Source organism: Uloborus diversus, chromosome 1, assembly GCF_026930045.1.
Source record: "Uloborus diversus isolate 005 chromosome 1, Udiv.v.3.1, whole genome shotgun sequence".
In the NCBI taxonomy this organism is placed as follows: Eukaryota; Metazoa; Arthropoda; class Arachnida; order Araneae; family Uloboridae; genus Uloborus; species Uloborus diversus.
Genome location: NC_072731.1, coordinates 186,966,626 through 187,254,983, shown reverse-complemented (window position 1 = coordinate 187,254,983; position 288,358 = coordinate 186,966,626). Strand labels below are relative to the sequence as shown.

Sequence of the window (288,358 nt, the reverse complement as noted above, 5' to 3'; positions counted from 1 at the left end):
ACTGAAAAAATATACACAATTTAGTTTCTTTTGTGCTAAAACACTGGTAAGTAGCTCCAAAGCTTTAATTGTTTTAATTTATTAAGTATGTGTACAATTGAGGCTGTTAAAAACAAAGGGATGAAAGTAGATAGTTTTAAGTTTTGAGTAAAATGTGTTAGTTCAGATCCTAGATAGGCTGTTATTGAAGTTTCTTTCTAAATCAGACTGTATAGCAGTACTTACCAGAAATACTTGTACTATCTCTTGTCCTAAAACAGAAGATAGGTTTTTCTACCATCTGCACAGGTCTCCAATTCTTTAATTTCGGCAATTACCTCGCTTTGCTTCTCACTTCCTCAAATGTATTTATTGTCTACAAGAACAGTCTTGTAGTTAAAAATCGATGTTTGATGCTAACATGTATTTTAAACCAATTGCATAAAAATTTCTTAAGAAATAATATGTCATAATGTCTTATATTTAATGAATTATTTCTCTATTGTAAGTAATCATGGTGTTAGAATTTTGTCATGGAAAAGTTATTTTACACGCATTATAAAGACCAACATTGACGTCTCACGTCTATCTTTAATAACTGCGTGGACATTTCATGTGATATCGTTTAGTTTTTTCCCGAGGTAGGTCTAGTCTACAGAAAGCTATAATTAGTAAATTATTTCTGGAAATAAAAAGAATGTTTTTGAAATAAAGGCTATCTCTGTTGAACTAAGCTGGATACAGTTGGTAGAACTACAAAGTGCTGCAAATACCTGACCAAAGTAATGCCGATATTGTGTGTAGTTAGTTTAGCTTGATTTTTGTACTTTTATTGAAGCATAAAGCACGATGGATCGGAAGTGTGTTTTTTCATACATAGACATATATGGCACGAATATTTTGCAAAACATGTATGGCTTTTGAAACGCACTAGCAATCGATTGGAATAATTTAGAAGGAATGAAGTACTTATAGATGAAAATTAAAATAAAACTGCCTTATTCAAACACAAAAAGCAAAATTGCATACTCAATCCAAAGAAATATTACAGCCATCTCAATAGACGTCAGCGTTGTAGACTGTGAAATGGCGATGATTTGTCATAGGGCGTGGTCATAGAGGGCATTGTACCTATAGCTTTTTTGAGCAGGATAAAGCGTGGCGGATTCCAGTAAACAAAAAACAAATACAAGACTAAATTATGGAGGAAAATGAGGATTTCTTTCAATTTTAGTTCTATTTATTAGGAATGTAGGTAAGTTGGATATGTCATTGGATAGATTTAACATTCAGCTAGTTCAGTCCATGGGAAAGAAATACAAATCTAGAAACTTAAGCACGTGGTAAAAAAAAAATTCATCATGTTGGTTTTGAGCAATGTGTGAAGAATAAGTTTTAAACGATCGATTTTCTTAAAAATCTAGCTCAACTTCACTGCAAAAAATATTTCGAAAAGTTCCTGAAAAATAATGGGCAGCTATTGTGCATAATTTCTACCAGAAACACATATCTGGCGCAAAAAGAGGAAAGTTTTTGCTGATGGTCAGTTTTAAAAGTCCAACATGTTGGTTTTGAGAAATGTATGAAAAATGAGTTTTTAACAACCCGTTCTTTTAAAAATCTGTTCCAACTACGCTGTGAAACATATTCCGAAACGTTCCTGGAAAAACATGGGCAGCTAAAATGCCTAATTTCTACCAGTAACATATCTTGCTAAAACTACCCCGATAATAATCAGTAACCTCAAGAAAATTAACCAGAAACCTTCCCAGTAAAAGCTACTCATGTTGCTGGAATACAGGTAAATCAGTAAATAAACTTAAATAAAGTTAAAGTAATAGCTTGACACCTCCCTGATTTACCAGGAAATCTCCCATAGAATGTGTTGCCAAAGGTAAGCCAGAATTGCTAGCAAGTATCGATCACCTTATTCGCCTGCAGAATATCCAGAGGCTGCATTTTTCCCCTGTTTGTGGTTCATAAAACCAGGAAGGGCCCTAACTGAACTGACAGCAAACTATATTTTTTTGTACCAAATCCGGAAACTGTTTCGAAACTTTGCTTGTTTTTCAAAAGAAACTGGTGGAGACCTGGGAAATCACGGAATGTTTCGAGGAAATTTTTTTGTGACATTTGGGAATTTTCTTAAAGAGTGTCCAAAAATGAAAAAAAAAAAAAAAAAAAAAAAACCTTAGGAAACGGGACTACGTACATTATTTTAGAATTTATGTTTCATAGTCATGCAAATAGAAAAGGGCCATAAATTTGACGGAATAAGTAGTTTTGTCAGTAGATTTTGTTGCATAAATGCAAATAAGGTAAGCTAAGCTGAAGTTTTATGTTTGATAGCAACAGTAATGATTTAGTATCAGAATTGCGCAGAACGTTAAAAACTAATCATAAATAATTGAGGAATCTGCAATAAAATGTCCGTGACGGAACGGGACTTGAATGAGTAACGTTCCGTCTTAGGCATTTTACTGCATATCGTTTAATTACTTTTTTCAAAATGATGAATTTTTAATAGGTTTTAACTACATAACTCTTGTGATAAATCTTTGCTGTTGCTATCAAAAATAAAATTTCTAGTTTGTGTTATTGGCATTTATGAAACAAAACCTACCTACAAACCTAAATCAAATGTCCCGTTCCGTCATATGAAATGGCTCAAAACATGCACTAAATACATGAACCATTAAAGGATCTTCCAGTCGTCCAATGCGGTGTTTGACTTAAAATAGCATTTTATTCTAGCAGTAGTTAGCATTAGAAGTTTTTCAATAGCTGTATAACTAAAAGTAGTAAAATTGTTTAAAATGCTTAAAAAAGATCACAAAGCAATAGTTTGCTGGTTTTGATGTAAAAAAAAATATATCTCAATTGACTTTTTTCATTGTTTTAGAAGGTTAACCTCAAAAAAGAAAAAAAAACTCCTATGTTTTCACGTATCTATAATTATCTTCAAATAGCAAAGAAGGTGAACCTTTTGGTTCACTCATAGTTCGGATCTCTTACAGTTCCATTGGCTTAACGCTGGTGTTTAAGGCTCCGCAGCGCAATATCCCCCCTCCCCCAAGAACCGTGTATGTTAAAAATAAATGCATAGCTTCAAAATATAAGTAACACTAGAGTTCTTTTTCCTTTGTGTATTATTGTTGCTAGTGCAACAAGAGGTGGAAGTGTTTAAAAAAAAAAAAACCTTCATTGGTGCTGCAACGGAAGGTAGCTACAACGGAAAATATCTAAAATTAGAAATCATAAAAAGGAATATATATATCTGACTTAAGAATGTTTTTGAGTCAATTTGTTATGAAACAGTCGGCATTCATAGTAAAGCCATATGGCACTATATGGTTTTAAGTTTGCTTGACTACTCACCACTATTCATGAATAAAGAAATGCTTTTTAACCCGCTACGTCTTTTAAGTGAAATTTTAATTTGCAACGCGAAAAATTAATGTAATTTTGTATTTAATACAAAATTTTTAATTAAAAATAAATTTAATTTTTAATTAAAAATAATTAATTAAAATTTTAATTAATTTTTAATAAAAAATTTTTTTTATTTTTTTTTAATTTAAAGAAAAATTTAAAAAAATTTCTTTAATTTTTAACTAACTTTTCTTCGGAATAATAGCCTAACAAAGATTTTTTTTTGACGAAAAAATCGTAGTTTTTAAAAATAAATTTTCATACTTCCTTTCATTTTATAAATTTTTTTTCAAAGCATCAACTGAAGAATGAATCCTAAACCTACTCCATCTGTATATTTAGCAAAAACTCTTGTGTATCATGAAAATTTTGCTACCTAATTATAAGATTTTCTTTCCATATTCCCTTCCTATTATTTCTTATGAATACTGGAATCTGAAAGTACAAGCATGATTAATAATCATAATTAATTAATATTTTCCCTTGTTCCCGGCAGTACAAACTTCAGTATAACGGGTACCAGATTGGCGGTATTTATTTCCTCGGCCATAAATATGTAAATTGGATAAATCCCAATCAGAATAATGATAAAATAAAAATTCTCCATTTAAATTAAGAAATAAAAAAAATGACTTATTATACGTCTTCGCAGAAAAAAGAATGCTTTCTATGAAATCAGAGTAGAACTAAATGTGAAAGTCCTCTGAAAAGAATTAGATAATTTACCAAAATTATCTAATTCTTTGCACAATACTTTGCTCAAAAGGGAATGACTCCAGTTTAGTCTGATCCAAAAATTCCTAACACTTTTCTATAGGAGCAAAGAAATCTGCTCTTTCGATTGGTGTTAAAATTGTAACTACGTGAGTAAGTTTTACCAAAACCGCGGAAAAGTGGTAATTCTTGTTTTAATTAGTATATCTGGGGAAGTGCTACAACTATGAGACCGGGCTAAACGGGATGACTTATAAAAGTTTGAGTTTGTTGCTTCCTATTACGAATTTAAAGCTACTCCCGACTACCCCTCGAGGCGAATTACAAGTGCAAATACCTACGTTAATTCATTTTCACATTGCCATGTAATTTAAACAGATTACAAATCGTTCAGACAACTACCAAAACGAGCTCATGTGTGCATCACATGACTTCCTTTTACTCCAATTTAATGTCATTTCCCCATCACTTTTAATTTTAATGTGAACGAAAAGTTTACTCTCTAAATATCACCAACAGTAGCCTCATTAAAACATATTTTTTTTAAAAATCGCCAAATTTGTCGCCAAGTTGGTGACAAAACTTGGCGACCAAAAGACTGGCGATATATTGCCAAGTGTCCGTCAAATTACAACACCCCTTGAGTTTACATCGAAATTAACAATGATTTCCGCCTAAAAAGGAGCAAAAGACCCCTTTAGAAACACTCGAATGCAACCAAAAGGGGAGGTGCACAACAACACCCCACTAGGAGTCTACGTACAAAATTCCAACTTTCTAGGACTTACTGTTCTTGAGTTATGCGACATACATACGCACATACGTACATACAGACGTCACGAGAAAATTCGTTGTAATTAACTCGGGAATAGTCGTTATGGATATTTCGCATTTCGCGTGTCTATACGTTTATAGGCACTTATCCACGTGTGGTCGAGTCAAAAAAAAAAAAAAAAAAAAACTCAATATTCATTCGGGGGTGAGTAAAATGGAAATTAAGGTCGATTTTTGAGTGAAAATTTTTTCGCGAATACAATACTTCCTTTTTGTAAAAGGAAGTAAAAAAAATCACTCCCTTAATTGGCCCAAAAAACGAATCAGCACCCGTTTTACTTTATATCAGCTAATATACCAAATTTGATCTAAATCATCGCATTACTTTTAGAAGCACAGTGGCTACAAGTAACGAGACAATTTAGTGTCGGCGCTTCCTTTGAATACGTTGAAGCAAAAAATTGAATTAGCATTTCTTCTATCTGAAGCCCACCTGCATACCTAATTTTGCCGGAATCTTTGTATTACTTAATGCGGTACAACAGTCACAAATGACAATGAAACATTTTTGATTGCATCACCCTTCTGAGATATAATGGCGACAGAATTTAAACAGCATTTGTGTCATTGCATTAAAATCTCTAAACCAATTTTTGCCTGGATCCCTGCAGTGCATCTGGAGATGCAGCAGTCATGCTCACGAGAAAAAAAAAACGTTCGATTGCCCCCTACCCCCTCACTGGAGGAATCACATTTAAAACTTCTCAGCAGCTATTCATATAGAGATACATAGGTTCAGAAAATTTTGTTTGATTTAATGCAGCTGTTTTAAAGCAAGCGTGGCATCAAAAAAACTGACCAGACACTCTCAGACAGTTTTTAAGAAATGAAATTGGCACACGTCAAAACATGTATATCAGTTGAAATTCAAGAAATTTCATAAATTGAATATTTTCTCCTACATGAAGACGTGTAATAATAGAAAAGGGGGGAAAAGAATTTTATTCTTTAAGCTCATCAACTGTGTTACACACATTAATAAAAAATACGCACAATAATCTATTTTATGTCATAAGGTTACTTGAGTATGAAAATAACTTAACTATCGGTAAAATCAAAAATGGTTATTTTTAATCATTGAATAAAGCACTTTAAGTCGATACAAAAGTTGGCATTTTCTTACTCATCTTCGATACTATTATTTTGCTGTTTTATTAGTGGCGTGTTCTTTTCAATAGCCAACAAAGGTAAGCTTAAATCATGCAAATAAAGCAAAGTGAAACGAAACAAAATTACCAAGAATTTTTATCATATCAAAGATTAAAATCCCTAATCGTTCTAAATCCGATATCGAAAAACAATATCAGAAGTTACGGTACTTAAAAGCTTTACAAAAAGTGTGGGCAGAAGAAATAAACAATATTAACTTTTCTTTGTCCACACGTTCTTTTGCTTTTCAGAAGAAGAAACACATTTGGCGATAGGAGAAATATTACAGAATGCTAGTTTATCGAATATTGATGCCGAAGTTGCTAAAAATAAGAATTTAGTTCCAATAAGCATTAAGAATTCTTAATTTTATTGGATACTACAGTTAATTTCTGGAAATGATTAAAATAAAAAAGCGATCTTTGCGAACATATTTATTAAATAAATAAAAATTTATGTTACTAACAATTATGTCTTCTGCTCAAAATACTTGAAGTTTTACTCTTGGATTTTAATGTGTGATAATCTAATATTGAAACATCGCTTTAAAAAATGTAATCATTGTAGATGTTTCTGAATAATGGTAAATAACTAAATTAATTATGTGTAGACAATATTATGCATACATTTTAATTCAAATATGATTTAATTATTTTTGGAAAAAAGTAATTTTTTGTATTTGAATGCGAAAAGAAATGTTAATTTTCAAGAATAGCAACTTAAAAGCATTAGTCCAACCTTGTTGATTGTTTGCAGTAGTTTTGCTTATTTTTCAATGATAGCAATTATTTATTTCATCTTAAAAATTACTATGCTTTACATCGAAATCAAAAACAAATGTTTATCACGATTCCTGTTTGCTTATAATTTTTCTCTCCCGTGAACTACTTGATTAAATCGCATGCAACCTTGCATGTTCCATTTTAACTTAAACGGTTTGTGCATTATTGCCTTTGGGAAATTTCTAAAATACCTTTTTTTCAGTTGAGAGTTATGTTTTGTTTTTCTTTTATGTTTATATTTTTAGAGATCGTTTACATATTTTTGTCAAACCATAGAATTTTTTTTTACTTCCTTTTACAAAAAAGGAAGTACTGTATACGCGAAGAAATTTTCACTCAAAAATCGACCTTAATTTCCATTTTACTCACAAACGAATAAATGTTGAGTTTTTTTTTTCGATTCGACCACGCATAAATAAGGATAATAAGAACGTATAGACACGCGAAATATCCATTTTGACGATTCCCGAGTTAGTTACAACGAATTTTCTTGTGACGTTTGTACGTACGTTATGAGCGGATGTGCGTATGTATGTCGCATAACTCAAGAACAGTAAGTCCTAGAAAGTTGGATTTTTGTACGTAGACTCCTAGTGGGGTCTTAGTTGTGCACCTCCCTTTTTTGGTTGCATTCGGGTGTCTTTAAGGGGGTCTTTTGCCCCTTTTTGTGGGGAAATCATTGTTAATTTCAATGGAAACTCAAGTGGTGTTACAATTTGGCGGACACTTGGCGATATATCGCCAGTCTTTGGTCGCCAAGTTTTGTCGCCAACTTGGCGACAAATTTAGCGATTTTTTTTTTTAATCTGGTTTCAATTTGGCCACTGTTGGTGATATTTAGAGAGAAAACTATTGAATCACATTAAATTACCAATAATGGGAAAATGACATTTAATTGGAGTAAAAGGAAGTCAAGTGAGGCACACATCAGCTCCTTTTTCTTTTAATGAAAGGCATGAAACAATAATGCAACTAGAAATGTTTGCTTTTATACCTTTTAAAAATTTGTCTCTGATTTGAGTTTCGTTTAATAAAAGTCAAGCTAGCTTTATTATAACTTAACATTAGCTTTGATCTTTATAATAATTTCTTTAGTTGATCTCCAGTTTAAGTTCTGCAAGCAAAAAATCTTGTTAACGTAAATTAAAATCATATTTAATTAGAATATTAGTGTTTCAAATGTATTTTTATAATGTCAAAGCTACATACAGCAAATCTAACATGAACGTTATTTTTTTCATTTTGTATACTATTTTATTAAACATTTTATATTTAAAATAACTGCCATTATATTGCACTAAAAATTATAAATTTGTTCATTAAATTTTATTATTACATTTATCTAACCTCTTAATACAGTTAATAAACTTACATTAAAGAACAATTAATGAAATAGAAGCCATTAATGATCCAATATCTTAGCAATTAGGGAAGACCAATTTATACTGCGAAAAAATATTTTACATAAACATATATTTGGGAGGGAGGGTGTCATAATACCTGTGGGTCACTACACAGTATTTGACTGGGAAATGTGTTTTACGTAACACGTTTTTTTCCCACTAAAAATACAGAAAAGAAGTTACCTCTTATTTTGGACTATCATTTGAAGCGGTGAGAATTAAAGGGATTTAAGTAGACTTTTTAAAGTTTAAAGTATATTGCGTTTTAAGTACCGGTCCTAGGTAGGCTTTCATTAAAATTTTTTTCTAAATCATGTTGTACAGAAGCACCTACTAGGGCTACTAGTACTATTTTTTGCCCCAAAGCAGAGAAGAGATTCTCCTATCATTTGTACTGGTTATCTCCAAATTCTTAATTTTGTCACTTACATTCATATTCTTCTCACTGCTTCATTTGTATTTTTACAGTAAAAAAATCAGATATTTTGTGATTTGTTCGGGACATTTTACAGTAAAATACTCTGGTATATCTTCCAAATTTGCACAGTTAATTTTTCTTGTAATTTTCATAGGCAGAGCATCTACTGTCGCTTGACACTGTTATTTGGCATGTTTTATTATACTCTTTTTCAGTAAAACCCACTGAATTTTAATTAAATAATTGATATCCTTTGTCAGAGAAAATCTTAATGTTTAATCAAGTCATTTTAACGTTTTTTTTTCCTTTTTTGTTTCGAAAGAAAAACAATCATGACCATAAAAAAATATCATTTTTTTGGGATATTAAGTATTATTTTATGGTTCTCTGTTATATCAAAACTCTTTAAAAATATATAAGGAATTCATATAAGAGCTCAATAGGAGCACAAAATCAACGTTATTTCTTTTAATAAAAAATTATCTTTATTGTCAATAAAATAATTATTTGTTAAAAAAATTTCCTCTTTTATAGGAAAGAGATCACAACAATAATTTGAAACTCTTATTGATTGAAAAATATTAGTTTGTATTAAAGTTACACTTTGAAAAGACCTCTGGGGAAAACCATCGAAACCCAACAGACCGCTTGACAGTTACAACAGGAAATATTCCTATGAGTATTAAAACGAGCAAACCCAAGTGCAATAAACTACTTTTAAGATCTGCGGGTGCATTTGAAACACTTAATCCTCAAGATCTTTAAGACATGCTATTTATCACCCGCCTTATCAATCTTATCAGATTGAACGAGAAACAAGCAATCAATCTAATGTTTCGCGGACTGGATTGAATTTGTCATACTCATCTTCAATACTAGTCTTTAATATACGGAGAGTTGAAGACAGTATGGGAATAAATAAGCTTACTGTCAAACATTTTCCGATACAGATCAGTTTTCCACAATTTCTCAAATTTGACAGATCATGACAAAATATTATGAGCAATGGCGATTATTATAGATTGTGTTCAATTGAATAAGATAATGGGAAGTAAAATAATTGTTGCTAAAGGTGTCTTAGTCAAAAGCAGTTCTGATTCAATAAATCTTACAGTATTGTTTTTACTAAACTTAATCGCCTTTTTTTTTTTTTAAACAAGAGTATAGTTCTTAATACCTACCAGTTAATAAATAATACGAACTCTATTAATGAATATAGGACAAAGTGTAAATACGGGCATCCACTTTTGTTTTTTATTTAAAGTTACTTTCAACTTGAATAAGATAATGGGAAGTAAAATAATTGTTGCTAAAGGTGTCTTAGTCAAAAGCAGTTCTGATTCAATAAATCTTACAGTATTGTTTTTACTAAACTTAATCGCCTTTTTTTTTAAACAAGAGTATAGTTCTTAATACCTACCAGTTAATAAATAATACGAACTCTATTAATGAATATAGGACAAAGTGTAAATGCGGGCATCCACTTTTGTTTTTTATTTAAAGTTACTTTCAACTTGAAAAAGTTACTTTCTAGATTTTTGTCTTTCATTAGCAACTATGACAAATATCCTAAGTGCAAGAAGGTGAAACAATGATTAATACCAATGGTTTCATTTCAAAAACCGGCGATTTTTAAGATGCTTTTAAAAAACAGCAGAAAAAATGAGGTTTAAAATATGGGCACTCTACAAAAAAAGTAACCAAAAATAGTTTAAAACAGGATAAACGGTAGAAAACATTATTTATTACAGCGGAAAAAATTATTTACAGAAATTGCAAACTGGCTCTTTCAGCCCACATTTGGCACATAACACATTTCACCCACAATTTCCCCGACTGTCTTCCATATTTTAAATTATCGTAGATTATAAAATTTGTCTAAGGTATCTTTATTAAAGCTTTATTAAAGCATGGTTGGTTAGGGTTTGAGGCTAAACAATATATGAGATATAATTTATAATTTGTGAGCCAGAACAGAACTTTTACTATCTAGCATCCCCCCCCCCTCCTCACAATTAAAACATATATATCTTGTCACTCAATATACGGGTTTTACTAAATGTCAGAAGCTCGACAACATTGAGAATGTCACCAAAAAACATTCATATTCCTCTCCAGTGACAGAACTGTCATACCTCAGTGGTATTTCCAAAATAGCATTCAGTGATGTTCGCTTCAACTTCCCGAATCATCATAATTTGCACTTCCCTGGTTCTAACTATTTAGACATTGACATGAAAGTATTTCGATTCTTTTAGGCTATATTTGTTTGATTTATGGATGACATAATAATTTCAGCGCACGTTTTCTTTGCATATTGTACTTTCCTTTGTGTATTGAGAGAAATATTAAAATCCAGATACCAGTCAATGAGAAACTTACTCAAAACCTATGAACAAAAGTATTTTTAAATGTTTGGTTTTCAACAAAGAAATCGAATCTATCTGGTAAAAAATTAATCTATCTATTTTTTGCTTCGCATTAAAGATTTTACACGAAATGTTTTTGTGTAATGGCTTACATTGGTATTTTCTACATGTGTAATAAATAAGAGATTAAATTTAAGATAGGTTGATTCCAAAGGGGAGAAAGAAATAAAGGATTTTGTTTAGATAATGAGCACCATACTGTATCATAGTATCACGCAAGAAACCCGTTAATCATTTGTGCAGAGAAAAAGAACATTAATTGTGACATCAATCTCAAAAAGTGGGGTTTTTTTTCTTTTTTTGCGAGAACATTTCTGTGCCAACTGTCATTCGCAGATCTAGCTCGATACTTAAAACCAATTAGGTACTGAATACGAATAGTAAAATGCCGCATCCTTTTTTTTTTCATTTTAATTTCTATTTTATGATGTTTCATTATGTTTAATCCACATCAAGTTAGGAATTTATTTTGCTGTAACATTTTCAACTGCACATTATTTAACTAATTTCTGACAGAAACGTTGCACTTAGTTTAAATCAAAGAACATTGGTCCTAAACTAAGTTACAAATAATAAGAATAAAGTTACAAAATAAAATATCGGTCTCATTTAAAGCTTTTCTTCTTTATATATTGCTCTGAACACTTATAATGAAGGGGATTATGGGGCAAAGTGAAATAGCGGGGCAAAGTGAAATGGTAAAATATATACTTTGCTTTTAGTGCTACCTATCCGGTAATATTTTAACTACGTAGTAACACAAGTAGTCTATTCCAGTCAAGAAAAAATTACTTCTTGAAAACTATAGAATATGATAATAAAAGCAATTTTCAAAAATGATATTCATATTGTAATATTTCGTTGTAAGTCGAAAATTATTTTTGGCATTTTTAAAGATAAAGTTCTTCTAATTAAAAGTCGAACTATTAGTTCAGACCGTCTAATATTCGGTGCAGTACTTATTTAGTTAATATTAAGCGCATATGTGTGTTTTAAATATTTTGTAAAATTACTGTCAAACCACGGATTCCATGGAACTTTCAAACGTCCAGATAAGATGAATCTTTCTGAATGAGGGGGAAAAGTAAAAATTTGATGCCGGTATTCCGCTCATTTGAATGAGACTCTGCTTCTACAAAATCTGGCATCGCTAAAAAATAACAGATTCATCCATTTCCGGCTGTAAAACGGATGTTTGTCTCTCCATACAATCCGTGGTCAGACAGTAGACAAGTACATGTGGGACAAAGTGAAATTCAGTGAAACCTGTCCACAACGATACTGTTGGCACCTAAAAAAATATTTTTATTAGACAGATTATCGTTATAGACAGTTTGATTATTTATGCTGACATTTTGCTGGGACCATGTTAAATATCGTAATAGACAGGTTTATTGCTATAGATATTATTGTTATGACAGGTTTGTAGTTAATTTCCTTTAATTGTTCAATCATTTATTATTAAATTACTTTATTAACATACCTTAATTTAGCAATTCAGTTATTTATTCATTCATTCACTTATTTTCTTATGCATTTACTCTTTTACTCACTCATTTATTTGCCCTCATACATTGATTAGTTAATTTATTTAATAATTGGTTTATTTTCTTCAGTATATTTTCATTTATTTATTTAAACCTTTTATTTTGCATTTGATCAAAAATACTTTTTTTTTTATAATTTAATAGAAAATATTTCACAACAAAAATATTTCATTTTTCACTTTGCCCCCATGAAAAAAAAAGTGAACATTTTCCACTTTTTCTTTTAAAGCGAAAATTTACTGCCAAAAACAAAAAGTACTATTTTAATGAAAATTTTAATGTAAAATACAATGCTCTTTCTTCATGTACTGTAATTTTGAAAGCTATTTTCCAATTTGTTCATTTTGAAAACGCTCCGTCATCTTAACCATTTACTTACATTTTAACCATTTCACTTTGCCCCACATTCCCCTACATGAAGTTTTCATTTCACGCTATGTTATCAAGTTTTTTTTATTTATTTAATATGCAATACTTTTGAAATTTAATTTATTTATTGGCTTTATTTTTGTCAAAAATTTTCTTGTTCACCAGACCTACAGATATTTTCCATTTCTTCTCTTTCTTCTTTTACTACTAAAAATAGTACTTTCCACTTATTTGCTGCCATGAATCAAATAAGGAAATTAGATACTAATGTAAAGAATATAATTCCTTTTTATATAAAAAAAACATTTTAAACTCCAGCAAAACTTACTCTGATTGCATTGAGATTTACTAAACGCATTTTGTTTGAAGTATTTGCTAACAGTCATACTTTTTTTTTTCTACTTTTTTCCATTTCAATTTAGTATTTTTTGTTGGCATTGCGAGTAGTTTCATCAGGATTTCAATAGCTCCACATGAAACATTTTTCTATTCTATTGTGTTCCAGAGAAACATGTTCTTAGTGCGTCTTGTACAAGTTAAAAGCTTTATTTGACGTTCCAACTCCATATTTTTTGCTCTCTGTCAGAGAAGGATGAAAGTGGGTCATTTTTGCGTTTTAAATTGCAATAGAAGACTAAAAACTGCAACTTACAACTAACACGATTTTTTCCTCAAGATATGATTGGTAAAACAGGAGGTACGGGAAGAACAAATTTTTACGGCTGACTGATTCCACGGAGTTAAATACTCAAATATTCCCAGGTTTTATTATGGAGGTGTGTACAAGTGCTACTGTCGTGTAGCTACTTCCCAAACAGCTTTTGCATCTTTTCGTGGAAAGGACTGCATCCAATCCATTTCGAGTGTCTTTGTCATTGGGCAGGATCATGAGGTCATTGTCCCTTACTCTCTGTTCCATGCAAAAATAAATAAACCTAATGGGCATTTCACGCCACGCGGGTATTCTTAAAATTATGGCATATGATAATCATGTTACCGAGCGCGGCTCTTATATTTTCTGTGAACGTATTTTGACGGTTAGGTATAAAGAGTGGAAGATTCATATTTTGCAATGCGGTGATATTCAGGGGCGGACTGGCCCGCTGGCCCATCATTTTTTTTTTTTTTTTTTTTTTGCGCGCCCTCAAAGCCGTGCGCCTTACGGTTTTTGTTTTCTTTTTTAGCTACCTAGAACCGTTTTTTCCCCTCACTTTATTTTAACTGCGTCCTCAGATGTGTGCCCTTTTTTTTCCTTTTTTTTGCACCATTGATCCTAAGCGCCTTCGTTTTTTTATACGCCCTCAAAGCTGTACGCCGTCGGTTTTTTTTTATTTACCTCCTTGAACCTCAGCTCCTTCGTTTTTTTTTTTTTTTTTTTTTTCGCCCTTGAAACCCCCCCCCTCTTTTTTTTTGCGCCCTCAATCCTGTGCGCCTTCGTTTTTCTTTTTTTTCGCCATCAAATCTCTTCGTCTTCGTTTTTCTTTGTTTTGTTCGCTGTCGTGGGTTTTTTTTTTTTTTTTTTTGGTGCCCTTTGCTAGTCAAGATTGGCGCCGATTAGGAATACTCAGTCCGCTCGTGATGACATTGTTTGGTGTTTTTAGAGCTTTTCGAAGTAGCAGGGAATGCAGGACAGGAAATAAAAACAAATTATTTATAAATTTATCAATTTTCGTTTGTTTATTATATGGGATTATTTTCCACGTCCCAAGTCACTGGTCAAACTGTCCTCCCATCTCTAGTCTGAAATGGAGGTTTAATTATTTATTTGAAAGAGTTATCATTGGGAATCGGAGTTACTAGACCCTGATAATCCGAAGATTCAGCATCAGGAACTTCTAAAGGAGATAATTGTTGACAAGGACGTAGTATTTCACCATTTTTGGTCTTCAACTTGACTAGGCATACATGTCCATCTCTAGCAGGATAGAACTACAATACTTTGGTCAAAGGCCAATTTATTCGCTTCGGATCGCCATCATCCATTAACACTATGTCTCCTTCTTTCAACAATTGACTCTTCTTGGTTCTACTAATTTCTCAAAGGAACCCTAAATATTCACTTATGTTGTCTAAGAACGCTTCTGATCTTCGGGCGATAATAGAATATTCTGTTCATGAATACTTTATCGATATTGTCTAAGTCTGACACTCGAACATCACATATATCTTTCAAAAACATTTCTGATTTCATCGGTAGATCAGTAGGATCTTTAGATAGGTATGTGAGTGGTCTGGAGTTGATTATACTTTCGGTATCACATATTATGGTACACAGTTCTAACTTGAGTGAAGCCTTCCCTGGAATTTTTCTAAGAATGGATTTTAAAATTCCAGTAAATCTTTCTCAGGCGCCTCTCCACCAGGGCACTGCAGTTGGGTTCAACTTCCATTTGATTTTTCTAGCGGTGCAGTAAACTTTTACTTTTTCCCAATCGATTGAATTTAATTCTCTTCTGAAATTATTAATCTTGCACATTCATTAAATGATTCATAAAAAAAGGAAAAATGATTCCCTGCGGAAATTTTAGTGTCAATTATGTTTTTCATCAGTTTTAACAACGGAAGGCGGGGCGGCCATGTTAGAAACACGGGTCTCCAATAAAGCCAACTCTGAAAAAATGCCAAAAAGTAACGCCAAACTTGTTAAAAAGATGAAAAATCTTTTATTGTCAATGTAGAAACGTATGAAATCACACTAACTTAACTCAAACATAATATTAAAAATTCCATATTTTCATCAATGGGAAGGAAAAATATCAATCGTCACATTTTTGAAGTGGAATCGTCACATCACATGGGGTGGTTTATTAATATTTTGAATAAAAATCAGCTTGAAGTAGCAGTTTAAAAACGTTAACAAATGTTTCGATTTAAAAGCAGTGTCATTATGTACTAGTTTGACTATTAATTTTTTTAAATTTTTTTTCTTATATTGCAGGAAACACTCACAAGTTATTTCGCTCGCAAACAAAAGAAAATGCATGATCTGCTAGAGCTGTTGGTACAGTAAAACCTTTTTTAAATGATTCATTACTGTTATTAATATTAACTTGTTGTTCATTAGTTTAAATAATAACTTTCGATCAGAACTTGTTTTATACAGCATGTACGTGTTTCGGGGCTTCGCGAAACCCTTTTTTTTCACTGCAAAATAGTGAGCTTTTGAATGTGAAGGCTTTTACCGGATGTCTTTGCATCCAAAATCTCACTATTTTGCACTAAAAAAAAGTTTCCAGAAATCCCAAAACACGTGTATGCAGTCAACTGCGGATTTTGTGCGTTAATGCGTTGTTGATTTTCATTTGATATTGCTTTATATTTTTCTATCTAGAGAAGACAGGGCTTAAAATTAGCTATATTGCTGCTAAATTATTTTATAAACATAATTCTTACAAATTCATTTTAAAAGCCAAGGCCACCGAAGAAAGAAAGCCCATGTTAGAAAACTACGCTGAATTAACAGGGTTCTAAAACAGTTTCCTTGCTACCGAATTAAAAAGAAATTACAACAAACAGTCGTTGTAAATTCCTAAATATTGGCTATTCCCAATTTAAACGAATGCAAAGCGAGAACAAACAATCCTTCAAAAATACATACATCAACAGAAAACATAAATAACTAAAATAACTATGCCGGCGCTACGCTCAAACAGTCCCTAACAAGCACGCGAACGCTGCAGAAAATTGAGTTTCCATATTTATAGAAAAGATTTAAACATATGAATTGAACTGGAACTTCTTTATTCGAAGAGAATTATATTTTGGCATATGAAATATTGATGTTACATTTCTCGATTCCAGATTGTAAGTAATGTGTAGGAGTAACATGTGATGGCAAACTGTTTGAAGTAAGACTGCCTTCTGTTTCGTTGAATTCGGTATAAAAATAAGTATTTTATTCAGAATCTGTTAACTTTCTTTCAGAGACTGTATTTTGCATGTATCAGTTGAGAGAATTCAAAGTTGTGCCTTTTTTACTATAAATTTAGTAATCCACAGACATTTGGAAATTGGAAATTTTGAAACAATTTAAAACGTAAAATAATTATTTCGCAAAAGAAGAATGTGGTTCATAGCGCGAAGACCAATTTTATTTAAATAAATAGCTTGATTTATTAAATTACCGGTGCAAGCGTTAATATAGTAATTAATTCGAATTCTTTTATTAAATGTGTTAAAAATTAGAGAGAATATATGCTTTGCTTATATATTTAAAGTACGTGAGCTTTCGATTGCTACGTATTTAGATTTTTTGGTTGCTACCCTAAAGTGCGGTTTCCTGGTAAGCAAAATGATTTACAAAAAAAAAAAAAAAAAATCAATGATAGCCCACCCTAGGATCTGAACTTAAAACGCATTTTTCTCAAAACTTTATATTTCCCATTGGCATCCTTTCTCTTTGCACTACCATAATTTGAGTTGAAATTTGCAAGGAAGTTTTTCGCGAATTCAGTTGCCAACAGTGCTACGGAATCGGAGTGAAAGAGTCGGAGTCGGGCTGAATTTGGGGAAAAGGAGTCAGAGTCAAGAGTGGAAGGTTTGAAATTCCAAGCTTTGGAGTCGGAGTCACTCATTATCCCTGAAAGCCCGCAACTCTTCCGGTGCTTGTGGAGTCGGAGACTGACTGAATTTGGAGGAAAAGGAGTTGGAGTCAGTCACTTTCCTTCCGACACCGCAGCTTTGAAAATAAATTTAGCTTTATACAAGGGAAAAAGAAGGGCCGATTGTTTACTTAAATAGGTTCTCACTAAATGATATTATGGCAGTTTATCAACTCTTGCTGGTGATTAGCCATGTGACTCGTTGACTAATAATTTAATCCTCAACGCAGTCTATATTTCTGTAATGTAATGTGTTTGACTGCAAATTTATAGAGAGTTTGAAAACAAACTTTTATGGCTAGAAAATGCTATGAATTGATGTTTTCCAATAGGCACCTGAGTACTAGAGACCCTTGGAGATCTATTTATAGGTGTTCAGCAAGAAATCGTTGAGCTGAATGTTCACAATAAAATGCGAAATTATTTGCTTCTAGATTTGTGAGAAGGATTTAAAACGATGTAATTGGTCATTATTAACATGAAACTGAAAGTGTTCCTTTCCTACAGATAGCACCAACTGCAGCACAGTATAAAAATACAATTTTAAACAAAATATAGCTTCTGAGACTCGGGACAGAATTTAAAACGAAGTTCTTAGTCATTATAACGTTCAAGTAAGAATTTTCTTATCCACAGAAAGCAGCGCTGCCGTGGACAGGTGAACGGCAGTATCTGCAGAAATTAGTTTTCCAGATATTTGAAGAAAGACATTTCGGATTCAATACTAACAATAGGGAAAAGTTGGAATTTGATTTTTTTTTCGTGCTTTTTATTTTGGAAACCAAGTAAACAAGCTTGTTCGATAAAACTAACGCACAATAGACAACAAAATTGCAAAAAATAAAAAATGAAAAATTTGCAGTTAGGGGAGACCGTGGTTAGTTGCACCAGGGGCAAGTTGTGCCATAAAGGCTTCTGACTGAGCCATTAGATTTCAACACCTGTCGCGTCATGCAGCTTGGTGGTCTCAGTGTCTTGTGCAAGTTTAGAAGTTTAGCGTTGGACTGTTTTCAAGGAAAAAGCAAGTTTTGTGACCTGCATTGGAATTGTCATTGCCATCTAGAATATTGAGGTGTGAAAACTTTCCTAACATTATTTGAATACCTATGTTTCAAGCTGTTATTCTATGCATTTCATTTGTTGATTATGATAATATTTCGGAAACTACTGAGTAAAGTTCAAAATAGCACAACACGAGGCGAGGTGTGACAAAGTTAAAGAGGCACGTTGTGACAGTGTCACTTCTTGTCCCGGTTCGTTATCCTTCAGAGAAATTAGCGTTGATGACCGAAAGGATAGTGGAAATAATAAATATGAAGCTATTATCACACTCAGCACTTCAGTAATAAATTTAGCAATGCTAGTAACAATGCAGAGCAGAAGGTGAGAAATCTAATTGAATTAGATGAACCTATGACAGTTGTTATTATCTTTGTAACAGCGGTACGTTTCATGGAAGAAAGACGGCCATCTAAAGTGGGAAAGTGTAAGCACTCCGCTCGTGAATATTTTTCAACCTGTTCTTCTAGCAACCGCACCTACAGATAAATTTCCAGCGGAACAAAAAGCAAGAGAACGCGAGAAACAAACTGAAGAAGAAAAAAGCATATTTAAACTTTACGAAAATGCCAATTAGTGCACAAAAAATTACACCAACGTTATTAAAAAAAAACGAAGAAGAAGGATTCGGATAACTCTGAATATGTTAAAAATTGATTTTGTCTAGTTTGCTTGAAGCAATACAAAGTTTCTAAATCCATAGGAGACTGGGTTCAAAGCATGACACTTAAGAACTGATGTCAAATGTATCAAAACAACACATTCTTGCACATTGTATCAAGTCAAATATCAATATGCCCAAAATTAATGTTGGTCTACGTTTTATCATTCCTGATTAACACAGTTTTTTAATGTCTCTAAAAAAGTTTCCAAGTGTTAATAATAAAACTATTTTATTTTCATTTCGTTTAAGTGTTATTCAAAACATGAAGGTGATCTTTTTTGTGTTAAGAGCAATTTGGTTGGTCTACGTTTTATCATCCCTGATTAACACAGTTTTTTAATGTGTCTCTAAAATGAGTTCACAAGTGTTAATAATTTAACTATTTTATTTTCATTTCGTTTAATTGTTATTTAAAACATGAAGGTGGTATTTTTTGTGTTAAGAGCAATTTAAATGAATATTCTTTTTTCATTGTTAACTTAAAATATCCCATTTAATTGCATTTCTTAGATAACTTGTACATATTACAACGAATTTATACGCGTTTTTTGTGTGTCACAATATGCGTCAAGCATGTCAGTACTATCCCAGTTACGGGACGAGTTGAGACAAAGAGGCTACGCAAATTCCATTTTATGCCATGACAAAACGTTTAAAATGTTGATATTTTTTTTATAAATATATTGCTCAAGATATCTAATGATATAATGTACTAAATGTTTAACATCAGTTCAAATTTTACGGTTATATCGAAAATGACAAAAATGTCACTACTAGCCCCAGTTTCCCCTACTACTTTTTACCTGCCCAAGGCAGAGCAGTAGTCTCACAGCATAGCAAAAACCAATTTTAAAACAAATATAACTTCCATTCATAAAGAAGTGCAATTCTTTGGGATTTTATTTCAGTGAAAACTAAAATGAAAATATAAATTTAAGGCATTCTTTTGCTATTTAATTTAGGCTCTTTTGTTTTAATGATATTCTGAAAAGGGTCTAAAAAATAAATAATAGGCAAAGATTGCTTTAATTAAAGAGCGCACAATTTCGTTTCCCCTTTAGGGACTAAAATTAAAAACGCATAATAAGAGTCGCACTTATGTGACTCATAAAGAAGTTCTAATTAAAATACAGAAGAATGATAACGAAGTGGTGAATATAAATAAGTCTTTAAAATTCCGCCAAATGCTGATGATATAAATAGTAGAAAGCAAAACCATAGCAAAAAAACTACCCACGAAAATTTTCTTCTTTCTTATAAAACCTATTTCTCTTTATTCAGGATAAGAAATAATAAATTGTTTCTTTACGATTAAGTTTCTGAGACTTAATTTACATTTTTTTTAGGAATTTTGTTTTAAAAGACGAGTTTACAACGAACTACCAGTTTAATGAATGCAAGAGTTTATTAAACTATTTAGTAGTTTCCCCTTGAGTTGAAGAAACGTTTTAAATGCTTTTTTGGGGTGAAGTGGTTTTGCTTCTGTTCATTGTAAAGTTTGAAACAACTACAATTAGACTATACTCTTTCAATGAAAAAGCGATGATTTTATTTTTATCTATTGTATGAACAGCCTATTAATGTTCCCAACAAATTAATAGCTTTGTCTAAACTCTGGGTGTATCCTTGTTGCAACCACCATAGAACTTATTCTACAAATCCTGACTGTCTTAAAATGTTTTTTTTTTTTCAATTTCGTCAATCTCCTAAAGATAAATTTTCCTTTCGATAACATTAAAAAAATTTCTTTAGAAAGAAAGAAAGAAAAACGTTTGAAAATATTAAATTTATTTTAAATTCTTTAAAACAATCCAAATATTCTTCCCCTCAAAATAACTCCTGAAAATCACTTATATTTTGAATAAATTTTACAAAATATGATGGCATTACATAAAACCTGAAGTTGCATTTAAAATCACAAGCGTTCCGCTATTCAAATCGGAACGTGATATTTTTGTAATAAGGTTCATATTGATTTTGGGCATCTATAATAATTAAAACAAAGTTTTACCTTTACCGTCATCAAAAAGTTTGGAAGTTAAGGTATTTTCTTACACACAGACAGGGGCGCAACAAACTCAAATTTTTGGGAAGGAGGAAAATCTAAATTTGATGAATGGAACTCCGAATTGATCATCATCATCAAGGAGTATACATATAGCCTGTTCCGGCTTCTTGATCGCCCCACCGTTTCCTGGGCCTACCACAGTCTCGTTTGTCCCTTGGTCTGTAATAAAAGGCAGCTCTTGGAAGTCTCCCTCGTGTGATACGTCGAACATGGCTTTTCCAATCGTTACGATATTCTGTAAGTTTTTCATTGAGGCTGAATATTTGTAATTCCTTCGAACAAATTCATTCCTTATTTTGTCTAGGATAGTACAGTTCTTCAGTGATCGCAAATATTTCATCTCTGCTGCTTGAATTCTACCAGTTTCTTGAGAGTTCAAAGTTCATGTTTCAGAGCCATATAGTAAGGATGGCACCTCCATAACCTTATAGAACTTCAGTTGTGTATCCTTTCACGTTTTTCCCTTTAGGGTTCTTGTAAGGGTTCCACATAAGAGTTGAAACCTACGCAGTTTGTTTTGGACATCATTGTCGAGATCAAAGGTGATGTCACATCCTAGGTAGTTGAAGTGCTTCACCTGTTCAATAATTCTATTGTGAGTAACAATTTTACTTCTAATTGGATCTTTCCCCCTAAATGCCATTGTTTTAGTTTTCGAGATTGAGATATTCATGAACTCCAAATTTTGGCCAATGAATGATAATTTTGCCAAATGGAACTTCAAATTTCACCGAATGATGATACTTTTGCCGAATGGAGCAACAAATTTCACTGAATAATTATACTTTTGCCGAATGAACAGCAAATTTTGCCGAATGATGATACTTTTGCCAACTGGAACTTCAAAATTCACCGAACGATGATAGTTTTGCTGAATAGAACAAAACATTTTGACAAATGATGATAATTTTGCCGAATCGTTTGACAAAAATAAGGACATTTTTTAAACGGTCACGGGGATTCACCATTGGAGCGCCACCGCACACAGGGATTAGCCATTGAGAAAATTACTGTATGCGCTAAATAAAATAGTTTATTCCGTTTTATTCGTTACATGATATTTTATTCGTTTTTTAATTTCACATTACAACTAAAACAATGTCATGCTTATAAATGCCATTTTCTTAAAACTTCAAGTAATGCATGAGTTTCAGTCACATCTCGTACGTTGCAGACAAGGGCGCCCATATAAGGGGGCAAGGGGGAGCTCGAGCCCCCCCCCCCCCTTAGAAACGATAACTTCTTTGCTTTTAGTACTTTTTTCTTTGCAAAAATGTAAAAACATTTTTTTTCCAGCCATTAATGAATAAGTTATTACACATGTCAAATTTTAATGACTCTAATCTGTCCTGAAATCTGCTTCCATGGGGAAAATATCCTGCTAAACCATGGTTAAAATATCTGAGCCCCCCTTCCCCCTTACAATTTTGCATATGGGCGCCGATGGTTGCAGACATTGAATTTAGTGATCAGATAAACTTTTGTACTTATAATAACCCTGAATCTGAACTTTTCACTGTGACATATGCTGTCAAAAATGATGGATATGAATTTAACTTTCACACTTATCTATCTTTTCGGATAAAAGTACTGAACCGTGAGATGCACTTTTTCAATTCATTTTTCCTTTATGAAATCTTTGACACCATCTTCTTTCTGGTGAATTGTTCACATAAAAGTAAAATTTTAAGCTGTGAGACATTTTGTTTCTTTCTTTTCCCAACTCAGCCAGGTTTTTTCTCAGACTCAACTTCTTTTCTAAACATCTATTTAAAATTACAGTAAAGTGCTAACTTAATAAAAAATAAACGTAGGTTGCAGTCATAAGATAGCGTTATATCTTAGATTAACGCTGACATGAATTCGGAAGATGAATATTTTTTTGATTTAATACGTTCAACATCAGAACTAGACGATAATTACGTAACTGTGATTTTTCCACGATTTCCGTCCTTTTAAAAATCGGAGAATTCTGATAGCATTATTTCACAGAATCAGGACAAAAGCTCTATTAGTGGAATTTAGTATTTAGGTTTCAGACATTTTTTTTTTTTTTTTTTTGTAAAACTTCAGATTATTTATTTTACATAACAGGTTTTAGAAATCGTATTTTAAAGCTTATGAGATTTGGTCATGTGTCATATAGATATAACATTCATAATAATAATACACATGTGCCTCATCAATAAACAATCGGCTTCTTTCATCTAGTTTTGCAATATTAAATCCATTGTTAATATATTTTAATTAAATGAACATTTTAACGGTAACAAGTTTCCCGTAAATTAACCGTAATTGTACCATAATTATTTCTTGAAAAACTTCCATTATTATTCTGATCTTAAAAATAGAAAAAAATAAATTATATTCTACGCGAATTACTTTACGCTTCGTTCTCAAAAGAACCGGAACCATGCCTCCTATACTTATATGATTGTTTGTTTCGACGTTGAAGTCCAGAGAAAAAAAATGGAGTCGGCTTGTGTTTCCCAGGTGAACTTCTTTTTGCTGAACTTGATAATGAAACTGACCGGTTTTGACCTGATGACTGTAGGCGGGATATAATATTTTTTTTCTTCTTCTAAAAATAAAATGGCCTCGAGGATGGCTCTTAATGTGTATTTACAAGCTTAGGACTCGACACATTGTATTTTCTGAGGTCTCTCCCCCGTTCCAAATTGCCTGTTTCTCAGTTATATTAGAAGAAAGTAGTAGCGGCGCCATCGGGAGGTAAAAGAGTACCGCCATTCAAAAGTAAAATAATGACATGATGGCCTTATTTTTTTTCAATTGTCAGAAAAATGAAAAAAAAAAAAAAAAAACGCTAACCCAGAAGAAAATATTATTTCCTTTCCTCCTAAAATGTTTTCCCCCCTCAAAATACGAGGGGTTTTTTTTTTCTTTTTTTTAAAGTTTTGTATTACCAGTTATAATCACATATTGAAATATCACTAAAATCAACTTAATTATGTAATTTTAACATAATGTAAAGAAAAAAGACATTGGGTATGTTCGAAAACAAGGAACCGGTTAGCCCGGGCTCACCAGCAACTGACTAAGAGTGTTCTAAGGGACCATTCATTAATTACGTAAGGGTCCCGAGGGGGGGGAGGGGGTGGAAAAATCTTTACATACCCTTACTTGGGGAGGGGGTGTCTCCAAACATATTCTTACGTAATATTTTCCGAGTCGATATTTTACATTAGAAATCGCGCGGCCAAATGGTTTGACAAGGATTATATTTCATTGTGTCTGGAAGGTAAAAAACACATTAGGATGAGCTGCCTTTTATTTGTTTTACAGAGAATCAATTGTGTGAAATATAATAAAAGAATCGCACTATGTATGGCAAGTTTTATTTTTAATTAGTATCGCACCATATACAAAAAAATGTCGAAAAAATTCAGACTAAATTCCAACTTTTTAGTAAATATTTCTTTACGCAAAAAAAGTTTAATTTAATAAGAGTGAATTTAATTTTGATTCCAGTGATGTTAAGATTCGTTATTTTATTATTTGAGAAACGAAATAGAATCTTACGTAAGAATAGGGGGAGGGGTTTGAAAAATCTTACGTACCCTTACACGGTGGGAGGGGATGGTCAAAAATTGCCAAAATCATCCTTACGTAATTAATGAATGGTCCTTAATAGCATACCGGTTGGCCTATCTTAGATGAAAACATTCAATGGACACTTATCGCACTAGCTACTGATGTCATCAAACGTCATTAAAATTAACCATCCGGATTAACCGGATGCTCAATTCATACATACCCAAAATCTCAAAAGACAAAAATCAGGTGTTTTTTTTTTTTTTTTTTTTTTTGCGCGGTTCCTGAAAATTCTTGAACTATGGACCTGTCCCAATTTTTTTACCGAGGACTTATATGTTTCATCATGTATTCTGCAAAGTAAAGATTATTTTATAAGTGTTAATGTTGCGAACCGAATCTTTTTTCAGAGTTTAATTTCTAGAACCATCAAACATTCAAACGTGTTTCTCCAGAAAGCAGTTTTTGACTTTTGAACTGCCATAAATTCAACTTGGCAATTAACAATTAGTTTTACTTTTGGATTATATAGGCTATTATTTTTACTATTATCATTATTATTGTTATTAAATTGTTAAATTGACTACAAAAACAAAAAAAATAATAAAACATGGATAAAAGGCTTTTGCTCAGCTGTCTCCTTTAAAAAGGCTTTATTGCGTTACATTTGTAAACAGGGATTCTACTCCAAAACCGAACCCTACACATTTACAGTTTAAATTAAGTTTTTTCACGGAAAAGTACCTTACAAAGGTTTTTTTGACTTGCATTCCTCTTTTAAGTTCATTTCTCTTTATTTAAGTTTGTCCGAACGAAATCAAATGAAAAGAGGACATATATAGCACAAAACCTCCGGCTTTTATTTTGCAAATAAATCCTTCTGATGCTATTATGTATCCTTTGATAAAAACTTCTTAAACATCGGTACAACTTCCTTCCTTCAAGTTTTCATTTGTATTTTGGAAAAAATAAACGAATTGCATTGTCACTGTGATCAAAGTATATATATATATATATATATATATATATATATATATATATATATATATATATATATATATATATATATATATATATATATATATATATATATATATATTAGTGCATAGTATGTATTCGTAGGTCGTCAGAATCCCCGATTATATTTTAATATGTGCTCATTCAATCAATCGATGTCCACTTTATCACCGTTAAAAGCATTTAGCTCTACTGACGTGTTGCTTGAATCGAAATATACTTCTGAAATGGAATGAAAATACAAAACGTAATTTACATTTCCAATGTTTTTTACTCTTCATTTGAATGATCCGGAATGAAGATTTTGTTCTAGGTTGAATGTTCTGTAATTTAGCATGCATACTTATGAATGTTTTATGAAACGCCGACAAAGGCTGGCGACAGAATAACATCCTGTCGCCAGCTTTTATGAACTGAAGACTAAAGATTCAATTTACAATAACTTGAATACTTTGGAACTATTTGATGTATTTAAAGCTGCTTTTGAGTATTTAACGTCTGAAACTTCAACGCATGTATTTCGTTTGTAACTTTGAATAGATTAATTGAAATTATCATCTACTCTGGGATTACATTTATCATGAATGCAATTTACTTTTGTCCCATGTACCATGAGAAAAGATTGCATTCGTTGACTGTTTTATTTACTTATTTATTTATTTATTTTTGTTTTGCTATTGGAAGCTAATTTCCTGAGTTGAGACAGCTGCATTTGAATAACCAGTTATAAGAAAAACTCATGAGTCGCAAAAATGTGGTTAATTTGCTTATTTTAGCGGCAAATCTCCTTTTGAATCTAAAGCAAGAATTTACCAAACAGTCTCAGACGCCTAGGGCATTTAACTGCTTCCTAAGATTGTTAATAAATTGTATTAAATTATTAATTTTTACATTTTCGAATTGTTTTGCGCATTTCAGCACAGCCACATAGGATTTTTATTTTTCTTTGTATTTATTTTTGGGAGGCCTTGAAGATTGGCTCGGTTAAATTCAACTAACTGTCTAAACTTATTTTTCTCACACAAATCAAACTACTTTTACTGCTAAATTTCTTTTTTCTTCATTAATAGCATGTATTCATATTTCACACTTTTCGCATTTTTATTTCACACACTTTTGAATACATGTTTTTAATTATGGTTATACTAGTTAAATAACTTCTACACGCTTTTTCTTTGATTACGTTTCAACAACAAGTGAAGATACACTATTAGTTATTACAATTAATATTAATTTATCGTTTGAATATTTCTTAGCTAAATTGTAGTTTACAGGGTTTCAGCTAATATTGCCAATTTATAATAATAGAAGAAAACACGCTGTATGGAATATATTTTTTTATTAAAGGAAATGCTTTCATATCTTTAAAAGGTCACAGAATATAGTTAATAATTCCAAATCAGGTTTGATTTAAATATGTTTTAAAAAGAACATGTTGTCTTATTGAGACGAACTTGAACAAACCTGATTTTAATTTATTAATATGACAAAATTAAAACTGAAAGGATATTTTTTGTTCAATATTGACCTAAAGAACAAAAATTCATGTTTTACGAAATAGCTATTAGATCCACTTCCAACATTGGAAGTACACATGGAAACAACAAGATTTTCACTCTGATGGAACGAGATTTTCACTCATTGAATAGTTTGTGGTTGTCCAAATTATGTTCAAATGGTATACGCCCAAAATGTCGCGGCCAAAATGTCGCGGGCCAAAATGTCGCCGGTCCAAAATGTCGGCGTCCCAAAATGTCGCCGGTCCAAAATGTCGCCGTCCAAAAATGTCGCCATCCCCAAATGTCGCCGGCCCAAAATGTCGCCAGTTCACAATGTCGCCGGCCCAAAATGTCGCTAGTCCAAAATGTCGCCAGTCCAAAATATCGCCGGTCCAAAATGTCGCCGGCCCAAAATGTCGCCAGTCCAAAATTTAAATGTACGTCGATGCTTTTCAGCATAAAAGTTGCGAAAGAATATTAATTGCCTTTCAAAGTAAGTTCCTTCAAAAATTCCAAACGTTTTCTCCTGTCTTAATTCGTAAACATCAGATTAATTCCAGAAAATTAATAGTTTTCAGAAAAACATACGTTTTTCTGTATACTATTACAAAAGTAAACATGCGAAAGGCTGCTGCAACGGATTTCTCTTTCTCGTTTAATCTGATTAATAATAATACTCACGATATAACGCAAAGGATCAAGATGTAACGCAAGGATTCAGACAAAAAATTGGTATGGAAGTAAAACTAAACTGTTCTAAAGGCGAATGAAAGAATAGTGAGGTGTGATGTGAATATGGCAAGAGAATAGGCGGTTTGTATTTTTTGGCGTAATGAAGTAAAAACAAATAACTCCTTTACTCTAGCATATTATTACCTTAGCGACAGGTCAGTCATTTAGAGGATCAGGCGGAATGGCCCCCGACTTTGAATTTTTTTTTTATATATAAGTGGAAGTGGTTTTTATAGCAATCCTATGAAATTTGCATTGGTTATATGCCCGTTATCCTCCCTCTCCCCTTTCACTGGAAAAAATTCGAAATCACGGGCCAGAGTGGAAATAAAGTAGAAAGGTATCTTAATGAAATTTAATTTTCTCATACATTTTTTAACATCACCCTAAGAACTGTAAAAAAAAAAAAAAAAAAAAACTGTACGTTTTCAGTGAGATATACGTTGGTTAAAATAAGATCAAAACTGTTCTGAGACTTTTTCTGGAAATGAAACTGAAGAAGTTTAACAAGACTGCTCGAGACCTTCCTCTGAGAGGACATTTGTATGTCCTTTGCGACCGGGATTTTGGGACAGCAAAACAAATGTTTAACAGAGATGACAGATTATTGCCGTGGAAACTCCCATGTCTTATGAGTAAAATTCTGAAATTACGTCGAAATGTTCACCGTCAAATCTTTTGAAATCAATGAAACCCGTAACTGCTAAAACAGGTGTCTTTCACTCAGATTTTTGAAAAAACGACTCTACGCGATGACAAATATTTTCAATTCTCAACATTCATGAAATTTATATATTCGATGGAACATCAAGGGGGACAATTTCAGAACAGCTATTTTATTATAGGTTTTCAAGAGGATAATTTCATGCTTGCGAAGTAGCGCTTGTCAGCTAATCACATTTTCCAATTTTAAATAGAAAAGAAAAAATTTCATAATGTAGGGTGAAATAACTGATATCAATGAGATTATTCAGATCAATTTTGACCTAGACTTATTTTTAAAATGAGTTTCAAAAAGTAATAGTTCCAGCTCAATATAGCTTGGTAATTCAGAAAGGAAAGAATACTGCTAATAATAATAATAAACAAATAAGTTTTTCCCTCTCAGAAAAAATTGCTGTTTTAATTATTGAATTTTTACAACGTAAATTGTATAAGAATGCAAACTCAGTTTTTATTTAACACCCACGCTAGTTAAAGTGCCACAAAAATGAGAGGAATACACGGCTAATTTAGATTTTATTCATATCTTGCTCAACCTCTCATATTTAAATTCAGTATATTTTTCATTGTTTATTTAATTACACTGACTCAAGTAAACGATTACGAAACTCAACTTAGAACGAAAATAAGGCCACTTTTCGTTTAATTTCACTTGCATGCTACAATTTTGTATGAATCCTCGCATTACTTCTTGAGATATAGCAGCCACAAAAATTGTTCGGTGACCCATCCTTTTGGGATGACTGAAGCCAAAAATAAATGAACAACTCGCCCTTTAAGATATACCTGTAGACCAAATTTTGTCTTAACCCTTGTACAGTAGACCCTCGTTTTACGCGGGTGTTATGTTCCACGGAAATGCTGCGTAAATCGAAACCGCGTAAATTGAGACCTAATATTAGTGTCAAAATAGGGATTAGGTTCCGTAGATAAAAAAATACTTCATTCTAGTGATGACTAATTGTATAAAAAGTTTAATGTGTACTTATATCGGTTTTTATGCATAATATGCATAAAGAAAACAAACTAATTTCGTGTTCTGTTTCTGAAGAAGAGCTGGCTATGATAGTCTTTTGGTAGTCATTAAGAATTTTTCCTCTAATTCTTTGCTGAGCATTAACGCATCCATGACCACTTGCGTCATTTCCTTGATAAAATCTTCCTTTACTAACAAATCAGAAAAAAAGATTATTTCTATTGTCTACGAATGGTTCAAAATTTTCAATGTGAGCGTTTTTGGTTGTGTGTCACCGGAGTTGGTATCCTCGTTGGTTTTGACCTCCTTTGTCACTCCTAAAAGCTCTTCTTCCAGTGAGTTCTGAACTGTGTGAGTTTAATCACTTTACTTCTGAAGGAAAAAGCTCTGGAACCAATCGCATAAAATGTCTCCAAGGACCCAAGTTCTATTATTAGCACGCCAAAATGCAGTTAGTTACGAGTAATCTGCAATCTATAGGAGCTTGGGTTTTGAAAGAGAGGAAAATGTTACCTGTTTGCATTGCCGCATCAGCGTAAAACCGAAACTCATCTGCGTAAATGAAATAAAGGTGTCAAATCTTCAACCGCGTATAATCGAAACCGCGTAAAATAAACCTGCTGAAAACGAGGGTCTACTGTATTACTTTTTGAGATATTTCAGTCACAGATAATAAAAAAGAAAGGAAAAAAAAACATTCGATTACTCCACCCTCTGGTGTTATTGGCCCCAAAATCTGTCCCCCTGCTGCTTCCTAACATTTTATTTGATTCCGTTCATAATTTTTTGAGCAATGACAGTCACGCATATCGATGAAACGTTCTGTTACTCCACTATCTTTAACGAATTGACGCAAAAAAAACCACGCAGCCCTAAATCATATATGGGTACTTGCGGCTATCGTTCGAATTCTTATTACAGGTTTTGACGTGGAATGGCCCCAAAAAATCGGTCACATACAAACGCACACTATTCTTGAAGAAAAGTTTAAAATAATTTATCGAACGTCAGAACTGAACGCCGAGAGTTGCGAATCAAAACGGAATAATCTTTTTAGAATTTATCAAGAAACTCAGTCAGTCCAGTCCCATTTTTAACGGAGACATTCATTAAAGGCAGTAATTATTTATTCTGCAAATTTGGTGTTAAACAGCATTTTTGTACATTTGCATTTTTCTTACCAACTGAATGAGCGAATTTTGGTTCTATGACATTTTGGACAGGCGACATTTTGGCTCGGCGACATTTTGGATCGGCGACATTTTGAACAGGCGACATTTTGGATCGGCGACATTTTGAACAGGCGACATTTTGGATCGGCAATATTTTGACCCGGCGACATTTTGGACAGGCGACATTTTGGCCCGGCGACATTTTGAACCGGCGACATTTCGGCCCGGCGACATTTTGGGCCGGCGACATTTTGGATCGGCGACATTTTGGCCTGGCGACATTTTGGACAAGCGACATTTTGACCCGACGACATTTTTGACCGGCGACATTTTGGCATGGCGACATTTTGGCCTGGCGACATTTTGGCCTGGCGACATTTTGGACAAGCGACATTTTGGCCCGGCGACATTTTGGACCGGCGACATTTTGTCCCGCGACATTTCGGTGGCGACATTTTGACCCCAAACCGTTTAAATAGCTAGAAAGCACATAAACTTAAGAAACAATTGGAGTTTAACTTTGAATTTGCATCAAGCTTCCTGTTTACGTTAATTTACTTAACATGGAAAATGATAATTCTGTTTTATGTTATAATAATAAATCCTTATCACGCTAAACGTTCATACACTAAACAACGAACCAGTAATATGCTTGGATGGTCAACACGTGGAGGAAAATCTAAAAGCCTTGAACTTTTAGATGACATTATTCAATAAAATAAAAAAGGGTTTTTTTCCTTTTACTATTTCTGAAACACGTATCCACCTTAAAGTATAATCTTGCTTTTACATTAATTGTTTCCTCGAAAACACAGAACTAATCAGCACACATTTCGCTGTTATATAATCTTAATACTCAATGACACTGTGAAACTACTGCTTTGTGAGAAATATAAATGCAGTTGAATAATTCCTTGGCACGTGTTTAAAACTTGGCAGTTCTTTTTACAATTTTGTATTTTAAGAATATGTTTTCGAATCATATATCTCGCTTTATTCACAACATTGCATTTTGAACTAGTGCCTGTGTTTCAATCCTCGTTCTCTATATTTGCGTGCAGTTACGTTGAGTAGTTGAAACACAATAGAGAAAATTAGTAAAAACGGCCTACTCCACGCATTAAAATAATAAATAAATCTGTCAAACAAGGAGACTGTACACACTTGTTTTTCCAGAAAATCTTTTAAACCTGGTTGTTACTTAAAATGAGGGCACTGAATCCGTTGGATAGGGTCTTTTTTACGCAGCTTCCCCATTCTCGCGATATCAAGGTTGAAAATAATGGTATGAGAAGGTATCCAAATTTTGGTGATCGGACAAAATCCTGAAAAATTGTACATAACTATTAAATACTAAATTAACAATTAGCAAACTTAAAGCAATTAAATTGGAAAAAGTTATGCGTGGACACTGTTATAAAGTTATAACGAACCAAAAATATCGTTATGACGAATACCAACACAACGAAATAAATTATCAGTAACGATTTAATTTCCATTACAACGAAACAAATTGCGGTCCCTTGATGTTCGTTATGAAGGGATTTCACTGTACTGGAATTGAAGTTTAATAGGAAAGAGAACGATTGTCGAACAGAGTCTAATAAGTTCTGTTTAATTAGTTGAGATTGAGACGCATAAGCGCAAGCGTATAGTTGCTATTTCACTTTCAAATCGTTACTATGCATTTTTAATTTTTTTATTTATTTTTTTAAATTATTTATTAATTTTTATTTTTATTTATTAAGTACTTCGTTTATTTATGCATGTTTATTTCCATTTCTTGATTAGGTTATTTATATATTTTCATTTATTGATCATTTTATTTATTTATTTGACAAAATCATTAATGTGACCATTTGTAGCAAGTTTTATTTCGAAATTTAGTAAAAAATGTGCTTAAAAACACTAAATAGTATGCAAGTAAAAAACTTTTATTCATCTACATCTAGCCGAGAGATAAACCACAATTACCAAGTGCTTTTTGCGAACATATTATTATGAAACGCACCTTTGAAAACAGTGTCATGTTTTGTGCCTGAGCTGTGTGAAACTATAGTTCGGGCAAACCTAACCTGGCAGTATTGCGGGAACTACGCAGATCCTAATGACAGCATTACGACGATGTCAGGTAAGGGCTGTCCCAACACGAGAAAAAGTGTTTTTTTTTTTTTTTTTTTTTTAATAATTTTCAATTCACTACATACTTAATATCGATTTAAGAGTTCGTTCAAAAAAGATTCTAAACAGAGATTTTTTTTTTTTTTCAGGAATGTGTCTGAGAGAAACATTTAAACAAATCCACTTTTCGACAAAAAAAAAATCAATACCAAAATTGGGATTTCAAGGGTGAATAAGCACTTGCAATGCTTGTGCGCATGCGCTTTATTGTGACTTAGTAGCCATACAGTGTAGCCGTTATGAAAAGAACGGAAGCCCTGAAGCTTACAGTTTAAAATTCCTATACGAATTTTTTCATGCATAAAATAGCTCCAATTTTGTTCCTTAATTAATATCTAAAAGGTACGTAGACATTTTTTCGTTTTTGTCTGCTACAACGAGATTTACGTATCATTACATGCCAATTTTCAATCGCGTATATCTCGAAAAGATTGAAGGTGCGAAAAATGAAACCATCAACATTACATTAAGCGCAATCTGACAAACATTCTTCAATCCTTTTTTGAAACATCAAGTCCGTTTCGTCTCCTTGTAAGTATTTTTATAAGTATTGTTTGTGAGGTTTGACATTTAAAATCGTTCACAAACGTCATACGTTTTTTAAGCTTTGAATGAGGGATGCAACACCTATTTTCTATGCTTTCGAAACGTCAAGATTTCTGTCAAAACTTCTATGGTTTTGTCATTGATGTTTTTTGAGCATTCATGATCTTCTGATTTACAAGTTTCATATTTGAACGAAAATAATGCTAGAATAATAGTAATCTCAATAATCGAAATAGATAAAAAGATATCTATTATAATCATTGTTTTGAAAGCATTCCAGTTAAGATGGAATTTGCATCTTCATTCAATGAATAAGAAAATCAACAAAAAAAAAATTCATTAGTTAGTTACCTGAAGATGTTGAATTTGAAAACCCTCTTTTCCTCGTAAACGCTATTTTAGGCGCACTGATAAATGTAACTTTCAATCAAAAGTTATCGATATAAATAGTAAAGTATTCTGCATAAAGTCAATATATTTTTTATTTTTTATAATTTTTTACAACTTTTCTTGCAATCTAGTAGAAAATATGCTTCTGTTATATACATTTATTATTTTTATTCCTTTGTTAACTACTTTGGTTTTTGGTTTATTCCATTGGAATTTTATTTTCATTTCGTCAATTAGTTTGTATCAATCGTTTAATATCTCAGTTCAATGACGGATATTTTCATATTATTTTCATGATTGCTGATATCTCATTTTACAACGTTCAGGTGCAAAATTGAAAAACTTTACGTTTTTATTCATATCACTACTTGTGTTTCTATGTTTTGTATTCAAATATACATATGAAATACTTAACCCTTCATATTATTTAAGTCTAAAATGAAGCATTTTTCTTAACGCATTATCATTGAGCAAACAAGGTTTCCTACTATTCTTACTTTGCAGAGACCTTGGGAGCAGATATGATTGACGTTTAAGTTTCCAACATCGACTTTCTGTAATCGTTCTTAAATCGCTATTTTTAACATGCGGATATCGAAGCATATCAGACGTTATTTTAAAATTTAGATTGCAGGTGAAATCTTAGAATATGTTTTCAATTTTTTCTGGTTTTGTTTTCATACCAAAGGTGTCTCTGAGATCCTGATTATTTTCTTAGATCTTGGGCAATGATTTTGAATCTCTGATTGTGTATATGGAAATCAGACGGGGATTTGAGTTTTAGATGATGTTTCAGATTTTGAATATGTTTGAGGATTTAAAATTGTATTTATTCTCAGAGGTCTGCATATGTTTCGAAATTTTTTAGACGTTATCATTGCCTTCAATATACGGCGGCTCGTTGTAGATGAAATTTAAGATAAAATTCCGTTTAGAGTTTAATTTATAATTGTAATTATGTCTTTGTGTTATGTTCAAAGATCAAAAATATGCCTCCTTATCAATGATAAGCATTAAAATTGATGTAATGATATAAAATGATGAAGAGTTACACATTGGTGTTTTCCCTAACACAATGAAAATAAAATTACTTTTGGGCAATTCCATGATAGCAGACGTATCACTTTTACGCAAGTCACAACACTACTAATGGAAACAATAAAGAGTTCGTTTCTGGTAGAAAAACAGATTAATTCAGGAATGCAAAGGGTTAATTCTATTTAAAAAGTAAAATCATTTGTTGCACAAAACCCAAGCAAGCCATGTAAAAATATGTAAGATTGGGTCCAATTGTAGTTGAGGCAAACCTAACCTGGCAGCGTTAATGTGGTGTAATTAGTATCTGCGTAGCCTTCAAAATGCTACCAGGTTAGGTTAGCCCCAACTGCTGTTCAAGATTATTATTTATACTGGCGAGTTGAGGACAATAAGTATTTAGCCAATGGAAAATCATAAACATACACAACTCTGAAACTACTGATGGACGCAAAATAGAGTTCGTTTCTAGAAGAAAAACAGATCAATTCAGTCATGCAAAAGGTCAATTCTATTTAAATAGTAGTATCATTTGTTGCACAAAACACTCCACAAAGATCCTACATATATTTCACTCCTTATTTTAAAAGTCACGGGCTCCCTCCAGACACGAGAACGGCCTAACATGTTAAAATATGTTTAACAACATATTTTAACAACAAAATATGTTGTGTTAAAATATGTTTAACAACATATTTTAACCAACATATTTTTGCATGCCTTGCTTGGATTCAATTAGTAAAAGTTTAACATCGTTTCTTTTTCCTTAGTTTGTGCAATTGAAGGAAGAATAACGCATTGAACTAATATTTAATTCCGTTCTAGACTTTCCCTTTTTGACGCATCGAAGATTTTTATTCATTTTATTTGTTCAAATTGGTAAAACCGTCACTGACTTACGTCCATTGTAGTTTTAAACATTGACAACTCATAGACTAAATACATGACGTTGAGAAAAACGTTTAGGATTGGTTTTTGTTAGTTTATTTTATTTTTTAAGTTTTTTTTCGGATTAGGTCTTACTTCAAAATTGAAATATCATGCAATTTCACTCTTAAAGCGACAGACATTAAGAAGTCTTAGCAGGCATATCCTGATCACCCGAATATAGTTTTTGTACACTACATGATTACTTTTTCAAAAGTTTCAACTCTAAATTAATGCTCGTTTTTTTATCGCGTTTGAATAAATACATCCGAATTAACTCAAGAATTTGAATAATGCTATAATGCTTGCATTTTACTTTATTTAAATCAATGCATCCAGTAAGGGAAAAGCTATTTATTATTTTAATACTACGAGGAAATCATGATAAAACTTTAACTTCAACATCATAAATCGATACTTGTTTCATCGCATAAAAAGGCAATTTACATCCAAGATTCAGAACCAAAGCCTAATAGCGATCGCATTACTGCCACTATGTGACAAACTACAAAAGGATTCTGGGACAATACCAAAAAGCAATGCATCCCAAACTGTACCCCCACTGGGAGCCTCTAGAATATTCGATATTTCTTATCTCTACACGTACTAAAATAAAGAATAGATTGGAATACTGAGGAGGGATTTATATTGTCTTTGTAAATGTTCGAGCATAGCCGACTATCTTTAACAATATCCTCCTCTTCGTGTTGAATTCCTTCTCGGATAAATTAAAGGCTAAAATATTAATACATCTCAAATGCTAACGTATAAAGTAGCTGGAACATAAAATAGTATCACCTTGGGGAGTTGGAAAAGAATAATTGTGCTTAAAACTTGTTTGAAACTTTTGATTGTATAATTTAAGCAGAAGAGATAATGCACTGACTTCAAAGAAAAGTTTGCTTTGATTAGAGATTATTTTATGAATTACAGTGTTTTAATACACTGTTCGCTTTTGTAAATAAATTTTAAGATTGTTATTACTTTACTAATTTCATTTACTGACAAATGGAATAAGATGGTGGTAATCAGATTCCAGAAGTATGCAATTACCCCTGCGGTTCTTTTAAATGTTTCATTTCATCAATATTTAAATCAAATATAATAAGTATTCCAGTTTCTTGGAATTAACAATGAATTGTTTTATGTATTAATGTTGATTTCAATTTTGTAAGTAACATTCGTTGCTATTCAGAAAGGTCCGCATATGAGTTTATGTTTTGAGGACTTTTATTGTTCTTATTAGGGCTCCAAACTTTCTTACGAACTTTCTTCTCTCAAAATTATTTTGTATTACCAAAATGAACAAAATCTTTCATAAGCTAATTAAAGCATTAAAAATACAGTTGAACTATTATAAACTTATATGGAGATAAAAAATAAATAAATAAACACATTTTCGTAATCTGAGTTTTTCTAACTGTAATATTAATAGAAATACCAGAATGTCTGAGAGTTTTCGTGGTCATCTCGTTAAAACAACCAGTTTGATCAAATTATAAGACAGTAAAAGAATCTAAATTTTAAAAAAAATAAAGAAAAAAGAGATACGCATCGATCAAAGGAATGTATATTTGAAGAAACAAAGAAAATGAACACACACAAAAAAGCATTTTATATTAAGTGTCTTTCATTTACGGTAGGCGAACAGCCTAATTTTCAAAAAAAAAAAAAACAGTCGATTTTGAAAATTTGGAGAAATTTAGAAAGCCTCAATGTCCTTCATTCTATATCTGATTTTTTTTAATTGATGAATTATTAGGAAAACTAGAAGAAATTTACTAAGATCAAATGCGCTGCTTATATCTAAAATTTACTTTTTCTTTCTTGATTTTCTCATAACCCCATTTTCAAAGTTTCTGTTTACGCCAACAGCTCTAGGGGAAAATGTATTAACTATATGCACTTAAAACTTTGCAAAAATGGTAATTGAACATATTACTGTGATATATACCTCGAAAAGGTTATGTACGTACAATATGTAGTTTTAAAATAATGCTCAAATAAGGTTAGTAGACAAAAATCACGTTTCTTAGGAGGATTTTTCAAACATTTGCCCATGACACCTGTTTTTAGTTAATTATTTTCAAATTGGAGCGTCATATCACTCACTGTTATTTAACAAAGAGCAAATAGGTTTGAAAACTTTGAAAAAGTGAATGCACTAGAAGTGTTAAGGAATTTTTTTTGTTTGCTAAATATAATGGCTTTTTTACAAATAAAAAAACCTTTAGATTTTTTTTCAACAAAAGGGTAGTCAATATGTGTTAGCTATGTCACATTAAATGATCGTATAAAGTTTCAGAAAGGTGCAATTAATATTGAAGAAAAAATTTCTTAGGGTGTTCGCCTACTTCAACGTCTCTCAGTTACCTAAAGAAATTTTACCTTATTGGTGGATTTCCATCCATTGAGTTACTGATAAAACGTTCAACGCGAATTTTCAACGACTTTTCTTAGCTTAAAACAATTTATTTAACATGGCTTCTTATTGACTAACTGTTATTTTTAAAATGGTGTCAATGAAATTTACTTTTATTCAGTTTAAAATGACCTGTTTATTGTAGTTTTTTGTTCTTGAAATAAGGAAAAAATGGTGCTTTTAAACTCATAACTCTATAACATAAATCATGGCATTGCATCTTGCGAACTCCGAAAGGGTATGAATCTCTCATAAAAGTATTGATTCACTCGCAGAGATTTTTTAACGCTCCTATAGTTGCACTTAACGTATAGAAATTAAAAAATAAGTCTTAAAAATGTGGTGAAGCGTATATTCAAGCTTTGCATCAATACTAATAATACATAGCTGAGGAGTTTTTGTTTGAACGCGCTTATCTCAGGAACTACTGATTCGAACCGAAAAATTCTTTTTGGGCTGAATAGTGCATTTATTGAGGAAGGCTATAAATATTACGTTATGGACTAATAGGAGAGGAGCAGCAACAATACATGTTATGAAAACGGGAAAATTTATCTTTACTAATAACAAAGCTGAAAGTCTCTCTGTCTGGATGTCCGGAGGATGTCTGGATGTCTGTAGGATCTCTGTAACGCGCATAGCGCCTAGACCGTTCGGTCAATTTTCATGAAATTTGGCACAAAGTTAGTTTGTAGCATGGGGATGTGCACCTCAAAGCGATGTTTTGAAAATTCGATGTGGTTATTTTTCTATTCCAATTTTAAGAACAAAATTATCATAAGATGGATGAGTAAATTACGAAATTATCATAACGTAGAACCGTAACATGTTACAAGCCAATTGGCGAGAAAATTCACCATACATTATTTGTAAATATACAGGCGAACCAAAAGACCTTTTAATTTTTCTATTACGGGCAAAGCCGTGCGGGAACCACTAGTATAATATAAAATGCTTGGAACGCCGAATATACGTATACAAGATGACTCGATTTGAAAGTGTCAAGCATACCGAAGTTTTAGCGATCTTCAATTTACGATGGTCATTACGTCGGGGCCACGTGATGCAACTACAGGGCTTGCTTTTGCTTCTTTTTGTTTTCATTTAGGAACTTTATTCATCCCCCCCCCCCCCTGACGTTTGGCTGTTGTTATTTAACGTTACATATTTGTATGCATTTGATTCAATAAAAGCAGTAAGTTTTTTTAATCTTTTGCACACTACGGGAACAGAAAGTTTTTTTAGCGCTATTTTTAATAAATAAATAAAACGTGCGGTTTTTGAATGATTTTATTATGAAAATACATAGAAAAAGATTAATTACCATCAAAGGAAGATATTCATAGATCATATAGATGGATCGAAAGCCCCGTGTTTAAGGATCTTCAACAGGTGATCAATGCCCTCTCTCTTCCCCCCACTCATAAAAATGGACGTGCTTTTTGTTATTTTCCAAAAAAATTGGAAATGAGAGTACACTCCCCTCCCCCCTTCCTTTGGGGCTGCTTGCATAGAAAGGCTTATACCAGCTGGTCGCCGCAGTCGGCTATCTTTTTATGTGTTTTGGCGAATAGTTTTAAATTCCAAAGAAATTTAAAAAGGTTTTTTGAAAAGGTGTGTATGCATTTTCGTTGAAGAAAAAGTATCATTTCACCTCTGGGGTTGCTACTTTTTATTCAACGGACTTACTTTTAAATCTTAGCATGGACATCGCCTTGCGGGTACTGCTAGTCGTAAATAAACATTAAGCACGTTTTAAATGAGTGGAAAGCAATTTAAGTCGCACACCCTCTTAGATTTCTATTTTTATGTCAAAGCATTGTAAAAAAAAAAAAAAATCATATAATTTAAACAACGCAATCCGTGTCGACTTGCGTCTGAATGTGTGAACTAGCACTGTGCAGTGTGTACTAGGTGGAAGCGAAAGAAAACTAGTTTTGGAAGTTCGAAATTTTAGGTTGATAAAACGGTTTACCCATATCCTCACATAGTGGCGGATCTAGAACTCGATCAAGGGGGGGGGGGGGGGGCACTAACCTCGGTCCAAGTGGGGAGTCACCGTTTTATAGGGTCGTTTTCGTCGTTTTTGTGGATACTCTCAATCTTAGTCGGGGAGGGGGGTAGAGGGACATACACCCTTGTTTAAACAAAATGAAATTTTCTTTACAACGGGTCCCTCTCCCGAAAAAATTAGGACTTTAAATACGGTTTTCTATTTGAAATAAACTTACATAGTATACTGAAGAATATAAATAACTTCGCGAACATATTAAAGGTCTGAAAACACTATATGTACCTCAGTTGGATAGAAAGCTACAAATTACCACTCATGGCCAGAACTAAGACGAAATTGCAAGCAAACACCGAAAATGTCAGTTACAGCATCCAGAGATTGCAGCTGCGCTCTAGCTTTATGCTCATGAGTGTGGAGTGGCTTAAAACATGTTCAGGCAAAAGCCTCTTATATTGCTGAGTAGATTATCACATTAGAAGATAAAATTGCATTCGCAAACAGAAAGAGGCGTGCAAACATGGTATGGCTCCCTATTGAAAAAAACGAAGATAAAAATTAGGGTATAAAATTTTACCCCAGCTATTGCTAGAGAAAGGTAGTAAAAAAGAGCGTATGAGTGAAAGGGGTTAGGACCCTCCCGTAGAAATTTGAAATATTGATGTCAAAAACGCAATTTTCGGAACGTTTCGGTGGTAAAGTTTGGTGAGATGGGGTTAAGGTTCCTTCTCGACTATTTTCCATTACTATAGTCAATTTCAAGCTTTCTTTAACGATATTAAGGAATCGAATGCTCTTTCCAGAAATTTTCACAAATAAAAGGTTAAAAACGCAATTTTATTCTATCTGCGATGGTTCAGGGCAGGTCCGAATGCACGTACCAGCAGACCCTGCGATGCGGGGGGAGGGGCGCACGTCCTTAATGGGCCCAACGAACTAAGAAATTGAATGATGAAAATTTTAAAAAACTAGCATTAAGACTTATCAACATTGCAAATATACACTGCTGGCCTCTGGGAAGGAGCCCCAGATATTTTGTTGCAGGGGGGGCCTAAATTTGTAGATCCGGGATTAGTCCAGGGGCTCTCTCTGAAAGTTTTTCCCTGTAGAACTCCGGAAATCACGATTGTAGAGTATCGTTGGGGACGTTAGGAGAGGAATTCTTTGGTGATTTACTTTGAAATTTTTTCAAAATTGGAAACTTAAAAAAGGATTTTTATGCAAATGCTATTGAATTTACGTTACTAGGCGGCTCTCCTCCGAAAATTTTTCGACATTGAACACTCCAATTTAGGCTATAACTGGTGATGTTTAGGAAATGAAAAAGGTGCGGAAACCTTCTCTGGAAAACTTTCGTCAGTGAAGTCTAAAAGACGCAATTTTAGTCAATGATTGGTTAAGTTTAGAAAATTAGAATTTTTGGAGACTCTGTATGAAAATATTTTAACAACTAAGTTTTTTGACCCTGAAGATCGAAAAAAACTGAACTGTACGCCTTCTTCGTCAACGTTAAGGGGATCTCCTAACGTCACGAAAGTGATATCAGGTCTTTTTTCCGGAAATTTTTCAAAATTGAGGTCCTAAATATCTTATTTAAGGGTTAGGTTGGGGAAAGATAGATGAAAGAGGACCCCCTGCCTCCTCTTTACTCTATCGGCCTCCTTCCCTCCCGAAATCTCTTTCAAGAAGTCATTTTTAGATTGCATGTGAAAAAAAAGGTTCGGGGATTTTCCCGAGGAATTTTCTAAAATTAAATTTAAAGCTATCTGTGCTGATATTAGGGAGGAGGTGCTCGAGGGGACCCTACGGAAATTAATAAAAGTTGCAGTCTTAAAAGAGCAATTTTCGGCTCTGTTTAAAGACGTTAAGCGTGTAAAGAAGAATTTAGGTATCTTCTTCGGCTAAATTTAGAAATCGAAGTTTCAAAGACGCAAATTATTCTATATTTTATAGTTATAATTAGGAAAAGAGTAAGTATTCGGAGATCTTCTCCAAAAATTTTTTCAAAATCGAATGCTTTAAAACGCATTTCAGGCTCTCTTGGGCGATGCTAGAAGACGCGTTGGGGTTCGGGGTCTGTCTTCTGAAATGGTTCGATATTGAAGTTCTGAAAACACAATTTTAGTTTGCATTTTGATGGAAGGGATTGTCTCCAAGTGACATGATTCAAGTCTTAAGGCCTGAAAATGAATCTTTTTTAGTCACATGTTAAAGAACTGTCCCTACAAAATTTCTACATTAAAGCTAGAAAAGCAATATTAAGCTTTTTTTATTGTATTCTTAGGGGAAGGAGATTCGGGAGCCCTTCCACATCATAAAAACATATTTTAAAGCTCACTTAAGCGACGATCAATGTACGTAAGAACAGTTTTACACCTGAAGTAGTATGAAATTGAAACGCCAAATTAAAATTTCATTCTATGTTTGCATAAAAAAGGGATGAATATTCTGAAAATTGGAAAAAAAAGCTAGAAAATTTTATCCAGAAATGTTCGAAAATAGTGTACTACTAAAAATGCAATTTTAAGCAATCTTTGATGACATTAGGGGGAAGTGGGGGCTCACCCAACAAAATTTTCCGTTATTAGACACTAAAAAAGTTTTATGCTCTCTTTGTAAAAATATTGCAGTACTTAAAATCTTCGAAAATTCGGTTTTATCCAGTGCAAGTTCTGACCTCATTGGGAGGGGAAGGGCTATAGCTCCGTTATCCTCAAAACAAAGTAAAATATATAACTGTGAATTTGAAACTGATAACTTCAGGTTAAAAAACCTTGATAGCATCAGGATGAAGCTATTTCCTCCAAGCCTTCCTACGCTATTGCAAATCACATTGTAATCTATTGCACTTTTTGACCAAATGGAAGAAGGACCTAGAGTCCTTTTAGCCCCCCCCCCTCTCCAACTCACCATTAATACGCCACAGTGTATATATTTATTTAAATGTAATGCATATTTAAATTCGGAAAAGTATTGAAATATTTGAAATCTTTGAAATTTCGGTTTTGTTTAGAGTAATTTCTGACATAATGGATGGGGAGGGGGAGGCGTTATAGCCTCTTTAACCTAGGGACGAAGTTAAATATATATGGCTGGTTTAATTTGAAAGTTATAACTTTCAGACTTTTTCCTCCAAGCCTTTCCATTCCTTTGCAGATCACATTTAAATCTGTTTTAAGTTTTGACCAAATGGGAGAATGGAAGGGGCTACAGTTTCCTAGCCCCCCCCCCCCTTTATATTAATATGCCACTATATATAGTAGTTATACTTAAATGTAATGCATATTTAAATTCACAAATGTATTGCAGTGTATTAAAAATCTCTGAAATTTCGATTACATCTAGTGTAAGTTCGGACCTCAAGGGGGGGGAGTTATAGCCCCCTTAGCCCCCGTCGGATCCGCCACTGTCCCCACACAGTACCACAAACATATTTATCTAAATTTTAAAACATTTCGGTGTCCAGCAGAAGGTTTAAAATTTATAATTCTCTTCAAAAAAATTATTTTTTTCTATACAATTTTAAAAAATATTTTTGGTGAATTTTAAGAAAATATGAAACTGAAAAATATAAACAGTAAGTAGGTAATTAGGGTTACATTGAAATTTTTGCTCTCTATCAGTATTTAGGTCTCCCACATAGTACACAAAGAATTGGATTTTTTCAAGTTTAAGAGTTTTTTTTTTTTTTCGTTTTAAATTTATTATTTTTGTATTATTCATTTGCAAATGTTGATTTGAAAATGTGTTCGCAAATGTTTATTGAACTTTATATTTTATTTAAATTTATGTGTACTTTTTCAAATCATAAAGAAAATAGTAAAATAAAAGAAAAAAAAATTGAAAAAACTTAGAAACTTCAGGCCTCGTGCCAGGACACCTAAATACTTTTTATTTGGATAAATATTTTTGTGGTACATGTTGAAAAATAGGGGCAACGTATTACCAACGTAAAATTTCGAACTTCCAAAAAAGTTTTTTTTTTCCATTCCACCTAATACAGTGCACACTCTCAGATGCAGGTCGGCACGAGTTGCCGTTGTTCAAATTATATGAAATTTTTTTTACAGTTTGCTTTGACATAAAAGGAAAAACAGAAGAGGGTGTGCTATGTGAAGCATTGTCTTCCGTTTTGTGGGGGGAGACACAATAATATATATATATATATATATATATATATATATATATATATATATATATATATATATATATATATATATATATATATATATATATATATATATATATATATATATATATATTAGCATTGTAAAATTCGGATAAAAAACAACGTATGTGTTGGGGATATTTCTTGTTTGTTTCTACTAATAAAAATCAACTGCATGAACATTCACAAATACAAATAGTCCACTGAAAAATTATTTATTTAAAAGAAAGGATTTAAAAGAAAGTCCCCCAAGCCCATTTCCAATCCTGTTAGTTGACGTTTGCCTCACGTATACTAAGTCAAACATGGCATATAAACACTCTACAACTACATGACAGATCACAAACTGACTAAATGTACTTACACATCGCATTTTCTTCCGCAAACACTTGAGAGAGACAACAATTTTGATGACTCAGTCCACACACGTTTCAGGAACTTCAGCATCACCGTGTTTTTTACAATGACATTTATAAGGCTATTTCTGTATCCATCCCTTCTTGAATAATGCAAGAGTCAAAACATCAAAACATGGATTCAGACGTGCGAATCCATATTTTGCACGTTATTTTTTATGACCGTTGTGAGTTTTTGCTAGTTGTGCTTTATATTTCGCTTCGTACAAGCAACTAAGCTGTGACTTAACAAATCGTAAATATATATAAGGTTTACTAGTAATTCTATGTTGGTTACGTAAGATAACCTTGAAATTCAAATAAAAAAAAGCTTTTGTGGATTGTTACTCCTCACTTTTATATTTTTATTCGTTAACTTTAAAATCGCCCGTCAAGGTATGACGGGCGAAAAATGCTTCTACCTTTGAGCGAAGCAATTGCTTGTTTGGTGATATTTTGATAGTTGAAATTTAAACCCTAACTTCAATGGGTTAACCCTAAACTTCAGTAGACAGCGTCAATTGTTGACCACTTTTCTTTTTATTCTTCTAAAATTACAGTTTTACCAGTAGAGCAGTTAAATTACGGATCCAGTTCAGCCTTATCAAAATAAAGCATTTTCCTGCATGTCAAATATTGTCAAAACATATTATCAAATTATAAATACCTTAATGAAATTTTGGTGCTTCAAAAATAAAGTAATGCCATCACGCATGCTATGACACGAGCTTCGTTGTTGGTGGCAAAAGTTTTGTTTAGTTAAAAGATGTTATTTTGAGTGGGTAGAAGTAAATTTTTGTCTCTTTTTGGGTTTTTGTAGAAATGATGGATGTGCCATTTAGTGGTGCCAGTAATTGGCACATGTGTTTATTGTTCCTATTGTGTTATGAAATGTGTTACTAGTTTGATTTCTGACACTTTTGCAGCAAGAATATTATGTGGGCTCTACCATTGATTTGAATCCTCCAGAATATACTATTAAATTTTTAAAAGAAACAGTAAAAAAACCAATATGTTTGGCCATCACAGTCAGATATTGCGACTGTAGAGAACTGTTCCATTTTTATGGTCACTTTGAATCCTCGGGTTAATGTTCCTTTTTATGTGAAAATAGCTATAATTCGTAAAATCGAAACTGCATGCCAACTGATGAAACAGCAATAATCTCGATATTTTTCCATGTAATATTCCAAATTTTTACTTATCTGAAATACGTTTTTAACGTCAAGGTGTGTGATTTAACATTAATTTATGTGAAATTACCTACTTTAAATTAACATTAATTATGTTTCTTATGATGATGAACTTTGAATGTAATCTAAAAGTGAAAAATGAAGTGATTTTCCAGTTCTATTAACATGTGCCAATTGCTGGATCAAAACGTGTCATACACTGGGGTATCAGATGCCAATTACTGGTGATTTTGGTAACTTTTTATGCATATATTTTTATAAAAATATCTGTTCAAATATTTTTGTTTTCAGTGAACTAAATTGATGAACAGATGTGCATTCTTTGATACAAAAATATTTGCAAGTGAATTTATTTTTCTAAGTAATGAAAACAGAGGTAAGTTTAAGGACGAACGTTTAAAGTGCCAATTACTGGGGTCATTACCCTAATTCTAAAATGTTGTATAGGATGGACAGGATTTTAGAATTGCTTGAGGATTGTTATAAACACATTTTAGGTTGAAGTTAGTCATGATTTTACTTATTGTGAGAACAAACGAAAACAATAAGCTGAGAATAAAAAAGAAAAGAAAAAAAAAAGATTGGGAAAATATTACTTACCTAAAAATCATACAATCGTGTAAAAATGAAAAAAAAAAAGAAGTAGCAATTGAAAGAGCAACATGCAATGGAACATGTTTTTTGACTCATAAATCATTTGACCTCGACCCCCATTGTTGAAATTGTAGGTCTTAAAAGTCGGGTGTTTTAAAAAGTGACCAAATTTAGCAAGAAATGGACACTTTCACACTTCGTTTGCGTTTATTTTCTTTCTAATGGGCTGCGGTAGATGCACTGCATTTTACTGACCTAGTGTAATCCCCTGGCACAGCATCCATTCTTTCACTATCGATGGGGTGCCATTGCCACGAGAATTTTGACTCCCAGTTTCTCCACTAGATGTAGACACCTGGGCTCTATTCGATGTGAAACTGCACTAGGAATTTAATTCTGCCAAACGATAGCTCGAGGGCATCTTTTACATGCCGCATAATCATGCAACATGAACGTTGTCGATTTTCTGCATCTTGAAAATCCACCGATTAGAGCCAGGTTTGATCCTGCGTTTTGGGCATGAGAGGCCAGCGTCTTAACCATCACACCACTCTGTCGGCACATTACATCGACAAAATGTCGACATTAAATAATACCGACGTCCTGATCACCGTTTCAATAACCTTTCATTTGTTGCTAAACTTGGCATCTTTTTTTTCTGAACGTCGCTTAACATAAAACTCTCACACATCAATACTGAATTGACGAAGGCTAGTGCGTTATAAATCATGTTGTACTACGATCGTTTAATTGCTACTTACTTATTTATTTTTTTTTTTCATTATTACACTATTTGTGTGATTCTCCAGATATATTTATGCTTGTAATTTAATTTAAAACGAGACATTTTTTTATGTGCGAATTAATCGCTGCTGTTTCAAATCGAACAAATTCTGAAAGTTTTACCCGTAAGTTTTCCCAATTTATTTGAAATGAAAAAAAAAATCGCATACGTACATTTGTTTACAGAAAAGAAAAGTAACCACTAAAAGTATCTGAGAAATTATTGCATGAATCAAATCTTTCTGTTTTCATTTTTAATGTCAGTTAAAGCGCATATCAAGCATTGACAAAAGTATTGACTTATCGAGATTCTTTAGTTTTCAGTAAATATTAAAATAAAAAAGGGGAAAAGATCTAAATTACTGACTTTCTTTATTTACATATGTATTGCGGTTATTCCTAATCTTTGATTAACGGCTTTGATACATTGTATAGTTTCCGTGAATCCAAAGAAGTAAGCTTAAGAAAACAAGTATTAAAAGAACACTACTCCCATCGTCGGAAAGGTTTGCTAGTGCATTCACCCCAGCACGTTTTCCAGCTTATTTTCTCCTGATAGTTTAAAACAAAATCTATAATAAACGAAGATATGAAAAATTACTAAAAGGATGAAAAATACTTAGCTCAAAAATAATTTTAAAAGGAAAATTGAATAATTTAATTTTATTATAAAAACAAAACATTTTAAGTAATTTTCAAAAAATAGGTTTCTAACGTGGCAAGGCTTGTTTCGGGTAAGATTTATCTGACGCAATTCCTCAATAGACAATTAGGAATAATAACCATAGAGAATAATAAACATTCGAGTTTTAGTCTTTGAACAGTTTGAAAACTTTGGACATTAATTTCTAGGGAGACTATTTTTTTTCCCTTTGAAATAAGGGACATAATAATACCAGGAGTAAAACATTCCCTCCAAGAAGTAAAAGCAATTGCCGAGATTATAAGTAGATATGGCTAAGAAAGAGAAAAGTAATACAAGTAAAAATACAAATAGTAAAAAACGAAGTAAAAAAAGGCATTTTTTATTTAGTCAACCGTCAAATCGATAATGATGGATTGAACGAATGATTAGATTATTCTCGAGAATTGTCAATACAGTAGAACTGAGTAGTACTTTGACAGAAGCCAGTTTTCCTGGATTTACCTTTTTAGTAATAAAAACTACAACTTCAAGGTCACCGAACGCAACCGTTTCTATTTTAAGAACAGACCCGTCATTTCCAGGGGAGAGTGGGGGGGTATGTACTTAATTCAAATTGTATAGAAAAACAGCAAAATCACGCTCACTTACGTGTAAGTACTTGTAGGGGTTCAATTGACCCTCCCCCCCCCCCCCGACTCCTCTAAATGTCGGGCCTGTGTAGGAAGCAAATTATATTGTGTACTTCAGTCCCACCCACCCATCAGTAAACTTATTGAACAATAAATAATTCTAGCGTTTTTTAAATGATGTTAATTTCGATGGCTTTCGTAATAGTTCATGTATTTTTGAACCAAAAATAAACGGCTTAGAGTGTATATAGATGATATGAATAATAAAATTACTTCCAGAAAAAAGTTTCTGATACCATATGATAGGTATATAATAAAGCATATTCCCACATATTCTAAAGAAACCCAAAATCTCTTGCAAATATTCTGATACAACAACTTAAGGATTTTAATTTTTCTTAAAAAAACAGTGCCTATGTAACAAAATATGAATGTAAACCATATATATTAACACAAAATATTAAAATTTAAGTTCTGGAAATATGATAACACTCCTAACAGACATCAGAAAATATGAAGCAAAAGAAATAGCCTTTATTTACTGAATAGGTCTAATGAAGTAAAAATTCTTCTTCACAATTCATAAAAATACAATTACTATTCAGTGCAAACTATTTTTATGATTTCTTTCTAATTCCAAAAGCTCATGTAAATCTTAATACCACTCATATAGAATGAACTGTTCTTCCGCTATATCAAAATATTTTTTAAAAAAATATACATCCGTTTTACCTTTAAGTTAAACATAAACTTTTGCATGTGAAAAATTAAAAGCCTGCAAGTTTCTTTAAAACGCATAAATATTCATAGTTTTACAAAAGAAAAATTCTAGAATATTCTTTAGCAGAAAGGAAAAATTGAAAAGTTATTCCGAAACCTCCTCTTCATATCATTAAATATGAAACTCGTGAAATATGAGAGAGGTTGGTGTTCAGCTCCAACATTATTTTTAGTTTTAAAACTCGCCGGATGAAATCTTGCCTAAAGACGTTCAGATGGACGTCACATTTATAAAACTTACGCAGGGTTTTAAATTTTTCTAATATCTAGATTAAAAAATGTGTTTTATCAGGTAAAAGTTTTATTTTATTTATTTATTTATTTTTTGTAAAATATGATATTTTAAATTGTGAATTTAAATTATTTGAAAACCATCAAGTTTTTGTTTTTACTGATTCTATAAAGAAAAGTGTTTAAGTATCTTCCACTGTACAAAAAACTCCTATTTTGTACAAGGCTCAACTATATGAGAAAATTAATAAGTACAGCTTGTCCACATTGAATTTGCGGGTCAATCCATACAGGTTCGACGGATGGGTGTGCTCGACCATTTTCATTTATTTATTTATTTATTTATTTATTTTTTTTTTGAAACTCATATTCCTAAAAGTTGCATATGAAAGTTGCTTAAAACCACTTTCATTTTTCCCTAAATTGTACCTTTGATTTTTTAGAGGTCATCAAAAGTGGTTTTCGTAGTCAAAAATGGGACTTTTAGACCATTGCATTTTGGCCAAAATCTATCTGAATTACATTTACGGCAGTTAATTTTACGCTTTGATTTAAAGTGAATAACATGATAGTCTTACATTTTGAGTAACGTGGCTGTAACTGAATTATTAAAATAGTGACAACAGGCTAAAGTTGCCATTATTTAAAGTTGCCAAATGTAAAAGTTTTACTCATTTCAAAAGGGTATAACTCGCGTAGGGGACGGAAACACAAAATGAAATGTGGCAAAAATTAATCACTGGAACCATGCTAATAAAAATATGCAACTGTTGCGGTGTTTTTTGTTTATCCTTTATGGTTTACAGCCCCTCAAAAACCAGAAAAATGACAATTTAAGCCCTTGTAAACCAAAAGAGGAAGGAAATAAAAATAAAATTTCTTGGCCAATTGAATATTCCATTCAAGTACTATACATGGTATTTATATTGTTTGTGTATTTGGTTTATAAAAAAGATACAGGTCTTTAAAATTGAGTAATTTTTCTAGGTTACTCGCACTAAAACAGAAATATAAAGTGTGAAAATTTCAATGTGCCTTCTTAAATTACGCATATTGTGCTTTATATAATATACTAATGGTACCCGCACGGCTTTACCCGAAGTAGAATATTAAAAGGTCATTTGGTTTGCTTGTATATTTACAAATAATGAATGATGAATTTCTCCCCAATTTGCTTTGATCTTAACGTGCAAATTAACGTGGAACCGTAAGCTCGCTCACGGTTCCACGTTATGGTAATTTGGTAATTTACTCGTCCACGTTGTGAAAATTTGCTAGGTAAATTTTTCTTAAAATTGGAATAGAAAAATAAAAAATCGAATTTTCGAAAAAGCGCTTAGAGTTGCACTCCCACATACTATAAACTAACTCTGTGCCAAATTTCATGAAAATCGGCCGAAAGGTCGAGGCGCTATGCGCGTCACAGAGGTCCTGACAGACATCCAGACAAAGAGACTTTCAGCTTTTTTATTAGTAACTAGTGGCACCCGCACGGCTTTGCCCGCAGTAGAAAATTAAAGATCTTTTGGTTCGCCTGTATATTTAAAAATAATCTATAAATAAATTAGATAAGATAAATTTCTTGCCAATTAGCTTACCCATATTACGGTTCCACGTTATGAAAACTTTGTAATTTACTCGTCCATCTTGTGATAATTTTGCTCGGAAAATGTTCTTAAAATTGGAATAGAAAATGAACAAAATCGAATTTTCGAAACATCGCTTCGAGGTGCACACCCCCATGCTACAAACTAATTCTAGACGGAGATCCGGACAGAGATCCAGAGAGAGAAACTTTCAGTTTTATTATTAGTAAAGAAGATTACACTGAGAAAAAACATATTGTGAGTATAAAAATAGTTATTTTAATTTGGTAACTTAAACATATATGGACATGAATGAGTAGTTCATACTTGATTGACAGCTTGAGAAGTTAATTTATAGACTATATTGATAATCTATACACACAAATTTTCAATGCGTACAAACATACTCTGTACATTAACTTATGTAACTTGCCTAAACACATGCAAAAAGATTATCTGCATAGTTGAATGAAAAATATAGTGTGTTTTTCATTTCTTACTTGAGTAGTTTTAAGAAAATGAATTCACACAGTAGTACTATAGTTCTGGTGGTGACACAGTATGAGGCGTACAGAAATACTTTTCTCAACTACACTACAAAGTAGAAAGAACTTTGTTCATTTATGTAATCACGAAACGGATGTCAACTTGAGAGCTGAATGGCATTTCTATGCAATACCACATGGTAATGGTCAATGTAACGGAATGTATATCTTCTGCATTTTTGAAACTAAATATTGCATGTATCCCACTAGCGCAGCCAAAAATACCTTCTGGACAGGTTTTTCGATCAAAAATACCTTTTGAAGAGATTTTTTTATCCTAAATACCTTCTGGAGGGGGTGTTTTGGTCAAAAAACCTTCTGATGAAATTTTTTGATCAAAATTACGTTCTGAAAGGGATTTTGGATCAAAACATTCCTTTATGTGCATACTGTAGTACAATTTGCATTATGTTAGTATCAATACCCCCCTCCCTTCTTCGCTGCGCCACTGATGTATCTTTGTGAGCACTCAGTATATTAAACTAGCTGAAAAATGCTGCAAGAAAGGTGTGACTCTGCAAATACATTTCCAGATACAACATCTAATCACTGCTTGATACCACACCATTTAAATATTTTCACAGTAAAATTATTATCCACTAGCAATAGGTATGAACAATATTGTGTTACTAAAACCACCATCAAAAGAAAATGCCAATTATTGGTCAAAAAGGTTAGTACATAGCTTGTGTTGATCACTAAATTTAGAACCCCTGCCATTGTCTTGGTCCTGGTACAGTTTTGAACTATCAAATTATGATTGTGCCTTGGTAAAGCATTTCAAGACGCCATATACATGAGCCACGATTCCGACTATAAGACTGCTAGGTAAGTTCATTTTCTGAAAGGTACACTCAAACAAGAAATAAAAAACGAACTTAAAATTTTGTATATAGAATGTTTTGACATATGCTTGAGGTAATTTAAATAAGTTAATGTACAGAGTGATGTTTGTATGTATTGAAAATTTGTGTGTGTAGATTATCATGTAGTCTATAAATTAACTATTTAAGCTGTCAATCAAGTATGAGCTACTCATTCATGTCCGAATATGTCTAAATTATCGAATTAAAATAATTATTTTTATATTTACGATATGTTTTTTTCAGTATAATATATTCTATAGAGCACGGCATACGTAGTTTAAGAAGGTGCAATGAAAATTTCACTTTTTATTTCTGTTTTAGTGTGTGAATCAACAAGTAAAATTACTCAATTTCAAAGACCTGTATCTTTTTTACAAACCAAATACATAAAACAATAAAAAACATGTACAGTACTTGAATGGAATATTCAATTGACCAAGAAATTTTATTTTTAGTTGCTTTCGTCTTTTGTAATCATTTCTGGAGAAAGAGAAATCTATTTAAAAATTTGGTGTAAAATTATAGCTATCCTAGCGCGATGTATCCTCTCGACGCAAACAACACCATTACGGAAACTCAAAAAAGGGAGAAAACAGCTGCGAAAATAAGAAACCTCTAGTTGGTTAAAAGCATGTCTCCTAGTCAAGGAACGCAGCAGTATCTTGCTTAAAATGATATAATTACTGAACTACCCTCTTCGTCAGTTGAAAGCAAGCCATAAAAACTATTTTTAGTGCCCAAAAAACGATTTCCTTAATTAAAAAAAAAAAATCCTCCCGCGTACAAAAGTGAAATCTGTCTGACTCGGTTATTTCCTCACAAGACTGAATTCTGGGCCCATACGCTCTAAAGAATTAAAGCCCTTCCGTCTACTTAAACCTGTATCAACTGAACCCGGCCTTCCCTGTAAAAAATGGGATGATAAAAAATACTTTGAATATGAAAAGATTTAGCTTTAGAATGAGCTCCTCAGAAAATTTCCTTTTCTCTACAATTTTCTAGCTTAAATACTAAGATTGAGTATTATGAACCATATTTTCGTACCTAGTAATATCAATTTACGAATTTTCTCTACTTTTCTCATGAGAGTTTTATAAAATCATTGTTATTTTAACAGTCGCAAAATAATAGCTCAAACAATTCAAAGATTGAAAAGGTTTAGAATGATGACTGTGTAATGCTGCCAGTTTTAAATTTAGCAATGTTTCAATGCACTACGTTTACTAAACAAAATAATAAAAGTTTGTCGACCATAATCCTGTTTATAATCAACACAATCATAGTATGCCATGCAACGCATTCGTGGCTAAATATATCAACTAATATATGAACTATAAATTTACTACTGGTTATATCAATGTAATAAAAAAACTAACAGCATCACCTTTTAAAAACACAAACAATGTCCAAACTTCTGGGTTACTTCTGCATAATGGAAGGTTTGTTTCCCTCTCTACCAATAATAAGCTGAAAATCTCTCTGTCTGGATCTCTGTCCGGATCTCTGTGACGCGCACAGCGCCTACACCATTTGGTCGATTTTCACGAAATTTAGCACAAAATTAGTTTGTAGCACCGGGGTGTGCAGCTCGAAGCGATTTTTCAAAAATTCGATTTTGTTATTTTTCTATTCAGGTTTTAAAAACATTTTACCATGCAAATTATCATAACGTTAAGAGTAAATACCGAAATTATCATAAACCGTAACATGGGCTAGCAAATGAAAACAGAAAATTGGCGAGAAATTCATCATCCATTATTTGTAAATATACAGGAGAACCAAATGACCGTTTAATTTTCTAATGCAGGCAAAGCCGTGCGGGTACCGCTAGTACGAAACAAAACAATACGTTGCAAAATTAGGTTGATTCTGCAATAAGGTCAAGTCAACATCAGTTTTTACGACGTACTACATTTAATTCACCGAATGTTTTAGATGTATGATGTGGAAGTTTAAAAAAAAAGAGAGAGAGAGAGAAATGGGAAATTTTGATCCGTATTAATAAAAATTGAAGTATACGTGAACCAACTTTCAGAAGAGTGGAATTAAAAAGGCATCATTATAATTTGTAACTAAAAAAACTTATTTTTTAAATATGGTTTGGACAAGGGACAATAGTGCCTATAGCCCATGAGTGCCTGTTTTACAAGAGAGTTAAAAATAAATTCGACTCAGCGAAAAGAATATGAAAAAATAGTATGTAGTATTTACTTTCATTATACAAACAACACCATTTGATGAATTAATGCCAGATGTGGTTTCTTAATTGTAACCAAAAAGAAATGGAAAAACTTTTTTGTCCCCTATTTTAGAACATTTTTTTTTTTACACCTCTGATTTTACGTTTAGGCGATGTTTCGGTAATTTTCGCCTTTTCTAAAAAATGCGGAACACTTTAAGCTGAACTTTTTATCTATCTAAGAACAGGATTTATTTTTCACCTGATGCGAAGAATACACGTTTAAATATTCAAAAAATTGTGATACCAAAATTATGAAACTTATTATAAATAAAAGAAAAAACGTATATATACAAATAAGCCAATTTATTGGGAACTCATATTTCCGAAGTACTTAAATTATAAAACTTTCAACACTTCGATTCAATGTCGTTAAGAAAATTAAGTAGCATTTTCCTTGAACAAGAAAAAATAAGAAAACTATTCTTTTGTTAGGAATACTAGAATAACTAATTCATTATCTATAACGTAACGCGGCCTTCAAATCAAATAGAATTCACAAAAAACAATTTCTCGTATCTTATACAAAAGTAAAAGGAATAATAAACAAAATGTACTGGAAACAAACGAAATTTTTGGTTCAAGTGTTTTGACCGTTCAATATGAACATTTTTTTTCTTTTCTTTTTGGGGAAAACTTAGGATTTTTTACTGAAAGTCAAGTATCTGCTCAGACTTTTAGACAATTTTATTAAACAGAATTGGATCGCTCAGAACTCACTCCAGTTTGTTATGTAACTAAACGATTATTTAGTTGTTTTAGAAATGTGTTGAAATTTTATAGCCTTAAAAACGTCAAATAAGCGCATTTTAAAATAATTAAGTACAATTTTAAATTACAAACATATAAATTTATTACCTCAATAATAATTTTAAGAAACAATAAAGTCGCTTGTTGTAAAAGTCCTGCAGTATCAAAATTAATATTTTTTTATGCAAGTAAATAATTCAGGTTTCAACAATGCTAAGTCTGCCCAATAACTCTTTTCGGCTTTTATATTACTTTTATTTTATTTACTTTTTAAGTAACTTAAAATAAAATAACAATACTTAGAATCTCAGTAATTTTCGAGATTTTCTTACCAAAAATTATGTTTCGTCCTGCTTCTTTTATAGATAGGGTTGGGTGGTCTAAAGCGGGTGAGCCTTCGTATGCCCCCCCCCCCTAATGATGTGTAAGCGGCGATGCATATGTATGTCGTGTTTACATGAACACCCCCGAGTTTTTATCAGTTCCAGCAAAGTGGCATCGCGCGACCAGGCTTAAAATTTAAAAAAAAAATGCTTTTCTTTTTTTAAAAAAAGGAAGATTTGTAACTTATGATTAGTCGAAGATCAGCTTATTTTTTTACTGTCAATAATATCACTTTATTCTGACATCATCTACCTGCAAACTATAATTGTCATTTCGCTTGTCACTTTTTAAAATTTAAGGTTATAATTATTGAAATAAAAAACGTGCTTTCGGGCAAAACGGTTATAGGTTTTAATCATATATTTATTTATAATTTCTCAACACATGTGCTGACTTAGATTTTCTATTTCAATAGGATAAGTATAACTTTGAAAAGTTATTTTTTTAGGATGGCAATTAATTAGTGTATCAATTTAATCAGTTTTTTTTATATGTTTCATAAACAAATGTGCTGACTTTAAATTAAATAAGTAAAACTTGTTTATATATTTTTTCATAATGGCAGGTACCTAGTCGATTATTTTAATCATTTACAGCATCATATTTGCTTGGAAAATGTACTAAATCAGAATTAATTAAGCTTACTCGCTTTGGCCTTCTGGTAGGGCAAAGCGGATTTTTCAACTGTTTGTAATGTTTGATAATAAATAAATAAGTGTTGAGTATGAAATAATACAAAAATAACTTTTTATTTTGCAGTTGAGAACCCTGCTAGAAATGAAACCGAAATCGTTGAGATACAAATCCAAAAACTACAATTTTCGAGAGTTGTAAAAAAACCTTCCCGCTTTAGGCCACCCTCTCCTAAATATGATTGAATTTTTCGTGTTGCCGAAATTTTTAAAAAGTGTTCTTTAAATGGATCAGTTGTAAAACATACTCCTCTGTAAATGTTCTACCTCATAAGCTATAGTTAACTTTAAACAAATATATTCGAAGTAAATTTACCTTTCAGATCAATATTTATGTAGGATTCCAAATTTTTGTAGAGTCTAATGTTACGTTGCTTGCTGCCAAGAAGTTCATCCCTCGTGGCAGATTGAAGATATTCAGATGCTTTTGGAATGATGACCTCACAAAGCTTAAAAAGGAACGTGAGGAGCTTAGGGATAAAACTGAGGAAACACGAGATCCTCAGGATGCGATTGATTGGAGAAAGGGCAATGCTACCATAAATAAAGAGATTAATGGTGCTAAACGAGATGCTTTTAATGAGTTCATCTCAAAAGTAAACTATAAAACAGAAGTAATGAAGATCTACAAATTTATGAACAGACTTTGCTCAAAAAATTGTAAAATTATTAAGAAGCCAATGAAATTAAACAATAAAACCTTATGTAATGATGCTGAGATTTCAGGCATCTTTGTGAAACTTTTTGCCTCAAAACAAAGAAAATCTGCATATATGAAACAAAAAGAGAAACTTGCAAAGAGATACTAAGTTCCAAGTAAGACTGTAGACAACTCTGCAAGAGAGTTGTGTAACAATGATTTTACTGAGTTTGAGCTTGAATTAGCGATTTACCAAATGAAATTGGGAAAGTCTCCTGGTCCCGACCTTATTTTTACTGAGTTCATTCATCATACTGGAGAAAAAGCATAAAGAATTTTTTTAAGGAGTTTTAATAAAATTTGGAATGAGATTGATGCTGTTCCATCCCTTGTGGAGAAGGCTACAATCATCCCTCTATTAAAGAAAGAAAAACCAGCTTCTGATTTTCATAGTTATCGTCCGATCTCATTGACTTGCACCTTGGCAAAAATCGTTGTCAATAAATTAATATGGCATATCGAGGCCAGGGGCCTCATGCATCATGCGCACGCAGGCTTGTTTTAGGAAAAATCGTCCCACAGAGGAACTTCTTACCACTTTCTCCCTAAGCATTAAGGATATAGTCTTAATAAGAGTCACATCGTGGGTGCTGTTTTCGTTGATTTCAAGGGAGCATATGATACTGTCTAGAAATCCAAGCTCATTTACAAACTAGCTGTTAAACATTTATCAGGAAAAATGCTACGTTGGTTTCATGATTTTCTTGATCAGCACCTTATAAATATTCAGTATGGGACAGCGCAATCTAGTTTTAGGACCATGCAAACTGGCCTTCCACAAGCAATTGTATTAAGTTGTTTGTAATTCGATGTTTATCTTGATGATCTAATAGGCAAATTATCTGATGAAAATATAGGTGTACCTATGTATGCTGATGATCTTATTGTATAGACATCAGCTCCTAAGATTTGAGCAAAAGAGACACTTGAATCTTCCTTAAATAACGCTACGTGAAGACTCCATTCCTGGTGTCTAGAAAACAATATGACTGTCAAAACTGATAAAACAACCTATCAAACTTTTTCACTACATCATCAACCCTTACAACTGCAAATATCTTACGAAAATGTAGCCCTACCTGTCAATGAGAGTACCAAGTACCTAGGCGTCATTTTTGATCACAAACTCACCTGGAATTTATATACTGATGATATAAAGCAAAGGGCTGAAAAGCGTACGTTCTTGCTGAAACGTCTTGCAGGAGTTAGATGGGGCTGTACTTCCACTACTCTGCTTGCTACGTACAGGACCTTTGTAAAACCGATTATGACTTATAGTAACGCTCCTTTTATTACAACATCAGAAGCAGGTATAATTAGACTGGAACGATTACAAAATAATTTACTCCGTCTTGTCACTGGAGCCGTCAAGACCACATCTAATGACGCTATCCATGAAAACCCATTAAGCATGTAACCCGGTATATGCGGTAAGAAATACAGAAATCAGCTTTGCGGCTCTATCAGAAATTAATTCGTCTACCTCATGGAGATGTATGAACCTTATCTGGGCCTCGTAAGCTGAAGACTCAGGACGGCTTTCTTTAAGCAGTATTAAATGAGATTGCTGGTCTCTCTGCATATCATCCTATTATATATCCATCTGCATACCTTTGATGCCTCTTTTTAACCCGCAGGAGACTTGTAACATTTTACATCACCTAGATCTCTTGAGCCCCGTTTCAAAATTCCAAGACAGCACAACCACTTCGTTCAGCGCGGGAATGGAGACTATATTTACCTTCGCCCCCCCCCCTCCTCTGAAGCATGGCTACACATATTTACTGATGAATCAAAGCTTGAGATGGATGGTGTAGCCGAAGCTGGTATCCATTGTGAACATTTGCTCATTATATTTCACTGGGAATGGCCAAGTCAGCATTCGATGGCGAGGTTGATGCAAATAGAATAGCTCTGCCCTATTTGGATGCTCGCCCTTCTCTTGCTGAACAGACTGCAATTTTCTCGGGTTCACAAGCTGTAATTCTTGCCATTGCCAACTGCACTCAAGACCATGGCTCCAGTGATGGCTCTATGTCCGTGATGCAAAATAGATCCTTAATGAGAGGATTGCGCGAAAAGTATACGATTTAAATGGATATATAAGTATTGCAATGGATCCCCTCGCATTGCGGTTTTCTCCTTGTTTTTGTCTCTGTATGGCGTAAGGATAATGTTTGTACCGCCTGTTGCATTGAAAATTTAAAAAAAAAAATGTTTCGTTGCTTTGTTACGTTCAAAAGATGAATGAAATATTGTTTCAAATCAAAAATGGAAATATTTAAAACAGAAACTATTTCGTTCGAATCACAACCCGTATTTCTAACGAAGATCAAAAAATATTTCTTGATGTTTTTTTAATTACAATTTTTTTTCTTAATTTCTAAATTTATGTTCTACTTTCGTTACATAGACATTTTTACAATACTTAAGCCTTTATTCAAGATCTTTGGCCCTTTGTTTCTTTTTTTTTAAATTATATGGAAAAGTAAGCTAATATTTCAGCAATACCTTCTTTCAGATCCAAACAATCCAAGTTTCCCGAGCACCCACAATGATTTTAAGTCATCATTCTAAAAAAATGAAAAATATTTCTTGATATTATATAATTTTCAATTTATAAATTTATGTTCTTTTTTCGTTAAATAGACATTTTTACGATACTTTAAGCGTTCATTAAAGCTTTTTTGTCCTTTGTGTTTTTAATTTTACGGAAAAGTAGGCTAATAAATAATTAAACAATACGTTCTATCAAATCTAAACAATGCAAGTTTCCCCAACAGCCACAATAAATTTTAATCATTTTTCTAAAAAAATGAAAACGTATTTCTTGATATTAGGTATTTATTTTTATACATTATTTAACTCCTATATTTATGTTCTATTTTCGTTACATTGACATTTTTACGATACTTTAAGCGTTTATTCAAGCTTTTTGCTCCTTCGTTTTTAATCGAACGGAAAAGTAGGAAACAATACATTTTTCCAGATCATAACAATCCAAATTTCCCAAACACCCACAATGATTTGAAACCATCCTCCTTTCTCATCAGGAATAGGTTGCAAATTATTTCAAAGGAACCTTGCTCTAAAATAAGTTTCCAAACGCAAAATATCTCTTTCAAAGCTTCTAGTTAATATAAAAACGTTAGTAGAAAACCGGTAGTTAATTAATGCTCTCAAACTATGAATACAATTCCATTAATAGGAAAGAAGGAAGCAATTCATTTATTAATTAATATTTTGTAACGATAAAATTCGTAATTTCAGACCAATCTAGGCAACATTATTTCAAGCTATTATTAGTCAATTGCAATATTTAAAATGAAATGAAAACTAATTTTCAAAAAAAAAAAAAAAAACCAATACAGTGGAGAAAACGGTTTTTTGGGAGGTTTTTTTTTTTTTTTAGATTTTATTATTTTTTTTTTTATTCATTTACTTTGTGTGTGTATGTGTGTTGAGAAGCTACCCTGTTTTAAAATGACATTACTTGATATTTTGTTCCACCGAAGAGATAAACTCTAACTTCATTTCTTTTTATTTTTCAGATACCGTCTGTGCCATCAAGAACGATCGAAGGAAATATTGTATAAGTGTATAGAGAAACAGAGTAGTATTTATCCAGCCGTAACATCAAAAAGACTATTAGCAGACGACCACAATCAACAGAGTCCACTTTAGAATAAAAAGTCCTTCCTCATATTTACAGTAAAATTCCTTATTCTTTCTTATCGTAACGAGGATCACGTGCGATAGACAGGGGGAAAAAATACCTTCGAGAGCATAAATTTCGTCTGGAAAGGATTAGAAAAAGAATGATCCTGCCTTGGGAGAACTGGCACGCTTTGTGACGTCACGCCCTACCATTGGTTGCGCTGTGAGGTAACGTCACAAGGATAAGTGATTCGAAACACGCATTCAGAAGGACCGCCACATTTATTTTTTAAGCTTCTTTAGACATGGAGGTAGAAAGAGGACTTCCCCAAAAATGCGTGAAGCGGGTATTCTTGATTTGTTTTGCTTTGCGGAGTGACGCTTGCATGACTTAATGATCGAATGGAATGAAGTTGTCAGCTGAGCGGGAACACCGGACTTCAGCTTGACGCGAAACAATGTTCAGGATTGTTTGTTGAAAGTGTTCGATGGCCAAAGTTATTCTATTACTATCTTCTGTAGCAATTTAATTTAGTACTACTGGGGAAAATGTTCTTGATTAACAGTGGTGATCGAGTAAATCGAATCTTACCTCCTGGGGCAAGATAATTCAGAGCAAGTACAAAATGTGGTGATCTGTGAATGACCAAATCGATTTTAGCCTCCTTTTCCGAAGTAAGTTAATTTGAGACAACTGAAGAATATTCCCACACCGGATGTGAAATAGTCAGTAAATTGCAACAAAAATGTCTTGACACTTCAAGAATGATGATTTTATTCAATATGTGGAATATTGCCCTGTTGATACTTTTTGCAATTCAGAATGCATCGGCATTCAATTGCAGACTGACCATGAAAGAACCAAAAGGTGTCATTGCCACCCCGAATTTTCCTGACCCTTATCCAGTGCCCATCAATTGCCAATGGGTGATTGAAGCCCCAACGGAGAAGGTGATTGTCATCTACTTTACCCAGCTTTACATGCGAGAAGGTCTGAAAGTCACAGAATATGCCTTCTACTCCCAAAATGTGATGATGGGAAAGCATGAATTTGGGACTATCAGTTCCGACCGTGAACCGACTTATCTGGTCAGTAACAAACCCGTCCTGGTTTTAGAGTTTGCTGTTCGTGAACCTGCAAACATTCACATGCGCGTGCGAGACTACCTGTTGGATGTCTTCGGATTCAATATCACTTACGAGTTTCTGTCTAGGAATGAGAGTGTTCGCAAGGATCCTTGTATTGACCATCACTGTTCCTTTACTGGTAACTGCTACGCAACTGCAGAGTATGATAAGTATTATTGCAGTTGTTTCTCAAAATACTTTGGAGATGAGTGTCAATATGATAGTGACTGCGGACCCACGGCAAGTAGGAACATGTGTCAAAACGGCGGAACATGCAGGTAAGCAAATTCAATTTATTATATTTAATGAATTTTATCCACTGAGTTCAAAAGTTGGTTTTAAGTTTAGTCATTAAATCTGTCTTAACTAAGCTGCAAAATGTAGCAACGCGTAAGCACTTTAGAATGAAAAAACTCAAATGTGTAGGATAAAAATTTAAATTTATGTCCTTGAATTCTGCTGAAAAGTAAGGTTACAATTAGAAGATCACTATTATTTGAATGTATCTCTGACATATGTGTACGTACCCAATTAGAAAGTTATCAACAGCAAATAGCAGTAAAATATCCTCAAATATCATAAAATTTAAAATTCGTTCCATCTGACTATTTTTGCCAACTGTGCAATGTCAACTCGCGCTATAACAACCCAATGTTGACTTTTCAGTGTAGGTCGTTTTATCAAAATGTCGCTGTAGCAAATGAATCGTTAATAACATTCAAATGATTCCCTTTTCTTGATTTGATTAAGTCAAACATTTTAAATAACACTTTAAACTTACTACGTAATGAGTAAGGGGTTTTTTCATCAAAAATTTTGAATTGAAATGAAAAAAAAGTTAGAGATATACCACATACTTTTCTTTAAACTTTGATGACGGAAACGATGTACAGTGAGATTTAAAATAGCTGCACATTTAATAAGTTGCAAAATTAAAATATCACAACTAGAGTCTTAAAACGAAACAGAGTTTGAAGTGAGCAAATTTTATAAGAAACGTATGGACAGTTTACACAAACATTGTATAAAAATCTTAAGAAACAATTTATGTACAAAGAAAAGTAAGCTTCTCACATAGAAATTAGAACGCATTATTACTTTCAAAAACGAAAGACTATATTCTTTCAATAGTTTTTCTTCTATATGTATGTCAGAAAACGTCAACACACCCAATTGCAGAAAAGGAAAAACCGTACTATGTCTTATTATACGGGTGGTCTTATCAGAAGTAGTGTTTAATTCATGTCATTATATTAAATCGTAAATAATAACTCACACAACGGAAGCGATTTCTTAGTTTTAAAAAGTTTTATATCTTAGATCATAGTAACGCTTTGTCATTTTAATGGGTGTCGATATATGAGGCAAATGATCTAAATATTTACAGCATATTAAGTGTGTCATACTCCTTTATTTTTCTATGATTCTCTTATCCCTTCTAATATTGTATTGAAATTTTAATATATTTTAATATACATTTCGAATAAGACGTGTGATAATACAAAAATAAGTATAAAAGTTCATTTAAACTTTTAAAATAGTAAATATTTGAATAAATACAAACATAAAAAAGTTGAGTGTTCTCAATTAAGAATATCAAAATAAATGAGTAAATGAATAATTATGCGGGGCTGCAAACCGTGGAGAAAACATATGAGGAGCATCTGTGGTGATTTTGAGGAGCATTCTGAAATTTTGAGGAGCAGCTCGGTATTTTGTGTACAAATATATTTACAAAAAAAAAAAAAAATCATCTTTTTTGAAATTGTTTTTGAGCTTTGATAACCATGTTAAGCTCAAGTGCAAAAATAATTGTTTTCAAATAAATAAAACAGTTTTAAACACTGAGTCAGCTTTAAAGCATCTTTAATTTCCCATATTTACATGCCTGTCATAAGAAACTAGAAAAATATACTAAAACTAAATTTATTTTTATTTAAATCTTTGGTAAGCCTGGTCAGACTGACGACTAAACGAAAATTCGTAGCAAAATAACTTCTTTGTGGAACTGCGGAGATTCGCTATATTTGCGGAGCGATTGGCAATCCTGATAATGATTTTAGTGACTTTCGTTTGGTATTTATATACCAGAGAACTGAAATATATATAAAATTTAGTAACGATTCAAACTTGCTGTTTATGCTCTTTCATTGAAAAAATAAGGACATTTTTATTCATTATATTTTCTGCCAAGTCTTTCACTAATTTTTATTTTGTATCAAAGAAAAAACAATAACAGGTTGCTAATCGGGCACTAATTCTATTTGATACTGCCGATTACGTTTATTAATGCACATTTAATGACTTTCAGCTTTGTTGTTCCATAGTTTGATTTATGCTAAATAATGCAGTCTGCAATTTTGATTCTGCTTTGCTTAATCATTAGTGGTGAAAAAACAGCCTTGAGTGATTTTAAGAAATGCTTGACTACGTGTTGTTATAAGTTTCTAATTTAATCTTCGCTGACAAGTCGCCACACGATTTTTTGACATAGTATTGTCATCAGTGTCTACCTTAAAAGTCTTGCTTCTTATGGTCTGCGTTTTATCACGTAATATCTATACATATAAACATAATGGATAAAGCTTCGTCAAAACTGAACGTTTCGACAAAATACAGTCTAACTTGCTTATAAAGAGCAGGAAGAAAGTGTGATATTTGCTTGTTATAACCAAGTGCTCGTAAAAAAAAAAAAAGTTCGTTTCGTGAAAAATTCGCACGTAGCTGGGTTTTTTTTTTCTGTTTTTTCATAGTTCTGTACAGTACTGAAGAAGTTGGTTAATTTGCTCCAAACTGTTATTCTGTCTCTTTCCTGTGTCATTGATTTGGAGGAATACTCATAGCGTCATAACCATCCCTTGCCTTGAAAAATTTGAAGTTTTTCAGCACATTAAATGTCATTGAATGTGTTGAGGGTTGTGAGGTTTTAAATATTTCATTTTGACGTCATCATTCATTTTTGTTTTCTGTATTAGCTAGAATTTAAGCTACAATATCCTCGGAAGTGATTACATTTCCTCAAATATAAAATTAGCAAAAACTTCTCTACTCCACAAATTAAGAGAAAGGGAGCGACATCGCGGGAAACGTCGATATCGGGAACCCTGTAGTCCTTATAAATGGTACTCTACCGAAGACAGCCTGAATTATGTCTGACGTGTAAAAGGTAACGTAAAAATGAATGGTAAGGAACTGAGCTGAACAGAAAAATATCCCAATTTTTTGTTCAAACTAACTTTATTCAGAAATTATTTTGTCACAGCACTGGTTTCGCTATAAAGGTATTCCGGGCAACCTCACAATACTAGTTCGACCCACCGTCACCCCCCCCCCTATCCAAGAAACCATTTGATGAATCAGAATTTTATTCCCTTTTTAATAATTTCGGTACCTATCTAAAATTTTGTTTCACACAGTTTTGCTCAGTTAAGTGTGATTTGCAGTGCTAATCCAGCTCATCCCCTATACATTTCCAAAATGTCATACTTAACCGTACCTCATCTTTTTCCCTTTTCATACGTCACGCTATTTTTTACTTACATATTCTCATTAAAAAAATGCGTGATGTCACACTTCCTGTTACCCCCTCTCACCCATATTTCAAAAAACTGTCTCAATTTCAGCCCCGCTATCTCCCGCAAAGTGCGACATCATTTCTGGTGCACCACTTTGTTATAGAATTAAGTGGCCTCTTTTAAATAAATATATTTTCCTACTTAAAAATTGTTGCTTATTAACTGATAGGCTATGAATTGTTTTTTAAATGAAAATTTGAGTTTTTATCACTCAGGCGAAGTAATGATTTGGTTGCAAGCATAGAAAAATCAGTTTTATAACAATCTTGTCGTACATAAAGTGGTTGCTATTTTTCTGCTACTTAAAAATACTACTAGTACAATTAGAAAGACGTACTTGCAATTATAATTGATTTTGTAAAAAATTTACACTGATATGTTTTGAATTGTTCCGGGTGCCCGCCCTAAGAGTAAGAGTGCACCCCCCCCTCAAATATCGCAAAGACCCTCCCCCAAGCAAGAGACCCTGCCCCAAAAAATTGGGAAAATACGACTTAAAACACCCCCGCCCCCTCTAAAAAAGTCACTTGCGCAGTCTGAGCCATTACCCCCCCCCCCGGGTGAAGGTCTCTGCAAAACACGCTGAACTCTTCAGAATAAAAAAGGTTCAGATAATACCGTTTCTTATTTGCAAACACTATAATTGGTTATATGCTATTGATTGACCACATATAATGTCTTTCTTGTCTGTAAACAATACTTATAGTTAGACTTGAACAATCGCAATATTGGTCGATTTATTTTCAAGGCCATTAGAAATTTGTTTAATTTGGTTGTGTTCAAAAAAAAAAGTTCTTTTCTCCAGAAAGATGGGTTTAGTGTGACCTAGAAACATAGCTAAAAATCTCTTTGAGAGATATTTTTATCCTCTTTCTTTTGTTGTAACCCTGTTCATAAATGACGAAGTTTCATAGCTACTTAACATGCTTTACCCCTTCACTCGGAGTTATGAAATGCTTAACCAAAAATTTTTTTATTTGGTGGACAGTGTACTATGATAAAGAGTATCATACATACGAAATTTCTAGTTTTTTTGCGAAAAGTTAAAAAAGTTATGATATAAGTAATATTCTGGATATAGACTCTTGAAAGAAATAGTTCAGGTTAAAAAAAAATAAAACATAAAACAAACATCCGTGTAAAATGTTCTCCAAGCAATAAAAAAAAAGCATAATATAGAAATTTGAAATGATCAATAAAGGACTAAAATCCTGAACAAAATCTTGCCTTTGAGACAAGAATCCATATTCTGAAAAATAAATCAGTCGCAATCTTCTAATCACGATTTGCTAATATTGTCAATCCCAAAACGGAAGTTTATTTCACAGATATTCGTAAGCAGAATGGAAAGAATCATCAACAAAAAAAAAAAAAAAAAAAAAAAAAAAAAAGAGTAATTTAATTAATTATTAAATGGCTAGAAAATTGTCCGTCAAGGTATGACGGGTAAAAATTGCTTCTACATTTGGACGAAGCAGTTGCCTGTTTATGATATTTTGATAGTTGAAATTTTAACCCTAGCTCCAGTGCATTAACCCTAACTAGAAGATAGCGTTCATTGTTGACTGCTTTTTCGTCTCTTCATTCTCCTACAATGACAGCATTACCAGTAAAACAGTTAAGTTACAAGATCCGGTTCAGCCTTATCAAAATAAAACATTTCCCTGCATGTCAAATATTACCAAAAAAAAATGTCATCAAATTATCATGCTATGGCGCGAGTTTCATAGCTGATGACGTCAGAGCCTTACTCGATCATTGAATTTGCTATTATATTAGCAGCTGCTTAAAGCACATGTCTGGTAAACTGGGCACCAGGTCTGAAAGGACTAATTTGAGCGCTTTTGTCTGGTAGAGAATTAGTCCTATATCGTATTTATCAATCTCTATAAGTTGACCACTAAAAGCATTGCAAAGTGATCAGCTTACACAAAATGTACTGTATTGCTAAATTTTAATTTTATATTTGTTTTATTTTAAACAAGAAGATGCCTTATCTTCACTATAGTATTATCATATTGTGTCAGGAACTCCAATACTCACCAATAAATACCCTCTTTGAATGACTTTTCTGCATCTTTCTGACTTCTCGTTGACTCTTCGTCTTTTGTTGCTCTCGTTAGTTAAAGAGAAATAGGCCTCAGCCGAATAAGCTTAGCAAAGCACAATTAGCAATAGCCTGCCACAATTCATGTTGCAGTACGTGCAAATTGCTGTACTTTTTAAATCCTATTGACGGCTCGTATTTGCCTTCCATTTTTTATTACTTTAGAAAATGATAGAATAAAAACCACACCTCATCCTTATAAACTGGTGTATCTAATTACCTTATTTATTGCACCCGTTCAGTAATAATTACAATGAAAACCTTTTTTGCAAAACGGCATTTAAAATTACAATTACATATTTAAATGCACCTATTCAGTTACAAATATGATAAATTCCTTTTTTGTAAAACGACATTTTTCATTACTATTACATTATTTATTGCGCCCGCCTCAGCAATAAATATGATTAAGGAATTTTTTTTATAAAACGGCATTTTTTAAAATCCTATAGTAAGTGCTTTCATCTCTTTGTTCACATTTTTACTTCCTTTTACAAAAAAGGAAGTATTGCATTCGCGAAAAAAATTTCACTCAAAAATCGACCTTAATTTTCATTTTGCTCACCTCCGAATGAATGTAGGGTTTTTTTTTCTCGACCCGACCACATTTGCACATATACCTTAGAACGTATAGACGCCCGAATTATCCACTCTGACGATTATGTATGTGTGTCGCATAACTCAAGAACGGTGTGTCCTAGAAAGTTCACATTTGGTACGTAGACTTTTAGTGGGTTCTAGTTGTGCACCTCCCCTTTTGGTTGCATTCGGGTGTTTCTAAAGAGGTCTTTTTCAACTTTTTGGGGGGAAATCATTGTTAATTTCGATGCAAACTCAAGTGGTGTTATAATTTGGCGAACACTTGGCAATATATCGCCAGTCTTTTGGTCGCCACGTTTTGCCGCCAACTTGGCGACAAATTTGGGGATTTTTTTTAAATCTGGTTTCAATTTGGCCACTGTTGGTGATATTTAGAGAGTTAACAGTTGAATCACATTAAAATTGCCAATAACGTGGAAATGACATTAAATTGGTGTAAAAGGAAGTCATGTGATGCACACATCAGCTCGTTTTAATCATAGCATACTTTTGTTTGACAAATCTACACTCCTTATTCGAAAACTGTCAACTGACAAGGCAGGCTAATCCCAGAGCTTTAGAAAAGCACAATGAACTTGAAAAATGTACTACATATTTGCCCGAATAGGGAAGTACAGTTGCCGATTTCCAGTATAAAGTAAGTTAAAAAACACAAAATAATAGGAAACATAGTGCATTCGTCGAATCCGATATCATATCGCATGCGTGTATAAAAGACATCAGATTGCGTGCGACCTTTCATGCACAAGAGAAAACAAAATTTAAAAGAGTGAAAAAATCATAAAGAGAAATTTATTATTGACGCGAGTCTCTTAAGTATTGACTGATACCAGCAAAATTTTATCACAATGTAGTAACTATCTTCTAGAAAGCAAAAAAAAAAAAAATAGTTCCCATTTTACAGTTTACTCATAAGTTATGACACATATTCTTTCATTGTCTTTCATCCTATGATTTATACGTAAGTGAGAACGGCATGGTTACGAATTTACGACGATTCGATGAATTCAAGGTGACGTCGCATGTGGAAATTTAAGATTATTTATCAGTTTCTAAAGGTACTTGTTATAACATGAAACAATGGATCGTATGTTGAGTTTCGCAAAATGTTTTCTTCAGAAATATTTCCTTTAAAAGCAGTTTTGATTTCTCCTTTTCGTTAAATCTTTTGTTTTTTTGATCAATAATTGTAACTAACTTGTTTTTTACTCGTCGTTAATTCAATTTATGTTTTGGAACAACAATGTTTCGTTTTTAGTTTAATATCATGTAGTCATTTATAAAGAAAATATAACAAGCAGATTCGTTTTTTCTTTTTTTTTTTTAACTTTTTGTGCTGTTTCAGTGAAGAATTTTGCTGCAACTAATAAACACTTTTTTAAACATTATCTTTTTAATTTTTTGCTTTCCGCTTTTGCGTTAGGTTTTAGATTTACCTTCTAGTGTAAGTGATTTACAAGGAACCATTAAATAACACAGTTTGGGAAAACGCAGGCTTAGTGAATGCGAAATATATTTCTCAGTACCATTCTTCGAAATATGCGTTAATGCGTTAAGTTTTGACTGGTGTGCATTTTTCTCTTAGCCCATGGAAATATTTAACTTTAAAATTATATTCCAAGCATTAGCAATGCATAAAAAGAAATGAAAATGAAGATGTAAAAAATAAATAAAAAACAGAAGAATTGTCATTAAAAAACCAAAAACCATATAATATATAAAGTAACGAACTATATAATGTAATGACCAAAACAAATGTCCTGCTCCAGATCATTTTGAACTTTAATGTACTCTAGGATTTTAAGTATTTGCATTAAGTTTCATTCTAAGTTAAATTTCTCTATTCAGAAACAAAAACAGTCAAGCTTAAAACAGTTATGAATATTCTTCTCTTCAGTGAGTAGCAACACAAGGTTTATTATTTATTCACAAATTTTCCTCCCGAAGCTGGTTTATGCCCAGAGCTAATGCCATCTTTCATTAATTAAATTCATGTCTTGCAAAATAAACCATAAGTTCACGTGCTAATATTCCTAAATTGATGCGTTGATCTCCCATTCATTAGTAAAAAAAAAAAAACTTGATGTTAAAAGCGACCAAATTAAAGTAACTTATCATTGTTACAGAAAATAAATTCTAGTAGTAATCTTTTTTCGGCTAAATTGAATTATCCAACAATTTTACTGGGAAAATGCATTTAACTTCATAAATCGGTATGATATAACTCAATAGTCCTGGAAGAGCTACTGGGCATTCCCCCCGCCCTCCCTGAGGTAAAGTCTTTCCCTCTCAGCCTGACCAATAGGAGTACTTCATTTTCGTTCGGCCTATAGGATGAAAGGCATCTGTTTCTGAAATGCATTGAATTTGCATTTTAGTTCGTTTAAACCAATTTCTGTTCTTTTAAAAACATTTTATTCGCAATCAATCAGTTACCTCATTTGACTCTCAACTTTTAATTGCTTAGACTCTAAGAAGCAACTATGGCAATGAGAATATATATATATATATATATATATATATATATATATATATATATATATATATATATATATATATTATGTAGGAAAATAAAAAGAGAGCCTATACACTCAAAGGCGTAGCAAGAAAAAAATTATGGAAGGAGTTTTCAAAATCGAAACTTGTTCTTTCTTTCTCATTCAATGCAAAAATATTCGATGTAATTAATCAAAAGGTTTCTATGTAGTAGCAATAATTCATTTACTAGAAAATCGCTCGTCAAAACATGACGAGTGAAAATTGTTTCTACATTTTAACAAAGCCATTGCCTGTTTGGTGATGATAGTTAAAATTTTAACCCTAACTCCAGTGTATTAACCCTAAAATCCAGTTAATAGTGTTCATAGTTGACCGCGTTTTGTTTCTTCATTCCACTGAAATGAGTCTTAACAGTAAAACAGTTAAGTTACCGGTTTCAGTTGAGCCTGGTCACAATAAAGCCTTTTTCTGCATGTTAAACATTAGCAAAACGTATTAGCGAATAATCATGCCGTGGCGCGAGTTTCAGTGTTGATGACGTTAGGGGCGTTACTCGATTATTGGCTGTCGTATATAAGAAGGATAACACTTACTGAAAAAAAATTAACAATTCGTATCGATGTTACTATGACTTTAAAACGAAGAAAATGGGAGAAAGCGCAGTTTATTTATCTTTAGTCTTACATTCTTATGTTCATTTAATCTTACATTAATTTTTTGTGGTGTTTTTCGCAAGATCATATAAAAAAACCCTATTCATGTGTGCAATCATCTGTTGCCAGTTTCTATTTAATAGCAAATAAAATACTTGAAATTGATTTTCAATAATATAAGACTTTTAAAAGGATTTTCAATTTTCCTTCTTGATTCTACAGTTGCGACTCAGTCGGGTTTTTTTTTTTTTTTTAATTTTTGTTTTTCAAACTTATATAAAACGGTTTTCGAAAAACAATGCAAATTAAGTCACATTTAAAAAAAATTTGGTAAATAATTTTTCAGAGCTTTTTTTTTTTTTTTTTTTTTTTTTGGATGTTTTGAAAATATTGTTCTGCTTAATTTTTTTTTCTTTAACTTGAACATTAACAAAAGTACCAGAAATAAAAAGTTAATTTCTATGCTTACAGATCAAGATGTTATCTTGGTACTTAGAAAGAAAACAAAACCATTCTCTAAAACAACATCTTATCATCATCCTATCTAACGAGAAATACGAACCTTTTGAAAAAAAAAAATATCTGTACTGTGACAACATGTTTTTTCTTATTAATATAAAGAAAAACAGAGCTCTAAAAATATCGTGAAAAGTTTTGTAACCATACTATTACGATGATTTTAGTGTTAAGTTGTTTTTCTCCAGTTCTTGGATAATTTACTCGTCGTAATGTTGAAGATATTTGAATCAACTTTTGTTGAAAGGGTGTAAGTCAAACTTGCAAACAGTATTGACTTACGTTCTTTTAACAAAAAACGATTTATTCATTGTACTGACAAAGAAACTGCAATTGTTCAATCAATTAGCACTGCAATCGTTTATTCTTTTCAGTACAATTTTCTGTACTGTACACTATCCATTTTACAGTAATATTTACCGTAAAAGTTTCTTGAATTTTGAACCGTGTAAAAGAACGCACACGAAAAGTAAAATTGCGAATAAAAATAAAAACAAGCGAAGTAATTTTCAAAAACGTAAAAATGTGGATGACGCCATAAAATGCTGTATTTGTTAACAATGTACATATTGAAAGTGAATTTTTGAGGAGGAAACGTTTTATTGAACTACGTTCTCAAATTCCTAAGGCACTAAAGTCGCAAGAAGCCAAGTCAAGTCGAGCTTAACGGCATTGCAGTTAAAAAAGCCGTGTTTTAAAAAACGTGTTTTTAATTCCCAAATGTCTTTTACAGATTATAACTCATTTTCTTTAAAGCTACCTTTAAGTATTTCCAACTGCTTTCTATTCAGAATACACGTCGTCAAGAGATTACTGAGAAAATTTATTTCCTTAAGATAAGAAAATCTTTCTGGATCTCGTGTATTTTTCATCGCGTCATTTCGAATATGTTAAGGTGGATTCAGAAAAGTCAGGAAGGTTCAAAGTAACTGGAAATCGTTTTGAAACGAGCTGATGTGTGCATCACATGACTTCCTTTTACTTCAATTTAATGTCATTTCCCCATTACTGGCAATTTTATTGTGATTCAATAGTTTACTCTCTAAATGTCACCAACAGTCGCCAAATTAAAACAGATTTTTTTTAAAAAAATCGCCAAATTTGTCGCCAAGTTGGCAGCAAAACTTGGCGACCAAAAGACTGGCGATATATCGCCAAGTGTCCGCCAAATTATAACGCCACTTGAGTTTACATCGAAATTAACAATGATTTCCCCGAAAAAGGGGCAAAAGACCCCTTTAGAAGCACCCGAATGCAACCAAAAAGAGAGGTGCACAACTAGATCCCACTAGGAGTCTACGTACCAAATTTCAACTTTCTAGAACTTACCGTTCTTGAGTTATGCGACGCACATACACAGATACATACATACGTACATACTTACGTCATGAGAACATTACATCTTCGTTGTAATTAACTCGGGAATCGTCATTATGGATATTTTGCGTGTCTATACGTTCTTAGGCACTTATCCACGTGTGGTCGAATCGAAAAAAAACTCAATATTCATTCGGGGGTGAGTAAAATGGAAACTAAGGTCGATTTTTGAGTGAAAATTTTTTCGCGAATACAATACTTCCTTTTTTGTAAAAGGAAGTAAAAAACGTTTAGTTTACGTTATGAGGAAGGGAAGGTAGCCCAAAAACCTCAAGCACACACTTTTGCAATGTCAAAAAAAAAGAAAAAACGAATGAGAGAGTAATAAAAAGACAGAGAATGCTAAAATAGATTAAAGGCGCTGTTTTACTTTGTGGCTCACAAAATAATTAATGCATTTTGTTACAAAACGGCCGTTTTAGGGGACGGCCATTGAATGCTGAATATATATATTTATATACAGCGGCGATTCAATAGCTTTTATTTTTTTAATTAACGCTTCATGTGAATGCAATGAATTTCTCAATTTATTTTGATTATTCTCCTTAAATTTGAAATAATGATAAACTAATACTTTTGTTTCAAAATCAATATATTTTTCAATGAAAACTGAACTTTATGCTCTACAAAATTGCACATATTAAAAGATCAAAAAACTCATTTTTTAGGAAATATAACTTATCACCCTCCTCCCCCCCTCCCCACTTACAAGTACAACATTTCAATAACGTGTAAATCACAAAATAGTTTAACTGTTTAATAATCTTAAAAAAAAAAAAAAGAGATTTAACTTGTTTCTCTTTTCTTTTTGATCCTAACTCTGTCATGCATTAAAAGGATTCGATATTTTTTACTAAGATACAAGACTCAAATTAAAAGCAAAATATAGAAAGGAATACTAAAAGAGAAAAATTCTACTGGCATATGGCAGTGGATTTACATTGAATTTATATCTCGAAGCAGATAGTTTACGGAAGCAGAATTTATGAAGACATTACCGATGCGTAAATATGACACATAAATTTTTCTTTTATGACTCACAATGTCATCATGTTTTTAGTAAACAAAAGTTAATTTCATTAAGTGCGTTTATCTTTGAGAAAACAAAATAATCGGACGACTCAACTACTCTGCATGCCTTTATATATAGGTTCTTGAGTATTTCTGAATCACAGATAGTTTTGCGCGTTGGTGGTGATTACGAACCGTCGAATAGATGTTTCGTTATTTGTTGCTAAGGGAAATTACGGATTGTTTTGCAATTGTGATCACTTTAAGAAGGCGTATTTGAATATGTGAATAGATAAAAAGGTTGTAGCTACATTTTAAATTGAGTTGCGGAAAAAACCAGGGGTGCCTCCCTCCCCAAGAGCAAGGAAGCATCTCCGCCCCTAAGTACACCTTCTTAAAAAAATGAAAAATACCCCTTAAAATAACCATTCCCCCCTCCTCTACAAATGTCAATGGTGCAGTCTGCGCCACTCTAGGTGGGAATCCCTGAAAAAAAAACACTGAACCAAATTTTCTTTTAAATTTTTGACAAAGCATACTACGTATATGTATATCTATAAGTATATCTTTCCATTAGGTCTGCCGTAAGGCACCTAAACCTCTAGCAAATTTTGTTTGATTTTACATACGAGATCCAATCTTTCAGATGCCACTTAAAGGCATAGATTTGAATGGCACAGATACTATTAACGCAAAGTTATCCGCCAGTGGCGGTCACTCAGGTTTTCATGATACAAAATTGCATCAGGTGCGATTTTAACATGTTGCGTTATCATGCGACATTGAAACTGAATATTTTCTGCGCTTAAAAATACACCAGCTGACCACTGAGTCCTTAGGCTCAGAATCAATGACCGAACGAGGCTAGAGCCTAACGACAGTTCAACGGACGAACTGCTTTTTCAGCAAGTAAAATCAAGCCTTATTTTCTGCTGGCAATCAAATAATATCGAAGAAAATTAATCTGCATGAGAAATATGGTACAAATATAGATCTATGATAAAAATTTTTGCAATTGTTGCTATGCTATCTGTTTTAGGTATTGTAGTTTTAATGAAGTTCTATTAGCATTACATATTAAAAATGGTAGTGTAAATCAGTAAAACTACAGAGAAGTTTGTGCTAACAAGTAAAAATAAATAATTTTTGTTCTTCCAGAAACATAAATTTATTGCCAAACGTATACAAAGTATATAAACCTTTCAAAATTAATTTTATCGCCTGGGATTTTAAGTTTTTAATATCGAATTCTAAAACCACACGGAAAATAGTTTGCAAATCTCGCAATTTCTGTAGAGCAGGATGGGTTAATGAAATATTTTTCGGCATGGCAGGTGAAATAAACTTTCAGCATTTATTGAACATGTTAAGTAAGTCATGCTTGTTGATATATATATTTTTAATTTTCATTGTTTTGTGACTAGATTTTTATAAATATTTAACAGCTTTTAATTATTGATTGAGTCAAAATCATCAAAAATGAAATTGCAATTGGTAATTTTGGCATTTAAAGTATACATTTTCACATTTTTTGATTTTCAGCAGGTGATATTGTAAAATACTTCTATTCTCCACAAACAAACAAACACACACACAAAATACACACCTGAATAACCAAAGTATTGGTAAAGGAGAAAAATTTTCTTAACTGATGTAAACTTTGTAACTACTAGAAAAACTAAAAAAGTCGTAAAAAGCGATTAAAAAATAACTTTCTCCGATAAGTTAAATATTGCAATCACTAGTTTATACTGTAGTGTAATGTTCTCAGTTATACTACTATTAGTACATTTCAAACGATATCATTCACTATGCTATTGGAATTTTTTCAATCACAAAATACACATACACACTCAAAAAAAAAAAAAAAAATCATTATTCGTTTGAGTTTTGACGCCTGAAATTATTTTTTTTTCCTTGATCACGAATTGCAATACTACCCTACTCGTTGGATTTCTTGTTTCTACAAACAAAATAGAGATGGAGAAGAAATTCGCACCTGTCATATTAGGACTGGTGGTTTTTTGTATTAGGGAATACGAGGAACACCCATGAAACGATGGTAATTAAGAATCCAAATAAAGAGTTATTGTGACCAATTTTCACCCGCACTATTATCATAAAGATTATATTTACAGCCTATGCCCTTTTGAGTTATTTTTAATCTTATCTATCTTTAATGATGGGGATTAGTAATCTTTAAAAATTTGTATTTGTATGTAGTTTTGCTAAGTTCATTCATATTGGTGTTTTTCTTGAAAACAAAACGTGATTTTACACAAAAAACGCCCGCTTTCAGGGTAAAATCTGCTTCAGTTAAGTCTTGAATGAACGCAAACGATTTGTAACAGTGAAGAGGAAAACTAGTCTCTCTAAATTAATGTTAAAAACAATAATTTACTTATTTTCGTCGCCACACATGGCAACATGAAAAATCAAAGGAACATCAAAAATTATAAAACTATAAGCAAAAGAAACAATCCGTCATTCTCAAAACAAAAAAAAAACTAAAAAACAAAATAAAAATAATGAAGAAAAAAAATAAAGATTAGTAAGATAACAAATTTGTGAGAAAAAAAATGACAACGATGTCACTTCCGTCATTCGGTGTTCCAGACCACTACTTCTTTCTCCTATTCTTTCAACTGATTGTTTCTTGATTTGTTCTAGATAACTACTTGCTAGTTACATTCGCGTTAGAATAAAAACTAGCAAAACAAGATGAGCTAACTGTAGTAACTTTCCTTCTGGGCTGCTATTTGACCTTAACCCGTAGCGTCCCGTTCAGTCGTTACGTATCTTCGCCTTGCTACTATTGACCTACATAGTGCCGCTCAGGTGCACACGTGATTGGCTTTTTCTTGTGCTTTCTTTCTCAGCACGCGTGATCGCGATGTGAGGTTGTTTAGTTTATACTTGTTAAGAGTGACGAAACATTTTATTCATAGTTTTTCTTTGCTGCAGCTACAGTTTTTTAAAGTGAAATAGTAGACATTCAAACTTAATTTTCTGAAGGACTGATACTGATTTTCTGACACTGGATTCGCTACTTGTCAAAGAACTTTCTACCGTCATAAGCGATTAAATAATATTCAACTCTCATTAATAAAAGGCTAATAGGAAGCCCTAAAAATGACCATTTCAATATATTTTTTTTTATTTTTCGTCGTCAAAGATATTTTTTAATATCCCATGGATTGAAGAATTAAAATAAAACATGATTGTCATGTCCAAGAGCGAATTTTGGGGAGGTAGTAGGGTTTAGTCCCCCCCCCCCAAAAAAAAAACCAAAGCCGATTTTTCAAGTCGCATACCCTATTATATTTTTTCTTTTGGGTCAAAACAATTGTAAAAAAAGTTTCATATAATTTGAGCATCGGCTACCGGTGCCGACTTGCGCCTGAAAGTCAGCAATATGTAGTTGGCCAAATCGGACAAAAAAAATTTTTGGAAGTTTAAATTTTCATGTTAATAAAACATTGCCCCTATAGCCTCACATGTACCTGAAACAAATATACATCTAAATCAAAAAATATGTAAGTGACCAGAATGAGGCTTAAGATTTAATTTTCTTCAAAAAAAAAAAAAAAAAAAAATTTTTTTCCAGTATATATTTTTTAAAATGTAAGGTATATCTTAAGAAGTTATCAAGCTGAAAATATAGTCTAAAGTCGCTAATTAGTGTAAATAGAAGTTTTTGCTCTCTTGCAATATTTACGTCCTCCACATCATGGTACTTAAAATGTCGATTTTTTGAATGTTAAGTTAAAATTTTCATTTTAACTATATTATTTTTTATTATTCATTTCAAATGTTAATTTGGAAATGTGTTCGCTAATAATTTTTAACTTGATATTTTATTTAATTGTATATGTAAGTGTTAAAACCTCCTGCTGGACTCCTAAAGATTTTTTAATTGGGATAAATATTTTTGTGGTACATGTGAGGCTATAGGAGCAATGTTTTATGTACATGGAATTTCGAACTTCCAATATATATATATATATATATATATATATATATATATATATATAAGAGGGTGTGCAACTTGAAAAATGGATTTTTTTTTTTTGACGACCTAGCCCTGGCCCTTTTTCACAACAAGTTTAAAACTACTTATTGCAAATAAGGATTTAAATATTTCCACAATTAATTTTGCTAATGTTTTCGTAGCACTTGACTTGGGCCTCTCCAAAAATAAACTCCTATATAGGCTCCTGGTCATGTCTGTTTTAGTTTTAATGCCATTTAAATTTCATAAGCAATAAAGCAAAGTTTATGCCTCAAAAATAATACATCAAATCATTATTTTGCTTTGAGAAAATAATTAAAAAAAAATAAGAAACAGCTACTTTATGTCCTGAAAAAAATTCTAAACTTAATTTAAAAAAAAATAAAACTCCTATCCTGAATTTGACTTTAAAAAAAAATTCACGGTAAGCTATTAGCGTGAGATTAAAAGAACACACGTAATAGAGACACGTACAAGTACTTGTATGTTTTTAGCAAGTATAAATATATGTGAAGTGATGTTTCTAGTACACGTGAAGTGATGTTTCTTGCATTCCAAACAACGTGTTTTTTGAAATTGTAAAAATGTCACATGCCATAAAGTTAAAAATGCAGAACAATAAATACGTCCCATTCAATCATTTTCCTGTTCAGCTGACCCGTTGTTGTGAAACAAATTTGTAGTGCATTTAAAACCAAAGTATGATTTTATTTTCCTTAGTTGAAAAATCGCACATTTTTAAGTCTAATTTACCGTTTGAATTTTCTTGTATTTCTTTCTTCTTTTATTTTTTTCTTGTGGAAATAACATCAATATTCTATTCTTTGAAAGATTTCCTATGCAATTTAATTTTAGAAAAATTATAATAATAAATTACGCAACTTTCGAAAGAAAACAAATGAGCTCATTGCTTAAATACAGAAAAGACGGTAACATAAATATTTTTTGCTCTTCGAAAACAGAAGAAAGCTCACGTATTCGCGTTACACATTTAGCTAATAATTTAATAACTAAGATCTTATTAAATTTAAACCCATTTCAAAATCTAATTAAAACATTCCACCTAAAGAGAGCATCGCTTTAAAAACTAGTTATACACTTTTCCAAACATTTTCTTCACTAAGTAGGTTTTTTGTTAGGGAAAAACCTTTTTTTTTAAAAAAAATCTCGAGGAAAATTATCTTTATCGTGTTAACGATTTTTTTGCTCAAAGCCACTGTTAAGTTTCTTTAAGTTGATTATTAAAATATGAGCTTTTTTTAAAAAGAAAATATTCTCCGCTTAAGATTAAAAAATTAAAAACACAGTCTAAAAACAAGCTCAAAATTTATTCGAGTACATTTATATGCATACATATATAGATATTGGGCCACACAATAGCATTTGGCTCTGAAATGCTCCGTACGTAGCTCAAACGCTCGAAGTTTTTATGTATTTTTACTGACTAAAAATACAAATGAGAATTAAAAATAGAAAAAAATATCGTTATCTTTATTTGTAACATAAAAAAACCAAGATTTTGAAATTTATCGGTACGTTACACAGCTAAATACTGTATGGAGTGAAACGTATATAAACGAGTGTGTGTACAAGTCTTTCTCTGTCCCCATATGCCTCCCCCCCCTCCCATATGTCCCACAGAGCATATTTTAACCAATTAATTTGTCAATGACTAAAGACACAAAAATAACATTCTTCAGGCATTATTACAAAAACATTTTGAACCATAACTTTTTTGGCCCATTCAAGTGTCATTATTTTTTCAAACTTTGAGCTTCAAAAACGCATTTAACGCACTTTATTTGTTCAATATTAGTCCAATCCAACTTTTTAATGAACATCCTTTTTTTTAGGATTTTAGAAAATCAAGGGAGATCTTTTTAACACGATACTAATGTCCGTTAGATAAAACTTTTCAGATCCGCTACCTGACTCAAAACAAGATTTTAGAAAGTCATTTTAATCGTCTAAATTTGAAAAGGAGTATAATTTAAACGAAACAAAGAAAGAAAAAATATAATGCTAAAAGAACCATTTTTAATAGTAGTTGAGTTGAATAGAATTTTATTATTGCGCCGTTGGCGATCTAAATGGATCTCATGTATTTTATCATTTAAAAATGTATTTAAAATTAGTGGGTAGTTTCCATATGACCATACCACGTTTGGCACTATATCGCTCATTTAATTATCTCGCCATGTTATTTATTTTTGAGTGCCCAGAAATATTCCGTTTTCTTTGAAAGTTTAAAATAACTGAAATTACATAATGCAAGAACATATGAAGCAGCTAAACAAAAAGCTATATAAATTTCAAAATTTTTAAAAAATGAAGATAACCAGTACAAACGATAAGAAAACTTCTCCTCTGTTTCGGGGCAAGAGATGGATCTAGTAGCACAAGGTAGGAACTACTACACAGCTTGATTTAAAAAAAAAAAAAAAAAATCAATGATAGCTCTCCTAGGATCTGAACTTGAAACGTGTTTTCCTCGAAACTTCAATGCACCTATTTACATCCCTTTGCTTCTCGCTGCCTCATATGTTTAAGAAAAAACCTTATTTAAGACAATAAAAACGATATTTTATCCTGAGGAAGAAGTATATTACACGAAAGCATAAAGTAAACATAAAACTATAGGAATAAGGAAGTACCATAACCATTAAATTATAAGTGCCGTGTAAACGAAACTAACTGACTTGTATTCAAATGTATCGCACAAAGAAATTTACCACAATACAAGAAAAAAAACACACGCCAACATTACTAAAACAAACCAAAAACAAAGATCATCTATCTGACCATGACCCGGATAATGTGTCAATAGTTTCAGATCTTAAGTAAAGCACGGACCACAAGAAATAATCCAACAAGTATAAACTAGAGGCCTAAGGGTGGTACGTCGTGCAGTCGAACAGTGTTTCTCGATCAAGTTCCAGGTCATGGGCTTTAAGAGAATGTGAAGGACGGCCTATGTTTGAGGAAGTTTCCTGATTCTTTGATTGTGTTACTTCCTGTCTGATGGACGCGGTCGGAATATTATTCCGACTAATGTCCGTGGCTAGATAATTGCAGGTTTTAAATATTTTTTTTAATCAATCACGAACATGAGATTATCATTTAGATATAGATTAAATAACTTGATTTATTTGACACTGAATTGATTGTGCTTCATTAGCTTTGTTCCGTTTCATAACCATATATGATAATTCCTATTTATAGCATCTTAGTTGAGCTTGTAAAATTTTGAATGTTACGTTTTCTGTATTTCGTTTGTTAGCAGGAGATTTTCTGTGGTTGTAGGAGATACTCAATTTAAGGACAAAAATTACTTTTTTTAAAACAATAATTAAATAGACAATATAGTACAATAGCATATAGATAATACTAGATAAATATATAGGTGCGATATACACTTATACGTTGATAGATATACAGCGATAAATACAAAATAAGTATGCAGATAAGTAAATGTAGAAATGGCTAAAGTGAACGAAATTCTTGGGATAAAACTTTTTCTTTTATTTTACCATCAAATATTGAAAGTCACAAGGCGTCGGAATCTAGTTCTAATTAAATCTTCATCAGATTTCTAGGAAAAATCTTTTAGTGAAATTAAACGGAGGAAATATTTTTTTATAAATATAAAACAAGGCAAAAATTACTTCCAATTTCATGCCTGCAGCCACGCAACAGCGATTGTAATTAAACGTTGCGTCAAAAGTCCGTACTTACAAAGTAATTGCTTTGGGAAAATGTTCATTTTCCTGAAAGACTTTCAAGTGAAATATTGTAATTTTCTACACTATATATCTTAAAGTTATATCTTGCCCGAGGTTCTTACGTCAAAGCGGAAATTAAAACAAATCTAATAGTGTATTTATTGATTTGCATTTTGTGGAATTTCTCGAAACTCTGCTTTTAGAAGCTCAAAAGTAAGATAGGGTATGTAATTATTTGTTATGTAAGTATTTGGTTAGCATGCTTTTTTATTTTAGGTGGTTCAATTTTAAGTATATTTTGCGTCTATTATTTACAAAAAAAAATCGAAAGTATGCAAAATTAAAATAACTTAAGTGTATTTTAAACTTTTAAGTAAAATGTGTATGGAAAAATTTGCTTTGGGAAGTTTGAAAGATTAACACTTTTGGATCCCCCCCCCTTTTTAAGCTTTTTTCCTGCATTAGGTTACCGAACAGCTATATTCATTTACATTTCATTCTTTCTTTGTATTAAAAAAGACGTTAAGATTTATTCACACGCAAAAGGTAATCGTGAACGTAACAATGGTAGTCCCCAGCAATGCCCATAGCCCAACGAATTTTGTTTATATTAAGGTTCTCCGAAAAGCGTCTTAATTTAGCTGGGTGTGGTTTGTGTACTGTGTCCTATTGAAATGTTCAAAGCGTCAGAATGACGAATTTCGGGTTTTCTGTATAAATTGTGTGCCACACCTTACTTGATAAAATACACCTGAGTCAATCTTATTTCTAGCAAGATGTCAAACAAAATTTCATGTTAATGAAGAATATTTTAGAGAATGAGTTAAATTAGTTAAAGCATTCCTATACTTCTAAGCAGATATCTATAAATATTACCAAACTGTTCTTCTGTGCAAACATTTTTCTTTTTTTAATTTTGTTATTACAAACTTATTATTTTTATTTGGTTTTATAAATGTTACATCGCATGGGGGTCTCTGTTCAGACTCCGATATAATCCACGGAATATATCCTCACCTCAGAGCTACAGTAAGATATCTAATCCCAGGATCAACAGTAAGATATCTTACTGTTTGAACAGATGATATGTAAGAGTTTATCAGAATCTATGTTGCACCAATTTTTTGTACAAACTCTGGAAATAAATTGTCTGAACGTTTTCCTGGCGCATTTGGTTTTACAAATTTTTCTCGACCTCTCTCTCTGTATAAAAAATAGTAAAAAAAATTTCATTTCATGCTTACACAAATATGATTTTAAAGTTTACCCTTATGATATAGCGGTTACATAAATTATTTTTAAAAAGGTTCATAATGCATAATATTAATGCCACCTTGAACAGCGAGCATAATTTTTTACTTTGGAATTTGAGCAAATCTTAGTTTATGCTTAAATTTGTACATTATCGAACGAATGTATGACACCAAATATTTTTTCCTGAAAAGTAAATAGAATTTCTTGCCACCTTGAAATATTTTATGCATGCGAGTCAAAAATTCAATTTCTTAGAAAACGAGGAAAAGCGTCCAACTGTTTGAAAAATAAATATTATTTCAAGTCTAACATTTTAAACGTTCTAAGAATATTCAGTTTCGAAGCACTTCTTGTAAGATACTAGTAGCCATCTTTGCTAACAAGATAAAACTGAAAATAGGGGCATAGCGTAGTTTCCAGACCGAATTAGATTCAGAAATTGAAATGTATTCCATTTCTGAAACGGAAAGTTTCTTAAGTTGAGCATTTTGCCGAGGAACATTTTTAACGTGTCTCATGTTATACAAGGTAACTTCATGCTTTCCAGTTTTATTCGTGCTATAGATATCATAATAATTTTCCTCCCAGAAAGAAACATGGCGCTGCGTTCATTATTTTTAAATGAAAATTTTTTGAAGTTGAAATTTAAAATTTCTGCTAACCATTTGACATGAGTTAGCATAATTTACGGTTTACGACAGATATTTCAACATAGGTTTTAAAAATGTATCGAATGTATTTTTGTAAATATTTATTTAATACTTGTGTAGACTAACGTTTGGAAATATGTTCAGTCTCGAAAATTTTCTTTTATGATATTTACGCCCGATTTCTGTTCAAAAAAAGAAACTGAAATAGTAAAAATAATTTTTTTTTCGATATAATTATTTAATCGTGGTTCATTTAGCTTCCTGGTGAAATAACTATTTTGCAAAGATTAAGATGCAATACAATTGCAAAACATATCATTTTTTCTGTTGAAGTATGAATACTAGATTGAACAATTATAATCAAGAAGTTTATCCAAACGCTTTTGGGGTAGCCTTTTTTCTGGAAGCTGTTCTTAAAAGGTAATTACATCATCAGTTTTACTCGACAAGAGCAGTTTCCCCAGAAAATACTAAGATAATAATGTAGTGCAGTTATTTTTTTCATATAGAATTACTGAATTCACTATAGCTCATTTATAGACAAAACTAAATTATTTTACTTTGAATTTAAAAAGTCTTTTTACACGTTCAAATCATTAGCAAACTTTCAAAACAAATTAGTTGAAATCACATTTATAACCTGCTTAACTAAACCATCATAACCAAAACCAAAAGTACATTGTATTTTATTTATTTATTTTTCGCATTAAAAACATTTTTCACCGTTTTGTTTAAGTAATACTGTCCGATACAAGCCTTGAGGAAAAAATGGATTTTACTCTCTGACATACTATTTTCCTCCTGAAGAGCTAAATTTTTGAACTAATGAAGTTTGTTTTATTCATTACATAAAGTTTTCTTCTCTCGTGCTAAATAGACATTCAAGCAATGCCTCTAGCTACTACAGTTAACGAATGTTAATATCATTCGTTAATTCTACCGCTGCCGCAAGATACTATTATGTAACAAATCTTCGACATAAATTTTTCATTTATTCTAGTTACTGAAAGAAATTTATAATGGTATTGAATTCCTTGTACTTTACAATATCTATACATACCTAGATTTAGAAATGTAGATAAGAAACCAAGGTCTAGTTTTTAAATACAGAATTACTCTAAACATTAAATCTTTTATTTTGCGGAAATGCGAGTTATTTTTATATGCATAGAATAAGAGTTTACAACTATTCTCAAGATTTCGATCTGCAGGGACATGTCTCTTATTTATACACTTTTACTGCCTTCTGTGCAACCATTGTAGAACTTCTGTTCCTTATTTTTATGTTTTCATCAATGAGCCTTTTTTTTTTTTTTTTTTTGCAAAGGTTCCCTCAAAGCCAGGACTCGATTAAGGTTACGAGGGCCGTTGGCCAAGCACTTTTTCGGGGCCTCTATAGTCAAATCTTTTACAAATATGGCCATTGGCTGAAACAATCATAGCCTAATCGGGGATCCTTGAAAAGCAGGGGCCCTAGTTGGCTTGATCAGAATTCAGGATCTGCTCCTCAAATCTGAAAAAATTATAAACATCAAAGCCATAAACTATGTCTGTCAAATGATCATTAGTTCATCACAAGCAAACTGGGTTTTCAAATCACTATTTTTGTGATGTCAACTGTTATTTTCGATTCAAATCTCTTAGACATTTTCAAACTGTGCATCATTGATAGTGTTTTAAAATGCATCACACCAAGCTATGTTTACCATATTAAATTCATACCATCCTAGTTTCCCTTTTAATAGTCGTTTACTGCTGAACGGAAAAAAAGAAAACAAAAGGGGGGCAGGGGGAGCCGTTGTTTAATATGTATGTTCTTATTTAAAAATACATTGCGCGTGCAATTCTGCCGTGGGCAGTGAATGATAGTATCTTCATAAATCAATTTTTGAGATATTTAAGGAAATGCATTTTGTTATATGTACTATCAATAGGGAAATGCTGGGGTTAGACGGGGAAGGAGGTTCGGACTTTTTATACGGACGTACAATAGATGACATAAGTGCAAAAAAAAAAAAGGAAAAAATTAAAATTTTGCTGTTACGGCCCTTTGCCTGCCCCCGGAAGGATTGTAATCTCAGAGGAAAACTTAAAATGATTAAATTTGTTACCACAAAAAAAACACAATTAAGAATTTATACATTAAATTTATTAACCTTTTCGTCCATATGTATATATGCATTTAATTTCTCAATTTATTTCCTAAACTATCGTTAAGTTTTCTCAAATTTGTTCTTAGTTGCGAAGCACACTCTTTCTTTAAAGATAAAAATGCAGAAATATTTTCAAAAACTTTTAGCTCGGATCTTCAGAAACGAACGAATAATGTCATACTTCCCAAAACAATCGCATTTGGGATTTATATTATTATAGCAATAAAAATGTATTAAGTAGTGCTTCATAGAAATTTATTTTTCTTGAGTGTCAAAACCAACTGCGATCGTTAAGATAATGGGCACTCAATCGCTCAAATAATGAGACTTACAGCTGTTCATTCGAAAGAGATTTCTATGAGAAATAAGAAATCCGATTTCCTCAGATATCGGTTTTCTGAGAGAAATAATGTAAAACAATCACAAATTTCTCTGATACTTCGTTTGAAAAAGTGCAAGTAGAATGTTGATACCTTTTTAAATGTTCTCAAAAGATAAACTATAATTATACTTGATGCAGGTTTTAAATGTGTGTTGATGGGAATTCCGTTCTAGCTTGAACTATGTTAGCATTTTTTTTTCTTATGTGAAGGAGTGGTAAATAACATTTTTAATATGTTATGAGAGACCAAACCACTCCATTTGAAACTCTAAGGGCTGTTGACACTTTTATTTGAGTTTCAAAAATTGGTGAAATTCGAAGCTTTTTGGAAATTTAGTGAACCGTCTCCAGGAAATGTGTAGTTTAAAGAGAATACAATTTTAAATAAATATTTGAAGTTATTTTATTTTTAATTCACTGGATATGTAAATTAAGCTTATGACTCATTATAGAAGAGCCTATAGAGAGGAAAACTTCTATGGAAAATCACCAACTGCTTTATACCCTTGATATTTTAGGAAAACCTCTCAGAAGTTCACATGACTCTTTTGTGTTCAAAAATCTTGTCTGATCACAAAATTTTCTACTGCTATTCAATCTTATCTGTATTGAATATTTTTAGCATTCACATGCAATGCTTACGTTGAGAAATGGAACAAAAACAGACACACTTTAGGTGACCACAATGTGTGAGGGTATATAGTTTTTTTTAAACAAAAAGAGTTTAATTTTCATTGCAGATTGTTTAAGGGGTCTCAGCAGTCTTAAAATGTTATCGCGACTCGACAAATATTCATTATTTAAAAGTTTGTAATTTAATTTTCATACAAGCTATGATTAAAGTATTAGTTTTTAATGAAAGCTGAAAATCTTAACAAAAAGGACGGCATTTTAAAGCGGTTTAAAAGGTTTTAAAGGTTTCATTTTAAAGCGGTTTTTAAGGTTACGGCATTTTAACCGTGCATTTTTATAGGAAATATAATACCAAAATTTACTCCCCCCTCCTCCCACCAGTCAAAAAAGTTACATGCAACAGAGCACCCTCTTTCTTATTGTAAAATCCATGTATAATAATTTTATAGTATTGCTATATTTCTCCCTTAAATATACAATTAAAGTAAAAAATATAGATTATGTGTTTATGTATTTGATATTTTAAAAATACATATAAAATTTTACCAAGACTTAGGGAGATTTTTTTTTACTAAAGTTTTATTTTTCAGTAAAATTTTGGTTCTATACATAAAGATAGGCTAGACGAACGTTGAAAAGTTTTATGAAAATACATAATTTTTTCCGAAATATCATGCGTGCAAAACGAAACCAGACTTCTGAGAAATAGAAGTTTAAACAGCTTATGTTGACAGAGATCTCGCTGGAGATAGTTTACGTTTTAACAATAACTGGAAAAGTTTTTTTGTGTATGATCTTTACTAATAATAAAGCTGAAAGTCTCTCTGTCAGGATGTCTGGAGGATGTCTGGATGTCTGTAGGATCTCTGTGACGCGCATAGCGTCTAGACCGTTCGACCGATTTTCATGAAATTTTGCACAACGTTAGTTTCGTGGCATGGGGGTGTGCACCTCGAAGCGATTTTTCAAAAATTCGATGTGGTTCTTTTTCTATTCCAATTTTAAGTACAAAATTATCATAAGATGGACGAGTAAATTACAAAATCATCATAACGTGGAGCCGCAACATGGGCACAAGCCAATTGGCGAGATACGAAATTATCATAACGTGAAACCGTAACATGGGTACAAGCCAATAGGCGAGAAAATTCATCATACATTATTTGTAAATATACAGGCGAACCAAAGGACCTTTTAATTTTTCTATTACGGGCAAAGCTGTGCGGGTAACACTAGTAATAAATAAGGTATTAAATTGTTCATCATTAAATTTTGCATAGCATTTTTTTTTTTTTTTCAGAAAATCAAATTTTTTTAGCGAAAAGGTTCTTAAGATTCCTTAAGATTGTACTTTAATGTATCAAAATTTCAAATATATATTGTGTCATTTAATTTAAAATATAATCAGTTATTCTATACTGAAGGGGTATGATGCAACTGGTTTTTACGATCAACTAGTAAAATATTCCATTTAAAATAGTCTACTTCAGAGTTTAAATATTGTTACACGCATCTAAGATAGTCAATAAGCGAACTACATTCCATTTTGCAACAGTCAATCATTTTTCACTGTAAACAAATCGATGTAGTCTCTGTTCTATTTGATATAATAATAATATTTAATGCAAATTAACCTCTCGTAATGATTTGAAAGATCCTAAAGAACAGAACACAATTATCATGTTATCAATCTGATCTTGTTTCGTTAAAATCATCTCAGTCTAATGCGGCAGAGAGATAACTTGCATCGATACATTGTCTTTGTTTGTAAAATACCACCGGCAGTAGCTGTAAGTTCTTACAATGCCCTGCGATCTTGTATCTGATGACCTAGAAATGAGTGGAAAGAATGTAGATGACAAGATAAATTTTTGCTAAGCAATTGGAATATCGAAACTAAAGTTCAATAATCCTAGAGGTATTTTATTGGAGCATTATATCAAAATTTCGCTGTGTTGTTCTCGGATTTCAAAAAGGGGAACGAAAATTTTCAAGCTGAACACTGATCTTGCTTGGAAAACTGGTTAAAACAACAATTTTGTGAATATTTTCTTTACTAATAATAAAGCTGAAAGTCTCTCTGTCTGTCAGGATCTCTGTGACGCGCATAGCGCCTAGACCATTTAGCTGTTTTTCATGAAATTCGGCACAGAATGTAGCATGGGGTGTGCACCTCGAAGCGACTTTTCGAAAATTCGATTTTGTTATTTTTCTATTCCAGTTTTAAAAACATTTTACCCTGCATTATCATAACGTGGAAGAGTAAATTACGAAATTATCATAACGTGAAACCGTAACATGGGCTAGCAAATGAACATAGCAAATTGGCGAGAAATTCATCGTCCATTATTTGTAAATATACAGGCGAATCAAATGATTTTTTAATTTTCTACTACGGGCAAAGCTGTGCGGGTACCGCTAGTGGGAAATAAAACAATACGTTCCAAAATTAGGCTGATTCTGCAATAAGATCAAATCAACGTTAGTTTTTACGACGTACTACATTTAATTCACCGAATGTTTTAGATGTATGATGTGGAAGTTAAAAAAAAAAGAGAGATGGGAAATTTTGATCCGTATTAATAAAAGTTGATGTATACGTGAGCCAACTTTCAGAAGAGTGGAATTAAAACGGGGATTTAAGGTTGGGCATAAGTAATTACAGTCGACGCTCATTATAACGACCACACATTATAAAGACCATCCCATTATAACGACCAGTGGTTAAAGTCCCAACTTTGTTCCTATAAACTCTATGTTAATTTGCTTTCGTTATAACGACCGTTCTGTATCGTCTAATCCAATACAGCGACCGAATCAGCGGACGCTATTTCTTGTGTTCTTTCCAATAAAACAAATTTGTAGCTTGGAATGACATTATTGTTTACGAACATCTGCCTGAAGTTTTCAATGTCAAATCCAACTTTAAGAGGGGTGGGGGGGGGGATTACCATTCACCACAGCTAGCACAAAAAAAAAAAAAATGGGAGGAAAAATCGAGAAATTTCCAGATTCCTAAGAAAAGGGAGTTGACAGATGTATTGGTAGTTTGGTGTTTGAATTTAGTGGTTTTAAAGATTTGGGGTTCTCGAGGAACTTTTAAATGTTTCTTTGGAAAGCAAGAGAAACACAATTTATCACCTATATCTGAAACAGAAAATAATGTTTTGCAAACATCACGTCTGCTAAAAAGGCAGACCTCTGTTTCTGGTTTTATCTTCAGAAATTGTTGTAGTAGTAGCAGCAGATTTGAAAGTGTGTAACATTTTCCTCCCTATATTTTCTACTTTAAAACTTGTTTAATATTCTGTCAATATTTTGCACACGACTTTTCTAAAAATTCCTATGATAAAAAAAATTTGGGCATTTACTTGGGCATGCATAATGACGGTGTACATTTTTTAAATTTATACCTCTTATAACGACCACTCGTTATAAAGACCTTTTTCTCTGGGACAGAGATGGTCGTTATATCGAGCGTCGACTGTATTCACTCATTATATAAAAATATAAGAGTTATTCAAATCGTTGGGTAAAGTAAAATTGGGTTCATTCAAAAGGTTTTGGTTTCAAAACATTAAAAAAATTAAATATCTTGCTGCTTATTTAATGAAGAAAGATTTTATTACTACGATATAAAATAGGTTATATTTTATTAAGTGTTATCACAATAAACCCTTTTAATGGAAAATAAGAACTTTAAAAGTTTAGTTCTTATTGAAAAGGGTTTTTCCCTTTCCTTTTTTTTGTTCCTTAGAAACTAGTTGTTTTAACTTTAGCTCAAAAAGTAGTTCCTTTTTTTATATATATTTTCGTAAAGTACTCTCAAAAACTTTTTAAAAGCGATTCCATAACCTCGTTAGTGAAGTGAATAGTTGGTTCTTGAAATAAAGAGATAAAAGTTCAATTTGAATTTTTTTTTCTTTTTTTTTTCCAACACTAAAAACGGTATAAAAAGGTCAAAAACTGAACTAAAGCGACAGGAAAGCTTATTTCTAGAAAATTTCGAATACTAAATCCTGATAACAAAGGGAAAATTAATCTTGGTTAGCAAGGTCATGGAGATAAAGAGGCAAAGGAAAGTTCAAGCAAAGTCGGGAACAAAATGTTTTTCTCTCGAGAACTTAAGGGGATAATAATAATTTTAACTATAACTAGAACGAAGAATAACAGAATAGCGAAAGTTCTCATGTCAAATAGCATCAACACAATTAGTTAGGCAAAACGGTGACGAAAACACTTTTGCTTCGCCTTTTTTATTATTAATTTTTTTTAAAAACTTACATCCCTTACGATAACTGCTGTTTTTTTTTTTTTTTTTTCCAATCCTAGAAATAGTGTAAACGAGAGAATTCACCACCCTATTAGACGTTGTTTCAGAATGTTTTACTTGAAACATAGTTTTGAAAATAAATAGCCCAATTAAAAATACTTTTGATTTGATGATAATCCCTTACAGCAGCTGGGTTTTGTTTCACATGTTCGAAGCATTTTATATATGAGACAGCGGGAAGCAAAGCGATGTAAGTGGACAGTTTTGAATGAAAAGCGTTTAAAGAGAAGGTCCTTGGTGGACTTTAATTTTTTTTTCTAAATCATGCTCTACAGCAGCACCTACTAGGTTTTGGTATGGCCACTGCGTGGCAGGTACAGAGGGCCCTCGGAGAGTACCTACTAGAGCTGCTAGCACCATCTCTAGCTCCAAAACAAAGGTGAAGTTCACCTACCGTTTGTACTGCTTATCTCCAAATTTTTAATTCTGGCACTTACACACACAAACACACACATCCCTTTGCTTCTCACTACCTCTACTCTACAGTAAACAGTCTCAACAAGTTTAACTTTTGCTGTGTTAGTGGTGTGTTTACGGATGTGGGAATCCGTCGTAATGCACTTTTGAGAGCCTCTTAAAGAGGAAGAGAATGTGTATTGTGTGTCTATGTAAAATATTTTTAATACGACTTTTTGGGCCTTTTTTGGGTCCTATGCGGTGGAAGTCCCTCGCAATTGCGAAATGGCAAATCCGTCACAAATTATGAATACACCACTCCCTTTCACCGCTTATTTTCCTTTATGGGAATCATGAGAAAGACGGAGTATGTAATTAAATGTAATAACATTGTTCACACTTAGTTTTCGTCAATAATTAGTAAATTTGTACTTTATGTGGTCATACATGACATGATCATAGAGAAAAATATCCCATTAAAACATGCAGACAATACAAATAGATCAATTACGTAGCTCTCAATTTTTTCTTCGAAATGGTTGTGAATTGTAAGAGACCTTCTGTAATATTAGCGTTTATAAAATAAAAATTAAAAAAAAACAATGCAGTTCGCAATATGCAGTTTTGATTTAATTTTTATTTGTATTACATGGTATAAGCTGATGATGAACTGTAGAATGAAGAAGGCAAACTTATATTAAAAAAAAACACATTTAATTCATAAATAAACATTCGCAATATCCTAACATAGCGACCATTCCATACTAATTAACAAACAACTGAGTGTTTCCACTCAAAGATAGTTTTAACAATAAATAACAATCTGACCTCATATTGGGCCTAGTTCATTGTTAAATTCAATTGCAAATAAACGTAAGCTTGGAGAAATCCATTGGGAACATATATCCATACAGAATAATCCATTGGGTTCAAATTTGAGGAATACGGTGGCCAAACTTGAGCTCCAGAAAAGTTCGGAAACTGTGTCTTGCACCAACCTTGAGTGCCTTTAGCTCTGTATGCAAGCGTGGAATCCTGTTGGAAGTTCCATCTTTTGTTTCCAAAAAACTTTTGCGACCAAGGTAAGACAGCATCTTCCAAAGTTAGTTTGCGATATTGTTTCTTGATTAGTCCTTATCCATTGATAAACAAAATCAAGTGATGTTTTCCCACTAACACATATTCACATATTCCATTCCAGCCCACTACAGATTGAGGTCGTTGACGCCGTTTAAGAATACAAGAAGGTCTTGTGCTTAACCTCATAAAACTTTGGCTGAAACCCTTATGCAAGGATAAAATATCAGTAAGTGAGTTGCGGTCCATAGTCAAAAATTTTGTGGTTCGTTTAAAGCTTTGTGTTTAAGCTAAAGGTAGCCACTTTGAAAATTTGCATTAGACGAAATTATGTACTCATATTTATTTTGAAGTTTGGTAGCAATATTTTCATTAGCATTAAAATTATAATCTATCATATGTGTCCAAGTTATTTCTCGTCGCACTGTACATACTTCTATTCAGCACTCCAAAATTTAAACAAGCGTGTATAGATAAGGTCACTGAGCATTTAAAAACAATTACTAACACTTTTAAGTTGGTTTCTCATATAGGTATGCGTATTCCTAAAGCAATAAAAGAGCAAGCTAATTTAATTAGGTGTTGAAACATATTTTAAAAAAATAATTCGTTTTAATTGATTAACTTTTTTCTCGGCTATGCCTTTCTTGCTTTCCTTTTACTTAATATTAGCGACTATTTCTCGGAATATTGGAAGTATGCCGCCTAAATTGGCAAAAAAAAATGAAATGCCATTCCTATTGACGAGTCTCCCATAGATTTTCTTGTTAATATCGAATTTTTTACCAGCAAACTCTGTAAAAATGTTCTTTTTTGCATTGGTTCTCAGCTGCACACCCTCCCCCCCTTCCGAATATTTTACTCTTCCCAAAAGTTACTTTTACTCAATTTGGAAGACAATTAATAGGTAAATCAAAGTTGAACTACGAAGCATTTTCACTTAAACTGTAATTACAACAGGATTATATTTGATTTTATTATTTTTTTCGAGGCTTTTTTGCAATTGTTCATTCAAAATTTTGTATGCTGGTATTGGTATAACATGACTGGGATGGGTCAGTTCTTCATTCAATCCGTCAACGTTATACTGTTCTATTCATAGCTTATAATAGCTGTAAACTAAAACTTATATTCAAGTTCATTCAAAAATAGGAAACTTAGCCGAAATTTATTTGTAATGCTCGTACGTTTAACTAACGGGAATTTTATTTTAAGCTACTTGTTTTTTTTTTTTTTTTTTCAAAGCATTTCTCGTTACATATATTTTTTATTTTAAAAGGGATAAAAACACCTATTAAATGAGGGATTTAATTGTTCTTTGTGTGATGTATTCTATATAAGACTAAAATAAATGATTATTTGCGTTAAATATCATTTTGTCGTTTTACTTATAAAATTACTTGCTTTTCAACGGCAACTAATTCTCAAAACTAAGTATTTTGAAAATGTAGGAAAGCATTGAATTTCTTGAATGAAGACTTTTTAGTATCCATTACTGTTTGAACATTCTCAAATAGAAAGCATTAAATCGCAAATTGCGAAAAAAAAACTAAAATCAACATTTTACTTAGTAAAAATATGCTTTTAAAACCGAGCTCAAATTTGATAATCATCTTTTAAAGTTGTTCAGAATTATTTAATCTGTAATTAAGACTAAAATTATCACATAAATGTAGATTCGGAGGAAAAAATTGCGCCACCGACTCGTTAGCTAAAGTTTTTAAAGTTCAATACTCAGTAAAATCGCTTTCTCCTCTTACCAAAACCACTCTAAAGTGTCATTTAACAATACCAACACCTTAAATCTTTAGCGAGTATGTACATAGAACTGCAAAATCGTCCTCTACCGAGTTCACAAAAATGTTAAATTGTAATCCACTTCAAATTAATAAATATTATTAAGTGGAGACGAAATTTTTTGAAACAACCAAAATTAGCTGTGGCTTTAAGAACTTTAAATCCCTCAAAAGGCATTCGAGTGGAAACTCCCGATAGCTACCTGGTTTACGAGAAGACATAAAAATGAATTCCACTCTTAAATTTACATCGCATTATGCCATTACACACTTTGACAGTATTTTCAAGGATTTACAAGTGGTAATATAATAACCAGATTGCAATTATGCATCCCAACGGCTTAATAATGTTCCTTTCTGCACTGTTGCATTAGAATGCGCTTCCGTTAATTGCTTTTGCGGGTAAAAAAATTACTTGAAATTTTCCCTACTAAAATTTACGCGTTATGGCTTCCAACATTGTAATTAGACTTTCGAATAGCATTGCTTCCTGGTATGAAATGACTTTTAAACTCCTTCCTCCATCTTGGTTCCCGAAACGGTCATTAACGCATCATCAAAGAAGATAACGTTTCCAAGCGATTATCTCCATTTTGTTCCCATTTTGTATCAAGGGAAGTTTGCTCCAACCGTTGGGAGTATGATTTAACTATCTGCTTTGTGATGTTAGAATGATGTTTGTCTGGTCTGGTCATGAAAATATAATTTAGCATATTGTTTAGTAATTCTTCAGGTGGGTTTATCGCTTTTGATGAAATTTTTAGACCTGGATGGAAAAACTTTCCCCGAATCTAATGATGATGATCATTCACATCATTGGCTTCTAAAAATGTGTTCATAAATGTATCTAAGAAAATGAAAAATAAGTATTCTGTTTTTGAAAATAAAAATAGAACAGGTCGAGATTCCTGGAAGTGGATCTTTCGTTTTCCTTGTTTATTTATTTTATTGTTTTAATTGTTAGTTTTCTCAATCTCAAAAGAAAATTATAGTTTTTTTTTTCTTTCTTTTTTTTTTTTTTTTTTCAGAAATGGTTGGGAGATCTTTTAATAGACACTACAGTAAAATTTGAAACTCCTTCGTCACTTGTTTATTCAGATTTTAATAAGTTTATATAAAATGTAAAACGTATTCTAGAAACGTATTCTTTTTGTTGCGTATGCTAATATGGTTTTAAACCGGACGTCTGCACAAATTTGGCTTTTCTATTACGTATTGCCCAAGAAGATGAAGTTATATGCCGTGTTTAGAAAAACGTCAGTTAAACAAAACATTTTTTTTCTCCTTGTATATTATTATTTTGAATAATACTAGCTACGTTACTTGGCGTTGCACGCTCTACCTCGAAAATAAAAGTTTTGCCAAGTGACGCATGTTTAACAATCAGGATTAAATTTAAAAAAAAAAACGTCAATCTGTAGAAAAGAGCAATTTTATGCAGAATTTCCGTAAACTCTGTTATGGAAATTATCATTCAATGCCGTAACCGTTGCTACGCGGCCCTAATTTATAACAAAAAGCTTATTCTATCGGTAAAAGATCTGTGTTTTTTTTTTTTTTTTTTTTTTTTTTTTGAGTGTGTAGTAGATGTTTGTTTTTGCAGCTCCAGAGCGTAGCTAATAACGGTGCTGGAGAATGTGGAATGTGTTTAATGCTTTTTTGCCTTAGAGCTATCGAAGCATTTTTTAGTCAACAAACTCCAAAAATCCATTCATTGTTTTCAATAGGCATAAATATTCTGTTCAACGGATTTTCTGGCGAAAAATCCCCTGCGTGAATTCCTGAGCATCAAAGGACCTCTGTGCTGAATTCGGCAAACATTCGACGTAAACTGTGGATTTGTATAAAGAACACACACACACATTTAATAGTATAGATTATTACTTATTTCAGTATTTATTGTAGTTTTTACTGACTTTTTTAAAAGTATTCTTTTCTATTTCATGCTATTATCCAATAACTAACACAAAGAGTCTCCCAAGTGTAGTAGTTTTAATACCACTTGCCATAACAATGTTAATTGAATGCTAAAACTCATAATCGATACTAGAGACTACTGTAAATGACAAACTTTTAACAAAAAAAAACTTCGATCTAATCTCAAACAAAGCCCAATGATACGACGAGTGCATCAAAGTTGTGTTTACCTTTTTGGCAACGCAGTTTAAAAATCTATTGCTTTAAAGGAATCAAAGGTGCTTCTCAAGTGAAAGTCTAAACTTGAAATAATTCTCGGTATCTTACCTGAAGGGCAAGAAAATCGCCATGAAATAATTTACCTTTTCCTTCCTTCAGAACAAAAAGGTTATGACTTATTGCTCTTAGCAAGGTCAATTACGTGTTGGATAGCAAGTCTAACAAGTCTTCAACTGAATTGTTATCAATTGAAAAATGTTATCAGCCGTTTGACAAGCACGAGGAGCTACAGTGCACAATTTCATAATGAAATTTCCTCAAGGTCTTTATTTTACCTTCTGTAATTTTCTTTGATCGTTAATAAAGTAGAATAATGAGGAGGAAATATTTGAGTAACTAATGATACTATTGTTGTAAAACTGTCTTTTTTCTACATTCATAGCAAGTAGTTTTTGTTCTCAGTTTTTAATAACTTGAATTATTTTAGTTTGCATCATTCATACTTTTGTAATTATATGTATCCTGTGCAAGATATAAATATCAAGCACCTAGAAACAAAAGGGTGTGAATCCTTACATTAATTATTTAGAGATAACTTGTGCAAATGGATAGACTCAATCTCCTCTGCTTTGAATCAATAGATATTAACAGAGGCTGCTAATTTAGAAAACAATTCCAGTGAATGTTTACTTAGGATTTGAAATTCTAGCACTCATTTCACTTAAAACTTTAAAAACCACTTGCATCCCTTCGATTCACACTGCCTCAAGTGATCTCCTTAAATTTACATTTATAATTGTGAAATTCGCACACTCAGCAATTGAAATTGCAGAAAAAGGCCGCGTCTTGTGTTCAGAAAAGTAAGCTTAAAATTATCCTTAGCCACGATGATATCAATGCACGGAGTAATGCGTCTTTAATTATAAATGATAAACTTAATGAATTTGGTTTTAGTTTTTACTTTGATTGTACATCAAAAGGCATTTATAGTACTGTGTTGAAGAGCGTCAAAAGGATGTCATTACTGGAATGACTTTAAATAAGACTGGATTTCTAAGAATGTCATTTCTGAGTAATTATCTCTCAAAATGATTAATGGATGCATTGAGATAAACTATTTACGTTTCCTGCCCTTAAAATTTGTATGCCAAAGTGTAATAAGTCTTACTTGCTCACTGTTTTTGGCAATTGTTTCTGCGATTTGCTCCAAGTTTAAAAGAGCGCACACTATGATCAAGAGCATCTATACGCTTCTTAAAAATGACGAGTTTGCTTTCATTCATTCCTCTCGTTGAATTCAGCTATTTTTGGAATACTTATTTTGATAATCAGGGACTTAGAAATAGTAAACACCAATTTTACATTTTCATGAAGGATGAAATCAAGAGGCATTTCCCCTGTAATTAAAGCATCACTTATTAAACATTTTAAAGTTATACTTCAAAAGTTTAAAACTAAATTTAAATCCATAAAATCAAATTGTGTGTTTCCTACAGCAATAATTAATGATAGACCTAATATTTATAGTTGATGCATCTTTTGCGATAAATGTTTTATCATATGCATAAATTTTTATGTAAAAGTTTATCATTTACTATGGCTTGATAAGACATTTCAAATATCTCGATACATTATCTAAATAAGCTACTTTGTAAAACACACTTAACATTTTAATTCCTCCCGAAATAGAGTTTGATTACAAATTAGGAAAGCACAAACGGAATACAAAGTGACAGAATAGGGGAACATTGGGGATGTTTTGACAAGGATGGTATTTTTGAAGCAATTGCCAGTAAAACCAATGAATTGAATCATGCCCACCTTTTGCATACACATTGCTTACATTTAGTATTTTCTTACCCAAATGCACTGGCAAAAAGAGTAATTTATCTTTTTAACCGCCGAAAAAGCGAAGTAAATTTTGAAATCCCCTGCCAAGAACATAGTCCTCATTTCAACTCAGCACGATATGTATGAGAAAGAGAATTTATGCTTTGCTTTCTCAAAAATAATCTCAATACTACACCAATTTTTTGTAATAAGCACAAACTAAAGCAATGCTATTTAATTCAATAATGATACAGATGCCAAAATAGTTAACTCACCGTATTGATTAAAAATAAATAAATGGTCACCATAATTATAAATGACCGTTGTAGTTAATTCAAGGGTTTTAAGCCGTATTAGATATGTATATTTCAAACCTTAGATAAGAGAGAGAAAACAAGGGTAATTATGAAGTAAATAAAAGACTAAGTAATCAGATCGAATTATAAAAACTAAGTGATTTAAGCATGTAATCTTTTGAGGGGGAAAAAACACATTTTCAGATGCGAACTCTATTATTTAATTTGGAAAAAAAAAATTACAGTGCCAAATTCTGATTAAACTAGGTTTTTTCCCTGTGTAAGACCAAAGATGGCGCTCTACATGCGTCGGTGTTTTAAAACGAAATTAAACACACGAGTTAGATATTTTGAAGGACTTTTCCGTTGATTATGTGGTTTGTCGGGTAATTTAGTAATTGATGTTTATCGGCTAGAAAAATAATTTCTTTTTATTCTCGTAAAAGATCTTAATTAGGAGTCGTTAGTCAGGAGAATCTTTTCTGTTATCCTGGTCAATTATCAGATTTTTCGACAGGTATTGGATGTTTCGAGAAACGACGTAATGGAATCGGACACTTCGTAATTAGACGCACCTAGAATATTATCCTTATAATTGTTAAAAATTACAACTCATTAATGGAAATTCAATTCTGGACTAAATTTCTCACAGGTGGAACTTTTTTTTTCGATTTTGATTTGGAATCCTGTTTGAAAACGCAAAAACAGTGTGCACTGAAATAGACTGACTGTTTTCAAAAATTTATGACAGGGCAAAGGTTAATGATAAAAAAAATAATTCCAGCAGAAAATTCATGGTGTAGGCTGTAAATTTTTTCCTCCCAGAGTAATTTCAGTAAGTTTCCAATAGATGGCGCTGCAGATGGTAAGACCATAAATCCAAGAAATATTGAAAAGTACATATAACTTTTTTGAAAAATGTTTTTAATGAACAAAATTTCAAACCAATATTATTCAAACTATCTACCATCGGCTGCTATCACATGTCGTAATGGGAGAAAAAAAATCGGTGAATTTCAACTCTTCCTTTTTGACTTACGAACTTACTATTTGAAGCGCCATCTGCTGAAAACGCCATCTGTTGAAAACATTTTGAACGAAAATTTGATGGTCATGGGGAAAAAATTACGGTCATCACATGAATTATCTGCTAGAATTTGTTTTGTTTTTTATTAACCGTTGTCCAGTTTTACATTTTGGTCAGTAAACAAACAAACAGTCAGTCTTTTTCAGGACACCCTGTACTCGCCCACACATACGCACTTGCATATGTAGAGAAGTGCGGATAATACGAAATAGCAGTGTAATATGGAACACAGAAGCTCTCTCTCTTTAACTCTTGTCATTTAACGATAGTGATTAATAATCTAATCTACTGATAAATACTGCTCCTTTAATCCACAGTCGGTTTTGACCTATTTACCAGTTTGTGTTTGCGGTGAAATGGTGAAAGGTTTCTCGACAATGAAAGGGTTTTACAAATGTTTGAAAAAACTATTAGTTATCGGTAGTCAGAAAAGCACTAAAGGAGTACAGATTTTTTTTTCTTCAACATTCATTTTTAGTTGATATCTGTTTTTTTTTTTTTTTTTTTTTTTCCTCTTTATTAGAGTCGTTATTAATTTCAATATGACCGGTCGACTTTTATGTAATATTGCTTATTTATTGTACAGAAAGGGAAAATTAATTTCGAAAGAAAATAATTGTACTTCAAACAGGATCCACGAAATGCTAATAAATCTTCCCATTTTTACTTCTAAAGAAAATAACTCTATATATATAAAAATCTCGTGTCACGATGTTTGTTCGGGGTAAACTACGAAACTACTGAACCGATTTTTATCAAATTTCATACCTATCTGTAATTTTTTTCAGCTTATAAGATAGGATAGATTTTATAATTTTTAATTGCAAATAAAATGCTTATTACACATTAATAGTGTGTATTAATTGTTTAGTTCTATAAATTCTTAATATATGGCACTGTAAGTTAATTCTGCCTCAAAATTCTTTATTCTGAAGTTAATTAAAATTTACAAATGATACTATGTTACGGATATCGATGGCAATTGTATCGCCGTAGAAAAGATGAGAATAGTGGCCACACTTTTCAATGTAAATATCAAATTCTACAAATAAAGTTGAAATTAATAAGCGGCGGGTAGTTCCATACTCACCACTGCTTTTAAAAACGTTTGAGGCTCATATTAATGTCGAGTTTTGCAGTTCCAAGAAATCCATTATGTACTTTTGCCAATACGTTATTAAAGGTCCTTATTAGGTCGCATTTGAGGTACGAGATATGGACAAAATTGACGAAATAACGCGATGAGTGGATATATAAGCAGCAACGAAGCTATATGGCATAATTTAGTTTCCCCATGTACGAAAGAGACCCTTCTGTACAGCATCTTGCAGTACATCCTGAAAACGGTGTGCACACTTAGTGCTTAGATAATTTTCACTTTTCAAATAATAGAAACAATAGATCGAAGTCAATGTTATCTACGTCATTTATGAATTTAATTTTTATATGTTTTTAATTTAATTAATGTATTTTGTAAAGAAGTTATTGATTACCAATTATAGATAAATTGAGATGAATAAAATGTAATGAAAATTCCAAAAGCGTGTGTTGGTTTATGCTTAATTTCTACGTTCCGATATTTTACAATCAGTTTCCATATTTACTATCACTTTCAAGTTATTTTGCTTTGATTTATGGCCCGAAGTCATACTTGCAAAATTTACTAAGCGTAAGTATAGTTCTTTTGCCATTGAAAATTTTGTTTGTACTTACTAAATTCAATAAGTACTTAATTCAGACTAACACGCCCATTATCAATCTCATATGTTTGAAAATTAGCTACACTATTTTAAGCTTCACTTACATTCTATCCAAATATTGAGTAAAAGAATATTGTAATCCAACTACTTCGCCACAGCAACGCGTGGCTGGGTCAGCTAGTTAGACTTATAATTCTAATCTCATAAGTCTTTAAATTATAATAATGATGATGTGGTCATTTTTATTATAATAGCTATCACACTATATGTATTCGCTAAAAACTTATTTCTTGCCTAATTAGTAAATTTTTTCTCATTTTTGTCTCTTGCATCCAGTGTTATCCTCCAAATGACGTTTTAATATGAGTTTTTATTAGCCGTATAAAATCACAACTAATTGAAATTGGCAATGCAAGTAACAATAGAAAGGCATGAAGAGGTAATAAGGATAATTAAGGATGCAAAGGTTATAGCGGTACGTGAGCTCCATGAATAACAGGGATTTATAATATTAACATGGGTACTTCTTTAAAGAATGTTTTAATCAATACGAAGTTTAAGTCTCCTTTTTAACATGAATTTGGTCATTGTATGCATGATGAAAAGAGAAAAATATTTAACCGCCATTTCTTCTATAAAGATCATGTTAAGCAAAGTAGACTTTTGCTTTCACCCTCCGAAATTTAAAATTTTGATTCAACTCTGTTATGTATGTACTTCATGTCTTATGAAATTTAATGTAATGATTAATCATCCGATATTGCACTTTGCGCGGGATTTTTGTTCCCCATAACTATTTCCATAGAATTCAGCAATGGCAATCTTGAAAAGTCTCTGATATTCTCTTTATTAGCAAATAGTCTTCAGAGGACTTAAATATGTTTATTGAACCGTATTTATTAACCTATTACTTCTTGGTCATCCACTTATAACTATTTCTACCAAATTTCGCAATGGCAATCATTATGTGTCAGATATTCTCTTATTTATGACCTCTTAGGAATATTTGATAACTATTTTATTGAGCCGCATTTATTTAACCTATCTCTTCTTAGCCCTGCCTCTTAACCTTTTGAAATTTAAAAAAAACTTTGAAAGTCAAACTAACCAATAGCTTAGTAGTTATGATCTAAATATCGGAAAATTACCAAAACTTTACTTTCCTATTTTCTCACTAATGAAACATATCAGTCACTTTTCCATCTCCGGTGAAGTAGAAAAAAATATTCACCAACCGTAATGAGTGAAACGTCTTTAGAAATAACCGGTTTGTTTTGGTATCACCTTTTAACCTACAAATCATCCGCCAAACTTTGAAACACAGATTTTCTGATTTGCAAATCAATAGAAACATTGTTTTTTTTTTTTTTTTTTTTCCTTTTCGTAGGAAAAGTTTTTTTTCCGTTTAACTCCAAGCTGTATTTTTTCATGAAAGATAAATTTTAAAACATCGTAGTTTCTTTTAGCAAATTTAGGCAAATAGAAAGTGTATATGAATAAAACGACTATTTTCTTCCAAAATTATGCTTCTCAAAACAGTTGTGCCTTCTTTTATTTAGGCCAATTAAGTTTTAAAAGCAAAGTTTTTCAAAACATATAATTATTTAACAATATTTTAAGTAATTGTTTCTTTTTAAGTCTCACTTTAAAAAGTCTTCCTCGGAAATGCCTTTATAGTTGCGTACGAAACTTGCTTTTATAAATTTAAAAAATGGTTTAATTAAAAAAAATCAATATTTAACGTATTTTTTTTCCTTTCTAAGCAATTTTAATCTTTACTTCAAAAAAAGCCTTTCTCTATAGAAACATATTTATCGTTGAATATGGCACTTGCTCACATAATTGAAAATCAAAAATAATTCTATGCTTTACTATAATTTTTGCATTTTGTTTTCCTTTCACGCAATATAAATCACAGATGAGGAATGCTTTTAAAAAGCATTCTTCATCTGTGATACAAACTTCTCTTTGGGTATGACAATTGCAATTGCAGCGGAAGCGGAACCCCGATTTTACGTTTTCTGTTGAACCAGGGATTTAAAAAAAACGCTCAAAGCGGGAAAAGGTAAGATCAAGGTTGTGATAAAAATGCAAGCATTGTATTTAAAAGTTAAATCCAATAAAGTAGTGAGTTAAATGCGAAATATTTACTTGTATTTTGTTTTTAGATAGTCTCATTTATAGCACGGTACTAGGAATTTTCGCAGATTTGCTTTTTAGTTGGGGTTTACAAATTAAAAAAGTTTATAATTTTTATGCTTACAATAATTTGATCAATTGTGAGGAAAACTTCCTATTATTTCTTCTTCGTCTTTATCATTATCATCGAAAGCGGGTAGTAAATGCGCGATATTGAAGGATTTCGTGATGTGATGAGACGATATATGCGCCACCAACTTCTGTAAAATTTCCAAGAGGAGTGTCAGCAGCTCTGGTCCTCAATCGTCATGAAAGAAGAGTGGACAATCAGAGGAAATCCCTCCTTATACAAAAGACAGATAGAACAAAAAGAGCGGCAGAATGACTTCAGACAGCCATAAAACAAAATTATCTTTAAGAAATAGAAATTTAAAAAAAAGGATTGGAGACTATTCCTGTTTGTAGAAAAGCACATTAGGCGAACTTCCTGAAAAAAATGTAACACAAAATTCAAAATATTTTAACATTATCAATGTAGCCTTTTTCAGGTACTAGCAGAAAATGACGTAGCATGCTCACTGTGTAACTCAAAATGAAAAAAATATATCTACTTTTATAATATTTTTAGTAACATTTTTCCTTTTTAGCGACTTAAATATTTACTTTTAAAAAAAACTTCTCTCCAGAGAAGTATTTATCATTGAATGTGGAAATTGCAATTATAAGTGAAACTAAGTGTTTATGATGTCATTTGTATAGGACCAAATATTCCATCTAAATTATAACTTTATCAAGTCTGACAAAATAACATTTCATCCAAGATAATAAAAATCGTACAACTCGAATGACCACTCCCTCTTTATAAAAGCCATTCCATCTTCGCAAATAAAAAAATTGTACTGTTTTTATTACCGATGCTTTTATTATTTAGTACTATTTACCAAAACACACTTATTTCTTCAATAAAAGCTTTTTCCTCTTATGGGGGCTCCTTGCAGTTTTATTTCATCTGCCACTGATGATAAAGTGATCGGAATCTGCCAAACCGCCTTGACCGGTGACTTCTTTAGCGTTGCCATCAATTCTCATTTTTGTCAAAATGTCTTCATGGATATTTTTACGCCCGAGCAGAATTGATTTATCTCCTGCAGTTATGACACTTTCATTTTCTTCTCTGTTATATTGGGTTGAATGTTTCCATACACAAATTTTATTCATTTGTATGTGTTGAAAGATACATTTAATGTTGTTCTTTTGTTTTTTAATATGTTTCTGAAGCTAAAGTTTCATTTTCAAGCATCCATATGATCGGTAAAAATTTCTTTTTTTTTTTTTTTTTTTGAAATGGGAATACTTTTGCTTTAATCATAACTGCACCACATTTAGGAAAAATATCCCACGCTGCCTAAACACAAAAGTGGTATCTGCAGTCAAATCTGCACTTTTTTTTAAAAAAATTAAGCCTCCGTATATTTTATTCAGATGCAACTTTTTCATTTTTTTTAAAATAATTCCCAATTTTTAATGACCATAGAACATTGTATTTAGATAAAATACGCCACAAAGAAACACTTCATGAAATGTTTGAACAAAAATGACAATAGATGATTTTTGTTCAAAAGTACATATGCGCCTGCTGTGTGTAGCAAGGCGGTCTACTTAAGTGTTTTATTTATATTTCTTTTTCGTTATTAAATATCAAATACTAAGTCTGAAATTAACATCGTTCTTGTTGAATATTTGCTTTGATGGGATGATTCAGCTTTTTGAGCTATTATCACAAAATTGGAGGGCAGGAAATCTTGTGTCAATGGTGCGGTCTTTTATTCATTCGTAGAAAAAGAAAATAACAAAACGGTTTTCTGTTCTTAAATAAATGGTTCTTGGAATCTACTTTTGTATAGTTTATGGCTGATTTTTTTAACAATGTCAACTTCATACTTTTTATAGTGGTGAATCCATTGTGCAGTAAATACATTGCTTATTAGAGCAGGCATATATTGGTAACGCGAACATAGATGTTATCATTATTACAAAAAAATTAATTAGAAGAGTCAAAAAACTACTGTTGAGGTTTTTGTTTTTTTAATATTACCACTGTGAGTCATTTTTTTTTTTAAAGATTTGGCTTATATCATTCATACTCTCCACAACATAAGAAGAAAGGATAGAAACTTGAATTATACTTAAAAAATTAATTAATAAATTGGACATACTTTCAAAATGTCTCGTGTTCGAAACACACACTTCAATACCAATATAGCATCAATAAGATTTCATGTGAAACTAATATTTATCGCCTATTTTTTATAGTAAGGTAAACTATAAAAATCTAAAATTTGAATACATACATATAAGATTTTTCAAAATAGTAAAAATAATGTACATTTGTGAAATTTGTTGCACTCTTCGAGGGGCGAAAAGCAAATGTAGGATTTAAAAAAAAATTTTTTTTTTTTTTTAGGTTTCGTTTTACATACACGATGCAGATCTATTGCTATTTTGAGTAACTGCAATGATCCAAAATTAGAAACAAACATTACCATTGAAAGACTAGTTCTTGCGTTGCATTTATGTTTAAAAGTATGCAGAGTAAATGAGACATCAACATTCAGTTTTTATTCTTCGATTTAACTATCTATGTCATCGATTCCAGTAGGAAGACACATCCACGCAAGAGGGCAAACGCTCTCTCTTTCTCACTAAACCTATCATTTTCCTTTTCGGTTTCCTATCTTGACAACTGATAGTTGCTGATTTTCTTTTTCCTCGGCGGTACTTTGAAGAACGTCAGTTAAAGTGGATGGCAATAAACGTGAGACAATTATGAGTTACGCACTTAATACTACATTAGAAAATGATATCACGCAGTCAAGCCTGAAATAAATGACAGCACACAGAACTATTTAAAATTGGATTTGAACTGCATTATTTTTCTTTAAAATTATGCTTTTGGTTTTTTTTTTTGGGGGGGGGGTTAAGTTTGTGTGCTTTACTTTTTAAGCATTAAGTAGTGTAAATCAATCCCACATTAATTACACTGAAAGATTTTATCAACAGATTTTTTAAATGATTGTATTTTAATAAGCACATTGCTTCATCTTCTTTACTAAATAGTGCCTAGACCGTTCGGCCGATTTTCATAATATTTGGCACAAAATTAGTTTGTAGCATAGGGGTGTGCACCTCGAAGCAATTTTTCGAAAATTCGATCTTTTCTTTTTCTATTCCAATTTTGAGAACATTTTGCCAAGCAAATTATCATAACATGGCCGAGCAAATTACCGTAACGTGGACGAGCAAGCTACCATAACATGGGCAAGCAAGTTAACATAGCAAATTGGCGAGAAATTCACCTTCCATTATTTGTAAATATCCAGGCGAATCAAATAACCTTTTAATTGTCTACTACGGACAAAACGCCATGTTAATACCGCTAGTACTTTAATAAATCTTGAAAGAGGATTCGTAGTTCGTTTTATATAATACTTTGAATTTCATTGCTTAATTAAAGTTTTTATACTTTTTAATGGCGTTAAGAGGCATATCTCTCTCTCTCTCTCTCTCATTCATTCATTAGAACCAAAACACATCATTTATAAGCAATTAGTGAAATAAAATTTGCACATAACTAGGCTTGCCAAACGTCCCCGTTTGACCGGGACAGTCCAGGTTTTCAGACAAAATTGCAGCGTCCCGGCCGGTTTATTTTATGTCCCGGAAAATGATGAATTTGATTTCAGGGGACCAAAGAAATCTAAAAATAATTAATTGCGAAGTATTATCTCAGATTATTACTTTGTCATTTGTAACAGTGACTTGAAAAAATAATATTGACTAGCTTGTAAGGATTTTTGCAACACGATTAAAACCAAAAAACACTTGTCCTAGCCAATGAAAAGTACATGTAAATATTGCTCAATTAATTTTATTCCTCATTCAAAGTGTTTCTTCTTACTAAAATAACTTTTAAATAGTTCCATGCAAGAAGTAAAAATTTTAAGTTAATCTGCTTGTGTCGTTTCTTATTACCCTTATTTTAGGATCATAATTAGTAACTATTTACTCATAGCGTTGAGATTGAACTTCCCTGTAAAATACTCTGAAAACCATCCAGGGGTGTGTACCCTTTGAATACTCGCGACGCTGAAGAGGGGAGGGGGCATTCCGGCGTCCCGGTTGAACATCTCAGAAATCTGACAAGCCTACACATAAATATAAAAACTTTTTTTTGCAAACAAAAAAAGTATAAAAACAAAATTCGCTTTTAGGTTAATTTATTTAATGGAATGCTGAGCACATTTCTTGCAATGCATATATCTTCTTAATTACATACAATACTTCCTTATAATTTTTTTTTTATTTTTCGTCATTTGTTACGAAATATGATTCTTAGAAAGATACAAAAAGATTGCAAAACTACATGAATAACTTTCGTACCTATATTTTCACTGTTTTCGTGTATAGGCTAACAACTGTGAAATAGTATTTAAAATTCAAAGTTAGTTTTTTTTTTTTTTTTTTTTTTAGTTTATTTTAAACAACGCGTATACGGTAAGATTTGTTGCTCTAAAAAACTGTAGCATGTTGAGTTTTTTCATAAATATTGCAGGAGAAACGAGCTGATGTGTGGCTCAAATGACTTTTTTTTTACTCCAATTTAATGTAATTTCCCCATTTTTGGCATTTTTAATGTGATTCAATAGTTACTCTCTAAATATCAATAAAAATGGTTAAATTAAAACCAGATTTTAAGATAAAAAAAATCGCCAAATTTGTCGTTAAGTTGACGACAAAACTTGGCGAACAAAATACTGGCGATATATAGCCAAGTATCCGCCAAAATATAACGCCACTTGAGTTTACATCGAAATTAACAATGATTTTCCCCCAAAAAGGGGCAAAATATCCCTTTAGAAACACCCGAATGCAACCAAAAGAGGAGGTGCACATCTTAACCCCACTAGGAGTCTACGTACTAAATTTCAACTTTCTAGCACATACAGTTCTTGAATTATGCGACATACATACGCACATACATACGTACATACAGACGTCACGAGAAAACTCGTTGTAATTAACTCGATAATCGTCAAAACGGATATTTCGCGTGTCTATACGTTCTTAGGCACTTAGCCACGAGTGGTCGAGTCGAGGAAAAAAAACTCAACATTCATTCGGGGTGTGTAAAATGGAAATTAGGGTCGATTTTTGAGTAAAAAATTTTTCGCGAATACAATACTTCCTTTTTTTTGTAAAATGAAGTAAAAATGACAAATACGCAGTTTGTGTGTCGGAAACAATTAAATACGGATAATTTCTTGTTGAAAAATCTTTACAAGACACCACAGTTCCCCTGAAAGACATTAAAGTAGAGGAACTGTTAGACCTAGCCACAGCTATTAGGTTAGTAATTAGGAATCGTAATATTCTGTTCATTTTTCCCTGAAGAGTTCTTTTCTAGCTGTTGAGCCATTTGAACATGAAAATATGGAACTCGATTCAAAATTTAAAAATTAAGATGGTTCATTTTTGGATTGTATTTGCATTAAATATGATAACAAGTCGGTTGCACGCTAAAATAAAAATGTCTGCGATTATTTAACTAAAATTTACTCTAACAAATGCAGCAGCATAAATCTAATTATAAAAATTCTAAACTCTTTATGTAAAAATGAAATAACTAAATAAGAAAAGAAAACATATAATTGAAATAAGCTACTTCATTAAAGTAAAAAATACTCAAAACCCTGTTTGAGCGTATAATCTTGAATAAATATTAGAAATACTAATACATATTTACCATCAAAATGGCTGGAGAAGTACAATCAATAACAAAACCTCATTATGAAAGGGAAATTTTACAAATCCTAAACCTGCAATTGTATTCAAATAAAAATGCTGGAAAATTCTTCATGTTTTCTTAAGCATAACGAGCACTTTTTAAAAACTTTTACTTAACTCGAGTCTATGATTTAGCTTAAGGACAGTATTAAATCCTTCAAACTCACTCAAAAATTATAAACGAACTTACTTTCCGTCGGGCTGGAAATTTGTTGAAATAATCTAAATGAATAAAAATTCTCATTTACGCTTCAGTAATTGTACATTTTTTAAGTATCGAATAACTTAAAAATATTTTCTTTGGATTAAATGTTGCGTATTTGTGCTAATTTTTCTTCGAGCATGGAAAACATATTGCATTCGAGTATCAACGAAATAATATTTTGAGTTTTAATTTCTTCGCTTGTTTTTTCCTTTGGATATCGTATTTAACATTAACTGCTTCTTCTGGCATGACTTTTCTATTTGTAGTAAATTTTTCCAAATGTGGTCTAGAACATGTGTGCAATGTACCGTAAAGTTACAAATATTTGTATGTCAATTAGCACATATATCTTAAAATACATTCGGGAAAATTCACGATTTTTCTTTCTTTTTTTTTTTTTTTTTTTGGAAGTTTAAAAATGTCGTCTCCTAGCTGTTTTCTACACTCATTTTAAGCAAAAATGGACTTCTTCACCTGATTGACGGGTTTCCCGCCAGTTTCGCCGAGATTTTAAATTCCCTCTCCCCTTTAGTCTATCGAAAGGTATGATTGCAACTGAAAAAACGGGGTGGGGGGAGGGGGCGATTCGTGTCGACCAAACTGGGGTTACACCAATTGAAGGGAAATTTCTTGCAACTCTACATATTTTAATTCAGTCCAATCATTGTTGTGATTGCCAAATATCTGCATACTATTTCTTTCTATGAAATTTTTATTAAACAAAATAATAAAATTTTAATTCTGCTTAATATCTTCATTTAAGTTTAATTGAAAAATGTATGCTTTGATCCTTTCATAAGGTTAATTAATGAATTGATTTAAACAATTTGGATGTTTATGATCGAAATATATCTTTCAATTATAAAAATTTTCTTAATGCAAAACAAAAATGGCTTATTCGATTTAAACGATTGTGCACTTCTGATACATTTCTTTGAACTGCCAACCCTATTTTACTTGAAGTAACAACATAATATCAAAGTACCTATTTCAGAAAACGCTGTGAAAAGAATGCGAAATACCTAAAGCAAACAAACTTATCAAACCTGACAATTTTCGAGTTAGTTTACCTCGTTGCATGAAGTTTAGCTTAAGTATAAAGAGAGCGCGCAGGTATTTTAATATTAATACGGCTTTTATGCATATCTGATTACTGCTAAACCTGATTGTAGCCATCCTAGTAGATTCTTTTCTTATTTATCCCCAAAAGCCTGGAATTAAGTCATACGTCGCGGTTCCACCCTAATTCACCTCTCGTTTAAGTCATTGAAGCATTTCTTTATATTCGTCATATGTCAATTTACCGAATCTATTCTTTGTGAACCGAATTCAGAGTAATTTCTGTAATACTTGTCATTTTAATTTGTTATTTATTTGTAATTTAAAATGCATTAAAAATAATGTGAATGATAGTGTTGCATGTTGTAACTTACTAAGATAATGGTAAAAGTTTTTTTTTTTTTTTCATTCATCAAAAATGTTTCACAGTTGGACATATCGGACTTAAAATTAAAAGTTAATTAAAACCATGAAAATATTTTCGTGGCATTTTTTACACAACAAATTGATGAGGAAAAAATAATTATAACACCCTACAAGTTGTAACTAAATTCAATAGCGAAAAAAATTTTTTTTTTTTAAACTGCAAAATAACATTAAAAAATCGGAACCATTAAACATATCCTGACTGTAAAAAAAAAAGGCAATGAATTTTTTGCACAATGAATCAGCAATGACTAATACTGCTACAGCATTGCTTTGAGTAGAGGCTTGAAAGTAAATCCTGAAAATATTTAGTTTCGACTTTTTTTAGTGCAATAGTAAAGACTTTAAATAATCTAACAACACCTAACTCCTTAAGTTAAATTAAAACGAGCTGATGTGTGCATCACATGGCTTCCTTTTACTCCAATTTAATGTCACTTCCCCATTATTGGCATTTTTCATGTAATTCATAGTTTACTCTCTAAATATCACCAACAGCAGGCAAATTGAAACCAGATTTTTTTTAAAAAAATCGCCAAGTTTGTCGCCAAGCTGGCGACAAAACTTGGCGACCAAAAGACTGGCGATATATCGCCAAGTGTCCGCCAAATTGTAACACCACTTGAATTTACATCGAAATTAACAATGATTTCTCCCCAAAAAGGGGCAAAAGATCCCCTTAAAACACCCGAATGCAACCAAAAGGAGAATTGCACAACTAGATCTCACTAGGAGTCTATGTACCAAATTTCAACTATCTAGGACATACCGTTCTTGAGTTATGCGACATATATACGCATATACGCATATACATACGTACATACAGACGTCACGAGAAAACTCGTTGTAACTAACTCGGGAATAGTCAAAATGAATATTTCGCGTGTCTGTACTTTCTTAGGCACTTATCCACGTGTGGTCGAGTCGAAAAAAAAACTAAACATTCATTCGGGGGTGAGCAAAATGGAAATTACGTTCGAAGTTTGAGTGAAAATTTTTTCGCGAATACAGTACTTCCTCTTTTGTAAAAAGAAGTAAAAAACTAGCTGCCACGGCATTGATTTCCTTGGAAACCAATTAACCAACTTGTAGACAAAAGCAAAATACATTAGATGACACAAACGCAAAAAAAAAAAAAAAAAGGAAAAATGAAAAATTCGCAGACACTGCTTTTTACCTTCCCACGGGAGTACATCACAAAGTTGCGATTCAAAATAATGGGTACGGAAATCGAAAATTAAAACTAACTTGCATAAGTTGAAAGTTTGACTGTCTCATTTAACTAGAAAAAAAAACATTCAAATGACTACAACTGTTGAACATAACCGCTCTGTACCAAATATGCAATTTATAAAAACAGAATAATGAGTAATCGAGTAAATATTTTTGATTCAATAAATTGAAGCTGCGACGAATCGATTTTGCACGGCGTTCTTTTGTTGTGAGATTTGACACTAAATGATTAGATTTCAGTTTTAAATTTTACTTCCTTTTACATAGTAAAGGAAGTATTGTAACCGCAAAAAATAATTTCACTCAAAAACCGGCATTAATTTCCATTTTGCTCGCCCCAGAATGAGTATTTAGTTTTTTTTTTTTTTTCAACCCGAGCACACGTGGATATATTCCTAAGAACGTATGGACACTTGAAGTATCCATTTTGACAATCCCCGAGTTAATTACAACGAGTTTTCTCTTGACGTCCGTATGTACGTATGTATGCAAAGGGTTGCCCAAATAAAAAGTGGACAAGTTGAATAAAAATAATGATTTTTATGTAAATCAAAAGAGAGATATCGTCATGGGCGTTGAGGTACAGGTCCCAGCGTTGCTGCACCTGGTCGATGCCTTCGCTGTAGAAAGATCGGGGGTGATTCCTGAGGATGTCCTGCACGGCTTACTTCATTCTATCGTCCGAATGGAATCGTTTTCCCTGTAATGCTCTCTTAAGTGGTCCAAAACATGTGGAAGTAGCAGGTTGACAAGTTCGGACTATACAGGGGTGTTCCAAAACTTCCCAACGGAAAATTTGTTTAGGGTAGTCTGGGTTTCCTGGGATGATCTTTGTGGATCATAGTGTGAACTGTTCCTTTACTCAGGTTGAGATCGTCACTAATTTCACGGGTCTCTTAATCTTCCGATTAGCTCGGCTCATTTCATTAACGAAGGCAATGGAATAATTGGTGATCACGATGTTTGCTTGGCCCGATATCGGCAGATCTGGTGTCGTGTGCCGTCCTCAACCGTACTACCTCGTTTTTCGATCTGGACGCACCCATGGATAGTACGACTTTCCTTTTGTACAATTTCCTCTACTGCAAACAAGTTTAACCGCTGAACGTCACTTAAGATGCATTCCCTCATACCACCTTTTATATATTTGTGCAATGACGCTCTAATTGAAACTTTCATTCTGATGTTATTGCACTTGTCCGCTTTTCATTTGGCCAACCCTTATATGTGTGTATGTGCAGATGTACGTCACATGACTCAAGAACGGTATGTCCTAGAAAGTTGAAACTTGGTACGTAGACTCCTAGTGGGGTCTAGTTCTGTACCTCTCTTTTTGGTTGCATTCGGATGTTCCAAAAGGAGTCTTTTGCACCTTTTTAGGGGGAAATCATTGTTATAAATTTCAATGCAAACTCAAGTGGTGTTATACTTTGGCAAACACTTGGCGATACATCACGAAGCTTTTGGTCACCAAGTTTTGTCGCCTTTTTTTTTTTTTAAATCGGCAATTTTTTTTTTAATTCGATTTCAATTTGCTGACTATTGGCGATATTTATAGAGTTAGCTATTGAATCACATTAAAATTGCCAACATTGGGAAAATTAATCTGTATATATTTTTTTTTTTTTTTTTTGCTTTAGCTTGCAACAAACTTGGGGTAAAAATATTTTAAGTGTTTCTTTGCTTACTCCAAGTCCAAGGCACTATTATCATTAAATTAGCGTAAAAGGAAGTCATGTGATGCACATATCAGTTCGTTTTTAGTAAGTAGTAAAGACTTCAAGTAGTCTAAAAACAACTAATTATTTCAGTAAAGCTTAAAGAATTAAATGCAATGAATTGCATGCAAATGTCGAAAACATATGATTAAAAATAGAGGATTACGAAATAAAATGCAACATGCATGACACTTATTGAACGTAGAAATAAAATTCCATACTTCAAAACTCGAACATTTTTACTTGTAAACATAGTAACGCAATTCTTTAATAATCATTCTTGTATCCAATTAATGTGCTTTTATCTCATCCTGTTGCTTCAAGAATTATTTGTTCTCCAATAAACGCGGCATCAGTACTGTCGTTTTTTCAACGACAAAGTAGTAGTATATTTGCTTATAAGCGGATTAGAGTTTCCAAATATATTGCAAAAATAACGCAACGAGAAACTTCCTTAAATAATACCATTCAGAATGTGGAGACGTTTCTAAATACAGTATGTTGAGCAATGTGATTACACGGAATTTCTTACGCTTTGGTAGGGAAGGAATTTCTAACATTCGTTGCAAAATAGGGCTTAACAAGCTGTTTCACCATATCAGTTGCCTCATATTTTATTTAAATCCATTTTAATCACTATTGTCGTGGTTTGATAATTTGCTTGCTTGTAAGATTTGTTAATTTATGCTTTAAGTACACGATGTTGCGCTTTGTATGATATTTAGGGGCCGTCGTCCATAAATGATGTCAAACTTTTTTCAACATATTTGATCCTCTACCCCTTTTTCAACAAAGTGTCTTACCTGACTTTACCCCTTTTGCTCCTTCAAAGTTCACGCTAGTTTTCATAAATATATTGCTTTGGAAACAAGCGTGATGTCTCACCTCTTGTTTTCCCTTTACTCCTCCTTGTCACAGATAATCACAATTCCACGAACTCCCCCCCCCTTTCCCCCTCAAAGCGTGACATCATTTGTGGACGATCCCTTACCACACAAAAAGACATTATTCAAAATAACAAATTGCATTTGTTATTTTGAGCAAAAAAAAAAAAAACCTTGTAAGTTAATTGCTGTCAAATTCATAAATAAAATGAGCGTTTTTTAACTTAATTAGATTACTTATGTAAGCGCCCATAATTTTCTTTAAGGAAAGAAACACTAGATAAAACACTCAGGGCGGCGATGATTTTGATATGTTTACAGGTATTGAATTATTATTATTTATTCATTTTTAATGAAATTACTAATTTTTTATTCAACGGTTTGTTGCAAAACGTTGCGCAGAGGTGTACCTTTAGTTTGGTCTGAAGTTCTTAAATATTTACCGATTTCTTTAGATGAAGTGAAAATTTTTAATAATGAATTTTGTTTTTAATCTTCACGTTAAGTAACGCAAAAAATACAACGTTAAAACGCACAAATTTACAGAGGACCTCTTTCACGTGTTTCTGGGTTATACGAAATTTCATTTTCAATGCAAAACAAGTGAGCTTATAGATGAAAGTTTCGACTAAAATCAGTTTTTGTCGGATGTCGTTTCATTAACATTGTGGAAAAGGGGGAGAAAACGGCATTGTAACTTTTAAAAATATTGTATTTGAATGTTCTGTTTTTTATCTAAGTACACAATGATAAATATTCCAAATATTAAAATCAAAACGTTAGACATGTTTATTTCCCTGTTTTCTTCATTTCATCCTTAGAAAGTTGTTTATCATGTTACTTTTATGGTCCTCATTTTTGCTTAAAGTTCCCTCTCTAATAGAAATTTCGCGTCCCTTAAAAGTACAAGGGACTATTTTTAGGCCTTGAAAAAAATCCTTAGCTAAATCTTTGGCTATACGTATTATAATTCGTTTTCGATGTAAACTACAAACAGCAAATTCCGATTATCTTTAGATATAATATCAAAATGTTTTTTTCTTATAAAAATTAATCCAAGAAATAAATCATAAAACCTAAAAAGCAATTTCTTTTAAAAAATAATTTTAAAAAAAGGATAAATGATTTATAAAAATGCCGCAATAAAATACTCAAACATTTTACTAAATAAATGTATCGGCAATACAACTTGTTAAATAACCCACCGTATGAAGTAATTCTTACGGAATCCAAGCATTTCCCTATTTTCCAAAATTTATTTTACAGCAACACACATGAAAGCTAAATTCGTCATTTTGAAATATCTGTTGTATTGGGACGGATCGATAAAGACTTCATGTTATGAGACCACACCACAAATTTCCTTTCATTACCATCTGATTTATTAGGCCATTTAGCCTTTCAAACTACCGACTGATTAGCTGAGTTCAATAAATCAGCTTTTAAGCTATATTAGCTTTGAAATGTCGTCGTAATTATCGTATTATTGAATTTCCTATAATGGATACTCATAATCAGCTGAAGACATTTTTAAGCACTTCTCAGCTTCTGCATTTGAAAACTTGAACTTCTGTCTGCAATTTCTCAGTGGATGACAGTCGAACAAATTGTACTCGATTAAAAATGCATTAGTACTAAATTCTTTTGGATTGTTTAATGTATGCAAATCAATTTATAAAGAAGATGGCGAAACACTGAACGCAATGCGTTCTCTATCGTACTTGAAGGATTAGTAAATGGTATGAAAGTTGATTTTCAATAAAAGTTAAATTGTCTTGGTGATGGGATATGATATAGAATTATCTAGTAGATGGGATATGGTATACATTAGTTCAATCATGGGACATGATCAAGTCAGATCAGTAGGTGGGATACTGCATAACTTGTTTTAGAAGACGGATTAAGGCATAAATTATTTCATTCGGAGAGATATGGTATAAATTATTTCAGTAGGAGAGATATGGTATAAATTATTTCAGTAGGAGAGATATGGTATAAATTGCTTCAGTAGGTGTGATATGTTATAGACTGTTTCAGGCGGTGAAATAAGGTAGACATAATTTATCAGAATTGATACGGTTTAAATAATTTTAGTAGATAGGATATGGTATACGTTATTTTAGTATGTGGGATATGGGGTTATGTTACTTTATCAGATGGAATATGATTTAGGCTATTTTAAATTAGATTTCAAAGTCAGTTGGAGTCAGCTTTGTCAAATTCTACTTACCTACCAAAGTTCAAAATGTGGTTTAATTTTAAATGAATGAGGAAAGTTCAAACGAAAAGCCTGTCATAGTTTGAACAAAAAAGTTTTTTAGGTATCCATGAATGATAAATTTGTATAATATGATTATTAATAGCAGACTCATTCAGGGTAAAGTTGACACACAATTTTCTTTTTTAGACTGTTATATATATATATATATATATATATATATATATATATATATATATATATATATATATATATATATATATATATATATATATATACGTGTAATACGAGAAAGCCCTTCTTTTGTATAGTTATCCAAAGTAAAGAGACAATAATTAAGAAAATCACTTAAAATCAACTTTTAACATGCCGGGCGCAAAAATAGACTGAAAATCAAGGTGCTTAGAGTCACGTGAGAAATGTATCAAAAAGTATGTCCTGAAGATATCCAGGGATGTCCTCAAGATATCCAGGGATAAAAGCATTAAAATTATCAATTGTCACCCGCCCCATGCGGCAATTAGTCACTGCTGGTGGCGAACGGGTGTTGGCGAGCAAAGTAAGAGTTGATTTTGACAAAATGAAATAGTTTCCAAATTTTAATCCATTTATGAAGATTTGATCATTCTCGGTATCCTTACCATGAATGATGTGAGGAGAAAACATGTTAACAAACATAACGAAAATTTAAATTTACAATGATGTCGTTTCTAATATTTTTTAGGTAATTTTTCTAAAAGAACATGTGTGTGTTTAAAAACATAGAGTCTAACCATTTTTTAAATAATTTGTTTCATATTTTTAAAAAATTACTTAAATCGGTGATCTTTCATTGTTTACATTTCTTGCCGATGACAGCACATATGATGAAATGACATTTTGTGTAACCGTTCACAGAGCAAAATATTTAATTCGCATCTTTACACACGTGTATTGACAACGATATGGTTGATAACAAGCGTAGAGTGCAATATTTAATTCGCTTCTTGATTATCATAACGTGGAAACGCGGTACAAAGATGCGCAAAAAAGCATCATTTGTGACGTCATCAAGACCACGTCTTGTTTGAAAAATTTTACATTTTAAAAAAATTAATTAAAAAATAACTGTTGGGAAAATGAAATAATTTTCTGGGTCCATGTTATTTTTTTTTTCTTATTCTATCAATTTCAGAGACTAAAAGTACTACTTTTGACTGAAGAAAACACCCCCATTATCTTCAAGTAAAGTAAAAAAATAAAGAAACATGAAGTCTCTTAGGCCATAAGTTGTTTAATGTGAGCTTTATAAATTTGATACGGATGGTATAAAAATGATGTCACGCTTTGAGAGGGGAGAAGTTTCATGCAATTGTCACAACTTGTGACAAGCGGGAAGGAGGAGCTAATAAGAAATGTGACATCAAAACTTTTGTTAACAAAAAACAGCGTGGCATGTGACATTTCGTGACGAAGTTAAATGTGTTGAAAAACAGGGTGACATTATTTATAGACAACCCCATAGTCAATTAATGAACACAAACATACTACTCGACAAATAAAAGATGTGAGCCCTATTAAATATATATTTCTCTGTATAGAGAACGTTTTAAAAATGTTCTTGACCAACTATTTGCGTATGTTCTAAACAAGCCATTAGCTAAGTAGTAGAGAGTAAACATTCAATGTTTACTTACCGTACAAAAAGAGATTAAGGGGCTTTGCTGCGGAAAGAATTGATGGAAATTTAAAACCGAATACAAACTCATTATGGGAAATCCTCGAGAAATAATATTGCCACTGTTTCTCTTTGGTGCTTTTAGAGGACACTCCTTAACCTTTTAAGGACCAGGACATTGAGTGAGACCATGCATTTTTTTAAGCATAAAGCTATTAAATTGCGACATAATTAACATGTATGTCAATGTTTTGGGAAAATTGGTATTAGTAGATTTTGTGTAAGTAAATGAGATATATGTGCCAACACGGTCTCTATTTGATGCATAATGCAGCAATTGTCCTAGAATTCGTGATTTTTTAATATAATTCAGATATATTTAGATAATTAAGGGCCATAACTTGCATCAAATATGCAATTAAATAATAATCATCAATAAAGATGAAAGCACGCCGCTGTTAAAAATCAACGTATTTCATTTGTAATGTTTTCAAAATTAAATTACATTATATGTTTTAAACAAGAAGTTATTATTTATTTTGCTAATATTAAACTCTGATGCCTCAAAAACAAGAAATAAATATAATTTTTAAATTATTATCATATTATAGTTTTTTTTAAATTACTCAAGGGACACATAAGGTCAAATAGCACGTAAAAGATTAATCCAAAAATTAGTTCAGTAAAAGTTAAGTAATAAACATATATTCCTAATAAGTACAAAGTGTCTCTTCAGGATACGATTAAAACAGACATAATCACCAGGTATCATTCTCGAAGGTAGTACGCTAAAGGGTTGTTCAACTGCATGCTAATGTTAAATGTATCGTAAATCATGTTATCACTTACATTGTTGGTAAAATTATTTTCTTTTTCTAGGTATTATATTGGATCAACGGTAAGGACATGCGAGTGTCCTCCAGGATATGATGGTGCTAAATGCGAAACGAAAAAAATACCAGTTGAAATAGAAAGTAAGAACCTTTTTGGCACTGTCTCTTGTGTATGTGCGTGGATGTACGTAAAATGGAACACATGAAAAGCGGCAACCTGTCATGAGTTTAAAGAATTACAGAATACTGTTCTCTTTTCTTAATAAGTGAATATTTTTCTAATAACAGTTGTTAACGCCTTTGTGAGCGCCCCCGAGCTGTGAAGAGCAAGTCTTGGCTTTTCCAAACTGTCCAAAAGCCTCGTTTTGGAGAGAGGTGCTCATGCCGTACTCTGCGGAAAGAGTCATCAGGCTCGCTTCCAATCACAATTTGCAGAAAAGATACAAGTGTACCCTATTCTTTAATCATCTAATGCTTACATATTACTGTCAACAAATTATGTTTTTATACCCACAACTCATAAATGCAGTCTTCAAATATCATATACAGTTCAATGACGGAAATATAACGGGTGTTTTTTTAGAGGTAGAGAACTTGCAGTGGAAATAAAACACAAAAAAGTCAAAATTAAAATAATCAATTATCCAACGTTTTGAAGCAAAAAAAAAAAAAAAAAAATGCAAATTACTGTAGACACGTGTTTCGGTTTTACAAGGAACACCTTTTTCAATGCAAAGAAGTGTGAGCTGCTGGGTGAAAAGTCATCCGAGAAAAGCGTTACAAAAATGTCTTTAATATTCATATAATTTGCTTTATTTGAAACATAACTATGGCATTAATGTCTAAATATGTTTTCGAGCATGTGACCTTCGTGGCTGGCGCGTACAAGGCGTAACCTAGAGGTGCAGTTTTCACACACTGGCTGAATGTCGGCAATAATGCGCCGAATGTTGACTTCCAAGTGCTGCATTGGTCCTGGTTTGCCAGCATAACTAAGGGACTTCACATATCCTCATAGAAAATAATTCAAGGGCGTAAAATCGCTAATGTGCGTCTTAAGGGCCAGTGGAATTATCAATATGTCTTCAGAAATGAAGAAGAGCAGAATGTTGCAGTAAACGGTGAGCAGTTCCGAGACATTATTACTAACTTTCTCGTTCCTCGACTGCAAGGAATAAATGTTGCAGGTATGTGCAGAGTTCGTACGGGTCATGGAAATCCTGGAAAGTCATGGAAAAAAATAAGTGAATTTCAGACCTGGAAAAGTCATGGAAAATTTAAATTTTCATTGAAAGTCATGGAAATTTATTTCAAGTCATGGAAAAATGTCCTGGACAAAGAGAAAGTAACAGTAACTAAAGGAGCATTATAAATCTTGAGTGATTTAACAGTATAGCACATAAAAGCTATTAAAAGTGAAAAATTGAACGTTTCAAAAATCAAATCTGTATTTTGAAATCTCATTGCATCCACTTCTGTCGCAGCCGCTTGCCTTTTTTTGCGATGTGATTTTACTGCTTGAACATCACTTATTTTGAATTTGCTGTTATTTTCGACACTTCTTATGTTTCATATTCTGTAGTAGCGAAATTTCACGTTCTTAGTTTTGCCACGCCCACTCAAAAAAAAAAAAAGCAATTCAATTGCATCCAAGTTCGATTCCATCACTCGTAAGAACTTTATCATTAAACTTATCTGAGTTTATCTTAATTTGCTGAAGGTTTTAGAAAATAAAGATCTTTAGTCAGGCAATAGAATACAGAAAAAGAGAAATTCTAATACTTTTAAAACAGTAGTGCCCAACATACGGCTCGCAAAACTAATACATGCGACCCACTGCTACGTTCAATGTCAGGAATCATGTTCTAAAATTTCATGTTCTAAAATTTCTGCACCTATTAATTTATATGCATTTGAAAAAGTGCAAATAAGTAAACAAAACAAGTATACTTTTGAATCAGAAGATTGATTCATTACTAAATGGTTTTTTCAAAAAAGATCTGATTTAGAAACATAAAAAACTAAACTATGTGGCTTTACTTTAAAGAATCAAAATACTGTCAAGTAACGTGGATGATTAAAGGCACTGTTACACTAAAAGGCAACTTTTGAAGCAAATTTATTGAAACCTAGTGATGACGCGTTCAACCTTTGTGCCATTCAATATCATTCTGCATATTTATAAATAAAATATCAGACATTTAAGCATCCTCATATTCGTTTCACTGCATTTTTACTTTATTTAAATTTATATGATGAAGACAAAAAAGAATAGTTTAGTTTTTAAAGTGTACACTTATTATTTTTCCCATTACGAGTAAGTGCTTCAATGCGACTGTGGCATTCATGTAGACGTTTTGCTAATGCTCATTTCCAAAAATTATCAAGTTTGAGATTAAATAGTGCTATTCTTTTTGAGTAACGAGGTCATGAAAATTTTCATTGAAGTCATGAAAGTCTTGGAAAAGTCATGGAATTTTTCCATCCAAATAGAGTATGAACCCTGTATGTGGCTCCAGCGGGACGGCGCCATATGCCACAAAGCACCCGAGGGAATTAATTTACTAAAAGCAACATTCGACAAATGAATATCATCGCGAAATGACCTGTTAACTGGCCATCTCGTTCTTGTGATTTGACACCCTTATATTTTATCTTCTGGGGATGTGTGGAAGTCCCTTGCCTACGCTGAAAACCCAGGAACAATGTAAAACTAAGAACCGACATTCAGCGCATTACTGCCGACTTTCAGTCAGATATTGCGAAAAGTGGGTGAAAACCAGACCTCCATGTTACACCAGCCAGCAGTGGCCCACACATGCCTGAAATTATATTTAAACATATTAATGCAATAAAATGATCTTTTCAATAAAGAAAATTACGTGAATACTCAAAACCAAATTTTTTGTGTGATTTATTTCAAGTTCTCATTCTTTAAAAAAAACACCTTTTTGTTTTTTCACTGAGCCCAGTAATCATCAATAATGAAGCATTGTTCCCCCCCCCCTTCCCCCTCCCCGATCACTACTTAATTAGTTTCCCCCTAGATATACTTACCTGGTTATTTAAATTCTGTTCAATTATGGACACTGATTTTTTAATTGTTACGTCTGGCCACAGTTTCATGTCTGTATCAACTGGCTTGATTATCCCCTTACTGATTAATTATGGGCAGAATTCATGATCTCAGAATTTTATGAAAATTTTATGTTTGTTCGGACTTTTATTTGTTAGATTTTTTTTTCCTGACTTGTTCTTCTCCATTTAAGAATTCATCTTATACATTGCTTTTTTAAAAAATCTGTATATGCACTTTTATACCCTATGTCTTATAAAAAGCTTATAAGAGTAAAAATGTATAATGCTATATTTATACATTTTTAAAAACTGACTTGTGGCCATCACGAAAGATTCTCTTGATTATGAATTTTAAGATCCTACGTGTGAATCATTTTCTTTGTTTAACGGGCGTAAGCCAACGCTCTTCGTTAGTTCACTCACGCCCTTTCAGCAAAAACTGATTCATATGTCAGCGTCTTCGTGACATTTTAATTGTAAGTATTTTGGGTGGTGCGATTTGTGTCTTGGCTTAATTCTTATGTAAGAATTGAATCAAATTAAAGTTAACTTCAAAATAAAAATTCAAAATAAAATGGTTATTTTTTTCGATCGTTTGGTTTCTTCAAGACTTAAGTATTGTTTGGGGAATACCTGCAGGGGAAAAAGTATATCCATTGTTGCGGAAAAAGTCTCAGAACGCATGCCAAAAACAATTACAAAAATTTATATTTATTAAAAAAATGGCAAAATGGTAAAAGATAAAATTGAAATCTCGGAGACTTGTCTGAATGTCTGTGAAAATGAAATAACAGTTTAAAAGCGTGTAGAGTAAAAATTTGATATAGAATTTGGCATGGCCTCAAAACCTATGCTGAAGAAAAAGTTATTCCTTCATCTCTAACTCGAGCAACTTATATCTTATGCAGACAATTCCAGTCTTTAGAATGGCATTGCATATGTTTATCTGTGGATATGTTTTCACTATCAGTTTTTTTTTTTTTTTCGTTAATATCTCCGTTAGTTAAAGTTTCTCAAGATGAGATTAGACTAAATAGCATTCATGGAAATTTTATTTTTTTAATCTGTGCTCGAACTCTTGTACTCGGCCATTTGCGTAGAAAATAGAAGTGAAAACATATTATCTCATTTTTCTCGGTTTTTCTTCCGCACTGATTATAGTTTGCTAGACGATGAAAAAAAATCAATTTGAGTTTATTCACAAGAAAAACACTTCAATGCGTACTCTTTATTTGGAGCATATGATGCTAGAAATGAATAGACACCCGGTTTCACTTATGTCCATCTGTATATCAATTTTTGGTTAAATCTTTGCATTACTTCTTGAGGTATAGCTGCCATGTTTAACCAGAAAAACATTTAATTGCAACATCTTCTGCATTGATTAGCATCTAAAACTAATCTTGACTAATTCTCACAAATTTATACATGCATTTTTATTTTGTACAAGTATACTCCCATAGGAGTACCAGACTTTGTTCAATTCCATGCTATCAGTTTCAAGCTAGTGTGACAGCAAAAAATCGTTCACAGACAAACAGTTGAAAATGAAAAGTTAGTAAATTATCGTTTGCTAAAAATGATACATTGTTCTAAAAGAACAATAGCAAAAGGGAAAGTTTTTTGTTCTCAGAACAAAAGAATGCATGCCGTTTCTGCATAGTAAAAAAGGCGTAGAAAGCGAAATTAAGTTCTTTACTTCTTATCTTTCTTCTGCTATATCTCCTACTTCATTGTCTTCTTTCATAACATGCCTGGTACATAACAGAGCTTAATTTCGACTTTTTTTACGATTAAAATAAAATGAGCGTTTAGAAAATCGAAGAAATCAACAACAGCTTTCATTTTACGTAATTAACTAGCTAAATATCTCCCGTAAATTTCAATAAACAACACATTGCTGGATGGGAGGTCGTCAGGTGTAAAAGTAAAAGCAACAGCAATAACGACCCGTTTATAAGTCAATTCTCAAGAAAACTCGTAAGCTATAAATGTCTTTTTTTTTTTGCGTGATCAAAACTTTTGTGATACATTAGTATCTATATGTGAGACATTTTCTGCAAATACAGTATTAAATAACTCGTCTATACAAAATCAATTTTGATATCAAAGTTGGGTAGAAAAGAAAATTTTGAAATATGGACTTCGTCAGTTTGTGAAAAATTGAAAAGTCAGTACAACTTTTATCCTTTTATCCATGTTATCGAGAAATAAATTTTTATGGCTTTACAACTTTTAGGTGCTTAATGTACAGTATAATATATTTTCAAAAGAATATTAATGTTACATTGCAAGGCAACTACACGCAATATCAAGGAACACTTGAAAATGTTATTTAGGTATAAAAATTATACTTTTAGTGCGTAAAAAAATGGTTTCTCCCCCCCCCACCCCTTTTTTCATGAAAAACGTCTATGTTCAGAAAACAAAAAGATGAAACTATTTTGTTGCCAACACATAATCATAGAATAGCACGTTGTTGGACAAAAGTTGATAAATAAAAAATAAAATTTGCGGCAAAAGAATAATTCCATTATTTTCCACTTAATAAAATTATTTCCAGTTATTTTAAACGGTGTTTTTTATTATACGCGCAGAATTTTTACTCTCTATTAAGACTGCACTCTATTGTAACAGCGTTGTGAAGGTTCTAGCAGCTATAGTGCAGAATGTGTAGAACCATCGAACAATGTGCATTGTTTAATTTTTAAGCGTTCAAGTTTTTTTTTTTTTTTTAGCATTTTCATTTTTAAACAATTTTTAGCTTTTTCAATGCTTATTTGTCTAGAAGTTCTTTGAAAAAAAACGAAATAATATGGTGTATCGCCAAATAAGTAGTTTCTATGCAATCTTGACGAAACGTGGTGACAGTGAATAAAGTGAAAAATATTCGTCAAGATTAGAAATGTGGCACAATTAACAATAACGGAAAATAACCTGGTATAAATATTTTACTTTAAAATGCTTCACTTCGATTTTTGAAGGATTATTTTTCAATATAAAGGTATTTTAGGAAAGCTGAAGTACAATAAATCACAGAAACGCGAAAAAAATGCAGATACTGTGTTTTACCTTCTCAGGGCATAATTACATATAATATTATCTTGTGAATCAGTTCATATAAGTAACATTGTACTACTTTTACTTTCCTACAATGGAAGTATTTTCAAAGACTTTTTTTTTAAAGAAAGCAAAGTACGTTAACTGGTGCAACGTTATTGGTAAAGTCAACTCTTTATATCTTCCTTTCATGTTCAGAAACGACAAAGTAACAAACTTAGTTTATAAAGCATGACGAAATTGGCTGTCATTTTCTTCTTCATTTCCAGATTCGTCTATTTCCGTGCGTCAGTTAGGTTAGTATTGATCCCTTAAATCAATAGCGAAAAAATACCTAGCGCGCCCTATTAGAAGGTTTTTATCGTTTCCTTTCCTTGGCTACTTGAAATTGGAAAATTAGTTTTCGATGCACTTCATTTACTTCTTTAAACACACGGGAACGAATTACTTGATGCTATTGGAAATGACGGCTGAATATAGAACTTCGATCGGGTTTTATATGTTTTCTTTTCTTAGTTAAATTATGTTTTCGAGAAAGTTCTTGCTTAGACATTAGTTTAAAATAGTTCCCATATTTATGATATTATACATTAAGTACATTTTTAGAAGCATAATAGAACCTTTATTGGATAAAAATGAGTACCACATTTTTGAAAAATGAATAGAAATATAAGATATGCGTTTCGTATTTTCCACCTTCTTTAAATTATACAGTGAAACCTGTGTAAGTTGACCACTTGCGGTGCAGTACTTAGGTGGTCAACTTATAAAGGGGGTAATGATTTTTTTTTTTTTTTGTCATTTCTTGCACCATGTATTCATTTTTTGACTAATTGACACTTATTCTGTTCAACTCACTTTCGTTGTTTAGCATTACTTTGAAACAATAATTTAAAATGTTATTTAAATATTTTTAGAGATTAGTTTCCCAGAATGACATATAATGTGTCATGCAAATTTAAAATTTCAGTAAATTGATCAAAAAAATTGCTTATTGTTCATGAAAAGTTACTCATTTGATATTAATAGTTCCTAAAAATTCATAGCTAATCAAAAATTACAAATTTTTTTCTCATATACATTTATAACCCCATGATGATCTACTCAAACTCAAAAGGAGGTTTAGTTATGCTGCTATTTCATTTAGTTGGTGAAATGCTGGTCTGACATCAAAAATATTCTTGGAAAGCTATAAAAAAATAATAATAAAGAAAATAATTTGCTAAATAAAATTTAAAAAAATAAACCAAGTGGTCAACTTACAAAAGGGTTTTTTACAATACTCCAGAACAAATTTGGTGTTCATTAGTGGTCAAGATAGACAGGTGGTCAAGATAGAGAGGTGGTCAAGTTACAGAGGTTTTCCTTCATTATATGAGATAGGGCTGGTTCCGTTCCTGACAAAAGCGGTCAACGTAGACAGGTGGTCAACTTACAAATGTGGTCAACTTTACAGGTTTTACTGTATATGTATAAATATATATATATATAATTAATTTTGTAATTTCTTTGACGGTTTGAATAAACATAAGAAAGATAGATTGTAGAAACTTTAATTAAAAAAGAATAATGCGATGAATAAGTTTAAAGTAAATAACTAAATCCACGAAGAGCTAAAATGATACAAGAAAAGGTTACAATTACAGGAAAATTATTACAATCTTCATATTCACCTTAAACTTCTAGAAATAAACGTATTTACTTCATATCTCATTCCCTTCTTCCCTCTTCTTAAATTTGTTCTTGCTTTGTCATTAGCATTTTCCAATACTTTTAAAAACCAATATCCTGCTTCTAACAATAGCTTGCTGTTATTCCTGTTAATTGTCACCGCCGCACCTTAAAAATATTGTATTTGCATTTTTAATTCCCATATTCGAAGATTTTGTGCATTTTCAGTTTCCTCTAAAGAACAAATGCTTTTCTTTATGAGTGATTTTAATACGGGAAAAACCGTTTTCGCTTTATTGAATCTGTACCTTATGGAAGCATAGCAAGCAAACTTCGGAAATCACTTCATATACACTGCGCTGGTTATCAAAAAATATATATAATGAGTCTGAAGTGCAAATAAATAATTTAAGAAATTTAAACGTCTCGCCTTTTTTTTTTTTTTTTTTTTTTTTTTTTGTATCCAAAAATATTAGTCATCCTGTACAAATAAACCTTTTCCCGATTTCCAAAAAAAACTTGCTAAAATGTTTAGTTTAAAGTTTTAAACTAAACTGTTCCAATTTCAGTACTCCGAATTTCATTTTAGGTTTAATATTATTATTTTTCCTTCATCATGCTTGTTGAGTGCGACAAATACAAAAGATGAACCATATTGGTGTTTTTACTCTGTGTAGCTGAATTTCAGTTGATTTTTCGGGGAGTTTATTTGTTGTGTTATTGCCGGTACTAATTTTCCAAACTTTATTTCAATGAATTGTTATTATTGCGTAGCAGCAGTCAATCACCTTTTTGTTACAAAACAATTCACATAAATATTCAGATCTTTTACTTGAGCTGTATTGCACTGTATAAATATTTTAACTCATGTAAATCATTACCATAGATCATTAAAATAATTCCAAGGCTATTTCTTAACATGACAAATGTAACAGTGTTAAAGGATAATCATATAGGGTTATATAAAAGACGTTATGGCATTTGCAATGTTTTCTTGTCAGTAAACCCGTATTCTAATATTCAAAAATAAGTGTGACTCTTTTTTATTCACTACTGTCATTTAAAACACCTTTCTTTTTTCTAAGGAAGCAATCAGTCAATTTTTAACAAGTACATGTGATTTCTTAAAGCGATAAGAATTAATCCTAAAATATATACTTGATTTATGTCATCACAAAGCAACAGCCTAGACATTTTGGTCTAAGGTCGCGTACTTAAAATGCAGTCGATTATATTAGCCTACAAAGGTCAAGGGCAATCAAAGAAATCATCAATTGTAAAAGATTCTTCTTCCTTCACAATTTGACTGATAAGAGAAAAAAATTTTTGTAATGGTGCAAAGGTAATGGACAAGACCACCGAAGATAGGACAAAAGTTGGTGTGAAAGATATCACATTGTATGATTCTTTCTGAAAGTTTTTCTGTACATGCCTGCTGCACACGACCGTTTTTTTTTTTTTTTTTTACTTATTATTTTTGTTTTAACTTTTGGCATTTTTTTCCAAAAAATACTCGGGTAATCCATGTAATTTAACACGGATTAGTTCTTGCCTTGCCGTTAAAAATATTTTGTTTAAGAAAAATGAAAGTTAAGATTTTAAGTTTAAGTTTTGTTCATATTTGAAGCGTAATTTTTCAGCTTAGGTTTTTAGACATGCATTTGGTTAACTTCTAACTTGCAATGATATGCAACTTATGATTTATACAACAGGTTTTTTCTTTAATAATATCAGTCAATAACTGCTTAACATGCAAAAATATAACTTAGGTTATTTCTCTATTGCTCGGCATAGGAATTATTTCATATAATCATTAATGAGAAATGTAACGGTTACAATGTTTGCCTGTGGTATTACAGATTCATAACACTACCCTGCGAGTTTAAACGCTTTCGTTCTTTTCCAGCATGGTTTTGCTTGTTGTTTAAATTTTAATTTAACTTCGCTTTGTTTTCAATCTCGATACAGTTCTTTAATAGTTTACAAAGTAATGGCAACAATTTAGGTCCTACATCAATGCCTGCAAGATGGCAACTGAATTTTGGTGCAAAAGAAAGTTTTCTTAGGGGGAGTCTGTGGTCACTGGGGGGGGGGGGGGGAGGGGACTTTCTGTAGCTTCATTCTTAGAAAAATTTTGAACTGCTATTGAAAACCACAAAATGCTACACAGAAAGTTAGTCTCGTCAGGGTTTGCCTATGTATTTCTGTTAATTGAGGAACAAAAACGGGGAAAAAATTGAAAGTTTATGGAAAAGTGATAATAATAAACGAAGACGCTGATTACAATATTCGACTTTTTTAACGTGTGTTAACATACAATTGTTCCGGGACTTTGTGATTCTGATAACATTAAGCGAATGATAAAATAAACCGTGATCACATTAAGCGGCGCCTACTGTATATGGCATTAGAGTGTTTTTACTTTAGTTTGTCTTGTTTACGTAACTACTGAAAAGTATCAGAAAAGAACCATCTCGTGCCCTCGATATTTACTATAAACACATTAAGAGCATTGGGTTTTCAATAAATTATATTATAAAACTCTGATGAATAAGTATTGCAGACATATAAATTCAATTTGGGCATGCGAAAATTATGCTTTAAGTTTAATAAATTAAATTAAAATGTGGTACTTCATATAAATTTTTGAACTTTCAATTTACAGTACTAAAAATACCCTAAAATATTCAAACTTCGGAGGTGGCAATTTCATCGCACACATGTGTAATCAAAGAGTGCAGTAACTCAATAATTGGCTGCCTGTATCAATATGTGTCAGAAATATCATTATTAATATATTGAGTTTACTTAGAGTGTCAGTTAAACGGCGGTATTTTCATGCAAAAGGATTGGATGGTTGGTTTATTTGATTTTAATGACGCAAGAGCCCTTGAGAACTATGCTGCGCCAAACGACTCTTTATAATAGATATTTTTAGAATATATACGTATAGTAGGTATATCATTCATGTTCTGATCTTGGAGAGCAACACATACTAAATTAAAAGACTCATTTATAAAATACTACTAATATTTTTCCTTCCTTTTATCTAACGTCAAATTAATGGGGTGGTTTCCTTCAGTCAAAAGTACTACTTTTAGTCATTGAAATGGATAGAACGAGCAAAAAAATAACATGGACATAGAAAATACTTTCATTTTCCCAACAGGTTTTTTTAAATTATTTTTTTTAATGTCCGATTTTTCAAACAAGGCGTGATCTTCATGACGTCACAAATGATGCACTTTGTCGCATCTTTCTACTACGTTTCCACGTTATGATAATCAAGCAGCGAATTAAAATTGCGCTCTACGCTTGCTATCAACCCTATCGTTGCTAATACACTTGAGTAAAGATGCGAATTAAATATTTTGCACTGTGAGTGGCAACACTGAATGGCATTTCATCATTTGTGATGTCATCGGTAGAAGCCGTAAACAATGAAAGCGCTCCGATTTAAGTAATTTTTTAAAAATATTAAACTTAAACAAATTTATCAAAAAATGGTCAGATCCTATGTTTTTAAGCATGCTCTTTCAAAAAAATACTTTTAAAATTTTGGAAACGAGCCTATTATCAATAATTATCACATATGTTTTGAAATGTATTACGTTCCTTATACCTTTCTTGTGTATATTGCGTTTTTTATAAATGTATCCAAAGAGTAAACATTTAATTGAAAATTTCTGAGCGATAGTGCAGCTTTGCTTATATGAGAATTGAACAAAATTATTCGTTCCTGGTTTTTATGTCTAAAAATAAAGTTTTCAAAACGCTGTTATAACTATAGAATCACGTTATCAATGGCATATTTTTAATACCGCTTTACTTAAATTATAGGCACTCAATCCTTTTGGAACATTATTTTTCACATCATTTTACCTTTTATACTACAAACTATTATTAAAATCGCAGGGGTGTACTTTTATTTTAAATATTAAATGAAAGGCCCGAAGTTTTGCAAAAATGTTAACTTTGAATAAAAATATCATTAATATTTTCTCGAAAAGCAATCTTTAAAACTAAGCAAACACTTTGAAAATGGCAACAAGAACCATTAAAAGACAAATCTATTTTCAATTTTTTTCAGATACTTTCCTAAACTATTGCGTTTGAAAAAAAACTAAGAAAATAATTTGCAAAGTAAGCGAATTCATATGTTTATTTTTAAAAGGTAAATCGATGAAACATAAAATAATCATTTTAAGATCATTATTTACGTCTCGAGCAAAGTGAAACTTTTAACGATGCAAACAATCTTGGAGGAGAAAAAAAATGCAGTGAGAAAATAGAAGGATGAAAATGAAAAAAAAAATCAATTTAAAAATGGGTCAGCTGTCAACTATTTTTTTCGTCATTATGTATCGATAAATCACTTTAGTTCTTCGGTATTTTTCTTTTCTTCATACTTTCTAGTATATTTCTATTTCAGTATGACGCAAGCATTTCGTCTGCTCGACTGAAAGTACAAGTTCTTTTTTTTTTGTCCTTTCTCTATTCGTCAGAATTGTAGCTTTTTGCTCTGTATTTTTTTATTTGAAAGTCCATTCGCTTGAATTTTAGAAATGAAAAATTGGTTTTAAAACGACTGTCAAGAAAAGTGTGTGATTTAGAAGAAAATACTTTTCAAATATGATTTTATCTTGTTGTTACTTCTTTTTTTGCTCTATCTAGATCTTATATCCTTCTGGACATGCTTTTAAAAATATCCGCAAATTATATTTCCCTTAGAGTGAAACCCGGATTTTACGTTCCCCGATTCTACGATTTTCCCGCATTTGACGATTTTTTATCGGGCAACATCATTTAATTTTGCTGCTATGTATTTCCCGTATTTAGCGTTTTTAAACCCAGTTCCTTTTAGGAACTTAAAATCAGGGTTTTACTCTATTTCCTTCAAACACATAGTATTAAACCATAAATCCCTCAGTATTGACAATAAATTTATATATTTCCATAAATTTGCACTCAATGTAATAAATATATCTCTGCATATCAAAGATATTCTGGACAGTTTCAAAACCCTGTAAAACTACTTTTCTCAAAAAGAAGGTTTATTTCCTTTCCGTCTGCAAGTATCGTTCAGATTCAAGAAAAAAATTATTTCTCCTCCTTTTGCGCATTAAAATATATTAAGAAATGTGTGCAATAAATGTTGAGCACCTCATCCCTTCTTGTCTTTAGTAAAATTTGGATATAAAGATAATATTCAATGTCTTATTAAAAAGGCCACGTGAAAGATCAGAGTTGTTTCAAATACTGAAACCACCCTGCCCTTTCATGTGCACCAGCTAGCCCCAAGTTGTTTCCCTCAAAAATGCATCAAATCAAAAAATATACCCTACATGCTCTCTTCTTTATCTTTTATTTGTTTGTTTGCTTTTGCAAAACTCAGGTGAGGGATCAGAGGTGGCTTGTGGGGGCCATGGCACCCTTTTTAATTGACCAAATATTGCCTAAAGCTGTATTTAAGGGATTTCTATTTCGAAAGTTTGACCCACACCCATATCTAAACTCTAAAACTGCAATTTGACACCACCCCTACCTTTACAATGTTTGTAAGAACGTTCATATATTATCGTTCTCTCTCTCTATTTTCAACCTGGCTAACCTACTTTACTGTCATTGCAATTGCTTGAACGGAAGGAACATAGGGTTTGAAAAACTCTCATGCAAACGATATTAATGTAGCTTCAAATAGAATGAGATCTCGCTTTTCTTTTATATGTATTAATCATTTGAATTTCCCTTTGAAACAAACCACTGACAAAACAATCCTTGTTTTATTTTTCTAGATGATTGCGCAGGTCCCTCTTGCAACGTGACATGCCTTGAGAAATCAGCTGATGGTGATAACATCTGCCGTGCCGAGGAAAGTAAGCGATGTATTTATTTAACGCGCATTAACACGTGGTTTATATCATACCTGTTACTACCTACACGTAAAAAATCTTTTTTAATTACGTTTGAGATGCATGAAACATTTTTACAAGTACTTTTTTATTTGTTCAACTGCAATCTGACATTTGTAATGCTATGAATCGTGAGAAAATCTGCATCGGTTTAAATAAAAAAATGCTCACAAAAACCAACCTAGCTGTTTAATAACTTTCACCTGGCACTGTTAAAGAACATTAAATATTTCTTTTTATTTACAAATTAAATGTAATAACACTAGTTTGTATAATTATGCTACCGTAGGGGAGTGTCGGGAAGACAGTTTTTTTATGTGCCGCAATGAAATGTCAAAGAAAATTTCCTAGTTTGTCCGGTAGATGCAGCTGATTAGAACCAAATCTGCTACGAGCAGGAAATAGTTTTTCAAATTTTACTTTACAGGCAAAATGCAACTGTCTCGCTCCTCTCGACTCAAGCCTATACTTACTTTTTTTAAACATGTTTTTTTATAAAAAGCTTTAGTACAACGTGTGTACTAGTTCGTATGACTTTTAAGCAATATACACTTCCATGCACACTTAAATACATGTTTAATCTGAAGCATTATCCACAATATGAACTAGCATATCAACTCAGTTGGGTAAAAAGCAGTATCATCATGAGCAACCAATTTAAAAAACGTTTTTCCCTGTGTAATTAAATTTAAAATAATACATTAAAGAAGCGGATAAACCTAATAGCATTGAATTGAGTCCTAAAAGTTTTCTCGAAACTATTTTATCACAAGCGTAACATTGGCAATGAGTATTTTAACCCTCTTTCTCCATACTGCTTATCACAAGTATAATTTATTAATTTCATTATAATTAAAAAATATTTTGCGACTTATACTTCTAAATTTCCAGACAGCTAAAACAAAAAAAAATGAATCACGATTATGCATACGACACCTCAAACCCAATAGATAAGGTTTCAATAATAACATTTGCACCGACTAGATCCTTCTTCGCTTCGAGAAACCTAAAAAGAGCACGGCTTAATCTGCTGAACGGATTTTTTTTTATCTCCAGAAAGGTGTGTTAAGAGCGCTTTAAAGTTAACCCTAGAGTCTGCAATCTAATTTTATCGAGGTTCTTTTTACCCGCAATCGAAACGATTTGGAAGAAGAAGAAATAAATTTTACGATCAAGTTGTACCTTGCAATGAGGTAAGAAAAAGATCTAAGGACTCAATTACCCGTGAAATAAACCGTCTTACGATTATCTCAAAGATTCTGGAGCGCATACAAGAATATAAAACGATACAAAGAAACTTATTGCATTTTAGGCTCTTAGTGTAACTAATAATATGATATCGAATTACATGAATTAAAATTAAAATATAATTGTTACTAAATTACTAATAAATTGAGTACATAATAACAATACGTACAATCGATGTGACATTTATTTGAAAATAAAACCTGCACTTATTATGGTTCAAAACTCGGACATTACTGAAACAAGTTGGCAGTTTTAGGATGCAGTTTAGTGTTGCCTAAACATGTAGTGTTTTGGATCAATTTACCATTCAATTAATGTTTTAAATTCATAGCTTTCGGTTAATTCGTCCAAATTTGTTTCTTGAAATAAACAGAATAAAATTAATGACTAACTTATTAACACAGCAATCAGTTTATAGCTCAAATGCATCAAGTATTCAACTGAGAATACAATCGGATAAACTCACATTGCCTTTCGGACTTGGAATCACGTTATATTTTTTTTTCTATTCTATATAAGTCTGAGTAAGTTCTTTTACATCCTTGGAGAAGTTAGATAAAATCTAATTAGAGAGTGCAGTTAATTTGTGGCCTCCTTTATCTGAGAAAGATATTAATTTATTGGAAAGGATTCAAATGACGAATACTAGTTTAGTAAATGTACCTTCAAATTTAGACAATAACTCCAGGCTTAGAATGCTTAAAATGTATATTCTTAAGCTATGGAAAGTAAAAGAGGATGTGGTACAGATATTTAAGCTTATAAAAAAGCTGAAAGTTGTTGGGCTAAATTTCAGCGCAGAAAGCAAAACTAGGATTCGTTGTATTAATCCTTTAAAATACATTACTAATTATTAAATCAGAAAAAATACCACTTTAACAGAAAATGTTTAATGAACCGAATCTGTTACCATCATAGAAAAATATCAGTAAGGAAGAAAACATGCAAATAAAGTTGAAGGTAATAATTGTAAGAAAAAGAAATCGAAATATGTCTTACAAAATTTAATATAGAAGCTATGAACATTTTTGAAGCAGTAATTTCATAGGTCAAGTGTGCTGCTTTTAGATTAAATATTATATATTAGTTTTTATAATCAAATGAATTGAGGAATACTAAAAATCTAGTAGAAATTTTAAATATTCATCGTAATTTTTATACAGCGCTTGAAAAGAAATTTATTCCTATATTATGAATGCAAAATTAGCAAAATGATTGAGAAAAGCTATAAAAATCCTTTTTCTTTACTTCCAAAAACTTGTCATAGTATGTAAATTTATTTCATTTAAAGGTAAACTCAGTTTGAATTCAATACAGCTTTCAACTCGTAAAACAGGAACCCAGAAAATATCCCTTTGATATTTACCTAGTATTTTGAACTCAATTTCTTATTTTAGAAAAGTTTTTGATATAAATAAATACTTACTGATATATATAAAGAGCTAATAGTTCGGTATCGTGACACAAATTTTCAGAAATGTATGACTTTATTTTTGTCAAAAATCAGCCTTTGATAAAAACGTTTCAATTGATTGAAATTCAATGATTTAGCAGCAAAGAATTTTGAATAAACTCATCGCTATTGACAAATATTGAATGAAGTAAATGTTGTGTTTGCTGAAATTTTTAACAAAAATTCCGCTTTTTGATAAATTGGTCTTTTAGTACGTGTTCTGCTTTAATTCAAGTAACTTATCTTTACATTACAATGCTACTCCTGATCATTTATGGGAATGGTGTGTTTTTTTTTTTCCTTTCTCCACAGGTAAAACAGCTTGCCCGTTAAAAATTAAATTATATACCGACTTTTTCTAAATCATATCAAAAAGGTAATACTATTTTTTTCATAAATAACATAAAAGTAACTTAAGGTAAATTGTATTTAAAATGCAATCCATTTCAATATAATTCAATGCGATTGTTATTAATTCCGATAAAAACGAAAGAATTTAAAATCTGCTTACTATTAGTGTGCGTGCCTTTACAGCACAACCAATTAGTCTTAATAGAATCAGCTCTAAAACTGTCTCTAAACTCTAAAGAATATGTCTCAAATTGTTGATAACTGCACTTATCTGGTTTAAAAGACGTGACTCAACTAGTAAATGGTTCAAAGCATCCAGTCTCAACCAGTTGTATGCATACCCGTGGGTCACGTGAAAATCTGTAAGAGTTACGTGATTAACTTCCAAGCAGGGTATAAAATTAGATTTGCAATATATAAATATATCTTTTAAGTACAGGGTTGTCCAAATTAAAGTTCCCCAACTCAGAGGCCTGTGCAGGATGTTCTATGGGTCATAATGTGATGAAATTTTGGAAACAGACAATTCAGATCATGCGCTCGTGATTTATTTAAAAAAAAAAATAGTACCTGAAGTTGCCGATAGTTGGCGTTGCAGATCAACAAGACATTCTATAGATGTTCTATATGTCTGCCGTGGTTCTCCACAACTTTTTCCATCCGTAAATCAGTGTGTTCCACAGCGGACTCAATAAGTGCACATTAATACCACGCACATTCTGAATAATTGAATCTTTCAGATCTGCCAAGGTTGCTAGATTTTCTCGGTAGACTTGATCTTTTAAAAATCCCCGTAACCAAAAGTCTCATGGGGTGAGATCAGGCGAGCGAGGAGGCCAAGCTGTTGGGAAACAGCGGCTGATCACACGTGCATCAGTGAAAGTTGCCCGTAACACCTGTGCACCATCCTGAATAAATATCGTGTCCTGGAGGTGGCCACGTTGTTGCAGTTCGGGAATCACAAACGTTGTCAACATGTCCTGATATCGTCTTCCTGTGACAGAGCAGGTTTCGAATCCTCTTGGAGTCACCTCTTCAAAAAAATAAGGCCCAATGATGAATGTTGCAGTGAAACCGCACCATACCGTAACCTTTGCAGGGTGCAAGGGCACTTGATGCATTGCTCGCGGGTTTTCACTTGCCCAAATGCCCCCCGCATTCACTTGAGCATTCAGGTGAAAATGGGCCTCATCCGTCCAAAGGATATTCCACGGCCAAGCAGCATCGACTTCCATTCTAGCAAGGAACTGCAGCGCAAATGTTTCCCAAACCACAGGGTCCCCGTCCGACAGCTGATGAAGACTATGGATTTTGTAAGGAAAATAGCGTAGGATTCGATGCATCACACTCCAGATGGTCGTATAGGGCATATCCACAGCACGAGAAACACGTGGCCCACTGACAACACCATGTGGAGATTGTCTAGGGGTAACCACGACCGCCAAAGCAACGTCTTCTACGCGTGCAGAATTCACAGCATGGCGTCTACCTGGCAAATTTCCCAGTTGTCCAGATCTTTCGAACTTCCTCATCATCTCTCTTAAAGCGCGTGGTGACATCGGTCCTCGGCGCATGTTCTTCAGCCGACGGAATGCTCTTAAAGCAGCACATGAGTTCTCGTCATTCTGGTAAAAAAGTTTGACCAATAGAGCTTTGTCTTTCAAAGTCACCATTGTGTACCAGCGAGGTTGAAAATAACTGCCTGTGCAGCGCCTGTCTTCCACCTTCCACTTTTGTAGGGCTCATCTTTTGCATACGTTGCGCAGAAGCTTTATTTCTGCAAATCACGTTGTTGAAATATGCAAATTTCCCAATTACTTGTATTACAGCGACATCTATCGGCAACTTTTAGTACTTTTTTTTAAATAAATCACGAGCGCATGATCTGGAGTGTCTGTTTCCAAAATTTCATCACATTATGACCCATAGAACATCCTGCACAGGCCTCTGAATGGGGATTTTTAATTTGGACAACCCTGTATAATATCTACCTCTGAGCCAAACTAACGCAACTCCAAAAATGACAATTTGCAGGTTATTACGGTTTTAAAAATAAAATAGTATTCTGCATCGAGTCATCACAACGTAATTCAATGAAAGAAATTCTTTTGTAACTATTTACGACCATATAACGAGTGCGAGTCTCTTCCTTTGTACGCACCAGACGAAAGTTTTTTCGCTCTCCTGAAAAGTAGCAACAATGTGACTTACGCTAGTCTGGTTCTGTGGTACAGATATTACGCCTACTAAAATTTATGGGAAATTTTCAAAAAAAAAAAAAGATTTTATTAAATTATTTTTAACCGTGCAGATCTTTTTAAAGCGTTTCTTATTTTGAATAAAAAGGTATTTTTTATAACTATTTAATGTAAACAAAAAATATAGGGATACTTAGGATGAAAGAAACATGTTAGGAACTAGAAAAAAAAATGAATTTTTGCTTGCTTTAATTTTGGTACTTTGGAAATTTTCTATTAGTCACTCCTGTAGAAATGCACAGACAATGAATTCAAAAGCTATTATGCTTAAGCTGACAACGAAAATGTCCAAATTTCAAACTCTAACAATGGGGTTCGTTCCTTCAGTCAAAAATAAAACTTTTAGTCACAAAATTGTTAGAATGAGCGAAAAAAAAAACCTGGAGCGAGGGAAAAAAGAAAGCTTTCATTTTCCCAAAGTTAAATTTTTACTTATTTTTTAAAAATATCCAATTTTGGAAATAAGGCGTGGTCTTTATGACGTCACAAATGATGAACTTTGGAGCTCTACTCCACTGGCGCGCTCAATGCTTACGCTTGCTGTCTACCGCGTTTTCAGATTATGAAAATTAAGACGCGAATTAAATATTACGCCCTACGATTCCTATCAACCATATCGTTGCCAGTACATATGAGTAAAATAGCGAATTAAATATTGCGCTTTGCGCTAATGGCATCAGTGCATTGGCTAATAGCATTTTATCACTTATGGTGTCATGTGCAGAAGCGTAGAGAACGAGATTGAATCTGTGGACCGATTAAAATAAATGCTAAAAAATATTAAATTGTCAAATTATTCAAAAAATGGTTAAATCCTGTGTTTTTGAGCATGCTCTTTCAGACAAAACGCTTTTAAAATTTCGGAAACAACCCAATTGGACATTTAGAAACCGTGTCCAAAGGACTTTACGTGATATGTGAGTGCATCATAAATTTTAAATTATAACGTTGGAAAATTATGAATTTCCAGGCACGTAGTTCTGTTCTTTATTCTTTTCTTATTTCACAAAAATTAACTGAAGGTGAATTTAAAAACTTTCATAAAGTTGGATGTGTGCACTTAAAAAATCATTAAAAGATTTTCAGCTTTGCATGCAATTAAATAGTGTTTTTAAGCGTTAATTACTTACACCGTCGAAACACGAGAAGTAACTTTAAATTGCGTTAATGACCCAATTAAACATGATTTATCGTGTGATAAAAAGACTGACTAACAAGCATCTATTAAATGATTATGCTTCAAAACATGTTTTTTTTTTCCTTCAAACACGGCGTGTTACTAAAAATGGAAGAAATTAAAAGAAAAAAAAAAGATGCAGGGACGCTAATTGATAAACTTGAACTTCAGAAAAGAGAGAGAGATTAAGAAAAAAATATCAGTCTTTTACTATGCTTAAACAGTTCAATAGTTTTAAATGCTATATAAAAAAAGTAAATCAATATGGTTTTTCTTTTTTGCGTAAAGGACAATAAATATAGAGGGGTATTTTTTTTTTAACTAACATCATTTTTGTACTTGAAGTGATTGCTCAGAAATATAAAAATGTAGGATATGATTGAATTTCAGATTGAATTTCACTATTAAATGCTGAAACTTACAGAAAAAAAGGAAATACGTTTATATACCTCTAACGGAAAGTTACGTATTAAACTGCATTTAGTAGTGCATTCTGCTAGTTTTTTATATCTTTTGTATTTCTAAGAGGTACAACGTGTTTGTTATGAAAGTTTAAAATTATTTAACCTAATAACTGTCTATGAAATTTTTTTTAGTTGGCAATATAATAAAACCAGCAGAAGAAAAACGAACTTTATTTTTACTTATGAAAGATTAAATCTGGTTTCGTGCCGTGTCCAGACGAATCGATCCCACTTGCAGTCATAACATGTAACCCGAGATTATTGCTCTATTGCTCGAAGCTTGAGTTTTAAAAGAATTCTGATGGTTGGAAATTATTTTATTTGGTACTTTTTAAATTAAATTTTTTTCGGAAATTTTCTAAACAAAAGTCATTTTTTTTCGAGATACCAAAGACTATAAGTCCTACATCTGAAATTAGTTTTTTTTTTTCTTCTGAAAGTTTTGGGACAACATCTTGAATTTTTTCTTCAGCTTAAAATTGTAAAGATCAAAAAACCTATTCTGTTTTATTAATGCTTATTTTACTGATCTTAATTATTTAAATTAAAAATTAAATCTTGCACTTCCGATTACTTTCATCGCTCTCCGATAGAGAGAATCACGTGCGGCGATGGTATATAAACCTTTTACATAAATGGAAAAGTTTGGCCTCGCATACCGTCAATTTAATGTGGAATTACATTTTAGCTGAGTCAATACATCTCGTAATCAACCATTGTTTTACAACACTGACAAGTCTGGAAGTTGAAAACTAATGGAGTTACAGTCGGATTCCGCTACAACGCGATCCGACTTGCGCGAAATGGCTATAACGCGAGTTTTTCATGATTAATGAATTTTTTATTGCTGACGCAAATTACTCGCTTGCAACATGAAATTTTTTGGAAAGGAGCGGCGGAGCATTAGAATGGGCTTCGTTGACACTAAATATTGGTTTCGTGAGTGGACTTTCATCCCTTTAGCATCACTGACAGCAGAAGTTCACACACTGTATTAGTCTAAACAACGCTTTGCTTTCGTTTATACAAATTACCGCTCCGATTCTTAACGTTTTTTTTTTCCTTCTTATGAACGTTGATAAAACTGAAGGGTTTCCAAACGAAGACTTTCATCTAAACTTAGCAAAAGTGGAAAGAAAAACAGAAAGTTTCTGACAATGCAAGAAAAGGTAAAGATTCTCGATACTTGAACAATCATAAAGTGCCTCGAAGGTAGCACGACAATTAGGTATGAGTTAATCTTCGATGCGTACAATTAAAGTTCAAGAAAAGGAAATTCGCAAAAGTTCAGAACTTAGTTTTAATAATGAAGCTCACATAGTGTCTGAGAAAAATACAAACATCATGAAAATGGAAGCCAGGCCAGAAATACTGGTATTTCCACACTGCATAAACTTCATAATTTTTAAAATTATAATTAAAATTACGATATCCACTGTTCAGTGCCATTATAATGCAGTAATTTTCTTTCTGTAAGTACCCTACTGTTTAACTACGTGTATCTTATTGATCATTGATTTTGTGCTTCATAACAGAGTTATCATGTTAAATAGTAACGCTTTTTCTAAAATGCAGTAAAAAGTCAGTTCTTTATAAAACATACGGTAATATATAAATAAGAAATGGTTTGAAACAATTTGAGGGGTGTTAACACAAGTCTGAAATAATTGGGTCTGCTTATAAAAAATTTCTAAACATACGTTGTTCCACAACGCGAAATTCCGACTTGCGCGAGGGATCTTGGAACGCATCCCTCGCGTAAGTCGGGATCCGACTGTATAGAGATTTATAGGTGTGAAAAGTCTATTCTACAAAAGTCTAGTTAGGTAACGCTGTTTCTACATCGCTTTGCAAGAGAAAAAAAAATGCTAACCTTTTGCAGATTACGGACATTACATTTATTCTCAAACGCAAAAAACAAAAAATTAGTTGATTAATCTTATGAAATACCAATGAAAATCAAGTAGTCAAAGAGGTTACAAGGTTCCGTCAAGGAGTCAACTTTCAAATTATTGAGACAATCGCTTTAATGATCATAAGATGAATGGACAAATTATAAAAATTGGTCGCCAAACTCTATGCAAAAAAAAAAAAAAAAAGGAATATGCTTTTGTTTGCAGCACTTTTTTTCTTAAGTTATTCTCTAAATTTTGGATAAATTTTTTAGGCCATTCAAAAATTTTATATATATTAACTAGAAGTCACATTTCTATAATATATTTTAAAATAATATTTTAAGCGCAATATTAAAAATTGTTTTTTATTATTTTTAGGAAGAATGCGTTTTGTTATTTCGCTGAAACTGACAAACCCAAAAGTAAACACTTTTATATTGGATAGAAAGAAAATGGAATCATTCAAGAAAGAAATGGAACATTCGGTCAGTATTTTTTATTTTCATTTTTGTCATTAATCTTTTGTAATTCATAACAGGTTTTTTTTATTATTATTATTAACAGCAATGTTATTATGTTTCATATTACTAATACTATTATTAGCAATAGTCGTAATATTTTTCAATTATTTTATCTAATAAATGTGGAGTTATTAATTTTAAAAAAAATAAGAACTTTAAATATTTGTTCTGAGTTATACAGAGTCAATCATGTGTTTCAGTGAATTTTCGTATGAAATTTATGTTTTATGACGTTCTTCTACTCAAGTGAAAAAAAAAAAAAAAAAGAAAAAAACATTGCATCAATGAACAAAGCAATTACATACATAAATTAAAGCGTTCTTCCTTAAAACCAGCGCAAATCCATTTTTTAAAAGTATCGGGAGAGATAAAAGTACTTTTGTCACTCTGGATCCTTAATTTTTCAGGGTTTTTTTTCCTTCGAAACACATTCGGTGTGCGATTTAATTTTAGTTTTCTTTTTTTAACTAAGAACATTGTGTAATTATTATTTAGAAATAAAACTGATTTGGATTGAGCAGGTTTCAATTGAACTGACTTTCTTTTGCTTTTAATTTTTCATTCAAATTGCAATTAGATTCCTTTGCCATTTTCACTTTTTTTCGCATTAAGTGTTGCTGAAGTCGGAGTTTTTCGGGCTGAAATTTCGATTGCCACTCGTTTAAAGATCACATTTTAATGTAAAAAAAAAACAAATGCTGTCACCTGCGAGTTTCAGAATTCATTATTGTAACCGTAGCTTTTACAACTCTCCTAATCTTCCACTCAATTATGGAGTTTTCAACCTTACAATAAAAGATTCAAAAGTTTCGACACCATTTATGTAACAGTTTCTTCGGCAGAGATTTATATATAAACGACCACTTTTTCTAAGTTTCACTTCTTATGTGTGTCAATACTATGATTGATCAACAAAATACTTTGCTTGACACGTCATCTTCAATTGCAAAGCAGTCTTTCAAAAACAATGTTTGTTTTAAATTTCTTTCTGTGAGTTTTCTATACTGACATCTTAGATATATAGACGTGCCCTACCTTGACTTACTTGGCACAAAACCAATAAACACGAATGTCATCAGCACTGAAATTCATCATTTAATCTGTTAGTTTTTACCTCAGATGAAAACATTCCTTTACGTCAATTAAAAATCTGATTTGTCCCACTTATATTCAATCAGAATCTCTCAATCATAGATGAAATGACCTAAACAAGAATTGGTGAGCTCATTTGAGTTTAACAATGAGGTCTTCTAAAGAATACTTTTTTCTTACCCAATCTATATGTTCTGTAAATAAGCAGCTAAATTTCTCAATAAGTATATTTTAAAAGTTCAAAAAGCAACATGTTATACTGAAATAATATGTCAATTCATGCAACGTCGGAATTGCGTTAAATGCCTAGTTTTTTGCATTGGGAGACTTTTTTTTTCAACTGCATTTTTTATTATTGGATGATGGCTGTGATTTTGTGTAATATTTCTTTTAAAAGTTGACTACATTGAAAAAAAAAACGTATGACACGGTTCCTTGACACTTCAGAATAGTTTTAATTGCGTTTCAGAAAAATAAACCAATGGCAGATTTCCGATTAATATCAGAACAACAAATGTTGCTTCTTGTCTGAAGAAATTTATTTTATCTACATCTTCTTAAAACAAATTGCTTGCTCAAAGAAAAACAGACCTTATTGACAGCATTTTAATACTTTCTGCTGTCTCTCTATCGTCTATTCAACCACCAAAATCGTATTGTTAGTACGAATATTTAAAATGTTCCCTTTTTAAAAAGGCATAACAAATTAACACATTTTAAATGTCTCTTTTCAGCTTTCCCTTATGTTTAAAGGGCGATTAGAAGTCATGGAAAATATCACCGTCATAGATGTGAGGTAAGTAAATCACAAAATATTTTTTGGAAGAATTTTCAATTTGCATTAATAAACATTTTTAGAAAGTATAGAAATGTAACTCAGTCGCAGTGGATGATTGAACGTAATTATTGAAAAGTAAATAAATGTAGTTATTTTTTAAAAGCTAAATAACAAGTTAATTACCTGATATAATAAGGTGTAAGAAATAAACAAGTGTTAAATTATTTTAGGCACGTTTAGTCCCTTAACATAACTCAGACCCAGGCAGCATGTGTAACGTTACGTAACATAATTTTTGCTTAAACATTTGCAACCATTTTAAAAAACATTTATAAAACGAAGTGTACTACCTGATATTATTCAGACTCTTAGAATATAAGCAAAAATTCGATTTTGAGACCACATAGCTCTACTAATATCTGAAAACAAGAGTGCACAAGAGGAGAGTCCCTTCCGAATAAACTATCACTTTAAAAAAAAAAATACAAAAATGTAAGTTTAATTGGCATTTTTAGAGCTGCTTTTAATACAAACGCATCCCATTCTTGATGTTTTTGAACTGTTAATGATATCGCTATTGTTCATCAAATTAACTTAGACTTGAAAAATTTATCGCCCGCAGAAAAAATGAATCCTCTCACAATACCAAGCAGCTAAACCAGAAAACAATGGAGGATTTTACAAAAGAAATCAATGAAAATTTTCTCTGAGTTGTTAAATTTATTAACAAATAGCTTTCGAATTACGATTATTCATTTTTGCTTTTGCCAATAATTAAACCTTGTTTTATTCGTCTACTACAGAACAAGTCTAATAAAAAAGAATGAAGACGCTTTTTTAAAAATATGTAGTGTTTATTGCATGAGTAATATTGATATGGTTATTCGGAAAAAGCAAATTCGCGTGAAACACAGAGCTATATGCTAATACACAAAAATTAATTTTAAAAAATATAAACTAAACAGCTTCATGGTCCTGAGAAATAAAGCTTGTTAATTGCATTACATTTAGCTGTAATAGATAGTAGGTAAAAGCAATGCATTGCTATTTAATGTTAGGAATAAATTTTAACTTTTTTATCTTATCAAATTCGAAAATGTTTAACATTCAGTTAGTTTAAACTGCCGCAAAAGATTTTTTTGGAGAACGTCTTTTCACGGAAAATTTCGCCCCTATAAGAAGAGTTGACATTTTTTACAATGGATATTATAACGAAAGTACATTAATTTCATATTGGACAAATTTGACTCATTTAGTCTCCATTAGAACAAGAACGTAAATACACAGTTTATATTTTTTTCGTTATAAATGGAAACCTTTTTAAACACAATTTTTAAAATATTATACATGCATAACATGAAAGCGAGCATTATCCGTCTATTGAGAGCAATTTTTCATCAAGTTCTTCTAAAAAATAAGTGTTGTTTACATTTTATTCCTCCATTTCGTTTGATCTGGAACAAAATTTAGTATGAAAAAGGTCTTCTTAACATCTTGGTACGTCTCCAAGATATGCAAAAACGGTCCCAATAGGATGGATTGTTGCTACTTCATGCTATACTCCCACAAATTTGGTCAAAAGAAATGACGAAACGATTCTTGAATTATTCAAAAGACCAATTTTTAAATATTTCTCAGAAAGAAAGAAATATATTTTTTGAGTGGTTATGCGTGAAGGGGAAAAAATTTACATGCCTTTATTTTAAATGTAAGATAAAGGTGGAGTCATTGCATTTCTCTTCAAAGAGCTGAAATAGCAACTCTTTTGTTAAACATCTACCCTTAGAAGATTTTTTTTTTTTTTTTTTTTTTTTTTTTTGACATCTTCATGGTGCATAAAAGCCGTAAATTTAAAATTGTCAAAATATTTACTCCGTACAGTATCGAAAAGAATGTGAGCATATACTGGTGATTACAAATTAATTTGAATTTCAGAGACGTTAAATTGCAAAACTAGCGAAAGGTCCGTTTCAGGACAGAAATTATTTTGTAACTGACCTGAGTACATACATGTACTATTTATTATTGGTTCTTTGTATTATTTTCACTTCATTAAAAGAAAAAAATCTCGAAATAAGCACGGCTTCTCTTTTGTATTCATATATATATATATATATATATATATATATATATATATATATATATATATATATATATATATATATATATATATATATATATATATATATATATTCCTTCTGCAATTTGTCTAATTAAATATTATTACTGCAAAAATTTAAATTTCTTTTCATTCTCGCCGTTAGCAACGTGTTCGAAATAGGAAGGAACCTGCAAAGATTACGATCACGTTCGCATTTTTATGTTCTCTGGAGCCCGGTTTTATCATCGTCTGTGTAAAGTATCAACAACGAGCTAGACCCAGAAGAAAATAACTTGCCTTTGCGTTACAAGAACCCCCTCCAGAAAAATATGACTAGGTTTTTCTCAGCAACACGCAGCAAATTGTAACACCCCTCCCCTTTCCACCTACCACCACACACAGACCCAGTTGTCTTTTTAAAACACTAAGAAGAAATTTCGCAATTACACGATTGTCCATTTTTAATTTCGTGACGTCAAAAAGAACTAAACTTGTTACTCTTTCAAGGCTATTATTGTTCAGTTTTCTTAGTTTTTGTAACTCAATGTCTTGATTTATTACACCAGGGTTGCGGAGTCGGAGGCGGAGTTGAAAATCCACAGTTTACGTCGAATCTCGACCAAATTTGGCATGGAGAAATTTGGACACTCGAAAAGGAACGTAGGGAGATTTTCAAATGCCAAAAAAAAAAAAAAAAAAAAAACGAACTGTTCGAAATTTAATTTTAGGTCCCGAAAATGGCATAAAATGGCTCTTTCTGTCCGTAATAATTATTTCATCAGTTCAAATTTAGCGCCAATCGAAAGCCCGCAAAAAATTCACGTGAAATACATTTACTTCCTTCGAATTTCAAAAAACAAAGCTGTAAAATCACCAGAAGAATAGTTATAAGAATTTTTAAGCCTATTAGAACACAGCATTTTCATATCAGAAAATTATCGTTTGCGCGATCGCATTTTAAATTAGTGAATCAAACCAATCAGAAGGTTGCCATTTTTTTCTCGACTGTGACTAAATAAAATTTTGTTTTTATTTTGAGCATATAGACCAGTGCCAATAGCTTTGAAAATGGTAAAAAGTCGAAAAAATTTAGAACAGGATAAAACCAGTTAGAAAGGTAAGAAAATCTCATAACATTAATAGGAAAAATAAATTACGGGCGAGCTGAGTTCGGGAAGGGGGGTGTAGGGGGGTTTAAGGGGGGGAAAACGGTTTATCACAATTTCCGGAAAAACTAAGAGTCTTATCGAAAAAAATTAAATTGCAAAGTTGTTGGTAATAAAAAGATCTACAACTTTTGTATTTGCACTTTTTTTCTATAACCTCAAAATATATGCGAAAAATTCAAAAAACCGACTTTTTGGTTTTTTATTTTTATCTCCCACAAAAAAAAATTTTTTTTTTCACTAAATTTAATGAAAAGTTACCTTATTATGTCCCAAATACACTGTAATTTTTTGGATTTAAAATATTTATTTTTTCTCCTTATTTTGATTCAGTAGTAAAAGATCATCAGAATTTTCAATCAAAAAATCTCACGTCAAAATATCTGATTTTTTTAAAAAATCGGAGCAAGTTTTTTTTCGTTGGAATCTCTACTTTTTGATGGTACAAAAAGCAATATACCATACTATAGAAATTTTTCGCAAAAAATGAAGAAAATCAAAAAACTCGTATTTGAAAAAAAAAAAAAAAAGTCATAACTATGTAAAAATTTTAAGCTCCTTATTAAAATGTACACTTTAATTACTCGAAAAATGAAATTTTTCATATTACATTGACACAAACTGAAAATAAAAATATATTAAAATAATTAAAAATCAAGCTACAGCATGCATTTGTTTTATATCCTTCTCATCCACCATTAGACAGTGACTGCAGTGTCCCCTATAGTTTTTTGGAGTTACGAATAGCAAGCTACACTGTAGGATGGGATAAATGAATAATTTCCGCAATTTCGAACTGTGTAACCTTGAATATTATGAAAAATAAACAGTTTTCCAATTGTGTTTGCTGTTAATTATTGTGTTTGCTGTTAATTTAATAAATAGCTTAAAATTTTACATAGTGATGATTTTTTTTTTCAAATTCGAGTTTTTTTGATTTTCTTCATTTTTTGCGAAAAGTTTCCATAGTATTGTGTATTGTTTTTTATACCATCAAAAAGTAGAGATTCCAACGAAAAAAACTTGCTCCGATTTTTTAAAAAAATCAGATATTTTGACGTGAGAATTTTTGATTGAAAATTCTGATGCTTTTTTACTACTGAACCAAAATAAGGTGAAAAAATTAAATATTTTAAATCCAAAAAATTACAGTGTATTTGGGACATAATAAGGTAAGTTTTCATTAAATGTAGTGAAAAAAAAAATTTTTTTTGTGGGAGATAAAAATAAAAAACCAAAAAGTCGGTTTTTTGAATTTTTCACATATATTTTGAGGTTATAGAAAAAAAGTGCAAATGCAAAAGTTGTAGATCTTTTTATTACCAACAATTTTGCAATTTAATTTTTTTCGATAGGACTCTTAGTTTTTCCGGAAATCGTGATAAACCGTTTTCCCCCCTTAAACCCCCCTACACCCCCCTTCCCGAACTCAGCTCGCCCGTAATTTATTTTTCCTATTAATGTTATTAGATTTTATAACCTTTCGAACTGGTTTTATCCTGTTCTAAATTTTTTTGGTCTCAAACATTATTGGCACTGGCCTAATAGACTAATAATAAGAATAGACCGAGCTATGGCAACCCTTTGCTGCTCATGAACCAAATCATGTGACTAGTGGATATCCTAGCAACAGCGGGCGTTGATTGTAGCAGACGATCAATGCCCGTGAGAAATAAAATAAATAGAATTGATGGAACGCGGAATATTTATGGAGTCCGATTTGTAAATTTGTTATTCTAAGTTGTAAATATTTTGTTAATATAGTGAGTTTTTCGTTTAGATAGTATTGTGCATTTTCTTTAGTCAATTTCAATAACTCTCTAAGCAATTAAAGATGCAAGCAGCGCCCAAATAGAATCGGCAAACGGTAAGATTTTTACCTACAATTTCAATTTAAGATTCCGATTAGTACATTTTTGCGTTAACGCAAAACGTTTACTCCATTACGTTCACGCCAACGCTGACGTAGCAGTTCCAAATGAAATAAAAGTTACTGAAAACTGTGATTAAAAACTAACTGTTAAGGTCAAAATAATTCATAACTAAAAGAAAAACAGTTCAATCTCTGCATTTGGAAAAAAAATTATAATGAAAACACATTACTTAAAATGCATGTCGAGTGCCAAACTATAGATAATGTTGCCAGCTAGTAACCATGCTGCCAAAGTTTTCGCCAAGCCTTCCACCAGTCACATGATGTATCCATGAACCAATTTTTTCATCAGCAAGTCTGGGAAAGCTCGGTCTACCCTTATTATTAGTCTATAGTTTTGAGTTAAAAATTTCCGCTTTTGATTATTATTTGGCGATTTATCTTTTTTTTTTTTTATATTGCCAGCAGAAAGTAATCAAGGATTTTTGTTGTATTTATAGAGAGTTGCGTTTAATTTATCCAGGAATTTGCTACTTTAATAGCTGAATCAACTACCTTAATATTGTTTTTAGCTAAAATAACTTAATTTATTCACTAAAATGTTTTTTTTCTTCTTCTTATTCTTTGATAATTCAGTTTTTAAACATATTTAGTGTTCAATCCAAGGGGAATAGAATACAGACCACCCCTTCCCCGAAGGTTTAACTTATATTCTTTAATAATATGTTGTAACTGGTGTCTGATTTCTCAAGTTTGACCAATATTCTAGATTTACTATTTCACAATGCCGCCAGTTTAATTTGAAATTAGGGTTATACTAATTAGCAGGCTTCAAAAAAAGGTGGAGGTTCTGTACTTGTCGGAGTGGTTTTTTCTTTGTACAACGTTCTATAAATACTCGAAGAGACCTGTACCCAGGAGCGTGCACGGGATGGGGGAAGGGTGAGAAAGAACACTTGTTGGCCTGAGCCTGAGAATGAAGGGGGCCCAATATTTTTAAAACTAAGGGTGAACTAAAGGGGTAACCAATATGAAGAGGGGCCTGGAAAAGTCATTTGTAACGGACCCCAAAATTTCTGTGCACTCACCTTACCTGTACCTTTCTTCACAGTCATCGGAAGTCTTTTTCTATCATGCCAATCTTAGTTGTTTTCAGACTCATGTGCTCGACGTTTTCTTACTCGACATGCGCGTAAGGAAGAGTATGTGGTACATGACGTTGAGCCCTATCCTGTGAACTTATTTAATATTTACACCACTAAAAAGCAAAAAATAAATTACTTTTAAATAAAAAAAACCGCCTTGAAAAAACACCAAGGAACCAAAAAACAAAAAATAACAGATTACACTTACATACTATTTCCTACCCAAAACTATAAATGAAATTTATTTTACAATAAAAATACAAACAACAACAAAACTAAACACCCAGTTATAAAATAAACACTGATTTTAATTACTTTACAATGAATTATTTTAAACACGTAACTAATTATATACGATCTCTTAATTTTTAATAACCTATTGAAGTCGAGGCCTCCTATAAACTACTACCTAACGTAACTGAGTAGGTTTAGTTTTAATGACTAATTTCGTGTTTAGTTAAATTAGTGTTTAATTCAGGATTCGGTGGGTTGTCAGTTATGTTAGGTAGTAGTTCATAGGAGGCCCTGACTTTAGTAGGTTATTAAAAATTAAGAGATCGTATATAATTAGTTAAGTATTTAAAATAATTCATCGTATAGTAATTAAACTCAGTGTTTAATTTTTAATTGGATGTTTAGTTGATTTTCGTACTGGGATTGTAAAATGAATTTCATTTCTAGTTTTGGGTAGGAAATAGCATGCAAGTGTAATCGGTTATATCTAATTGAAGCATAATTGTTGAACATGCGTCACTTGACATATCTTTCATTTTGGAGGTAGACCGCGTAAAGCCGGGCAATGCTGCTAGTACATATATATATATATATATATATATATATATATATATATATATATATATATATATATATATATATATATATAGTGGCTCCCAAAAGTTCTTACACCTTCAAATTTTTAAACTAAAGTAACGCAAAACTGAATTCGATTATGAAGTCGAATTGTTTTTCACATCCTTCCTATGTTATTCTAAATGAAACCAAGTAGTTTTTTTTTTTTTTTTTTTAATATTGGAACATTTTTCTTTTTTTTTAAATGGTTCAAAAAAGCGAAGAGACACAGAAATAACACGCCACAAAAGCGTACACTCAAATATTTTCGAATACATTAATAATTAAAATTATCATATGTCTTTTTTTATTATTTTTGCATTGTGTTGACCCTTTAAAGTTTGGCTTTAATTCTTTGTTTATTTATTCCCTAACATTTTGCTTACTACTTTAAAGTGGCTTGTATTCGTAAAAAACAACAAACACCATTCGAAATTTGAATTTTTTTCCTCATAGTAGCGGTAAATTGGTTTAAAATGTCTCTAAATTAGTTAATGTATTCCATTCTACACTAACGTGCTTGATAAAATGCTTCAATGGAGATATAACAAAGCGAGCTTGTAGATTTACAGTTAAAAAATTTATGAAAAATACACATTTGAGTGCAGTAAAAGTTTTTTCGATAATTTAATGAAACATTTTATATTTAATTTTCATCTAAAATTGTTAGCCAAGTTCTCTGATTAGCTGGATTAACATTGGGCCTCTTCAAGCAGAAATTTACTTGTTCGTGCGAAAAGCAGATAGCTTACGCTTCTCGTCGCAAAATCAATGATAAATAAGCTCAAAACGTTTTGGAATAATGTCTTACTTACAGATGAAAATAAATTCAAGGTTTTTGGTTAAAGTTGTGTATAATTGTAAATAGAAGAAAAAATGAGGAACTTAATCTTAAGAACTTAGTTGGATGAGTTAATCAGGACGATGAAGGTATTCTTGTGTAAGGGTGCAATTCAGCATCAGGATTTCGTAGTTTGAAATTTTTTGATGAAATAATGAATCATGCTGTTTATTTAAATATTTTTAGAAACAATTTTACACTCGTAGCCAAAAATTTGGTTATCGGAAACAACTTTGTTTTTTTTAAAATTAAGATAACGATAAGAAGAACACGGTTTTCAACGTTTGCGTCTAGTGCCTCAAAAATTGTCCTAAAGTTTAGAAAATACCCCCTCAATCTCATGATTTGAAGCTATGGTAACATATTTAAAGATATGTAGACGAAAATACGGCTTTGATACTAAAAAAGAGCTAGAAACAGTAAAACTCGAAGTGTGGTTAAACACTTACTCAGAACTTACACACAAAAAAAGAAAAAAATAACATTGAAATCTATTCTTAGATATTCCGAAGCTGTTGTGGATGTTGAATGATATTCTGCTAAAAATTAACTTAATAAAAAGTTAGATTATGCTATAATAAGTGTACAAAGACTTTTGTGAGATAATATTTCCGCCACTTTTTGGTTTTTGATTTTTTTTTTAATTTAGTTTTAATATTTCATTAAAATTTTTCATGTAGTTTTGGTAAAAATTAATCATAGATCTTATAATTAGATACCTATTCCGAAAAATTAATTCTAACCAATGGATAGGAGCCTATTTCATTGAAAGTCGTAGGTGTACGAACTATTTTGGAATCCGCATTATGTGTGTGAGTATCTCTACACAATACAAAATGAAGTCCCCAAAAAGCGTCTGTGTGTTTGAACTCGCAAAACTCGAGAACTACCCGGCCGATTGCGCTGAAAATTTCACAGTTTGTTCCTTTAAGTCCTGAAAAGGTTTGCAGACCAGTTCGAATAAAATTGTTCTTTTTTTTATTCCAATTTACGTCTAATTTTCACATAAATTTTCAAATATGGGGGTGAATAATTACTTCCACGTATTAATATTACATATCGTTAGAAAGGGTAGAATTTTACGCGTTCTACGCAATTTACGTTTTTACCTCGAATTTTTTTAGGCTTTGCTGAAATTTAAGCACTACTTTCTTCATTAACTAAATCAATAAAAAGTGAAGGAATTGTCCCACAGCTTTCTTTTTGACGCCACTGGAAAAAGCAACCTTTTTTACTCCAGATCTAACTCGACCTATGGTCGAAAAAATAAGCTTTTATCTCGAAAGTAAAAAAAGTTACAAGTCTTTTTATATCAAGTTTATGAAATCTCGATTCCATTCAAATTATAAACCATTTTATTACGCATTTTAATTCCTTAAACTTATTTTATATTGTTTCCATTGTTACGCATTTTAAATCCATCTTTCTGGATTTAATTTCTTAAAAGTATTTTAATCTCTGTCGTCATTGTTTGGAAGGGAAATCATGATGTTTTTTTATTTATTTTTTACGCCTGATTGTTGAATATACGTCACTTGACACAATTTTTATTTTCAAGGTGAACCGGGCAAAGCCGGGCAACGCAGCTAGTATATATATATACATAACATGCGATACATTTTAAATACAAAATCAAATAAAATTGAAAAAACACAACGTACTATTAAATGCGTATTATTAAACAATAGGTGTTCAACAATAAACATTACGTATATATATATATATATATATATATATATATATATATATATATAGACACGTATAACTCACAATAGATTTGTAGTGTCAGTTTCTTCTGAATTTCCTTATTATGTCTTTTCGTTACATATTTCCCTTTTGACACTTGCAATATTGTAAAAATATGAGAGATTCAATGAGCAGTACGTTCACGTTTGGCCTAACATCTTTCCTTTTCTTTTTCATTTGGTGCGGAAAGGAAACATATATTACAGAAACGGTACCTTTGGGTAAATGGGACTCGTCTTCAATAAAAATATGGTTTTGATTCTTTCGGGGACAAACTGTTACGTGTCTTGAGTAACTGAAGTGCATCAGGTCGCTCTTTTGGGTTTCTTTTACTCAGGTTCGAATTGGCTTACAGGGCGGAAGAGAAATGGGAGTACGATAAAAGAAATAATAAGAAGATGTCAGATGCTTTTTCACATTTCGCGCTATTTTGGTGTTGGTGATCAGTAAAAATTTATATTAATGTCCGGAATAGACGATTCGTGCCTTAAGGATCCTTACTAGGTCATATGTTTTGAGAAGTAAAAGGAAATATCATAATTAATTGATAAACAACTTTGAATATTTTGTCTAAGGAATTTTGTCTTAATGAAAGTTACGAGTAAATGTATGTCGGTACATTACTGGGCAAGTTTACAAGTTCTCGTCGGTTTATTTTTAGAAAATGTAATAAACTTAGATAAATGTACAAGAGAATTAATTAAACAATTCATGAACAGCACAAATTAGCAATAAAATAGCAGACACGTGTTTCGGAGTTTCAACGAAGACCTTTTTAATGCGACAAAGGGGCGTCACTTTTGAAAGTACATCCGACGGATTTTTTTTTTTTTTTTTAATTTCGCGGTTTTCTTTGATGTTGATGATCAGTAAAATTATTTTAATATACGGAATAGCTACTTCGTGCCTTAAGGACACTGACTAGAGCCATTTATTTTGGAAAGGTAGAAGGAAACATCATAACAAATAATTTATAAACTAGTTTAAACGTTTCATCTATGCTCAAAGTAACTACCTGAATGAAAATTCGATGTCGCAACATGACTGGGCGTGTTAAGAAGTTTTCGTCAGTTTTTTTTTTTTTTTTTTTTTTTTTTTTTTTAATGTAACAAAGTTATCTTAATGTACAAGATAATTAAACTACGAATGCACAGCAAAATTTTGCGACGAAATTCCCGACATGTTATTCGGGGTCAGAACGAACCGTTTTTCAATGCGCAAAATACTTACGGATGAGAAAAAGCCCGACAGAGTTTCGTTAGATGTTTTTTTCATTTAAAAACTCATTTTTCTTCCATTAAAAAAGGGATTCCCAGTATACCTGAAATACGCATGTGCAATTTTATTTATAATTTTTGCAGTTTATAAGTTGTTAAATAGCCCTCTACATACCTTACCTATTTATTTACTAGCATGATCTAATGCATTAAAAATAAATATAAATTTCCTTAACTATAAAATACTTGTTTTCGATTTAAGGCTCGAATTATCGCAAAATGTGTTTTGAAAAGTATATTATCATTTTTTTTTCAATGAGGCTGTGAAAGAAGCTATTCGGCCTTTACAAGGCCTAGTGCGCTCCCCGACAAGGCATCAGTCTTTCATGTGATACTATGCTGATGCATACTAGTAGCTTTTGACGCCAAGTTTCCACCAGATGGTAGCACCTGGGCTCTTGCAATAGGAATTTAATTTTGCCAGGGGAAATCAAAGCCAAACGAATAACCAAGGGATCTTTTACATGCCGCATAATCATACGACATGGGCAATGATGGTTTTCTGCATCTGGAAAATCCACTGACTGGCGACCTCAGATCAGAACCCTGGTCCCAGGCGTGGGAGGCCAACGCCTTACCATCACGCCACCAGCTGACATAAGTATAAAAATATAGCACACTATTTAGAGATACGGCAAATTTGACGTTTAAAATGAATGTGTAAGCTAAGTAGAAACTTAACAGGTGATAAATAGAAAACAGTTTTTTATTTATTTCAGAGAATTTCATGCAAAAAGACCGTTTTGGTAATTCGAAAAGAGAAGCTGTTCGAAATATGAGTTGAATAAAGCATGTTCTCACATCATGCTTTACTGATTAAGCCAAATTCCATAACAATCAGGTTGTAAAATGTAAGAGAAAAAAACCCTATTTTACGGATCTCCTTAAAGCAATTTGGGCGTAAATCTGTTCTCGGATCACACTAAATTACGTATTGTTTTGAAAGTTTAGTTTTCGAATATGTATATCTGTGAAGCCGACTGAATCATTTATTACTTATATGATTTATTGCGCGTTAAAATATATCATTTGAGAGTATTACTCATTAATATCACCAGCCTTGTGACAAATATGCAAAAAAAAAAAAGCCTAGAGGAAAAAAATGGAATTGCCGAGCTAAAATTAAGTCTAAACTTAATTAATGTGCTGCTTGTTAATATAAATGCAAAAAAAAAGCTATTTTTTTTAAAGAGTCTTCCGGACGAACGAACTTTTTTTCTAAAACCTTATTCTATTTTCATAGCAACTTTCGAACCCTGAAAAATAGAACCGTTATTTGCAAAGAACGGAAAGCTATGAATGTTTTTAAAAACCAACAATTGGTAGAATATTTGCATACCTATTTAATGGTGTGTTTACTGAAATGTCTTTCCAAAACGCTGCTTTCAAGACTTCCAAAAATTTAAAGCTCTTTTATAATTGAACGTAAACAAGCTTGGTTGGAATTATTCGATGTTTGCAAAAGTACCTCTCATTCATTATTCTGCCGTTGAACTAGCATGCATCTAATATTCAGCTTTAACTGCGGACACATAGGATAGATGTCTAGAAACAAGTCCGATGCATGATAAGCTTAGGACGTTGAAATATGCAAATGACATCGAAATGCTTAAGCAACGTCCTGGGGAAAGGCGATTTGGGAAATTATTACTGCGTGTGACATTTCAGAAGAATTCGTAGTAGAGTTGAGAACGCACGTATTGTTATTACGTGAAATGTATGAAAACATTTTAGCATAGTAAAAATATATTTTAGCCGTGCTACTACTTATTAAGCTTTTTATATATTAACTAGTGGCACCCGCACGGCTTCGCCCGTAATAGAAAAATTAAAGGTCTTTTGGTTTGCCTGTATATTTACAAATAATGTATGGTGAATTTTCTCGCCAATTGGCTTGTGCCCATGTTACGGTTCCACGTTATGATAATTTCGTAATTTATGATAGTTTTTTTCTTAAAATTGAAATAAAAAAAGAACCACATCGAATTTTCGAAAAATCGCTTCGAGGTGCACACCCCCATGCTACAAACTAATTTTGTGCCAAATTTCATGAAAATCGGCCGAACGGTCTAGGCACTATGTGCGTCACAGACATCCAGACATCTAGACATCCAGACAGACTTTCAGCTTTATTATTAGTAATAAAGATTACATATTTGGTGAGTGTGAATCCCAAATTAAGTCTACGTTGTTAATATTTTTTTTTAAAGTTAAACATTCCAGATACAAGGTTTTTTTTTTTTTTTTTTTTTTTTTTTTTTGTCCTCTTCAGTAGCATTTTAATTTTCAGTGTCTTTTAATTTGTCCCACAAATGTTTATTACACTTATTGATTTACTAGAAAACCGCCCGTCAAGATACGACAGGTAAAAATTGCTTTTACATTTGAATGGAGCCAATTGCCTATTTGGTGATATTTTGATACTTAAAATTTTAATCCTAACACCATTGGATTAACCCAAAACTCCAGTAGATAGCGTTCATTGTTGACACTATCATTGGCTAATATGTATATGAGGATTCACAAACCTCGAGGTAGCCTTTTTACTGCCTCTTAATACAAAAAGAAAAAGAAAAGTACCCTTTATTTTACTCGCAAGTGAATAGTTATTTAAAAATATGAAACAAAAGCTAATGAAAAAGCACCTAAAACCTCTAAGATGACGGTGAGGGGGTGCCTCTACGTCCTGCCATATTTTGATAAGCATCTAGTTTGTAATATTTTTCTCTTGAAATCTTGCAGTCGGGTCGTAGTTTTTTTTTTTTTTTATGTACTATTTAAATCTATTTTTATTTCACAATAGTAATATAATGAGTTTTATTTAATTCGTACTTTTAAATTTTGGAATAATCATCAATAACATATTTTATTTACTTATTTACATCAAATACTTACTGAAGCCTAAAGAAAACACATAATTAGAAATTATAATTTTCAAAATTTATGGATAGTTTGCATATAGTTTATTCTTTATTTTAGTTGGGGAAAGTCGTGTACCTTGGGCACCCCCTGCTATCTCTGTCATTTGGGAAGGAATATTCGTGGAATATTTGGGAAGGCTCCTAAGTTTTGGTCGCTTCATCGGTCACCATTTCAGTTTTGCGTAGTAACAAAATTTTTCTCGCCCAACCACTTTAGTGAGGGGTAATGTTTTTTTTTTTTTTTTTTTTTTTTTTAATTCAGCGATGGATTATTTTGATACTTTGAAATGTGCGTTTCACAATGTGCTATTGGATTCTCTGTTTTGTTAGCAACAATTTGGTGTTTTTTCAAACAATTTTTGAAAGTCACTTCCGTGTATCTTGGTCATACATTTTGCTTGTACCTTGGGCACCCAAAACAGGTGGGTAAATGGATGCCTTAGGTACAATCGAAGTACAAGTGAGAAAAGAGAAGAGGAAGACTAGGGAAATCAAAACTTCTTATTGATGCACCTGAAAGAATGATTTAATGAAAGCTTCACAAGCCAGAAAATGCAGTTTGAAGAAGAAATAAAAAGATCAAATAGCGAAGAGAAAGTTTAAATGTGACAAGAAGAGAGCAAAGAAAAGGATTGAAGAGCAAAATTCAGAAGAAGAAAATGATAAGTGGAGTTCGTCTAATGAACAAGATGATGGCCATATGGAAAACTATCTTACGAAATTGATAGCAGAAGATCAGGAAACACAGACTCAGAATGAAGGGACTTGACTATAATAAATCAGGAAGTATTGGCAAATGGGTTCTAGTATCTTTTTCGACGGCAAACGTACCTACTTTTAAGGTGGCTAGAAGCTTGAAGCTAACTACAACGACCAAAAGACTGAATTTTTACGAATAAAAATATTCTTATATAGTATCTGATTTAAGACTTTTGTAGAGTCAGAGTTGCAGATGTTATAAAAGTACCCAACTCTGGCCCAAAGGAGAGGTGAGCCCCAATTCAACACTACTTTTGATGGGATCACTTTTTATTAGCTGCAATATGAGATAAAATCTCAAAAAGTGATTGACTGGTTTGTTGCCCAAGGTACAACCCTTGATGTACCTTAAGCAGAAAATCACTTTGTTGAAAAAAATTCACCAAAATCACTTAAACAAAGTTTTTCAAATTTTCAAAAATAAATAGAAAGCCAACAAGCAGGAGAAGACGTAGAATCAAAATCCATTTCTTTTACATTGCGTTAACATGCTAAAAATTAGCATTGAAAAATAAGTACCCAAAGTACACTACCGACCTCTACTAAAAAGCACATATAATTTGTGAATGCTGTTTTTCCAGAAAAAAAATAATCCTCCTTCCATAAATAGCTCAGAGCTACAAAAGAATCATCAAAATTTATTAGAACAGATCTGCGGTTTTATTTGAAAAGAACCTCGATCCTTACCAGGAAGAACTAAAATTGCAGCTATGTTACATACTGAAAAGTATATACAATTTCGAGTCCGTAAGAAACTTCCAGTATTTTATTCTATATATGTTTCATAATTTATTTTTTTGTTTCTAAAAATCGTAAATATACAATGGAGACAACTTAAAAAAAAAAAAAACTCCTTTTTTTTGAAGCAATTTTATTTATTTTTTAATTATGTATTTCTGTAATGTTGATAAGCTGTTGTGTTTGACTATTTCAGTAAAATCTGATTTTCCTTCAATTGTCTTGACATAAAATTTAAAACGGTGAATTAAAATTCTGCCCTATACCGATTTCGAAATCCTTCATTTCCTCTAACAGTAGTACAGTAGGTACAAGCTCATTCTTGTTCAGTAAAATGTTTATGACTGTAATACATAAAGTTAAAACATAAAAATTATATGTAAAAATAGCCGATAAAACTATCTCTTAAAGTTGCATCCTCAATTGCTAAGTAATGCACAATCTAAACAGAAACATCCAATAAACAGTAGACGCCCTATAATGCTCATAAAGAAAGCGAGGGAATGGTGGATATTATCTTCAATTGTGTTAATTCCGGTTTTAAATGCTCTTATGCCCTTGGAATTGAATAAAATTACTCTGTACAGAGTTCTAAAATATAATATTTGTAACTCTTCACATAGTTAAGAAAGTAATAACTTTAGTTCTAATTTGTTTTCAGCTCTAAAAGGATTTTTCTGTTTTGTCGTAGTCTTTCAGGGTGACTTTGAGTCACAATTTCTCGTTTTTAAACTTCTTCACTGGTATTTTAATAGTTTTATTGTAATTGTTGCATAAAACGGAGGAAGCAGTTCTATGCTACAGTAAAATCATAAAATAAAGTGTTACTTTTATATCTCAAATTACGAAATAATAATTATTAAATGCATTTCAAATGCGTTATTACCCTGGTTTAAAGTTATCATGCTATTCAAGGTAGTTTCACTTTAGCCGCGTTTATATAAGACGTTCGTACCTCACAAAACCCGCTCCACCTACAAAAATATCGGTTGGGAAATTAACCGTTCACATGAGAAAATGAGGTTGCACCCGAGAAACCCTTTGGAGTAGTGCATTCTAGGTAAAAACTCAGCATTTACTATGTTGGGAAGTAGGAGGAAGAAAGATCCAAATTTACCCGGTTTTAAAGCAGGTTTTTTTCCAGGGTAAAAAAGCTCCATGTGAACGGGGCTTTTGATACACACCAAAAAAAGGATGCAAAATAAATCATTTTAATGCACGAAGTGTAACTTTAACGCAGCAAAATAAAGTTTCTAAATACTCAAAAACTCCACTCTTGTACTTCGCAACATCAAAAGATTTCTATCATTTATAATATTGCATAGTTTCTTATAGAAAGAGCGCGTTTAGCAATTTCAAAATAATTCCGGTTAATTTAATCAAAGATTAATTGAATTAACCGCTTTAATGAATCATATGTTAAAAACAGAACAAAAAACAGCTTTATTAAATTTGCCGCTTTATGGAATCAAACCTGTTTAGAACAAACGTGATTCATATTAGCGGCGGCCACTGTAGTAAACTTTTAAATTATGTCGTGAACAGCGTACGTTTCCAATTTTTTAAAATATTTTTGTAAACTTAAAAAAAAAGGAGTCATTAATACACACAATGAAGGTGAAACTTTTGTATCACAGGAAGCATTTTACTTATTCATCAATCACACTTGAATAGCATGGAATATACCTTGCCTCGCGTTCAATCTTCGAGTTGAACCGAACCATTGCTTCGGTCACTCGTCTGGTCTGCTAATTCTATATTAGCTACCAGTTTGTTTCGCACTCTTGACTTCCTTAAGAGGTTTTCCATCTCCAGCTCAGTCACTTTCCTATGCCGGGCTGATGAGTGCTAATAAGCACGAAACTGCAGTCCTCGGCTGGAAATGACTGAGCTGGCGGTGTATTTCAGGCATAGATTGTGTTTATCATTCACTAATTTGCATAAAGTTATAGACATATGTGTCACTGTACATGATCTACGTTCATGTGTAGAGATATTATCGTTTTCGTACACATCTTAATACTGCCGTGCAGCGCAATCGAACTGGCAATCACAGTAGGTCAATCGACAGAGGGTTAAGCTTCGAACACATCGAGCCCCTAATAGAGTCCCCTGATCCAAGTCGTTTCTGGCATATCCACAATAAAAGTGTATATTTTAATAAAAAGAATAAATCATAAACGAGAAGAACACTAGACTACACTCAAAATGCGTTGGTTAAACACACGCGTTTCCACGGATGCTCTATTAATAACTTAGAGCTCTACTGAACGCAGTACACGCAACCACGAACAATGAGAAAGAAAGAAAGCGAGAAGAGCACATGTATGACTTTTCGTCACACAAAACAGTTACGTCACTTCCGACATACAAAAGTTAACCAATAATAATTTCAAAACCCTTGCACAAAAAATAGTTTTACTTCAAAAAATAGAAAAAAAAATCTTCAAGACTTTGCCGGAATCATGCAACGCTGGGTCTTCAAAGTTTTAAGTCAAATGTACTAAACAATTTGAAATGGCGCAAAGATTTCGTAAATGTAAACTGTATTGATTTCTGAATATGCATTTCCTAATAGTATTGTAACGGTATTTAATCTTTTTAGACAAAATTCCATCATGACATTCCATCTCTTGGCAAAAAAGGACGATGCAGAGGAGCTCAAGTCCTCAATTGAACAAATGTTAGAACTTGGAAAATTGGGAAGTTTTGATTTTGACCACAAGTATCAGGATATTTATTTTGAACCAGGTATGTATGAATCGTTTCATATGGCATTTTTTGAATTAAAAAAAAAAAAACTAATAGAACTGACTGGTGCGAAAAATCAAACGGTTCTTCATGCAATTAAAATGCAAATAGCGCTAAAAATTAAATTTTTAATTAATAATATAACTTCGTCAAAAATTCTTTTAAACAAATTCATTAAATTTGCACTCAATTTTGAATGAACTTTAGCTACAGCTACAGCAGGGGTGCTCGCAGTATGGAGGGGGAACTTCCGACGCAAACTTAACCATGTATTATATGGTATGTTACAGGATTCTCGGTCTCAGTTTGGGAAGTCTCGTTTTTTGGGCGGTGCTCCGTACCCCCCCCCCCCCCACACACACACTCCACACACACACCACCACCAGACACACAGCTACAGCTCTGCTCAAAATAAAAAATAACATTAGGGTGAATTTTGTAATACAATTTTGTAGAATGTGATATTTGAGATCTTTTGTTGTAAAATAGGAATAATGATATTAAACATGTAGATAGTACAGTTGAACCTGTGTATAACGATACTGTCTATAACGATAACCTGTCCATAACAATATCTTTTTTTTTTTTTTTTTTTGGTCCCAGCAAAATGTCAGCATGAATAATCAAACTGTCTATTACGATAACCTGTCTATTACGATATTTTTTAGGTCCCAACAGTATCGTTGTAGACAGGTTTTACTTATTCATCTATTACGACAGGTTTTTGTCCTCTAAACCTTACGTAAATCTCCCTTTCCGTGGGTTAAGCATATCGCAGGAATCTCTAATGCACTCTTATTGGCGACGTAATCATTTTTTATTTGAAATAAAGGGAATCGAAATAATACTATACTATGTGCATCGAAAATAATACTATACTATGTGCGCCAAATTTAAATTCCTTTTACTGTCACGGCAAAAATCTAACTTTTCAGTTACATACGTAAAAAAAATAAAGGAAAAAATGTAGTTTTCTAATTTTTTGTGCAATCGATGTAATTTTTGCTTACCTTAAATTTGGTTTCTTTTGTCCTATATTTTTCAAAAATGTTTTAAATTTTATGAATTGGTTGCTTTGATGTAGCTTAAAAATGTTAGTGTGCGAAATTGAGTTTATTTTTGAACCTATAGTCACAAGTTAGTCAAAAACGGGAGACATATCTAAGTTCAAATTGCTCTTCCTCAGTGTAATCGCACAGGCATATGTTGCGCTGCGGGATGCGACGTATCTGACCCAGACATTTGGAGAGAATTTTATGTGTGGCTTTTTCTATACAGAACAGGATTTTGGCAGCCTAGTAGGAACTGAATGCATTTTTTTTCTGAGCAGTTCTCAAAGAACCTTCATAGAAAATTTGTTACCCCACATCACCCCGCGGCAGCACTTACTATGCCACGCTATTGCAACTAATGCAAATGGCACGAATATTGTTATCGTTCGATACCACTTCCGCTATCGTAGTCCGACCGCAACTCATATAGGGATAACCCGATGGGAGGTGATCGTGGCCTTACAAACATTTCCATATTCGGCAAATTTTGTCTGATAATTCGGTAAAGTTTAACCTCTTAACTGCGTAGCCCGAGCTGAGCTCGGGGTGAGGTTTATGTGCCTTTAACTGTGTAGCCCGAGCCCCTTGAGTAGGGGCAGTGGACTTTCCTGCAGTACTCGAAGCAACTAACCGCGGGTGTCTTAAGATAAATTCCGAAAAAGGAGCAACCGCGAGTAGGTGGAGAGTCAGTTGTCGATCTAATTTATTTCCGCTCACTGGACAGGCGCACGTGTTCGAGAGCTATGAGTAAGTTCATCCTAACGCTGCTTGAAATGGATGTGTACTCACAAATTGTGTATTTTTAGATTGAAATTAGGTACTAAAAATGAATATTCTCGCAAAATGCTGAAAATGAAGTTTTGATCATAATTAATTATCAAATACAAAAAGATCTGAATTAGAAATCTTAGTCTGAAATAAATATAAAAGTATAACTATCGTGCCAGCATAAAATCTTTATTAATCTGTTCAAATATAAATAACCTGTCAATTATACTTTTTCAAAAATATCATAAATTTAATCTCTCTTATAAAATGAAAGTTCATGGCACTAGCGTCCCTAGGAACTCTAAGTGACACTATTGTCCGATGGAATATGAACTTAATCTAATAATGTGGGTTATGTCATGTATCTTATTTCTTTATTGTTAATTCTTTTCGATTTTTTGCTTTAAATCCGGAATTGAGAGGAAATTTTTCTTGTCACACAACACAGTTCCGTAAAATTAAATTTTTAATATTTGCAAAAAAAGATCATGTTTACAAGCGGTTTAAAATAATGAAATAAAAGCACCATTTTGGTTTTAAAAAATGCAAAGTAGCCCCCCCCCCAAAAAAAATGCTGACATCTGTTTTGGAGTTACAAGCCCGTTTTTCAAAGCAAAAAGGTACGAGCTTATTGGTATAAAATGCATACTTTTCCATTAATTAAATTATTTTTTATGAATTATGTAATACCATCACGAAACTTTTATGCTTTATCAACTCTTGAAGAGGAAGTATGAAAGGATTTTAGAGCAAATTCAATGTGTTCAGAGTACTCCCCTAAACATTCGAGGTAATCTACAATACTTATCACTTAAAATTATCCCTGAGCTTGGACTGATATTTGCAATTCAAGTCTTCTGAAATATATTTATTTACGAACTGTTACAACAAACCCCTCTCAAGATAAAATTCTAACTTGTTATACGGATATCTGTTTTGCGTTTTTCTTTTCTCTACAGAATGCCTTTCCGTCAAGCTCTTAATAAATTTCCTAGTATGAAATAAATAAATATCTGAACTAAAAAGTAAATGGGAGAAAAAATCAACAACTTTGGAAACAGCACAAGTTTACAAAAAACTCCAGTCACATGTTTCAGGAAAAGGAGGGGAGGGGCAAGGAAAACCTTTTTCATAGCAAAAATTTTTTTTAAGTTGGGTATGGACTTTATTGGATGTTCTGATTACCTTATAAGATCTAAAGCTCACATCTTCTCATATTACAAGTTTCTCATTGCAATCCTCCTCTTTACTGCAATACCCTTCTATCTGCACCTTTTTTTTTTTGCAAATTAGTGCTGTTTTAAACGATGTTAAACTTATTAATCACCAAGTGCTTCAAGTTTTTATTTAAAAATAGAAAAATATTACGTATTGCACCTTTTATGCAAATGTTTTCAAAGGAAAATATTAATTATTTTAAGATGAAATTGCGAAACGCTTCTCATACACCTGGTAAAGCTCGAACTGAAAAAACTGCAGAGAAACATGATGCATTATTATATATGCAGGTTGTCTCAGTTAAATGTTTCAGAGCTCCTAGGAGGGGTTGGATGAATCCTGACGACTTGAAATTATATCGCATTGCGGGATCGGAAATTCTTTCTCTACCCGAGAAATTCGACATATGCCAGAAGTATTGTGCGAGTTTTGTAGGCAAAAAAAGGGCACTAAATTTAGATTTAAGATAAATATCTAGTACGTTTTTCTCAAATTTTGAGTTGTGTCACTTTCCTTGCAAGAGTGCGAGAGATAAAGATATAATTAGAGAGAACATAAGCAGCTGGTGCACAAAAAACATGGAGATACATGAGGTCAGGGGGGGTAGGTAGGCGGTGCCTGTACAGGTGACTTTTTCCAAAATTTAAATTTAACGTCATTATTGTTTAACAGACCTTTTCTCAAAATGTCCGGGACACGACCTCAAATATTGGGACTAATGGTCATATGGTACTTCTTTCAATTCGATGCTACATTTTTTAATTTTTATAAAATAATAAGAACCTTTTCTTTTGAAAAAAAAGGGGGCAGTTGTCCCCCATACTAGTCGATTATAAATATATGTAAACAGAGAGAGAATCGAGTTGGACGTTTTTATTTTATTACAAAGAGTCAGCTGAATCTAAACTTGTGTGGCGTTTTAGTTTGTGTAAACTAAACGTAGTGCAAAAAAATCGTGGCATAACATGAATCAATTAAATGTATCAATCTGCAATGATGTAGTTTAGGAGAACGAAGGGGAAGGGATGCTGCCCCCCGAAATATTTGCATTTCTATGGTAAAAATAATGCAAATTGTTACGTAAAATCGTTCAAAACCACCTTTACTTGTGCTGTTGCTTTTTGTGGTCCCAAACCCCAAGTTGAGGCTAGTAGTTTTCCTTCTAATCAATATGTTCTTCCTGTTTTTCCTTTTTTTTTTTTAGAAAAATAAGATTTAAGAAGTAGCAGTTATCACATCGCGTCACTTTTACTATTATAGAGTGACAAGGTAGAAAATACAACACGTGTGTGTGTGAGCTGTTTGCACCCCAAAAAGATATCTATTTAGAAAGGCTTAGAACGCGATGCGAATAAAAGACTTCAGACACTCCCAAGAGAGATAGATGAATACGGAAACAGGTTCGCTGTCGTATCAGTGCATTCCATTAGCCCTCCTTTCTTTGCCACAAACACAATTGTGGAATGTGTAGTTTTATAATAGTAAGATTCACGAACCCGTTGGTAAATTTGAATACAAAATCTTAAGTCAAAAAAATGTCAAAAAAATAAAGAAATAAATAAATAAATAAAATAATAATAAATTTAATCAATGATAAAAAAAAATCATTAAATGATACAGTAAAATCTCATTGCAGCGAATACCTATGCAAAGAAATTTCCGTTTCAACGAAATAAATATTCAATCCCATTTTTATTTCCAGTATACATTCAACACAAGATGACTGGTTTTAGAAGAAATTGATCAGAGAATATTCTTACTTTTCATTCTGAAGCTGAAAAAGTAAAATATAGTTCTGCTATAGGAAAAAAATATTTAAAATCAGTGAAACATAGTAAAAGACTCTAGGTTTCACGAACAGACATTATGTTTATGAGACCTAAGGAATAGTGTTTCTTCCTCGTCAAAAGTATCATCACTTCACCAGTAAAAACTCGACCTGTCTGCTCACCTCAAAACATCTTTAATGTAAAGTAAATTTCAAGTAAAGTTTATTTTAATATTTTAGTTAAAGGTAAATGAGGTAATCCTGTATTGCGTTTTTTTCCTGTTTTTTTTTTTTTTTTTTTCAATGTGTTTCAAATCAATATGTGCTGAAAAATACTTTTTCTTTTTTTTCCTTTAGCACATTAAGTTCTCTTCCGGTAATACTTTCCATAAAATTAAAAAAAAAAAAAAAAAAAAAATCTGTTCGGAGTATCCAAAGATTCGGAAATGCAAGGCTCTACTGCATATAGTAAACGATCTAGAATGTAAAATAAGAAATAACAACGTCAAAAAGCACGATTGCAGACTACTGCAGACACGTGTTTCGGCGTTACAAGGAACGCCTTTTTCAACGCAAAAGAAATGAGTTTATGGAGGAAAAGACATCCGAAAGCTCATTTTTTTTTGCATTGAAAAAGGCGTTTCCTTGTAACGCCGAAGCACGTGTCTGGAGTAATCTGTAATTTGTGCTTTTTTGACGTTTTGTCACTTCTTATTTTACTTTTTGACACAAAGGTATTTATTTAACTAATCTTGGATGTATTCAAAACGAAGCAATATTCCTACAATGCACGATATATTTCCAATAAACATGAACAAGAAAATTAAATGATGCTTTGATTATACACATAAATTGGATCGATATTAGGAGAAGAATACTTCTTATACGCTCTTTCCGTTATTCCCCTCCCCCTTTTATTCTCATCTCTTTTAAAAAAATGTTGCAACCGAATCCAAGCAATTTAGTTTTTATCATGATCAAATTTTCACCGTCACTTGGGACGTTTAGCCATGAATATGAAAAATTAAGAAACAAGAACAAATTTTAATAGTTTGAAAGAAGAAAGGATAAAAATACAAAAACGTATGCCTTCCCCTCTTACTTATATGTACACGTATAATATATATGCATTAGTTTAAACATATACTAACACAACCCCCAGATCTTTTTCGAGTACTAATTCTAATCACAGAAACTAGATTCTAATGCTCGTTCAAGCACGAATTCCCACGTGGATTCTTCTACAATAGTTCAGGTTTTCTTTTGAAAGGGGATTAATTCTTTGCTCTTGCTTTTCATGGGCGCAATATCTGACTGATAAGGTGTATACTGGCTGCGCATGCGCACTTCACAGTAGCTACATTGTTGTATCTACAACGAGAAGGCCTTCATTCTTTGTTGAACATTCGATGCATTCAGAACATTTTCTGCTTAGCGAATACTTATATGCTTCATAATGTCAGACGCAGATTATTCGAGCAACGACAGCTCTGATTATAGTACTTATTCTGATGACCAAGAATTTTCTGATGAAGAAAACAGCGCAGATGACAATTTAGCCAAATACACCCCCTCCCCCATCTCCGCCGAAAGAATACGTACTCCCACGACCCGACAACGATACTTGAGTCGCTAGTCACCATCTTTATTTGGGGGCCCTCCCCTCCCCTGCTTATACTGTTTATAAGTTTAGAACAGCGATTCTCTCTTGGTGGTTGGGTGGACCGGTACTAGTCCGGAGGAAAAATTTGCCAGTCCTCAGGGGTTTTGCTCGTCCTCGATTTAAAATCTATATAAATAAAACATTCAATATATATATACGTATGTGTGTGTATGGCGCCCTATATAAATCCACAGTTTACGTCGGATATTGAACAATTTGGCAGGGAGGTACTTGAGCACTCAAGAAAAAACGTAAGAGGGTTTTCGAACGCGAAAAAAAAAAAAAAACCGTTTGAGTTCTAATACTAAGATCCAAAAATGGCGTTTTTCTATAATATGAGGGCAAAAAAAAAAAAAAAAAAAAAAAAAAAAAAAAAAAAAAAAAAAAAAAAAAAAAAAAAAATGCTCACAAAAATTAGAAAAAAATATTCATGTAAACCACTGATTTTTCTGCATCATTTGTTCCAATGTCCCAAGGTGATTAGAACACGAGTTACAACTGTTTTTAATTAATTTCAATCTTAAAATGTAGGTAAGCCTTCAATTTGAAATTCGTTGCTGCTTACGGTCATTGTTGAACAATGATTTTATAAAAATTAGTAGCGTGACGAAAATCATTGGGAAGAGAGATCTGTTGCCGTTTTTTTTTTTTTTTTTTTCTCGAATATGAACAAAAAAATTCTACCTTTTGTTTTGAGGCTTTTTCAATAATTGGGGGATTTAAAATTTTTCTATTTTGGTAACTTTTTCTCGCTTCGTCAGGAAATTTTGCAGATTTTTAATATTATTCAGCCTGATCGTTTGACATAACTTTTATTTTCGAGGTAGACCGATTGAAGCCCGGGTGACGCAGCTATGAAATAAACACATTAAAAATTCTTTATTCAAAAACAAATAAAGAAATAAATGTAAAAGTCTAATAATATCCTATGTAACGGTTTTTGCATGAATTTGGTGATTAATTTTCAAAATTGTCTGATTTTTCTCAAATGCTCACTTACTTATGGATAGTTGTTACAACAATCAGCTATCTACAACCTTTGCTATAAAATGTTTTGCAACAAATCTCTAATATGTAGTAAAAAAAAAAACTCGACTGCCCACTAACTTTTTCCACAACAATCCGCAAGTCAAAAATTTCCTTTTTTTTTTTTTGAGAAAAAAAAAAGGAGGAAAAAAGGGGTGGGGGGGACTCTCCGGACAGATTAGATTTTTAGCAGATTTTTCAGGTTCTGCGAGTCATTTTCTTTTTTTTTCATATAAAAAAAAATAGTAATAAATAAGGCAAGAAAAAAACTGACCGGTCCGGGAGGTCTTTTAAAAAGATGTTGCCGGCCTGCGGGTCAAAAAAGGTTGAAAGAAAAATCAATTTAGTGCTTAAGTATTATAGCAGTCACTGGCGTAATCAGAACTACCATCTGGGAACTGGGCCGTAGCCTACGGCTCCTGCTTTTGAAATTCTTCCAAGTGACTAAAATTTTGATTTAGCCAATGGCTAAATTCAGTGGAGCGCAAGGCAACCACGCGGTGCGGGGGGGGGGGGAGGCGCAAGAGTATGAGCGCGTACGTTCAGAATAATAAGCATTATGTTGAAATTTAAATCTTGCGGGGGGGGGGGGAGAGCATCAAAGTCTATCTACGCCCCTCTCTCCATATTTTAGTCGGATCCTGCATTTGATTTTGATTTCAGTTACAGTTGAGGTAAACCTAATCTGACAGCGTCGTGATGTTATCATTAGGATCTGCTCAGCCTGCAAAATGCTGCCAGGTTAGGTTTGCCCCATCTACAGTTACATTTTGCAAGCAAACTCTTCTTCAATTGTAAGTTTGTAGACGTTGGTTCCCAATGACAATATGACATATACGAAGCATTCAAGTTTATCGTTTAAAAAAATACAATTGCTATTGAATTTTTTGCCGGCTTGAAATTATTAATATAGAACAGGATAAATTATAAATGTTTCAGTCTGAATTTCATTGCTAGAAAACTTTGGTTTTAAGTTGGTTGGAAACAAGGAAACACTAGCACACCCAAGTAAATGGGTGTGACTCAAGCCATACGTGATGAAAGTTAATGCCCCAGCTTTTGGCTACCATATTAAAATTTATGCAGCAAAACTACAAACCGTTAGTTTGTAACAAAAAAAACATTGCTTATCATAGTATAATCATGTAGCAAATACTAAGTTTCGCAGTTTTAATAAACAATCTAATTATCCATAGAATATAAAGAACTTCATGTTAAAGTTTGTGGTAAGGGAAAGTTATTTCAACTTCCATCAATTTTTGTTTCTTTTTTAAAATCTTATTTTTTTAATTTTTAAATTAAATTGATTTAATTGCGCAGTTTTAAAAGTTGAACAGCAAATTTCAATAACTAAACTAGTTGACTAGCATTTACAAAATATATAACGCCTGTCTGAACATAAGTAAATATTTCGGAATTTCGTAGTGAAATGCTTAGAGGTCCTTTTGAAGCTAGGAGAATTTCAAAATGGTTTTCAGAACAAACCTAAGAAAAGAGAAAGCCAAAATGAATACATTCCAGCTGTCATCGTCAACCACTCCTTGCACCTCAGGGACAGCGTTCCCTCCCACTCTTTAGAAACCATCGCACGCTGGATCCCCATAATGGCTAGATTGATCAAGCAGAAGCTCCTTTGTAAAACGAAAGGAGTAGCAACCCAGGAGGTCCCGGAACCAAATGTATTGCTGGGAAGTGAACATTTACCTTCAAAATGTTTACGCATAAAATGACCTTTTTTGGCGAAGAAGTTCTCACAGTAAAGAGGTTAATCATTTTTGGAAATTTTGAGTTCCATTCAGCCAAACTATCATCATTCGGCCAAATTTAGAGTTGTATTCATAAAACTTTTTAACACTCGGAAAAATTTGGGGTTCCTGTCAGCTAATTAGAACTTCCACTCACCCAGTAATTTTTCCCTTCTCTAAATCCTGCAGGTTTATATGCCTCCCACTGTATATTGCAATGTATTTAGGAAAACACTTCAGTTCAAATACAATTAACCTCTTAATTTCACTTCTCCTTAACTGTATTAAAAACAATGCCCTTTACTGAGATAAGCTTTCTCTTTTCTGTGCACGGGAAACAGGAAAAAACTCCATTAATTGCGGATTTACATTAACAAAGCTTCCTTTCATCTTCATGATTGTGACTCTTCTACAATGCTAATGAAAGAATAGGATTCGATTCATCAAATAAATTAAGAAATGTGCTGCTTTAGACTGGTTTCTTTAGCCGAAGTGTAACAAAAACGATGCCGAAAATGCTTTTCATTTCCAATCATGATTCTTTTCTTTTTTCTTTCGGTGCTTTTGTCAATTAGTTATGCGTTTCTTGAAAGCAAAGAAATGGAATTTATGTAATTATCTATATTTACAGAAAATTGTCTTTTTGGGTCTTTTGAAAAGTCCAAAAAAGATCGGTCTAGTTGAAGGGTTAAAAGTTTTCATAACCCCAAAGGAATCTCATTTCTTTTTAAAAACATGCAGATTCTTTTGAATTTTCTTTTTAAATGTAGCCAAATGTTAGCAACTATGAAAATTTATTGTTCATAACGACATCAATTCTGCATTAATGACAACTAAATCTAATAGACTAAAAAGTTAATTACGCTGATATTTCTCGAGTTCGAAAAATAAATCCTTTCATTTTCAAAAATAAATAAATAAATAAGCGAATTAATAAAAGACAATACCGTGAGCAGGTTGTGATAACGCCCAGATTTCAGAGATGAAGCCAAAAAGTTTTAAAAAATTTAAGGTGTTCAATTTCAGGATATTTTGATAAGAGTTTTCAACAGGATGTAGCAATTCTATCTGATATATATCCTTCAGTAGCTGAGCTATTTTTCGAAATATTATTACTCTTGTTATTGCATGAATAGATACGTTCTATTTCTTAGTTGTTCTAGCTTTTCAAGTTTTAAAACTTTACTTTATATTTTTATGTAAAAGGTATTTGATGTTCATATCCTAGATAAGCTTTCCTTATTTTTTTTTTTTTCTAAATCTTGCTCTCTAGATGCACCTTCCAGGGCTAAGAGTACAATCTCTAGTTCCAAAACAGAGGAGAGATACCTCCTATTGCTTTTAAATGATAACCTATAAAATTTCAATTTTTACTTACATCCATTTGCTTCTCACTGCCTCATATGAAGCTACAAAATCAAAGTTACTTGCAGCAAAATCAGCTGCAAGTGCATAGTTATTAACAAAAATTGCTAAATTCAAAATAAATATAGCTGAGGAAAATACTGTAGAGCCATTCCATTTCAGATCAGGCAGGGTCTGTCACATGACCATCACCGATTTTTTTGAAAAAAATGCAGTAGTTACAACTAAGGGACATATGAAATATCCCAAAAGGATTTTGCAAGAAAAAAATTTTTTCTTCAGTTACAGCCTATTAAAATTCTGCACAAAATCCGCCATTTTGGAAAAAAACGGCAAAACACTCCATTTCAAATGGACATTATTTCAAAAGTATTTAACCTATTTGAATAATTCTTTTTTCTAAAAATAAATAAGGACCCATATATCCTCTAGACATCGTTTTTGAAAGTTTAGTTAGGTTTTTTGATAAAGAAAAAAAATCATTTTTGTCGCGAAAAAACTGCATTTTTACCGATTTTATGATTTTTTTTCTCCATGAAAAAAAAGTTTTTTTTACTAAACGGAGATGGCAGTCTAAAGCCCTTATATGATAGTTTCATAACATATTTTATTATAATCCTTGGATGCATACAGCCTCGGAAATAAAATTTAAAATTTTGAAAATTTTCAAAAATTAGCGATTTTTGAAGTGATTTTACTCAAAAAACCCATTTTTTAAAAATCTAAAAATTGGCTCATTTGAACCCCATATAATGCTTAACAAGTAGGTAGACACCGCATCCCGTATTTTTTCCCATAAAATGTTTTATGATTTTTTGAAAGTGACCTTATCGCCCATGGCATGCACGTAAAATAAAAATTTCTAATAATTTCAGTAACTGAAGTTCTGGTTATATTAATGCCTAATAACTACAATAAAGGTGCCTTTTATCAGGAACAACTAAAATCTTACTAACTTTTAATAATGTAGCAGTATCAAACCGCTTCTGATGACCCAGTCAATTCGTCTTTTTGTACTTTGTTAAATGAATATATTTTTCTGCTGATCAGCGCCTAATTGTTATGGGAGCTGAGATCCCATACTTCCTTATTTGTTTCACTCAAATTTTTGTATTTTTGACCGAATTCAGGCCACTTAAGCATTAAAATAAGTTTTGAAGACTAGGGATCCTGACCTTCTTTTGTTAGAAATTGGATCCCTGGCTATAATAGCTACCTTTGGTGAGATCTGTTTGGTTACCTCAACTTACAACCATGTTCAATTAATTATTTCTCTCATAAAATAGTGGGCTTTTTAAATTCTTAAACTACAAGTGAGTTTTGCGGTATGAATTTAGTATACATATTCTTACGTATAAAAGTAATCATACTAGGTAGGATCCAAAAATTATGTGACAACATTCGCATATGTCAACCAAAGCACGAAATTAAAATTAATCGTTTTAAATGCATTGTATTGTTCTTCCCTTTGATGGTTTCCCCTGTCGCGTAATTGAGTTGAAGAGAAAGAGAATTGAAAGAGAAAAAATATGATTCGTTGCTGCATATGAAAGTAACGGTGAATGCATAGCTTTGGAGACAAAATAAACTAATATTTATAAAAAGAAATATAGCTTTTTACTGTTTCTGATAAAGTACATCATTATCGTAGCTATTAGTCATTAATATAATCACCAAAGGCTCTTCTTCTATCTAAAGGCTACACACAGAGTCTTACAAAAAGACGAATTGACTAGGTCATCAACAACGGTTTGTTACTGATATATTATTAAAGGTTAGTAAGATTTTAGTTGTTCCTGATAAAGGGCACCTTTATTGTAGTTATTAGGCATTAATATAACCAGAATTTCAGTTACTGAAATTATTAGAAATTTTTATTTTACATGCATGCCATGGGCGATAAGGTCACTTTCAAAAAATCATAAAACATTTTATGGGAAAAAATACGGGATGCGGTGTCTACCCACTTGTTAAGCATTATATGGGGTTCAAATGAGCCAATTTTTAGATTTTTAAAAAATGGGTTTTTTGAGTAAAATCACTTCAAAAATCGCTAATTTTTGAAAATTTTCAAAATTTCAAATTTTATTTCCGAGGCTGTATGCATCCAAGAATTATAATAAAATATGTTATGAAACTATCATATTAGGGCTTTAGACTGCCATCTCCGTTTAGTAAAAAAACCTTTTTTTCATGGAGAAAAAAAATCATAAAATCGGTAAAAATGCAGTTTTTTCGCGACAAAAATGATTTTTTTCTTTATCAAAAAACCTAACTAAGCTTTCAAAAACGATGTCTAGAGGATATATGGGTCCTTATTTATTTTTAGAAAAAAGAATTATTCAAATAGGTTAAATAGTTTTGAAATAATGTCCATTTGAAATGGAGTGTTTTGCCGGTTTTTTTCCAAAATGGCGGATTTTGTGCAGAATTTTAATAGGCTGTAACTGAAGAAAAAAGAATTTTCTCGCAAAATCCTTTTGGGATAGTTCATATGTCCCTTAGTTGTAACTACTGTATTTTTTTCAAAAAAATCGGTGATGGTCATATGACACTTTTCATACCTGCTTGCCTGATTTGAAATGGAATGACTCTGTATTTGTAACTCGCTTTAAAAAAAAATTGAAAAATTGAAAAAAAAAATATATTTTTATTGAAATTTTTAATTGTTTAAATTATGTCAATGAATGGAAAATATGTGATACAACATCGGCTTTAACTAAAAATTTAAAATTTGTTCTTTGAAGATTGACTTTTCTGAGAATTTTAATTAACGGGAAAACCTACTGCAATACAGTCGCGTCTTGTTCAAATAAAGACAATTGAATTGACCCAGCTAAAAAAAGAAATATTGTTAATATCATGTTAAGGAAAAAATGTGCAAAACAAATTAGAGATAAGCAGTTGTCTCACCATTTTTTATTTCCTTCAACTTTCTTACATACTGAAACTTCAAACATATCCCCGTTCCTTAAATCTCAAAGATAAGGACAAGGTATGTTATTCTTTTCAAAAAAACGTTCACTTTGCCAAACAGTTGTAAATATATTTTTCATTCTTCCTGAAGAAAATCTTACTATTTACTATTCTTAATCCATGCACATAAGTCATATTTTAATCTTCTCTTAAATTTTTGGTTCCTGACATCTCAATAGATGTTCTTTAGCAATAGATAAAATATTAGATTAGATAAAGTTCTAGGCAACCAGTAACAATAAGAAAATCCGTGGTGTTTTATTCGTATTGTTCTCCAAATCAACAAATCATCATTTAACATACAATCTATTATTCAATACGCCTGTTTAACCGACATTTCCTCTTTTTTATCTTTTTATTTTAGAACATCTCTTTCTTTTATTTTTCAGATTAAGATCGCTTAAGTAAACAGAAGGTAGAAATCTCTCATATTTGACTTCACAGGAGATTGTCAACTCCGGCCTTATTTCTAACAGAACCATGGATAAATCATAGCCTATTAGTCCAGCAATTACTTCTTTTGTTAGTCTTAGTTTTTATGTTTCAGGAAGTTCATTCTTCTGTAAGCGACATCAGTTTAGTAAAATGAAGCATACATATTTTTTTTTTCACCAAAAGACTTCACTTGTCTTTCGTTTCCTTTTATTTATTATTCGTTTCGTTCATGTTTTTCTTTTTTTAAATGGTAAAAAAAAGTGTATTTCTTTTTAACTTTCTACTTAGAATTACGAGCGAGCAGGATAAAGAAAAATATTGCGAAAACAACTTCAGGATATTTAATCCGAACTTTTACAGACACAACTAAGCGTGAAAGTAAAGAAATTTAAATTAATTACAGCATGAGTAGTATACTAGACCAGTATCGGCAATTACACACTGAGTAAAAGTTTAATTTTATGTATCACTAATAGTAAAGCGAAAACATTCTATTGTTTTTCACTACATAGACTGTTAAAAACTCAGAAAACTTTTATGGCAAATAGTACTGTAAAATGGACTGTTTGCAGTACAGAAAAAATTGACAGTAAATTGTAATGAAAAAAAAAACTATTGCAGCGCCAACTGATACACCGCGTAACTTACAGTGCGAAGCAGACAAAACCGTACTTTCGAATCGGGTGCTCAAATGTTGCGTTTTTTAACTCTCGTTTATTCTACCGAAAGATTTTACAGTAAAATACAATTTTACGGTAAAGGTTACTGGCAACAGGGATGCCAGTAACTCTTACCGTAAAATTCCAAGATATCTTCTAACAGCAGATTTTAAATGACGTTTTTTATGTCTGTCAGCTCTTCATATTGGTCAGATAGAGGCGAGTGAACATATGCCTGTGGCAGAGGGAACGGAACTCACCTTAGCCTGCATGGTCCAGGGTTCCCGAGACCTCAAAGTGGAATGGTTCCGAGACGGACAGCCGGTGCACACACACGACGCTGAACGCAGCATGTGGAAGGCAATAGTTCCAAAGAACTCGCAAGAAGAATATACGGCTCTCCTAGGGTTTGACAGAGTAGTCAGCTTGGACTCGGGTAAGAAGTGATTTTTTTTCCCTTCAATACATTATTCATATCATATAAAAATCTACATCTTATTCTGTATCATGCGCCAACATATGGTAACCATTGAGAAGAAATAAAATGGAGGCAGTGAAGATTTTCATTCATGAAACCATGACCCCAAGTCACGTGTGAGATTTTAAAGCAAATCGTTAGAAGAAATTAGGTATCTTTCGCTTGTTTCACTCAAAACGTACCAAACGTTCGTCGTTGTTGAGTCACGTGACTTGGGCTCTTTGGGTAAGATTTTGCTAAGTCAATGATTGAACTAACTCCCTCAATTTTAATTAATGCTCTAAGATGGTAACTCTTATGCTGTTACCAAAGATAATGGAATACGTCTACTGTGATTTCAAGATAACTTTCAGTAGACGTGCAGTCTATGTCAATCGTTGAAGGCGTGACATTGAAAAACAGGTTAATCACAAGCCTAGCAATTTTCAGCTTAAGTCGGAAAAAAAAATCTCCAATATGTAGCATGATTATGAAGAAAATGAAATTCTTTTTACTCATTTCATTCCAAATTTTCTGTTAAAATATTAATAATAATTTAGTTATTTTACTACAAACGGTGAAGTAAGTTGCTTTTGAATGACTAGGATGGATTGTAACAGGCGAAAAGCATGCATCATAAACATATATACGTCCTTCTGCCAAAATGTAACATCATTCCTGCACATTGCTGTTACTCATGAAAGTAATCTCTTATGCATTATTTCCGTGGTCAATGTATTTCTGTTGTATGGCACCCTTCAGCATACAGAAATCAAATTGTAGCAAAAGTTTGCTACTTCGAGACGATACTAATGCAAATAAAAATTTTCTCAAAAGTCTCATAAATCTGGTGTCCACGTCGTAAGATGTCCGAGGTTTAGAGGTCATAGGTCACAAAAATCGGTTTTTTGCAAATATTTCGCATCCTATGCGTTTAATGCTATTTCCTATTATTATATATATAATGGAGAAAACAATTCTCTACAATTTTTGTCTCAAACAATTTTTTCTACATTTAAACTATTTTAATTAGAGGACGGAAAGCGCACAGCACTTACGTATTTATAGCACAATGCAGGGTCAACATAATGTGAAGTACAAAAAATTTGATAAATATCCTCGTTAAAATAAAATAAAAAAAAAAAACATTTTATATTTGCACGCCAAAATCCTAGTACAGTATCGATCATTTTCGTTGCAAACATTTCGTCAACTCCAACAGAGCTCAATAAATAATTGTCACTATGATCGCATATTTACCACAGAAAATATTTTCGAAATTGAAAAATATTTAAGTCTGCCGGAATGTGTTTTAAATTTCAAATTTTTGGCATAGATTTTTTGAATTTTTTTTAACATATGAATATAGACAAAATATTGCTTTTAAATTTCAAAAACGTCTAGTTTAGAAAGGCATCTGACGTTAAAAAATAATTTATCTTTGTATTAACTGTAAACGTTTACCAGAACCCAATTAAGAAACCTAATTATTCTATCAAATATCCATAACATTCATTTTCTTTGATTGATGGTTTTAAATTTTTCCAGGCTATTTTTTAGCCTACTTTCCCAGTAAAAGTCAGAGAAAGAAGAAAAAAGCATGAAAGAAGGCTTAATGCATCTTAAAAATATCCCGAAAAACAAAAAAAAAATCAAAAATAAATAAAACAGTTAGATAAATATTGAAAAATTAAAAATTGGAAAGTAGGGTATTGAGATGGGGAAAAATGTCTGTCGGTCTGTCTGTCTGTGCCCCCCTAATAACTTTAAAATGAATAGTCCGATTCGAACATTTTTTTTTTTTTTTGTTAGAAAGATCTCGGCGAGGACATCCCATTCCCATAATTCATTTTTTGATTTGAACAAATTTTCGTTCAATTTTGAACAGTTCAAAAAAACTTAACATTAGCGCCTACTGGGAAATTCAAATCAAAAATAAATCTTGAACTTAGAGGCGAAGTAGCTCCAAACAAACTTTGTAGGGAAAAGCTTTTGATGAAAAACATGTATTGAAAATATCTTTTTGTTTTGAACAAGTTTTCGTTCAATTTTGAACAGTTCAAATCTCTTAACATTAGCGCCTACGGGGAAACTGAAAGTCAATGTAGATTCAGTACTTGAAGGCGGATTTACTTCAAACAAATTTTGTTGGAAATATCTCTTGACGCCAAACTCCAGACATCGACTCCGATAATTTAGGGGCACTTGACTCCAACTCCTGTGCTCGACAATTAATCGGACTCTGACTCCCCGACTTTGTAGCTTTGGCAAAAATTTATACACGGAGGACAAATGACTGACTCCGATTCTTAGATATTTGACTCCGACTCCTTTACCCCAAAATGAGATTGACTCCGACTCCGACTCCGCAGCTATGGTTTTGACTGTGAAATAATTATTACTGATCTGACTTGTTTTTATTTTTACGCTAAAGTTTTAATGTCGGTATTCAGTTTTCGGCGAATAAACTCGAAGTCATTTATGTTTCTACATAAAGATATGCGCAGACGATTTCTACTTTCTTTTTTTTTTTTTTTTTTGACAATAAAAATTATTTCTTTAAGTTGACATTTTATTTTTTTTTTATTAATTTTTTTAAGTGCATTAATTTATTTAAAAAAAATTTTTTGGCAACATTGGAAAAAGAAACGATTTTTTTTTTTTTAATATGATGTATTTATTTTAATGAGCTTATTAATTTTAATTATTGTTTTTTCGTTTTGAAAGCTGTTAAAGATTTTTTTAATGGAAAAAAGTGTATTAGCTGCTTTGTTTAAAAGTTGCTGCTATTTTATTTGTTCTTTTTTTTTTTTACGCATCTAATTTTTTTTTTAGATAAGTGAGGAACATTTTATTCCTAGAAATCAGCTTAAAGTATTTTGAAAATATGTTTGAAAACATTTGCGATTTTAGCTAGTTTTGAGAATATTGATCAGGTACCAGAAAGTAGTATGGGTATACGGGAAAGTAGGCTCGTCTAGTTCTAGACAGAACTTCTTATTGCATCAGTGAACTTCCAGAAATCATGCAAATGAATAATAACTTAATTTTCAATTAGTGTATTAGCCTCTTTTTTTTGGGGGGGGAGGGATCATCACATCGGGAAAAATTTACCTAGTAACAAAAAAAAAATCAACCAATAACATTTAGATAAAAAAAATATTACAAATACAGTAGTTTCTTTTGTCAAACATTGAATTTTTAAAACGTCTTGAAAAACGGGCAAAATAACTTCTGATTTTGTTTTCATTTATCTTGATGATATTAGAGAGGTGAAGCTGTGACATTTTTAGAGGTGAAGCTGAGCACCTCAATCGCAACCCTCGATTTCAGCCATAAAAGAAAGTTTTTGGATGAGCTGGTTGTTACAGGCCGTCCTGAGATGCAATTCGCTTAAATTAAACACAGAAATCCCTACTTGTGCATGGTGTTTTAAAGCATTTTTAAATAATACAATTAAACTATTAGAGACTCCAGTATTTGTTGTTGCACGCCGTCCATCATATCCAACAGCTTTATTAATTGTCGTATGAATCTTATATATTATTTCTGTAGCTAAACTCGGTTAGCTTTATTAATCGTGTTTATCTACAGAACCTACTTTCGCCCCCCCCCCCCCCCACGCGAGAACTTCCTAATTTCTTCATAAATTTTTCCGATTTACCCCCTTTTTGATGCTTATTGTGCCGGCTATTGACGGAAAATAGACCGCACTGTCCAAATTCTTTTTCTGTGTATGTGTCAATAGAATCGAGCGTTTGCTGGAAACATAAATATCATACATTCGATCTAGCTATGGGTTTTGTCGCTTTTGATGGACATTTTTGTACCATTTAATGTTGATCCAAATGCTCAGAAAATACAATCTAAACTCATTGTAGATTTTTAAACAACAATTGTACTGTTGCATTAAAACCGGAAAAGAAAAGGTTTATTTTAGCGCAGTAATTTAGCATGAAAAAATTCCTAAACGTGCTTTGTTGTTGTTTCCTTAATGCTTCACAAAACTACGAAAATATTGCATCATTTCATTCTGTTTTAAATCGACGAAAAATAACAATTCACTTTGGGCCTGTTTTTCGAAAAATCACTGTTAAAAATCGATTTTTTCAATTTCAGCTGTCAAGCGCGAGTGCTTCTCGTGGGTCAGCTAGCATATTTATGCTTCAATTACTTTGGTATTGATGATACTGTGTTTTTCCCAGAGTCACTGCCTGAAGGTCCATGACCAAAATGTATTGAACTTTGTTCTTCGATCAAAGATATGTTCTTCTTGTACGGTTTTCTAAAGATTCATCACGCGCTTTTCCTCTGATTATAATTCCAACTTTTCGACTATCAAAATAGAAAATAATTATTTCTGAGGTGAGAGTTGAACTAATACTTTGACAGTACTTCACTCTCTCATGAAAAACCTACTATTCATTAATATCAATGCCTGTTTTTCTCTGGACACCACATTTAAATCCTGCAAAAGAGAACTTGCTAGATGAGTGAGTTACTAGTCTATTGGAAATGACTCTGATATTACACGTTCTATAATATAATGACAGATTTATTGGTTATCACTACTGGTTCTACAACTTATTATTATTAGAAGTTATTGTTTTGCTAAAATGCTAGAAACTTTCTTTTTATCTTTTAGTAAAATATTTTTAGCTAAAATACTTTTATCACTTGATTCCGGTTGCATGGAATCACTGTCTTTAACAATGAGTTTATCTTTTAAAGCAAGGGTTTGTATTATTTGCTGACTTAAGTCTAAATCAGATTGTAAGTAATTTTCCTTTCTTTTTTTTTTTTTTTTTTTTAACGTTTCTCGAGTTTTTTACTCCCTACTATATCATCATCTCCGATAATCGTATGCTTCACATTTCAATGGTCGTTCAAGAACGCATGTTTTAATTGCTCAATTTTCATTGAAGTTGAAGCAATACTTTCACTAAATCATTACACTTACATGAACAAATATAGAGAAGGATATTAACTATGCCAGACCTGAAGTTTAAACATTTTAACCTTTTTTCGTTACACACTGATGATTTATAAAGAAAAATTCACATTTATCATGCCTCTTTAAAAATCATTAAAAAAACAAAAAGGTTTGTAGATGTCATAGAAATGAAAGAAATCTTCTGAATTTGTTCTCTGCAATGCTATAAAACAATACTGCTCACTATGAAGCAGAAATCGAAGTTATTCTGACGGGAATGTAAATATTTTTATATTATGATTAATGCTCAAAATTATGGGGCTTTCATAATGATTCCGTTAGACCTAAATGTTAAAATTTTAGTTTTAATGATTTTTTTATTGATAGGTTCTACTTTAAATCGCCCATTATAGCGCTTGAATACCTATTTTTACTTCATACAAGTTCATATTTGTTTTTTGAAAAATCATCATTTTGCTTTAAAACCGTGAAACTTCAAGATAATTCCGGGAGACCTAAATATTTTCCGATTTCAAAAATATTTTTTGTAGTAAATATGTCATCATAGAGACAATTTTTTATCAACTTGAAATTTTGAATTTCCAAAAAATATTTTCCGTGACCTGCACAGTTATCCTATCTTCCACCAACAAGTGCAGCGTCTCATCAGATATCAGCCACGTATATTATCAAATTCATTATCAAATTCAAACTTAGGAAACGATTTAGAACCACCTGGAATGGGGTTGGATACTGCGGATTAAGCTAATAGAACCGATAACGACAAGAGTACAACCAGCTCCAGATGAATTACTAAATATACATTTTTTTTTAAGTGGTTCACGCTGTGGATGCTGAGAGTCAATGTTGAAATATCGTTAAGACAAATATCGTTAAAGACGAAATCGATGATAGTTTATTAGAAACTTGTCCAGCGACCGGGAGCCGATGATGATGAAGAAGAAAATAAGGGCTCGTGTTCGTATTTTTAAAGTTATTGTAAACCCTCTAAAAATTTGAATTTCATTTGTATTAAACGTTTAAAACATTACTTTTAAATAAAATATACCGTAAACCGGGGATACAGGTTTCCCATATTTTGTATTGTAGCACCCTCATTTTTCAAGATATTTCAACAATTCTTGAATCAAACGATAGCTTAAGATCTCAGCTTTAAATTGTCGTTTGAAATTCTTCCATATATTGAATAGGGAGGGAGGGGGGTCATTTTTTTTTTATTAATGTTACCCCATCATCCGGGGTTACTTTGTAACAACGTGTTTTCTCCATCTAAAACGACTGTTTCGGTGGTTTGTAATAAAGTTACCCCATCCAAAATATAGTCTGAGTTTTTTTTAATAACAAAATTATATTTTTCCACTTTTTTGGGTTTAAAAAGCTGGTTTTAAATGAAAAATTGTTCTTAAGTCACGTAGAGTGGTTCCTACCACTCTAAGCATGTTCATCTAGCAGGAATCACGTTTGAATCAAACTAAAAAGAGAGAAATTCATAGGAAACTTCTTTTATTATAAAACATCAGTTGAAAAAAGCTTGAAATCACATCAAAAGTGTTTTTTAAATGTAAAACCACAGCCATCGTAATGTTTTTCTTCATTTCGACAATAAAAAATTATAAAGGTAAATTCACTTGATTAGAATAAAATAGAACTTGAACTAGAACTTGAAAAGAATAGATTCAAAAATTATAAACGCTCGAAAAGAAATTAAGAATAAGGCACAGAAATCACAAACTTTTTTAAATAAATGAGGCACATGAGATCTTTCTCTTATCGTGAACATTATCCAAGGTGCACTCACAGCAGTCTTTGATCTATGGCTTCAAGTCAACTGAAAGCAGTGCATTCACAGTGTAACCCCATGGCCATGTTCAGAATTCCCCATGTATCAAAGTTTCCCCTTCAACTTGTGTTGTTTTATGTTTTAATTCATAGTAAATCGTAGAATTGAGTTACAAAAATAATATAAAAGACAAAATCATCTTAAATAGTTGTGTAATCAGAAAATAACTCACCCTAATTCAAAAGGTTGCTCAGTTGGTGGCACCAGAAGAGGTTAGGACAACAAACTGAAAACAGCTGATATCACGGATAACACATAAATCAGGTTTGCCAAAACCATTTTACTGTTTCAATCAATTGGTGATGTCAACGCACTCTGAAAAGTTATTCTTGAAACCCTGAGACCACCAGGGAGTCGCCAATTGTAAAAGTAAGCCCGCCAGAACGGTTCAAAAATAAAAAACAGGTTTTTATAAAGTTACCCCGTCAGTCTAAAGTAACCCCAGTTTACGATAATAAACATTTTCTTACTTAATATTTTTTTTTACTTAAAATATAATTAGTATATATCAGAATATAATTAAAATATAATAAAAACATTTCACCGATTTTTGTGACCTTTGACCTCGTATACCTTAAAACAGTGTTTTTCAACCTTTTTCATGACACGAACCCCCTAGTATCAAAAAATATTTCGCGACCCCCCCCCCCCCGACCTTTTTTATTTTATGTATGTTAAAAATATTTAATCCATACAAAAGTTTTAGGCGTTTGCGTTATTAGGATTCGAATATAAATATATAATTAAGTACGTAAAACAGTACAGGTTCCGAGTGCTACCGACAGATGGCACTGGTAGTCCCCCGCGCGAAAGGTCCACAGGTTTCGAGACGTTTCGTTACGCTTCGAGATGATTCTCGCTAGAATGCGCAGGCCTATAAAAGGGGCGGTCGGCTACGGCAGTTGCAGTTGAGTGCATGAGCGCAAAGCAAGTGAAATCGGAAGCAAGACCGCGATACGTGAAAACGATTCGGAAGTGAAACTACGGTGTTATACGGACTGTGTGTAAGATATCAAACACTTGTTTTACGTATTTATTTGTGTTGTTTGTTTTCATTGAAAATGGATAAATTTCTGAAAAGATCATCAGAACTATCAACGTCTAGCGGGAGTAGTGGAATAAAGAAAAAACGTCTTTATGACGAGAATTATTTGAAATTTGGGTTTACTGTGATTGACAATAAACCGCAGTGCGTAATTTGCTTTGAAATTTTGTCAAGAGAAAGCATGAAGCCATCGAAGTTGGTACGCCACCTAAACACAAAACATCCTAATGAAAAAAATAAACCCGTGGAATTTTTTGAGCGAAAATTAAAAGCTCTTGAACATCAAAAAACTGCTATAGGACAAATGTCCAACCTAAATGAGAAAGCGTTGCTTGCTAGTTATCGAGTAGCTTTTCGTGTGGCTAAAGCAGGAAAACCTCACACTATCGCCGAAAATTTGATTTTACCAGCGGCTTTAGATATAGCAGAGATTATGTTTGGCAAGCAAGAGATCGAAAAGCTCAAAAGTATACCTCTCTCTGACAATACTATTCAACGCCGGATAAGCAATATGGCGACTGATGTTCGTGATCAAGTCATAGAAAAAATAAAGAAAAGTTCTTTTGTGTCCTTGCAATTTGATGAATCAACGGATATTGCGGGTTGTGCGCAGTTTGTAGCTTTTGTGCGTTTTGAATCCAATGAAAAATTAATTGAAGAAATACTATTTTGCAAGACACTTCCCACAAATACTACAGGTCAATGCTTGCATGACATATTCATTGAAGCTACGCAAGATATGAATATCGATTGGGCACAAAAATGCATTGCTATTTGTAGTGACGGAGCAAAAGCCATGACTGGTGCGAAGAGTGGATTTATTGCTAGACTGAAAGAACAGATGCCAAACGCTTGTTGGATGCACTGCTTTCTCCATCGCCAAGCTCTTGCAGCCAAAACCTTGCCACAAGAATACAGTCAAGTTCTACATATTATTATTAGTATTGTAAATTCTATTAAAGGAAAAGCGTTGCAGACTCGATTGTTTCGACTCATTTGTGATGATATGGGGGCTCTCCACCGAAATTTGCTTTACCATACAGAGGTTAGGTGGTTATCGAAAGGCAAAGTACTGACCAGAGTTATGGAACTTCGCGCTGAACTATTAGTATATTTACAGCAAGCCAAGTCACATTACTCTGAATTCATTTCTGACCCGGAATTCCTTTTGAAACTGGCTTTTCTTTCGGACTTATTTGAGCATTTAAATAACTTGAATAAAAGTCTTCAAGGGCGGGATGAAAATGTCATTACAGCAAAAGACAAACTCCATGCCTTTATCAAAAAAATTGAATTCTGGTCATCATCTATAAATCAAAACAACTTTGATTCATTTTCGTCGACACAGTCTTTCATTGAAGAAGTCGGAAGCGAGATAAACATCAATTCATATATATCTGGTATGAAAATGGTGTTAGATAATTTGAAGAAAGAATTATGTCATTACTTCTCAGTGCAAGAGATATCGGATAGCACTGGGCAAAGATGGATCTTAAATCCGTTTTTAAATGCAGCTATAAATGAGGCGAATTTAGCAACTAAGCTCAAAGAGAATCTGCTAGAATTATCTGCCGATGGGATGTTACAATTGGAATTCAAGTCTGAAAATTTGGATACCTTTTGGTTAAAAAGAAAAACAGAATACCCAGAATTAACAAACGAGGCTTTGAAGTGTTTGATTCCATTTGCTACCTCGTACTTGTGCGAGTTGACATTTTCATCAATGGCCCAAATAAAAAGTAAACTAAGGAATCGCTTAAATTTGGAAAACGATTTAATACTTAATGTTGCAAAAACGGATCCACGATGGGAGAAATTGATTGAACAAAATCAAGCGCAACCTTCACATTAAAATGAACGAGTACTCGAAGATTTTATTTTTTGGTAATGTGTGATATGTGTAGTATGTTAATGTGTAATGTGTATAAATAACATAACGAGTATCATTTTGTAAACTTTTTTCTTAATATATCTACCTTTTTAAAATTTATTGATTTTTTACTGAGTTCTCGCGACTTTTTTCTTAATATATCTACCTTTTTAAAATTTATTGATTTTTTACTGAGTTCTCGCGACCCCCCTACAAAGGCTTCGCGACCCCCTGGGGGGTCGCGACCCACAGGTTGAAAAACACTGCCTTAAAACATGGAAGCGGGAATTTGTAAGTCTTTTGAGACAATTTTCAGTTTGGCAAAATAAAAGGTTTTTACTTGCTCACAGCTTCTTTTATCTCTCATTCTGAGATTGACAGTTCTTTTATTTTTTTGCCTTTATCGCTGGACTCCGCTCCTTAGAACTGAGACCTGTGACCTAATGGATATCCTACTAGAGACACTAAATATTTCACCTGCGCTCAGCGCTATCGGATTTTCACAGTAGTTTCTATTTCGCGACAGTTCCGACCTTGAAAAAAAAAAAAGCTTTCGTAGAAGACGCTCTGTGATTGGTCATAACTTGGAATATTTCTTTTTGTGTTGACCACTAATTAGATAGACATACATACATACATACAGGTAGATAGATAGATATAGATTTATTTATTCAGATATTTATTAATATTATTATATTATGCATATATGCAACTTGAATTATGTACGTAATCGTAAAAAAAAAAAAAAAACCGCTGTGTTTCTAGAATGAGCAATCTCTAATTTAACAAATATATTCACATTTTCATTCCCTCTGCTTAATGTTGAATTTCTCAATGATAATATTGAAACTTAACATTAAATTTCTCATTTCCATAAACGCACATCATAACTGTTTTCGTCCCAAGCACCAGAAGCTTTCGAAGTTCATTAAATTTCCATTCACTGGTTGGCTTCACTTGCCTACGAGAAAGACTCGCCAACCGACATCAGTCCATTAAACATATTACAAATTCAAGCCAATTTCAATGTATGCTGATGATTCGCGGATCCATTAAAATGCATAGACTAAGAAAGATTTCTCGCAGTATGTCTCTCCGTATAACGTATTTCAATATTTATAAATCGACTTGTAGTTTCCTTTTCCTGAATTTAGGAATTGCCTAATATCATGTCTTGCACAGTAGAAATGTTTTTGCTTGTACGCAGCTTACGATGCGATGTAAAAATACAAGAACAATTATCTTCAAATTTAACAACTATCTTTTGAAATAAATTTTGTTTTTAAAGTTATAAGTATTATATAGTAATTTAAAATCATTTAAAATTTGAATTTATTTAATCTGCAATTTTCTGGAATTATTTGTAATTGCCTCTTGGTGAAATCTGGAATAAGCATTAGATTTATGAATGAAATATTAACCCGATGAAACAAGTATGTTTCGCTTGATCTACAATTAAATATACAATTAATTGTTTGATGAATTTGTATTGTAGTTCGGGTTATTTATCATTCATTGCGCTTATTCCTTCTTCCTTCATCACACATGCATGAATTAGGTAGAACATTGTATTATCTTTTTATTTAAATTTCATTCCAATATTTCCGTCGCTTAGAACGATTACTGCAGAGGAGGGATACGTAGCATAACAAATATAATGATTGCAGTTGGTGAAAAATGAACAGAGGGAGAGAGCTAAATAGAGAGAGATAGAGGAATAGAAAGAGGGGTGAAAACCTGATGTTAACAACAGCATTCCGTAAAATACGCGGTGAAAGTTGTGGCTTGGTGCTCAGGGTTAATGGAAAGATATGCAACTAATATGGAGCTGAAAAGTTGCAAATTAAAAATTGATTTTTCTCGGCTTCACTGCAAACGTATTGTGTGCTGAAATTATTTGCTGACAAATTTATTGATGAAATGACAGCAATAGGTAAACACCTAATCTCTGAAATTATGTAAGATCTGTTGGATTCTCATTCGTAAGACCTATATAAGGGCAATCCTTTCGAAATTGAGAATCATCATGATGAAAACATAAGTAATAAAGTCAAATTTAAACAAAAAAAAAGAGCGAAAGAAATTAAATCAGAGAAAAGTAAAGAATCTTTGTTAAGTACTAAATAAGCAAATCGATTGTTATTGCAAAATCCCAAAGGGGAAATATAATACCCTTTTTAATTTTAATTTAAAGGCATTTTTGTGTGTGTATGTGTGTGTGTGGTTTTTTTTTTCTTTTTGATTACCTATATTCTTCAACAATTCAAAATCTTGTTATTACAGCTTATCTAGACATAATTTTAGTTTTTCTGGGTCATTTTTTGGGAATCTCTATAACTTTTCTTATTATTTATTAAATTTGTCTAGTGCATTTTTCACTTCGTTGCTTTTTTTATCTGTACTAATCAAGGAACTCCTACATTAAATCATAATAACCAGGACAAATATCAAGCTTAATGTAAAAAAAACAAAGAATAAAACTTGTTAAAAGTATGAAAACATTAAAATATCAGATACCTATCCGTTTAAATTTCTTTAACTCTAAGTCATTTTATTTTTTGGTTCTTTTGTTTATCTTAGTAACACATTTACCAAAAAGTAAGCATATTTCTTATTACCGTTCCTAGTTTTATTTATGTATTTAACTATTTACATCAAAATAGTTTAAAAACGATTAACTTTTTTTTTTGTAGTACGTCAATCACAGTCTGAGAAATAAACATGCTTTATAAACTTTACTATTTTTTGTTTTTTGGAAAGCGAGCATCTGACTAGACTGCATTTTTTTAATTCGAACAAATCTGAATATTTCCAAATATTTTGCATACATTAACACAAAAAATAACAAATAAAAGAATTACTTTTTTTAATTTTTGAGAAAAATATTATCCATTCCCGAAAGCTAGAATTTCATCTCAACACAATCATTTCCCAAATTATTTGAAAATTCAATACGAGATTAAAATGTAGCATTTTAAAATAAACATAAATACATAACTACAATCCATAAACGACATCTCTTCATTTTCATTAAGCCCAAAGTTGCTTCACACTCCTTCATTCCAATGGATTTAACTTTACATAATGCTACCCCCAAAATTTACTTTCCAAATAACACTGATTAATAGTTCAAAGTCAAGTATGCTAACACACTGCCTTTTCATGAAATTCATTATCACGAAGAGCAAGAATTCTTTCAAAGAATGTTAATTACCGAGATGGTTACAAATTCTTTCCAAAATTCGGCTAATTACATGATGAAAATAAGGAAATGAAATTTCATACTCTCGGTGTAATTCGAACAAAGGCGAAGCACTAATTATGTATATGCACAAAAATACGAGCCACTATGTTGATGTCATGTGTAGTAAGTATCCAAAACAAACTTTCTACATAAATGAATCAATGTGGTTTCCTTTTTAGAATTTATGTTCAGTCTTTTAAATTACTTTACTCTACTTTAATCAGCCATTTTTAATGAGAATTAAATATCATTTCGCCTTTTGAATTGATATCATAAAATTAAATGTTAATTCAGCATTTTTTCGGCAAGGGTGAAGAGTATATCAGATAAAGTTTCTAAGTTTTAGGGATAGCAGCAAAAGAGAAATGTGCATTGGCGTAATTACAAACGAATAATTTTTGTTATGCGTATTTTATCAAATGCATGTTTTTCAGAAACCAATTTCTGAACGCCAAATGCTCTTAATGTGTGACATTGTCACTTCTCGCTCTTTTCGGTTTATAACATTGAACTAAGCAGTGGGCCACATGGATCAGCTTCGCGGACCGAATGTAGCCCGCGAGCCGTAGAATAGGCACCACTGAGATAAAAATTCGTTTTCTTAATGAAAACGACTAACTACTAAACTAAAACGAAACGAACTAAAAAGTTACAAAGAATTTTTCCTGAAAACACAATGGATATGTAAAGTTTCATGTATTTTTTTAATTTTTAAATGTTATCTGTAATTAATAAAGCACTTGAAAAACTCATAAATTTACAAAATTAAAAACGCGTTACAATTCATTAAATAATGTGAATAATATTTTGACACACTAAAACGATCTTCATATTTTAGAAATAAAGTTATTTAATGTCTGATGTTAATGCAAGATAAATTTTATCGCATACTTCGGAATTCTTAATGAAGCCAATATTCAAATGAAATAATTATAAGTCATTCTATTTTCTTTTTTCCGTTTCAATAGGATATCAGGAAAATACATAGCTTTGCTTTAAATATGTAAATTCATCCCCTTTAGATGCTCTAATTTTGAACTATCCTTCACCCATTCATCATAGCGAATAAAATAACTTTTTCTAATTACGTTTTGTGTAATTGAAAATATTAATCTTACATCCGTTAAACTGCATTTACCTTTGGAGCATAAATTATTTGCAGTGTACGCACAGATTTCATTAAAATCTAAAATGATTTCTTTATATCGATTCAGTCCTGTTTCATAATCGTGATTGATTGTTCTCTTTTCGGAAAAGTTTCTTTAATCTCGTTCTCTAATCGATGCGCATATCACAACAGTGTGTCACTTTTAATTAAAGTTCCCCAAGTCTTTAGCAATGAAAAATGTTTTCACATTGGAATTATTCAACATACAACCTTGGACGGCTGTTTTACATTTGTCTTTGGAATAACACAAAGCGTGTGTCAAATTGGAAACTTCGGCCGTTTTAGATCATTAATCAGATTTTTCCACCGCTAATTGTTGGAATTAAATTTTTGAAATTCGGTGTAGCATGAATATCGATGCCTTTAATTTTTAAAGACTATCGATGTATTTTAAGAATAAAACTTGAAAAGTGTTGCCTTACATTGAATTAAATGGAAGACATTTTTGTTTTACACAAAACTGCACGGGACGCTATGAGAAAATTTCAAGCGCAAACGTAAGAATTTTTTTGTGAATATCTACTTTATACAATCCTTATAGCTACCAAATTTTTAATTTCAGTTTATATTATTCGAAATTGGGTGCTTCCACGGAAAATGGTCATTTTATCCGGCACGAGAGGCTTTATATATTTCATTAAAATTAATACTTTAAAATATTAATGAACAAATTTTTTCTGCTTAACAAATAACAAACTTATGTTTGATATCTTACGCAAAAAAACTTCGTCATCTCACCTTTTAAAATAATTACTTTTTAATGAAGTATATAAACCGTCACGTGCAGGAGAAGCGGTTAACTTTTTCAAGGAATGCCCCAATCCAGTTTCATTTTGAACAAACTTTTTTTGTTTTTAATTTCTCATTTCATTAAATATTTTACATCAAAGTGTAAATAATATTTTATTCCCTAACTACTTACCACTTAAAGTTTCTAGAATCAATTTTTTTAAACACATGTCATGTGTTCTGCAGATAATTATCTAAAACATTAGTTTGAACTGGTAGTAATCATTAAAGTTCAAAAGATTTTAAAAGAATGTCAAAGCAATTATTTAAGCAATAGATTTAGAAACTTATGAAAGTATTTAAATATAGAATCAATAAGTCTTGAACATAAAAACACAGGAAGTGTCCTACAAGTATTTTATTTTGGTTGCAGTTGAAGATTTAGAACATATCTATCAGAGAAAGCATTTTATCTGTAGGTTGGTTATTTTTGGCTAATTTCACGAAGCGACTTGGCTATTTTCCATGGGGATAGGGAATTTTCAAGTGGGAACAGGGCTCCTTCTCGAATACCTCGAATAATAAGCAAGAAAAAAAATCGCTCACAAAATAAGAACAGTATAAATAATTTATTGAAAAATAAATTTATTGAAACTTAATAACATTTTAACTGTAGATCAACCGAATACGAAAAAATGACAAGCAGACTAACGAAGGAAACAACAACTAGTTGAAATAAGCCGATAAAATGATAATGTCCCTAACTCGTACTTAAATGTTCAGTTGTTAACATTTATAAGTAGGGTGTGGTACCATCTCTACTAGGGATGCAGACTAACTTTCAAGAATTTAAAATAAAGAAATTCAGAAATAAGCACTAAAGAAACGTGACACCCAACGCAATGAAGGAAGTATAGCTACGGCTGAAATATGCCTGTTTTTTACATGTATCATAGAACACATTCATGTAAATATTGTACTTCAGAACTGCTTTCGCATTTCAATTCAAGGTACATACGCAAAATTTGTGCTTTTTGTGTGTGAAAAATGCTTTTTTTTTAAAATCTTTTTACTGTTGGTATCTTTTTTTATGAGATAGAATGTAAAGTGATTATCTAGTACAGATCTTTATGTAATTAAAGTTTAATAATGAACTTTTTTTTTTCATCAGGCACGTTCACCTGCCAAGCAACAGACTTTGGCTTCATCCGCAATCGTAGCATCTACGTTTATGTGCAATCAGCACCAGTTCCTCAATTGACACCTATGACTGCCACAGTTCCAGTAGGGTCGCCATTGGTCATCACTTGCTTGAGTCGAGATGATGTGTATGGTGATTTTGGTTACACTTGGTTAAAAAATGGTCGTGTCCTCAACCCCAGTGCTGAGCCCGAGATGGCAGAAGATTTGTTTCCGGCAGGTAGCAGAATTTTACTGGCAGAGGCCACAACGTCTGCTGTTTACTCCTGTATCATCACAAGTTCTGCAGGATCGACAAGAAAAGATAGTGTCATTACTGTTGTTGATAGAGAGCGTAAGTTTTTTTTTTTTTTTTCAAAGTTTAAAAATGAGTCCTTATCAATATATTTATCAAGCTTTAATGGATGATTCAGATTTTTAGGCAGTGATTTTACAAATTTTTGTTATCCAGTCATTTTTTTTTAATTAAGATCTATAACAAATCCTTTACTATGCTTTTTTTTTTATTCACAGTTCGGCGAGTTGACATTTTATACTTTAAAGCTGTATTGATTCTAATGAGAATATTGATCCTTTTTATTGCTAGAAGAATACGTAGAATTTTTTTTCAAGGAACAACACTTCCTTCATTGTAAATAAATCCGATTTGGTTATAATACCCAAACAGTTAATGTGTATAACCGCTGATGAAACAAATTTTTGAGATATTACAATGTATGTTAATAGCTCAGTTTTGATATGAATATCAAAAATCAAAAAGAATTGACTAATTAATTTAGTTCAAAATGTAACATTTAGTTGCTTTTGAATGTACATACGAAAGAACTTGTTAAATAAATATTCTAATTAATCAGGTAAACATTATAGCTGAATATTACTATTTAAAAAGTAAAAAACTTAAATTTCAAACTTACAGGTTCGTTACCATGCTGTCAACCAGATGACTATTTGAAAGTTCGTTGGACGTTAACAGCTGCTAATACTGAAAATATACAGCAATGTCCAACTGGATACACAGGTTAGTGAATATTTTTAAAAGCGCATAACACCGACTTTCTGCGTCCCCATTGAGCTTTCTATTATTTTTTTCGAAACGCTTACAATGGGAAAACATTCGATGCACTTTTTGGACGTGAATCTATTAGCAGCATACGAGAGATGCGTTTTGACCCACACTAATGCTACTACTTATACTTACGCTAAATTTTGCTTATCCTTATCCATATTGATTTTAAGAAAACGATGCAAGCAGAAAAAGTGTTTCATAGCCAGTCTTTCCCTCTTGCAACTTTTGCCTTTAATAGAGTTGCTAAACAATCGACAGTCTGATATATATAGTATAGATACAGGTAGTTATCAAAATAATGCAAACACTTGAGAATAAAAGTGACATTTTTGAATGCGCTTTGCAAGTAATAAAGAATAAAATAAGATATTTTTTTTAAATAAATAGCAATGTACATATTCTGGTACTATTTGGTGGTTTAACGGAAGTTCTGTAAGTCATGGATTTTTTTCAAGCACGTGAAATGTCGGACCCCTCAAATTTTTAGAGAGGCCAAATTGTTGGAGCGCGTCTAGCTGAAGCAAGTGTAACTGAAACATTTCAACTTTTTGGCGCATCTAAAAGTACAGTATCTAAAGTCTTAACAGCATAAACACAGCGCGGTAAAACAAGCTCGGCAAAGCAAACTAGGAGGCGGAAAGAGAAGCTCAGTGAAATAAACCGACGGGTATTGAAGTGGATTGTAATGTCTAAAAAGCAAACAGGAGCAGCAAAAGTGGTCACAGAACTCAATCACTACATAGAGTGACCAGTCTGAGAGTTTAAAGTTAGAAAGGCACCTTTATAAACAGAATATTTAGGGCAGAGTAGCGATTCCCCCCCAAAAAAATCAGAAATTTTCCTGTCTACAATTTCCTAAATTAAAATTAGAAAATTTATTGAAAAAAATCCGCGTAAACGTGCCCCGGTCCACCCTATTAGAAGTAATGCATTTAGTATCATGTTCTCCATTTCAATCGCATGTTTATAACTTTTGCGCTGGATTGTAATGACATTTCAGCATATTTCACCTGACAAGATATAAACCGTTGATATTAAACATGTTTTGGGTTTACATAATCCAAGCATAATGTAGAAGAAATTGCACAATAATGGTTAAAGTAACTCAATATATTTAAGGGTGGTAATAACAGCTTAAAGATGTTAAATGGACTCAATCATTAAGCATTCTACACACAAAACTTTTCCTATATAAACAATCTTGTGATTACTGCTACTAAAATTGAAAGTTACTTGAGCTGCCAGTTGCGCCTAGTTGTTATGAAGGCCTGTAACAAATGTTAAATGTTAAAGACGCAAAACACTGAAAACAAATTTTGAGTATGCACAAAACATACTGATGCATGCAATCAAGCAAAAAAAAAAACTTAATTTAAAAGCAGGATTCTTAAAGCTTTTAAAAAGTTCATTTTAAAGATAAATTTTTGTTTCTTTTAGCTGTTTTACCAGACCGTTGAAGACCGAACTTCAGACTAGATATTGCAGATGGAAATGAAATTTTTTTTACTAATATTGAACCTCCACATAAATAAGTATCATTTAAGTGTGAAATTCCTGTTAATTTTTTGTTCAGAATGTAACGAACAAATGATTAAAAAAGAGAAAGTATGAAATTTATTTTAAGGTTGTTATGAGAGAACAAGAATTCGCCATTTCCCAGAGAATTTCCCATGTACCTTAAAAAAAGGTTAATTAACTAAGACCCATTTATTCTGTTTTGGCCACTAAATAAATTGTCGTCGGCACATAGTATCTTGCATCAACTATTCAAAAGTTTTATACGAAAAGCGCTTCTTAATATATTTTGTTCAAAATTCAAACTTCTCTTTTCTGCTTTGTGGGCATTTAAAATACTTATGTATTTCTTGTAGGAGATGTTGTTCGAAAATGCAGTTCAAACGTGAATTCCTATGGAGCAGTATGGGAAGAACCAGATTTCTCAGGGTGTTTTTCCAATGGTTTTACGACAATTAAGAAAAAGGTAATACACTATTTTTCTTTCACTCACTTCAAATTTATATCAGCATTATACATTCTTATCATATTCCCTTCATTTAATCGTATCCCACCCTCTCATCAAAAAATGATATTTTTTAAATTGTTGACAGTGAACTGATATAGAGAAAGCTGTTTTTCACATTTATTTTGAGTGCCCAAATGCTCTTTCGATTATTTACATTTCATTTTTGTAGGTAGAGAGTCTTCGTTTAGGGTACCTTCTGAGTGATGCAGCAACTCTTCTTTCCCGACTAAAAAGGTACATAATGTCGAAGAAGACGAAGCTCCATTTCTGCGAGGGGGAACCTATCGTAGATGTTTTAGAAGAAATCCAGGGTATCAAACACGGAGAGAGGAAAAACCAAGATTCGTGGCCTGTAAGATTTATAGTTATTATGTTTGTTATTAAAAATGCTAAGCACTTTTTTTTATTTTCCAGATCTTTAAATTAATAAAAGATTATCAATACATGTAAATTTTAAACTAAATACATTATCCGTGAAATACACCGCCAGCTCAGTCATTTCCAGCCGAGGACTGCAGTTTCGTGCTTATTAGCACTCATCAGCCCGGCATAGGAAAGTGACTGAGCTGGAGATGGAAAACCTCTTAAGGAAGCCAAGAGTGCCAAACAAACTGGTAGCTAATATAGAATTAGCGCAGACCAGACGAGTGACCGAAACAATGGTTCGGTTCAACTCGAATTTTGAAGGCAAGGCAGGTATATTCAGTAAGTTACCGCCCTATAGCCAGGGGTAAGGCAGAAATACGTGAAGTACACCGCCAGCTCAGTCATTTCCAGCCGAGGACTGCAGTTTCGTGCTTATTAGCACTCATCAGCCCGGCATAGGAAAGTGACTGAGCTGGAGATGGAAAACCTCTTAAGGAAGCCGAGAGTGCCAAACAAACTGGTAGCTAATATAGAATTAGCGCAAACCAGACGAGTGACCGAAACGATGGTTCGGTTCAACTCGAATTTTGAAGGCAAGGCAGGTATATTCAGTAAGTTACCGCCCTATAGCCAGGGCTAAGGCAGAAATACGTGAAATACACCGCCATCTCAGTCATTTCCAGCCGATGACTGCAGTTTCGTGCTTATTAGCACTCATCAGCTGGGCATAAGAAAGTGACTGAGCTGGAGATGGAAAACCTCTTAAGGAAGCCAAGAGTGCCAAACAAACTGGTAGCTAATATAGAATTAGCGCAGACCAGACGAGTGACCAGAAGCAATGGTTCGGTTCAACTCGAGGATTGCGTGCGGTGCTAATAAGCACGAAACCGCAGTCCTCGGCTGGAAATGACTGAGCTGGCGGTGTATTTCACGTATTTCTGCCTTAGCCCTGGCTATAGGGCGGTAACTTACTGAATATACCTGCCTTGCCTTCAAAATTCGAGTTGAACCGAACCATTGTTTCGGTCACTCGTCTGGTTTGCGCTAATTCTATATTAGCTACCAGTTTGTTTGGCACTCTTGGCTTCCTTAAGAGGTTTTCCATCTCCCGCTCAGTCACTTTCCTATGCCGGGCTGATGAGTGCTAATAAGCACGAAACTGCAGTCCTCGGCTGGAAATGACTGAGCTGGCGATGTATTTCACGTATTTCTGCCTTGGCTATAGGACGGTAACTTACTGAATAAATACATTATCGTCATGTTTTAAGAAGAAAGAGTTTATAAAATTAACTTTTCTTCTAAGGTAAGACCAGCAGTCACTTCTCTGTACACTACTCTTTCTACTAGCTACACACTTCTTAGCCATCAGCAGAAGTATATATAATGTCATATCTGCGAAGTCTACACTTTTCTAAAGATTTGAGTATGTACGCGGTGTCAAACCTGGCAATGGAAAAATCAAAAGTTCACAGCCTGCAATATTTACAATTATTATCCCGCTTTAAAGTACTTACTTCATCATTTTGCTGCCATCTGTTTAGTTTTTTATAATTATATAAGTAAATTTAAAATAGAAAAACATAGTATCTCTTTCTTTTAATCTTTCAATGTTGCAATTTGTATAATGAAGAGGACGGATGTAATGACAAAAATAATTCAAGAAACAAATAGCGAACCAATTGGTCGGTCGCCAAAAGAAACAAGCAGTAAATATTTCCCAAACATGAATTATTGGATAGTTTTAATCCTCCTTTTAAAGTGATAAAAAACAAAATAAATAATTTCAAAAAGAATATCTTATTTTGAAAAACAAAACATATTTCGTGTGTTAGATCATTGGGGGGGGGTCTTTTTTTTTTTTTTTTTTTTTTTTTTTCGAGTCGCGGCAAACTTTGAAGAACTAGAGTTTTTTCGCGGTTCCCTAGTCTATCTGTGTTATAAACTTCACGGCACGCTCCACTTCTCTCTACGGCACCCACTTTGGGATCCTCTGATACATAGTTCAAGTTATTTATGGGGACAGGGGCAGTTCTTCACCCATCTAATGTCTTGTTAAATATGTTTAATATTTAACATACTTTGAAATCATTAAAATGTATTTAATACACGCACAGCATGCATTGGTTTTAACATTCGACATTTTTTTCAGACTTTCTTGGACATAGCCTCTGTTCTGTTAGAATCGTCTATATTCATTAGAAAACATTCAGTAAGTATTTAGTTAGAAATATGTTTTATACATAAAATTTATTAAAATATTATTTTGTCTGAAACCACAACAAATCCATACTATTAAAATCTGTTCGCATCCGGCTCTCTGTCCATCTGAAGATGGATCTTCTCGAGAATCGCTGCGAATCGATAATCGAACGAGATACCGATCAATTGGAAACTTTCCAAAGAAACAATTGGAACAAGCTCGTAATTGTACGACTTTAATTAGCGGAGATATTAATTAAAACGCTAATTAATATTACGTTATTCGTGAATTTTTTACTTCTTTCTTGTTGCCATTTTGCATATGAGCAAATAAAATTCTAATAGTTGTTTTAAAAGGGAATTTTTTGGCTGCTATCCAAATCTTAAAACAAAGTTTCCATCTAGATTTTTTTTAATTAGTTTAATTTCTTTTTCATTATAATATATAAATCCTAAAACTACTCTTTAAAGCAATTTTTTCGTTTAGAAGTTTATTGTAAATTAGCTTCGTTTCTCTTTCATTCTAAGCAATGATTTCTATTCGCAACTCCAATAAACTATAGGGAGCGCTGCAGTCACTGTCTAATGACGAATGAAAAAGGTAAAACAAACAAATGTTGTAAGTTATAATTTGTTTTGAAGCTTAATGAATGTCAGTAATTTTTCATCATGCTTGTGGGAAGCTTTCTTTTCTATTCCTCTGAAATTACACTACACTACTAACTGTTTGAAGCCTGTAATTTATCCCAAAGAAAACACGTGGAACGGAATGTTTTACCTTTTTCGGCAGTATTGTTAATCACCGCAAGGTAGCGTATTCGAGCTCTGGAGTTGCGATTTTTTTTCTGCTGCCATTTTACATTTGTGTTAATAAATAACATTTTAACAATTGTTTCAGTGGAACTGACGTAATCAAAACAACCAACCGGGTGATTGGTTGCTCTTATCGGACATAACCTTAATCATCTGCCCTTTTTTATTTTCTACAGCCTACTCTTTTCAGCATATGTAAGTTATTCGCAACTCTAACAAACTATAGGGGCATTGCAGCCACCGTATAATGGCGGATGAAAAAGGTAAAACAAACGTATGCCGTAGCGTAGAAAATGCTAATAAGCCTAATAATTTTTGTTTGTATGCATGTTTTTGCTTCATTCTTTTTAAATTAATTTTGAAGTCTTGTGGATAATCTGACCCACGTAGAAAGAAATGAGTAGTCAAGAAGCATTACTAAACGTCAGAAATTAATGCAAATTACGTAGTTCGCAGTTCTAAGCAGCCATTTCCACGATGTTGAATTCAATATTTAACAATTCTTGATGGAAATACATTTTCATTACAGCCATAAGACTGACAAGAATAACAATTAATGCTAGATAATTTAATTATATGACATTACGAATTATTATCAAAAGAAGAAGATTATACTTCTTTGCCTTTCTTGGCTAGCGCTAATTGTTTTGCATTTGTAGCTGAGTTATTTTTCACAAATTGCCGAATCGGTTAATTTTAAATATTTCTGTTTCGTGTGTTTCTAATTTCTGAATCATGGTTTAATTCTGCCATGCTATGCAAACCATCAAAGAAATTCGCACGGATACATGGTGGTAGTTCTTTTTAATTGATCTACTATTATTTATTTTAACTTATCGAATTCTGTAATCTTTCTTATTAATTTTATTCCACTCATGATAAAAAATTAAAATGGTTAAACTGACATGCGAAATTTCGCCAAGGGTTCCTTGCTCGCACAGTACTAAAACTATAACCCGAAACAAATTTTTGTCGAAACTCTTCAGCTGATAATGTACGCACTATTTTGGCGATGAAAATTATCGAATGTTTATTTTATTGAACTTTTTCCCTTCACATGGGTGAGTTTTCCAATTGTAATAACTCTATCTTTCCTTCCTGTTTTTACTTTTGACATACATTTTGTATAGTGAAAAGAACACGTTAAATTAAGATTGTTTGGATTCCTTTCAATGAAATAGAGTTGAACAAAAAAGTTCGCTTTTAATGATTTTAACTAAAGCTTAGTTGGAATCTGACGACTTGGTATTAAATGAATGCATATTGGTATTTTTTAAGTCTTGGTGCTTTAGTTTCACGTAATCAACCAAGCAATATGTGTCATTTTATGTGAAAAGCTGATTGTTACTGTACATAAATATTTCAGATATAGTTTATCAGACGTTATTCAGTTCAACGTGAGCACGGATTATAGCTGATAATGCATACATTTTGATCTTTTGTGCTAATTGAAAATATTCATTATATTTCATAACTATTATTAGCGTTAATGAGATTTTCGCCAAAAATACGTTTTACTGGTGTTTTGCAAACCCTGCATTACGCGCATTTATTTATTCCTTAACGCGTTAGAAACTGATGTCAGAGTTTTACAAAAACATCAACTGGACATCTCTTTCATTTTTAGGGAGCCCGTGCAACGCCGGGCACGCATCTAGTAGAATAATAAGTGTTGTTTTTCGAGAATTTCGGTTACTTATTTTATTCAACACGTTACACAGTTTAAGTTAAAACTTTTCGATTAACATATCAATCCAGCGCGCGATTTGATTTCCTATAGAAGATACGTGCTGTTAAGTAGTTGATGCAACTGTAAATTTGAAAAAAAAAAATGTCATGGGGCAATATGCTTAGTAATTAATTAATGAAAATGTATCGAGAAAAATATGTTTGTTTTAGATACACAATGGAAAAAATTTCTTGATTGATTTAAGTCATTTATTATTCAACAAAAACTCATTAATGCGAAACACATCAATCGCACAGTACACATACTAAAGCTTTCATAGACTACAAATATTAAACGAGGTATAAAACAGCTCGATACACCAAATTTTTTGGACCGCCATGTTCAAAAAATAAGAAAAATTTAGCATGCATGATTAAATATTGATATAGATTTTGTCTGGGGATTTTTTTGGAAAGACAAGTGGAATGTAAAAAGTGAAAGGATTATAATTGAAATATAGAAGCTTCAATTTAAACCAACATATTCCTATTTGTTTTAAATACATAAATTGACTGTTTATAATATTTATAATAATATTGCTCTTTTATACATTTGCTTGAGAAAAACGAAGATCAATGTTTGTTTTTCTTGTTTCAGAAACTGATTAAACTTCATGAGCTTATCTTCAAGTATGGGGTTCAATATATTGAACATTCTAATGATGTTAGCTTTGAACTTTTTGAAAGAAAAGTATTAGGTAAGTACGTCATTTTTAGGATCAATCCATCTGTTTGAATTAAAAACAGATATTCTTTTTCTTTAATTTCTTGCAGAATTTAAGTGAATGTATATATTTTGCTTTATTTTACTGCCCCACTAGAAAAACTCTGTATATGTCTTGCAGCATACATGTGTAGGAATATTTTATCAAAAATCAAACATTCTTACTAAACACATCTTTAAAGAAATATATCTAAAATAAAAAATGCAAATTTGTTCTAGAGTAATTATGATAAATTAAAAATAGCATTAATACTAATGAGAATATCGCAGAAGAACTTCATACAATAGTGATCTTCTACAATCTCTTGCGATTTAAATAATGGGTAATTGCGTCGCTTTTTCCTCTGTACAGAAAACTGCTAATGAATTGAAAATCCAGCTATATTTTTACTCATAGATCTACTGGTGCTTCAAACTCATCAATCTCAGAGTGTTCAAGATCAGTGGAAGAATTACCATGCTGCAAATGTCGCAATTGCAAGAAGCCATACCCCATACCGGGGCCTCCGTATGCGTTCCAAAAAGACACATGAACGATGTTCTGAGGATTTTTGAAGTACTGTTTATCTTTAATGTGTCCCAAATATGTACTACGACGAGTCTCAATCCTTTTAATCTGCCACAGTTCCAGATTATCGCCACCTGTCGCTTACCGTAATTTCAGCTCTAAAGTAGTCGCTACGACCGTTATATTCGTGCATTTTTGAAAATTTTATGGGATTCTCGTCCAGTCGGTAAATACCAATCTTAATTAATTCCTCCCTAATTATCTATATTTTTCGTAATCATATCAATTGGAATTGCAAGAAGCATTCGTTTATACAGATAGCTTTCTATCTAAAATTTAATTCACCACTAATCCAAGCATTATACAAATTGTATATGCGTTGGAATCCATTAACTCACATTTTTCTTAAGACAATAGTAGTTCATCTCTTATTAATTCAAAGTTTCGTTGGTCAAGATATATTCCAGATTTTCATTAATCCACAACCCTGGACATCTAAAGTTACGCTATTTATGCTCTCTCTCTCTCTCTCTCTCTCTGCTGCTCTAATCATACCTTCCTATATATATTTTCATCGAATACATCCCCCAAACCCCAGCAATTCAGAGTTTTGTAGTTACTCATAATATTAATCCCCATTATTATGACATTGACTATTTTCCATTGTTGTTTACAAGCAACTCCTTTAGTTACTTAAACTTCTAGCTTTTAATAATATCTCCTCGTTACAGCTGTTGAGTTGGGTAAAGTGCCTGGAGACCTTAAACAAATATTGAAACTCCCGTCTCATCGATTCTCGCCCGTGAGCAAATTCGCCGAGAGCCCCCCCTTGCAGTACCCATGGATGACCAACTCCGTGGAAATTGATCTTTCTAGCTTGAGCTTCAAAAACGCCGAAGGAGGTTTGTATGACCTGATTTTGTTTGTTCGATCCATCAACGTGAAATGGGTCATTGAGCGGTTTGACATTTGATTCTGAATCTTCCTTTGCCTTCTATTATGAATACTTTCGTAGTAGGATTTTAATCGAAATTTGAGGAACCGGTATGGTAGTGGTTTATGTTTCAAGTGGAGTCTGAAATACTTCTCAATGATTAGTAATTCGTAAATATTTCAGATTGGAATTAATTTTCTACTAGTATTATTAACTAAAATTATTCTATTTTCAATAATATAGTACACACACAAGCATACATACCTACATAAATACCTGTCTGGTTCAGGGATTCATGGAAATACTTTAGGTTAGAAACCATCTAACCGTCTTAGGTAGAAATCATCTGTTAGTGACACTTAGATGATTTCTCTAAAACTGTATACGATCGCTCCCACCTATTTGCTAAAGTACAAAAAAGGTATTGATGTGCCAATTAATCGTTAGTAATCGATCGCTTTGCTGATTATTCATAATAGGTCAAATTTTGCCGTTTAATCGGCAAGAAAATTATTTTAAAAATAATTCTTAATAATTTTTAACTATTACTATTGAAGTATTCTTTGACAAAGAAACCAAGATGAATAAATTTTCAAACCATGAATGAATGTAATTTTCTGAAACATCACTAATATAACATGTAGAATGAAAGTGTGCTGTCTAAAATAAAGACAAACAATACAAAGTTTGCATAAAACTGAATGAAATATTGAAATTAATTCTCACAGCTGACGTTCACGTAACACTATTATGAAGAACTATATTCGGGTACTTTTAAATAATCAAAAAAACTGAGCATTTCAGGACTGTCGGGACGTAAACTATTTTTTGATGGTTCATATATATTTTCTCGTACACTAAATTATCCTTCAACTTATTCCATTATTTTGCTTATCACTTGATCAAAAAAAAAAAAATCGTGCACATGCTTTAAGTTGGTGTTACTAGTTTGAGGATTGAAATTATGTTAATTTCAACCATCAAATTCAATTTAAGTTTTGATAAACATTTTCAAAGTCGCAAGATTCTTCATATATCATAAAACTTCTTTCTTCGTCTTAACATTAGCTTAGTGCTTTCAGATTACCCGATAATTTTCATAAAGAATAAAATTCTTGAATTAAGTGGTCTACAAAAAAAGTATCTACTAATTAAAATGAGACCAATTAAAAATTTGAATTTTCACGTCTAGTAAACATAATGAAACTTTAGTAAAAATAGGAGAATTCGCTCATAGAAATTGAATGAAATTTTGAAATATTATTTAAAAAAAAAACTGATGACAAATTGTAGTATTAAAAATAACCATGATCACAAACCAGAACTATTGAATGATACAATGAGCAGTAAGCACTATTTCCAACACTTTATATATATCAGGTTTAAAATAAAAACCTTTCATAACATTTTAATGATAGTTCTAGTTTATTTTTATTTTTTTTGTTAAATTCAAGTAAGGTAAATACACCAATAGTGGCCAGTTCAAGGATTATATTTCAAAAAATAGGAATCCAGGTTCCAAATGGATTCAAAAGTGCATCAAAGTTGCGGGAGATATTACTTCCTTCACGTTTTAATCCATTGAAAAACCTGAAATCCCCTTTTATATATATATATATATATATATATATATATATATATATATATATATATATATATATATATATATATATATATATATATATATATATATAAACCTTACCATCAATACATAAAAACTTAATACTATAGTTTGTGATATTTTAAACATTATATACATCAAAATCTTTTAGTTTTTCTGACCAAATTTGTCTCAGCTTCTTGATATTTGCTTGACAATCAAAGTTATACTGTTCTTTACACATAACCTGATTTTTTCTTCATTTATTGATTATATTTTCTTTTTCATTTTAGGAAATACTTCCGCATCTATTGTAGTAGTATTTTATAAAAATTTATCTTCTCATTTGCCTCAAAGATTTTTCACTAAGAAAGGGTTAGTACTTCATTTTTTAACTCTTTTATTCTTTGGTACTTTAAATGTTTTTAAGAAATCAGTTGTAAGTGCTTGGCACTTGTCAACAAGTCTCAAAAGTAAACTGAAGGATATTTTTTTTTTCCTTCTTGCATAACATTTTGTTTCCCGTAATTCAACACATGTTGAATCCATTGATAAATGCAAGTTATTAACTGATAAAAAAAAGTAACAAATGAAATTAATTTGATAATCAAAACAAATAAATGAATAACTAAACAGAAATTATTTCGTTTCAAAATAATTTGTCCAATTTAAAATGATTACTATTTCTTATGTTTAAACGATTAGCTTAAGTTGTTTAAAGAGTACTTAAAACAAGAGCATGTGCTATTGTATAAAGCTGCAGATTTTTTTTTCTTTCTAAAGATTTTTCTAAGTGGGACTAAAATTACTAATTCACAAATGGATGATTTTATCCTTGACAATATAATAATTTCTCCTGAATGTTTTTACGAATAACATTAATTTATGATTAGTGAATATTTTTGATTAAGAAAGATCAATTGAGAACAAAAATCTGAATTTCCTGTTGGATCATTTCATCGTAAATATGCAAAAACAGGCGAAATCGTATGTTTGTATTATTCATGAGATTAATGAAATAACAGTGTTATGTTAAGTAAGAATTTATTTATGAGCAAATGTCGCACACTTTTTAGTGTAAATATGTTTGCTAAAAAGCATAAGGAAACATTCATTCAAAGAGTAACAAGTATAAAATAAGCAATTCATCATTTCATTACATTTTTTTTTAAAGTTGATTTATTAGAGAAACACTAGAAACACATAATGAACGAGTACTTGATTTTATACAACTTAATTGGGTTTTATTGTTCTGAAAACAATTCTATGATCTAGATTACTATTGTAACATTTAAAACATTTGGCATTTCATACATTTAATTTCTTGGTATGTCTGTGATTGAAATCAACTATAATTTGAAGGGAAATAATCGTGGAGTTCAAACAATTGCATGTAAATTAATTAAACAGTGTTTTAAACACTTTCATTTAAAATAAATACCCCAGATGATGCTGTCGGAAAATGATCCCTTAATTTTTCATAAACAGTAAATTTATAAGTTTTAAAATTTTTATCAACTGACTGTATATTTTTACACTTATAAAGGTAAGATTTAAAACGTTCTAAAAATGTATGAATGTGAAAGTAAATGTTTTTGAAGCTGTCACTCAAAATATTTATCTGACTAGGGTAGCTGATGTTGAGTATCAACTCATCTCTAGTTTAGTGGGTGTCCAAGTAAGAGGAGATCTTGGGAACGATAACATCAGCATCAGAATATTCCTTACGAGCTTCAATTACACCACCAGTGTAAGTATGGTTTCATATATACGCTTCTCTCCCCATCAGAATGCTTATACAGGGTCCATTATGAAAGTAATGAGCATAATGTTATTGTGACGCGACGATAGATGGCAGCACGGTAAAACTGGCTGGAAAATGTGGTGGGGGACATGCCCTTTCAATGTACCCGGTCGTCAGTTGATTTCGATCAGTGTGAGAGGAGATACGTGCCTCTGCTTGAAGTGTGTTTTCAACTTTTGTAACATGACACGATGGAGCGTTCGCTTAAACAACGAAACGCCGTAAAACTTTGCGTGAGGCTTGGAAAAAATGCAACCGAAACATTCCAGATGTTTCAAGAAGCCTTCAAGGACGATTGCATTTCAAGTCGCAAAGCCTTCATCATTACCAATTTCCTGGCCCGAAGCAACACCCCGGCGATCCTTCACCCCCTTACAGTCCCGACTTAGCTCCATGTGACTTCTTTTTGTTTCCGCGACTCAAGAGAAAGATGAAAGGAAAACATTGGGAAACCGTGGAAAACATCCAACACCATGTTACAACGTTCCTGAGAGGCATTCCCTTCAACGAGTTTCAGGGTGCCTTTCAGGCGTGGCTAACACGTCTCCGCAAGTGTATTGATGTAGGAGGAATGTATTTTGAAGAATATTGAACATCTGTACAAATTACGATCAATAAACAAATTTTGCCAGTAAATGCTCATTACTTTCATAATGGACTCTGTATTGTACAGATTTAGAGATATGGTGCTGCCATCTATTGACCAAGGCCAATATTGTACTCCTACCCCTATCTTAGAGCCTTTTGTTTTCTGGACAACAACATTTTCATTCACAACAACAACATCGAGTATTATGTATTCAAGATTTCATTTCATAAAGAATGTTTAAAATCAATTTCTGACGTTTAAACTTCAGTTAAAAATCGCTAGTATTGCTTAATAAGCTTAGAAGGTGACCTTTCAGCGAAATTAAGTTGGCTGCTAACCGCAGTAAAATCCAATCATTGCATTTTGAGAAGCATAATGTAAAAACTGCCTAAACGAAAAGCGACTCGAGAAATTCTTGTATACAAGAGTACAGATTAAGATACAGATACGTAGAGATTTGAAAAATATTGCAACTGAATTTAGTTTTCAGATTTAACTAGACAGGCGTTTATCAATGAAACTAATGAGGCGTTAAGAAGATTGTTTCAGAGTAAGACAATATTTTGTAACATTCTGATAAAGAAATAAACGAACTTTTTTTAAAAAGTCTAAGATTAATAAACTTTACACAAACAAGAGTGAAATTTTAAAACTGAAACAATTTTTGATTATAAACGGGTTAAAAGATTCACAAAAATTACATTATTTCTGATATTAAAAATATTCAATCAAAATAAAGTAGAAAAGGGCAGCACGTTTCATATGTAACGGAAAAATGAACATATCGTGGTAACTTCATTAAAATTACATTTTACTAATCGACAGAATACTACTAAAACGATTTATTTTTTTACAATTGATCTAAATATTCTAATTTGCAATAATTCAGGTCTGAAACCAGATGTGTTAACAATTGTCTTTATTTTTTTAATATTGCAATGTAATTAATTACAAAACTTTAAGTGTGTAAAATTGTACACATATTAAGCTCATAATTTAATTTTAACTGACCAAAATATATTTTAATATAAATCATCTGTTTAAAATAATTTGGGACTTGAGTTTTCGTATGAGTTGTTATCACTTAGCTAAACCATTGACTCTAATTATAAACACGTTTTGATTCAATTTCATATTTAATTAACCACTTGGGTCAGGCTAATTTCTGTGATGATGATGTTGCGTTCAAACAAATAGCCTCTCAATTGTACTGATGATAGAAGCAGAATTGTGCTCAAATGCCTATATAATGTGAACACTTGGAAATTTGCTTACCTTAAGCTCATACTTAGCACTCATTGATGTGTTAATGTCTCTGAATTACAGTAATCTTTTCCTGATTTAACAACAATGAACACGAAGCAATCGAACTGGCAACAGCGTAATTAATCAATATTTATTATTATAATCTGTGAGCATTGTCTTTGAATTCAATCTCAGGAATTTGCAGTTAAAGACAATACCGTTGACTCACTCGAGTGGTTTACAATACGGACAATATCGACTATCATCCAACTTCCAATAAGACAATTGGAAAAACGGTTGAAACATAACGGGTAAAAACTAAAATGTGTGCAAGTGAGGGCTGTATTAATATTAAATTACGTTTAAATCCATTGATACGAAAAAAGGGTAAAAACTAAGTTGCGAAAATGAGGAAATGTAACTAGTATTTATCTACTCGAAAAGATGCAGCGTGGGCAAATTATGTTTTAAAACTCTGAATAAATTCAATTTCAAAATCTTCTAAAAAAGGTAAAATCTATTTTTGATTACAATTAACAGCTGAGGAGTGTTGAATACATGCAAGTTACGGTTCGTTAACCTTTTATTTAAGAAAAAAAGATATTTTCGCTCCACGAAGTGTTGACAGTGGAAAAAAGATTTAAGGAAGAAGCACGTTTACATATCTGAAAAACTTCTGTTTAATTTTATTAATTAGTTTACTTGTTTTTCAATAACGTGAAGAATTTATATTAATATTCTTAAAAATAAGAGGTTGATTTTTGTTAAACCTTTTGTAAACTAATGCAATTGTTTCAAAGAATTAGAAAACGTTTCATTAAATTTTTATTTAAATTTGAACTTAAATCAATTTCTGGTATTAAACGTTATACTTTGTGTATAAAAAAATGGCCTTAAACATAAAATTATGCTTCATTTTTCAATCTTGCTAATAAATAATGCTTTTTGCTTACTGGTTGCATTTCTTTGGTAAATACTACAACCAGTAATATTACAGGGGTATGAGAAAATGTCTGAAGTGTACTTAAATTTATTTTAATCGCATTAAAACGCGCATTGTATTTTGAAAGTTGTAGTAACTATGTAAATACGCTCTAACGCTTTTCGTACTGTTATGCATACTTACAAAATGCACGGATGCTTCGCATGAGTCAGCTAGTTAATAATAATAATACGCGAAAAAATTCTGAAATTAGGTAATCCCCAAACAACAGTAAAAGTTGGGTAAAACAAAAGTACTTATGCTGTTTTTCTATTACAGGATAAAAACGTTGGATGGAACATATCGTGTGCCATGGCAGATTTCAGCCGCGGGTAATTCATTTTTTAAAAATATCTTCCTTTTAAATTTCATCATAAGTTAAATAAGTAAAGGTAAAATTGATTAATTACACTAGTCAACAAAAAAGAACTTTTTGTCTGCATCCTGGTTTTAAACAGTCAATTCCTACTAATTTTAGGGCGAGAAAAACGAATATGGTAGTGGATTTTTTTTATTAGCTCTTGTTTTCAAGGTACGTAAAAGCCCACAGGAGAAAGGTGCACAACCACCACACATTGATTTCAAGGTAATGTTAAAAAGGAGAAAAAAAATCCTGTGCAATAAATGTTATTAAATAGGTCCTGTTTTATTAAACAATGCTTAATTTTTGGAAAGCAAATGTTGTTTTTGGCTTTTGCTGTTAACGCTTCATTTTCGACTACTTTTCGTACGTCAAACAAGGGCGATGTCTTGTAATAGTTCAGCAGCATTTGGTGAGCATTAACTCAGCTCAATGACCCCGATATCTGAGTTCCATTGTAAAAATATCTTGGTGAAAACTTTCCTTTTGCTCACAGCTCATAACTTTAGTTTTTAAACAAAATTTTCTGGAAGAAATGAACAAAATAGAGTTTCAGAGGCATATCATTCATCAAAAGTTAACGAACTTCCATAGGGATTGTTTGACCAACTTTTGTAAGTTATCTTCCTCCCTGCTACTTAGAAATATTTTTAATAATATCCTTGAAGGCTTCTTGGATGTTTCTTTCTCCCCTCAATTTTTTTTTTCAAAACACTGATTTTTTTATAACTGCGCGTATTTAAAAGGCCGTTTAAAATTCTATCATTAATCTTTGCTTTAATATACTGATATCTTCGAAATTTCCCTCTAAGGTATTGGAAAATTGTCTTTATTCACAACTTTCACGAAGTTCCTCATTATTCTCATGGAGAATGAGCATGGGTGGATCTACTAGAGGCTGATTTTGGACATTTCTTTTCCCAGAGTTTAAATTTCTTGAAGTTCATTTCGGTTTTCATGAAGTGAGATTTTTTATCCCAACCTGGGGTCGAAATTTAAGAGATAGTCAATCCCATGATGGGGGGGGGGGGTCTTTCTGCCAGGAAAAAAGAGCATCAGTGAAAATTCGCTATCCTATTTGCTCTTTATCTTGAAAACTAGAACTAATCTCAACTTTATATGGTGATTTTCTTGTTTAGCGAAGCAATATACTTCGGAAATAGCTATTTTTGAGCAGGTTGCATTTTTGCTGTTGACTCGTGTTATTGGCTAATAGCAATATATTGGCAATAGACAAACTGTATCATTACAGTATAAATTACCACACTTTTTTTTGTTTCCAGAACAATAGAGTTCAATACAAATGGCTGTTATCTAGTCTGGAATGTGGGAAACAACAGTGTCTGCCAATGTCACAAGTTAGGAACGTATGCTTTGCTGCTTACACACTATGCCCTGCCGGTAAGTAATGAAAAATTAAGTATGTGGTGAATTTATTTTTATAAAAACATCTTTTGTTCGGCAAAAGGGTTTTTTGATAATAAGTTCCGTCCAAACCTTAAAGAGCTTACTTTCTCTACTCACAACAGCTTACTAGGAAGTGATCAATATTTCCATAATAAGCTAAGATTGCAAATTATGTCGAATCAACTTTTTCAACATTAAAAGATTATTTATATAAACACAAAACTAGCCTTTCACTTAAAAAAATTCTGATGAAATAGAGTAGTGAAAAAAATCAAACGAATAAAAACAGTAGCAGAATCTTTAAACAATGAAAAATTTTTAGTTCCTTTTAGTTTCTTTAAAAAATGTTTGAAACTCCCCTGTGGGCGTTATTGTTAATGAAATTTTAATTGTTCCGAAAATACTCTTAAAATAGCAAAAAAAAAAACGTTTTTTACATATGTGTTGTGTGCTTCAATTTTTTTTTTTTAACTATTGAAAATTAAATGAAACATTGCTCTAATCAAAAAGTTAAATGTGGAAATAAGGTTTCCTTGCCGAGTTCTTTCGAACAAAAGAAAAGTTCGAATCGGACAGTTCACACAAATGTGATTTAAAGCGCGACAGACAGACTGGAAGACAAACAATTCCAACATTGAAAACCCTTCTTTCCATTTTTTAAAATTTCAACATTTATTTATTTTTATTTTTATTATTTTTTTATTTTTTTATTTTTATTTATTTTGTTTGCATATTGTTAGTTTTTAACGATATTTTTAAGATGCATTACGCCCACTCAAATGAACCTACATTTTCTGATTCTCTAGACATCGAGGATGATCAACTTTTTAACCAGGAATCGTTAGTTTTTTTAGTAAAGCAAGTTTTATGACTTAACTCGTGCCGCGGAATGTTCATTGACACTTCTAATGTGTGTGACTACGTCTTAGATAAGATCCTTTTACTGAGAACTGCTCCGATAAAATATTAAAAGCGAAGATTTATCGCAGAAATTGTGTTTTTAGTTCAGATTTTAGTCTTATGATTAGTGTTAAGTGTGAAAAATGCATAGTTTTTATTATCAAAAATGCTTCCTTATTTTTACAGGAAGAAATTCACGCTGAAGTGAGTTTTGACGTTGTAGCCGGATCAGGTGTTGCCATCTGTGCCTTTTTAGTGCTTATTACAATTTCCATGCTCTTGTCCTTGTGGAGGTAAATTTTTCTTTTTCGAACATATTTATTTTAGTAACATATTCATTTTTATTAACAAGTGTTAAATGTTTCCTTTGAATTTAACTTCATGTTGGGTTTTGAATTTTTCAGAAAAGTCCGAGGAGCGATTGTTGCTCTAAAAATACAAATCTGTGTTGCCTTACTTGGAGCTTTTGGATTGTTTTTCTGTGGTCTAGTCAACCCAATTTCAGAGGTAAGATTTAAGTGTTTCAGCTATTATTAATTTGTTTGTGACCGACGCCCTTAATGACGCAGTTAGAAAATTGTTCAAAATTAGCTGAAGGCACAATTGAAGGGGGGTAGGGGAGGTAATGTGAGGAACTTAAGCTTTATTTTTCAGTTTGGTTTAGGATGTTGACTAAAAATGTGAAATTTGAAGAGACGACTTCTATAAATCGTTGTAATATAGTAGAAAAAGTTGGAGGTACGCGGTTGTCCCTTTTTTGAATTATTAAAAACATTTCATTAAAAGAAGTTTTACGTCATCACAACTAAGGGGTTCGAGTAGGAAGAGAGGGAAATAAAGATGGCAGATAATTTTAATTCCTTTGGATGACCTATCAGATACTTAAAAACTTAAAGAATGTTGTTGTTGTTTTTTTGTGACTTTAAATAAATGAGATAATGAATTAAGAATATTTTGATCGACACATCCTAATAGAACGCCTAAGGTCTACTAACATTAACTAAGAACTAACTACGACTTTTACACAATCTTCGTGAGCAACCTCAAATATTCATTTTTAACATTCCCGGCTTAATTATAATGCATTTTTTCGCGGCAGCTTTGGGTACGTGCGTATGTATGTATACTTTGGTCAATTTATTTTAACAGATATCCTTTTTTTAATCAGATTTTGTTTCATATATATATATATATATATATATATATATCAGTTTTTAGCGAAATTTTCACATAAATCCCCTATTTTAGACAACAGAACAAATTTTCAAACTCTCTCTCTGCTTTTGTCATTTATCGAAATATCTCTTTTTTTACCAAAGATAAATGCGTTTATAGTTTCAAAGTCAATTGGAACGGATTAAATTAATGCGAAAGAATTAAAATCTTCTACGCATTTTGGTCTGTTATATAACTTTAAGAAACATTTCCCGATATTCAAGTGATTTCCATCTCTCTCACACACGGTTCTTCCTTACGAAACGCTCTAAACAACCAAATGATGAATTTTAATCCATTTTCCTTTACTGTTTATTTATTCAACTGCAGCAGCACACACCTACATTTTCCTTTTCCTCGCAGCTATATTTTGATAAGAAACAATTCATTATTACTTAGCTTTTTTAGGTTGTTAATGGTTACAAAAAAAATATCTGTAAAATATTTTCAATCGGCAAACAATACTGTGTCATTATTATTATTTTTTTTAAGCCTACATCTTTGATGCGAGCAAATCTTAGTTTGAAATCCCATTATGTAACACTTTAAAATTTATGATCGGCAAAGCCAACTTAGTATGCCATTTTCTTTTAACTTAGAGCAAAAGTTTCTTTAAAAAAATGCCTTTACAAAGCAGAATGGGATTAATTAAATGCTTCAATATTAGGAAAATCAAGTGCAGATAAGAATTATGCGTATATTCCTTGTCAAAACCAAATTAACGTGTAAATCTTGTAATGCCTAAAACTATTAGCACACATATTATTGCTTTAAGGTTTTTTGGGGGGGAGGGGGGACGCCATAGCATCCCTAACGATTCACCAAACTTCATTAGTAAGGCATCATTTTAAAGATATTTTCCCCCGTTTTCGGCGAAAATTAAACATTTTACAATGCGGTATATTTTCGGAAAGTTTCATTTAATTTGTTTTTATTAAGCATTGCTTTATTGTGTAACAGCTTGTGAGGGAGGCCTAATTTGATCAGTCGGTTAGCGATGGTTGGTTTACAAATATCGCAAAAATCATGGGTCCGATCCTCAATGGTCCGAAAAAAGTGTCGGTTTTGAATGACTTTTCGTTCTGGGTTGAATTTAAATTTAAATTTTTAAGAATGTACAGACACATTGCAGGATTTTGCACCACAGTTGTAATGTTACATTAAAATCAGAAAATATTACGTTTATTTTAGCATCATAGATCACAGTATCACGAATAATATATTTTATTATTTCGCGGGTGATTCCTTTAAGCTTTAGGAATGAATAATGTAAGGCATTAATTACTTCAAAGATTTTTCACATCCATCAGCAACTCATACTCTGGCCATTTTTCGGAAAATGCCCCTTAAAAAATCGGGATTTTGAAGTATCACTGTCTAAAGCGAAAGCTTCGCACGGGTCAACTAGTTCTAAATAATTGACTGTAATAACAAATGTATAATATATAGCAACTAAATATTCACGCATGCTAATGATATTTGTATCATTTCAGGAGTTTTTTTCCTACACTGTATCCTTGATTCAATTTTTTCTACTGACTGCCTTTTCTTTACAATTGTGCCTAACACTTGCGGTATACATTGAAAGTGTTGAACTAAAAAATGTTCAGTATTCCTTTGTGAAAATAGCTGCTCTCGGATGGGGTAAGTACATATTTCCATCTAAGTACAAATTTGCTTACGAATGTTAGTTTTTGCTACATAATTTGCTCTTTTGACGTTCTGGTATCACTATATCTGTTTCTTTTTTTAAAGGCCTTGTAGCATTTAATTATGTACAATTTACGTCAAATAGAAACTTTACAACACCGGTTTCAATTTTATCTATGTAAAACCTTCAAGAAGAAATGTCACAGAAAAATGTAATGTTACTTCATCGTTTTTAAGGCTGTGTGTTATGATGCACGTTTTATATGATATCAACGCACTAATAAATTAATAATTAAAGAGTTAAAGCTATTTAAATTAGAGAGATAATATTAAACTGTGTCAGGTGTGTTTGAAAGCGTTATGTTATTTTTAATTCTTTGAAAAATATCGCTCTTTTTTTTCCCCCGGAGTGAAAACAAGCAATTTTTTTTTTTTTAGAAGCAGCACATAAATCGATATTGACGATTAATCGCAGTAAATAATGTTTATGTGAAGCAGGTTTGTTCCAATTATCGATAGATATTACACAAGACATGTTGAAGATATTACAGCATTTACAACGAAATATCATGCAGAAATTTTCAACATCAAAACAATAAACGTATTAGAAGACAATGCATAGAGATAATAAATTTCGTTGAAGAAAAATATCATTCATAAAAGTTAGTTCACTGTAAGGTTTGTTTTTTACAATAATTAACTTTCGAAGTAATTGCCGTTATAAATTGCCAGCAGTCTAAGGGTAATATTTTTTTAGTCGTTTGAAAAGATACGCAAATCATGTGTAAATATTAGTAAATACTTTAACGTAGTTCATTGCTTCGTTTTAAGTAGATCTCAAAATTTTCATATCATACTTTTTTAAATAAAGTCACTGAAATTATTTAATTTTAGATGAAATTATAAAACACTTGTAATAAGTTAAGTATTTGTCCTTCATAGCGATTCCTGTGATAATAGTTGGTGCGACCTTAGCAGCGCAAAGTTTAGAAGGATATGTTCTTGAAGGGTAAGAATGGTGTTTTTTTTTTTTTTTTTATTTTCACATCCTTAAAATAATTATGGTTTTTTTTAAAACAAAATTGAAATATCTGAGAATTTATTTTACTATTTTTTGACATAAGTGTTGATAGTTTTGAATCGTTAAGAACATAATTAGTATTTTTATAGCTCATTAGGCTTAAATTACAGTTTTTAACAAAACATTCTAGACAAAGACTTCAACTGATAAAATAAACGCTCTTATTGAGGAAACCTTGTCGGAAAAAACACTTGAGTAATTGAAGACTTTGCTCAACGAAAAAGTTTGAGTTGAACTTTTTGTTTACAGGGTAAGTGCAAACGGCTTGGTTTACAGTAATAATTATCTAATATATGCAGTAAACAATGTTTTTGTTTCAGTAATTTCTTTTGTCGTTATTACTATGACTAATTTCACAAAACAGGCTAAGTAGAAACTAACTTTTCGCCCTAACTAATTTGTTAACAAACTATTGATGCAAACTGTTTCCAACTTATACAAATTAGTGTTGGTATAAATACATTAAATTTACCATCGCTCACACAAAAGCAGATCCCAACTATTAGTGGCAGTCAATAAATAACGAAGCAGAGGCTATAAAACAGATTTTATACGGCTTTCTTCAAAAATTCTGACCGAAACTGTTTAAACACTTATCCCTCTGGGAAATTAGTCGCATAATTCCGTGCTCATAAAAGTGTTTTGGCTGCTGCCAAAACCAACTACGCACGCACTCCTTTACTTCATCGTCCGAATTAAATCGTTGTCCCTGAAGCGCCTTCTTGAGTTCCTCAAAGAATAGGGATCATATGAGGTATACTATACTCATGTGTGTTGGACTATAAGGGGGGGGGGGGGTTCAAAACTTCTCTCTTACATTTAAGCAAAAGTTCCTTTTTTGCATTGACTGTGTGTGGTTCCAGTAACCTTTCACGTGCTGTCATTCTGTTGCATGATAACGCTAGACCACACACAGCCAACGCAAAAAAAGGAACTTTTGTAGAAATTTAAGTGGGAAGTCTTGAACCACTCCCCTTATAATGCAGATCTATCCCCATGAAATCCCAGATCTTTGGGGAACTCAAGAAGGCACCTCGGGGACAATTTCGGGGATTTCATTCGGACGATGAAGTAGAGGAGTGCGTTTTAAACCCCTGCCTCGTTATTTTACTGACTGACCCTCGTATTTATACTACTGATGATACTGACATTAAAAAAAAAAAGATTTTTCGGACTTTCATTTTTTTTATGATTATGCTCTTCGCAGTCACATAGTTACCATTGGAGTAAATTCCTATAGAATCCAAAAAAGGTGAAACTGATTTATTTTTAATTTTAATTAAATAGTTATTAGTTTTAACAGTTTAATTAAGTGTCGTTATTAATATGATTTCCTTATTTCGGATACCAGTTCATTCTTTTTAATGCACATAAAACAAATTCATACCATATTTTTAAAATAGTTAGCTCATAATTATTTCAACTCGTTATTCATTATCCTATTTTCACATACAAATTGTCTCAAGTAGGTTTTCTCTCGAAAACGAAACATTTATCAGTTTCAATTGAAAACTATTAAAATAATAAATAGGAATTCCTCTCACATTATAAAAACAAATTTTAATTTGTAAAATTATTTAAACTACATCACGAAAACTTAATTAGCAGTAGTAAAACATTAAATGCAAATACAAAACAGCGTATTTAATTGCTTACAGAAGAATTTTTCCCATACTTACACTTGATTTCAAACTCATTTGAGTTTAATTATACAATGTAAGGATATTTTACTAATGGATGCGATTTTGAAAATAGTTTGCTTCAATTTGTGCCAATTAATATAAAATATTATTACTAATAGGAATTTTTCCTTGCAGATGGTGGTTAACACTTGGTTCTAATTTCTTTTATGCTTATACATCATCTATATTAATTCTCACTATGGTAAGTTCTAATTAAGTACATTAACTATTTCAATATGATCATTAGCATTTTTTAAATTAAAGTTTTAATTTCTCTAGAATGTAACTCTGTATAAAACTACTTCGTTGCTTACATAGTGATCAAATTCAAGACTTTGTTATGTTTTATTTTATATTCATCTACTTTGAACCAAAATGGCATCCGGTCAAGGGTTTTTTTCCCCAAATGCAATATAATGGTCTAACGCTCGATGTTATTAAAATATAATTAATTTTTAAAAAAAGTTTTACTGAAATTAATTGAATCCCAAAGTAAAACTTACTTTTACTTCTAACTTCCATACAACACAAGAATTAATAGTTATCTATAATTTCTGAGCAATCAGGATTGTTTTTTAATTTGATTGGAGGATAACGAGTCACATCAACTGAGCACTGAACTACTTGTCCCTTAGCTTTTTCTGGGCAGTGTTTTTTTTCGCTTTGTGATTGTTAGATAGCGGTTCACGTGAACCATTGCTTTATGAGGCAAGTGAACCTTAGATGAAGCAATATCATGTCGGGACGGTGTAATTAGGTCATTTTTATTTTACTGTAAAGAAAACAAAATTATTTAAATAAATACGTTTTGAGTGTGTTTTCCATTTTCATCTCGCCTGCTTATAAGCAGGTTTTCTTTTTTTACCATACCAGTTTTTTGATAGAATATTTCATTTAATTTTAACAATGCGTACATTTCTTACCGTAAAATAATAATATTTTTTCGATAAATGCTTTATCTCGTTATAACGAAAAACACAATGAAATACATTTTCAGCCGGGTTTTATTGTCATTGCATTGCTTGAATTTCTTTCGTTGTAATTCCTGTTACAACAAACAAAATATGTAGTCCCTTGAATTTCGCTGTAACGAGATTTCACTTAATTATAGTATACTTTTGATATATAACGACTTTTTTTTTCTTTAATTATGTTTAGTAAAATAAAAACTGACAAGATGGAGTGCAATTTGTGCAAAATTATATCTTTGAAAATCTTGAGTAATCAACTACAGAGCAAAAAAGTCGAACATTAAAAAAAAGCCTCCAAAAATAAAAAACAATAATTCAAAACTTAGCCGCAATCTTTGGTTGCGAAAACATGTGACATTAAACAATTCATTTGTGCTTGCGGCGTGTGTGTGTGTCTGTTTTCTTAACATTTTGAGCAAATATTAGTACTTATAAATAAAAGTTTAGAGTATGAGCAACCGTTTTAATATCATAGAAATAGGTATAGATGTTTTTCTAGACTTCATTCCTGTGTACATAACATTTGATTTCTTTGCAGTTCCAGGTTTTATTGTTCCTTATAGTTAAGACGGAAGTGAAAAGCCATGGAAAAGTTGCAGATTTTTTACAAAGTAAAAAAGTACGAGTTGGTAATAGCAGGTAAGTCGGCGTTAACGAAATATGTTACTTAAATTTTCAAATCAAGGAAAATCTGTTTTTGTTGATCATTCGGAGTTGAAAGTGGAAGCTCAAATTAAAAGAGAATACATACGATTCTGGTCTGAATTTTGGAATGAAATACTAAGACTTCGTTACTAACCACGTTTTATCCCACTTAGTTTTTGAAGCAGATTTAAAAGATAGTTAAAGTTAGTATCTTCTGATATTGTGCATTTATATATTTATTTATTTATTTTTTATTATTGTTCTACACCTTGCTTGAGCAAAGTATAAATGGGTTATAAGTATACAAAGCAGCTTAGAAGAGAGAAAATAATATTCATTTTTAGGTTTTCAACTTAAAAAAACTTCAATTTGAGAAATGAAATTAAGTCAATGAATGAATCGGTCTCAACAAAAAGGTTTCGAAAAGAAATGCATGATTTTGGTAACACCGAAAAAATTGATTAATTTTTAAAACCTAAGCAATTTTGTTTATCTCATGTGGGTAATTCTCGAAAAACCTGACTTTTCCAATAACAATTTTTTTTAAATAAAAATGCTTAAAAAAATTCTAAAAAAACAATTATACTTTCTCTTTGTATGGAATATTGAGGGTAAATTAGAGGGAACCCACTTATACTACGCTACAACCCTCTAAACAAGGGGTCATATTTTCACACACCAAGAGATTGACAAGCAGTAAGCACTAGGAGAGTGACAAAATGAGTTTCATTAAAGGTTATTAAAAATTTAATTATAGTAATAAAGAAATAACTGTACCCTAAATCAAAAAGTATGTTGTTATTTAAAAAAAACTCTTGAACTTGCAAAGTATTATGGGGCAAACTGCATAAACATACGACAGTTTATTGCTTTTCTATGATTTTTTAAATGTGTCAACGACTTTTCGGACACCCTGTATTACTTGTGTAAAACATTCGTTCAGAAAAATCCGCAGTTTTATTATTATAATTGTTTTTACTTCGACACATAATGATTACAATGGTTTAATAACTAGTATTTATTTCTTTTTATTTTCGCAGGATAAAACTACTTCATCGATCACTTTTGCTAACCACTACGCTCTTATTTATGTCGATGGCCAGTATTTTGTATGTAAATTTTCGACACAAAATATATGAATACATTTTCGCATTTTCATCCGTGATGGTGGTAAGTACATTTATGATACATTATGACATCTTTTGCTTTTTTTCCTTATCCAAATTAAAATATGCAACTATATATCAGTAATTTACAATATTTTCGGAGCTGCAAGCTTTTTCAATCTACTTCCCCCAAAAAAGTAAATGAAACAATGAACAGGAGAGAATCCTTAATATGCCATAGAAATCAAGCTGAAATCCCCCCTCTCCACCAAAACAAAACAAAATCAAAAGAGTTAAATTATTGTACTAAAAAACTAAAAGTTTATCATCTTGCTGTTCGCCACCCTTAATAACTTAAGAAGGAATACTTCCAACAAAGCGTTCTAAGAAAACTTTTCCATGACAACACCTTCGTTAGACACATAAGTTTAATAAATATTTTTAAAGTGAACAAATTTTGGCCGATTTTGAACAGTTTCGAAGCATTTAACTTAACGGCCTCTGAGGAGTTTGAAGCATATACAGTGGCTCCCAAAAGTGTTCGTACACCTACGACTTTCAATGAAATTGGCCATTATCCATTGGTTAGAATTAATATTTCGGAATAATTATTTTATTATAAGATCTATTTTTAATAAACCTACATGAAAATTTTTAATAAAACATTAAAACATAATTTTTAAAAAATCAAAAATTTCTGGAAATTTTATCTCACAAAAGTCTTTGTACACTTTTAAAAAAATGTCAAAAAATTGGTAAATAATCTAACTTTTTACAAAGTTATTATTTAGTAGAACATCATGCAGTATCAACAACAGCTTTTAAACGTCTGGGAATAGATTTCATTGTTTTTTCTTTCTTTTCTTTAATGCAATTTCTGAGTAAGTGTTCAGCCGCTCTTCGAGTCTTACTGTTTCTAGTTCGCTTTTCGTTTCAATGTGTATTTTCGTAATCTAGCCCTCAGATATCTCCAAATATGTTCCATTAAGTTTAAATCTGGCGATTGAGGAGATATTTCTAAGTTTAATTTCAATTTTTGAGGCACCAAACGCAAACGTGTACTTCTTACCGTTATATCGATTAAAAAAAAAAGTTATTTCCGATTACCAAATTTGGGCTAATAGTTTAAAATTGTTTTTTAAAATATTTAAATGAACAGAATGATTTATTATTTCTTCTAAAAATTCTAAATTTCCAAGTCTTGATGTAGTTATGCACCCTCACACAAGAACACCTTCACCGACCTGATTAACTAATCCAACTTATTTCTTAAGATTAAATTCCTCATTTTTTCTTCTATTGACAGATATACAACAATTTAACCCAAAATATTGAATTTATTTCCATCTATAAGTAAGACGTTGTTCTAAAACGTTTTGAACTTATTTATCATTTATTTTACGACACTTAGAGAAAGCTGACTGTTTTTCGTACGAACAAGAAAATTTCTGCGTGAATAGGTCCCTTTTAATCCAACTAATCCGAGAACTTGGCGAACAATTTTAGTTCAAAATTAAACATAAAATGTTTCATTCAATTCTGCAGACACTTTTTCAGCACTCAAATGTGTATTTTTCATAATTTTTTTAACTGTAAATCTCCGATCACGCTTTGTTAAGTTTGCCAGTTGACCTTTTCTTCCCTTGTTTTCGATCTGATTCTAGACTTTAAATCATTTTATCAAGCACTTCACTATAGAATGGTATTAGTATGGTATTAACTAATTTAGAGACATTTTAAACCAATTTATGTCTACTGAAATGAAAAAAAAATCAAATTTCGAATCGTGTTTGTTGTTTTCTACGCATACCTGCCATTTAAAAATAATAAGCAGAATATTAGAGAATAAATAAACAAAAAATTAAAGGCAAATGACTTTACAGTGTCATAACAATGCAAAAACAATAAAAAAAAACCCCATATGATAATTTTAATCATGAGTTTATTCGAAAATATTTCAGTGTACGATGACTTTTGTGGCGAATTTTTTCTCTGTCTCTTCGTTTTTTGACAAATTTCAAAAGTAAAATATGGCAATATTTTGAAAAAAAAACTGCTGGGTTTTATTCAGAATGGCATAGGAATGATGTGAAAAAAAAATGGACTTCATATTCGAATTCAGTTTTGCGTTATTTTGGTTTTACTACAAAATTTCAAGGTGTACGAAGACTTTTGGGAGCAACTGTATAAATCCTGAGCGAAAAAGAAAACTTTACTGAAAATGAGTCTCGACATAGAAAATGCAAAAAAAAAGTGAAGGGATGATTTTTGATTTATCTATTTAAGGGAATCATTCATAAGCAATTCATTTTTTTTACTAATATTATACAGTATATTGTCAAAATTAAAACTCCGTTTTTGTAAAAGACTAATATCTTTTTTTTTTATCGAAAAATTCAAAATATCGTTGAAACTCTGTCTAGAAAATTTCTTACTTATCGCTCTAAAATTTACTAAAAAGAAAACCAGTAATCAAAGTGAATTCAAAGAAGTAATAAACTTTTGTATTTACAGGGTCTAGTTGTGTTTCTCAGCTACACATTCTGTAGTGAAAGGGTAAGCTATGTTATTATTCTTATAGAAAGAAAATCCTTCAATTAGCTTTCTGAAACTATAAAATGCATTTAACTTGCTATGTATAAACACTGTGTGGTTTATGTGTTACTTTCAATCATAAATGCGAGTTAAATTTTATTACAATGACTTATTATAATTGCAGTCATATTATTATATAGCAGTCAGTTTTATTTAACACCTATTTTACGTAGCTTAAAAAAGAAGTTTGTCAACTAACATTAAAGAAAAATATAAAAATGCAGGGCATCCGAAAAATCCTTAGCACATTTTTAAAATTCGTAGAAAAGTAACTAATTGTTGTATCAACATGCGGTTTGCGCCATAATACTTTAGAGGTTCAAGAATTTAAAAAAAAGAAGAAATATAAAAAGTGTAGTTAAAGGTTAATTTATATTGACGGCTTTATCTTCAACGTGAGAAAAAATATTGGTGTGACGATACAGTGTTCAATGTTTATTGCTCATAGTTTTTTTTTTTTTCCTTTTTTTTGCGATGTCATAAATTCTTTGACCTATGAGGTATTATGGCACAATCCGCATATTGATACAAAAATTTGTTGCTATTCTATGAATTTTATAACTGTGTCAAGGGCTGTTCAGAGACCCTGTATTTCTGCTCCGATATAACTGTAATGCTTAGCACTAAGGTACTGAGTTTTTTTCACGTATTTTTCTAAAAACATCAAAAAAAGCTACCAGAATTACCTGACAGAAAGTGGTAAGATTTTTTTCCCTACAATCACCCCTTATGTTAATTTGTAATTTTTACATTTTCATTATGTAGTCTATTAAGTTACATGCTTTTGAGTAATTTAGATATTCAGAGTCCTCTTACTGTATTTGCATATCACGAACCATTACCACCTATGTTAATCATAAATCTACAAGCGACCTAAAATGTTGTTATAATACTTAACCCATGTTCCTTTTTCCTCAAAAGTGAAATTAGTATTCTACTTTCTCGTAATTTATTATTATTGTACATTTTAAAATTAATTTTAATCTTCCATTTTATCTGTAGCATGATATATGTACTAATGCAATAATTTTCTTTAAATACTAACATCATTGAACTATTATCTTGCATAATATTGCACCCATGTTAGTTGTAGTAATATGAACCTATTTCTGCAACTAATAACATCACTAATAACATGCAATGTTTAACATAGACAAACATGAAAGTATTATTAATGACTAAGTCTTTATTGTATCTAAAGTAAATATGGTACAATCTATAAAGACAATAAATAAGGCAAAATTCATGCTCCTGTCTTTCAAATAGAACACCCTATCTTTAGTGCAAGAAATTGAGACGGTGTGAGGATAGAGTAACTTTACAGTACCTTTTTTTTATTTAAAATCTTGTACTGAAGAAAAAATTTGTGCCCTCTACTAAATACGTCTGTGCAAACTTTTTGCAGATTTTTACCGTGTTTATTCAAACACCAATAAATACATAGTAGGGTACACCGGGGCACGTTTACGCAGTGCCCTTTTTTCAAAGCAAATTATAACTGGAGAGCCAACAGTCATAACAGATTGGTGCTGCTCTCTAGCACATATTCGCATAAGTTTTTGAGCATCAGTCGAGCTTCGGTCTAGCATGCAGAAAGGATAATCTGTTTTTTACCAAGTTGAGTAAATTTTGTGTTGAATGTTTTAAAGCTCTTATTGTGAATAAAAAATACTTAGGATAGAGAAAAGAAATATATAAACATTAGCAGAATTTTATCCTTTTTTGAGAATTGTATTTGTATGAACTGAAACGTCCCTTTTTTTTTTTTTTTTTGCACGTTAAAAATAAATCAAAACTTGGCGACGGGGCAAGTTTACCCGTTGAACGTCGAATCACCTTTAGGATCGTTCTTGCTGTGTCTAACTTAAACGTGCCCCAGACACTTTTTTGGCTCCAAACTGTCTCAAACATTTTTAGTATTTTCCGGCTATTTAGTTTTGAAAATCACCATTTCATTTTTAATTCAATTACACATTCGTATCTTATAGCTTACAATCATATAGTCCTGTCTTCATGTTCATTCTGCTTCAACTTTATACTTTATTTAGTCTGTAAAAAATGTGCTTTATTTTAGCGATGGTAAGACATTGTGTTCAAAACACTAACAGAGCTACGTTAGGTGTCAAAACAAATATGCGTAAACGTGCCCCGTGTCTGAGGCAAGTTTACGCAACCGATTTGAACTTAAAATTAATTTTTTTAACGGTTAAAAACACAAGATGAGCAATAACTAAATATACCAATTTTCACTCCATTAACTGCTTCATAAAATCGCAACGTCTAAAATTTCCTAAGTTAAAACATAAAAGTTAGCAAACTCATTGAAAATAATTCGCGTAAACGTGCTCTGGTCTACCCTATATTACATGTTATTCTGATGAAGATACTTGCAATAACCTTATTTACATTGCAAGCGCTGTTAACAATTCTTCCTACAGTACTAATCGCTGCCAACGCATAACTTGCGATACATTTCCTTTAATAATTTCTGTACCTCAGAGTCAGACTAATGTAGCGGCGGGTAGCCTAAAGCGGGTAGGCTTTCGTATGCCCCTCCCCCCCCCCAGATGATGTGTAAGCGGCGATGCATACGTATGTCATGTTTACATGAACATCCCCAAGTTTTTATCAGTCCCAGCGAAGCAGTAGGGAAGCGGCATGGCGCGACCAGGCTTTAAAAAAAAAAAAAAAAAGGATACATTTCTTTTTTTAAAAAATGAAGTTTTGTAACTTGTGATTAGTCAAGGACCAGCTTTTTTTTTTTTATTGTCAGTAACATTACGTTATTCTGACATCATCCACCTACAAACTACGATAGTCATTTCGTTTGTTTCTTTTTTAAATTTATGGTTATAATTATTGAAGTAATAAACGTGCCTGGGGGAAAGCGGGGTCGAGCAAAGCGGGTATAGGAATTAATCATATATTTATTTATAACTTCTTGACTCATGTCCTGACTTAGATTTTCTGATTCAATAGGATAAGTATAACTTTAAAAAAATATTTTTTAGTATGGGAATTAATTAGTCTATTAATTTAATCAGTTATTTCTATATTTTATAAACAAATGTGTTGACTTTAAATTGTATAAGTACAACTGTTTTACATTTTTTATGTAGTTTTAATATGTTTTTAACATGTTTTTTTTTTTTTTTTTTTTGATAATGGCAGGTAGCTAGTCAACTATTTTAATCATTTACAACTGTATATTTGATTGGCAAATAACAAAACCACAATTACTCACTTTGAGCTCCCTGATGGTAGGGCAAAGCGGGTTTTTCAAATGTTTGTAAAATTTGATAATAAACAAATATTCGGTTTGAAATAATACAAAAATCACTTTTTATTTTGGAGTTCAATAACCCTGCCAGGAAATAAAACCGAAATTGTTGCGAAAAAAAATCCAAAAAGTACAATTTTTGAACGTTCTTCAAAAACCTACCCGCTTTGGACCACCTTTCCCTAATTCCAAAAATGGCAATTTTCAGTTTATTACTGCTTTATATGTAGAATCTTATTCCGCATCGAGGCATTCCAACGTGATTCTATTTTTTTTAAGTCTTCATAGTTATTTATCAACATTTAAGAGCGCGAGCCTTGCCCTTTGTATGCACCAGGCGAAGGTTTTTTTGCTCTCCTGCAAAGTAATAATAATATGACTTACGTTAGTCTGGATCTGAGGTACTGATTTCATGTATCCTTTACACTAACCAAAAACCTAAAGCTTATAACACAGCTATTGCTTTTGCAGCATTTTCTACGGTGTTGCATTCAAGAAAAGCATGACCAAGCTAATGAGCAAGAAGTATGTTCTGCTTATATCTTATTTTTAAAGAAATGCTCTTATTTTCACTTACGTACTAATTAATGCATTTAAAAATTAATGTAAAACTAAATAGCATAATTTAAAGAAATAATTCGTGTTTTTCTTTTCTTTTTAGGACTCCGAAATTCGGAGCAGAACGGACTCATTTAAAAGTAAATGCTTTATCAATCATTTTTTGTAATAGCATACAGTCTTCCAAACTTCTAAAGATCGTTTATGCATGTAACAAATAATAAAATGTTCAAAACTTAAAAATTTTGCTTCATCTACTATTCCCATAAAAAAATTTCAAATTTTTTTTAAATAATAACTAGTTTTTGTTAATTGCCTCTGGTGCTTATCACTATATGAAATGTCCTCTAAAACTTCGAGTTTTCGTGCATTCTATTGCGATTTTACAGTAGCATTCAGAACGAAAGAGTTTAAATATTTTTACTATGCGTTTTCATCTTCAGGGTTCGCTCTGACCTTGAATTTCAGTAAATTTTCTTTGTTTTTATAACATTTCATTTTTAATTGTTTCTTTAGTTGCTTTTCATGGAACGGAAAAGTTGTAATTTTAGTTATATAAAGAACGGAGCTAAATTATTTTTATTTGAAATTTCTTTTTGACTGTGCTCTGAGCTTTGAACTGTACAAAATTTGCTATGTTTTTGTACTGTTTTGGTTTCAACTTCAGAGTACTTAGACACAAAATGAAATGAACCTTTCAAACCTGATTTCCTCCTATTCAGCTTGATTATGGCTTTTTCTCTATTTTATTTCATTGCTATTCTCAGAAGAAATTGTATCAATGACATTCTTAGCACCTTTATTCCTTGCAAAATAAATTTCTTTGCTCTCTATATGCTGTTCCTTACTTTTTTTGTGACCGCAGATTTGTGTAATATGTTACATATCTTCACATTTTGTTTTCTCTTTCAGGTTTTCTAAAGCCAGAGATAGTAGATGATCCTTACTCCAGAAAGATGCACATCGATGCTGAAAAAAGAGCGGAACGCATAAAACGAATGTATTCCCAAATTGAGAAAGCTTCTTTGTCGGATACCTTAAACTCCCGAGGAGAAGCCTCTGTAGAACTTCTAGGCCAACGTCATTTCCAACAACCCGAATCTATGATGGAGGACGCGCACACCCCCATTTTCAAACCGTACCAGCATCCCGGCGTATCCAATGGCAGTCCGCACCACATGGTCCAGGAAGGAGATGCTTTTTGTGACCCACTGGAGAGAGGCGATGGATACCCCAAGATGCAATGGAGATACGCGAACCACCCTCATATCATGTACGGGTCTCCTAGAACCCTTGGGAAGCATGAAGGTCCGGCGTGTTCCAAAAGGACCCTCCTTCTAGATTCCGACCAGCATGGTAACATTCCAAAAAGCGAGATTGGGACTTGTAGCCAATTTCCCTCCAGCTTCTCCGCTTCTTCAACATTCGAATCACCTCAGACTGTGAAAGCAGATGTTATCGGCAACGGAGGTGGTTTATCCTCTTACACAGAAGCGTTCAGTTCAGCGGACAACTTTGATGATAGTTGCAGCTTGAAAACATCTTGCTTCTTGCAACACACCGATTCCCTGGAGACAGTTGTACATTGTGACGTCAAACCAAAGTCAGAAGCACCTTTAAGGAGTATTTCTAGAGACGCAAATACCCCGCGTACTCAGTCATGGAATATGACTACGGTGTGATGTTTGTTTTTGTCCTTTGAAAGGAAAACTTTTTACTACTGTTCCACGTTTGCTGACACTCTTCCACGTCTCTTCGAGGAACTTCCAGATAGTGCTCAAGTTTGCACGGCATTAACAATGAAATGCCTAAATGGAGCTCAGAACATTTTAGTATTTTTTTAACGCACCAAGAGTTAAAATGTTTTTAGGAGCTTTTTCATACCAACTTGATTAAAAAGTCAAGAAATAGAAATGGTGGTCTTTTAAAAGATAATTTTGAATATTGAATATTACCTAAATTACTCTATTATTATTTCTACTCCTTTTTAAACATAATATGAGCCAGCAATCTAAAACAGAGAAAATTGAAAGAAACTAAAACCTCACTTTTAATCAATGAATTTCAACACTTTAATGAAGATTTCATAAAAAATATTAAATTTTCTGGTACTTAAAAAGTTTTCTAGAACAAAGAAACTCATTCACTAGTTCGGTGGAACCGACAACGGTCCGCATAAAAATTTGACCGATCATCGAAGTCCACATAAAAAAAGTTTTTATTCAGATAACATGTAGTAGATTACAGGTAGTATTTTTAACGTTGATTTTGCGATTACTTTTTGAAATTTCTTGTGGTTTTTCTTATAGGTTTACCAACTTTGCTCTTTAACGATAAAGTGAAAATTGGAGCAATATATTGAATAGTAAGGCTAACTTATCACTTACTCTCCGAATAGACAAATTTAATGAATGAAAAATAGTAGTAATGCTTAATTAATGATAAGATTTCAAGTTTAATAACGTTGAACCTATACGATTGCTTCAGAAAGCACTTAACTGAAAACAAAACAAAATGAATGCAAAGTTGAAATTTTCAAGAATATAGACATTAAAAAAAAATAATTCAATTTCAAGAAAACAAATTGGAAACGATTCATGTGTTCTATATTGTACTGACTTTTTTGTCAATGTTCACATAAATAGAAGTTTTGATGAACTATACACATAAAATATTGTTTTTCTTAATTCACATATCAAACAGCTCTTTTAAAGGGCGGGGTGGTTGAATTAACAAAAGTATATTTAATCTATTTTAAAGTAACGTTTTATTAGGTTTTACAACAAGCTTATTCTGTAGAGAGCGCCATGAAATTGATATATTTTTGCTGAATCACACGCAATAAAAAAAATACGGAATAAAATACAATATGACTTTCGCATTTAAGGGTGAAATCATTCAAAAACGTTTCGAGCATGTTTGAAAGAACATCTTTTCTATTTCTTCGGTTGGAAAAGCGAGTTTTCTAAACAACTGTGTTTTACATTTTGCTAATTGTCATACAAAATATTGTAATACACTTTGATCTCAAAACTAGTATCGTCTTACATCATTGATTCATATGCTTTTTAATACTTGCATTGCGAACATTTGATACACGTCCTTTTAGTATGTTTTGCATATTCCCATCTGTAACATATCATTCATTACATCATGTGTAACAGTATATGTTGAGTAGAGATGAAAAAAATTGTTCTGATCCCTTCATGTTATTTATTCATATCATGAGAGAATGTTACATTTTAATGGTTTCAAAACACTTTAAGTTTTTATTTATTAATTAATTATTAAGTAGTTTATTTATTAATTACTGCAGCAAGAAAAGAATGAAAATTATAACAACTTCGGGTTTTTTGTTTTTTTTTTTTTTGGTTTCACTTCTTAGATGATTTAGGTGACAAATGATTATGGTGTGCGCAGTTTAAAAGATCAAGATAAGCTTATTCTTATTGAGCTCAGTTCACACTAAGCAATATTCTATGTATTTTATTTAATCGAATAGCAACGGCAATTGGTGTAATAAAAAACAATGGAATTTTTTCTCGCTTCCTAGTCTATTTTAAGACAAAACTATGTTGGTGCAGAATAACTCAAACTTACCTCTATGTACCTTTTCTTCTTATTAATGCTTAATGTTCCTTTTTCCCTAAGGAAACTGTTTTTGAAACATTGACCCCAAACTTATAACCTGTTGCTTGTTTTGTTTGGTTGTATCTACCTAAAACCTCACAAAAAAACGCGACTATTGACCAAGATTTATGATCATTGATGATCCAATCCAAAAAACTCCATTCAAAACCATAGCGGGATATCATAAAAATTGACCTTTATAACGCTAAAAAATATGTCAAATGAAGTGAAACCACTATTTTACGTTACTCAAGGGACTGGTTTTAAAAAACCATCAAATACGGAAAAACCTAAAATACGGGAAATACATAGAAAGTAAAATCAAAAAGAAAAAACTAAAAGTAGAGTTTTAACATTTATATATATTTCAAAAAGTATAACATCTATATTTCAAAAAGTACAACATCTATATTTCATAACAAGAACATTATTATACGTACCGTTTTAAGACCATTTTCACAATTTTTTTGTTGCGATTCCTGGCGCTTAGGTGAAAAATAGTCCGTAATAGTGGACAAAAGGGGGTCGTTTACACTTTTTTGGGGGGGAGGGGATCATTGTTAATTTCATTGCAAACTCAAGTGGTGTTATAATTTGGCAAACACTTGGCGACATATCGTCAAGCTTTTGGTCGCCAAGTTTGGCGTTTTTTTTTTTTTTTTTTAATTTTAAATCTGGTTTTATTTTAGCCGCTATTGGCGATATTTAGAGAGTTAACCATTGAATCCCATTAAAATATCCAATATTGGGAAAATTAATCTGTATAAAACGTTTTTTTTGCTTCAGTTCGTAAAACACTTAGAGTAAAAAAAAATTGGAGTGTTACCTTGCTTACGCCAAGGCACTATTATTATTGAATTAACCTAATAAGAAGTCATGTCATGCATACGTCAACTCGTTTAGTCATTGAAACTAAAGTGAATACAGCATCTTCCTGGATTGAAATACTTTTACCTGACAGAAGACAAGAGTCTGTGGAATGCATATTTGTTTTCGTAGCTAGCTTTATATAACGCGGATTAGCATTTTTTTTTTTCTTCTTTCCATGAAAAACGTAAAATACGGGAAAATTCCACTAACAACAAACTTAAGATCTGGGAAAACTAGCATTATTCTTATACGGAAAAACAGGGACCCGGTGAACAAAACGTAAAATGCTGTGAAAACGTAGATTCGGGTAACGTAAAATCGGGGTTTCACTGTAATAGCAGTATTTTTGGCTTAATTAAAATAGCGTCATATTACGTGTTTCAACCCAACAAGACACACCTATGAGAAGTAAGACTGATATCAATGACTTCAAAGTATAGCTCCAAGTTATGAAACCAAAAGGCTGTTATATAAAAATCAAATATCGAGCAAACAAATAAAAAGGCATGTTTGGCGATGCAGCTGGAGTGGATTTGATCACTGTGTTCCAGATGACAGTGGTGCTGTTTAAAACCTTTGGTTGTTTGATAAGCAAAACGATGTTTTTGCATGCATAACTCGGGTTTTCCTCAGTATCTCACATTAATTTATTAAAATTGAACGTTTCTTTTTCTCTAAGTCATATAAGTTTTAGAAAGAACTGTTTTTTGAGGTGCAGACGATTCTGATAAGAAAACGATTAGTTGTCATTTACGAAATAAAACGTGTCATTTTTTGCTAACATGAACATAATTGAAGCCACTTGTGTTGAAGTTAAAAGCAACTTGAATCTAGCTAGTGAATGCGGATGTAAATAACAGCCATTCTTTCCATACTTTTGTTCATGAAACAAGCAAAGTGATCTATCCCACTTCCAGCGTTTAAAATAAGCATTTTGTGAACGATTAAAATAAGTTGTTTTTCATTTGCAATGTAAAACTAAAAAACTTATTACATATTTTTATTATATTTTTTCGATTTATTTCGTTTTTTAAAATTATTAGTCAAAACAACTTTTCGGAGTTGAATTGTAAAATTTTACTAATATAAGTACACTATCTGTTTCTTGTGTGTTGTAAATACAAAAGAAAAAACTAAAAATATTTTCTTTGTATTTTCAGCTTGAATTATAGTACTAATTTTCAAAATATAAGAACAAACATTTACAAATGTAACTATATATAAATGCTGAACAAATGTTTGTAAGAAACTTTTGGTGTACTTGTGGAACTGTACTATTTCATATAAAAATTCATAAAAATATCTGCTTTAACTACTGTTACCCAAAAATAATTTATAGTCAAAAAATGTCAAGAGTTTTTTTTTTTTTTTTCTACTCTTGTAAAATAGTTACTTCTATACTATTCCATGAAATCAGATTTTTTTCCTTTTAAATTACGGTTAAAAGAGAAAAAATTTACTTAAATGGAGAAAATTCAGTCTCTTGCAACATGTAATATTTATCTTCTTTCAGGTAAACGAAAATGAGAGAAATAAGTGCCCAATTATGATTTAAAAGAATAGATAAGTAAATACTATTTATTATTATGTTTACGTTCTATCATTCTGGAAAAATTCAGGGATTATTCCACACATTTAGTCGGATAATAAAAATAAAAAGCAATCGTTGCATTGAACAAACAGTATAATTAAACTATTAGTGAACGAAAACCATTACTCGTTTCCTTCAAACAATTCCTAAGACGATGGAAGATAGATACACAGAAACTCAAATATACTACAACAGCTACATAACACAATTACATAATAATTACGAAAACTGCAAACAGAAATTAAAAATATTAACTATTAGAAATATCACAAAAATATCAAAAAATATTGCTGGAGTTTTTTAAAAAACGTGGTAAAATTACAGGATAATTGTTGAAAAAATTGCATCAAACCTATTCACTTTTTCATGCACAGTAGAAATATGTCGTTTGTACTATAAATATACACTGACTGAAATTAATATTTCCGACACCAATAAGATATTTTTGTTTTAATTTAAAATTTTTCCTTTTGCATATTTACGTGGAAAGTTTTATAGGCAAGAGAATTTTTTCAAATGCTACTATATTTTTAACGCATTTCGAACGACGAGATAAGGGCAATATTTTAAGGTTGACATTTTAAACTGTAGATTTGGTTGCGTTAAAAATGAACGTTTATTTCACGAATATTATCCTTCCCCATTTGATTTTTATTTATTGGGACAAATATGTCTCTGTGATGTGCACAAAAACTAACTGTAATGCTCAAAACACCAGGTTCAAACATTTATATCATGACGTAAAGTAACGACATCTGAATCAATATTTAACGATTCTCTCCGTGTGATTGGAGTTGCAAACAGTTTGAATCGCATTTATGCATTTTTCTACACGGCTATCACAATGTGTGCGTGCGTGTTACGCTTATGTGTTTGTTTCACTTACAAACTAGAATTCAAGTAAGAAAGAATAGTTCAAATAGTTGAAAAACAGAAAATAGATATGAAAAAAGCCATCAACTACGGGTATTAAGAAACAAATGGAATATGTATAGGAAATTAATCAAAAAAATTTACAAAATCATGACAAATATATGTTACACACACCTTACACCACTGTTTTTGCATAACAGTAACACTAATACCGACAATAATAATCGTAAAATACTTTATTGTACTCCTTTAGTCTGCAAATAGCTTAATATTTTTTTGTTCCTTAAATACTAGAAAAAACTCATGAAGTTACTAAAAGCAAAAGTATTCAATGTTAATCCATCTGTAATAAATACATTTTTAAATTCACAAGAAGTTAAACAATAATTTGTCTTTTTAAGTTATTTTTGGTTTGTTAACTATAAATCACTAATTAATTGTGTTGCAATTTCATGAAGGTTTATTCAAGCTGGTTTATATATATATATATATATATATATATATATATATATATATATATATGAAACGCCAAATAATCTTAAGAAAATATTTAATTTTTTTTCCTTGTGTGTGTGCTTCAAACTTAATGATGTATAAACTTAATCTATATAAAAACTATATATATATATATATATATATATATATATATATATATATATATATATATATATATATATATATATATATATATATATATATATATATATGTGTGTGTGTGTGTGTGTGTGTGTGTGTGTGTGTGTTTGTTCCCTATACAAATCCACAGTTTAAGTCGGATCTCCACCAAATTTGGTAGGGAGGTACTTAGGCACTCGAGAAGGAACGTGGGGGGGGGGGGGGTCGAACGCATTGAAGAACCGAACCGTTCAAACTTTAATTTTAGGACCCGAAAATGAAATCAAATAGCTCTTTCTAACCGAAATAATTTTTCCGATAAGTTCAATTTTAACGCCAATTGAAAGCCCGCGAAAAATACCCATAGAGTTCTTTCACATCCTTTTAATTTCAGGAAAAAAAAGGCTGTAAAATCACCGGAAAAAATTTAAAAGCACTATTAAGCCTAATGGAACAGCATTTTTATATCGTAAAACTATCGTTTGCGTGATCTCACTTTAAATTAGCGTTCAGAAGGTTGCCACTTTTTTTTTCTCGGTTGTAACTTTTTTTTTCTTTGAGGTAAAAATTTTCTTTTTTGATTATTATTGGGCGATTTATCTTGTTTTTTTTAGGATATTAGTTGTATTTATGGAGAGTTGCGTTTAATTTATTCGAGAATTTTTGATTTTCCGTTTTCTTTCTTTAAGAATGATTTATTTAACGGGCAATTTTACAGTATTTTTTTTCTCTAGTTGAAGCCTGATTGTTGAACCATGCGTCACTTGACATGACTTTAATTTTCGAGATAAAGTGCAAAGCCGGGCGACGCACTTAGTTTAAAATAAATATAACAAAGAAATACCATTTGATTCTTGTTAATGTATGCTTTGCCTGCAATACCAAATAGAGGTCGTTACATTCAAGTACCAGAACTGTATTTTGCAATGCATGGTCTTCTGGATGAAACTCATTTGGTGCTCAATTTTGTATCTTAAATTACACACTAGAAAGTTACAGAAATAAAACGTGTGATTAAGGGGAAAAATGGTCGTTTTTCCGCTTTCAGTAATTAAAAAAGTAGTGTATTTCAATTTAGAATAATTAATGGCTTCGAATCATGGCTTAGTTAGCGAACGTATTACGTAATATTTCTTATAAATAAAACTAATAATATTTCTTTTTATGACTTCTTTACTTCAAAACCAGTTTCAGTTTCTTTTCAGTCGTATGTACCTCAAAGGCAGTTTTAGTTTCTTTTCTGTCGTCTGTACTTCAAAACCAATTCTGTTTCTTTTATGCCGTCTGTACTTCAAAAGCAAATTTTGTTTCTTGTCTGTCGTCTATACTTCAAACGCAGAAAAAAAATTCCGATTCAACAACTTTCATCACGGAAGACCATGATCCAGTGTTTCTAGTTAAGGAGGGAAAATGTTGTTTTTCCAACTTCTTTGTGCAATATTTTGTTAGCATACAAAATCTCAAATCCTGTTACATAAACTATTTGGAGATAATACTCTACGTTGATTTTGTACTATCATTACGAAAATTTGATTTTTTTTTCCTATTATTTAGAATAAATTTACGAATTGCAAAAAAAAAAAAAGCAATCAACACGAAAGACCTCTTCGTGTACAGTATTTACTAGTATAGTTAAACAATGTTATTTATTAATCATATTGTTCCATGTGCAATATTACAAAAATGTTTTATTTGTGTTGTTAATGTGTTTATTTTATGTTATTTCTTTAAATAACATTTTTTAAGCAATGTTTTTATGACTGTTGAAAAACTAAGTTTTTATGAAGTACAATTAATTATGTTTTTGAAAAACTGACGTCGTATTTTTTTCCAATGGAAAATAATTTTGTTATATCTGCTGACCGAATAATTTCATTATATTCCCTATGTTAGGGATATATATCTTCATATATATCATTGAAAACATTGTTTCATTTATGTAATTCTCTATGTAAACCAGAGATAAATATCATATTCTTACACATTTTTGTCAGAAGTATTTCTTGAATGTCTTCCATAAAAATAAGCGATTACAAACAATACATTATTCGAAAATAAGTGAACTTTTATTTCGTTATGTTGGCGTGTTGCGAAATATGCTTTCACAAGAAACCACAACAAAGCAATGGGGGTGTTTTCGTCAGTCAAAATCACTACTTTTAGTCACTGAATTTGATAGAATAAGCGAAAAAAATAGCATGGTGTTAGAGAACAGTTTTATTTTCCTAACGTTTAATTTTAAGTTATTTTTTTACTGACAGATTTCTAAAATAAAATGTTTCATCGTGTGACGTCACAAGGAGACAGCCATCTTTAATCGGGCGTGTGGTTGTATTTTCTGGAAAACGATATCGCCTTTTGGTGATTTTCCATTGTGAACAATTATTAGCGAAACGAAAATTGTGAGTAAAATAAATTATTCATTTGGCGATATCCTGAAATTTTGTTCTATTAACCCTAGCAATTTGTTCCCTTCTGCGGAAGCAGCGACTGAACGTTTTTAAGATAACTTTTTACTTCCTTTTACGAAAAAGGAAGTATTGTATTCGCAAAAAAGAAATTCACCCAAAAATCGGCCTTAATTTCCATTTTGCTAACCCCCAAATGAATGTTGCGTTTTTTTTTTCAACCCGACCACACGTGGATATGTGCTTAGGAACGTACAGAGACCCGAAATATCCATTTTGACAATCCTCGAGTTAATTACAACGAGTTTTCTCGTAACGTCTGTATGTACGTATGTATGTGCGTATGTATGTCGCATAACTCAAGAACGTAATGTCCTAGAAAGTTGAAACTTGGTACATAGACTCCTAGTGAGGTCTAGTTGTGCACCTTCCTTTTTGGATGCTCCAAATGGGGTCTTTCCCCCCTTTTTGGGGGAAAATCATTGTTAATTTCGATGTAATCTCAAGTGGTGTTATAATTTGGCGGACACTTAGCGATATATCGCCAGTCCTTTGGTCGCCAAGTTTTGTTACCAACTTGGCGACAAATTTGGCTATTTTTTTTTTAAATCTGGTTTCAATTTGGCCACTGTTGGTGATATTTAGAGAGTAAACGAATCATATTAAAACTGCCAATAATGAGAAAATGACATTAAATTGGAGTAAAAGGAAGACATGTTATGCACACATCAACTCGTTTAAGAAAAATCTCAGTCAAAATTAGGACAAAATGTAACTCACCCCATGTTTTCGACTAAGCTCTTTCAGGAAAAAATATAAAATATTTTGAAAAATGGGAAACAACCCAATTCTGAATCATTATTCAAATGTCAGCTCGCTCATTCAGAATCTTCAATTCAGAAACTAGAATTGATAATTCAAATACTCCTTTTGCTCAAACACTATCTTTATGCTTTTAACTTTACTAATTCAATTACTAGGTTTCCTATTTACAACTTCCGTTTTGCTAATACAAATACTAATTTCGTCTGCTCAAATATTGGTTTAACCAATTCCAATAACTACATTGCTAATTCATGTTGATTTTTTGAAGTCGAAAACTAGCTTGACTAACTCGGGTACGCTGGTTTTTTTAATAAAGTACTAATTCTACTGATTCAGATACTCGTGCTACTTCCATCAGATACTATTTATATCAGTTTATCGAATTCAGTGAATAGTTTTGATATTTTTCATTTTTCACTCTAAACGCTATGTTTTTCTTCATTTCAGCATTAATTTCGGCAATTTTAGCGCAATCTTTGCTAATTCAAATCTTAGATTTGTTCCATCAAATATAAAATTTCCTAATTCAAATAATAAGTGCTTTTTAAAGTGTAAACCTTCAAATTTGTTTAGGAACGTAGTTTAAAATAATTTACTTCCTTGGTTGGTGTTCATACAGCACAGCCATCTTTCTAACCTAATTGTGATGCATAATTTCTATGGTTGGAAGATTTTATTTCACGAGTATGTCGATCAATATTGTGTTTAAGACTCGGAAGCAGTTCAACTTTGTTAATCAACATTGATTTTGAACGGCACCTCACAAAAGAAAGTCCATTGACTTCAAATCTTAGTTCCACTCGAACAAAGTACTATTTCCAAAACAACTGATGACATAACGTGGTTACTGGACTTATTGCGCAACAAAAAGGAAAATATTGAGTAAAATGATCACAAAGTTCGAGTCACATTGGATTTTTGAAAAATATTTCCAACTCAATATGTATTGCAGAATCATTTCGGACTACCATTAACGTTTCCTTTCGAAAAACTGATTGGTGTTAGTTGTACCATTTGTAATGACTTTTTAGCGGATTAAAAAAAATGCTCTATGTTCTAAGAAATAAATTATGCTTCAGAGAAGTGTATAATGCTGCTACACCCAAATAATGTAGAAGAGTTCAAAAAACTATTTATATTATTTTCAAAAACGAGTACTTCCTCTCTCTCTCTCTTTACTTTTTTAATTTTCAGAAATATATCAGCTCTTAATAAATCGAAAGTAACTTATTGCAAAATGAATAAATGAATTAACACCTGAATGAAAAATAAAGGAATATATGAATAAAATAAGTAAATAAAAAAAAGCAAATATCTAAATGAATCAACGAGTTTATGAATAAATGAATGAATTTATGAATTCATTTTTAACTGAAAAAATTAAGAAAAGATAAAGAAATATAGGTAACCAATAAAATAGTTAATGAATTTGAATAAGAAAACACATTTTTGAATGCATGAAGGAATATTTGTGCAAATCCTTTATTTACTTATTTAATGAGTCATCAAAAAAAATGAAATTATTAGTACGTAAAGTTATTTTTAATGACTAAATGCATATAAATAAAGTAATGAATGGATTATAAAATGATAAAATGAATGACTGAAGGAATGCATAAGTGAAAAAGGGAATTCGCGGGAGAATGAGTAAGGGATTTTATAAATTAATGATTTTTTTAATGAACAAGTAAATAAAATTATGAATGAATAAACAACAAATATATGAATGAATAAATGAATGAAGGAACTGATGAATTAATTAAAGGATAAATGAATGAAGAAATTAATGAATTAATTAAAGGATAAATGAGTAAAATATTTTAAGATGAATGAGTACAAGAATTTAGTTTAAAATAAACCTGTAATTAAATGATTTTTAAAAACAATGATAACATTAATGAATGAATTAAGATATAAATATATGAATGAAGGAATCAAAAAAAAATGAATTATTGAAAAATGAATGAATGAAACAATCAGCAAAATACAAAACAAATGAGTAATTAAATATTTTAATTAATAAATTAATTTATCAGTGAAAGAATTTAAATAAGGAGTAAATGAATGAAATAAAATATTAATGAGTTATTCAAAAAATAAATAAATGACTGAATCAAAGCTTGAAAAAAACAGACAAGTGATTACATTTTGAAACTGATTAAATGAGTTTATGAATTAATTAACTATTCACAAATAAATTAATAAATAATTGAAAAAATGAAAGACAAAAATTGACCTAATGAATGTAAAACATTATAAATAAATAAATAAATAAATAAATGCTTGAATCTATGAAAAACTGAGTAAACGAAATTACGGACGAATAAATAAGAGAATTTATAACTAAATGAATAATAAATGAATGAGTTTAATAATGGAATGTATGAATGAATGAACAATTTAGTTTATGAATGTATTCAATAAGTATTAATGAATAATTTTAAAAAATGATTCATTGTACTTTTCAAATACTAAGTAAATGAATTTTACGGATGGATAAACAAGTAAATTTAAAACCTATTGAATAAATGAATTTCGGAATGAATTAATTAATAAAGTAATGAATAGAAGAATTTCTGAACGAATGAATAAATGAATTTATACATAAATGGAGAAATTAGTGAATAAAATAAGGGTCTATGTGTTAACGAAATTATTGAAAAAATGAATGCTTGAATTTACGAATAACTGAGCAAATGAATTTACGGAAGAATAAATAAGCAAATTTATAATTTAATGAATAAATTTTTTTCTTAAGAATTGAATATATGAATGAATAAACGATTTTAAAAATGAATTTATGAATTATATATAAAATTATGAATGAAATATTTAATTTAAGAATGAATGAACAAACCTATTTATGAATGAATGATTTAATATATGAATGAATGAATAAACGAATTTATGAATGAATAAGTAAATGAATTTATAAAAAATTAAGGAATTAATGAAAAACATGGAGGATATAAAATAGTTTTTAAGGATTTACTGAAACTATGCTATTGAAATATTATAAGCCATACTATATGTATATTATAACTATACAGTTTATGATATATAATAATATATTTATATTATAAACAATACTATTAAATTACTTATGAATACTACTAAAATACAAGAAATGTATCAAAACTGAATGTATGCACAAACGATATATAAATGAATAATATATTTGACGAACAAATTAACTAGTTTAATTAAAAATAAATCAATAAAGGACGAAATGAAATAAAAAAAAAACGAACCAAAATCGTAAATTAATGGATAGATCAATAATTTTCAAAATTGATTTAGTTAAAAAAATGAGTGAGCTTCTAATAAATATTTGTTTAAAAAATAACATGTAAATTATAAGCTAAAAAGGTTAATGAATTTATGGCTGAATGAAATGATTAATGAATGAACAATTTAAATTATAAATTAATGAACAAATGAATTTATAAAAGAATGACCAACTGAATTAATGAATGAATAAATAAATGAAGGAATTAGTGAATAAGTATCGTATAAATGGGTTAATGGTATATGGTTATAGGTAAATGGTCACAAGATATATATTAATAATGAAAAAAGGAATTTTAAGATTTAATCAATTAATGCACAAAGTATAGATGAATTAATACATAGCTAATGAATAAATTTAAAAAATAGCAATGATTAAATTTATTCAAGAATGAATTAAATAATGAAAAAATAAATATATTAAAAAAATAAATCGATACAAAAATGATTCAGTGTATTAGCTAATAAACGAATGATTCAATTGATGAATGATTGACAATGAATTTAATAATAAATAAATTAGTTAAGAGAATAAATGATCTTCTTAATTAATGAATAAATGCATAACAATAAATGAGTATGTCATTAAATAAAAGATTTATTGGATTTATTAATGAATTAACAAGTCATTTTATACATGAATGAGCAAATGAAACTATGAATGTAGAAATGGATGAGATTATGCAAAAATGAATAAATAAATGGAAATTATTAAGGAATAAGCGACGGAAATTATTAATGAATGTTTCAAATTTTGAATGAATACCTAATAAATGAATGCTTAAGTGTACGGATTAATAAATAAATGAATTAATACCATTAGTCAATAAATTAACGAATAACTGTGAGTGAATGAATTTATGAATGAATAAAGGTATTTATGAATGAACAAATAAACGGGTTTATAAATAAATCAAGGAAATAGTGAATATATTTAGGGATAAATGACTTATTGAATTTATGGATAAATGATTACATGAGTTTATTAAAAATTGAACAAATGAAATTAAGACTAAATAATTATTTTGCACAAATGGTTAAATTGAATGATTGAATTACAGAGTAAATGAATTACGGATAAATAAATAAGTACACTGATAATTTAATAAATAAATGAATTTCTGAATGACTAATAAATGAATCTATGAATGAATGGATGACTTCATGTACGAATGAATGAATTTATAAATTTATGGACGAGTAAAAAACTTTATGAACGATTTTTTGAATAAATGAATGAATTCATGAATAAATGAATTCAAAATAAATATATGAATAAATGAATGAACTTATGAATGAATTAAGAGAATGGATGAGCTTCCTAATTAGTGAATCAATAGTAAATCAAAAAGTAAATCATTAAAGGAATGAATTTAAACATTTATGAATGATTAAATTTGTTAAGAAATGTACAATTTTATTTATTAATAAATGAACAAATAAAGCTATAAACGAAGCAATGAATGAAATTATGAAAAAATGAATGAATAAATGGAAAGTATTGATGAATGAACAAATTAATTTATGACGGAATAATAAAAATTATGAATGAATACATGAATAAATTAATACTTGAATTTACAAATTAATATTCATTAATTCATAAATAAAAATTATAAATTAGTCACTAAATGAGCAGATTAATTTATGAGTGAATGAATGAATTTATGAATGAGTGAATTAATGAATTTATGAATGTGTGAATGAATGAATTTACGAATAAATGAACAGACACATTTATGAATGAATGAATAAAAGAATTAATGAATAAACAAATGAATGAGTTAATAAAAAGGAAGGGATCAGCGAATAAATTAATGAAAAAAGAGTTAATGAATTTTTGGATAAATGATTGTTTTAGTTTTTAGATAAGTGATTATATAAATCCGTGGCTTAATTGATTACATGATTTAACGGATAAATAATTTCATGAATTTACTGATAAATGATTTTATGAAATCATTAATAAATAAAGTAAGGATTAAATGAATAAATGCACAAAAAAATAGAGTAATCGAAAATATTAATGCTTGAATTTATGAATTACTGAGAAAATAAATCAGTAATTAATTAATGAATAAATTTCTGAATGAATTTGTGATGAAATGAATTAATGCATAAATTAATATAAGAACGAATAAATAAACTCATGAATTTATAGACGAATATAAACATCAATGCATGAATAGATGAATGAATGAATAAATTTAGGGATTAATGAATGAATAGTTTAGTGAATGTATAAATAAATGAATTCATGAATAAATAAATGAATTTATGTATGGATAAAGAAAAAAAAATTATGAATGAATGTAAAAAAAATATGAATGACTATACACATTTATGAATAAATGAAAAAATAAAACAAATTTTGCAATGAATAAATTAGTGAATTTATAAATAAAGGAAATGATTACATGAGTTTATTAATAAATGAACAAATGAAATTAAGACTAAATATTTATTTTGCAGAAATGAGTAAGTTGAATGATTGAATTTATGAATAACACAGTAAATGCATTACGGATAAATAAATAAGTACACTGATAACTTAATAAATAAATGAATTTCTGAATGGACTAAATAATGAATCTATGAATGAATGGATGACTCCATGTACGAATGAATGTTTTTTTTTAAATTTATGGACGAGTTAAAAAAAATTATGAACGAATTTTTGAATAAATGAATGAACTCAAGAATAAATTTATGAATAAATGAATTCAAATAAATTTATGAATAAATGAATGAATTTATGAATGAATTAATTAAAAGAATGAATGAGATTCCGAATTAATGAATCAATGCATAAAAAATAGAGTAAATCGTTAAAGGAATGAATTAATAAATTTATGAATGATTAAATGTATTAGTGAATGTACAATTTTATTTATAAGTAAATGAACAAATAAAACTATAAACGAAGCAATGAATGAATTTATGCAAAAATGAATGAATAAATGGAAAGTATTAATGAATGAACGAATTAATTTATGACAGAATGATTAAAATTATGAATGAATTCATTACTTGAATTTAAGAATTAATATCCATTGTTCATAAAATAAAAATTATAAGTTAGTCAATAAATAAGCAAATTAATTTATGAGTGAATGAATTTATGAAAATGAATTTATGAAAATTAATGAATGAATTTATGAATGAGTGAATGAATGAATTTATGAATGAGTGAATGAATGAATTTATGAATGAGTGAATGAATGAGCTTATGAAAATGAATTTATGAAAATTAATGAGTGAATTTATGAATGAGTGAATGAATGATTTATGAATGAATGAACAAACGCATTTATGAATGAATGAATAAAAGAATTAATGAATAAACAAATGAATGAGTTAATTAAAATGAAGGAATCAGCGAATAAATTAATGAAAAAAGAGTTAATGAATTTTTGGATAAATGATTATTTTAGTTTTTAGATAAGTGATTATATAAATTCATGGCTGAATTCATTACATGATTTAACGGATAAATAATTTCATGAATTTACTGATACATGATTTAATGAAATCATTAATAAATAAAATAAGGATTAAATGCACAAATGATGAAATTGAGTTATCGAAAAAAATAATGCTTGAATTTATGAATTACTGAGAAAATATAGTAATTAATAAATGAATTTCTGAATGAATGAATTTGTGATGGAATTAATTAATGTATAAATGAATATATGAACGAATGAATGAACTCATAAATTTATGGACGAATCATCAATGGATGAATAGATGGATAGATAGTCAACATCATATAGATAGTTCCAAACATCAATGGATGAATAGATGGATGAATAAATGAATTTAGGAATTAATAAATGAACGTGTTTAATGAATGTATAAATAAATGAATTCATGAATAAATAAATGAATTTACGTATGGATAAAGAAATAAATTTATGAATGCATTAAAAAAAATTATGAATGCCTATACAATACAAATTTATGAATAAATGAAAAAAAAGTTTTTTTTTTTGTTTTTTTTTGAATGAATAAATTACTAAAACAATAAATAATATAATGAGATAATAAATAAATGAAAAAATAAGCATGTAAATTAACAGATACATCAGTAACTAAATTTATTAGGTAATGAACAAATGATTTTATTAATGAGATGATTTTGTGCATGAATAAATTAATTATTAAAATGAATGAGCTTCTTAATTCATGAATAAATATATTAAAATATAAGTAAGTAAAGCATTAAATAAATGGTTTAATGAATCTATGGATGAATGAATTTGTTAATGAATGATGAAATAAACTTATAATGAAATGAGCAAATGAAATCATGAATGAAGCAATGAATGAAATTTTGAAAGAATCAATGCATGAGTTTATGCGTCACTGAATGAATAAATGGGAAGGATGAATGAATAATCAATTTGGTTTATAAATAAATGTTAAAAATTATCAATAAAAACTTGAATAAATGAATACTTGAATTTACGGATTAATGACTAAGTGAATTTATAAGTTAGTCCTTAAATAAACAAATGAATTCATGATTTAATGAATGGTTTATGAATAAATAAACAAACGAATTTATGAATGAATAATTGAATTTATAAATAAATAAAGGACCTTTTCACGTCAAACCGCCTCGCACCCTATGTGCCCTCATGCCTCAGATTTTACTCATTTTTTATGGATACGTTCAAAAAAAGTTTTTTGACTTTTTGAATGAAAATTTACGTTTTGGAGATTTTTTTTCCAAAATTTCGTTTTTTGATCATTTTTCGAAGTCACCTTCTTGATGTGAACTTAAAAAAATCTTTCTACTTTCTGTTATTCTCCACCAATTAATCTGAATTAGATACCAATGTCAAGCACTTTTTTCTCCTTATCTCAAGTCAGTTTTTGTGTTTATCAATTGGGAAATTTAATGAGTCATATATCCAGTATACGTACTTATATCTGCGTAAATTTTGTTTTTTGTAGAATATTTAAATCATTATCTTGCTATGTAGGAAAAGTTAGAATTGTGTTTTTTGTTGTTAATGAAATAAACAAAATAAGGTCCTTTTTTTGTAGAAAATTTGCTTTAAATACAAGTTTTCTGTTATTTTAAAGGCCTTTTGGACTTAAAAAAGCCAAAACACTTTTCAGAACAGTTAATACTAGAATGTCAAAAAATTTAAATTTATTTGTATCAATCGCAAATAGTTAAAAAGTTGTTTACTTTGGAAAAGAGTTGACGTTTCAAACTTGACAAAAAAAAATAGAAAAAAAACTATTGATTGACAATATACTAAATATTAAGAATAATAAGAATTTGTAATGCTCTATTTTGCTTTTTTTTTTTCGACATTTAAAGCCATTTTTTTGGCTTTAAATGTTATATTTGGCTTTAAATTTTGAATTGCTATTGAAATGTTTTCTAAAAGTGAACTGGTTTGGATTGCTTAACGCCTGACAAATTGCGTAAAACCCGTCCTCTAGTCTTACCATTACTAATATAGTCCAACTCTAGATTTCTCCAAGGAAGATTATTTTTGCTGATAAAAGCAAATTTTAAAATCTCAATGCAACTTTTTCTTTAAATTGATAAATGTCCTAGTTTTTTCCTCTTTTGAAAAAAAAAATATGGAAAAAAAAGAAAATATGTTCCGTGTGCCATCTTTTTAAACAGACCCCCACGTCAGCTCAAACAGACAGAAACTTCAACTTCTGCAATTATGAAAAAATTGAAAAAAAATAATAAGAAGATATAGAGCAAATTTCGAAAGTAAATGCAGTCGGCATTCGCATTTACTGTTTTAAATCGGCAGAAGTTATGCTCCGATCTACTCTCAAAACAACAGATGAATGATGTGTACTACGACCTACAATCTGCATTGTTTGCATTATGAAAGGAATGCAAATATTTGCTTGTACTAGTACCAGGCACAAAACCAGGTCGTTTTTAAACTATTATGTCAAAATAATTATTATTTCCGAGATTTCATTTAGTTTTGCATTGGTTTCGTTGTTAGATAACTGACCTGGTTGCGTTTCAACAACCTTTACATTGCTGGAGTCCTTGTAAGAAATTTGGAGACTGCTGATTGGCTACCAAAACGTCATCCATCTTCTTTAAAGCTTGTTTTACATGCTCGAATTATTTTTTCATGTCGGAAAAAAAGTTTTCTCGACATTATTCGAAGGAGATAGAGGGTAAAAAAGTTCAATTCTTGAATTCGGAATTTCTGAGGAACGAAATTTGTTCACATGCGTTGGGATGGGGAAAAAACATGATCGACTTATTTGCATCGTTTGGCCAATGAGGAGTCCCAAACTTATTAAAAATTCCCTAGCTGAGTAAAGATTGTATGCCACATGGATCACACTTATTGCCTGAAAAGTTGACTTATCATGACTACTTTGAGGAAAAATTGAAAAAAAATCTTTTCGGAAAGAAGTACATAATTTTGTTCCTGGTATGAGTACAAGCACTTGTTTACATTATTTTAAAAATGCGAACAACACAGTTTGTTCTACACACCATTCGTATTACGCTCTGAAATTAAATCAACACATAGCTTTCGTCGATTACAAAATGCTAAATGAAACACACGCTCGAGTGGACTTCTTTTATTTTAAAAATTTAATCTATTCCTAAATTCAATTAAAAGTTAAGTTACACTTTTTTTTTCATTACTGCCGAACAACTTACAAAGTTTCCCTCAATACCTTTTTGTTTGAGCTCTTTCAAAAGATGGCAGATGGAAAACATTTTCTTTTTATCAAAAGATGAGAAAATCTGAATTTTTATTAATTTTAAAACAAGTTTCAAAGAGATTTTAAACTATATTTCAATCAACAAAAATAATCTTTTTTAGAGAAATCCAGAGTTGGGCCGCATGAGAGTAATGCAAGAGTGGATGATGTCAGGTGTTACATAATCCAAACACGTTGTTATGAAAACTTTTCAATAGCATTTTTTTTTTTTTTTTAATGTCGAAAACAATAAAACAATGCAAAATAATACCATTAGAAATGTTTTCAAAAACTATTTCTCTCATTATTTTTCTTAATATTCAGGTTTTTTTTTTTTTGTCTAGCCTGAAACGAAGGTTTCTGCTAAATTATTTTCTAAAGTGAACGACTTAACGATTTACGGTTGATACAAAAACATTTTTATTCTTTGACATTCCAGTATTAATTGTTCTTAGAAGTTTTTAGACATTTTTAACCTCAAAAGGGCTTTTAAGTTATAGAAAACTTGTATTTGAAATTCATTTTCTACGAAACAAACTTTATTTAACTTCAAAACAACAACAAAAAAAAAACCTTTTTAATCTTCATAGCAAAGTAATGATTTAAATATACTACAAAACATTTTTTGATGCCAATATTAGTTGGTACTCCGGAGATACAACTTATAAAATCTCTCAATTGAAAAAGTATAAGAACTGACTTTAGATAAGGAGCGGTAATACTCCTTTATTCAGACTACTTTCAGCTGTTTATACTTTAAGAGAAAAGTATTTTCTTGAAATTGGTACCTATTTCAAGTTGGTTGAAAAACATAGAAAGTAGAAAGATTTTTCAAAATTGATACCAAAAAGGTGACTCCAAAAAGTGATCAAAAATCGAAAATTTACAAAAATCTCGAAAACGTAATTTTCACTCAAAAAACCTTAAAAAATTAATTTGAGGCATCTCATAGCTCTGTAATCGTAAAAAATAAAAGGCAAAATCTTGGACACGGCTGACTGTTTAATTTGAGTGATTTGACGTGTAATCATCCTGAAGAAATAAGTGAATAAATTATGGAAGTTGATGGGTTTAGGAATAAAAGGTTAAAAAATTTATTGATAAAGAGTAAATGAATTAATGCAGCAATGATTTATAAATTAATGACATAATTAATGAATGCATTAACTAATTTAATAATAAATAGATTAATGAAAGAATTATTGAAATAATGAAAAAATAGAAAATAAAAAAGTAAATTACTTATTTTTATTAATAAATCAAAAATGAATTTATAAATGAATAAATAAGTCAAGAGAATGAATGAGCATTTCAATTACTAAATAAATTCTCACAAAAATAAGCAAGTAAATCATTTAAAAAATTAGTTTATTAATTTATGGATGAATAAATTCATAAATTGAATGAACAAATTTTATAAAGAAATGAGGAAATGAAATTAGGAAGGAAGCAATGAACAAAATCATGCTTAAATAAATGAATAAATTTAACGTTATACGTAAAGAACGAATTAGTTTATGAATAAATGTTTAAAATTATAAAGAAATACTTGAATAAATGAAAACTTGAATTTACCTATTTTTGAATAATTTAATTTATAAATTATTCAATAAATGAACAAATGAAATAAGCGTGAATAAATGAGTTTTTGAATGAATGAACAAACGAGTTTATAAATGAATGAATAAATGAATTTATGAATGACTTTATGAATAATTACTTAAGGAATTAGGGAGAAAATTAATGGATAAATGAGTTTGTGAATATATTGGTAAGTGATTTCATGGATTAACTGATTATATGTATTTACGGATAAATGCTTACATGATTTTATTAATAAATGAATAAATGAATTTATGAATAAATTTTTGAGTAAATAATTTACAGATGACTAAATAAGTAAATTTATACCCTAACAAATAAATTAATTTCTGAATGAATGAATTTCTGATTAAATAAATTAATGATTGAAATAATGTATGAACGAATGACTGAACTATTGAATTTATGGACGAATTTAAAAATTAACGAATGAATTTATGAAGGAAATTATTATTGAAGGCATTTGTGATTGAATAAATGAATTTTCGAATAAGGTTATAAATGAATGAATTAATGAATTAATAAATTTATGTATTAATGAATAAATAAATTATGAATGAATTTATAAATGAATGAAAAGGAATTTTTGAATAAATTGATGAACTATAAAGGAATGATTAACTGAATGAAAAACGAATTTATAATTACTATACAAATCTATGAATGAATGAATGAATCAATTTATGAATGAATGAATAAACGAATTTATGAATGAATAAATAACTGAATTTATAAATGAATGAAGGAATTAAATTTAAAAAAAATATTTAAACAATTAATGGTCCAATGGTTATTAAAAAATTATTAATAATGAATAAATGAATTTACGGTTAAATACATTAAAGCACAAATGATATATAAATGAATGATGGAATTAACGAATGATGCAACTAATTTAGTAAAGACAAAATCTTTAAAGTATGAATAATATATTGAAAAAATACGAATTACAAAATTAATCACGTTAATTAAGCGATAGAACAATAAGTATATTTATTAGCTTGTTAACTAAATATTTCATTAATAAATAAACGATGAATTTATGAATGAATAAATTAGTTCAGAAAATTAATGAGCTCCTAAATTAGTAAATAACTGCATGCAAAACTAAACAAGCAAATCATTTAATAAATGAGTTAATTAATTTATGGATTAATGCATTTATTTAAAAATGAACAATTTAACTTAGAAATAAATGAGCAAATGACATTAGGAATGAAGTAAATGAATGCAATTACAAATGAATGAAGATAGGCATAAATGAATGAAAAAAATAAAACGTATGAATGAATAAACGAATCAGTTTATGAATGAATGTTATAAAAATATCAATGAATGCTGAAAGCATATGAATGCTTGAATTTACGGATTAATGAATAAGTGCATTTATAAATTAGTTAATAAATGAACAATTGAGTTTATGAGTGTATGAATAAATTTATGAATGAAAGAAAAAAATAGACAAATTTATAAATGATAAAATACATCAATTTGTTTTTAAAAAAAGCCCCTGAGAAATTAGTAAATAAATAATCTAATGATAAAGTAATGGTCTTTTCGGGGAAATGGTTACAAGAAAATTATTAAAAACAGATCAATGAACTTATGCACAAATAATATATAAATGAACAATATAATTGCTGAATGAATTAACTAACATAGTAGTGCATTATTTGATAAGAGGATGTATTATGTAACGAAAAAATAAATGAAAAAAATAGCAAGTAAATTAACAGATAAATTAATAACTAAAGTTATTAGCTAATGAACAAATGATTTTATAAATGAAAGAATGACGATGAATTTATGCAGGAATGAATTAGTTAAGAGATAGAGCGAGCTTTCTTTAGTTAACAAAAAAGTAAAAAAATAACAAGTAAATCATTAAATAAAAATGTTAATGAATATATAGATTATTAATGAACTGATAGCTAATTAATGAACGTTCATTTTAGTATATAAATAAATGTGAATATATGAAATTGAGAATGAAGCAGTGGATGAATTTGTGCATATATGAATCAATAAATTGAAAGCATGAATGAATGACCGATTTAGTTTATGAATGAATGTTACAAATTATGAATGAATACCTGAATTTTTAACTAAATAAATTAAGTAATTTCTGAATAAATGAATTAATGTATGAATGAAAGAATGAATTGACGAATTAATGAAAGAATTAATTAATGAAAGAATGAATTGACGAATTAATGAAAGAATGAATTAATGAATAAATAAAAGAACGGACAAATGAAATTATGGGCGAATTTAAAAATTTATGAATTAATTTATGAATAAATGAATTAAGAGAATGAATGAGTTTCTCAATTAATAAATAAATACATAAATAATAAAGTAATTCGCTAAATGAATATGGTAATGAATTTATGGATGAATGAATTTAGTTAATAATGAACCATGAAATGTATAAATAAATGAGCAAATGAAACTATGAATAAAGCCATTAATGAATTTATGCATAAATGAATGAATAAATGGAACTTTATCGAATTGTTTTATTAATGAATATTAAAACTTATGAATGAATACTTGAATAAATGAAAACTTAAACTTACGGGAAAATAAGTGAATTTATAAATTATTCAACAAATAAATAAGTAAAAAAATAATGAGTAACCCCATTTATAAATGAAGAAACGAATTAATGAATAAAAAAAGATTTAGTACATTATTTATGGAATAAAGGGGTAATGAAGTTATTGATAAAAAATTGCATTAATTTATGGATAAATGATTACATGAAATATTGATCATTGAATAAACAATATTAAGATGAAATGAATTTATGTACGATTGACTAAATTGAATAATTGAAATAACGAATACTTGAGTTCATTAATTACTGAATAAATGAATTACTGATGAATGAATAAGTAAATTTATAACTTAATAAATAAATGATGTTCTGAAAGAATAAATTTCTGATCGAATGAATGAATGCATAAACGAATGAACTTGTAAATTTATAGACGAATTAAAAAAACATGAAAAATGACTGAACGCATTTATAAATGAATTAATGAACGAAATTATGAATGAATAAAAAACGAATGAATAAATTAATTATGCATGACTTCAAGAATGAATGAAACGAATTTAAAATAAATGAAAGAATTAGTAATAAATTATAAAAATTAATGAGTTAATGAACTTATGGAAAAATGATTGCAATAAATTTATTAAAAGTGAATAAATGCATTTAAGATTAAAAAATTTAATGACAAATAATATATGAATGATCAATGTAATTAATGAAAAAATGAACTAATTTAGTAAATTAAAAGTCTTAAAAGTATTAATAACATAATGAAAAAAAATATTGAAAAAAAGCAAATTAATAAATACAACAATAGCTAATTAACACAAGATAATGAATTTACGATTAAATGAATTTGTTCAGAAAATGAATGAGCTCCTAAATTAATGAATAATTGCATGCAAAAAAACAACCAAATTATTAAATGAACAAGTTAATTACCTTATAGTTTAATGTATTTATTAATATATGAGCAATTTAACTTAAAAAATAAAAGAAAAAATTTAAATTAAGAATGAAGCAACGAATGCATTTAGAAACGAAAAAAATGAATGAATGAATGCAGTTGCGCATAAATGAATGAACAAATAAAATGTATGAGTGAATAAACGAATTAGTTTATGAATGAATGTTACAAAATTATGAAATAATGCTTGAAAAATGAAGACTTGAATTTACTGATTAATGAATAAATGAATTTATGAGTTAGTCTATAAATGAACAAAAGAACTTATGAGTGAATGAATGAATTTATAAATTTAAAACAAATGAATTTATGAATGAATGAATAAACGAAGTCAAATGAATAAATACATGATTTTATAAATAAACTAAGGAATTAATGAAAAAAATATAGAATAATATAAGTTAACGATTTTTTGAGGAAATGGTTACAAGAAATTTATAAAAAAGAATAAATGAACTTGTGCACAAATGATATATACATGAATGATATAATGTAAAAATAAGTAAAAAAACATAGCAAGTATATTATTATACATTAATAACTAACCTTATTAGCTAATGAACTAATTCTTTTATAAATTAATGAATGACAATGAATGTATGCATGAATGAATTAAGAGATCGAGTGAGTTTTTTAGTTAACAAATAAGTGTGAAAAAAATAACAAGTAAATCATTGAACAAAATGTTAATCAAGGCATGGATGAATGAAATAATTAATGAATTTACAGTTTAATATATAAATAAATGATCATATACGAGTTACGAATTAATGCAGTTACGAATCAAGCAATGAATGAATTTATGCATATTTGAATCAAAAAATAGAAATTATGAATCAGTGATCGAATTAGTTTATGAATGAATGTCAAAAATTAAGAATGAACACTTGAATTAATGAATTTATAACTTAATATAAAAAATGAATAATGAAATTATTTTAATTAATTAGTTAAGTAATAGGTAATTAATGAACGAATGAAATTAATTGATGAATTATATAATGAATAACCTTATGGTTTTTTGAACGATTTAAAAAAATATGAATGAATTTATAAATGAATGAAGTGGTAAATTTCTACTTGAATGTATGCATAAATGAATTAATTAAGAGAATGAATAAGATTTTAGATTAATGAATAAATGCATAAAAAATAAAGAAACTCGTTAAATGAATGAGCTAATGAACTAATGGATTCTTGAAATTAATAAATAATGATCAATTTAATTTAAAAAAAAATGAGCAAATGAAATTATGAATACAGTATTAAATAAAATTATGCATAATGAATGAATAAATGAAACTTTGTAGTGAATAAACGAATTAGTTTATTAATGAATGTAAAAACTTATGAATACTTTAATAATTGAACACTTGAATTTATAGAAAAATGAATAAGCGACTTTATAAATTAGACAACATAGATAATGAATGAATCAACAACCGGATTTATGAATAAATAAACCAACGAATTTATTTCGTTTTTCAAAATTTATAATATTTTTCTTATCCTTATTTTTTAAATTTTTACTAGTCTTCTGCTTCATTTTACAAATTCAAAATTTTCTTAAGTTTTTATTTCGGTATCCCAGATTTGCCCCCTGCACCTCTGCTGGGCAGATAAGGCGTAGAGTCTTTATTAGAAGGAAGAGACTCCGTAGAAGGATGTTCCGTTTTCTTGTTCCTTCCACACAAAAAATTGGCAGTGATATTATTCATCTGAGCTCGTTTTTCTAAGAATTGGGTTGTTTCCGAAATCGTAGAAGTAGTTTTTCTGAAACAGCATGCATAAAAGCACAGGTTTTAACCATGTTTAAATGATTTGACAAAATTTAGTACCTAAAAAAATTTACTAGGTGCGCAGATTCAATTTAATTTTTTAAGCTTCTGCTCATGACATCACATGTGTTAAAATACCAAGACAATGGCAATCTTTTTTTAACTATGCGTAAACACCCAGCGCGGCGATGGAGTACTGCGCAAAAGTACATCACTCGTGACGTCATAAAGACCACGCCTTATTTCCAAAGTGGAACATTACAAAATATTAAATAAAAAATAACTATTGGGTTAAATAAATTCTGACTCCATGTTTTTTCCTCTTTTTTTTTACCTATTATATCTATTTTAGGGACTAAAAGTACTCTTGACTGAAGGAAACAACCAACCCTTTAAAGGAAAAAAAAAAAGAGCGTTTAAATTGTCTTACGCGCTTTGTGTTTCTACATCGTGTTTGTGAGAATGTTGTATTTGTGTTTGTAATAAAAACAGCTTCTGATATGCTGCTTTTTTTGCTTGTGTTCCTTATGCAAGGAATTAGTGTACAAGAATAATTCCAATACTGGTATTCACGAACACAGATATAGACAACGAAGTAAGCTACACAATGAAGTCAAGAGTTTAATTAAGACAGGCAAACTTAAAACGTGGATAACTCAAGGAACAAAATATGCAGTGTCCGATTATTATCTGTTATAGTTTAAGAATAGAGTTTCAGAAAAAATCAAATTGGATCGCCATTTTGTTCCTTTGAAATCGCCATTTCCATTAAGATTTCAAAGCACAGACTTCAAAGAGCTTCGAAATGCCATCCATTCTCTTCCACCCTTACCTAATACCCATGTCTTAAGTCATTCATGCCTTATTCCATCCTCGTAGGCGTTCAGATCCTTATTCCAAAGGCTCTGCAATGTGATCCAATAGAATAATAATCCGGTATATTTATTTAAAGCTCAGATTAATAGGGCCAAATACGTCTCCCATGACCCTTGATTAATTAAGCTTTAACTGGGATGCCATAAGAGAAGAGAGGGAATTTGGAGAATTAGGGTGTGTTGGATGAAAATGGATAAGGCTGTTTAAAGCGTTTTCAGCGTGCTGTGTGAATTATTTTAGTTTTGTTTAGATATAGATCAGTGTCCGTTTTCAAACAAGAAAGGATATTTGATTGATTGAATTAACGAAGCCGTTAAGAATCGCTTGAAAATGAAGGAACACTATTTTTGAAAGTTGAACGAAACAGATATTTAATTTAATGAATATTTATGCTTTGTTTTAAAAAGTAATAATCGTTCTAAACGATGAACATTACAGTCAATCACTTGGTGAGGGATTAAAAATATAAATATTACTTTTAAAAAAACTCCAGCAATCAATTAAGAACAAAAAATAGTAATTAGAAATATCGCTTTCAGACACTTACAGACTTGCTTAGAACTGAATCATCATCATGCATAACTTTTATACACCATATTTCTTCCCCTTTTATAGTTAAAAGTTATTGCCTACAACTAGCTACCACTGTCTAAACAACATTTTTTATCTATGTTTTTCCCTTAAAATTAATGATTTCCCACTTTTCAGAAATTTTCTAAATTTATTTAGAGAACTAAACGATATTGAATAATGAAAATGTATTTTGATTTTTTTTTTATATTAAACCCTTTGAATTATTTCCGATAAATACACATATTTATCAGAATACACGCATTTATATGAAATATTTTTTCATACTACTTCCTTTAATTGAGGAATTTCTTTAGACGAATAATAATTAAAATATATGAAATAAAAATTCTTAAAAGACTTATGTATATTAGTAAAAACTACTATTATAATTGAAAGGGGCATTACCATTGACAGCAAAATTCATTTTTGACGATATGTAGTTTCTATTTAGTAGTTTACATGTATAAAAATATAAAATGCCACCATCAGCAATATAAAGCAAATCCATGAAGTAGTTTAAATATAAGTAACATGTCTTTAAAGAAATTTGTGTTATTATTCAAAGCCTTGTTTTCAAAAATTCAACTCATTTGAACCAGCTTAACAAATCGCTCCCAGCGTTAAGCTTAAGCACAGATAATTAATGACATTTCATTTTTAAGAAAACATACATTTTGCTGATTCATTTTAAATGCATTCAAAAGTTGGTTTTTACTCTTCTAATATAAGTCCTGGCAATAGTATATTTCAACTCCTTTTGTCAATTAATTTCAATTAAAAGATTAGTCTAATCAAACTTCAGTACATTAGTTATTTCAGAATTCTCTCTAAATTCCTATTTCCTCTATCAACACAATTTCTCTATGTTGTAAGTAAGTAATTTCAATCGGCACAAAATCTTAACAACATTTTTACGTGAAAATGTGGTTCTCTTTTGAAACTTTATTCAAATCACTCTTCTGTTCAAGCATTTATTTTCACGACTGAAACTTCCGAGAAAAGCACTAACTGCATTGTAATTTGATTTTTATTGAATGGTTCACATTTACTAAGAACGTTTGTTAAGAGTTTTAATCATTAGTGAAATTTTTCATTCGAAAACATTATTTATTTCAGATTAGGCAGACAAAGTGCAGTTATCGACTTTATAATTTACCTCTAATTATCAATAAACTTATATTTACGTGAAACGTTTGAATAATGTAGGCAATTATTTTGATGTCAGAAACCCTGTTTAAAATAAATTAAGTTCCTTTTGATTGATGAAATGCTGTTTCTCATTTGAGAAGTTAAACGCATTTCGTAGTCAACACTCCTCCAGAAATGGAAATAATGATATTATATATAAATATTTTTTTTCTTCATAATCATTCTTCCTCGTTAGTTTGTTAAGAAATATTGACACCGTAATATATATAATATAAAATATAATGAAATCAATGGGCATTAAGAAGGAATAGGCATTTTGAATAGAGTTAAATTGTCAATTTATTAATTTTTAAGAATTTCATTTTTTAAAAAAAAGCTAATATTCTCGTGAAATTTTTTAATAGGTTTAATGCCGACCGTTTTGTCTAGTGCTCAGTAGTAAATAATGCAGGATTTCGAAGATTTCTCTGAATCAAGTCAAGCGATCAGTTTAAAAGCGTAATCCAAATTGCTTAAGTTCAGCCTTAAAATTAGTCTTAACTTTCATTAACGAAATCAACTTTATAATTGGTAATATTTTTCATTGTATTTGGCAACATTTTTTTTTAATAGTGGATTTCAAGTATTGTTCAGTTTTCTCCTTGTTTATAATCAATTTTCTTCACTGAAATATGCACTTTTGTTCTAAATATGCCTAATTCAGGCGTAAAAAGAACAAGATCGAGGCGTGAAAGAAAACGGTGCGGGAGAAGTGACAGCTCAGACTGTTAAAAAAAGAAAAGGTAAAGGTTTCTCTTCTATCGTGTCCTTCCGACACACGTTTTTGTTGTTGTTTTTTTTTAAATACTTACTGCTCTGATCAAAATAATAGTAGTACTTTGTCTCAAATGTACTGCATGCCGTACACTTTTCGTAACTACTTTTATGATAAAAAAGTTTTAACGTCTTTCAACTAAGTTACTGCTATTTAGTTTTCGCTTTTAAACATTAGTTTATACAGTACACTTCTCCAAAAACCCACGTCTGTGACAACGGAACAAAGAAACAGAATGGAAGATTTCTAATTCCAAGAAGTATCTGTAGCCATTTATTACGTCGCCTCATACATTTAGTAAACAAACATTTTTCATAAAATACAATGATGCTGCGTTATTTATCTCCATCCATTAAACATAACAATGAATGTTTTGACATAATGTATAGCCCTTAGTGTTAGAATTTCCTCTCATTACCGTTGAATATGCATATTTGTTCTCGCAGTGTCACTAAGCCTGCGAAGAAACCCAATTTTCCACAATTTACTGCGACATGTAATGAAAGACGAAAAATATGAATCTGGTATAAGACAAATGTTGTATAAATTTAGAGTAGCAAAAGCTGCAATGAAAGTGCTTATTTGTTATAATTATGAGAGTTATTGTTTCCATTACCTTTTAAGGCGAAACAAGGTACATTGCTTCCTTTTCTTTTATATATGACTTAATCTAGTAAAAAGAGCAATTATTTTCCAGTTGTAAAACTTGTTATAGTATCAAAACTTCAAGATATTTAACAATTTGCTGGAAAAAAATATTTAGAAATATTCCTTCAGACAACAGATGTTTAATATATTCACTGCAATTCCAAATGATATACACACATAGGGTAAGAGATACTTAAGCATTTCAAAAATCATAAAGTTAAAAAAAAAATACGTAAAATAAGAATAAAAATAAAATTTGAGCTACCTGTACATTTATAACAGTAAAAGAAGTAGATGCGTTTTTTCTTTCTTTCATTTCTGAGGATAAGAAAAAAAGATATAAAACCGCTCTCGCTATGCATTTATGATTTGTTTAAGTATTCTTAAAAAAGACGAAAGAAGTAACTGAAAGGAAAGTGTAATAAATGATGAAAACAATTTTCTGGTATGTGATAATATACTTCTGTCCTCCTAAGCAATCAGGTTTTTTCTCTAAAAGTGCAGTTTTTACACATTTTAGAATCCTAAAAAATACTTAATTCACTCCCCTTTCAATATTCTTTCCCCTCTTTAAGAATTCGTCTTCTTAATTCAAACAAGTGATAGTTAAATTACTTACTCGAATACTGATCAGTATAATTACATCAATACATCAGTATATACTGATCAGTATAATTACATTTATCAGCAGTGTCAATTTTCTGAACCAACCCTAATACAGCTGAAAAAAATTTAAAACTAATTAGGAGGGTAAATTAAAAGAATTTTAACGACAGTACTAAAACTGTAGATTTTTTTTAAGCTTCTCGGTTTTTATTAGAGAGGAATCATACAAAGAAGTACACCACTGAAAGGAAAATAATAGAAAGGAGTTGTGCTATCTCACCTTGATTTCCTCAACTCTCTCAAAATCATATTCTCTCTCTGTTGATATCGCTACAAACGATTAATTTTTTAACTTCACGGGCTTAATCGTTGTGAAAAGAGAGATACATAATTTCGAAGAAAGGGACAATACAGCAGAATCCGTCAATACTGTACAGTGGGTTGAGTACGATTTGGATTTTTTTTTAATTCTTCGATGTGAACTTGTGAAGAGTTTCTGTGAAAACCGCATCTTCATACGACAATTTGCTGCTTTTGTATGTTTGTTTGTTTGTTTTTTAATGTATCAACGACTTTTTGAACAACCTGTATATTTGTGAAAATTAGGATCAGAATTCTGCAAAGGACTGCACCCATGACTGCCTAGTCATTTCGCTTTGTCCAACTGGACTGGTCCGCAGTCCGATGCTTTGACAAACTGAGCTAAAAAAAAAGGCTTTCCTTGCGGTTTGCGATGAATTAACTTGATGCTTAATTTAATGAAAACAGGGAAAATCGATTTTTCCGAAAACTGCTACAATCTGAGTTTGTTTTTATGTCTTTATTTTTTGCCGAAAGCGATGAAAAAGTATCTTTAAAATGATGCCCAGCTTAAGAAAGTTGCTGAACTATTGAGTAAATTTTGCTGCTCTCACAAAAAAAACACCTTTAAAAAAATAATAAGACATAATTATGATCGTTTTCAATTTGAAGTAAAACCAAAACCTATGGAAATTCAAAAACAATTCTCACCTAAACTACATGATCGACAAGCAGTAAATACATCTTCAAGTACTTTTTATAGCAATTACTTATTTCATTGATAATCTATTTCCTTAGATAGCAGCACGTACTACACAAAAACAAGAAGGGTCGGTCAGGCCCGCCATTTCGAGCTTTTCCAGAAGATCAAAGGAAGCCCTTTATATAAAAAAAACAACACCTACTTATTTGAAAATAAACTAATTTCTGAAAGTCAGGGAGGGGATTGCCCCGTCTTGGACATCCCTAAATGATGAGCCTGGGGTCGGTTCGATCCGCCAGTACCTTACTTTCATCTGCCTTTAAAAACTTAAGGTAGTATATCAAAAAGTGCCCCAGTTCACAGAAACACAAGGCTAAATATCGTCCTTGAGAATACGCAAAAAGGAACCGAAAGAACCACCCGAGAAAAGGTGATGAAAAAGTGAGTTGAGTTACGAATTCTGTAAAATATTTCGCCTCTAGCTCAAATTTTATAGAGCTCACATTAGGACAAAAACTTTTTTATTCTAAAGTGTTATTTACTTCACTAAATTTGATCTGTCATTTAAAGCGAGGAACTTTGCACTAGAATTCGCGAAACTAAGTATTATTTACATCGTAAGAGTCTAAATTACTGTACTTAGGCGAAATTGCCATTTTTGGTAAAAGGTGCAACTACTGCTAACGGCTGAAGTTAACGATAGTGACATTTACGAGTTGCTTACTAGAGAACTTTAATCTATAAAAGAAAAAGTGGTTCCAATTGTAATGGACAGAGAACTTCGGCTGCTGAATAATGGCGTTATTCCTTCAAATAGCAAACTTAATTTTAATTTGCATATTTTCAACTTTTCTATAAGATTACTTAGATAGTTTTTAATAAAATTAATAAGTATTGAAAGGAAAATATGCAAATTAAGGACAAATTGCCAAGTAAGGAGCTCAACTGTATGTATTGCTTGTAAGGTTATATACAATTGAGCTCCTTCATCAGTTTCAAAACAGGTTCAATACACAGCAAAATCAGAGTACTGTTGAACTCTTTTATAACGAGAGCGAAGGAACTACGCTATTTGCACGTTATAACCGAGTGCTCGTAAACGTCTTCGACAGCTTCGGAGTAATCTAGTGCTTTTCTTTGCACATCATGGACAAAACAACAACAATTCAAATCACCACTGATATAAAAAAATGCTTTTATTTGGCGGCAACCAAATAAATATGCTTGCACCATAAAACTGAAGCAATATAGATTTCGAAAAAGCAAAAAAAAAAAAAAAAGATGAAAATGGAATTTTTTGCAGTTACTGCCGTTCACCCTCCCACGGCAGAATGGTTATGGACAAAAAAGGTCAGAATTTTGCAAAAAAGAAAAAAAAAAATGAAAATAAAAAAAATTGCAGTTCCTGCCGTTTGCCTGCCCACGTGAGAAAGTTTCCGTTCTGCCGTGGGCATGTAAAGAGCAGTAAGTGCATTCTGTCGATTACCTGCAAAATGTAGCGATAAAAGCAGTTACTGTCTTTTGCCTGCCCACGGGAGAAAGTTTCTGTTCTACCGTGGGCAGGTAAAGAGCAGTAAGTACATACTGCCGACTTCCGGCACAATGTTGCGAAAAAAGCAGTTACTACTAATTACCACTGATAAAAAAAATGTTTTTTTTTTCTGTGGCAACCAAATAAACATGTTTGTATCATAAAACTATAGTATTATAGATTCCAAAAATGCAAAAAAATGAAAATCAAAAAATCTGCAGTTACTGCCGTTTACCTGCACACGGCAGCATTAATCTTATCTGCATTTTCTTGAATTTATTCTACAATATCCTCGGAAGCGTTAACACATTGGCGTCAACAAATATTTATTATTCAAATGCGTCTCTACTCCACAAATAATTTGAAAAATAACTAATTACCGTCATTACTTGTTCTCAGAATGTATGACTCATTACTAACTTTCGGTTGACTTCGGAAAGTTAAAGGATTTTTTTCAAGAAAGGATAAACGAGCTGAAAGTCAACAGAAGTTTTTTAAATCACTAAAATATAGCTCGCTTTAAGCGGGGTTAGCTAGTTAAAAGCGAGTTATGCTCCCATAGACTTAACATTGTTCCAACCAAGTATTCTTGATTTTCTCGATAAATCCGTTTTCTCGTTAAATCAAGGCCCTTTATAAGCGAGTTCGACTGTATAATGATAATACGGGACTAGGAAGGAAAATTACCCATCATAAAACAAAGAACAAGAAACACAGGGATAGGAACTAAGCAAAAGAAAGTAGAAGACAAGAGGATGCAGACAAACAACCAATCAGAAGACAAAGAACTGAATATGTAGTGAGGGTACAGATGCAAAAACTCGTTTAGAAAAGCAGCTTCCAGACGAGGTGGAAGCTATTTTGAAATGGTAAAAAATTAAAAATATGTTTATTACAAAACGTATTGTATAGTTTTCGTCTCTCTTAAAAGAAGAAATACACCACAATTGATATGTTTACTGTTTTTAAGAAAATACTTTTAAGAACCTGGTTTCTGATTTCCTTCTGTCGAGTGTGCAATGCTTTGCACGGGTCAGCGAGTAAAACTAATTTTCAAGCGGCCAAATATCATGCTTGAAAACCTTTAAGTACAAATAAGTGACAAACTGTCTTGCACTAAATATAATATGCAAACTAAAGATCACATTTGGAAAGGTACAAAGCTTAAAATATTTTTCTTTTAAAATATATCGTATAGTTTTCGTCTCTCTTTAAAGAATAAACGCACCACAACTGATATGGTTATTACAGTAAAAAGAGTCATATGACCAAGCTATGTTTTTCGATGAAATATTTAAAGACAAACACTCCAACTCCGAAACATATGGGCTAACATAAATTCCTTCTGAGCAATAGAAATAGGAAGTTCTTAGCAAGTATTTTATTTCTTTTATTTAGTTGCAGAAAGAGGCATTTGGTTTCAAGCGCATAAAGACGAATGCAAAACTGAAACTTGAAAGATTTATGAACTCGCAGAAGCGAACCTAAACACTTAAGTTAAAACGCATTCCAATATCTTTCAACATTTATCACTGCACTTAAAATGTAAGCGAAAGCATGCAAAAATGTTTTCTTTCGATTTGCATTTTTCCTGAGTATAAATCAAAAGCGAAATGATTAAAGGCACAAGAGAGCAGAAATTTGCTGGTCATTTTATTGAGACGTAAAATGAGAGGCGCAGTTCGAAAAGAAATAAAGTATTGGTGCTTTAAGTCTTTAATATCTACGATTTATTTTCAGTGGAAAGACATCTTCATAAGGTTGTTAGTGTTGAAACTCATATTTGAGGCGTATAGTATCAAAACCAGCGCAATTTATTCTTACAGACAAAAGAAAAAACATTTCCCGTTCTATCTAGCTCCCGTCCTAGTACCGAATAATTGTTTGAGTAACTTTTGGTGTACAACTTCATTTTCGTTTTATTTTTTTAATTATCGGTATTATTTATTTACAGTTAAAAAATAATTTATATTGAGTAGGTTTTGAAACAAATCACCGATTTTTCTTTTTTATTTTCGATTCAAATTCCCATTAAATTCATGTGACATTCCAATAACAGTGTGTTCAATCAATGGGTGACCCATTTTTAATGTAAATAAGAACAACACTATTTGAGATAAAAATGCGCAGTTCGCAGCATTTTTATCAGAAAACTAGGAAATTTTTTAGAATGCACTGCCTTCAAAATAGTTCCAAATATCACCACCAGAAGGCACTAATAGCCAAAAATCAAAATAACAACTCTCAATAAAGATGTCCTTTGCAGCAAGAATGCGACGTGGTCGCAAAACAAAATTTATCCATACGCGTGGCAGTGTCTCAGTCGAAATGGATTTTGCTTGTCAAAATCCAAACTCTTGAAAATGGGGACAATTACGTTTGTAATACGTGTGATGCTATTTCGACTGAGACACTACCACGCATATATGTGCAAATTTTGCTGTGACTACGCCACACTTTTGTTGCAAAGGGCGGCTGTATTGAGAGTATATTCTAGTAGACAAGAATAAATCGAAAGCAATCGGTAATCGGCCATAATCGGCCGCTTTGCCGTTTATTCATAATCGGCCAAGTTTTGTCTATTAATCGGAGGGGAAAATATTTTTTGAATACTTTTTAATATTTTTTAAGTATTCTTTAAACAAGAAACCTAGATAAATAAATTTATTAACAACTAGCCGCCTGCGGTGACCAGCTGGTTCTCTTTTTACCGCCATTCGCCTTTCTTATCAAGCAGCTGTCTACAGCGACTGTTTCGCTTACATGTCTACTAAAAATGACAACATTAAATACCTTTTTTAGAAATAAATTATATCCTATTAGCCTACTTTTCCAGTAAAAATCAGATAAAGAAGAAAAAAGCATGAAAGAAGGCTTAATACATCTTAAAAATATCCCGAAAAACAAAAAAAAAGTCAAAAATAAATAAAATAGTTAGATAAATATTGAAAAATTAAAAATTGGAAAGTAGGGTATTGAGATGGGGAAAAATGTCTGTCGGTCTGTCTGTCGGTCTGTCTGTCTGTCTGTCCCCCCCCCCCTAATAACTTTTGAATGAATAGTCCGATTCGAACAAATTTTTTTTTGTTAGAAAGATCTCGGCGAGGACATCTCATTCCCATAATTCATTTTTTGATTTGAACAATTTTTCGTTCAATTTTGAACTGTTCAAAAAAACTTAACATTAGCGCCTACGGGGAAATTCAAATCAAAAATAAATCTTGAACTTAGAAGCGAAGTGGCTTCAAACAAACTTTGTAGGGAAAAACTTTTGATAAAAAACATGTATCGAAAATATCTTTTTGATTTGAACAAGTTTTCGTTCAATTTTGAACAGTTCAAATCTCTTAACATTAGCGCCTAAGGGGAAACAGAAAGTCAATATAGATTCCGAACTTAAAGGCGGATTTACTTCAAACAAACTTTGTTGGAAATAGCTCTTGACGACCTACTCCCGACTCCGACTCCGAGAATTTAGGGGCACCTGACACCGACTCTTGTTCCCGACAATTAATCGGACTCCGACTCCCCGACTTCGACTCTGACTTCGTAGCTTTGGCAAACATTTATACACGGAGGACAGACTGACTCCGATTCTTGGATATTCGACTCCGACTCTTTTATCCCAAAATGAGTTTGACTCCGACTCCGACTCCGCTGCTGTGGTTTTAACTGTGAAATAATTATTGTTGATATGATTTGTTTTTATTTTTATTTTCACGCTAAAGTTTTAATTTAGGTATTTAGTTTTCGGTGAATAAACTCGAAAAATATGCGCAGACGATTTTTTTTTTTTTTGACAATGAAAATTATTTCTTTAAGTTGACATTTTATTTTTTTTTTATTTTGCTAAGTGCATTAATTCGTTTAAAAAATTATTTTCGGCAACAGGGGAAAAAGAAACGATTTTTTTTATATGATGTATTTATTTTAATGAACTTATTATTATTATTTTTTCGTTTTGAAAGCTGTTAAAAAATTTTTTTAATGGAAAGAAGTGTATTAGCTGCTTTGTTCAAAAGGTGCTGCTATTTTATTTGTTCGTTTTTTTGAAGAAAAGTAAGGAATATTTTATTCCTAGAAATCAGCTTAAAATATTTAAAAAAATACGTTTGAAAAAATTTGCGATTTTAGCTATTTTTGAGAATATTGATCAGGTACTAGAAAGTAGTATGGGTATACGGAAAAGTAGGCTCGTCTAGTTCTAGACGGAACTTCTTGTTTTACTTCCTGATAATGTAACTTTCTATCAGCAAAAGAAAATGTTTAAAATAGGTCCATTAGTTTTGGAGCCTTTTCAGAACAAAACAAACCAACAAAAAGATTTCTCATCTTTATAATATTAGTACAGATAAATGAAATTAATTTTTAGCAACATAAGTAGAACATGCAGCGTGAACGTATACTGCCCAAAACAAAGACAGACAATACTTAATTTGCGTGAAACTGAATGAAAGTTTGCAATTAATCTGTCCAGATGATGTTCCCTTAACACTATTAAAAAAATTAAAATATGGAATTCTTTTATATGGTTGGTTTTATTTAATAGTCTGGAAAACAAATTTAAACTTCATACATTTCGTATAAAACTTATGCAAACAAACAGAATTGGTTCGCAAAATGATATTCAAATATTACTAAATTACATTTGCTTGGTAATACATTTTTCTGAAAAATTGAAGTTACCTACGACTGCTCTCTATACTAATGGTCAAAAAAGACCTAAATTCTGTGCGTTATTTTAATTGGACGATTTCAGATAGGATGGAAAAAAATATCTCCAATCAAAAAATTTGACATGCTTTCAATGTCTGTAAAGCCCTCCAATAAAAGTGCATTGAATGAAATTGGAAGAATAACGTTATCGAACAACGTAATGTACGGTGAATATCTCTCTTTCAGAACAATGTATATTTCATTAGCGTTTTATAGCTCAATAGGCATAAGATGTGAGGAAAATCGTGTAATGAAATAAGTAATTCAATCATTTAATTTCAATTTTACCGTCAAAAATCAATTAACAGTTGCGGCCTTTGCAATCAAACATACCCATGAATATTAGGATGATTTATATTAATTAACAAGAAAATTGCCAGTCAAGGTATGACGGTTGAATATTGCTTCTACATTTAAACGAAACAAATGCTTGTTTCGTGATATTTTGATAGTTGAAATTTTAACCCTAACTCCAATGGATTAACCCTAACCTCCAGTAGATAACATTCATTGTTGACCACTTTTTAGTTTCTTCGTTCTCCTAAGATTACATTATTACCAGTAAAACACTTAAGTTACCAGATCTAGTTCAGACTTATCAAAATAAATCATTTCCCTGCATGTCAAACATTACCAAAAAAATTATTAAATTATTATGCTATGGTGCGAGTTTCATTGTTGGCGACGTAAGGAGCGTTACCCGATCAATGAATCGGCTATAACATGTATGAGGATGGTGATAATTCTTGGGTTAATAACTATTGGGCAATTAACAAAACAGAGGGAAACGGGACGCTCATTTTTAAAAGAAAGAGCTTTCAGTCAATATTTGGAGCAGTAAAAGCAAATAAATGAAGAAGCTTATATAACCATGAAATATACACTAAATGCAGACAACCTAACATCTTGAGAGTTATAAAATCAACAGAATTAAATGCCTGGGGCACATTTTGGACGGCCAGATTTGAACCCAGTTAAAAAACTAACTTTTTCAAAGATTGAGGGTACTAGGATAAGAGATAGACCAGCTACAAGGTGGTTGGACAGTGTAGAAAAATGTTTGAAGATTTTGAGAATAAATAGGTGAAGAATCTAAGCAGAAAGTCGGACCGCCTGGAGAAAGCGAACAGGGAAAGCCTTGGCCTGCATCAGGCTGTAGTGCTGCAGAAGAGGAATAATTCTTGCTTTTGTAAAATTTGGCAAGAAATGTGGTCAGGAAATACTGCTTCATTTTTGAAGTCCTTGGAATGAAACTGCTAGAATGAGTCAAAAAGATTTTTCAATTTTTGACAGATGAGGCAATGAGATGCAAAGGGATGCAAGTGAACTTTTTAAAGTTTCAAGCGGGTTATTGTAACATTTACATTAATTATTATGACCGTTTAAAAAGTCATAATGGCAATCAAAACAAAATGTTATTATCCTCGTAGTATGAAAACACTGACTGTAAGATGGCTAAAGACTTCTAACCCTAGGTTCTAAAGTTCATGCATGATTCCTGAAATAAAGTAATTCATTGCAAAACTTTTGACTCATCCTAGTTAAAATATTTGTTCAATTGATTTTTTTTACTCAGAATCATCCTTATCAAATATGAAAATAATTTAGACATTACTTTAAGAAAACACGGTAATGTATGAATGCATCTCGTTAATAAATATTTCTATTTCCAAAAACAAAGAACAAAATAGCGCAAGCTCTACATGATGTTAACATTACATTCCTTGAAGAGCTAAATATAGCGGAGGATATCCATTCAGTTGATGATCTTTCTAATGAATCGCTCCTTTTTTCCGGCTGTTTGAGAATGTGGGTGGAACGTGAGCTCGTTAACTGCAAATGAATGCGTATCAAGAATGTTGAATGAGCTCATAGCACTGAAGTCTGCTATTAATCAAGAAACATTACATTTGCAAATGTGCCTTTTGTTGAAAAAATTTCCATGTGACTTTCAAGGAATGATAAAAGGCTGTAGAATTGTAAGTAAAGATGGAAAGAGCACTTATCATAATCTAATTTAATCCAGCTAAGTTTCTTGTTTATTGAATCATTGTACGATGGAAAAACTTTCTTTCTGATCTCAGGTTACTAACGGTAGGATTCAATGCCCCATTGTCAAGTTTAAGTAGTAAATCAACAATAGACTAAAAAGTACCTAAATTCTGAAAAATGAGTTGAGTTACTGTTGCTGTCTAACATCAAACTAAAAAATTGTTCTTGGTGATGGTCTGGTAACAAATCTTATATACACTTTACTTTTCAGATAAACTGATGTAACAAAGACAGATTTGTGACTTTTAATTTGTATCAAGCAAGGCATTCCTCAAAAGCTAATCATGCGTGCTTTCCCGGTTGCTTCCTTTTCTAGATCAGGGGCTTCCTACTTTAGGATCACGGGTCGCATGTTATTCGCACGGATAGTTGTGGCTAATTTTTGCAGCCTGAGAAAGCGGAAATATATTTGCAGCATTACATTCCATTTTAGTTTGTTTAAAAAACGTTTTTGAGAAAATCTGCATGTGTTCTAAATGCTGTTTATTGATGAATATAATATTTTTTAGACTATAAGACACACTTCAAAATGTTGGGGTGTGTCATACGTAGAAATGAAAACAATCCGAAAAAAACGGAAAATTTCGGGAAAAACGGGAAAAACCGTTTTTTCTGAAGAAGTTTATTTCCGATTCGAAAAAATTTAAAAACTTGCATTTTTCTAACTTTTCAAGAAGTTTTAATTAAAATTTTCCGTAAAAATTGATAAAATTAGAGATTTATCATACTTCAATTCTGATGCTATTTCCTTCTCCCCCCACCCCCGCCTTGAATGTTCAAATACTCTCTAACTTTGCTCATGCAAGTTGTTGTATGATAATATAATTAGCATATAGATCAAAAACATTTCATACTTTTTGCACAAAAAAAAGAAATTTTTTCCACAAAATTATCTCAATAATATCAATTAGAGGAATCGTTAGAAGTGAGAGTATATACTATATATAGACATATATTTATTTATTAGGTTGTCCCAGAAAAAGTGAAAGCCGGTTTTTCAAGTTGCACACCCTCTTATATTTTTCCTTTTTGGTCAAAACAATTGTAAAAGAGTTTCATATAATTTAAACAACATCAACTCGTGCCGACTTGCGCCTGAAATTGTAAACCAGCCCTGTGTACTAGGCCGAATAATTTATTTTTTAGAAGTTCGGAATTTTATGTTGATAAAACGTTTCGTCTATAGCCCCACATGTGCCACAAAAATATTTGTTCAAATTAAAAAATATTTAGGTGTCCAGTAGAAGGTCTAAAATTTATAATTTTTTACAAAAAAATTTATTTTTTCGATTTGTCTTTTAAAAGTTACACATACATTTAAACAAAATATCAAGTTCTAAAATAATTAGTGAACACATTTTCAAATCAACAGCTTCAAATGAATAAAAATAATGTATTTAAAATGAAAAATTTAACTTTAATATAAAATAATATATAAAAAATCCATATTTTGAGTACCATGTGGGAGACTTAAGAGCCATTGTCTGTAAGGATCAGGCAGGTTGTGATTGTTGACATTTTTAATTTTTCTCATTTTCACATATGTTGTTCCTTATCATGAATGTAATGTTTGTGCAAAATATGAGCTTTGTCTGCCTTACCGTTTTTGGGAAATAAATTTTTTAAATTTAGAGGGCGTGGCACATTTTTGCGTGTTTTTCAAATTTGCAGATTTTAAAGTTCTTGTTGCTTTAAGTGCCCCTATAATGACATGGATTTTTAAATTCTATACTATTATATGGTCTTCTTAGATACTATTACAGCTGTCAAATCGATGTCACTACGAGGGCGACGGCCTCAAACTCCGTTTTAAAATGACCGAAAATGAATTTTTTTACTACATTCAATGCCAATTTTCTCAAAGCGCCTTCATGATGACACCAATGTTTTTACTTAAATTCCTAGCTACACTTGCATACATCAAAAATATGTAATAAAATTGGTGTCACTATAAGGGCGTCAGAAGATATTGGAACTTTTATGTGATAAATTTCACAAAAATGCAAATGTTTAAAATCTAACTACTACTCTCGCCCTCATAGCGGAGATCTGAAACTAATTAAGTTTGATAACTAACATATTCGTCTAACATATGGAATAAAAAAATCGGTGTCACTCCTATTACTTTCGGAAATATAATCATTCGAAATTAGTATGTTATGGAGTTATTTAAAAAAAGACTCTTTTAACTCGAATGGCTTTTTGCACGGTTTGTTTTAAGCCTTAATATAAAATTACAGTAGTGACACCTAAAATAATTTGTTTCTAATGCTTTTTATAAAAAAAATTTTATAAAAAGCATTAGAAACACAGTGAATCGATATAGGTACAGATGGACGTATTTGCGTTATGTGCATTATGGCTAAAATAGTCGTACTAATGTTCATATTTTTTCAACCATACTAATTTTTTATCTGTTATTTATATTGAAAATGCAACTATTTATAACATAATGTCTTAACTAGTGATGTACATAATGTATTATATAGCGAGCATTCAGAATCTGAAACATAATTTGAGGATGACGTAGACTAAAACAAAGAAAACGAAACAAATCAAATCACCCACTTTCAGAAAGACGTTCATTTCTTATTGATATCTGGTAATTTTGTAGCACTAAAGCTTGGGAAAACATGGTATCCCGGAGAAATAGTAGAAGTTGACCATTTGCAAGTAAAGATCAAATGCATGGCAAGAAGGATTAGAATAAATAAATTTATTTGACAGGAAAAAAGGTGAGTAATGGTATGATAATCTAAACATATTATGCACAATAGATCCACCTGGTACCCATATCAAAACGAGAATTTTCTATTCAAAATAAAGACTCTTACTGTCCAAAGCTGTTTGTATTAAACGTTGCTTCTTTGTAATAAATTAAAAATAAACATGGTCAAAGCATTATCTGGGTGTGATAAGATTAAATTAACAAAAAAGATTAAATTAAAAATAATAATAATAAATGAAAAAAATGCACCACAACATACTAACTTCGGATGATTATATTTCCAAAAGTAGTAGGAGTGACACTAATTTTATTAGTTCAAAGTTAGTAGCACTAAAATCAAGTTTTAATGCTACAAAATTACCAAATATCAATAAGAGATGACCGTCTTGGGAAAACATGGTATCCCGGGGAAGTAGTAGAAGTTGACCATTTGCTAATCTGAATACAACTAGCCCCCTCATAGCAGAGATCTGAAACTAATTAAGTTTGATAACCAACAATGTTGTGGTGCACTTTTTTTCATTTATTATTATTTTTATTTTAATCTTTTTTGCTAATTTAATCTTATCACACCCAGGTAGTGTTTTGACCATATTTATTTTTAATTTATTACAAAGAAGCAACGTTTAACATAAACAACTTTGGGCTGTAAGAGCGTCTTGATCTTGAATAGAAAATGCTCGTTTTGATATGGGTACCAGTTGGATCTATTGTGCATAATATGTTCAGATTATCATACCAATACTCGCCTTTTTTCCTGTCAAATAAATTTATTTATTCCAATCCTTCTTGCCATGCATTTGACCTTTACTTGCAAATAGTCAACTTCTACTATTTCTCCGGGATACCATGTTTTCCCAAGTTTTAGTGCTAAAAAATTACCAGATATCAGTAAGAAATGACCGTCTTTCTGAAACTGGGTGATTTGATTTTTTATGTTTTCTTTGTTTTAGTCTACGTCATCCTCAAATTATGTTTCAGATTCTGAATGCTCGCTATATAATACTCTATGTTCATCACTATTTAAAACATTATGTTATAAATAGTTGCATTTTCAATGTAAATAACAGATAAAAAATTACTATGGTTGAAACAATATGAACATTAGTACGACTATTTTAGCCATAATGCACATTATACAATACGTCCATCTGTGCCTATATCGATTCAATGTGTTTCTAATGCTTTTTATAAAGCTTTTTTTTATAAAAAGCATTAGAAATATATTATTTTAGGTGTCACTACTGTAATTTTGTATTAAAGTTTAAAACAAACCGTGCAAAAAGTTATTCGAATTAGAAAAGTCTTTTTTTAAATAACGCAATAAGATACTAATTTCGAATGATTATATTTCCGAAAGTAATAAGAGTGACACCGATTTTTTTATTTCATATGTTAGACGAACATGTTAGTTATCAAACTTACTTAGTTTCAGATCTCTGCTATGAGGGCGAGAGTAGTAGTTAGATTTTAAACATTTGCATTTTTGTGAAACTTATCACATAAAAGTTCCAATATCTTCTGGCGCCCTTATAGTGACACCAATTTTATTACATATTTTTGATGTATGCAAGTGTAGCTAGGAATTTATGTAAAAACATTGGTGTCATCATGAAGGCGCTTTGAGAAAATTGGCATTGAATGTAGTAAAAAAATTCATTTTCGGTCATTTTTAAACGGAGTTTGTGGCCGTCGCCCTCGTAGTGACACCGATTTGACAGCTGTAATAGTATCTAAGAAGACCATATAATAGTATAGAATTTAAAAATCCATGTCATTATAGGGGCACTTAAAGCAACAAGAACTTTAAAATCTGCAAATTTGAAAAATGCGCAAAAATGTGCCACGCCCCCTTAATTTAAAAATTTAATTTCCCAAAAACGGTAAGGCAGATAAAGCTCATATTTTGCACAAACATTACATTCATGATAATGAACAACATAAGTGAAAATAAGAAAAATTAAAAATGCCAACAATCACAAATGCCGTAAACTGCCTGATTCTTACAGACAATGGCTCTTAAATATTGCAATAGAGTAAAAATTGCTATTTAACGCTATTATAGACTCTCCTGACAGGGTTAATACGCTTCGGGAAAGCCTGGAATTGTCAGGGAAAATGACATAGTTTAAAATGTCAGGGGAAAATCAAAGAATTTTCCAAATTTGCCTCAAAAAAGTTTTTTTTTCTGAATTTTTTCCCAGGGAATTTTGTTCCATGAAGTTTTATCTTCATTTTTATCGATGTTTCCTAAAACAAAATTGTAAAATGTTTTTAAAAATGAAGCTGAAGCTGGCAACAAAAAAGTAGCGACCCAAAAGAACTTCCGCGATTGCCATTTTTGACACTCAATAGTTCCCAAGAAAAACATTCCTCGGGTGCACAGGAATTATGCACAAACTCAACAGGGTAGAAGACAATTTACTGCTTCGGAAGCACAAACTTGAAGATAAGAAGGTTGATCGGGAAAAATCATTTTTTTGATCGGAAAATCGATTCAGCTACGTGTGAAACGTAGTCGCCACTTTTTGGTCATTCACAAGATGGAAAAAGACAAGATCCTTAAATTCCTAAGTTTCCAAAAACAAAGCAGAATTGGATGGTTTCTTTAACTGCAAACTAATGAAAATAACACAAAATGTGCTGCAAATTGATTTTATTATTATTATTATTTTCGTATCCTGATAGCCTTGGACACAAATGTACGAAACATTTTTCGATTAAAATGTAGTTTCATGAAGATTTGTTATTTTTTTAAATTGTTTTCGTGCTACAAATTCAAAAAATTATTTCTTACTTTTTGGCGTAGCCGCCATATTTGGTCATTCCCAAGATGAAAGTACACATGACTTTTTAAGTGCCAAGTTTTTGAAAACGGCATTGGATGTTTATTTCAATGCAAATTATTGAAAACAATGCAAAATGTCTTTTTTTTTTCGCATAATTCCTATTTATTTTCTGGAAAAATGCAAAATTTTATCTTCAGAACGTTTTTTTATGCTAATTGATTTGGACGCTTATGTGCTAAAAACTGACTATTTTGTCTTAATTGTAGTTTTTTAAGTATTATTAATTATTTATAACTATTTTTATGCTAACAAATTCATAAATGTACTTGTTGTCTTAAATTTTTCACTTACTCGCTTTATTTGGTCGTTTGCACGATGGAAGTAGACGTAAAATTCCAAAAACATAATTGGATGTTTTTCTCAATGTAAGCTATTGATAACGTAAAATGTGCACTACATTATGAATTTTTAAAAGTTAATTATTTTCTAGAAAAGAAAATTTTTAATTTTAATGTAAGCATCCTTTAATATGCGAAAGAAGAAGAAAAACTGATGATTATTGGCATTGGCCTATGATTGGCGGATGTTGTTTTTTGTTATTACACATTATACGGTATGCCGATCGATGCAACAAGTTAATCATCTTTAATGTGTGTGGTGTAATCAACATTCATTCAGTTTCTTTTTGTTTCGATTTCCGGCGCCGATCGAGAGCCGTTTGCTGAATCCTTTCTCTGCGCGTGCTGGGAAGTTTATGATGACGTCATTGATTCGCATTTCTGAGGTCACTGAACTTTTAGCCAACCGCAAGAAAGTTTTGGTTTTGAAATGATTTGTATTGGACAGGGAACCGCTTCGAGTCGGTTATTTGGATGATATAACTTTTGTTCTAGAAGCTTCCATGAAATGTTGATAAAAAGGCCACGCAACGTTTTTTAGGGGGAGATCATATTTTTTGCTTGCATCGGAACGCCGTGTTGAAGAGCGAAGGGTTCTTGGCCCGATTCGCTCGGCCGAGTATGGCTCCTAAGCGGTCCTTTAGTTCGGTGTGCCTGTATTTGATGAGTGATTGTTTCGCATTGTGTTTTACTGCTGTGCCATGATGTTTAATATGCTGTGACCACATGTCTGTTCTGCCACTGTTTTGTGCGTTTGTGCTGACCATGCTTCCCGTTTGTAATGTGAAAAAGTGGGACAATAAATTGGTTATGTTTACGAACTCTCATGGATTATTCTTCGTTTGGACTTTCAGCTTTCCGTTACCCGGCATGACAACTTCAGATGTACGTGAGTACCCTTCGTAAAATATTTCGGTCTCAGTTCATGTTTGTAATGCCAACTTCTCCATTTTTATCATGTGCTCTTGTAATGTATGTTCATATCATTTCGGAGCTAGAGTTCTCCCATAACAATAAGATCGAATGATCAAGCTGTCAAATCAAACGATTAGTGAATTCACTTTGTCGCGGGGTGAATTCACCGTTCTTGGGTTTATGCTGAAATGTCTTTGTTTATTTAAACGCTCACCACTGTACGGATTCACGGGCCGAACACAAGTTTACATCGTCTTTTTCCAACTCTGTAAAGGAGTACCCTAATTCCTTTATGGTCATTCATGTTAATGTGGTGTACAATTACTTTGTCATTTACTCGGTGCTTATCAAATTCACTTCTACTTTTTCGAATGATTTTCCTAACCGGTTCCCCGGCCTTCCACACAAATACGCGACATTTTTGGTGCGTGACCAGTCCCATCTTTGGCGTTGTGCCAGTTCTTTTTCTTGTGAAACCGAGCTCATTAAAAAAAATAAATAAATAGATTTGTAACACTTGATATTATGGGAATGAACTCTAACGCTCAGTGGAAATTGTTTGCTTGTACATCTACTGTTGAAAAAGTGTTTCTTGTTGAAATTTTCGTCATTCTAAGTCAAATGAAATTTATGGTTGTGCATTAATTTTTCTTTGACCATGCCTGCTAAAAGAAAAACCCGTCAGGTTGACCCAACTTTGTCAACCGTGTCCAACACTGTTGTTAATGCTAGTGTGACACAAACCCCTCAAAATGCTGCATCTTGTAGAACTTACAGTTCTGGCAGATCCCCATTCATGCTCAATGTTGCTAATTTTAGTGGAGATCCCACTGAAACACAATATTTTGTAGAGCAGGTTAAAGATATAATTAGTGTTAATTCGTGGTCTGAAAAAAAGGTGTCTTGTACATTAAAAGTAAATTGTCAGGAGCAGCACTTAAATATATTTTAGAGACACCAGATTTAAGGTATTCTGACTCAGTTACAAAAGTAACTGATGCATTGTTATCATTTTTTAAGCCGGTGGTTAATACTTATTCTATGAAGGACTTTCACTCCATTAACATGGAACAATCAGAGTCAATTTTGAATTTGGCTCATAGAATAAAATTAATTACCACTAGTGTTTTCAAAATTAAGAATCCTGAATTTCAAAATGAAATAATGTACCAAAAATTGTTGTCTACCATTCCGTCAGACTTTAGAGTCAAAATTCTAGAACTTGACATCAAGTCATTTGACTTGGCTGTAAAAAAAATTGAGGAATTGCAAAAATTGAAAGATGATGTTAAATCCTATGAGAATCCTCAATTTTCTGATGAACATGTTTTGGCACTACAGGAAAAAATTGTTTCGCTAGAATTGCAACTGGATCAAAATAAAAGGGGTGTTCAGTCTAAAGCTAGACAAAATGATGGTTATCCAAAACAAAAATTGTTTGCTTCTCAGGAGCATTTGGACACTATTCCTACTAATTCTGCATGTGAATCTAAACAATTTGAGGTGTCGTCAAGACAATTTCCTCAAAACCGTCAATTCAGAAAACTGTTGTGCAGATTTTGTGGTAAAACTGGTCATGTGCAAGAAAGATGTTTTGTGTATTTAAAACAAATGAACAACAGTGCCCGATTTCAAAATCGACGACTTAAGTCTAATATTTCTCATGGTCGAAACAATTTTTTCAGCCAATCTCATAACTCAAATTTTGAGCCCTTGGGCCGTTCTGATTATTTTGAAAGACCTGTGTCGGGAAATTTTTCTAATACTGATAATCAATCGAATTCTAGAGCCATTAGATATAATTTCAGAAATGATAATTATCGTCAAAATCAGAGGTTTAATAACAGGTTCAGAAATCATCAGGTGAACTGTCTGAGTTTTTCGAGAATTATAAAGGATAAAATTCAATACAATGATATGGGTACACAGTATTCTCCCATTAAGTGTGTTAATGCTTCCCAAACATCTTTTGTGTATTCAAACAATGAATCTGACCCACAGGCATTAGAAAAAATTTTGTCTTTTCAAAATTGTGCACCAGTGGTAACCTCTGATAATCAAATTCAAAATAGAAGTCTGTTGGTACAAAACCCAGAGCCCAGATTTCACTTTCCACAGCCAGTTCACCATACTGCAGAGTTTTTGCCTAATTACAATTATAATTTCTGTCCAAACAAAAACAAAAATGTTGTTAATTCTTGTCCAGGTGGTAATTCAAATGTTCGTATGGTACATGATGCAAAGGACATGAGTTCCTTGTGTACTGTAAATCAGAGCAATGTCATAAATGCCACACAAAATGCTAACATGAACTCTAATGATTTGTATCATAATTGTGGTGTTGATTTTCCTGTACCTCCTACACCTGGTTTTCATAATTTTTCTCAAAATAATATGTCTTTTACACCTCATAATATTCTCTTTGTACCACAACCACATATTTTCAAAAACTCGGTGCCAAGTTTTCATAATGTAAATCCTTCTGGCCAAAATAATTCTACTCGTGGTGGTAATGTGTCAGATCTGACTCGCTCTAGTGGTCATACTTACTCGAGACCTGTTCAAAAATCCACCGGTGTCATTAAAATTGGCAAAACTCTTGCAACTCAAACTTCTCCTGTGAAAAATAGGTCATCATTGTCGGTTGAAGCTCAGGAATTTATTCCTGCAGCTCTGGTAAATGTAAGATTACTAAATTCACATCATGAGGACTTGTCAAATAAGTTGCCATTAGTCAAAGTTCAAATTTCTAATTTGTTTTTTCCTTTTTTAATTGATTCTGGAGCTAGTCTTAGCATTTTGAGTGATGATGTTGTCCAGAAAATTAAACAAATTGTCAAAATCAAAAATTTAGGAAGACGAATAACTGTATCCACTGTGAATTCCAGTGTAGATTTTATTTCATGTGTAGAATTCTCATTTAAAATTCAAAGTAATTTCTTTCGTCATTCTTTCTACACTATGAATATCAGAGATAATTCTCCATTTGTGGGAATTCTTGGTTATGATTTCTTAACTAAACATAACATGTATATTCTCCCTAAAGATAATGTATTATTTTATGACGGTAACAAATTTCCTTTGTTGAGGAGCCCTCATGAACTTGACAACAATGTAAACTTGTGTAATAATTGTAGTGCTTACACATCTCCCAGTTTGGAAGCAATGAATAGAGTTCAGGTTTTTTCTAAACAGTTTGTTGAACCAAAACAAACTGCTCTCATTAAAGTTTTTGCTCATGGGAAGTTAGACAACAAATCACATTTTTTGTTTACAATTTGTGATTCGGTTAATTCAGTTAAAATTGAAGAGTCGATAATTTCTATTGATGAGGATCCGAATGGGCAGCTGTGCAAGAAAAATTCTTTTTATTTATACGTTGAGAACCATTCTTCTCAAAAAGTTCATCTCAATAAAAACATGACTTTGGGGCATTTGAGTCAAATTGACCATATTCAGGAGATTGAGAATAAAAATAATGAGCATTCACTGAACTTTATTCAGGCGTCTAATGAAGTTGTGCAACTCAGGGAAAAAGAATTTAACTTGGAAAATTTTAATTTGGCTCATTTAAAGGATAATCAACTGTCTGACATGCAAAAATTGTTGAAAGAAAATACACAGTGTTTTTCAAGTTCTTTGAACTCTCTCGGTCATTCAGACAGAATCAGAGTTGATTTTCAATTCACTCATGATTATCCAATTAAGGCGCTTCCTTTCCCCATACCTCAGAGTCTTCAAGAAGAAGCTAAAAATCAATTAAATCAATTACAAGAGGCAGGCGTGATTTCTAGGAATTTATCTAATTACGGTTGCCCCTGTCTCCTGGTGAAGAAAAAAGATGACGGATCAGGTGTACAAAAGTACAGATTGGCCTTAGACTTAAGACTTTTAAATGCCATAATTGTTCATTCGTCTTACCCGCTTCCGAAGATCCATTCCCTGATCAACTCATTGTCAGAATACAAATATTTTTCAACTTTGGACTTACATGCTGCCTATCATCAAATTGATTTACCAGAAGAGTACCGAGACAAATTTTCCTTCACTACACCTTGGGGTACCTACGCTTTTCACAGAATTCCTTTTGGCGTGGCTAGTGGAGCGAGCATACAACAACATTATTCTGACACTGTTTGTGAACAAACAAACATGGATGGAATCTTTAGTTATCAAGATGATTTGATTGTAGCTTCAAGAACCTTTGATGAGATGAAGGTTAAGCTTCAGAAACTGTTTTCAGTCCTTAAAGACTTTAACTTGACTCTGTCACCGAAAAAATGTCATTTTTTCATGGACAAAATAGATTATCTGGGATTCCAGATTTCCCAACACAAAGTCTTGCCAATCTCGTCAAATATTGTGAAAATTACTTCCTTTCCTCCACCAAAAACAAAGAAGCAGCTGAAGCGTTTCATTGGTATTTGCTCATATTACAGAACACTCATATACAAATTTTCTGATTTGATTCATCCACTGAATCAGTTGACCCATCCTAAAGCAGTTTTTAAATGGACAGATGAAGTAAATGAATGTTTTCAAAAATTGCAAGAAGTGTTTTTCAAGAATCCATATATTGTTCAACCGAATTGGAATGAGAAATTCTATGTGAACACAGATGCAAGTGGACTGGCAATAAGTGGTGTGCTCTTGCAAAAGAGGGAAGGTTTGTTTATCCCAATTTCTTTCTTCTCGAAATTGCTTTCTCCAGCAGAAACAAGGTATCCTGCTATAAAGCTAGAATTGATGGCAATTGTGAAGACTCTCGAAGCATTCAAGTCATACATATTTAATCGCCACATCTTTTTATTATGTGATGCCAAAAGTCTGAAATTTTACAGTAAGAACTCGTCTCCTGCATCTTTAACTACTCGGTGGCTAATGACTATATCTGAATACAATTATTCCTTCTTACATTTGGCTGGTGAAAAAAATTTATTTGCTGACATGCTCTCTCGCACAGACCTTACAAATCATCAAGTTGATATAGTATCAGATCCTTCCTTGCTACGTGATAATCGAATTAACCCTGTGGTTGACACAACTTTCGATAAGGGGGAAGTTTTACCGGAAATTGTTGGAGTGTATGAGGATAATACTGGGAATTGTGTAAACACTGATGGTTCTGATCAAAATGTTAATTTTGTTGATAATGTACAGAATTCTGGTACACTTTTACAACATTGTGTTAATGTGTTGAGTTTAATTGATGTTGGAGAAAAGGAGAAAGATCCTTTGTTGCAAGTAACTCAGTCGACAATTTTAAAAGAGCAATTAAAAGATCCTAAATTATCTGTCATTTATAATAATATTCTTAATAGAGTTGCTCTTGAGAAACATAACAAATTTTGTATCCATCCTGAAACTTTGGTTTTAATGATGTGCAAAAGTAATTCATCTAATGATGATCAGGAAAACTTGAAAATTGTCATTCCTGATTCTTTAAAAGCTAAAGTTTTAAGTATTGCTCATCATTCACCTCTTGGCATAAATAAAACTTATGCATTTCTAACTAAAAATGTTTATTGGGAGAGAATGTATGTTGACTGCTTAAATTACTGTGCTAGTTGTACTAAATGCATTCAGGCAAAGCCTCATCGTATAAACAAAGCACCCTTTCAGGAAACCTTTTCACCTGTTAAATGCAATCAACTAGTGACAATCGACATCGTTGGACCCCTCGGCAATAACAAATATATCTTAACTGTCATTGATGCCTTTTCGAGACACTTAGAGTTGTATATTTTGAATAATATAACTGCTGTGTCAGTTGCTAAGTCTTTCTTTAAATACGTCACTTTGTTTGGTAGACCTGAATTAGTTTTGACAGATCTTGGTCGTCAGTTCAATTGTGAATTATTTGCTAAATTTAATCAGCTTTTTAATATTCAGTTAAGGCACACTACGTCGGCTAATGCCCAAGCTAACACTCTGAGTGAGAGAGTGAATCTATCCATTAAAACTTCGATTAAAGCTTTGCTAGCATCAGGTCTTGATTTTGATTATGCTGTTGATGTTCATAAAGCCTGTTATAACGCGTCCACACATTCAACTACTGAATTCTCTCCTAATTTAGTTCATTTCGGTCGAGAATTATCATTAATTACTGACATTGTTAATTTTAATATTAATCCATCTTTGGATTCGGCTTTTGAATTGCACAAACTCTTAGAGCAATTGCAATTTGTTTATCGGGAGGTTTACCAGAATTCTGTAAGTAAGAAGTTGGCACAAAATGAGACCCAAAATTCCAATTGTAAATCTCGAAAGATCAATGCAGGCGACTGGCTGTATCTTAAGTCGAAAAATAAGTTTCGTCCATCCTTTAGTGGACCTTTCTTTTGTAAACGTATAGTATCTCCTGTTCTTGTGCTCATTCAAGAACTGAATAATAAAGCGGCACCTCTGAAAAAGATACACATCAACCGATTGATCAAGGTCCAGAAACGTCTTCCTTATCTTCAAGAAAATCAGTTGCCAAACGATGATGTTGTTCAGCGTCCTGATTCGCCTCAACCGTATCAACTCCCTGTTTCTGATGAGCCTGTTGACATACCCGTGTTGCGACCACCTTCACCTGAACTGAGTGTCGATCGACTGGATGCTGAGCCGCCTGTCCTGTCGCCCCATCAGAGTCCGAATGCTGATGCTGTGCCCTCTGCTTGCCTTTCCCGAGATGTCAGTCCCTGTGGTGATGCTCCAGTGCCTCCCAGCCCTCGAGCTTCAATTCCTGATCCAGACATGAGATGTCCCTATCCGTTAAGAAACCGCCGTTAGTGCCTCTTCTTGTGTCCATGCGTGCTACTGCCTTGATGAGATCTGCTGCCTGCCTGATGTTTTGGCTGACCTGCCCTTCAGATGTGATCGCCTGCTCCCAATGATCTGTTTGACCGTGTCTGAACCAGCTGCTGATGAGCCTTTGGTGTCCTCCTGTCACCTGATGTGCCATGCCTGTTGACGTCCTCATGTGGTAGCTGACGACATTCTTTTGGTGTAACACTCTCACGAACTTTTTTTCTTTTTCAGCAAGAACTTTTAAATTCAAAATTCAAGATTGACGAAAAAAAATGAAGAAAATTTGGACTGATCTCCTGAAAAATTCAAGTAAAATTTTTGTTCTTCTGGAACTTTCTTCAACTTACTCTCACGGTCAAGTATTTGTAAATTCTTTTTGGTCAAAATTCATTCTTTTGCATTGCAGTACGTTCTTGGTAGGTTTGGAGTTCCATGTGCATGATAAGTTGACCTATGCTGTGGCGAAAAATTCATTTTGGCTGCTTGTTGAAATTGTAAAAAAAAATTTTTATGTAAATCATGGTTAGGATAACTCTTTACACAAACAAATATTGGTTAGGGAAAATATCTTTTTTTGTTTCAGTTTGTTTTCTTTTAACAAAGAAAAAATGTATCAAGGTGTTTTTTGAAAAACACAAAATTTTTTCCTTTTGATTTTGAAAGTTGTTTTGTCCTATTTTAAATTTTTTTCAGAAGTTAGTTTGTTGTTTTCAGTACAAAGAGTACCTCTTCTTGTGATGCAAATAGTATGCGGGCTGGATGAGATCATTTCTGATCATTTCGTCATGCATGGTTGGACTGCTGTGCAGCCTCAGAATCGTCTCGAGAGGTCAAAATTGTCAATGCAAATGCAGTTTTCGATTGTGCATGCAGTTGTGTTTGGTTTTGGTTTTCTTGAAAGCTCTGCTTGTCCATCGCGGCCGTACATTTTCTTTTAATTTTGTGAGTCCCTTTTTTTCATTGGAACCGGCACTAGTCCCCGCATCTCAAGAATTGTTCTTTCTGCTTTGTGCAGCTTTCACCAACGTCTTCTGATTTGTTTTTTTTTTTGACAAAGAATTTTTTTTTTTGTTTCATTTTTGATCATTTGTTTTTCATTGAAAAATTTCATTTGTTTTTGATTTTCGTTTCTTGTGTCAGGATAGTGTATGGAGTATTATGAAATTTGACAGCCATGTGGGGTTATATATATAACAGAGTGATTGAATTGATTTCAAGTGCTGTATATGCTGTTCTTGATGCATTGATGTAAATATTTGACTTGTGTTGTCACTTTTGTTTGCCCTTTTTGCAGGTTGACTGGTTGAAATGATTTGCTGAATGTGAAAGGTTCATTTGATGGTACTTCTTGGTTGGGTTGAGCCCTGTTGAAATTGGTGCACCTAATGATGATGTTTCCCTGTTTTCCCCGTTTTGGTTTGTGTTGTAGAGGTACATTTTTGGCTATCTAAATTTGTTCAGATCTGATGCCTTTTTTTTTATTTCGACCTCAAAATTTCACAGATTTGGAAAACTTTTTTTTTTTTTGTACAAAATTGATTTGTGAAGTGAAAAAAAAAATCTTCCTTCGTACCTCATTCAAAATTGTAACCTTCTTGGAGTACCAATTGAATGATGTGTGACAACTTGAAATGAATGATTTGAATGAGGGGCATTCTGCGTACACATGTACTTTTGCTTTGTTTGTTTGTGAAATTCCATGTTTTTTTTTGAAGTGAATTTAGAGCATGCAAATTTTTTTTTGATATAATTGAATAGTTAACATCTCTGATCAGAGTTAATGGTGTTAATGTTTTTTTTGGTTGAAGTAATATTGTAGATGCTGTGTACACACATTTTGATTTTGAGATCCACTAGTGGTTGTAAATATTGAAGATTTGAAATATGGCCATTTTGTATATTTTTCTTTTGATTGGAATGAAAAGTTTTGTGCATTTCTCAAGTGAAAATTTTTTTTTTGATTTTGATTGAAAGTTTGATGCACCCATGTTCTGTGTTAGCTGAAACACTGTATGTATGAAGTGAATTGCATTTGAATTATTTTGATTGCATGATGTGTAAATATTTTGAAATAATTTCAAGAAAATTTTTGAAATGGAAGCAAGGTTTTTTTTTGGAAATAAGTTTTGAATTTGATATTGTGAAATGACATGTCAAAAATTTAATGCATCAAATTTTTGTTGGTTTGAAAAATGTTGTGTATCCTTGTACATATGAAGAGGAATGAAAGTGAAATTTTTTTTATTTGGATAAAATTGAGAGCCTTTGCAAAATTTTTTCTGGCCTTTTCGTGGAACCTTTGTAAACGATTTTTTTTTTACACTTTGAAATTGTTTGGCCATGTTGCTCTCTGTTTGTTTGTATGGCATTTTGAAAATTTTTATGGTTGGCCATGCTTGATGCCATTGTACATATTTGATTTAAAAAGAAAATTTATGGCAACTTTGAGATTTGATGAGTTTTTGTTTACTGATGCTCTCTTGGGAAATTTTCAGGCTCAATTGGAATTAGTGAAGTTGTGGCTGTTTTTGCCATGTTGCAAAATTTTTGAAAATCTGAGCCTTTGTAAATAGTTGTTTTCCCAATGATTGTCCCTTTTGTGTGGCACATTTTTTTTTTTTAGAATTTGAACATTTTGGGTTGTGATGACTTTGATGCACAGTCAATTTTTTTTATCTCCATCTTCAGGCAAAAATTTTTTTTTTTTCACACCTGCTCTCAAAGGCAACTTTACAGCGTCTGCTGTGTGCCTGTGTCTATTTGTACTGGTTGTACTTGACGTTTTTTTTTGGCTGCCTGGAATTTTTTTTTTTTCAAAACTTTGTCAAGGGGGGGAAATGTGGTGTAATCCACATTCATTCAGTTTCTTTTTGTTTCGATTTCCGGCGCCGATCGAGAGCCGTTTGCTGAATCCTTTCTCTGCGCGTGCTGGGAAGTTTATGATGACGTCATTGATTCGCATTTCTGAGGTCACTGAACTTTTAGCCAACCGCAAGAAAGTTTTGGTTTTGAAATGATTTGTATTGGACAGGGAACCGCTTCGAGTCGGTTATTTGGATGATGTAACTTTTGTTCTAGAAGCTTCCATGAAATGTTGATAAAAAGGCCACGCAACGTTTTTTAGGGGGAGATCATATTTTTTGCTTGCATCGGAACGCCGTGTTGAAGAGCGAAGGGTTCTTGGCCCGATTCGCTCGGCCGAGTATGGCTCCTGAGCGGTCCTTTAGTTCGGTGTGCCTGTATTTGATGAGTGATTGTTTCGCATTGTGTTTTACTGCTGTGCCATGATGTTTAATATGCTGTGACCACATGTCTGTTCTGCCACTGTTTTGTGCGTTTGTGCTGACCATGCTTCCCGTTTGTAATGTGAAAAAGTGGGACAATAAATCGGTTATGTTTACGAACTCTCATGGATTATTCTTCGTTTGGACTTTCAGCTTTCCGTTACCCGGCATGACAACTTCAGATGTACGTGAGTACCCTTCGTAAAATATTTCGGTCTCAGTTCATGTTTGTAATGCCAACTTCTCCATTTTTATCATGTGCTCTTGTAATGTATGTTCATATCATTTCGGAGCTAGAGTTCTCCCATAACAATAAGATCGAATGATCAAGCTGTCAAATCAAACGATTAGTGAATTCACTTTGTCGCGGGGTGAATTCACCGTTCTTGGGTTTATGCTGAAATGTCTTTGTTTATTTAAACGCTCACCACTGTACGGATTCACGGGCCGAACACAAGTTTACATCGTCTTTTTCCAACTCTGTAAAGGAGTACCCTAATTCCTTTATGGTCATTCATGTTAATGTGGTGTACAATTACTTTGTCATTTACTCGGTGCTTATCAAATTCACTTCTACTTTTTCGAATGATTTTCCTAACCGGTTCCCCGGCCTTCCACACAACTACGCGACATTTTTGGTGCGTGACCAGTCCCATCTTTGGCGTTGTGCCAGTTCTTTTTCTTGTGAAACCGAGCTCATTAAAAAAAATAAATAAATAGATTTGTAACACTTGATATTATGGGAATGAACTCTAACGCTCAGTGGAAATTGTTTGCTTGTACATCTACTGTTGAAAAATTGTTTCT

At 31.5% G+C, this 288,358-nt stretch overlaps 1 protein-coding gene across 1 annotated transcript; it reads left to right on the top strand.

The window, feature by feature from the left end:
- The first annotated feature begins 62,252 nt into the window (after positions 1-62,252).
- Positions 62,253-232,143, top strand: LOC129217735 (uncharacterized). The gene is made up of 30 exons (XM_054852075.1): positions 62,253-62,875; positions 120,655-120,749; positions 134,213-134,293; positions 143,554-143,660; positions 145,523-145,584; positions 163,588-163,733; positions 178,605-178,844; positions 194,887-195,249; positions 195,832-195,933; positions 197,853-197,962; positions 198,174-198,356; positions 200,520-200,579; positions 203,709-203,808; positions 204,232-204,342; positions 205,074-205,244; positions 207,170-207,251; positions 208,506-208,626; positions 211,776-211,828; positions 213,141-213,258; positions 214,351-214,457; positions 214,569-214,671; positions 216,873-217,023; positions 217,972-218,038; positions 219,928-219,994; positions 221,302-221,402; positions 222,449-222,578; positions 225,029-225,070; positions 228,861-228,914; positions 229,051-229,087; positions 229,860-232,143. Exons 1-30 carry the CDS (start codon positions 62,253-62,255, stop codon positions 230,627-230,629), a joined length of 4,557 nt encoding a protein of 1,518 aa, XP_054708050.1. The 3' UTR covers positions 230,630-232,143.
- The last annotated feature ends 56,215 nt before the right edge of the window (positions 232,144-288,358 follow it).

What these genes read in the sequence shown, in the direction of transcription:
- LOC129217735 (XM_054852075.1), top strand. Translation starts at nt 62,253, where the DNA reads ATGTGGAATATTGCCCTGTTGATACTTTTTGCAATTCAGAATGCATCG. An exon ending in AGTAGTCAGCTTGGACTCGG is followed by an intron (nt 178,845 to 194,886) that starts GTAAGAAGTGAT and finishes TTTTTTCATCAG; the next exon opens with GCACGTTCACCTGCCAAGCA. An exon ending in CAGAACGGACTCATTTAAAA is followed by an intron (nt 229,088 to 229,859) that starts GTAAATGCTTTA and finishes TTTCTCTTTCAG; the next exon opens with GTTTTCTAAAGCCAGAGATA.